General features: G+C 42.2%; 1 protein-coding gene and 1 long non-coding RNA gene across 23 annotated transcripts; one reads left to right on the top strand and one right to left on the bottom strand.

The window, feature by feature from the left end:
• Positions 1-2,509: 2,509 nt before the first annotated feature.
• NEB (nebulin) lies at positions 2,510-202,663 on the top strand. 22 transcript variants are annotated; one of them, XM_077861727.1, is made up of 165 exons: positions 2,510-2,621; positions 3,185-3,268; positions 3,757-3,821; positions 6,794-6,835; positions 8,440-8,661; positions 10,304-10,411; positions 10,907-11,011; positions 11,676-11,780; positions 12,411-12,515; positions 17,578-17,682; positions 24,612-24,716; positions 25,353-25,460; positions 27,073-27,189; positions 28,818-28,922; positions 29,005-29,112; positions 29,210-29,314; positions 29,713-29,811; positions 30,828-30,932; positions 32,254-32,361; positions 32,447-32,560; positions 33,770-33,871; positions 33,972-34,079; positions 34,168-34,272; positions 35,126-35,224; positions 36,727-36,831; positions 37,393-37,500; positions 37,586-37,699; positions 40,332-40,529; positions 43,162-43,269; positions 44,903-45,001; positions 45,773-45,877; positions 45,967-46,074; positions 47,533-47,844; positions 47,950-48,156; positions 50,383-50,487; positions 51,200-51,307; positions 53,066-53,377; positions 54,320-54,526; positions 57,317-57,421; positions 57,740-57,847; positions 58,826-59,137; positions 59,799-60,005; positions 60,521-60,625; positions 60,781-60,888; positions 61,539-61,850; positions 62,990-63,196; positions 64,607-64,711; positions 65,706-65,813; positions 67,281-67,592; positions 67,736-67,942; positions 68,892-68,996; positions 69,994-70,101; positions 73,349-73,660; positions 73,835-74,038; positions 77,234-77,338; positions 78,736-78,843; positions 79,201-79,512; positions 79,966-80,169; positions 80,656-80,760; positions 80,847-80,954; positions 81,925-82,236; positions 82,529-82,732; positions 83,162-83,266; positions 86,294-86,401; positions 87,897-88,208; positions 90,509-90,712; positions 91,455-91,559; positions 93,029-93,136; positions 94,357-94,668; positions 94,985-95,188; positions 95,864-95,968; positions 100,046-100,153; positions 101,169-101,480; positions 102,867-103,070; positions 103,541-103,645; positions 104,580-104,687; positions 105,987-106,298; positions 108,339-108,542; positions 109,832-109,936; positions 110,077-110,184; positions 110,555-110,866; positions 111,557-111,760; positions 112,589-112,693; positions 113,642-113,749; positions 115,354-115,665; positions 116,466-116,669; positions 117,533-117,637; positions 118,258-118,365; positions 119,205-119,516; positions 122,242-122,445; positions 122,765-122,869; positions 124,876-124,980; positions 125,081-125,392; positions 126,117-126,221; positions 126,774-126,872; positions 127,068-127,169; positions 127,316-127,423; positions 127,843-128,154; positions 129,489-129,593; positions 129,697-129,801; positions 130,177-130,284; positions 131,072-131,179; positions 131,275-131,388; positions 132,023-132,220; positions 132,614-132,718; positions 133,401-133,505; positions 133,602-133,706; positions 137,174-137,281; positions 139,340-139,453; positions 139,812-140,009; positions 140,317-140,421; positions 141,053-141,157; positions 141,971-142,078; positions 143,271-143,378; positions 144,287-144,394; positions 144,925-145,029; positions 145,130-145,234; positions 145,862-145,960; positions 146,086-146,196; positions 153,452-153,556; positions 154,185-154,289; positions 154,763-154,867; positions 157,530-157,634; positions 157,818-157,922; positions 158,529-158,633; positions 159,652-159,756; positions 161,055-161,159; positions 161,803-161,907; positions 163,291-163,395; positions 163,936-164,043; positions 166,792-166,896; positions 168,646-168,750; positions 169,356-169,460; positions 169,919-170,023; positions 170,104-170,214; positions 170,829-170,939; positions 171,141-171,242; positions 171,350-171,454; positions 172,939-173,049; positions 173,733-173,837; positions 174,372-174,476; positions 176,069-176,173; positions 177,542-177,652; positions 178,058-178,168; positions 178,944-179,057; positions 179,801-179,905; positions 182,863-182,967; positions 183,509-183,613; positions 184,253-184,345; positions 185,297-185,389; positions 187,643-187,735; positions 188,219-188,311; positions 189,261-189,353; positions 191,005-191,097; positions 192,051-192,143; positions 192,703-192,795; positions 194,087-194,179; positions 194,367-194,459; positions 194,866-194,958; positions 195,598-195,705; positions 195,783-195,966; positions 196,174-196,266; positions 197,454-197,594; positions 198,106-198,212; positions 201,906-202,663. In XM_077861727.1, exons 3-165 carry the CDS (start codon positions 3,786-3,788, stop codon positions 202,077-202,079), a joined length of 22,587 nt encoding a protein of 7,528 aa, XP_077717853.1. In that variant the 5' UTR covers positions 2,510-2,621; positions 3,185-3,268; positions 3,757-3,785; the 3' UTR covers positions 202,080-202,663. The 22 variants fall into 22 exon arrangements, with proteins under 22 accessions (XP_077717853.1, XP_077717832.1, XP_077717830.1 ...); XM_077861706.1 differs by lacking the exon at positions 161,055-161,159; XM_077861704.1 differs by lacking the exon at positions 161,803-161,907.
• LOC144291862 (uncharacterized) lies at positions 48,266-57,136 on the bottom strand. The gene is made up of 3 exons (XR_013359429.1): positions 56,961-57,136; positions 53,325-53,473; positions 48,266-50,767 (listed from the first exon to the last, which is right to left on the bottom strand). It is a non-coding gene; the product is annotated as an uncharacterized LOC144291862 (long non-coding RNA).
• Positions 202,664-208,120: the final 5,457 nt, after the last annotated feature.

The following is a 208,120-nucleotide window of genomic DNA, read 5'->3' as shown; positions in this document are numbered from 1 at the left end:
GAGTTAAAACGATGGTCTCCGTGGAGGGAGAAACTAGAGGAATGGTGGGAACAGGGAGCGTCAATTTAGGAACAAGCCTCACAAAAACTATTAGATTCTTAAATGATACACAGATATGATTTGATTAAAATAATAAATAAAATAGAATGAACTGCAAGAGCAGGTGCACCTGGGTGGCTTGGTCAGGTCGGCCTCTGACTCTTGATTTCGGCTCAGGTCCTGCTCTCAGGGCTGTGAGATGGGCTCCACGCCCAGCACGGAGTCTGCACGAGATTCTCTGCCTCTGGGTCTCCCTCTTGTGCATTCTCTCTCTCTCTCTCTCTCTCTCTCTCTCTCTCTCTCTCTCAAATAAATCTTAAAGAAACAAAAAAAGAAGAAGAAGCAACTACAAAGACAAAAGCTCTGTTCCAGTGGCATCTTCTGCGTCAGGCCTGCTCTGGTCCCCAGACATGATACTTCTGTCGTCTGACATTTAGGGACGCATCGTCTGAAACTCTGCTCCTGGCACCTCACCTCACCCTGCCTTGCTCCGGGTCAATTGTGTAGGCTTATCGTCAAACTGCTATTGGTTCATAAATTCCTGGACAAACTACTGTCTGATTTCAGAAGTGTCACAATATTTCAGTCTAATACAGAGTAAAGCATGAAGACTCCAATAAAATGTTGTAAAATGGTAATAAGGGACTCCTGAGTGGCTCAGTCGGTTCAGCGTCTGCCTTTGGCTCAGGTGCGCCTGGGCCTTAGTGCTCAGCGGGGAGCCTGCTTCTCCCTCTTCCTCTGCCCTCCCCTTGCTCACCCTGTCTCTCTGTCTGAAATAAATAAATAAAATATTTTAAAATGGTGATTATAATGATTAAATAATAATATTGATTATTAACTAGATAATATATCAAATAAAATAATAAATATTAAGTATAATAATAAAAATAATAATAGCTAGTATTTACGGAGCACTTACTACGTGCAAGGCATGTGATAAGAGCCCATCAATAAATCAGGGGTCATTTATTTTTTTTCCACGGGGAAGGTCATAGATAGGACAGAAATATAGACTGGCTCTTTCATGCCTGGGGGACAGAGTTCCAGGTTAGCATTCGAGTGTCTATGCTAATTTTTCTACTTTATATGGTTTTATACTATGTGTCATAGAAAATGGGCCTGAGGGCAGCCCGGGTGGTTCAGCGGTTTAGCGCCGCCTTCAGCCCAGAGTGTGACCCTGGAGACCCGGGATCGAGTCCCACGTCGGGCTCCCCACATGGAGCCTGCTTCTCCCTCTGCCTGCGTCTCTGCCTCTCTCTCTCTGTCTCTCATGAATAAATAAATAAAAATTTTAAAAATTAAAAAGAAGAAGAAAATGGGCCTGAATTCTTTTCCAATTTAACACCATCTTTTAAAACACAATGAAGAGTTCTAGTTGACATCTGCCAATGGAATGATGTCCTACTACACACATATCCCTTGGTCGTAAAACCTGTGAGAACATAGGAAGTGAACAAAGTTTAATTGGTTTAGATGATAAAAATGCTGTTCAATTTTATTTACCACCATCTGAATCACAGAAGGCGGAGAGGTACATATGTTTGAAATGTGGCAACGCTTCCTAACGTTTAGCTAAAAAAGAACTATTACAACTATTAATTTTAAACCCATGTCAAGAAACTGGTGACCCACAGGGGTTTTGCTTTAGTACGGAGGTTTAGAGAGAGACTAAATCGGTGAAAATTGTCTTCAGATGGAAAACTGCTGGGTAATTTTTATAAACTCGCTGTCACACACTCAGACTCACCTAATAGGGTATTACCTTCTCCTAGTAATTGACTGATTTAGATTTTATCTGCTTCTGCTGTTTGAAAATTGAACCCTTCTGTGCTTGTGTTCACACTCTGCCTCTAGAAGCCACCGGACTAAATTGAAAATCAGAAGCCCGGTTAGATCGGAAGGCGGCTCGGTCTTGCTAGCAGGCGGCCTGACCAGGGAGGGAGAAGATAACGGGTGAGGTCTCCGCATCCCCTTCTGGCCTAGTAACAGAAAAAGGATGGAGCCTATTCTCTCTAATTTCGCTCCGCTGCCAGCTTATCTAGGGTCACATCAAGTATTTCCAACTGTCACGTCTTTTTTTCACGATTTTAAACATTGTTTTCGCCAACTTGGGGTTTCATGGATTTTATTCCTTCCTTACGCCTATAACTTACCTGGTGAGCTGTACAAGAGGGAGCAAGTGACCTCAGGAAAGCAGCCACAGAAGGGTCACAGCCCCTCAAAGACGTGCTTATTTTATCCTAGATTCTTTTGCACGAATGTGGCATTAAGCAGGGTTGCAGGGAACGAGAGATCAAACCTAAACTTGGGGCCCAGATGCTGGAAGTGAAGTGCAATTCCATCACCTTCGAATAGTTCTGGGCAAGCAGTTTGTTACCCTTTCTCCTTTGGTGGAATTGATGAACAGGTGGTTTTCTGAAGCTCACGCGGTATATTTAGCTGCTGAAATTCGAGCGAGTCGGGCGTGATTGGCTGCGGCGCAGGTGATAACGGGCGGGCGCGCCGCTCTGCCCGGGGCTCTCGGGAGGGGAGAGTCGGAGCGGCCTTGCTGCCTGCCGGGGAGGTCGAGGTGCGGAGGACAGGTAGGGCCGCTGCGCTGCTTCTCCTTCTGTTCTGGCTGGAGTGTTCTGTCCCGCAGCTTCCCTGGGAGGGAGTTCCAGCTCGCTGTCCTGGCCGGGGTGACCCGCGAGACCTCAGCCCCTCGAGGCCGTGGCCCTGCCGCCCCGGGCCCACGGGCGTCTGCCTGTGCTGTGGGCGTCCTCGGGCCCTGGCGAGCCCCCGCTTGCTTGGTCCGGCGGGCTTCCTCGCCTAACAGACCGAATCTTAAAAATGTTTGCCTTTTTAAATTTTCTCTAAATATGAGTACGAAAAGGGCTCTGGGTCCGGCTGCCTATATTTATCCGTCCTGGGCCTCGCCGCAGAAGGGCGCGGTTCCCAGCCTAGCAGCCGCCCGGTGTTGGTTTACACGGCAAATAGCTCGGGCCACGCCGGGGACAGCTGCTCCGGGCCGTCATCCGCTTTGATCGAGCGCGTCCCACTCCCTGGCGACAACCCGGAGGCCCGGAGGCCCTTCCCCAGCTCCCGAATTAGCAGCTCGGCCCCAAGGCCCGGTCCGGCCGCGCTTCAGACGTGTCTTGTTTTTCAGGTTTGAGGAAGAGCCACGGACACGGAAGAGAAAATCCATAGAAGCCAATGGTGTTTGGGACAAGAATAACCCCATCGCCTTGAGGTTTCTGTTTTTCTTTTAAAGCTACTGACAGATTTGCTTGTCCCGTGCGATCCAGGTGCGAGAGCGGGGCAGAGGCCACGCACCCTCGCAGCACCCGGCGCGGGCCCAAAACTGACTTCTGGGAGCCGGGCCCACCTCCCTTTAACTAGGACTCTCGCTTCAAGGTGTCTGTCGGCAAGCATTTAGCGATTTAAATAGCGTTTCTCTGGATCCAAACCCTCTCGCTTTGTCGCCTCCACCTCCTTCCCCACGGCGAGCTAAGCTGCTGGTGGAGCTGGACGCCCCCCCCCCCCCCGCATGTGGCTGAGGGTCCGGAGAAAGGCCCTGGGGCCCGAGTTCTGACACCTGCTCGGATCCCCCTCTCACTTAGCCCACCAGGAGCGATGGATGTGTAGCGCGGCCACGTCTTAAGTTCTGTTGTTCTGATGTTCTGATCAGTCCCAGGGGCAGATTCTAACGTATTTCTCATTTGTCTGCGACCTGAGAAGTCTGTAGGTGCCACCCCTACTCCGGGAAAATGGCAGATGACGAAGAATATGAGGAGGTGGTGGAGGTAAGATGACAAAAACGGCCTCTGACAGCCGAGTGTTTGATGCGGCGACAACCAAAGCCGCACTGTAGGTGAATCAGTCCTTGGCAAAATCTATTATGACTTCACAAAGCATCGTTAGGAGAGCGTGAGGAGGGAATATTTTACGTTCAGTTTCACTGTAATTATGTGGGATTTAGAACTGAAAAGAAAGAGCGCTGTTTCCCACTTCTGCCTTTCTTTAAACTCTCCGAAGAACACGGCGTGGGGTAAAGGCAGGTTTTACTTTGTCTTCTAAAACCACCTTCCTCCCCACCTGCCAGCCCTCCTGATCCAAGGGACAGAGGAGATAAGGGAAAGTCCTGAAAACTCTGTATTTCAGTTTCCACATAGCAATAGGGGAAAAGGGGCAACTTCCTCTTTGCTTCAACCAGCTGACGACCTACAGCGTGATATGGATTAAATGTTCAGAATAATCTACTTACCAGATTCTGGGCATAGGGGAGATTTTGCATATATGGAAATGTGCCCACACCTGGAAATACGAGCTGATCATGCTCACAAGTGACATCTGGAACCACACTTTCCGACCAACTCCCATCATACTTACCTAAGGGAACAAGACTAGCTTTTGCTTTTAAGTTTTTTTTGGGGGGGGGGAAAAAAAAAGGTGGACATCTCAAAAAATTTCCTCCAGGTTATTTGTGGACATCTGACACATTTGACAAAGCTGTTAGGTGTTTATTTCATAGTTATTTTATGAAATTTTATTTTTATCATGTTACAGTTTTTCCTTCACCTCTTGCCTTCAGCTTCACGTTCTAGAACCTCAAGGCTTGGGGACTACAAACCATATAAATATATTCCCACTGAATCTGAAAGTGCTTGATAATTTACAATTAATGATGACCCAAACGTATGAAAATCTCCAAGGGCCTCAAGTGCTTGGAGGCAGTCTTGAAAATCTGTGCTTTCTCCTCAGAATGGAATTAAGAGGCACCTAGAACCAAATTTCAAATGACCGTGCCAAAATTTGTCTTTGGAAGATGGTTTTAGTGACCAGACTATATTTAGATGAAGAGAAATTAAAGTTATTTTTATTGGTGAAGGATTCAGGAAGGAAACACAGAATGAATCTCCTACAGCATAACGATGAACCTCTCTGGCTTAAATGCCAAAGGCCACATTCTCCATGTTCAATGTTCCTAGTGGGCATTTTACATATGTCCCTAGGGGTCAGAATAATCACGATTAAGCGATGACACAGTTATAAATTAAATTGCCTTCCCTCCGGTAGTAATGCCAGTAATACTTTTTAGCCTTCAACTTATAAAACCAACAACTCCCTGTTTTTCTTAAAATAACGGTGTTCAGTGGTCATTGGAAGTTGTCCTCGGTGTTAGGCTTGATTTAACTAGATGCCATAAGAATGGAAGGGGCTATTTTTAGGCATCTCATCCTTGCCATTTTGTTCCTATTACTGCTGCTGGGTCTGACCAGCAGTTGCTGACCTGCTAGACTTCCTGCCAGGGAGTGTTCACCCAAGGTCTCCCTGACCTCAGAAAAGATGTCACGGAGACTGGAATGGTGGCAAATCTGGGAAGATGGACAGGGGAGAGTTCAAAACCGGGAACTAGCTTTAAAAACCTATCTTTTAGGGGTCTTGCACGTCTAAATAAAATCATGCTATCCCTCTTGACTCAAGCTTAAATTTGGATAGAAAGGAAAAGAAGCAAGGATGCACTAACCAATTAGGGGCAGAGCTCTAAAAAAAAAAAAAAGTGGGATTGGCTAAGTTAATGCCAACCATTTAGGTAATGTTGCTTTTTTTATAAGCTTATTTCTAAGCTACATCTGCCAAGGGTGAGAGCCCCACAAAGGAAAAGTTGGACGGCTACCGAAGGACTGCTTTTCCCTGGGTGCTAAGAAAATCCAAAATAGTTGTGAATTATTCACTTTCATGTAATGTCCCTTCTCAAGTCCCTGACGATGCTTTGTGTGGCCAGAGGCGGGGTTCTCTGTGGCTCCCCACCAAACAGCCGCCCCTAAGCGGCCAAACACAATTTCCCATGTGGCGAGGGCCGAGCCCGTCCAGGAGGAGCCCCGAGTCCCGCAGGAGCCTGGGCATCTCTGGCTCTGCCTGGGGACCCAGATGGCTATTGGGGTCGAGGTGAAATGGGAAGCACGAGACGGGGGACCTGGGGCGAGTCCCTGCCGATGGGCTAGAGCCGATGGCCTCGGGGCAAAGGCCAAGTAACTTGGAGCAGTTCGCTGACCCGGGGGGCAGGCGGGACCCCGGCTGCGGGGGCGCTGGTCCTCGGCTTTCCCCTCCCCCCAAGTGTCTGCGTTGGTGGCAGAGAAGGGACACGTGAAGCCTAGAACGAGGTGCGCTGTGAGGCCTGGGAGAGCGAGCCGAGGGGCCCGCGCCTGTCCTGCGGGCCTCGGTGGCGGGGCCGGGACTGTGGCCCCCGAGTCTGCGGCCACCTGACCGCACCTGCTCCTGCTGCGGGTGGTGACACCAGGAGCGGGACAGAGTGGCTCTGACCTCGGGTCGGGCCTGCGGCACCTCGCTCGTCCCCGGGGCTCCGTCTCCACGCCTCACAGGGCCATCGGGCGGCCTTGGGGGCGAGGGTGGTCTGGGTGCTGCGTCCCGCTGGCCATCCTCTCCCTGCCGCCCTCGTCCCCGGCCCACCGTCCTGTTGGTCCTGTCGGTCGCCGCGCGCGGCCCCGAGGTCCTTCCTGTGCATCCCGCGGCCTCGGGCTTGTCCCGCCGCCTGGCCCTGGCTCCCGGGAGAGGTCCCCTGGCCTCAGGAGCAATCGCCGCCTGTTAACGATGCACCCAGGCAGCCCAACCAGGCCGGCGGCCCTCCGGGGACCCCCAGCCCCCCACGTCGCCCGGGCTCGGATGCTGCCCCTTCCCCGCGGGAGGCACGGGAGGCGGGCACAGGACGGGGCGCCTGCTGCGCTCTCACGCCCACTCCACGCTCTGTTTGCAGTACTACACGGAGGAGACCGTGTATGAGGAGGTGCCGGGACAGGTAAGGCCCCGACAGGTAAGGCCGCCGAGGTGCACGCTGAGGCCACCAGGCCCTCCCGGCCATGGGCTCCCGGGGCTGCGAGCTGGCATGGGGGTGGGGGGTGGTGGTGCAGCGACCATCCCCCACCTGCGCGCCCTGCAGCCGCGGGACTGGGCGAGGAATGCTGCGCCCCGACAGGCCGGGTCCCCGCTCTTGCTCCCCAGAGCACCCAGGGTGCTTGGGCATCATTTCCCGTGGTTCGTGGGGCGCTGTTGGCACAGGGGGTGCTAATCGCAGTAACGCCAGGGGCTGCCAGCATGTGGTGCCCGCAGCAACCCCAGGGCCTCGGACCGGAGGCTTGCAGGCCGACCAGCAGCTTTGTCGTAGAGAGTTGTAGCCTCTTGGGCACCGTCTCTGCCTTTGTCCCCGATGGTGCAATGAAACGTTCCGGAGGTTTTAGCACCAAGCTTTTCCCGTGAATGTTCCAACGTGGAACATTTTTCAGGGTGAGCCAGCTCGCTCGCGCTTCCTTTCTGGATGGAGCCGTTTCTCTTGAGCACGACACGCAGCGTGTGGCCATCCCAGGGCTCGCGACTGCATGAGACCTAACATTTGCAGCTGCTGCGGGTCGCTTAGTCTCTCCCCACCCCGTAGGCCAGCAACCGCGGCAGAAAGCGGCCCATCAGCAACGACTGGCGGACACCTGGGAAGTCGTCCCAGATGCCGGTTTCCTTGCTGATTCAGCTTCCCTTTCCATAATTGATGCAAGAACTCTTCCTTTGGTACAGAGGATATTAGCTGGGAGGGAAGTCCTGCTATCACAGGGACCACTTGGCTGCTTACCTTTTTTTTCTTACATACACTACTTTTAACCTTGGACTAGACCTAAACTTCGGCCTTAGTTTCTTCTATACGGCCTGGCGTAAGAAACAGTAATTTCCCACCTACTGCACGCGTAGGACTGTCATAAGGATGGTTACCCCCTTGTGTTGCCGTCCTTATCCTGGTCCACCTGAGCATTCGTTAGCGTAAATGGCGTTCCACTTCACGTTAACTGACTAAGCCAAAAGGATGGTAATCACTTGTAATACTGATGTGATTCGTTCCTTTAAAGTTCATTATCCTTGGCCTATGCCTGCAGGGGAGCGGCCTAAAGACCTGTGGAAAAAGCAAGCAGGTTTTTCTTGGACTCATTTAGGGTTAATATGAAGTCAACAAGTTGAGCTTTGTTTGATCATCTTAATTGTTTTTGTTCCCTGATGCCAAGTTGGCTTTGACTCTACCCAAACGATTTGAGAAGATCTTAAATGTCTAAGAATGTTGAATTTCTGAGTTTCACCCAACCTGAAAGTGTTTGGGTTCCTTCCTACCAATGGAATTTTAAGGCACTGTAGCAAATGAACAGGGAGCAACCTCTTGATTCCACACCCTCCCGAGCCATCAGCATTCAGATTTCTGTAACGTGGAGTAGAGAGCCCATGGCTTCCCGCCTTGGCCTGTTTCAGATACGTAGAAGCACGCCTAGGGATGCAAGTCTGACTTGAGATCAGAATGCGCATGCACCTAGATCGTGCTATCACGGTTTTTATTTCCATAACCACTGGAACCGCGTGTCACATTTTCAGACCATAACAGAAGTCTACGAAACTACGACCACAAGGACGACCACATCGGACTATGAGCCGTCAGGACCTTCCAAACCGGCACTGGCGTCGCCAGTATCGGCACAGCCAGTACCAGCCAAGCCATTGGAGAGGAAGAAGGTTATCCGGAAGAAACTGGATTCTTCGAAGTTCATGACCCCCTACATTGTACACAGCCAGAAGATGCAGGAACTCTTTAGCCCGGTGCGTTTCCAACATCTTGTGCTAATCTGGTTTTATTATTGAGAAATTACTGATCTCCAGTGACTCTGTTTTGGGTGCCAGCTGGATTGTTCCTCAACCTTGTAGGAGACAAAAACTTATCTGCAGAAACATAAGCTCTGTGACTCTTGAATCTTCCTTTCCATGTAATTCATTTGCACCCTTGCAGCTTCAGAGAAACATCCTTACTGAAATTATTCCCACAAAATAAACAGGAAGCCTATTAGGAGGCATTTATTGGTATTTAATCACAGTTTGTTGGCTAATCTAGAATCCTGAAGTCATAAATATAGATTCAATTGAAATCCATTCACCAAAGCTAAATAACACCTCTTTACACTGTGTCTGAGCAGGATGCCCCCTAAGTAGACTAGATAACAATATGTAAAAAGGTCTTTAAGAGTCCTATAGGGAAGAAGAACCTGTAGTTTAAAAAACCAGGGTCAGGTGCATAATCTCCGCTGCTGAAGGTCCCTGGTCCTTAACTTTCTGCGTACAGTTACGCTGCGGCACGTTCTACTGACCAGCAGATTGAGATCCATTTGAGTGGACAGTTGAGTGTCCGTGTGGGCTTGAGGTCTCACCAGGTGGCTTGAAAAAAATGAAAAGCGGCTTAGGGGAACATTGGATTAAATAGGACTAAATGCTTCTGTCAAAGGCATCCTGTTGTGATTGGTCAAGAAGTGTTCACACTTGGTTTAGGGTTCACTCCTGGAGACTATTTGATAAATTTCTAGTTCAGATTCTTGAATGATTAAAACCTAGTTTTCTAAGATTTCGATCTCTAAAAATAAGATTATCTTGCCTCCTTTATCATTGCAGTCTTCAGCCAAAACAAAAATTTTTTTATCAATTTATTGCCATAAAACTCCTAAACTGACAATAACACCCTAGAATTTTGATAGTCTGAACAAAATGGCAAAGGTTTGTAGTATTTTTAAAGTGGTTAATGATAAAATCAAGAGTGTAATTTAGATTGTCGAGTGCAAAGAAAGTGTCGCAGCAAGTCAGTAAGTACATCCAGGAGTACGACTGAAGCATTAATAATGATAAATTATGCACATTGTTTTTTTTTTTTAATGCACATTGTTTTTAAAGCAAGAACTCATTGTATATTTAGCAGAAATAATAAAATTGCATTCCTTTTCAAAATACTCCATAATTCAGACTTCCCATTAATTCAGCTGGTGTCTCAGCTATAAACCACCGAGATTTAGCTGCAACTTCTGAATTGAATATTTTTGCATTGTATTAGCAATCAAATCTTTTCAGACAATTTCTATATTTACTTTCTAAAACTGTTGAGGTTCAGGCTTTTTATGTGTGCTTCCAGATAATAAAAACATTGGGAGAATCATTCTAGGGCATTTCAAGACAACAGCTTGTAATAAATTTTCTACTGTCTCAAGTGTCCAATCATGTTAGGAAGAACAATTAACAAATCTATTTTAGTTTTTGCTGAGAATCGAGTAGGGGACAAAAAGAAAGCTGTTATAACTGATAATCATTAGAACTTGGAGGGTGGGTTTTTTTTTTTTTTTTATCACAAGGAGATGAATGCATTGCCTGAAGTTTCTGCTGCCGTCTTGTCAGGTTTTAGGCTAATCTCTGCTATTCTTTTCAGAATAAATATAAGGAGAACTATGAGAAAGCAAAAGGACAGCCATACGCCATCACGACAGATACCCCAGAACTTCGCCGAATCAAGAAAGTACAAGATCAACTCAGTGAGGTGGGCGGTCTTGGCTAAAATAGAGAGCTAGGTGGAAAACATGCCCACCACTGGGAATTGAGGACTTTAACGGGTGTAGAGAAAACGAGGAGTCAAATTACTCTGAGACAGTCGAGAAATCTAGAGGAAGCTTTGGCTATAGATTATGTGGCTCTAAATGTGAACCCGCAGAGACTTCTCGGCTAAGTAAGTTAGCTTACGAGAAGCTTACGAGATAGGAGATGGGAAGTTCGAATTCACTGTGGTCCCCCACAGAGGAGGGCAGGGAGGCTGGAATTGCACCAGGAGGGCAGATATGCAGCGAATACAGGTGCTCTGCACATCTTTGGGGATCATAGCTTTCTCCTATGATAGTTTCCTACTTTCTAAAGTGCAGAAACTTCGCTTTGCGGCACAGACGTTGAGTCCTCGGGTTAATGCTCTTTGGTTGTAAGATATCCTTTAATATACTCACATTGGCCCGCCCGTCACGAATGCTGTGCACTACTTCTGCAGGTTAAGTATCGAATGGATGGCGATGTCGCTAAAACTATCTGTCACGTGGACGAAAAAGCAAAGGACATTGAACATGCAAAGAAAGTGTCGCAGCAAGTCAGTAAGGTGAGGTCCCGGTGTGGATGGCTGGGATGCTATATAGCATGTGGGTTTCCCCTACCTGGCCTTAGAGGAGAAACCCGACAGGCCTGATCCTGCTCGCCGGTCTTCCCTGAATCCAGGGGCGTCGTGAGCTCGGTGCCCACACCTGTCAGGGAGGCTGCGCAGATGACTGAAGTGGGTTGGCACGCCTCCGCCCGGCAGCTGGGCTCCAGGCAGCTGCCGTGCAGAATGCAATCCCAGTGTTGCCAGAGTCTCCTACTTATTTTTAGAGAAGTCAGGGAGCTTAATTTTTACAAGAAATCCTTAAATTTCCAATGTAAGCAACTAATCAAAAACATGGGAAAACTGCCACGTGGGTCAAGAGGAACGTGCCCCCTCTCCAGAATCAGCCAATGACTTTCAAAGGTTGCAGCCCTTAAAAGGAATCTGTGGAGAATCATGATCATGACTTAGTTTAAGAGATCAGACTTTTGAAGTAAAAGCTTGCAACGCAGGGGAAGTATTGTGGGATGTTGACATGGTCACCGCTCTCCCAGTCGGCGCTGGTGACAATGGGCACCAGGGCAGCCCCTCCGTGAGAGTGCTCTGGCTGTGGAAGACTCGATGGCACTGCTCTCTGAGCCCTCCTAGCTCATTGCCTCAACCCCGGGTCCTCCTCCCTGTCTAGGTTTTATACAAGCAGAACTGGGAAGACACCAAGGATAAGTACCTGCTTCCCCCTGATGCCCCTGAACTCGTCCAGGCAGTCAAGAACACGGCCTTGTTCAGTAAGGTGAGGGCGGCCGCTCTGTCGCGAACTCTGTCCTCCTCTCCCTGATGCAGAGGAACCCCGGGTGCTCGTGCGACCCGGCGCGCGGTGGCCCAGCCTTTCTGGGAGTGTCCTTGAGCCGTGGGGGTTGCAGGGGTTGCAGCTGGCAAGGGGGAACTGAGGGGAAAGTTCTTGAGTGGGAGGGAGGGTCCTGGTGGAAGCTGAACACGTGGGGAGAACGGAGATGTGGCCGAGAAGTGGCTCTCAGAGCCCGGCTGCGCTTTGCGTGATTTCGGGCCATCGCTCTCATGAAATGTTTATTCCGTGACGAGGAACCATGCAAGGTGCCTCCTGCCTCCTTCCGCTTGCATTCATGCTTGTTGTGGGAAGCAGGTAAGGTCCCAGAGGGGAGATGAAACAAAATCAGACACGTCTGCCCTCCTGAAAACAAGATTTGTCAGCAGAAGCAGGACACGCTATTAATAAAGATGACTTGGACTTGAGTGGAACGGGGGAGGGTGTCTGGGGATTCCATTTGCCTTTGCTCTTAGCCTGCCCTCGGTTCTTCTGGCTACTGCTGGGTGAATTCAAAATTGTGTGTTTCCTGTAAGTGGGGGCTCCTACCTCATAACTTCTCACTCTTTTCTGATTTAGAAACTGTACACTGAGGACTGGGAGGCTGACAAGAGCTTGTTTTACCCGTACAACGATAGCCCAGAGCTGAGACGGGTGGCCCAGGCCCAGAAAGCGCTCAGTGATGTAAGTCCAGTGCAGTCAACGATGTTTGGGAGTGTGGGATCGGGACACCTCCGGTTGTGTCTTCTGGCCAGATGTCCATTGCAATTCCTTTCAGAAAGACGAAATGTCATAATAGCAAATGAATCCATCTAGAATCGTTGTAATTTATGATGTGTACTTAAATGCATAATTTATATTAGATATAATTAAGCCCAATCTTGTTTTAAAAAAAAAAAATCTTGTTTTTTATTAGGTGAAGAACCTGAGGTCATTAGTGGGCAAAACCCAGATTAGAAGCCTGGTCTTGTGATCCCAAGACTGGTGTTCTTTCCACTGTAGCATGTGCCCTCTGTCCCCTTGGCTGGAGTTGAAATTCTTTAGTGACAGTAGAGTGCCACTTAAAAAAACCCTATTGGGATCATAACCGTTTCCCCAAATATATTAAGAGAAAAATGTTATTGAAGGAGTTTGATTTGCTATCCTAATTATAAAGTCTGAATTGTGGTGTGTCCCCCTTTCTCTACATGAACTGACACACTTGTCCAAACATGCTTGTGTAGTTATCTCACAAAAGCTCTTGCCATCGGGTATATGCAGAGGATGTTTCAAAAGAGATGGAGGATATTTCAAAGTTAGTAAAAAGAAAAATAAATCAGCTGTCTCCACTGACCAGAATTTTAGTGTTTTATCTTGAAAAGAGTTTTTCAGAGGGACTTAAAAGGCCTAATAGAGTCCTTAGGCTGAAAGCTATTTCCGCAGCAGAGAACTCCACTTGATTTTAGCACTTCCCCTTGTTTTGAGGAGCTTTAGTTCTTGACCTCTGGATTTGCTAGAAGCTATATTGAAAATCCAAAGACTACTGCTCTAGTCTTCAGGACAGCACTCTTGTATAAAACAACAAGTTGTTTTTCATTCAGTTGTCAGTCAGACCCCTAGAACTTCTTACGTTCACTGTGGACTTAACAAGTCAGTTGGCGTCTTGAAAATTACTGGGATTTACTTCCAGTGGGTCTTAGGATCCTATCTTGCCCTGTACTGGAATTATGCAGACTCCTTTGATGGTGTCTCCAACTTTTGAGGTCTTTTATTGCCTCTCACTCGATATCATTTGTAAATTTAGGGGACCTATTTCTATCTCAGTTTTCATATAATTGGTTAAAATGTGGCTCCTATCTTTCCATAGAGTAAGATAGGAACTAGAGAAGCTGTAACAAAAACTTAAGGCTCTCTAGTACACAGTACCAATTTTAATGTGTAGGGACCTCTTCTCCTTTAAGTTCATTTTTTGGTTCTGTATCTTATGAATATATAATATTATTGTGTAACCTTTATCAAGTGATCAATAGTTGTTGAAAGTCTATGCATGCATAGCTGGCAGGATGGAAAAGATTTCATCCTTTCCCTTGAGATTTTATAATCAGGCTGGTAAGATGAAATTGTTATATATTAAACAATAAGAAAATATTTTTCACAAATTTTAGGAAGCAGATTCTACAGTCTAATACTTGCTGAAAAGACACACGCAAGTAATTAGAGAAGGCCATGTGGAAGTGGTAATCCCAAGGGAAAGGGCAATGATGAACAGAAAAGGCATTTCACGTAGGGAGTACACTTGAAATGAGGGACAGAGGTGGAATGAGTCTGGAGGGGACAAAGAAATTGAATGCTGTGGACACCTAGTTAGGAGGGTACTTTTAAGAAAGTGGTGGTGGCAGGACCTTGAAAATCAGACCAAATAGCTTTGATGTGATAAGGTAGTCCTTAAGAGATATCCTATGATTTTTGGGGGGAGGGGAAACAGTAAGATATGGAAAAAGTAAGATAAAAGTAAGATATGGAAAAACTTTGGACAATATAGTGGATTGGGACTAGGAAAAAATGTGATAAATCGAAGACTATTTTAGTAATATTGTGGAATCAAAGGGAGGACAACGGAGAAGAAGAAAGGAATCTGAGGGCAATAAGTATTTTAAAAGTGTTAAGGACATTGGATATTGGAGATGAAAGAGGGAAAGGAGCCATAAAGGAGTTTACAAGAGACACTGGTAGCCTGGGTGTATAGGGGTGCAACAGGTAATGATGTACTAGTGAACAGAGAAATGGAGTTGAGACGCTGCATCCATAAGATGCCTTGATTTGGATCTTCCATTAGAAACTGTGTCCTATTGCACAGGCGTGAGAACAGGACAAAATATTAATATTGGAGAGTCCTCGGAATAAAAGTGATAGCTGAGGACATGAGAATACACGGGGGAGGCCGAGGAGTGTATGGCCAAGGGCAGAGTTCTGGAGGACACCCATACTTAGGACATCTGGAAAGCAGCCAGCAGAAGAATGAGGGAACAAATGGTCAGAGAAGTTGAAGGAGAACCAGGAAATGCCGTGTCACGTGAGCTCGGGAAGAGTGTCCAAGAAGACACTTGATCTCCAGCCTCCCTTTACCCATGAGATGGACAGATGGAGGGGTCCTGCGCGCCGCTCTGGTGCCAGGGACTCTGAACAGGTACAGGTGACCACGTCTGGGGATCCCTCCACATGCATAAAGGAGACTGCCTAGGGAAGGAGAGTCTTCCCGTCCTTCCTCAGAGAAACTTGGCAGTTACGATGCGGGTTATAACTTTATTGCAGACTAATTGCCCCGAGCATCAGGTTCCCAGGCTGCTGGGACAGTATTAATAGCATGCTGTCGTCCACAGCGGGAGCCCCTACGGTTCTCGGGCTGTTGTTCACAGAACACTCCGCTGCCAGGCCGAGCAGATCCCAGCTGAGGGCTTTGGTCTGGAGGCTTCCTGTCCCCCTCGCCTGTGCCGCCTTCTGGTTTCTCTGGAACCTACTTACCAGGTTTCTCTTGTTATCTGAGCAGAAACAATATTTCACAAATACCAAGAGACACTTTAAGTGTCTAATTCTAACAAGACCGAATTCTGAACAAAGTTCCTGAGAAATGAGGACTTCTAGATCCAGTTTCTCTGGAGCTTCCTGACAGGATGTCCCCCTTAGTAAGCATTCCTCCTGATAGGACAGTGCTCACTCTGGGGACTCGGCCAGCCATGGAAAATCCCAATCGCCCTATGCCTAAAATTGAGCCTTCTCTCCTTAAAGACTGAGCAGTGGAACTAATATCAATGCATTTTAAAACTGGTCTTTTGTATCTCCATTGGCCCATTGATGTTCGTAAAAGCTCTTGTTATAGGCAGGAGGGAGATGTTGTTAGTTAGACTTGGTTAAAGCATGAAGATGACTGGGCCCTTGGAACTATCCAGCTTCTTTTTTTTAAAAGATTTTTATTTATTCATGAGAAACAGAGGCAGAGACCCAGGCAGAGGGAGAAGCAGGCTCCCCACAGGGGGCCTGATGTGGGACTCGATCCCGGGACTCTGGGGTCACACCCTGAGCCAAAGACACGTGCTCAACACTGAGCCCCCCAGGAGTCCCAGAACTATCCAGCCTCTTTACGTTATAAATAAGAATACCGCCACATGGAAGAAGTAATTTGTAGAAGTCTCACAAGTGAGTAGCCAAAGAGTTGGAAAGAGAAGTCTCCTCTTGAGATTTCCCCCAATGGCCTCGGTATATAAAACACACATTCAGAAATCCGTCATTGAACCTTTGCTCTGGTTGGGGTCTGCCCAAGCCATGAGGGCTCCCAGATGAGAGGCTATGTTTGCTGTCATCCAGGGCTCACAGTCCAAGGAGGGGCAGATAGGTAAACAACCAACCATGGCATCATCCGATAGTTCCTTCCAAGGAGCTAAGGGCCACATTGAGTGAGACCCCAGGAGAAGGTCTTCAGGTCAGGGAGGGTGCAGGAGGGGAACCTGTGCTGGTCCGGAGCTGTGGAGAATGAGCAGCAGCTTGTAGGCAGATGGCGAGAGCGTGGAGCTGGGGCATGTCGGTGAAAGGGAGCAGCAGGTACAAGGTCCACAGGTGTAAGAGGGCTTCGTGTACCTGTAGATTGACAAATAGTTCTGCATTTTTGGCGGCAGGGTTCAAGGTTGATGGAAGAAAAGCCCTGAGTAGTCAGTAGTGAAGAAAAAAGAGGGCAAGGGTGAAGGGGCTGCATGCTTGATGGACATGATACTTTAACACAAGGGAGGCCTTTAGTCAGTTAAAGGAAAGGAGCTAATGAAGAGTGAGCGTTTGAAGCTGTCGAAAGAGAAGGGGTGACTCTGGAGATGGTGCAGAGGGCTGCAGGTGGGAATAGCAGTCTGCGTGCAGAGTCACCCCGAGAGAGCGGCTTCTCTGAGCTGTGTGGCAGGTGGGAGGGGCAGGGACGAGTACAGGGGACGGTAAGTGTCTATACAGCCTTCCTTTACTTTATGAAAGAGCAAGCTGAGAGTTCATTGGGGGCCAAAGGACAGTCTTGGGGGTTTGCACTAGCCGCTGCGAGTAGAGACTGACCAGGGATGCATAAGGGGGTGTTCAAGCTTCACTGAAGGCAAAGTAGCAATCGGTTACCATAAATTCAGAGTATTGGGCAGAGAGCCCCAAGCAAGCTTTTGTTCACAGAGTGTACCACTGGGGAGACACCTAGACTTCAAGCTAAGGGCTTAGGTTCAGGAGACTCGCTTTTCCACCTCTGCACCTTCTTCCAGTAGCTCTTTTAATCGTGCTTAGCACATCGTCATTATCCAATCCGTTGAGGGGCATGACTTCCTTCAGCAGCACTCAGCATCCTGCACATAGGAACAGGGCAGTGTCGTTGCGTTGATCCAGAGTGCAGGGACTTGGTAGCTGGTGTGATGTAAAGACCAGAGGTTGGGCAGTGAAGACCCCAGTTAACAGAGCAATCTCAATTGTACATCATGGCACAGAGACACGTGGAAGGAGATAGATGTAGGGTTAATAATCTGGGAGAACAGGGAAGACAACGAAATAGAAATCACTAGAAACGCTGAAAGCAGGGGCGTGTGACATCTGCAAGGACACGTTACTGTTACGTGAATACGCTAAAGTTTAAAACTTCAGATACGGATGAAGCCATAGGCTTTTTTTTTTTTTTTTAATGCAAACAAACGGAATATGGGCGGTAGAATGATTTTTTTCCATGGCTCATGCATGTTCCTGTCTTTTATTTTGTCAGATTGCCTACAAAAAAGGTCATGCTGAACAGCAATCTCAATTCACAACCTTGCCGGACCCTCCAGATATAGAATTTGCTAAGAAAGTGACCAATCAAGTGAGCAAGGTGAGTAAATCGGGCCGGGACGTCGTCTCCCTTGAAAACTCTGGTTTAATGATCTCAAACATCAGAGAAAGTAAGTAAGGGGGACCTGAAAAACTGAGCATGTTTTTGCTATATGACCCGAAAAGGTCCATAGCAGAAATAATCCATCCGTTGACATCTTGGAACCATGTTAATAAACACTCTGCCCGCTTAATGACTCCGTGATCAGAAAGTGCGAAAGCTGCATTTTGAAAACAGCACCTGTGTCCTGATGTCATTTAACATCTTGACCTGTGGAAGTGCTGCTAACCAAGAACCCGGTCCCCGCACCTTCTCTTGGAGGGTCTGATTGCTTTAATTCAGTGTGAAGACCACCTACGGTTTTATGCTGTCAGGCACGGAGGAAATGAGAGCGCACGAGTGAGCCTCAGACGTGGCTTGGTTTGCCCGCCCTGGGCAGTGCACCCCCTCGGTTGTGCCTGGTCGGTCTATAGTTAGCCTGGTACGCCAGCTCCGAGGAAGGAGCGCCTGACAGAAAAGGCCGAGAGGCCGATGTTCAGCTGATGACCAGGCCCGAGCTAAATTCTAATTTCAAATTGGCTCAAATCAGGCCACTTTTTCCTGGGATACTGCTGCTGCTGCTTTTTTTTTTTTTTTAATTAAATTAAATTAATTAATTATTTTTTGATACTGCTGCTTCTAACAACTTTTCTTGGCCCTCTGTGGAGTACAGTCCCAACGTGGTCTTCTGCTTGCATTTTGGTGGAACCTCAAGGTTTCTATCTCCTACAGATATTTTTGGGTGAGGATGTCTGGTAAAGGAGAAGGAAGAAAAGTTGTGGATGATGAAGTCTATCCGGTGATGTTTTTAGTGTCTGATAGTGCAGGCTACTAATTGTAACCATGGCTACTTGGATGATAGATCCTCTAAGTTCAGTAAATCTTCACTAATAGGAATGCTGTGAACCTGAAATTTGCCCATGGCTAAGCAGAAATAAATTCTAGAACTGTCCATAAAGAGCTGGCCTACTGAAACTATTGATACCTAAATAAGATTAGGGAACAAGGACAATGGGTCTTTTTCAAAGAAAAAGCTGCTTTCAAAAAGTCATTTAGAAAGAAAAATATATTTTTTTTTATTTGAAGTATTTCTTAAAAGCTTTCTTTCTAATGCAACATACTTTTACCTCATTTGAGCGTGGAGTGGGGTACCTGAACAGGATTTAAAAAAAAAAAAATCCCATTCAAACTGCTCTATTATCAGTCTCTCCACTAACTTAGACATGCCAGTTAGTCTAGACCTGCGCTCTTCAATATAGTAGCCATCATCCACATGTGACCGTTGAGCATTTGAAGTGTGATTATATGAACTGAGGGTCCTATATGTGGGAAGTATACATTGGGTCCTGAACGCTTAGTATGACAAAAAGAATGTAAAATAGCTCATTAATTGTTTTTATATTGATTGCATATTAGAATAATATTTTTGGATCTATTGGGATAAGTAAAATATATTGTTAAATTCCCACCTCTTCCTTTTTATATTTTAAAAATAAGCTACTAGAAAATTTAAAAATACAGTGGTGGCTTGCATTATATACCTGTTGGACTGTACCGCTCCACCCAGATATGGTGGCATCATTGGAAACCAAAAAACCTCACCAGTGCTGGGTGTGTCCTTGTGGAATAATATGAGCCAAGGGAGGATGGCTGTGGATGCAAGTCACCAGATTTGGCTGTTCATCCCAGTCTTACCCAAATTCCAAGTTTTTAATGGCTGCTGTGCATCCAAAGTAATATTCACTTTGGGAAGAAATGCTTGTGATTGGCAGCAGTCCATCTGACAACAGACCCTCCAGTAAGAGAGGAGTGGGGCTGGGGTTGGAGGAGACCGAGGTGATTTAGCTGCATGACTTGCCTCTTCTCTCTTGAAATGTTCCCCACTATCCTGGCCTTTCACCATGTCTCAGTACCATCATTTCCTTTCTTTCCAAAATAGAGAAAAATCTCCTTTATCTCCTCACCCTTAGGTATTTAAATTCAGCATTCTCTTGTCTGTGTTTCCCAGATCCATCCCTTGGTCTTACAGCCTTCAGTTCCTATGTTAATTTAATGATCATGTATCTGTAATGATTATATTGCTTCTATATCGATGACCTTGTTTGTCAGCTTTCCGTACTGTACCTGTCAGAATCCCTTCTCTCACCTTTGTCTTTGGCCAAAGCACCAGCTGGTCCCAGCACTCATCCTGGCTCAGCTGCGTTTTGTGGCCCTAACACAGATGGACAGGGAGGCAGAAATATCCATGTAAGCAAGCGTTCCGGGTGAGGAGAGGTTACTGTGCAGACTCCAGCTCAGCTGAAAGGGGGGTTCTGAATGCAACCCTGGGAAGGCCCTTTAGTTTCTCTGTGCTTCCCTCTCTGCTTCCTTCCAGATTCATGATAGGTAAAATGTGAGATTTCAGGCTAGAATTTCCAGTGATACCTAACTGCAATCTAGAGCTGAAAGGAAAAGCTCTGTTTCCTCTACTCCCTATGCCTGCTTCTGCCTCCAAGTGGGTTTTTACCACACCGACCAATGCTCTGACACCAGCTCCATGTCCTATAATTCTGTTCAATTCTGACATTATCTACCTGGACTTAGCCTCAGTTCTCACCAGTTTAAGGGCTCAGAGCCACGTGACTGCCCCGTCATGACAATTGGCCATGAATCTGGACCTCCCATGCTGCTGACTGACTGGCTTTAATCCAGGGTTCCCACGACCCCCTCCTCGGGTTTAATAATTTGCTTATAATGAGCTCACAGAACGCAGGGAAACGGTTTCTTAGGTTTCTTACATGATAAAGGGTACAGATGAACAACCAAGATAGAGGTACCTGGCGTGGGGTCCTGAAGGGTCCCAACACAGGAACTTCTGTCCCTGTGGAGCTGGGGTGTGCTATTCTCTCGACACGTAGATGTGTTCACCAACCTGGAAGCTCTCTGAATCACATACTTCAAGGATTTTATGGTGGTTGCCTCACATAGGCCTGACTGATCTAACTCCGTGTCTGGCCCCTTTCCCCTCCTCAGAAGATGAAGGGCGGGGCAGAAAGTATGACTTGGTCTTTCTGGTGACCAGACCCCGTCATAAAGCTATCCAGGAGTGGTCTCCTTGGAACAAAAGACAACCCAGGGTCCCTGCATAGTTTAATTGGGTAAGCCTCCAATTCTTGGTTTCAGCTCAGGGTCGTGGAATTGAGCCCCATGTCAGGCTCTGTATTTGCTGCAGAGTCTGCTTGTCCCTCTCTCTTTCTCTGCTTTTCTCTAATAAAATCTTAAAAAAAAAAAAAAAAAAAAAAAAGACAACCATGTCACTCAGGAGGTTACGACAGTTTAGGAGCTCTGTATTAGGAACTGAGGGTGGAGACCAATATTTAGATTTTAGTATTTCACTAGAATGTTTTGAAAAAAACCTCTTTCAGTGAATATTGTTGCATAGGACAAAGATGCGAAGCTCTGATGATCTAAAACCATGGAAACTCCTTTATCACAAAGAATTAGGGAGGAATTTCCATTGATTTCACCAGAGGAGAGTTGATGGACTTAGGAAAACAGCCTGGGCCCACTATGAGCAATGAAAATATCCGTTGGGACCCTCTACCGTTCTGAGAGGACAACTCTTCTATGAACAAAGCTGTTGGAAGTCCCAGTATTTAGCTGCTCACAGAAAAAGTGAAGTGTGATTAACTGGCTTTGTATTCCTTCCATTTGATAACCTCATCAAAACCACAGAAGCAGATGTGGAAAGTAGAAAATGAAGCCGCGTGTTTATGTAGGACATCAGGGTGTCTACTCTGTGGCCCAATGAAAGTCTCTCAGCTCATTTCTGAGGAGGAGACACTATGGCCTGGGGAAGCAATTTTACTAGATCTACCGACATGTGGTTACTGTCTTGCCCACAGAAGGTGTTCTGGAGCTTGTAACTGGCCCAGTGTACTGTCCTCTGGTAAATGAACAAACACAGAACCCTAGAGAGAGTTAAATTGACTCTTGCTGCCAGGTTCCTATGAATGGACTTCAAACATGACAGACTTCGACAGAAGGGTTAGGGTGGGGTTAGAGGGAAGGTTGGGTGTTGGACTCCTGATAGGGCTCCCCCGCCTCTTCGTATCACGTGAACACTAGTCCTTGCTGCAGACCTGTAGAGTGAGACCGCTTCGTTGACAGAGGAGGTCCCATGTGACACACATCTCCCTCTCCCTCTCGTTCCTCAAGCTACAGGCCTTTATTCTTTAAACTCCTCTCCTACCTGCGGATGAAGGGGAAGGCCATAACTTCTTCAACACTTAACAAACTGCAGCCTCCTTTGTAGTGAAAATCTTCCCAGACTTGGGAGTACCCCACGACAGATTGTGAGGGATCCCCTCTAAGCTGAACTCATTTAGGTTCATGAAGAGGAAAAAGTGGGCAAGGACTTTGGGTGAGAGTGCTGGGTGGTCTTATACTCTTGTTTTGCATCTTGGTTTATTTTACTTTTTGGGGGGAGAGAGAACATGAGAATGCAGGTGGGGAAGGGGCAGAGGGCAAGAGAGAGAATCTTAATCAGGCTTTACACCCAGTGCGGAGCTCAATCTCCTGACACATGAAATCATGACCCGAGCTGAATCCAAGAGTCGGATGCTTAACTGACTGAGCCACCCAGGTGTTCCAGCATCTGGTTTTAATTTCTTCTAAACATCAGATATCTATTTCTTTATGTGATAATTAATTTTTAATTTTCCTTAACAAATATACATATGCGATTCTTACGATTTCTCCATAATGGCCCAACTTTTGGACCTCATTAAGAATGTCTGCTGCCTTCTTTTAAATTATATTACAAAGTTTCGGGGGTGCATCAGGCCCTCTTGTCCGTACCCCCTAATCTTGGAGGTTACTTCCTTTGATAGCAAGCAGAGGAAGGACAGTATCCCCCACCAACAATGCAGATTGGAGATCTTAACCTGGGGTACATGTACATCAAGACCCGTGAAGTGTTTATGGGCATTTTATGGTTTCCTCAGATTTCTGAAGAGGTCTATTCTCCAAAAAAGATTAGAAATACTTTTTTGGCAATTAGCAAATCAAAAAATCCCTTTTGATTGATTGAACTCAGTCTGTTTTGAATGGCTAAAGAGTTTACTTCAATTTTTAAAGTTTCAAAAAGAGAAGAGTAGGCAAATTAATTGGCCCTTTAATGTAACTATACTCTCAACAAAGATTTCCATTGAAGAGTACACACACAATTTTCTCCAGAGTTTCTTACTCTGTCATGCTAGCAATGTTCTCATCATTATTGCTACAAATATCCTAGCCTACATTTGTTTAGCACTGTAGAGTTTGCAAAGGACTCTTTGGGGGTATTGAACTTATTTAATCTTTCCAACAATACTCTGTGGAAGGTATTATTAGTGCCAGTGCTGTGGTTGAGAACTTGGAGAGGCTCAGTCATACCTTTGGTAATGATAGAGTCTAGTCTTCGGCCCAGAACTTCCAGGCTCAAGCCCAGGGCTCTAAAACTTAGTTATGAAAACCACTTGGCTATTTATTAGCATATTAAGGTCTTAAGAAGAAAGGATATAGACATTTGAGAAAGGGTTGAGCATCCTTTAGCTCAAACTCACTGGCTCTGCACATCACTCATCCTTGCTACTGGTTCTGTTAAAGGGATACCAGAAAACCACTTTCTTTTCTCTTGAAGAGTGTAGTGGGGGTGTAGGCATGCAGACACCCTGAGATTCACTGGTTGTGTCTGTTAACACATTTTCCAAGAAGAGGAAATTGCTGTAACCCGGCTCTGGCTCATATGCCCAGGTTTGGGGTTGACTAGTTTAATTTTATCCTGAGGTAGACCAAGATAGTTTGAAGCCACATATCGTGGACTCCATACAATTTAGTGTATTTGTACATGCATTTTCTAGGTCACTTTTGTGTGCTGCATTTTGCGTTAGATTCTCAGGATATGAACATAAAGAAGACCTAATTCCCCTCTTCAAAATGCTCACTGCCTGGGATTCGGGTGGGGTGGTATTTGGGAGTAAGATGGAGCAATTTTTGAATTGCTTGCAAGTTCTCACTAAAATTTCCTTAAGTCTCAACTAGAAAGTCTTATTAACTAGTCTGCAAACCAAATTTTGTGGTGGTATTGTTTCTAGATAACTAGAAGCTTTGATAAAGCTCAGAAATTTATGTCTAAGTTCATGTGGCATGGAAATCTGGGGGTGAGTGATTTCATTAGAACTCTGAAATACAAGGGCAGGATGCTTCTTACTCTTCTCCCTCCCCAAACATCAGAGAATAGCCTTAAGTTCTGAATCAACTAAGTCTCTAGATTCAACAAGAAGAGGGTCATTTATTACCTCTACCCTCTTACCCAACTTTCTTGTTGACACTATACTCGAAGGTTTGAAGACATCTATTTATTTTAAAGACTTTATTTATTTATTCATGAGAAACAGAGCGAGAGAGGCAGAGACACAGGCAGAGGGAGAAGCAGGCTCCATGCAGGGAGCCCGACCTGGGACTCGATCCCAGGACCCCAGGATCATGCCTTGGGCCGAAGGCATTGCTAAACTGCTGAGCCACCCAGGTTGTCCTGAAGACATCTATTTAAAAACTTAAGAAGGGCCATGGTCAAGATACTTTTATATTTATATTTATTTTTATTACATTTATTTATTCATTTTTGTTTTTATTTATTTGAGAGAAAGAGAGGAAGCAGTAGGGGAGACAGCGAGCAAGAGAACGAGCGTGAGAGCTCGATCTCGATCTCCCAGGACCATGGGATCATGACCTGAGCTGAAGGCAGACACTTAACCACCTGAGCCACCAGGCGCCCCAAAAGATATTTTTAAAAGCTGGCCATTGCCACTTTTCTCTTATTTATCAATTTCTATATTTTCAGTATTTTTTCTTTTTTTTTCTCCTAGCAAAAATACAAGGAAGACTATGAAAATAAAATCAAAGGCAAATGGAGTGAGACCCCCTGCTTTGAAATTGCAACCGCCAGAATGAATGCTGATAACATCAGCACAGTAAGTAGGAAAGAACGGCCACATGTTCTTAGGTTGAAAGAGTGACCCTTTCCTTTCGGACTTCTGGCCCTCAGCTGCACCTGCAATGTTACCAGAACATTGGAGTCCAGGTTCCTCTTCATGGGGACAAGACCTGTGTAGAGTTCCTGCTGAGAGAAATCTCTCCATCTTTCCTTCCTTTTGAGAAATACTATTTTAATTAAATTCCGTTATTCTTGCCTCAATTTTCATATGAACAATGTTTCCAAAGTGAATACAGGTTAAAGGGGCCCTTTTTAATGTATTATTTGCCTGGAGAACCCAACCAGTACATTTTATGAAACTGATTTCATGTCTTCCCAGATTTTCTTCACTGTAAAAGTGCTCTCTTCCCACCCACCCCCCTCGGAAGTTCTCTAACCTGGCCTTTGAGAGCTTCTTAGAGGCTGGTTTTCAGCCTCTTGTAATTGCTCCAAATCTGTTGAGTTGCTAATTGTTTTGATGGTGGCACTACCATCTCTCTCTGTAACCTGACCCACGTGTAAGCCAAGAGGAGCGTGGCTGTGCGTGAGCTCTTGAAGCGGCCCCTGTCCTCCCATGTGAACCCTTGCACAGTCTGTGCTCATGACATTCCTCGGTGTGTGTAATGTCTTACAGAGGAAATACCAGGAAGACTTTGAGAATATGAAAGACCAGATCTACTTCATGCAGACCGAAACACCAGAGTACAAAGTGAATAAACAAGCTGGAGTGGCAGCGAGCAAGGTATGAAGAAATGCTCTTATTTGTCATGATGGTCTTATTGTGGGTGAATTTCTTATAAATCTTGCTTTTGTATGTAATGAAAAAAAAGGTTCTTGGGGCTCAACAAAAACAATTTGGGGTTATCGTGGTACAAATTTTTGAAAAATTTTGCTATGGATGACTTTTAATAATAGTCAAATACCATCTTCAGTATTTGTTAAAAGACCTTTTGATACCTGCAATTAGAAAGTTTGTGCTCTTAGACAGAAGGACCCCTCAAGAAAGGACAACTGTCAACCTTCTCTGAATATGGACACTCCCACACAATCTATTACTGTGATTTTTCTTATTTTCCTACTAATTGATGAAAATCTAGTCACAGACAAGATACACAAATCCATGGATATGCTCCTATACTCTGTAGACTTTGGTAAAAAGAATCCTTGACATTCTAAAGCACTAGACAGAGTATAAACTTCAAAACCAATCAGACTTGGTTGAAACCCTGGCCTTGGCCCTGCTAAGGGAGTGAAAGCAGGGAGATCACATCACCAGGAAGCCATTTCAGTATCCAGGTGCAAAATAGTGATGTTTTAGATCAAGAGGGGAGCAGGGCTGATCGATGAAATGTACTTTGAGAATAGAGCTGACCTGGTTTGCTATTGGGTTGGATGTGGGATATGAGAAGAATGTTTTTGGGTTTAAGCAACTGGAGGATGGGATTTCTCTTTATCAAGAGAGAGAAGAGTGTGGAAGGAGTGCACAATTATTTTTGGAGGGAAAATGTGGGCTCAGCTTCCAACATGTAAGATTTGAGATGCCTTTTAGACATTCAAGTGGAAGGAAATACTAAGTGGACAGTTGATTATACAAGTCTGAAGTTTCAGGGGAAATATATGGGAGGGTCGTATAAATTTGGGAGACGTCAGTATATGGAGAGTATTTAATGTCCTAAGACTGGAGACCATCAAGGGAGCAAGCATAGACAGAAAACCCTAAGGACTGAACTCTAGATATCTCCATGTGAACACATCAGCAAGACGAGGTAGGAGTAGAGTCGGGAGAGAGTGAGAAGTGAGTGAAGGAAGAAAGGAGCGATCCACTATTTAAAATGTTTCTGAATTGAATTTACCAATGTATGGTCTCTTCATGCACATGAACTGCACACATGCTCACGCACAGTCAGATGAGGTGTCAGAGGGCAGATTGATGATGCTTCTGGCTTGTTTTCTTGAAAAATGTGTTGGTAGTTTGGCCGCTGGAGGCTAAGTTAAATGAGAGTTGTGGAGCAGCAAGTGTCTGGGACATGATACACTGCCATTACTTGCGTGTGTCTTTTTCTCTTTGAGGGCAAGGACCAGGTGTTATTCTTTCTTGTACTTGTCCCAGGGCCAGCACGTAATCAATACCCTATGGATGTTTTTGAAGGAATAAATGAACGGGAAGAAAAGTTATCCTGGAGATTTATGCAGTTTCTTTGCTGCTGTTATGAGTTACTATGAGTATTTTGTTTGTAAAATGTCAAGCTGCCACTTTTCTAGAGAGAAAATTGATTTGTAGAACTATATCATAATATCCATAATAGAGACAAGAGCAAAAATAACCCAGTTACTTTATCATTTCACTCCTACAGGTAAAATACAAAGAAGACTATGAAAAGAATAAAGGAAAAGCAGATTATAATGTACTTCCTGCCTCAGAGAACCCACTGCTCAAGCAGCTGAAGGCGGCAGGAGATGCCCTGAGTGATGTAAGTACATTCTTGTCAGAAAGTGTTTTTTTAACCTTAGCTGCTAGAGAGATGAAATCTCTCTCTTTCTATAATGACTAAATGCATATATAATTTTGCAAATACTTTAGGATTCTAGTGTAGCAGTTTCCCTGGAACTATTTAACCACAGGAAGACAGGAATGCCTCTGAGCATGATGTGTGTTAGTTTTTTTTTTTTTTGGGGGGGGGGGGGCTGTGGATTTAGCTCAACGGGCAGAGAAATCCTTTGCTTATAGGCTCTAGTGCCTGTGCTTCTCCATGATCCTGATCCAGAAAGAGGCTTTGAAAGGGGCAGAGAGTGAGAGATGAAGTTGGTGTGCACCCTGCCCTTGTGTTCTTCAAGCAGGGCAAAGACAAATGTCCTGGGTTCCACAGGTTCTTCCTCACCTCTATCATTCTCTGTGCAAATCTTGGCCCTAGAAACCATCATTTGCAGAAAGGGCGACTTAAAAGATGGCTCCCCCCAAAAAACAAACAACAACAACAAAATGGTTCCCTAAGTCTTCACAGGAGTTTCTACTTGTAGAATTAAGAGTCTGACCAATCCATAAGATTTAAAATAAAATCGGATAAGTGAAAGATGGCGTTAAGAGACTAACAGCCCAAGACTACTTTGACTATATAAATAAGAGAGAACATGTGATCAGTTAGGTTATTCCCAAAGTATTAAGCTTTCCCAATATTTGAGGATTATACATGGTTCCCCTGTGGGTTAGTTATCTTTTCTTTGTCCCTTGGATTAAGTCAGCACCATAGAAATGCGTACCTGTGATTGAGGAATGAGGCGAGTGGAGTTGGGGTGGCAGGTGAGAGCGTGAGTGGATCTATCCAAATAGCCCTGTCGGGAAATCAATGCAAAGCATATCTTCTGTTTCCTAAATAAAGGTTCTCTTTATCAAACATAGCAAAGCTCAGGTTCAAACCTACTTTGTTGATAAAGAGAACAATATAAATATTTAAAAACCAAAATACCATTTACAACCTCAAAACCCAACATGAGAAAGGGACAAGGCTCTCACTTTATCAGCTGTGCATTTAAAATCCAATGGTTGTTTATTGTCATCATTAGAGCTAAATTTAGGTCCTAGCTGGGGAGAAGAGTGAGTAGCTTTATCATCTGAGTTCCTGTATATACCTTAATTTTAAAATATCTGTTTGTATGAGGGGTTTTTTCCCTTGGTGGAAGGAGGAAGAGAGAGTGTGTTTCTCAACTTATAATAAACAGTTTTGAAGGTTTGTTTAAAAAAGAATTCCCTGTTGCTCAGAAGATTCCTGTCTGTTGTGGCACCATCAGTGAAAGACGAGTCTGAGTTGAGGGAGAGCGGATGTAGCAGTCCTGAAGTACACACAAATCTCCACAGCTAAGGGCTTGGTCTGAGGCAGAGTACTGGTTTCTTGACTTTTTTTGGTGAATGTTAAAAACCTAAACTTTACAGTAATTGCTAATAGAAGAAACTTTTCATTCACTACACCCCAATATTGTCAGTTTTTAAGACAGTTGACAGGGTATATCTTTTCTTCTTCTTCTTGTTTATTGTTGAGAAATACAAGTGTTACAATCAATGTGGGAGTGACAAGAATCTAATTGATTTTTTTTCCTCCAACAGAAACTATACAAGGAAAACTATGAAAAGACAAAGGCAAAGAGCATAAATTACTGCGAAACCCCCAAATTCCAACTTGATACAGTTCTGCACAATTTCACTAGTGATGTAAGCAATTCTGTGGTTACTTCTTCTGTTAAGATCCATTATTTTCCCCCAATAAATACATGAAATACGTTTTGTCTTTCAGACCAAATACAAAGATTCCTACTTAAAGAATATTTTGGGACACTACGTGGGCAGCTTTGAGGATCCATATCATACACACTGCATGAAAGTTGCAGCTCAAAACAGTGACGTAAGTTCTAAGATGGTTGTTCAGCTTTCCAAATAACACCTCTTTAGGGCATGGATAAAATGGTTGCATCCTCGTGTCTGATTTCTCTTCCTCGCAGAAAAACTACAAAGCAGAATTTGAAGAAGACCGAGGCAAAGGCTTCTTCCCCCAGACTATAACTCAAGAATATGAAACAATCAAGAAACTGGATCAATGTAAAGATGTGAGTCTGTAGAATGACCTTCGAACATCCTGCCCTCCAGAGCATCTAGCGGTCAAGAGATATTTAAGATTTTAACACTTTTCAAATATATGCAAGCAAGGAAATTATAAGAAACAAAATTTATTTTGTAGGTGATGAACTGTTTTCCCTAGCTGTCATCCATACATTTCAAGAGCTAATTCTAGTACATTTCCCCAAAGAGGAGTTATCAGAAATCTGAAGAATGAGAAAGTTTCTTGTACAGCTATGAAAGCATCTCTAAAAACACTGCAGTCTAATTAGAGAAGAGCCTTGTGTTTTATTAACTACAAGCTTCTTTTCTTTTGGGGAATGGGTTCTCCTTGCTTGGACTATAGGATTTGATTGCTAAGACTATTCCTTTTTTTTCCCCTCCACAGCACACCTACAAAGTCCATCCAGATAAAACAAAATTCACTCAAGTCACCGACTCTCCTGTGCTGGTGCAAGCCCAAGTCAATTCCAAGCAACTGAGTGATGTAAGTTCCTTTAAATAGGCAGGAAATCCAATTTTGAGGGATAACGTATCATAACTCTGTATATAAAATCCAGTGACTTGTCACATTTACCAAAAAAGGCTAAGTGAGTTTAGCAAATTTAACTTGTCTATATTTGTCATCACCTAAAATATCTCCCTATTTAGTTGCCTTGCATCTTCCGGGATGTATAGCAAGGATAGCAGAATGGTTCTCTAAGGGGGACTAATGTAGCTTATGCTGGAAGGAACATGAGGCCTTGAGTCCGGCAAATCTGGGCTAGACTCCAGCTCCGTCGTTTATAACCTGGCAGCCTAGGCACATTGTTTAACCCCGCCATGCCTCGCATTTCCCTTTTGTAATTTGCAGTTGTTTTGAGGGTAAATGAAAGGAGATCTGAGCGAAGTAAATACCCTGGCCCAGAGTAGATGTTTAATGCACGGGATGTCTCTGTCTCAAATAAGTCTCGGAAAATGGAGCTTTTGAGATAATTTTATCACATGACTTTTAAGTATGAACTTCCAAGCTTGTGCTGAACTAAGCAAAACAATAAAAGTAACCTCCGTCAATTTATGGCCAGAAATAAAGTCTTCAGATAAGAGTATTAACAAACCATAATGTATGTGAGGGGACGTGTTTCTCCAGAAAGTGCGTATTGACCATGGAATGAAAGGGCTGGGAGTCTCAGAATCTCCTGATTCTGGGGGCCGGTTGTGATGTGCCTGGAGAGGGAGCATATATGGAAGAGCCACCTCCTTCCAGGATAGTCCTACCATGGTGACAGACGTGCTGTCATGCAGGTTGTCAGTCGGGCAGGGTGGACTACCCTAGCTCTGGACTTCTGTGTATTGGTCTCAACAACATTGTCAGTTGTTATTTAACAAAATGTATTTTATGTTTTATTCTGTGAAATGTACCACCCAAGATTTTTGTATTTTGGGACAATTCTTCTTTCGAGCTAAAGGTCTCCTTTTTTCTGTCTCTCCGTCTGTCTCCGTCTCTTTCACTCTCTATCTCAGCTGAACTACAAAGCAAAGCATGAAAGTGAAAAGTTCAAGTGCCACATACCCCCGGATACTCCTGCCCTCCTCCAGCACAAAGTCAATGCTTATAACCTGAGTGATGTAAGTTCCTATATACTATGCTATGGGATATCCTGACAACCTGTGCTTTTATTTCTGGGTGGCTTCACTGAATAAACACTTCAGTGTTAAAGATGGGAAGAACAGGGATCCCTGGGTGGCTCAGCAGTTCAGAGCCTGCCTTTGGCCCAGGGCGTGATCCTGGCGTCCCGGGATTGAGTCCCACATCAGGCTCCTCTGTTTCTCTCTCTTTCTCATGAATAAATAAATAAAATCTTAAAAAAAGATGGGAAGAACATTTAGCATTTGCACCATGTCCTTATGCCTCTACACATGTATCTCTCAATTTACCTTATAAATGTGTGTAGCAATGTTGTAGGTAGCTTCATACAATTAGACAGTCTTGATATGTTTTAACCAACCCCCAAAATGCCACTCATGTAGGTTTGACTGCAAATCATAATGTTAGATATTTTAACCATATGTTCATTTTTGTGTTTTTTTTTAACTTTTTAAAAAATTTTTTATTTATTTATGACAGTCACACACAGAGAGAGAGAGAGGCAGAGACACAGGCAGAGGGAGAAGCAGGCTCCATGCACTGGGAGCCCGACGTGGGATTCGATCCCGGGTCTCCAGGATCGCGCCCTGGGTCAAAGGCAGGCGCCAAACCGCTGTGCCACCCAGGGATCCCTCATTTTTGTTATACAATGATTAATTTTCATCCAGGACCTGTTTTTTCAGATATGGTTTCATTTTATTTATTCCTCAGATGTATAATGTCCCTTATTTCACACAAATTATGCTTATTTCTACATGTAAGAGAGCTTGCACAAAAAGCATAGGGCCAGGTATCCATTGCTACCTTTCATTTTCAAAACTTAATTTTATAGAAAGGTCAAATCCCCCTTGGAAAGGGAGATCTCAATTTCTTCAACAATTCTATAAATAAGTACTTAGATTATCTAGCATCAATGAGTATTGTAATGATTCAGGAAATAACCTTTACAGAGGACTTTGAGATCAAATGAAAGTGATATCTTTAGATCATAAAAAGTAAATTAACTGTAGAATATTTGTGCCACTCTGTGAAATGCTCAGTATCAGTACTTAGATATTAGTATGGTAACTAGGATTAGGTTAATTTAATGAAAGATTCTAATGAGGAGGAGAGAATCTTGATCTTGGAAAATTAGAAGCTTCAGCTTGAAGAGAAATAACTAAAATATGCATGATTTTCTACAGTTAAAATGGTTCATTTATTTCATATTAAGACAGAGTATTGAGATACTCATTAGTCTTGACAGTGTGATAACATGCATATCACCTTTGCCAATTCCTTTGTTAAAATTTTCCTGTTCAGAATATCTATAAGCAAGACTGGGAGAAGAGCAAAGCAAAGAAGTTTGACATTAAAGTGGACGCCATCCCCCTGCTGGCAGCCAAAGCCAACAGCAGGATCGCCAGCGATGTGAGTATGGCCTGGGCACCCGGGCAGGCGGCCCCCAGTGACACTGCCTGATGGGTGGGATCTGGCATGTGTGATGTCTTCACAGGTGATGTACAAGAAAGACTATGAGAAAAGCAAAGGGAAGATGATTGGAGCCCTGAGCATTAATGATGATCCCAAGATGCTGCATTCTTTGAAGACAGCCAAAAACCAGAGTGATGTGAGTGTCTTTGTAAATCACCCTTACTTTCAGATATGGCTGCATTTACTGTTTACTATAACTTTGGATGAGATGTTAGCCTATATGAAATTTCTGATTCAGGATGACAAGTCAAACACAAAAGCCCAGGGGTAAGAAATGATTAAGTTCCTTATGTTTATGACATCTCTGTACTTTGAGACAGCAGTGAAATTGTAAATGTTTCCTTAATCTCTTTAGTGCCCTCTGTTTTATTAGGGGGAAAATACACTAGCAATAGCATTTTCTTTATCATTATTTCCTAGAAATGGATTTAATATCTCAGTGTGTATAAACACATATTCATTCCATGTAATGATCTGACTTCAGGTACTTTGCAAAAATGTATACAGAAAAATAAAAGGCAAAAAGTGAGAAAACCAGGCTAAAGACCAATAAAGTAGGAAAACTAGATGAAGCATAACCTCAAGAACAAAGTATTTTAAGAATTTTATAAAACACTGATCTTGTTTCAAAGACTAAAATATTAAAAATTCTTTATAAAAATTGCTTCTCTAACTCATGGCATTAAATAAATATTCCCTATTCTGTATCATTTATAAGTATGCTTGTCTTTACTGCGTATATTTTTGGATTTCTACATGGTAAAATTAAGGAGAATGTGTAGAAATACAGGATACCTATAATAAAATGGAAAAACCATATTAGTGTGTATTACTATAAAGAAAAATATTAGAACTCAAGGAGAAAAGCCAGCTTTCAAAGGTATTGTAAATAAAATGCGTTTTCATCAAGTAATGAGCTAAAGACTTTTCTAGGACTGAGCCTAAGTATCTAAGGTCCACCTTATACCTTTTACCTAATTTTGCAGTATTTAAAAAACTCATTTTCCTTCAAACGCATTCAAGTGGATAGAATTACATTAAGACAAAATTGCAAAAAAAAAAAAAAAAAAAAAAAAGACAAATTTGCTCAAGCAGTGTTGGTATGTCGTGGGATATCCTGGCTGAGCAATGTTAGGATAAATAACACAAGCGCATATACGGTTGTTAGCAGACTAGATTATCTAAGACGTGAGCCTCTACCATAGGAATACTACCTTTTTGGCCATGTGGAAAATAAATTCTGAAAAAATACAAAATTTGCCTTTTTGGTATAGCAATAATGGGAATGGCTTTTACACCATGACATAGATTTTTCTTCTCTTTGATTTTCTTCTTCCTTTGACAGAGATTATACAGAGAAAACTATGAGAAGACAAAAGCAAAGAGCATGAACTACTGTGAGACCCCTAAATACCAACTTGACACTCTGCTGAAGAACTTCAGCGAGGTTGGAAAGGCCGTGGTTGCCCCTGGGGTTTGAGGGCTTCTCTACAATGTGACAAATAACGTACATAATTGACATATCTGTCAATATGCTTCTCTTTCAGGCTAAATACAAAGATTCCTATGTACAGAACGTCTTGGGCCATTACGTGGGCAGCTTCGAGGACCCATATCAAATACACTGCATGAAAGTCTCAGCTCAAAACAGTGACGTAAGTTGAAGACCATTGTTCTGTGTCTCGATGACATTCTTTGGGAGTAAGAACAGTCATGATCTATTTTCGTTCTTTCTCATTATAGAAAAATTACAAAGCCGAGTATGAAGAAGATAAAGGGAAATGCTTTTTCCCTCAGACAATCACACAAGAATATGAAGCAATCAAGAAGCTAGACCAGTGTAAAGACGTAAGTCAGCTGCCCGGACTTCTCCAAGTGGGGTTTGGGGTTCCTGTGCCATCTAGTGGTGAATTCAGCAGGAGTTAACATGCTAATGCCTAGTGGTTAGCAGATGGTAAATTTTAAATTTGGGGTGGCACTGGGGAGCACAAAAGTTATTGTGAATTATTATTATAGCTTATGTCAGGCACTGTCCTTGACGCTGAGAAAGAAAAGGGAACAAGGTGGGCTGCCTCTGGGGGAGCATGCATTTGAGAGGGAGAAATAGATAATAAACAAAAAACGTATAAAGAAGGAAGCTACTAGACAATGATAAAACAACCTATGTAGAATGATGCTATAGGATTGAAATAGGGTGATGTGGGAGAGAGACTGGATGGGCTCCATAGGCTGGGTGCTCTGGGAGGGTCTAAGGCAGGAATGTGCAGTCATGCCGAGATCAAGGGGAGACAACTGAAGAATGGTCTAAGGAGAGAACAGCTGGGCACTTAAGGAATTGCAAGGATGAAGTAGCAGAAGCGTTCTGGAGACGGAGACAGTGGTAAGAAGTGAAATGGTAGGGGATGGGGGGGCAGATTCTGTAGGGTAGGGCTCATCAGCCACACCACAGTTTAGGTCAAGTCGTATGGAAAGCTGTTGTAAGGCGTGAGCCAGAGGAAGATTAATCTGGTTGCTGAATTGCGGCAGGGAGACCAATTTAGAGGCAACATCAGGGGATGGAGATAGAGAAGTGACAACATGTCAACCAAGTTTTCAGAAAATAAACTCTATTTTTAACTGGAAACTGTATATGTAGTACGTATATAAACAAGAATATAAAGATATGTTATTATGATATTTCATCAAAGAACATCTTTTCTAGCATACGTACAAAGTTCATCCAGATAAGACCAAATTCACGGCCGTCACCGACACTCCGGTACTGTTGCAAGCCCAACTCAACACGAAACAGCTTAGCGATGTAAGTGCCTTGATCTGTGCAAGTGTGGATGACCTCGAATGCTGTGTTTATTTGAAATATAAGCATTTTCACGGGCTCATCTATCTACCCAACAATGTCATTTTTCAAGATTTAATAAGATGCAAATGAAGCTGCTAGACTGAATTGCAGCTTTGGGAAAAATGGTATTGGATGATAATAAAAATAATATTTCCTCAATAAGTCACTAATTTTTAGTGGGGAATTTGTCCATTGGGATCTGTCACACACCCAAAATAATGCATACTAAACTTCATGAATTTGGCAACAACAAAGCATGTATTTGTGTGGGTAACAAGGCAAGCATTTCCCATTCTTGAGTTTGCTAACAAAGGCTTTACAAAAAGATAAAGAGCGCAGAGACAAGAAAGACCTCAGGCAGTGATAAGGAAACGAGCACGGGATGCCCATATGGAGTCCAAGCAGGATGGGGAGAGAGAGCGAGGGTGGCCAAGGACCATCTAAAGCGGGACGGCCCAGCCGGGCGGGGCTCGGGGAAGAGCAGCGGTGCTTCTTGGCCACACTCCTGTGGGCCACCTGGCGACCCAGTTAGAATACAGATTCTGATTCGGTTGGTCTAGAGGAGACGCGGACTCTCGCCAGCTCCTCGGAGCCGCTGCCGCTGCTGGCCCGCGCTCTGGGCTGCACGGTGCCCACAGGGCTAAGAGCCGCGCAGCCTTCTTGGGGAGGAAAGTCCAGCCTGGCCTACAAGAAGATGTGGTTTAGGATCAGCTCGTTTGCAACCGGGAAAGTAGTGAACGACCTCACTGCACCCCAGGAGTCCTATCAGTTCATCATGCAGCATTTCTAGCATATTAGTATTTAATGCCACAAGAAGGAACAGCTAAATGCTAACATCATGGCCCAGCTGAGCCTGGGAAGCTGACGAGGAACAGGGTGTCCTAGGCCGTGTGTCGTCACCGCCTGCTCTTCTCACTGGCCTGGACCGGCCACGGGCACCATTGTTGACAACATTCAATCGTGCATTTGCCTTTAGCTCCAGAATTCAGCCTCATTCTCTCTCTATATCCCCTTCCTTCCACCTATGTCACCTTTAAAAAATTTTAAATACAGTGCTGTACTTTACATTTTCAATAATCAGAATGTATATATCTTTTTGACTGTACTAGCATTTTAATTATTTAGAAATTATTTCTATTTTTATTTCTCTGATCATAGAATTTAATAGACTTTGAGTGTTCGTGTCCTGAAGTCACAGCCTAAAAGTTTAGATCCAACAATGAGTTTCCCACACGTACATTGTGATAGCGTTTATAAAAACGACAGCCCAAACTGGATTACACCACAATCCTGAAAGAGAGAAGGAGAGTCTAGGCCTTGTAACGGACTTTGACTGCATAGACCATCGCTTTGAGGCGTGTTTCATAAAAGGGTAGAAGTAACTTAGCCGTTCATATATACTCTCCCACGTGCACTCAAGGAAATCCCGGCCCTGAACTGTTTGGATATCTTCTGTTTTCCAGCTGAATTACAAAGCAAAACATGAAAGTGAGAAGTTCAAGTGCAACGTGCCAGCAGATGCTCCACAGTTTATCCAGCACAGAGTCAATGCCTATAACTTAAGTGACGTAAGTATCAAAGCTACAGAAATCCACCATTATGTGCCCGTGTGAAGGGGAAATGTGATGGGTGTTTGAAAGACCAGATTAGGAGTTATGCAATTGCAATGGTGGCAATTGTTTCCAGAGTATAAGTGGAGCTTTTAAGGCTGAACTGCTCAGAAGGCTCTTACTTTGCTCTTCTAATTCATTTTCCACATTTTATGTTACCATCAGAAACATCCTCTTAATTACCCTCAGCTCATCTCTGTAGCGTTTGGCAAGCTCTTTCCTATGAATGTCACATTTCACCTTCTCTAAGTGGTTGTCTTTTTACGTTGTCCTTTATACGTCAGCATGGCAGAAATTTTAGAAAGCTCATAGGATATTAAGAAAGCATATTAGCCTTATGCGGTGGGAGGGGAGAAGCTGGATGACAGGTTAATAAATAATTATGCTATCAGTTGGTACATACAGTGTTTGTAGGTGAAAAAAGTCTACATATAGAAGTCTTCAGTCTGTTTCTTATTGTTACTGAATGAATCTGTGTTAGATGTTCTAACAAATTTTCTGCTGAAATCTCCTGTTCAGAATATCTATAAGCATGACTGGGAGAAGAGCAAAGCAAAGAAGTTTGACATTAAGGTGGACGCCATCCCCCTGCTGGCAGCCAAAGCCAACAGCAGGATCGCCAGCGATGTGAGTATGGCCTGGGCACCTGGGCAGGTGGCCCCCAGTGACACTGCCTGATGGGTGGGATCTGGCATGTGTGATGTCTTCACAGGTGATGTACAAGAAAGACTATGAGAAAAGCAAAGGGAAGATGATTGGAGCCCTGAGCATTAATGATGATCCCAAGATGCTGCATTCTTTGAAGACAGCCAAAAACCAGAGTGACGTGAGTGTCTTTGTAGATCTATCTTGCTTTCAAGATGACATCCCTCTTAATATGCCCAAGGGGGGGTAGCACGTAGAAGGATACCATGTCCACGGGCTCAGTCATGTTCACAACAAACTGCTGGGAATGAACTTTAGAAGTAGAATGATTTCCTAGATTCTTGTACCTTTGAGGAGAAAAATTTCTGATTTATACTTGATGTCCATTTCACTTTGAAAACCGTTTTTTTTAATTGAATATTGATTTTAATTCTCAAAACTTCTTGAAAACATCACTAGATGGTTTCATATTCAGATTAAAAATAACCTTTAAAATGATGATTTTAAAACTGTCTTTATATTGGAAGAAAATCATGAGTCAAAGATAAAAATCTCATTGTTAATTATTGTTCTTTATTGACTTCAGTAATTAGTACCGGCATAGGTTCAAGAAAAATACTCCATTGATTATAGGCTCCTTTGAACATCTGATAAAAGACTTGATCATTCGTCTAGAAAATTGAACTTTTTCTTCCTGTCTTTTGTCTGAATTTCAGAGAATATAAGCTCCCTATGGCTTGTCTATGGGCCAAGTCTCCTCTTTTGGTTGAAGTTCTTACTATAGAGGGGAAAAAATCTATTGCAAATTGCACTATATGCTGTGTTTAAAAAATGTTTAGAGAATTCCTTAAGAGTGTTCAACATAGCTTGCAAATATTATTTTTTCATAATTAGAAGGATGCTTGTATCCTTTACTTTCATTTCAAACGTGTTCATATAATCTATATGTATCTTCATTAATTCATTTTGCATGTGCTATGTAGCCATATGGCAGTTTAAAACATCCCGTGGTCAGTAGTTTTCTCTAGTAACTTCACACTGATTTATGTCCATATATAGTGATCACATACATCATATTATGTTTTTTACCAGCTCCTTATCCTTTCTCAGTTCAGAAGGTTATATCTGTCTGTTGACAGTACATGCATCTTTATCCTATCACAGTACCCATTACAACACTAAGCATGTAGTATTTTCAGTAAATATTTGTTAATTGATATTGGTAACCAAAAGAGCTAGTCAAGGATGAATCATTTTCACATACATCCAAGCTAAGTGCTAAGCTACAGATACAGAACATGCATAGCTTTTAAAGAGAATCTTTTAAGCCATTTGGACCTTTGACAACATTTTGTATGTGCACATATGTGTGAACTGGTATGAACATGAACAAAAGAATCAAACGGTTTAGTCAAAAACACTTCCACACAGCAATGCTGTAGCAGCATTATCAGTTTATTTGCTTATTTATTAAAGGATTATTTATTTTAGAGAAGGAAGGAGAGAGCATGAGCGGGAGGGGCAGAGGAAGAGGGAGAGAAAAACTCAAGCAGATTCCACACTCAGCATGGAGCCCAATGTGGGGCTCAATCCCACAACCCCAAAATCCTGACCTGAGCTGAAACTATGAGTCAGACTCTCAACCAGCTTGTACCACTTAGGCACCCCATCAGCTTATTTCTATTAAGGACAAACTGTATTTTTTCAATGTTCTTACATATGATCAGAAAGTTTCCATATTTTATTTTCATAAACCAGAGGCTAGATTTTACAATTAAGTGATGTTTATTCAGTGAGAGTGATTGCCCACAAAATATTTGGGAGGAAGATCACATTCCCTAAGAAAGCTAAAAGATCAGATTGTTTGCAACAGGAATTTCTACAGAAGATTTATATACTTGCTAGCTTGAGTCACCATCTTTAATGCTTATGTGATTATGGGGAGATAGAATGGTTTAGAATTTTCCTACGGGCACTGAGGTAGAATTTTTCTCTCTGTTAAGGTAATTGGTTGAGTGGACATGATGAAGCTGGGACCTTGACCTAATTAGCACCCTGTCTAACATTCCAGAAAACCAGCCAGTGAAAGTGCTTTCTGAGGCTCAGTCAAGACATTTGGTTTATGAGAACACTGTAATAAGTGCCAAGGTTACTTTAATGGCTCAGTTTTACAAACTTTTCTCCTTTGAGGTCTTATTACTGCTGCAATCTGAAGCTTCTTTTAAACTGTTACTGAAATTAAACTTGGTATGAAAAAACCAAGGGGATTCTCAGTGGAGCTTATCTACTGTCAAGAGTAGAATAGTCAGGTTGAAAAAATCAGTAACCCCATAAACATGATGTTAAAAAAGCTAAGTAGTCAAGTGGACAGCTTTATTCATGAAGTAGTCATTTTATAAAATCAGAAGCATGAAATGATTGTCCTATAATTTTCATCTATTAAAAAAATACTTTATTGGAAAACAAAAAGATTAGATTACTTTGGTAAAAATAATGCTTGTTAATTGTCTTGAAAAAACCCTGTGTTAAAATAAAATACCTTGCTGAAGTAGAAGCTGTGGCCCCCTCCTGTTGTCTGACAGTTGCTCTTTGATCTAAAAGGAGATTTGATAACATATGTCCACGTCTGACTTTTTTGAAGGGAAAGGGTTCAATAATGTGTAACATATGAACAAATTTTAGAAAAAAAAATAACTACTCGGATGTTTGAATGTGTTTCTCTAACTCCTGTCTGTTGTTTATGAGAGATTTCTGTGCTTGTCCGGAAACCCATTGAGGATTTATGGTAATAAATGGAAAATTCCTATTCACAGCGTGAATATCGAAAAGATTATGAGAAGTCAAAGACTATTTACACGGCACCTCTTGATATGCTCCAAGTCACTCAAGCTAAGAAATCTCAGGAAATTGCCAGTGATGTGGACTATAAGCACATCTTACACAATTACAGCTACCCACCTGACAGCATCAACGTGGATCTCGCCAAGAAGGCTTATGCACTGCAGAGTGATGTGAGTAATCAGATTTTATCTATTCCCTTTTTCTAAGGTGGAAACGGAAATAATCAAGTGGAATGGTGTTTTTGACCATTCTCAGAGGTGTTGGCATTGTCTTCTGTATGTAGCATGTATGTAATGGGAAAATGACCCTTGTGGCTTGATGAGAGTATGCCCTTCAGAGTTAGACCTAGATCTAGCATGAACTCATCCCTATATCCCTTCGGGAAAGCTATCAACCTTGCTGAGCCTAGAGTGCTCCTTGTAAAATCGAAATAAAGTAAAAGAATTATTTTGAGAATATAAATGCATGCAAAATATTTAGCTTAGTGACAGGCCCTAGTGCATTCTCAGTAAACATTCACTGTTACCTCATTCATTGTTATCAATAATTTTTTACCTACATAGCTATCTTGCCTGAAAATAAAATATCTTCTATCATTTATAACATCAATTTTCATAATCACGGAAGGTATTTCCTGCAGATGAAAACTCATCTAGGCAAATTGATTTGAGCTACACAATTGAACACTTCATTCTAACAATCTTATTTTTTTAATGTAGCAAAATACACATAACATAAAACTAGCCACCTTTATCATTTTTTAAGTGTGCCATTCAGTAGCAGCTAATTATATTCACATTGTTGTGCACTCAGTCTTCAAAGCCTTTTCATCTTATAAAACTGAAACTCTATAGCAGTTACCTCCCTGTTTTCCCCTCTCCCTAGCTCCTGGCAACCACCCTTCTACTTGAGCTGGGCTGCTCTGTAGATCATGTATATGTAGAGTCATTCAGTATTTATCTTCTTGTTACTGGCCTATTTCACTTAATGAAATGTCCTCAAAGTTCATTCATGTTGTAGCATGTATCAGAATTTCCTTCCTTCTTGAGGTTGAATAATATCGCATTTATGTGCATACCACATTTTGTTTGTCCCTTTATCCATCAGTGAACATTTGTGTTTCTTCCATCTTTTTGGCTATTCTGAATAATGCTTCTACAAACGTAGGTGACAAATACTCCTTTGAGAGCCTGCTCTCAATTCTTCTGGGTATACACTCAGAAATGGGTTTGCTAGATCACATGGTAATTCTATTTTTGATTTTTTGAGGACCCACTCTACTCTTTTCTACAGCACCTGAACGATTTTAAATTACCATCACTAACAATCCTATTTCATGCATTGTTACTTATTTTTAAAATTTTGCTGTTTCTTTCTCCCAAGTAGATGGTAAGCCTTTCAAAGGCAGAAACCAAATAGTTTCTTGATTTTTCATTCTAATTAAAAGGCCCACACTAAAGAACAATGGTTTGAATTTTGTATCTAGAATATAAGTTTTAGGTACCACATATAGCCAGACAATAAGAGTAGCCTATTATTTTATTATTTTATTCTCTTAGAGAGTGAGAGTAGGGGTGTGTATGGAGGGCTGGGGAAGAGGGAGAGGGAGAGAGAACCCAAGCAGGCTGCACACCCAGCACAGAGCCTGACATGGGGCTTGATTCCACAACAGTGAGATCATGACCTGAACCAAAATCAAGAGTTGAACGTTGAAGCAACTGAGCCACCCAAGCACCCCAAGAGTAACCTATTATTTTAATGGCATCAAGTGTGTCCCTGAAATAGGAAAAATTCCAAGTAATAACAGCCTTCTACAAGCAAATTGAGTGTAACTATTTTATTTTTTAAATACTTTATTTATTTGAGCAGAGAACGAGCAGCAAGGAGGGGCAGAGGGAGGTAGAGAAGCAGACTCCCTGCTGAGCAGGAAGCCAGATGTGGGGCTCAATCCCAGGACCGGGGATCACAACCTGAACCAAAGGCAGATGCTTAACCAACTGAGCCACCGAGGTGCCCCTAGCATAACTATTTTAAAGTGCATTGTTAACCAATATAGAAACACTCCAAAGTTAACCATTACACATGAAGAGCAACGTGTGTAAACATATAGTACAAATAACTGTTATCAAGTCTTATCAGAAGATGAGCAAAATTATCTACCTTCAATGTGGCCATCAGTCCTAATTTGACCAAAGAAACATAATACTTAGAGTTCCAGGGAGCAAACACCTCACCTTTGATTATCTAAATATAACAATTTTTTTTATTTTTATGAAGTTTTTATTTATTTTTATGAAGTATAGCTTTAAATGTAGTATTTGTTCATATTGGAATTAGAGTTCCACATACCTCCTTTCAGTTGGAAATAAGGATGAGATGGACTACTTGCCAGCTAGAAGAACACTGATGACCTAAGGGCTGTTAAAATCTCCCACCAAGGAAATACTTAACATAACTCAATATGGGGCATCTGGGAGGCTCAGTCAATTAAGCATCCGATTCTTGATTTTGGCTCAGGTTATGATCTCTCTGGGTCTGAGATCGAGCTCTGTGTTGGGCTCTGTGCTCAACGTGGAATCTGCTTGCGTTTCTTTCTCTCTTCCTTTGCCCCTCCCCCCACTGATGCTTGTGCACGCACTCTCTCAAATAAGTAAAATCTTAAAAAAAAAAAAAAAAAACTTAAGATATGGAGTAAGGAAGCTGGTCAGAAATCTTAACACTGTTTTGGGTGAAACGTTAATGATTTCATGAATAAGGATGATGCTGAACAAAAAACCTGTAACCTTTCTCTTGGTGTTTTAGGTTGAATACAAGGCTGACTACAACAGCTGGATGAAAGGATGTGGCTGGGTGCCTTTTGGATCCTTAGAAATGGAAAAGGCAAAGAGAGCTTCAGACATCCTAAATGAGGTAAAGCCATCCCACGTGCCACAGAGAGGTTTGGGATTGTGCTGTGTTAAAGCCTGCAGAACCATGGAAGCGCCTTCTTTTCCCTCTTCATTCTCTCATGATTGTTACTGAGAAAAAAAGCACTTACCACATGCATGAATTATCCAGATAGATAAGCTTTACATCACCAAAACCCTTTATATTAACCATTCATGATTAAATTATTTTTAAACAACTGTATCAAGGCATAATTTGCATGCCACAAAATTCACCCATTTTTAATAAGTTCATGTAGTTTTATGGTCATCACTATAACTGAATTTTAAAATGCTGCTAGTATGCCAAAGTTTCCTTGAAAAACTCCCACTCCCATCTGCAATACCTGGTAACCAGAGATCTTGCTTTCCGTCCCTATAGTTGTACTTTTCTAGAAATTTCTTTTGTATGAGCCTTCCTTCATTTAGCACCATGCTTTAAAGGCTCATCTATATATCTGCACGTATCTGCAATTCATTCCTTATTATATTGAGTAGTATTCCTTTACATAGCTATATTTTTGGCTGTCCAGTGGTAGACATGTGCATTCTTTCCAATTTTGGCAATTATGAATAATGCATAGATGAATACTATGGAAATTGTCCTTTAAGTATTACACCCTATGTCCTATTCTTGATGATTTTGAAGTACTAGATAAGTTGTTATTCAGTCTAAGAAAAAGCAGCGATGACTTTGCACTCTAAAAGGCCAGGTGATCTGTCCCTTCTGCTCCGACAGAGGCACATTCCCATGGCTGGCAGGTGAACCCATCAGGGAGGTTAGCCTACATAAAGAAGGGACCGAGGTACTGAGTGAAGGTTCTTGTTTCTGTTGTTCTGGGATTTTGCTTGCTTTTGGCGAACAACATTTTATCTCCTCAGAGATTTTCCATAAAAGTTCCTCTGAGTTGGTGGTTTTCAGAAGTCTGAAGCTGAGTGATGCTACTTCATACACAGAAGTGGCATGTAGAAGATGCAGGAGGGAAGAAGACTGGGAGACTAGATGGAGGAAAACATAGGAATGTAGCTAGAAGGTCCCGTCGGAACCCCTTCCACCCACCATCTTCTCTCCTGTAGCTCCTCAGCACTTTAGTGATAAGCTGTGGACTAGTCACACGGAGGCTGCAGAGCAGAAGTTCTCCCTTTCTTATAGGAACCCCTAGCCATTGCCTAATTCCCCAGGTCCTCCCCCCTCAACCAGAGAGCTGCTTTACCTCTGTTCCACTGACAGGAATCTGAGAGCCTGTTAGTGTCATACACAAGACACTCCAAATTTCCTTGCATGCTTTTCTGATGCTTTAGAAAACTTTGTGGTGTTTCTGGGTTCTGTTTAGCTGAGTACCCTCTTTCATTTCATAAGCAACAAGTAGTCTGGTTCCTGAAAGTTATATTGATTGATCTGTAATGCCCCAGACCATCCAATATTAAGCCAATTTTTGGAACCTTGTTTCTTGTATTGTATTCATCTTTCCCCCAAGCCAACCAAGAAGCTAGTATCGTAACATTTTAAAATCAGGAAAAAAACCCTTGTTCCTCCAAAATAAACCTCAAGGATTTTTATATATTAGCCTTCAGTGAAAGTAATATTGCTGTTTATCTTGTTTTAATTCACCAAACAGAAAAAATACCGCCAACATCCAGACACTCTCAAGTTTACTTCGATTGAAGATGCTCCGATTATAGTACAGTCCAAAATCAACCAGGCCCAGAGAAGTGATGTGAGTGCTAATTCTATCTGTATTTTAATAAATGTTAACGGAAACAAATACGTTTGGTTCTAAACCTGCTGACCACCTGTGGTTATTCTGCAATCCAAAGAGACTCAGTTCCATGAGCAATTCTGTAACTCTCCCAGCTTTTCATTAATAAGACACACCTAAGTCACCTCTCCAGAGTGTTACGTGTGCTATGCTGATCGTCCTTCCAGCCATTTAACATTGAAGATCAGGGGCTTCTCTTGATGACAAGAAACACTATAAGCCTATTTCTAGGAAAGACCAGGAAAATGAAGGTATGCAGCACACCTTCTGGAGGAGCTACGTTGTAAGTCAGAGCTAAGACGATAATCATGTAGAGTAAAAACCACCCCAGAGTCCCATCAGTCACCCACCAAGCGGAAGATAGATGGCTTGTGTATCCCACCCAGTTAGCCTTTTCTGTGCTCAGGGAAGTATCTGCAGGTTAACATTTTCATCAGGCCCTCTCCCGGGGCTAACCTTTCTGAGTGCCCCTATCGAAGCTCAGAGGTGCCTAGCACATACCTAGGGACCTTGGCCAAGGCTGAACGGGCACTAGGATGGGACCCTGTGCATTGCATGTGAGACCTTGAAGGCCCACAGATCTGTGCAGGTGAATGTGGGGATGACCCAGAGAACGTCATTCATATAAAGCACCTCTGTGTAATGTGATCTGTTCTGAAATTATTTTCCTGTGTCGATAAACCCTTTTCCCTTCTTTGTTTTGCTCATGCATTTCTTTTCATCTTTCAGGTTGCATACAAAGCCAAAGGAGAAGAAATTCTTCACAAGTACAACCTGCCAGCCGACCTGCCCCAGTTCATCCAGGCTAAAGTTAATGCCTACAATATCAGTGAGGTATGCACGTGAGCTCAGCTGCTGGCTGCGTGTGAAGGCCTTTCTAAATGTGGCCTCAGTTATATGCAAAGGACTTTTTTTTTTTTCAGAATATGTACAAAACAGACTTGAAAGATTTGAGCAAGAAGGGCTATGACCTGAGAACGGACGCGATTCCCATCAGAGCCGCCAAAGCTGCCCGGCAGGCAGCGAGTGATGTAAGTGCCGTTGATGGTCCCCAGTGTGTAACTAGGAAGTATGGGTGGGGTGGACTTGCTATCCAGAAGTCGCCGTGTCTGCTGTCCCCAGCGGGAAGGGAGTCCTGTTGAAAACTATTTAGAAAAGAAAGTTCCCTAAACAGGTCTGAATTTTCCTGGCAGTAAGGATTTGTAGAACCTTTACTAACCCGTTCTAATGAAACACTCTAAGTTAAAGGTCTCCTCCGTATTTCTGTACAAATTCACGTTATTCTCCTCATGGAAATAAACAAGTCACTCACTATTTAAGTCCTAATAGCCTCCTGGTGGTAACATTTTTGTCTCAAAACTTTAATTTATATGAATTCCCTCTTTCCCTCATTTCTTTTTAATTAATTGCTTCCAGAGATGGATTAATTGGCCCCAAGGTCCATAGCAGTCATTAGGTTCCATGAAAGTTAGAAATTTTGTCTTTTTTCCTTATCATACTTGTAACTATGAACTAGTTACTTTCCTCTTTGAGATTCAAATCAAATTGACTCAACCCCCACCTGCTAACCTTTAGAAAGTAGGATACCCTTTCTTCTGCTTAATGCAGATATTCTGAGGTTTGTCTTTCCATTACCTCTGGCTCCTACTTTGTACACAGTGGTTTCACTCATGCTCACCTGGATTCTCCTGTCCTGGATTCACTTCTTTTTCTGGTCTGCATGGTCCAGAGATGGAACACAGCCCCGTCTTTTGGTCCCCCGACCCCAAGTCCCAAGCACAACTTCATTGATTGTTTGAAATGAAGTTGACATTGCACCGATGTAAATAAGTTACAATTGAATAATAAATACTTGTATCATCAAAGTCTTGCCATCCAAAATTTCTTACCCATTCCCTTTCTCTCAGGGTACATTCTTCCAGCTACTCCCCACCCCAATACACACATAAGCTTTCCTTCACATCTCTGCTTCTCAGTTTCCCATGCTTCTTCCCAGATCTCCCCAAGCAAGTTCAGTTCTTCTCACTTTATAATTCAGAGCCAATTCATGTTTACACACAACTGGCTCTGGGTCTTCCTTTGAATATCCAAATACTCATTAAAATTCTACTACAATTAAGATAGCCAGCTCTTTGGGGGTCTCCTGGAGCAGCACAATATAACTGGTAATTGCAGAATGTTTATCTTTTCATTTGTCTCTACCAGTGTATAAGTAGAAAGGAACTTACTACCTTGTCTCTGACATGAATTATGGAAATGTTCCCCACCCCAACCTCTCTCAGGTGGCTGAAGCAGCTACAGACAATTAAATGGGCTCTAAGTAACATTTTAATTTTACCAGGCTACATTTCAAACTATATACAAATGAATACATCTAATTGGTTGTTGAAGTCATTCCTGGGACGCTCAATTGCTTTAAGTCATGGTCTCATTGTTCAGTAAAATCTTCATAACTACATTTTAAAATATACCCACTTTGTTTCCAATAGGTTCAATACAAAAAAGATTATGAAAAAGCCAAAGGGAAAATGGTTGGCTTCCAAAGTCTCCAAGATGATCCTAAACTGGTTCACTATATGAATGTAGCCAAGATGCAATCCGACCGAGAGTATAAAAAAGACTATGAGAAGACAAAAACAAAATACAACACACCCCATGATATGTTCAATGTTGTGGCAGCCAAGAAAGCTCAGGATGTTGCCAGCAATGTCAACTATAAGCATACACTCCATCATTACACCTACCTGCCTGATGCCATGGACCTGGAGTTGTCTAAAAATATGATGCACATACAGAGTGATGTAAGTGACACTTACTTCACAGGATAATCCTCTCCTAAGGTCAGAAACTGCATGAGAACCCACTGCTTGGGGCACTTACTCCTTTCCCCCCCCCCTTTGCTATAGAATGTCTACAAGGAAGACTACAACACCTGGATGAAAGGCATAGGCTGGATACCTATTGGCAGTCTGGATGTAGAAAAAGTTAGGAAAGCAGGTGATGCCCTGAATGAAAAGAAGTACAGGCAGCATCCAGACACCATCAAATTTACCAGCATCGTGGACTCCCCAGTTATGGTCCAGGCAAAACAGAACACAAAGCAAGTCAGTGATGTAAGTACAAAAGAGGGGGCCAAGAATGGAGGGAGGCTTCAACAAAACAATTAGCAGCTCAAAAGTTTTATTCTTCGGAGCCATTAATTTTCCTTTTATTTTATTTGATTTAAAATAATAATTACAGTGATTTTTAGTTTGGGGGTCACCTGAGTGGCTCAGTTTGGTTAAGTGTCAGACTCTTGATATCTCATATCAGGTCTTAATCTCAGAGTCATGAGTTCAAGCCCTGCATTGGGCTCCATTAGAAAAACAAACAAAAACAACCGCAACAATTATTTTTAGTTTGGGCACTAACATTTTCTTTCTTCTATATTACTATTTATCTTTTTATAACATCTTCCTTTTTAGCTGCCTTTGAAATACTGTGTTACTGGATAAATTGGTCATGATGAAAAAGTTCTACTCTTGTACTACACCTGTATATACACACGCAAAATTTAAATTCCAGACACTTTAACAAACTTATCACCTTCAAGTCCATATTAAGTTGCATATATTTGCTGTTCATATATAAAATACTAGTACAGGGAAATAATTCACATGAGTATATGGTTTTGCTTCTCAGAATTCATCATACACAAATATTATAGAGGCTTTTGAAAACTTACATCTTGGAGATTAGTATGTTGTTTGCCCGGCTGTCCATGAACAATGTGTATGACCTGGCTAAAGTCAGACCTAAAGGGAAGCTTAGTGTATAGAAGAATTAAAGGGACATGGAAAGCATTTATTTATTAATTCATTGAATGAATGTTTTTGAACTCCTTCCCTGTGCTGGGCATTGTATTATACGCTGATGCTATAAAGACACCATAGATGAGTAGTGAGATATAGGATATAACAAGGATATAAGAGTGTAAGACAAAAGCATGGATAGAACCAGAGCATTGCCACACCAAGAGGTGAATGCTACAGGAGAGGTATGTGCCAAGTGCAAGAGAAGAGGGTAACCCCCCACAAAGGCTTCCCTGGCAAATAAGGGAAGAGGGTACATTCTTGGTGAAAGAAAAAAACATAATGACCAACAAGAGCTAATGAACTGGAAGGATGGTGAAGGGTTTGGGATTATTATCTGATAATTGAGGATCTTGCGTGCTTATACTCTGGATATTGTGGGGTAGGTAATTGGAGGTATTGAAGATCTTAATCCATGGAGTTGGTTATCAGATATGTGTTCTAAAAGACAGCTCTGACAAAGAGCGCTGAGATGGCATTGGTTAGGGGAGAGACTGGAGGTAAGAAGATAGATTAAAAGCGCTTTACAGAAACCTAGCAAAAGACTCCTTTGGACTTCAACTAAAGCACTAGCAATGGCAGAGGAGATGTGTAGAGGACAGAATCAGTGAGACTCTGTGAATGCCTAGCTATGGTTTCTAAAGGCAGTGAGGAAGTAAAGTTACCTCTTGGATGCCTAGAAGAAGTTATTTAGGATTTGAGAATTCAAATAGATATCAGCCTCTTTAGACTTTGTGATACATAGATGGCAGTTTACATGTGATATCTGCTTGAGAGTTTATGTGATAAATGACAGTCAAGAGATTGAAAATCTAGTGATTCCAGTTGTATTTTAGATTTTTAGAAATCAAGCAATTTCTTTTCTATTACCAAGAGGAGGACACAATCTAAGTTCTATATCCTGCACCTAGCTGCCTTTCTGACATCTGTAAAAAGGATAAGATAGGGTAAATATGAAATGGTAAACCTCTAAAGTACACTGGGTAATGTAGAAGTGCCCTCATAGCATGAGGAGATTATTATATGGTTTTAGTGTTACAATTGTAATTGGAAAGGTTTTTTTTTTTTTTTTTTTTTTTTTTTTAGCAGAAGTGAAAGACTCCTTCTAAATGCCATTTTCTAAGAAACAAAAACCCAAAACTAAAAAACAAGACCTGTTTACTCCACTAGTAAAGATTGGACTTTTCTGACTTTGGTAAATTCTGTTTATTCAAGTTAGGGTTTCACATTTGAAATGATTTTCCATTCATTTCTAGCAGTCAAAGATCACTGTTTTCTACTTTTCTATTTTAATACACAGAGTTTTTATGTCTTTCTAAAAATGACAAAATGCTTGAGTTTTTAAAAATAGGGAAATACTTTTGATTTTTAACAATAGAAGTAGTAGAGGGACTGTGCTGGGAGTAACTCCATTAAGTGTGCAATTCAAACATTTTCTTTTTTTGTACTGTCTGTGATACATGTTATTTTTGTGATTGTGTATTGCAGATCTTATACAAAGCTAAAGGAGAAGATGTGAAACATAAATACACTATGAGTCCTGATCTCCCTCAGTTTCTCCAGGCCAAGTGCAATGCTTACAATATAAGTGACGTAAGTAGGGTTTTCAATGGGGTGTGAAACCCAGACAAGGTGGTAAAGTAATAGAATCTGAGTAGGATGGGGCCTTGATAACTATTTAGGTCAGTTTCCCACACACATACTGGATGGAGCCTATCTCATGACGATGGCTCTCTGCCTCTTAAGTTGGCCTCTTCAAGGGCAGTATAATTCCAAAAGGATGTGACATTTTCCCTTGCACGGAGCCCAACATCTGTTCCTCTAAAACTTCAAGTTAGTTTTCCTCATTTTGCAAGTGGAGAGAGTTATTATCCTGCAGAAAAATAAGAATGAATGAAATCCTTTTATTACAGCAAACCTGAAATTTCTAAAGCTAACCACTAGGTCTTCCCTTGACCTTCCTTCCGTAAGAGTGGACAACTTCATTTTCTCTAGTTGGTCCTCACACACCAAGGTTTCCAGAAAGAACATTTATTCCTCTCTTCTAGATCCACTCCAGTTTCTCCGCATCCTGCTTTGCTCTGTACCCAAACCAGGTTTGGGTGTATAATTGGTGCAGCATCCTGTAATTTCATGCTACACAAGGTGTGACATTTTGCTAATGTGACTTCCCAAAACAGAATGTACTGTAGGAGATTCCTTTAGCTTCTATCTGGAAATGAACAAAACAGTCCCAGCAATTGGGGACTCACTTCAGCTGATCCATGCACAGCATGCTGACCTCCTTCTTTCCTTCATATCCCAGGTCTGCTACAAACGGGACTGGCATGATTTAATAGCCAAGGGCAACAATGTGCTGGGTGACGCGATTCCCATCACTGCGGCCAAAGCATCCAGAAACATTGCCAGTGATGTGAGTAAAAATTTTAGGTGAAATGTGGGTGCATTGCCTTTTTAAAAACTAATCAAATGTGTGCTTGTCTAAATGATGCCACATTGAAAACAATATGTCGAGGTAATGACGTTGAAATTCTCCACAAGATACTGTTTTGAAAAGCTGTCATTTTTTCAAAATTCCTTGATTCTTTTCCGTTGACCACACTTGGTAGAGCTGTCATAAATCTGACAACCACTTTCTCCCCTGATTCATAGGCCAAATTACCTCTACTGACACATTTCCTTGACAGCCTACATTTATTTTCAGTGAGAACACCCTACCTGACACTAACACATTAAATTCAAATGACTGCCTGCATAATAATTGTATTAAGAAGATTGAAAAGATGTTCTATTAAATGTAAGGATTTTGTAAACCAAATGGGTAAAGGTCCATTTTTCTTGAATTTAATTTTCATTTATGTAAATCAATGCCCATTTCATCTGTAATAGGAAATGTATACACTTCCACTTCTTCTCATTGAAGATCAAAACTCTCAGACAGCATGCATGCCCCGTAGACTTCACTGTCACCTACTATTCTGAGGGCTACAATCACGGTTTGGGAAAGGAGAAGAAAGAAGCCACCCATGTGTGCAGACCACAGGGGAGCTCAGCTTTCCTTAGAAAGAGGTCCCTGAAAATGCGTCCCTCAGAGATGTGCACACCACTATGGAGTACATCTCTAGGTTAAGGACAAAGTGAAAGTCTAAATATGACTTTATCATTGTTTTAGACCTTGTGCAGGGCTCTAACATACCTAGAAATGTCTCGAAGACCCTTTTGCCTGCTAAGCTCTTGTTTATAAATCGCTGCATAAATGACACAAGCAGAGTTTCTGCAGAATTTAAGTGGATTTGAGTTCTCTTCTATAAAAATTGAGATTTTGACCTGTTACCTACCATACAACTCCGTCTACACCCCATTGCCGGTGCCAGCAGCGAGAGAGCTTGGGCCGCAGAGCCTTTGCGCTGAGGTTTTTACTGCCAGGGGAAGCTCCCAGCCATTCCTACCCTTCCTGTTCCTGAACTCCTCTGCAGCTGCTTCAGCAAGGAGCTTGGAAAGAGGCTGCCAAGAAATGGGTGGAGAAGGCCAGGCTACCTGCTTATGCAGTATCTAAATTGATGCCCCCTAGAAAGAAGAGGGGTTTGTTCTAACCTTACTCCAGCAGCCTGAGACAACACAGTAAAGGTTTCCACCCCCTACTCCCAAGAAAAACCGTGTGAACTCGCATACAGAGTCCTTTGGAGTTTCTTCTACATCAGTTGCATACGTATCACTCAGTCAATGGGAGCAGTAAATGGAAGGTTTTCTCACTAATTTCTAATGTTCTGTGATGTATGATAACATTCTGTGGTGGTAGTAACGGATTGGGAAAATTCACATCCCTAGGAAACCAAGAGGTACTGCCTTATATTTGGAATGTGTCTTGTTGCATTAAGCATGAACATTCAGATGGGTTTAAGTAAAGTCCAACATGCAAAAGCATTTGTAGGATTTATAGCAAAGAAAAAAACTGGTCCTGAATCTATCATGATACCCATTTGTAACCCAGCAGTGTTGGAAATAACCGTTTTCACTCTGAACTTTCTGGGGCACATGGGAGTGGGGAGGTATGGTTTGCATTTCTTGTACAGTCTTCCAGAAAGTCACAATGTTCGAAGTGCCTTTGTGTGTGACTATACTTGCTATACCTACTGTTATCAACTTTGCTAACCAAATTTTGCCTTCGCAGTATAAATACAAGGAAGCTTATGAGAAGTCAAAGGGAAAGCATGTGGGTTTTAGAAGCCTTCAGGATGATCCCAAGCTGGTCCATTATATGAATGTGGCAAAACTGCAGTCGGATCGTGAATACAAGAAGAACTATGAGAACACCAAAACGAGCTACCATACCCCTAGGGACATGGTTAGCATTACTGCTGCGAAGTCGGCCCAGGATGTTGTCACCAACGTCAACTACAAACAGCCCATACACCATTACACGTACCTACCCGATGCCATGAGTCTCGAGCACACCAGGAATATGAATCAAATTCAGAGCGATGTGAGTATGACAGGCCCAGGAATGTTGGTACTTCAGGGGTGATCCTTTTCTGTCTTAATAGGCTTCACAATACAGGAAGATATTTGAGAAATGCACCTTTAACAAAGACATGGTAGACGAGCAGGGGTTTTGCTGGCTTTCTGTTCTCCTGTTAGTCATTGACATTGTCTTTATTAACGCACGGATCAAAGATAAAACCATATTCCACTAAGTATATAAACCACTTTGATTCCCAGCAAGAGGCCATGGTTGCTCTTGGCAGACCTGTTTCAATGGTGACATGTAGAATGAAAAATAGTATTCTCTACTCTCTCTGAATTCAGGAACATTTTTTCTTTTTTTTAACTGAAATTCATTCTCATGCATGTTAATCTATGTGGTGAGTCATCTAAAATGAACCAGGGAGGCTTTGTGATTGCATTGCAGCATGATTCATGGAGAGCTGCATGGGGAGGCTGTTTAATATTCAGGGCATTTCCTTCTGCAGGAACCAGATTTCTGTAAGAATCATCCTCTGTAGGGAAAGATATGGCATCCGTTTATGGTCACTCGACGAAGATGTCTTTCCCCAGCTGAGATGTCTCTCCCCAGGAATAGCCTAGGCAGACAGTATGGGTGAAATTCAAAGTTGTGGGGTTTTCAGTGAAATAAAAGAGAAAGCCCAATTTATTGTCAGAAGAGATACAATATTTTTTTTAGCATTACCCATGGAAGTATGTGGCCTAGATTCCCTCTGTGTCATAGAATGCACTCGGAAAAGCAAAACTGCTGTTTCTTAGTACCAGATTCTGGGGAAGAAGCTCAGTGGCATACGTAGTGAAAGGCTTCTTTACGGACCTGAGCATGCTGGAAGGGCGGCTATTGATTTCCTCTGGATATAACTGCAGATTTCAGAGACCACCTTTGTAGGCTATCTCCTCATATGAAACTATTCTTTTGCAGAATGTGTATAAAGACGAGTATAACAACTTCTTCAAGGGCATTGGATGGATCCCTATTGGTTCTCTGGAGGTTGAGAAGGCCAAGAAAGCGGGTGATGCCTTAAACGAGAGGAAGTACCGGCAGCACCCGGATACCATCAAGTTCACAAGCGTGCCGGATTCCATGGGCATGGTTCTGGCTCAGCAGAACACCAAGCAGCTAAGTGATGTAAGTGGTTCCCTCCACACGGGGCTTATCCAGGGGGGCCTGGGATTATCTGTGGATTTTATTTCCCACGCCAGTCTCGGTTGTCACATTATCATAGATATCCAGGGGCGCTTGGTGGCTCAGGCTGTCAGGCCGCTGACTCTCCATTTTGGCTCAGGTCATGATCCTCAGGGTCCTGGGATTGAGCCCTGCGTCGGGCTCTGCACTCAGCAGGGAGTTGGCTTGAGGATCCGCTCTCTCTCCTCCTTCCTCTGTTCCTGCCACTCACATGTGTGCTTGCTCACGTTCTCTCAAATGAATCACACCCCCCCGCCCAAGATTTATCCATGAATAACTCCATTCCACCATCCTTCTTAATTCCACATGTCAAGGTGCATCTGTGTGTGTCAACTGCTTTCAGGGGTACATTAGAAAGGCCTTCTCTCCTCCCTGTTCTCTTTATGTTCAAGTTCCCAGTTGCTTCAGAAGGAGGAGGATTTTCCAGATTTATTTTCCAAATGTAGAGGATCTGTGCTATTTATAGGCAGACCCCTATCATTATACACAAGAAATGAAATGATTACTGTTATCATCTGTGATTCCTGCTGAATCGTAAGCCAAGCTATTTATTGCTCTGAGTTGCAAGCGCTCTCCGTGGCTACCCGGGGAGAAGGCCTGTCCTCAGCCTTTGGCATGACAGCTCGAGGTTCTGGAAGGCAAGCCGCCTCTGGGGGAAGGCAAGCACCTCACTTCCCGAGCCCACATCTACCTGGCCCCTCACTGCCTCAGAGCCTGGTTGCAACGCTCAGTGCCTCACCTCATTTGGGATTTCAGAGTTCTGTTAAAATCCCTCCAACAGAAAGAGCAGCGAGGAAAGCAACACAGAGATGATCTTGTGTGTTTTAGCCCCAGACGTCGAAGGTGGGGGGAGGCTTTGCGTGGCTCAGATTTGAGAATCCTCTGTGGATGTCATTTCTCAGGCCCATCTCTGTTGTCACCTTACCATGGATAGTTTGAGATTAGCTCCACGTGGGGTGGGGGGTGGGTGTTAGCTCCACCGCGAGGTGTGTGTGTGTGTGTGTTAGCTCCACATGCGGGGGTGTTAGCTCCATGGCGGTGGGTGTGTATGTGTTACCTCCACGTTGGGGGGTGTTAGCTCCACAAGTGTGTGAGTGTGTGAGTGTGTGTGTGTGTGTGTGTGAGCTCCACATGCAGGGGTGTTAGCTCCATGGCGGTGGGTGTGTATGTGTTAGCTCCACGTTGGGGGGTGTTAGCTCCACGTGTGTGTGTGTGTGTGTGTGTGTGTGTGTGTGTGAGCTCCACGTGTGGGGGTGTTAGCTCCATGATGGTGGGTGTGTATGTGCTAGCTCCATGTGGGAGGTGTTAGCTCCACGGGGATGGGTGTGTATGTGCTAGCTCCATGTGGGGGGTGTTAGCTCCACGGGGATGGGTGTGTATATGTGTTGGCTCAACGTGGGGTGTGTTAACTCCACAGGGATGGGTGTGTGTGTGTGTGTGTGAGCTCCACGTGCGGGGGTGTTAGCTCGATGGCTGTGGGTGTGTATGTTTAGCTCCATGTGGGGGGGTGTTAGCTCCACGGGGATGGGGGTGGGTGTGTGTGTTAGCTCCATGGGGGTGTGTGTGTGTGTGTGAGCTCCACGTCGGGGGTGTTAGCTCCACGGGGATGGGTGTGTGTGTGTGTGTGTGTGTGTGTGTGTGAGAGCTCCACGTGGGGGGTGTTAGCTCCATGGCGGTGGGTGTGTATGTGCTAGCTCCATGTGGGGGGTGTTAGCCCCACGGGGATGGGTGTGTGTGTGTGTGTGTGTGTGTGTTAGGTCCACGTGGGGGGTGTTAGCTCCACGGGGGTGTGGGGTGGGGGGGCACTAAACGTGCAGATGCTTCGGACTCTGTTCCCAGCGAGCTAGGGCTGCCCCCGGGTCCTGGGCTTCGCCACCGCGACCCAGGCCGCGCACAGGTACCCGGTGCCCGCGGCCCCCCGGAGGGCGGTGTCCTTGGGCCGCCTCCTCAGGCCTCCCAGCCCCCGGCCCCGGCCTGCTGTTCCGCGGCCGCAGTCGGTCACCGTGGCCTTCTCTCCCGGGGGCGACCGCAATCGGCGGCTGTGCGGGCTCCCGCCCCGGGTCACACAGGCCCCCCGGGGCAACGGCCTGAACACGCACGTCACAGGGACGCCGGGGCGGCCCAGCGGGTGGGCTCTGCCTGCGGCCCAGGGCGGGACCGGGGTCCGGGGTCCGGGGTCGAGCCCCGCGTCGGGCTGCTGCGTGGGGCCTGCTGCTCCCTCTGCCTCGGTCTCGGCCTCTGTGCCTTATGGGTAAATAAAAAAGCTGCATTTATTCCTACATTTACACCTAAGAGCCTACATGTATCACATACAAACCGCAGCCCTCTTATGCTTAACGGCCCTTAGTGACTTCTTGAAGTAAAAACGTCCCCTCACCTTGGCTGCCGGCTCCGGGCCCCGCCGCCCACTCTCCCGCCGGGGGCTCTGGGCCGCGGGCCGCGTTGGGCTCCTCGCGTCGGCGTCGGCCTTGCCCTTGGGACCCCGCGCGGGTCAGCGCCGCTTCCGGCGTCCGGGCTCGTCCGCGTGGCCTCCGGGAGCACAGGCGGCCTGTGCGGCCCCGTCTGCGGCCCCTCACGCGGACGCCCCGCCGCAAGGCCCGCCGGGAGGTGGGGGCGGGGGCCGGGGCGCCGGCCGGGCGCGCGGTGGGGAGCGACGGGCCGCGTGAGGGGCCGCGTGAGGGGCCGCGCGGGGAGCCGCCTCCCGCCCTGACTGACCCGCGCCCGTGATTGCAGCTGAAGTACAAGGCGGAGGGGGAGAAGCGGAAGCACACGTACACCCTGGACCCCGCGCTGCCGCCCTTCATCCAGGCCAAGGTCAACGCCCTCAACCTGAGTGACGTGAGTGTGGGACCCGCGGGGGGTGGGGGGGGGGCGCCCAGGCCGTGACCCCGGGGCGCGCCGAGCCCGCTGCCCTCGGCCTGGAGGGGGCAGGTGGTAGATCCCTGAAATCTTTAAAACGACTTGACCGAATCTGGGCGGTCCCACGTCTGGACGTTTTAAATGGACTGTTCACTCCTTTCTGGGAGTCTAAATGGCTTCGTTACGAAAAATGTAAGAAAATAAAGGATTGCGTGCTTATTCTACAAAAGCTTGAAACTACAGAAATCTATCCAAGTAGAGCGGCCAAATAATAAACTACTGTTTCCTTTCTCCAAGTCTCATTATAAGGCGGACTGGAAGAAAACCCTTGCCAAGGGCTATGATTTGAGACCAGATGCCATTCCCATTGTTGCCGCAAAAAGTTCAAGGAATATCGCCAGTGACGTAAGTGTGACTTGAAAGCAGAAAACTCTCTTTCTGTATATTTTCAAAATCTTTACGTGGCATAGGAGGTAATAGGATCCGTATTAGGAAATAGGAAATATGTTTATATTATGGGTTTTTTTTTTTAACATCCTAAGTGCTGATGACTTTTTTTATATTACTTTAACATCTTTAGCAATTCAATAGAGTTTTTACAAAGAAGAAAATTATTTGTTTTAAACTAAGACGTAGTTGGAACTCTTCATTGGTATCATTGTCATTAACTTGGAAACTGCTTTTTATTTGGATTTTGTTTTCAAGAAAAAAAAGCCTTGGCATACTAAAATGTCACTAAGTCACACACACACACAAAAAAGGTTCCAGGTTTTTAAAGGAATATTCTTCTTTAATATAATTTTCACAAAGAAAAAAATCTGGTAAGATAGGAAGACCAGGAATAATTATAGATTAAGGGACAGGATTTTAGTTACTTACCTACTTGCTTACTTGCTTACTTTTTATTAATTAAGTTATAGTTTGTATATGAATTGATATAATACCTTGAGAGAGTAAAACTCATTCATTTGGAGGCTAATAAACTAATTTGAATAAGAGCTTTGCTGAAATTTACTGAGGATTATGTAAGCACTTTATAAAGTAATGCAAATTATTTGGAAAGAGATCATAAAACAACATACACCAAAATCCTTAATAAACTTTTTAGGAACCTTCGAGAATATTCAGAGAATCTGCTTATGAATGTGGTAATGTATAAACCACAAATTACCCCGTTTTTAATTATCCCCAGAGCATATGTCAAGACCCTCCATTAGAAATATTTTACTAGCTGTTTGTTTAAAAATATTTGAAAAGTTTAGATGTTACCTTGATTCAGACTGAATTTGGCTATTGCTTAACTTAGTATAAATTCAGTCTGTCACTTAAGCATTCCCTATGATTGATGCTGTCAAATTCTGTCTGCCTTTCTTTTTCATATAGTTCAAGTACAAGGAGGCTTATGAGAAAGCCAAAGGCAGGCAAATTGGATTTCTCAGTCTTCAGGATGATCCTAAACTGGTTCATTACATGAACGTAGCCAAAATACAGTCCGATCGTGAGTACAAAAAGGGCTACGAAGCCAGCAAGACCAGGTACCACACACCCTTGGACATGTTCAGCGTGACAGCAGCCAAGAAATCTCAGGAGGCTGTTACCAACACCAACTACAAACAACCCTTCCACAACTACACGCTGCTGCCTGATGCCTTGAATGTGGAACATTCCAGGAATGCAATGCAGATCCAAAGCGATGTATGTCATGGTCAACAGATTACTGGCATAGAATTCATTATCCATTTCTAACCGGTGGGAGGGAAGAACGAGAACTTGGCAATTCCATTTACTTCCTCTGAAACCTGGCTGGACTCGCTGTAATTAGAGATCCTCTCCAGATTTTGGAGTTTTGGAATTTCACTCAAAACTGAAAAACTAAGAGGTTCAAGTGGGTGCAATGTAGTATCTTTTCCAGTGTAGAATTATTTTACCCTTTCTCCCAGAAAGTTAAATTTTAAAAAGGAATTATTGGGTCAGGTTCTCCTGATCAAAACCACTATGAATGCAATCACTTTTTGTTTTTAAGATTTTATTTTTAAATAATCTCTAACTCAATGTGGGGCTTAACATGGTGCTTAGTTTTATACTTAGTTTTTATACTTAGCTTTTATACTTAGTTTTTATACTAGTTTTCATACTTAGTTTTTATACTTAGCTTTTATACTTAGTTTTTTATACTTAGTTTTTTTCCAAAAGATGGTAGGGAATAAAAAGGTAGTATTCTCTTCTTCCCCCCTCTTTTTCTGTTTTTTGTTTGTGTTTGTTTGTTTGTTTGTTTTGATAATGAGTAAATCATCTAGCCAAAGAAACCCAAACCTTGACTCTTTCTGAAATGAAAATTTCCTTTTTCATGGTAAAGAATCTATACAAATCAGACTTCACCAACTGGATGAAAGGGATTGGCTGGGTCCCTATCGAGTCCCTGGAGGTAGAGAAAGCAAAGAAAGCAGGAGAGATCCTCAGTGAGAAGAAGTATCGCCAGCACCCTGAGAAGCTGAAATTCACCTATGCCATGGACACAATGGAACAAGCACTTAACAAAAGTAACAAACTGAATATGGATAAGGTAAGAACTCACCCACCAGCCTCAGCCTGAGATCCCTAGCAGTGTTCGAATCCTTGAGCCCTGGCAGTGCCACTACAATCATCGTCAGCACTTTTCTTTATCATGGTCTTGGTGGGGAGGTGGTAGTAGTGGTGGTGGTGGTGGTGGTGGGAAGGGGGCGTTCTGTAACTTTCACCATGTCTAGAGAGCTCTCACATACACTGACCCTCAGGCTGTCTGTCTGTCCACACCACCCACACTGAGGGTGCAACAGAATTGCAAAATTCCATGTTGTGTGAGGTTGGGGCAAGATGACATTTGTTGCTTCAGTGGAAGAGGGATCCCTTGTTTGATGTTTTTTTTCCCCCTCATTGTATGTTCAGTCTCATCAGCCCATCTTCTTGTTAGGTCATTCATTTGCCAAAATAAGATTTACTCTCTTCTATCTTAGAGATGTGAGTGAGTCTCTTTCTCTCGGTAGCACTGTTACAAACTTGTCCTGCTGTATAGTCATGTGCCTATCTTCTTTGTTATAGAGGCTCTACACTGAAAAGTGGAACAAAGACAAGACCACCATTCACGTCATGCCCGATACTCCAGACATTTTACTTTCCAGAATAAACCAAATCACCATGAGTGATGTAAGTACATTACCAACAACAATAAACTGGGAGAGAAGGTTGGGGGGAACAAATATTTATGGAATGTCTCTTTTATATGCCAACCACTTCAAAATCAGGATTCCCATTCTAACCCAAATAACAAGTTGCTGGTGTTTTTCTATTTCATCGTTTAGAAATTGTACAAGGCTGGCTGGGAAGAGGAAAAGAAGAAAGGATATGACCTGAGGCCTGATGCCATCCCAATAAAGGCTGCAAAAGCCTGTAGAGACATTGCCAGTGATGTAAGTGCTTCCATTGGACTTCTTTAGGCTGAGAAAATGAGAAGCAAATGAGCCAACTTCGTGTGTGTGTGTGTGTGTGTGTGTGTGTGTGCGCGCGTGTTCAAGAGCTGCAGTCAACCCTACCCAGCATTGCTGGAACCATCATGGGTGGCACGTACAAGACATTTTCCTTCACCCAGTCCAAGGACCCTCTAATCATTTGTTCATTATTTGATGTAAAAAGTGACTGGGTCTTGTTAAAATAAATTGCTTTTCGAGTATTCAAATCATTTATAAGCAATTATGAGCAAGTATTGGATGCAGTCTACACATTTTACCCAAGAGACCCTTGATTAGGCTCTTTCCTGAATAAAAGATGCACCATGAGAAATTGTGCCTGTAGCCTATTCTGATGAGACAGCTGAGTGGAAAAGCTGTTTCCTAAAGCACCCTGAAACAACTTATTTATGCATCTCTTTGATTAACTCTGTGATCATTTTCTTTCCATAGACTCAAGTCTGGCAAAAAAAATTGAAGTAAAAAGATTTTGTTCTGTTCCCCTATGAGCTGTAAAACCATACACCTTTGACAAAGCTAATGGCATCTAATGAATCCTATTTTGTTCTTTTCCTTCACTGACTTCATCACAATGCTTCCTTCCCCATCCACAGTACAAATACAAGCAAGCCTATGAACAAGCTAAAGGGAAACACATTGGCTTCCGGAGCCTAGAGGACGACCCCAAGTTGGTGCACTTCATGCAAGTGGCCAAGATGCAGTCAGACCGGGAATACAAGAAAGCATATGAGAAATCCAAGACCTCCTTCCACACCCCAGTGGACATGTTAAGTGTGGTGGCCGCCAAGAAGTCTCAGGAAGTGGCCACCAACGCCAACTACAGGAATGTGATCCATTCCTACAACATGCTTCCTGATGCCATGAGCTTTGAATTGGCCAAAAATATGATGCAGATTCAAAGTGATGTACGTGACAGCCACATCATTTATAGAACATTTACCATGGTTAATAACGAATGACCCTAAGTGGTGACCTTTTGAAAATCCTGAAAGAAATTCATGTGTAATTTCCCATCAAGTTGCTTATTTATTACCTTAGATGGAATTTATTTCCTGTAACAAAAGGGGACAAACTGTAGAAACCACAGGCTTGTTTTGTACCATTACTGCTGTGAGGATTGGTGGATGCTGGATTCAGCTGGAGCAAGTGAAAATTTGTTTCAGAGAACACGTTGAAGGAAACGTGTCACTCAAAGAGAATCAGAAGCTTCTGATAAATGAGTAAGAGGAAAGTCAGAAAGTCTGATCATTTGATAGCTCCTGCCCCTCACTCCTAAGCAGCTTTCATTCTGCTACTTCTAGCTTTGCAATTGCCTGTATTACTTGCTGATGAAACATCGAAGAGGTGGAAGCTATTGGAGCAAATGTGAGGAAGGCACAGAGTAGAGCCAAGAATTTAGCTATAGAGGCCATTTGTTTGGCAGCTGGAAGAAGGGAATTTAAATTATGAACCAAAGGCAGGCTATGCCAAGCCTGGGTTTCTTTTCAGGAATGTAAGTGCTGAGCTCTTCATTGCCAGGGAGGTACACAGTGCCCCTATACAGGCAACCATGGTAGAGTTGTAGAGGAAAATATCAGAACTGAGGGGACAAAAATCTAAAATTTGCATAGAGCACCTGAGGTTTCTGGCAGATCCAAGGGAAATTGTAACCATGGTGGGTGATCAAAGCTTATATACAAGGAAAGAGAGAACCAGGATTCCAGTGAGTCACCTGTCAACCAAGGGAACTTGGGAATTTTTCTAAGAAAGGCCAGCATAGTCCCCTTTCTCAAGATAATAGTCACATGATAGCTAATCTAGTGGGTATTTCATAGCATTTTTTTCTTATGAAGGCATTGTGGAAAACGAATCACAAAGATATTACTATTTATTTTTAATTTCTCACGCAAGGAAACATAAAGATCATGTTTAGGGACAAAAAGCGTTGAAGTTGGATATACCGTTGGTGGAAAACTGAAGTGGAACTTAGGGAATATTGAATATCCACTCACTGTTCTTGACAGCTTTGATTTCTTCTGATCCCTGAACTCTTCCTCTTTTGCAGAATCAGTACAAAGCTGACTATGCAGACTTCATGAAGGGCATTGGATGGCTCCCTCTGGGCTCCCTGGAGGCTGAGAAAAACAAGAAAGCCATGGAGATAATCAGTGAAAAGAAGTACCGCCAACACCCAGACACTTTGAAGTATTCCACTTTGATGGACTCCATGAACATGGTTTTGGCCCAAAATAATGCAAAAATTATGAATGAAGTAAGTCTATCAATAATGTAATGTTTCTTATGTAACAGGAAAAATCCAGGCATTCTTGTATTTGGTCTACAAGTTTTGCTAATAGTTTTAGGGTTTCACAATTCCTGTTGATTCAGCTTTGAAAAAGGAACTTGTGGTTAAAAAAGATAGAAATTAGTCCTAACTTCTGGCCTCCCAAACGTTCAATGAACCACTCTGTCCAACAGACATAAGAAAATAAATTCGAATCGTTTCTTTTTGTGCAAATTTTGAAAAGAACTCTTGTTTGTCTAAGGTGAGGTTGAGTTAGAAGTACGTGACATTGAATCAGCAGATTGTTTGCCTGACAACAGCCAGATATTGCAGCCCACCCTGCTTCCTAGCTGCATTGATGGAATCGAGGAAGACTCCTAGCTCCCGTGGCTATAGCAGCATTCTGAGCCAGAACCTTCTCTGGGCAAACCATGAGACCAGTTGTTCTCTACAAGTAGTTCCTTGGATCATTAATTATTCCAGACTTTAGAAGAGCCTTACTGTATTTTTTAAGTGTATTAGCCATGATAGATACCAAGACCACAAGCACATCAACCTTGGCCTTCTGTTTTTAAGTTATAAATGATACAATAATTGCAGCAGCATTCATTATATTGTGTGGATCATAATTTGAATGTCATTGATGAGCAAAAAAGAAAAATTATTTGGACTTTAAACAGTTGCAGAAAATGATGATCCTACTTGCATGAGAGAGAGCTATATTATGTTAAGTGTCTGAGTAAATCCCTCGGAGTCTTCTGAGAGAGAAAACTGCATTTTTCAAGATAATCAATCTCTTTGACAGGGACTTTCCTAAAAGACAAGACATGGATCTCAGTGTCCCTTTTAAGATTTAGTATTTAAACTATCACAAGCTCACATTTATTTTTTAGATGTTAAACCTTTCATTTTTTTTTCAGTGTAATGATTTATTAATCATTTCGGAATAATGATGCCAAGATGAGAATCTTCATTCTCTTATTGCAAAGGTCTGGACATTATGGCCCAGACCTGCTGTGTGTCTTCAGGCAAGGTGCATTGCTTCTCTGGGCTATGATTTTGTCAACTCTGCGATAAAAGGATTCAACGGATGATCACCAAGATATCTCTCACTCAGTGTAGCATTTGCTATTTCTGTAATTCTCATCTTGGCATCATTTTAGTTTCTATCTTACATCCTCTCCACGATCTTGTTTGAATTAGCACCTTTTCATTGAAACTAAAAAAGTAAGATCTAGCTATTAAAAGTGCATAAGATACTGGTATTTATGTACAACTTTATGTATATATATATATATACATATATGTGTGTACACACACTAAATGAGCACCTTTTAAGATAGAAGTATTTAAGATTTAAATACTAACTTCCACTTTTTTTTTCTTTCATCTTTCCAGCACCTCTACAAACAAGCATGGGAGGCTGATAAGACCAAAGTCCACATTATGCCCGATATCCCCCAGATTATCTTGGCAAAGGCAAATGCGATTAATATGAGTGATGTAAGTATAATTCTTCCTGGTTTATTTGAACCAGTACAAATTGATTCATGTCTCTCAACTATAAAAGTGAATGTTTTGAAAATAAGAGTAGGAATCCACAAATGAGAATCTTTCTCTCTCTAATCATGTTTTGCTAAGAGCTGGAGCAGACCTGTGGGTGGGACTTAGGCCCAGCAGTTAGGAATTTGAAGAGCAGTCGGATTTTGTTTAGTCTCAAACTAAGATCCTTGGCAGGAAGAGAAGGGCTTGGGGGCCCCAAAAGAGAAAAAAAGGAAGTGAGATTCCTAAGGCCTGGTTCCTGGAGTCTCTCTACCAAGGCTTTGAGACCATCCTAAAGAAGGGATCTTGGGAAAAATTAAGTGGAAAAGGAATAGGAACATTTTGAAGAATTTGGGAATTTGGGGGAAAGCTCCATAACAACGAATGTTCAACACTTAGTGTTAGAAAATGTGTGGGTTTTTTTTACTTTCTTTTTTTTTTTTTTTTCACTTTCTTCCTCAACCTAACCGTTGTTGCTAGGAATCTCTAATCCTACCAGTGTTTTCTGTTTTCCTTGAATTACTCAGAGATTTGTGATTGATGACTTATTTTGGGGTTGTAGAATCCACACAGTTACAAAAATAGCAGTATCAATTGCAAAACGGTGAATTTTTCTTTTAATGTAAGAATATGGTTATTTTGTAGTCTTCTTTGGCTTTTAATTGATAAAGATGTATCAGTGAGCAGCTACTGGGCTTTCTCATTTTTATAGAGCATATTTATAACCTAATAGAGACTGTTCAGTCTTTTTCTGGTGGTTTCTTAAAGATATGCTTGGGTATGTAATAGACTTTTTTCAAACACAATTTTGTTATGTATAAGAACATTTTAGCCATCAAACCATCAGTGGAACATCTGAAAAATGGAAATGATGTCACAGTGCTAGTTTATTCTCTTCAAATAAGCTCAGGCTTTCCTATTTAGAAGACCATTATTCCCTTGCCTCTCTTTACAGAAACTCTACAAACTTTCTTTGGAAGAATCTAAAAAGAAAGGCTATGATCTCAGAACTGATGCAATTCCTATCAAAGCTGCCAAAGCCTCAAGAGATATTGCAAGTGATGTAAGTTTGAAGGAAAGCACTCACCTTACTGGTCCAACCCCCACCCCCAATTTACCAAAATAATAAGGGATGAATTTTGCAAACACTCAGTGGAAAAGATATGAGAGAAAAAGCATGCCTGCTAACAATGGCCTCCTTCTATTCTGTGAATGCCTTTTAGGCTTGCTCTTTTGTTTCCTGTTATATTTCTGAAAAAACAAAATGCTAACCACATTATGACACACATCCATGTGCTCCCTGGCTCATGAGATCTAGTGAATTTTCTTTGAACTCCATCCCCAAGGATATGGCCTACAGAAACCCAGAGCTCTCCACCAAACTTTCCTGGTGAAAGACGTGGGTGGTTTTTGCTTCCTGCCTCTTAGGAAGTATCCTCCTAGCAAGATATCTCATTAAATGGTGTGCTGGGGATGCTGATCTTTTGAACGTATGCTAGCTGCTTATTAAATAATCAGAAATTTTGGCAAGCCAGATATTAAATTCTTGGTGGCTTGACACCAGGGCTTTTCCCCTCCAGAGAGCTGGTGTGCAAGCATGGCACTGCCATAACATACCACCTGTATGAAACTCATTTCTTTCATGTGGTTGTTTCTGCAAGAAATCTTCTCATAGTGACCACTGAGTGATTTGGGGGTAAGGGAGGAACACATTTCAGAGGACTCTTTCCTTAGCCACATCCCACCTCCCCATCCCATCCCCCAGTGACACGTTCTCTCTCGTATTCTATGCCTGTTCTTCATCTTTCCTACCTGTCCATCCCTCTGCCACTACTGCATTGTCCTGAAAATCTAAAACTACTTTTTCCTCTGTCCTGGAGTAATTGGACTCCCTAAGCTCCTACTCCTGAAATTGCACACTTAAACTCAAGAGAGATAGGCCGAATAAGAAGGCTTCCATGTATCAAGATCTTCCCTCTGTAGAAAGAAGTTGAGTGATAGGTAGTAAAATTTTTTTCCCCATTATACCAATATAAAAAATCTTAAAGGAAAAAGGGGCTCCACAAATATAAAACTACTCTCCAGTGATACTGTGTATGTCGTAAGCTATTCTCTGCAGCAAAAGACTGGCTGGATGATTCCTTAGGGCAGCAGGAGACTGCTTAGAACATTCTGCTTTTTTCTCTTATTTGTTGTATTGTCACCTACTAAAAATCTCTAACACAACAGAGTTTGTATGGAAGTCAGTGTGGGGTATCATCATAAGTTCTGGGTGCTAATCCTTAGTGACCATAGCACATCACTCACTTCTCTGGGTCTCAGCTTACTCCTCTGCAAAATGGGGGCAGTAATAACTTTGCTATCTACCTCACAACATATAGTTGTGAGTATCAAGTTACACAAACAAGTGTGAAAAACATGTTTTGTAAACTAGAATTCTACACAAGTATTGATTTTATGAAATACAGAATATTGATACTGGAATGTTTCTAGTCAAGGGAATTGCTCTAATAAACTAATTTTTTCACAGTATAAATACAAATACAATTATGAAAAGGAGAGGGGGAAGATGGTTGGTTTCCGCAGCCTTGAGGATGATCCCAAATTAGTCCATTCCATGCAAGTGGCTAAGATGCAGTCTGATCGGGAGTACAAGAAAAGCTATGAGAAGACAAAGACCAGCTACCACACCCCTGCTGATATGCTCAGTGTCACGGCTGCCAAGGATGCCCAAGCCAACATCACCAACACCAACTACAAGCATTTGATTCACAAGTACATCCTCCTTCCAGATGCCATGAGTATTGAGCTGAGCAGGAATATGAATCACATACAGAGCGATGTAAGTCTCTCTTCTTCCTGGGTGGTGGTTGGATTCCTAGCATGGGAATGGAGATCAGTCTTCTATGCTATTCTTATGTGTCTGAAATGATAAAGGTAAAGTAATTGTTAAGATAAAATAGAATTTTTCTCTTCTTTTTATAGAATGAATACAAGCAGGACTACAATGAGTGGTACAAAGGGCTTGGCTGGAGTCCAGCTGGTTCCCTAGAAGTGGAGAAGGCCAAGAAAGCAACTGAATATGCCAGTGATCAGAAATACCGGCAGCATCCTAGCAACTTCCAGTTTAAGAAGCTGAATGACTCCATGGACATGGTTCTTGCCAAACAGAATGCACAAACCATGAACAAGGTAGATAGCCATCCCTCTTATATAGCTGTACGCTGTCCTTCCACACGGCTCCCAGCAAGGCAGAGCTAGCAGCCTCTGGTTTGTGTTTGGGAAATTTGATTTGGACCCACCACTTCCGGGCAGTGACAGTCCCAGAGCGTGTCTCTACATCATTTTCTTCTGTCTACTTCTTTTTATTTCCCCTGAACAATCTTTCCTTCTTTCCTTTTTTTCCCTTTCTTTTCTCTTTCTTCCTTCTTCCTTTCCTTATAAAGATTTTATTTATTCGTGAGAGACCCAGAGAGAGAGGCAGAGACACAGGGAGAGGGAGAAGCAGGCTCCCTGCAGGAGCCCGATGCAGGACTCGATCCCAGGACCCTGGGATCACGACCTGAGTCAAAGGCAGACGCTCAACCACTGAGCCACCCAGGTGTCCCTTCCCCTGACCTTCTAATTGAGTTAGGAATCTTCTGTGTTTTTTTGTTTTTTGTTTTTGTTTTTTTTTTTTTAAAGGCTCTGGATTATTTTTTTTTAATTTTTTTTTTTAATTTATTTATGATAGTCACAGAGAGAGAGAGAGAGGCAGAGACACAGGCAGAGGAAGAAGCAGGCTCCATGCACCGGGAGCCCAATGTGGGATTCGATCCCGGGTCTCCAGGATCGCGCCCTGGGCCAAAAAGGCTGGCGCCAAACCGCTGCGCCACCCAGGGATCCCTCTTCTGTGTTTTTAAATTATTATTATATTAACTACTTTTAATTAATTCTAAAAGATAGAAAATAACCAAAATACTATTTTTTTTATATCTGAGTTTGTTTTTAGTGTCTTTTCTGAGTCATATGCCACTTTAGTTCCTAAACTTAATCTAATTCAAATTTAGTGCATTCAAATGCTCAGTTACATTTTTTTTCTTTCGTGTTTCTAAAAAGCTATTCAAATTTCAAATGTCTTTTTTTTCTCCTAACTTCCTAGCACTTGTATACGATTGACTGGAACAAAGATAAAACCAAGATTCACGTGATGCCAGACACACCAGATATTTTACAAGCCAAGCAGAATCAAGCTCAGTATAGTCAGGTAAAGCTATATAAAAATTTGGCTTGAAGCTAATTAACCTTCTTAAATGATGTAATGATAAATAACTGATGTACATGCTGAAGCAATAGAAATCAATGACTCACACTGACTAGCTGGAGATGCTGCAGAATATGGTGGTTAAAAGCAAGGGCTTTAGCTGTGACTCTTCTGCTCCATGGAGGCAGGCACTGTGCGTGCCTGTTTGGTTTTTCTCAGTACTGCTTGTACTTGGCACAGAGTAGGAAATCAACAGATAATTGTTGAAAGAAAAAATTGCACCAGACAGACCTGATATGGGTTTTGGCTTTGCCATTTGTAAGTTACATCGTATCAGGTCTAAGCCTTAGTTTCCTCATCCCTAAAATTAGGCCCATAGTAATGCTTATGAGGTTGAATTATTATGAGGACCAAATGAGAAATTTCCATGTAAGGCTCTTAACACAGGACCTGGCACATAGGAAGTTCTGGGTGATTTCCAACTGTTTTTATTGTTATTCAGTTTTAACACACATGCGTCCATTCAGTGCATTTCATTCATAAAGTTTAATTCATCTGTTGTACCTCATAAAAGGCATTTCAGTATCTGTTATCACTTAGATAATCAAAATTTTGTTACCTGACTTTTTTTTTTTTTGTTACCAATTATTTTAACACCTGTGAGTAAAATAATGAGCGTGGACTATACTTGATGGCAGGGGGAAAGTATCTGATATACTTGATATGCCCAAATTGTGTCTGATCAGAAAAGCTACTCTAAAATTGCACTGTGTATCTCACAGCTGAGACTATTCTCAGAGCCAAAAAATTGAAGCAAGATCCTATAATGCTAAGTCACTGCTCCATAAAACAGCTTGATTTGTTTTTATACATATCTTTAAAGATAAGGTAGGTGATAGAATCTGACGTCTACTCTCTGGGTAAACATTTGTTCATTTTGTAATCTGTTGGGGTTTTAATATATACTGAATATATACTAAATTATAAATTTAATTTCCAGAAACTCTATAAACTTGGATGGGAAGAAGCTCTGAAGAAAGGCTATGATCTTCCACTTGATGCAATTTCTGTGCAGGCAGCCAAAGCTTCAAGAGACATTGTTAGTGATGTAAGTACTTGTTTGGCTTATTTTGATATATTTTTTACCTGAATCAGGTATCTTAATGCTGGTAATTATTTTTACAGGTTGGCCTTGCCTTTCAAAATGTAATGCCATGCCCTTCATCTTCTACCCATGCTCGTCGTTCACCGAAAATTTACTTTTCTTTCTTACCGATCCAGTATCGAAATAAGGGCTCCCTGAATAGAAGTTGAGTCAGAGGACCTATAAGACCCATTACACTAAGATGCTATGTTTCTTTTTTTTTAAGATTGATTTATTTATTCATTCAGAGAGAGCAAAGAGAGAGGCAGAGACACAGGCAGAGGGAGAAGCAGGCTCCATGCAGGGAGCCCGATGTGGGACTCGATCCCGGGTCTCCAGGATCACACCCCGGGCTGCAGGTGGCGCTAAACCACTGCGCCACCGGGGCTGCCCAAGATGCTATGTTTCTAGACCAGACAAAGAAACCAGAGATTTCAGTTTTCCCTTGCTTGCCTGAAAATAATTTCCTGTTTTCTACTTGTCTATTTTAGACAAATTCAAAGTGCCAGATAATAAATCAACCTCAACACCTGATGTTGATAAATTTTTATATGCACGTATTTAAAAATTAGCTGCCAGTTCTTTTTATTTAACCCATTCTTGCATCTACATAATTATAATAAATTAACTTGGGGCATAAAAAAATTCAGGAATTTTGGTTTAAGATCCAGAGAGCTTAACTTGCTGTTTTGTTATCTGGTCCCAAAGTTCATAAAACAGGGATATTTGTTCTCCAGTGGAACTTCTAGTTATGATTGGAAAGGATGGTCAATTTGGTGAATAATTTTTATAAATGTTTGATAGTCTGCATTTAGATAAACATGTCATTTTGTTAATTCTAAGAATCAACCTCAAAAAATTCAGAGGACTTTGGCATTTCAGAGGGAAACACTGTCTCTTAAATTCTTTAAAATGAGATGCGGACTTGGGATGGAGAAAAAGAGTGTCTAAAGGCAGAATCTGGTAATGAATTCTAAGAATATAAGGGAAGATTTCCTTTAAATCAATTAATTTGTGGCACTCTAGAAATGTTGGAAAATTAGATGATTTATTATTACTCACTGGCTTTCAGAGTATTATTTGTTAAATAATAAGTTCATTCCTTATTAAAATGAATCAACATGCTGAAGAATTACAGCAATAATGATGCTTGAATGTTCCTGGGGGAGCATTTAATGTTATGTAGTCTCCATAAGGTGAAGATTATTTAGAAATTGAAGAAATAGGGATCCCTGGGTGGCGCAGCGGTTTAGCGCCTGTCTTTGGCCCAGGGCGCGATCCTGGAGACCCGGGATTGAGTCCCACATCGGGCTCCCGGTGCATGGAGCCTGCTTCTCCCTCTGCCTATGTCTCTGCCTCTCTCTCTCTCTCTCTCTCTCTCTCTCTGTGTGTGACTATCATAAATAAATAAAAATTTTTAAAAATTAAAAAAAAAAGATTTAAGAAATTGAAGAAATAGCATCAATGACCTCCTAACTATACATTCGATGGCACCTAATTTCTTTTTGTGTGAAACCATTAGTTAGAACCTTCTGAAATCTTCCCTTAAAATTAACTTTACATGAACTTTCCCACCATTGTGGAGATTATATCTCCTCTCAGTTTCAAATGTTTTTTTTTTTTAGATTTATTTATTTTAGAGAGGGCAAGTGGGGGAAGGAGCAGAGAGAGGAAGAGAGAGAATCTCAAGCAGACTCCCTGCTGAGCGTGGGGTTTGATCATGACATGAGCTGAAATCAAGACCTGGATGCTTAACTGACTGAATCACCCAGGTGCCCCTCAAGTGGTTTTTATATTCTATAAAATTAAAGAAATTAGAGATATTTTTATGATTTTTATGATTACTTAATTTAATAAATTAGAATCATAGAATTTAGTTAGACAACAACATAAAGTCTATTTAATATGGTCTCCCATTCAGTGTCCTGCCTTCTCTCCATCTCCAACAAGTAATCATCTGTCTATGAACACTGACACGTATAAGAATTTTTGTGCCCTTCAGAGCAGGTCATTTCCTTGTTGGATCATCTCTCATTGTCATTATATAGTTCCCTATTTTGAACTTGAATATGTTGTCGATCAACTCTAGGTCTGTGTTCTGGAACATCACAAAGTAGTTTATTTCCTCTTCCACTTGATATCTCTACACATTACAATTTTTTTAACGTACTCTCCTTTGGTTTTAGTTCTATAAGCCCTTTAATATTTTGAATATTCACTATTTAAAAAAAAAAAACCTTCACCCTACTTGTGATTTTTTTCAGTGCAGCTCTCAAAGTACTACCCCAAACCTTAGTGTTTTCCTGTCACAAAAGGTCAGGCCAGAGTAAATGAGCTTCTGACTTTTGTCTGTGCCCCTGAAGAATCTATAACACTACTTTTATAAGCAATTTTGTCATATTGCCCATATTGAGCTTCTTTCTAGTCAACCTAAACTCCTGAGTATTTTTAATATATGTAACTGTGAAGCTGGGTGGTCAAGAGAGATTAGAACATAAATCCATGAAGAATAATGTACACTGGGCATCTGGCAGCACGTAAATGCTATTATTACTATCATTATTATTGTTACTATTATGACTGTTCTCCAGTACTAATACAGTGTTTTCCTAATTGAATCTAAATACAGGATTTTACTTTTCTTAAATTTATATAGTTCGTTTTGACTCATCTTGGCAATATGTTCAGATCTTGCTTCTCTTTCTACTCTAACATATTTAGCTATTTATAGCTATGTGTACATGCAGAAATGGATCCTGAACAGGTCAAGTTTATAGGACATAACTGTATGGCAAACCGCAAAACTACTCCTTTAATAAATTAATCTATACAATGAGACTTGCTCATCAAGTGCTGAATCTTATTTTTTTGCCATTTAGCCCATACTTTCTGATCACTCTCATAAGGCTATCACAAGAGCTGTACCAAATGTTACCCTAAGGTCAGCATACCGAATGTGTAGTACATTGTGGCATATATTTTTATCTCTAATTAGAATTTTTTCTCATAACCTCTCGATAATCAACTACATTTTTTTGGAAGCCTCTATGTAAGTTCTTACATTTCCTACTAAGTTAATATGGACATCCCTTTTCTTATCTTGGTTTTGGGAAACAAACATGCAAACAATGCAAGTTGAGCTTTTAATTGTTGTTGAGCTTCACTTGATCTCTGTTTATGTTAATAAAAGAACTGATTCCTTCGACTGCAGTTTAAATACAAACAAGGCTACCGCAAACAACTTGGCCACCATATTGGATTCCGGAATCTGCAAGATGACCCAAAGCTTGTGCTGTCCATGAATGTAGCCAAAATGCAGAGTGAAAGAGAATACAAGAAGGACTTTGAGAAGTGGAAGACTAAGTTCAGCAGCCCAGTGGACATGTTAGGAGTGGTGCTGGCCAAGAAATGTCAGGCCTTAGTCAGTGATGTGGACTATAAGAACTACCTGCATCAATGGACATGCCTGCCTGACCAGAATGATGTTATTCAAGCTAAAAAAGTTTATCAACTGCAGAGTGAGGTCAGTTTCTATTTCATTGAATAGCTTATATATTACCATTTGAGTAACCATTTAGTCACAAAGAGGAATTATTATTGAATATCTAAAAGGCATCTGTTTGTACTATGTAGAATCACGTGAGGCAAGGGTTGAAATGAGGATGGGGTTTTGATGGAGTGCTTTGTATTTTCACAGAATTTGTATAAGTCTGACCTTGAGTGGCTGAGAGGCATAGGATGGAGTCCCCTGGGTTCTTTGGAAGCAGAAAAGAACAAGCGGGCCTCAGAAATCATCAGTGAGAAGAAATACCGTCAGCCTCCAGACAGATACAAGTTCACCAGCATTCCTGATGCCATGGACATAGTTCTGGCAAAGACAAATGCCAAAAATAGGAGTGATGTGAGTAACTCTTTATAAATAAATAGAAAAATTATAGTGCCTAATACCCAGTAGGTGCTCCATATCATTTGCTTAATTAATTAGTAGAATAGCGTAGCATTGTATCATACAACATAGCACAACGCAGTATAATGTGTAATATTGGTTGCTTCATTTGAATTATCAACTACCCTATCCTGGATCATGTAGAATGGGTTAATATCAGTTTCTGTCACCTAAAGCTTTCTTATTTACTTATTTTCTACCTATTTATCCACCCACCCATCCATCCTGTAAATGAGAAAATTTTTAAACATGTTTTTTTTTCTTTTGAAATTTGAATGCATTAAAGACCCAAATTTTGTGTTGGGATAAAGTGTATGAGAGGGCAATATTTTGAGTATTTTGCACAGGCGAAGTGGAAATGTGATATAGAGTGTATTTTCTGCCAGTTGAATATAATGTATTTAGCTTAGCCAAATCAAGACAAGTAATAATACTATACATACACGTACGTGTTTGTGCGCGTGTGTGTGTGTGTGTGTGTATCCCATCTTCAACTTATTTTTCTCTCCAGCACTGATAGCAGTGTCTTGCCATGTAACTCTAAATATTTATTGAATGAAATAAACGAAAGATAGCAGTGTAGAGTAATTCTATGCAAAGAGAAAGATTACTCATCATTGTTCAGTGAGAACCATAACCCTGAAAACTATAGAAAGTTGATTATGTGCACTGAGATTCTGGAACTGATAGGAAAGTTTGAATTGATATAATAATTGTTTGGGTCTTAGAAAGATCTGAATACTTATGCTATATATTTTACACATGTCATATATATTAGTTTTATTATAAAGCTCATAACCAGCTTAGAGTAAGCATTTGATAAATTGTAGCGCCTCTCTTCCCAATCAACCCCACACAGACTTCTCACAATTTTTATATCCAAAATTTATAATAAATGCTGACCCATCAGTTTTATTATAAATATTCAAGTTTTCATTTCTTTTGTTTGTTTTTACCATGGTGATTTGAATCCAACAGGCTGGCTAATAAAGCAGCAGATTTATGCAAAATATCTCCCCCTTTGGAATCCAAGTTTCTTTTCTATGAAACAGAGCTATTTACAGAGCTCTGAACTAGTAATGTAGGCAAGAGAAAAACCCTCAATCATGAAATTTATCAATGTTAAAAATGCCTCCTGACAAACCTTTTCAATAGTATGTTCTGGTTATGGGAATGCTGAGATACAGATCCCCTTAGGCCTTGGAAGAGGGCCACTTGGATCCTTGAGCCTGCTGTCTTTCCTTTAAATAATAAACCAATACATCGATCTCAGTATAAACAAATATTAGTATTTTCTGTTTTTCAGGGATGGAGGGGCACAGGGTTGTGGTAAAAATGACACATGCCATGGAAGTAATGGTCCAACTTAGTGGTTCTCAACCAGGGACAATTTTGTCCCACAGGGGACATTTGGCAACACTTAGAGACCTTTGCAGTTGTCACAACTTGAGGGTGGCATGCTACTGGCATCTAGTGGATAGAAGTCAGGGGTGCTGCTAAACTTTCCAAAAACATACAGGACAGCGCCCCTACAACCAAGAATCCTCCAGTATATAACACCAGTAGTGCTGAGGTTGAGAATATCTGATCTTCATAAGAAAGGTTAGTACAGAACCAGGATGAATGTATGTGGAAATCACAAGCCTTGCTTTGTTTTGGTCCTGAAGGTCTTAGCTTCTCTGGGTTATGTGAACTCTAGTAAGTATGTTCAGGAGGGAGAAAAGCACCAACCCCTGTACACCACGCTGCATGCCTCAAGGAGGAATTGACAAGTCCAAGGAACCAGTGAGACTTCTAAGAATTTTTTATATTTAAATAATTTCAGGCATACAGAAGTTGCCAAAATAGTACAAATAATTTATACATATGTATACACACAACAAATATATAAATATAATTATGTATGTGTATATCTTCATCCCAGTTCCCCAATTGTTCGCATTAGTCACATTTGCTTTTTTCCTTCTCTGTTTTTTTGTTTCATATATATGTAAGTTGCTGCATGATTGCCTCTCCCAAAATATTTCCATGTACATCTCCTGAAAACAAGAACATTCCCTTATGAAACCACAGTGCAGTGATCAAAATCAGGAAATTAAAGTTGAAACACTGCTGTAGAATTTATTCAGTTTTACACTAATGCCCTTTACACAAAATAAAAACTATTTTCTGGTCCAGAATCCAATCCAAGATCACACACTGCATTTGGTTTTCATATCTGTAGTCTCCTTTAATGTGGGCTGGCTCTTCACTATTCCTTTGTCTTCCAAGTCCTTGACATTTGGGAAGAGCACAGGCCAGGTATTTTGCAGAATCTCCCTCAGTTTGGGTTTGTCTATTGTTTCCTTATGATTAGGGTCAGGTTTTGTACTTGTAGCAGGACATCATGTGTTGTATCCTCCTCCATATGTCATATCAAGTGGTATATGATTTCAGTTCATTCCATTATTGATCATTTTAAGTATTTACTTGGTTAAAATGGCATTGCGAGGTTCCTCCATTGTCAAATTACTATTTTATCTTTTGTAATTGATAATATTCTCTGACCATTGTTTTTCATCAGACTTTCACCCCCTCGTTTTAGTAAACCAATGAGATTTTTGTTTGGGTCGTCTTGTCTTCTGTTGAAGAAAGACAGGATGGCTCTGGGACATATAAGAGATTTTGATAAATTCCGTACAAAATTCTCTTGGGATTTGTAATCCACCCAGGTTATTATAAAATATATCTATAAATGCATAGGGAATGCGACTCCCTAATTTCTAGATACACCTCAAATATGTCATTTTTTGAGAAGGGAAGGGCCATCTCCTGGTTAAACACTAAGGGGAACTTTTAAATTCAGTTGGAGAACTTCTCTATTTGATGATCATGAAAAGACTCTGATTACCTGGATTGACTTCTAATGGGCAGGGTTTTTGTAACCTTAAAAATGTATTTCATACGTTATATTTTGAAAGGCAGTTATATCCCAGACAAGTAAAAAAATATACTACCTACTTTTTGCTTATATTAACTGCTTATGTTAAGAAGAATTCATCAGTTAAGATGAATTCATCACTTCAGTTGAATTCAGTAATCCTGTTTGAAGTTAATGATGTCATTCACTAATCTAGCAAAACACTGAAAAGCTCTTATTTCTCATTTTAGAGACTTTATAGAGAAGCTTGGGACAAGGACAAGACTCAAATCCACATCATGCCTGATACACCTGACATTATTCTGGCTAAAGCAAATTTAATTAATACAAGTGATGTAAGTATCCAAAATCAGCATGTATTTCAGAAAGCTTTTAATTGCTTCTAAGGCAGTGAATTTATTTGGAAGTAAATTTTGCAGGTCTGAATGATTTTAATTAATAAACTACATGTGACTTAGATTCCTTATTTAGTCATTTTTAGCTTGAGTATCAAAATAATTGTCATTCCCTGCCTCAGGTAGAGTTGGGAGTCTGCTGTCATTCCTTGTAGTCCTTTATCCACACACACCATCATGGTTTATATTGCTCTCCCCTATGTGGATGGGAGCTTCTCAGGATCAGACAGTTTGTCTTGGGCCTGCAGTGCTTAGCTAGTAGAGTGCCCAGCACGCATGGAATTCAATAAAATTTCAAATGAAGGAGCATAAAAAAAAAGCCACGCAGATTTTTGTTTTTAGATTCTTTTTTAAAAAAGATTTTATTTAAAAAAGAAAAGATTTTATTTATTTATCCATGAAAGAGAGAGGCAGAGACACAGGCAGAGGGAGAAGCAGGCTCCTCATGGGGAGCCTGATGCCGGACTTGATCCCCGGACCCGGGATCACGCCCTGAGCCGAAGGCAGATGCTCAACTGCTGTACCACCCGGACGTCCCCTATTTTTATTTTTATTGTCATCATAGCATAATCACCTGAAATCTGTAGATATAAAAATTAAATATTTTTAAGGTAAATTTCAAACTCTAATAGACTTCAGTGTTACATAATATATTAGAATAATGCCACAAATGAATAAAATATAAACACATTCCAAGATCAATGGGCATTTTAAACAGTCTCATTTCTGGATAAAGTACATTAAATTGCATTTTCAATTATTTCATTAACAAATCTGAAGAAACAAATTATTTCACTTAAGCTTTTAAATTCAACAATTAAAATTTCCTCCAAAAAATCTTAGATTTAAAAAATTATTGAAGGATTTATGTTTCTTACCTACAGATGTGGATCCTATTATGGACAGCCCTATGTTATGAAATAGACAATTTTACAACATGTTAGCTACGTGGAAGAAACAGCCCATTAGGCATAATTTTTCCCCATAAAAGGCATTGCTCTTTTCTAACAAAAACTTCTAATGAAACACTCAAAGTTAATTGGAAAACAGCACCTAAATGATATTTTATCATTTCTCTATCAATTTACTTCTGCCTCATTCTCATAAGTATTTGGGAAGAGCTGAAATTTAATTTTGTTGATTTGGGTAATCGAAGAGTTTTAAAGTTTGAAATAGGATCATTAGCAATCAATGGGCATAACTTCCAATTACATCTGACTATTCTAGAGCAGATACTATTTTCAGGGACTCTTAAAATATTTAGCACATTGCATTCATTATGCTGCAGTTGTTTATGGAAAACAGTTTTTCACAAAGTGATCTTCATCTCTTAACAGAAAATCTATCGAATGGGTTACGAAGAATTGAAGAAAAAAGGTTACGATCTTCCCCTTGATGCCATACCAATCAAAGCGGCAAAAGCATCCCGAGAAATTGCCAGTGAAGTAAGACTTTATCCGCTATTTATATTGATTTGATTGCAATTTGTCACTTTAAAGCAGTTTCAATTTAACCTTAAATTGAATAAAATTTTCCAAGGCATAACAAATCAAAACAGAGTGAAATGACCCCAAAGATGTAATGTGGGATGAGGATAAACTCAAGGTATTTATAGCTGTAGCTAGAATTCGTATGAAATGTATTATGTATGAAATTTGTACCTGGAGTTAGTTTTAAATCTTTCCTATCAAAAAAATTAAATTTGTGGCTCTCTAGGCTTTGAGAAATATGGGGAGTTAATGTGTTTTGCAATTGCAACATGAGTTAATCTTGAAAGGAACAAGACATATTTTTTCCTTCAGTACAAGTACAAGGAAGGCTTTCGGAAGCAGCTTGGCCACCACATCGGAGCCCGAAACATCGAGGATGACCCCAAGATGATGTGGTCCATGCATGTGGCCAAGATCCAGAGTGACAGGGAGTACAAGAAGGACTTCGAGAAGTGGAAGACCAAGTTCAGCAGCCCCGTGGACATGCTGGACTTGGTCCTGGCCAAGAAGTGCCAGACCTTAGTCAGTGACATAGACTATAAGAACTACCTGCACCAGTGGACGTGCCTGCCTGACCAGAACGATGTCACCCATGCTCGACATGCCTACGACCTCCAGAGCGATGTGAGTCTAAGATTTTCCTTTGGCCAACTAAACACCATGTCTGCTTTCCTAAGAAGCAAATTTTCCCTAAAGTAACCAGAGTTGAGTTTACACTACTGAATTCTATGTCCCTAAATTAATGCCCATGCCCTATCCAGTCCCCCGAATATCTGGAGGCACCATTATCCCACAGAGAAAGAGCAAAGTCCCGATTGCTTTGATGAAAGCTTCTAATATGCTGATCTAGAAGAGTTGGGCCATTCTCTATGTGCTGTTTTCTAAAATAAAAGGTTTTCCAACATATGCTTCTAATTTAAATATTCATCAATTCACAACACATACCAAAATTTGTAAATTTCCCAAGAACTCAAGCATTAAAATACACAGTATAGTAAAATATATAATACATAATTTTATTTCTTTAGGGGGATATCATTATGCTTATGTTAAGTGGTTTGTCACCTATAATTTCAGAATTTGTACAAGTCTGACCTTCAGTGGCTAAGAGGCATTGGCTGGTTACCTAGTGGCTCCCTTGAGGATGAGAAGAACAAGAGAGCTACCCAGATTTTGAGTGATCACGTTTACCGTCAGCACCCAGATAAATTCAAGTTTTCTAGCCTTATGGACTCCATCCCAATGGTTTTGGCAAAAAACAATGCTATTACCATGAACCATGTAAGTCTTGTCTTTACTTGAAGGGGGTACTTATGTATGTGTATGTGTATATGTGTGTAAACATGGACAACTATTTCTATAAAAAGAAAAATCTATATAATTCTTTTGCTTGGTATTAAAGTGTTTTTTTTTTAAGATTTATTTATTTATTCAGAGAGAGAGAGGCAGAGACACAGACAGAGGGAGAAGCAGGCTCCATGCAGGAAGCCTGACATGGGACTCGATCCCAGGTCTCCAGGATCATGCCCTAGGCTGCAGGCGGCGCTAAACCGCTGCACCACCAGGGCTGGCCTTAAAGTGGTTTCTTAAGTAAGGGCTGTGCTCTTACTGATATGAGACATCTAGACCTGAAGGTGTCAGAAATACAGAGCAGATTATATTCTCATTAAAAACCAGATTATTAAAAAAAAAAGAACCAGATTATTTTTATGTGTCTATTCATTACTCATTACTAGCCTGTATTAATCACTTCTTTGTTTGTTTTAGCGCCTTTATACAGAAGCTTGGGATAAAGATAAAACCACTGTCCACATTATGCCAGATACCCCTGAAGTTTTACTAGCTAAACAAAACAAAATAAATTACAGTGAGGTAAGCAGTATATTCGTGGTGCATGATATATTTTACTTACACTGCAGTTTATAAATGAAACTTAGGATAATTTATGTCTATTTCAGAAACTATATAAACTTGGCCTAGAAGAAGCCAAGAAGAAAGGCTATGATATGCGGCTGGATGCCATTCCCATCAGGGCAGCCAAGGCCTCCAGAGACATTGCAAGTGAAGTAAGTGCACCTAAAAAGTTCTTTGACTCAAAGATTTCTTTCTGTCTCCTGGTTATATAGCACGGCAAGAAAGCCATGAGGTTAAAGTTCTTGCTCACAGTCTTTTTTCCAAGTAAATAGTTTAAAATAATGGTAATAAAATTCTCAACACAGAGCTATGGTTGAGTCCATAATAACACGCATTTCTAAATATTGGCCATTTCTTGCTGAATGAAAGCACTGGATACTTGACTATAGTTCAGACATCCTTTGGGCTTTTCCACATGATATATTCTTACATACAATTGAACCCATTGTAGGATTCCTTCAAAACTAACCTGTGCCTTATGAGCCAGGGAACCTACAAGGGCTGAATGAATAGGACATGTTTTTCATAGTCCAAGCATCTACATGTACTATATGTTTGTTTCTGCATCTGGTGATTGGTTGCCAATATTTATCTTTTTTAAGTGATGGCTTTGCTTACATTTCTAGGAACTTTTATCCTTCTATTTTATTAGTCCATGAAGTCAAAAATATATTTTTATTTTCAAAATATGAGAAGTAACCATCATAATTTAAAATAAATGGTCAACAATCACAGAAACGTTAAAAGTATTAACATATACCAATATAACATGTAAGACCTGCCATTAAAATTCATATTTGTAAAAAAAAAAAAAATTCATATTTGTAGAAAATATTTAAGGACACAGAAGAATGCTTATATAATACTTAGAAAAAGCAGGTCCTATTTTAATTTTATTTTGTCACACACACTATAAAAAGCAGTTATATGGTGGTTATCACTGAATAATAGAATAATGTCTTTAGTTTTTGTATACATATATATTTGTTTTTTAAGTGGTTTACAAAGTACACATATTTATATACAGGAGAAAATTAGTGTATTTTTAATGAATAGAAAAATTGGGACCTTGTAGTTTCTTTTACTAAAAACTAAAAGAGTTGATTATCTTTCTTCTTCTAGTACAAGTACAAAGAAGGCTATCGTAAGCAGCTTGGCCATCACATTGGTGCCCGAGCGATACATGATGACCCCAAGATGATGTGGTCCATGCATGTGGCCAAGGTCCAGAGTGACAGGGAGTACAAGAAGGACTTTGAGAAGTGGAAGACCAAGTTCAGCAGCCCCGTGGACATGCTGGACTTGGTCCTGGCCAAGAAGTGCCAGACCTTAGTCAGTGACATAGACTATAAGAACTACCTGCACCAGTGGACGTGCCTGCCTGACCAGAACGATGTCACCCATGCTCGACATGCCTACGACCTCCAGAGCGATGTGAGTACGTGAAGATCATGATGGCATGCAAAGGTAGGAAATCAGTGAACTAATTCCTCTTGGAGAAGGTAGCAATAGGTGGCACCAAGCTTATCAGCCCCTGCAAGGTAGGAATGGCATTTCTTCTTTCCTTGGGAGTATTAATTAACTTTCCAGGCCAGAAAGGAATATTGTCTCATATACTGCCTGTCCATCAAACTGTGTTTTTAAGAGTGTTTTTTGTTTCATATCTTTTAAATGAAACGTTTTCCTAATGCAGAGATAAATATTTATTGACTATTTGTCTCAACAGAATATGTACAAGTCAGATCTGCAGTGGTTGAGAGGCATCGGCTGGGTTCCTATTGGCTCTTTGGATGTGGAAAAATGCAAAAGAGCAACTGAAATTTTGAGTGATAAAATCTATCGCCAGCCTCCAGACAAATTCAAATTTACCAGTGTGACTGATTCTTTGGAACAAGTGTTAGCCAAGAATAACACCATCACGATGAACAAGGTGAGGCTTCAAAATTCAGAGAACCATGGTAGGACAGCCAAATCAAAAAGAAGCATAATCAAAGAAAGAAAGCAAGCATTGAGCAACAAAAGACATCTATCTATCTACCCATATATATGTGTCGCTTATATTTAATATTTGCTTCAGTAATTATTTCATAGTTTTGATACAATAGTATATTTTAATGGAAAATCATCTTTATATATAAAAGATGCCCTCAATTTCCTTTTGTTAACATACACTTCAGATTATCATAAGGTACTAAATATGTTTTATGAACTAATTACTTGAAGATGTGTCTACCATACATAATGTGGATAAAATGTATAACCTTTTGTTATTTGTTTATAAAATTTTGGTGGCCCTGAAATTCTTATTAATTATAAAACTGAATTTTTTTCTGATGACATGTTATATATTCTTTGATAGCGTTTATACACAGAAGCCTGGGACAAAGACAAGACCCAGGTCCACATCATGCCAGACACACCAGAAATTATGTTGGCAAGAATGAACAAAATCAACTACAGTGAGGTAGGAACAGATGCTAATTCTATGAAGTTTGCATGCCATTTCTTATTTCAGCTAATCTGTCCCAGGTGATGTAAGACTACATAACAACTTCATAGAGGATCTTTTTTCTTGCTCCATGTGACTAGTAACTCGTGCATTTCTCAATCCTCATCCTAAACATCAAACTTTAATTCAAATTATCACTTATGAAGTGAAAGATATGTGAACTCTAATGATTTAAGTGGTAATCATAAGATGGATCAGACCTTTTCCTTTTAGCAATTTTTAAAGTTAGGAAATTAGCAATAGAATAATCTTCTATTCGTGTCTTCTCCTTATGCTGTATTGCTGTGCTAGATATATTTTCCATGTGTGATTTTTCTCAAATTGTGGTTTAAAGTCATGATTTAAGATTTTTTAATGTATAAAATTAAGTCAAGGACTAAAATTACAGTATTATCAGTAAGACAGAAAAAGAGAGAGAGAGGACCCCTCCAGGGTATGTATTAGCAAGCCCATTCCTTCTTACTTTCTGTGAGCATCAGGCCGTATACCCCCATGTCAGAACCATGAATGGTTAGGCGGAAAGGTCAGCCTCTCTTCTAGTACAAGCGTCCCCACCCAACAGGTTGTCATCCTACCTTTGTGTTCTCATTCACAAGGAGTTTAAATCAGCCCATTTCTGGAAAATTCCATGAGAAGATGCTTCTGATATAGAGTTCTCTCTGCAGACTTATATAGTCCTCTGAGGCAGTGCAAAACCAGTCTCTGCCAACTCTGGAGATGAGGGTAGCTACTGTGGTGCCTCCCCTGCCTTCTCGTCCCAGCATCTCTTTCTGATCCAGACAATCCCCAGTTCCAGGCCATTCGTCACATGACCTCCCTGCTAGAATATGACCCTCCAAACCAAACAAGATCCTGCAAGTGTAGAATACAGTTGACATCTTTCCTCTTCTGGACATACGACCTCCCATTTCGGCACTCAGTGCCTCAGAGCACACGGGCAGCTCTGTCGCCGCTGGGAGACATGGAACTTAGGATCACCTCAAACCCTAAGACATTTTACATGGGCTTAAGCTAGGTTTCCTCTCTCCTGCATTTATACATTTGGCAGCTTAAATTCAGTTTAAAATCCTGATGATGAAGAAAAAAAAATTGTTTAAAATCAGCTCAGGGATCCCTGGGTGGCTCAGTGGTTGAGCGTCTGCCTTTGGCTCAGGGTGTGATCCTGGGGTCCTGGGATCGAGTCCTGCATCGGGGCCTGCTTCTCCCCCTGCCTGTGTGTATGTGTGTCTCTCTCTGTGTGTCTCTCATGAATAAAAAAAAAATAAAATCTTTAAAAAATATATTAAAATCAGTTCAAAGAGTAACCTTTATCTCTACAATTTCTTCTTCCTAGATAGATTAAGCGTATTTAACTGTGTGGAGATTTTTGTGAACCTGATTTTTCTGTCAGTTGGTATATTAGTTATTTCTCCCAGCTTTGTGCTACCAGCAAAGAAAATACCGTTTCTTTGAAAGTATAAGTCAACAGCATATAACTCTTATATAACTTAGAGAATTTAGCTAGATGAGCCACCATCTTAAGTTTGGTGAGTGCAAACTATAATTTTAGCACTCCTATAACTCATAATTGTCCCTAAACACAAAAATCAAGTCCCACTTGCAAAGCTAAAAGGATTGAATTTTTTAGCTAAACCTATAATATAGATCCTGTATATTTATAGGAAAGCATGGACTGTGTATGCAGGAATTTCAGGAGACAAAGAGCCTCTCTATCTGACTGCTCAGCAGTTCTGGAATTCTGGACTCTATTTGCTGCAAAAGCTCAAATACTGTAATTGGTTCAAAGAGACCCAGGGATAATGCCCTGAACTGAGGTTCTAACCTGCCTGGTCTGCGTTCTCTGTCTCTCAGCTTAGTTCAGTGCTTTTGTATTTTTTTTTCTTCATTTGGGATAGGAAGGTAAAATGCAAGTTTGATTATGTCACTCTTCCTCAAAGATTATTATTGATTTCCTATTTCCTGTGAAATTAAACAAAATTGTTCAGCAACAAGACTTTGGTCCATCTCCAGATTCTTTTCAGTCCTTTCCTGCCACTTGTCCTTGGCACTGCTCCCCTCTTCCTTTGACACACCTGCACCTTCACTCCCTTGTGGTTTGATTCATGCAACTCCCTCAGGCCTTGACTGCCATTGCAGTCTACTGAAACCATACTAATCACTCACGGTCCAGGGCAAAAATTAGTCCCTCTACACAAACTCTCCTGATTCTTCATAATTACTGCTTCCCAGAGCTCTTGGTTAATAATACGATTAAACCACCTCTCGTGGTTTGACTTTTTGGTAGCTTGGTCTGTAGGTCAACAGTCTTTTTGTCAATTCCCGTAGGAACCTTGACAATGGAAGACGTCTCATACTCATCTTTGATTTCCAAGTACCCAGCACAGTCACAGCACACAGTCAGTGCAGAATAAATGTGGATTGAATTAGCTTCCATGATCAACAGTTAATCAAGTCTTTCCCTCTTATCCACATTTTGCCACGGTAGACCCTTGTGTTTCAACTTAATATTTTAGTTCTCTTCAAAACTTATTCATAGTTCTAAGAATCTTGAAACAGTGGATAATACCTATGTTTATTTTTTCTTTTTTTTTTTTTTAGATTTTTATTTATTCATGAGAGAGACACAGGCGCAGAGATATAGGCAGAGAAGCAGGCTTCATGCAGGGAGCCTGATGTGGGACTCGATCCTGGGACTCCAGGATCACGCCCTGAACCAAAGGCAGATGCTCAACCGCTGAGCCACCCAGCTGTCCCAATATCTATGTTTAGTTAGTTCAACCTAATTGTTAAAAATAAAGCTGCAATGTTCTCTATATGCATCATTTTTAAGTCTTCAGCAAACAGTGCAAAGGCTTAGAACTCTGAGATTATTATAGGCACCCTACCTGTGTTGAACTTAGTGAATTATCTTAGTCCCCTGTGGGTTTTTGGATATGAATGTCAACATCTATGTATATTTACATATTTTCTGCCCAAACTTAGAGTCTGTATAAACTCGCCAATGAAGAAGCAAAGAAGAGAGGCTATGACCTGCGAGTTGATGCCATCCCAATTGTGGCTGCCAAGGCCTCCAGGGACATCGCCAGTGATGTGAGTTCCGGTGTCACCCCAAATATATAATCAGGCTGATGTGACGTTTTCACTGAACTAAATCTTCAAAAAGAACTTTCCTCACCCTTTGGAAATATGTCCTAATGTATTTATGTGGGATTTTTCGAAAATCTAGAAAAATCTTTTTCGATGTTCATACAAGGGGTTTATAACCTTTAGGACACAGTATCTTCAATGAAAACTAACCCACCAAAAACAGAGAAAGATCCATTCACATGGAAATGTTTAGAGCATATCTGTAGGGTTGGAGATAGAGTAATCATCAAAATGCTTCTAGAAAGTAGAATGTACAATATTCACAAAATTAATGACACTTGCTATTATAATTCATCTAAGATTATGAAAAGAAGGCAGTGGATCAGTATCAGAGGTGGCTACTAGCCCAAGATTGTGCCCTTAATAACAGCTCCTGGCTCTCTAGCACAGAAGATTCTTGAGGAACAGACCACTGCTCTAAAAATCAAGGGCCTAATATTTGGGAATATGGTAACACTGCCCTTTATATTGTGTTAGTGACTCAGTTTATATATGTTGGACCTTCCCTACAAATGGCTTTGTCAATAATCATAAATAAGAATCATAACTAAAAGTATTGAGAATTCTGTGCTAAGAGCTTGACATGTGTTATACTTCATAATTATCCTAGGATGTAAGTGTTGTCATTATCCCTGTTTTATGGATAGCTTAAGCAACTTGTCTAAAATCAAACTCTTTGCATCTGGTAGAATTGAAACTCCAGACAACCTCATTCCTTCCCACTGTACCATATTGCCTCCCGATGACCCATCTGTACTTTTCATACTTAGTTATCTTTGAGACTAGAGGCACGTATTTGGAATAACTGGCTCAGATCCCAGGACAACATCATTGGACATGGAATAGTAAAAACATTCTTGGTCTATGCAGGTGTAGAACCTATGAGTTTTTTGGAGCATGCTCTACCCAATCGGACCACTATGTCAGTTTTAGTAGTAAACTAATACCAGTATTATGTTGGTATACTAATAGTATGCTATTAGTTCATAGTAGTATAATAACTAGTATACTAATACTAAACAAGGTCCTAGGCCCTAGAGTACTACATCCTTACAGGAACCAGACATTCATTTTATGACTTATTAAACATGCCATGTCACCAAGTACATCTCTTTCCTGACCTACTTTTAGTACCTAAAATTCATTTCTCCAAATTCCTATGTTCAAACGGCCTCTCCTTATTGTGGGCAACACCTTCCTCCAGAATTATTCCTGATCACTAGGCCAAAAGTGATTTGGAATATGAACTACAACTATACAGACTCCATCTATTTTCTTAGCTCTAGAAGCTTCGAGGGTAAAGGTCAAGATACTAGCTTGAGTTAGTGTTTATTAGCAAAAGTTAACTTACAACTTTGATGTAAGAAAGGTGATTTTGTACAGATTTTGACCTCCAAGGGCTTCTAATAAAAACCTGATTTGTGTGTTTTCATCTCAGTACAAATACAAAGATGGTTACCGAAAGCAGGTTGGCCACCACATCGGAGCCCGAAACATCGAGGATGACCCCAAGATGATGTGGTCCATGCATGTGGCCAAGATCCAGAGTGACAGGGAGTACAAGAAGGACTTTGAGAAGTGGAAGACCAAGTTCAGCAGCCCCGTGGACATGCTGGGGGTGGTCCTGGCCAAGAAGTGCCAGACCTTAGTCAGTGACATAGACTATAAGAACTTCCTGCACCAATGGACGTGCCTGCCTGACCAGAACGATGTCATCCACGCTCGGCAGGCCTATGACCTCCAGAGCGATGTGAGTACAGCATCTATGAAAGAGTTGTGTTCAGAAATTAAACTATATAAAAGTTTTCCTTTATTTGCAACCCAACTGGCCCAATTAAGTTAGGATTTATTGATCAGTGAATGAGATTTCAATCAGAATATACTTTGATTGCTTTATCATGAATATGTTTAATAGGCTTGATAAGGAAAGGAAGTTTACAGACTGGATTTGGTCCTATAAAAACAAAACTGGACTTAAGCAATGTTCGAATTCAGAGTCCACCAGATGGAGACATTTTCTTTTATTCTTTTAGGGGGCTAGAAACCACACATTTTTATTTTTAAAAAAATTACTCTGAATTTTGTTTTTAGCTTCTTTGCAAACCAAATGAGGTTATAATTAGCATTCTGATGCCTACTACAATGCTAATTGTTATTCTTATGAAATAAAAGAAGTTGCTATGTTTAGGGTCAGTTCACTGGCCTCTTCTCTTAGCATGGCTCTCGGTCGAGGGGTCACATGGTAATGACAGACCCTAGGAGCTAGTGCACCTGCTTTTGATATCAAATATGGGTGTGAGAAGCACATTTCCTCCAGCACATAGTTTATAAACATTTGAAGGGATTATTAAGCATTAGAGGATTTTAGAGAATAAAATAAGTCAATAATAATTATACAGATAGCTGTATTGGAAACTGTACAGCCCACCTGTGGAAATGCCGACACTTATTCTGTAGTTTTTGACATACAGAACCCTGTTTTGCAATGGTGTCCAAAAAGAAAAGCTTTGCCTGCACATGAAAGAAAGCTAAAATGGCTAGTGTCGCCCATGGAGTGACAGCATTGACAGACTGCTTGCATCTATTTGTTGAGTGCCTTTTCAAGATCTCTTCCCCAACATTGTGATATACAGTCTTAATGGTTATTTGAAAGTTAACAGTCATTTGAAAGTTAAGAAGCACTCCAGAGGTATAAAAAGTTATTGTTCTCATTCTTACTGTTGTTATTTAGGGGGCAAGTAGCAGTCAGCATAGGGTAATTCCAAAAGGCTTTTTGTCTAGACTGCAAAATAGCAGTTTCTATTTTCTACTTAATGGATGTTATGGGTAAAATCCCTCAAATGAGCTGGGCAAAGGTCCAATTCCTTTGTTGTGAAGTAGTTATGAGTACTTAATAGGTTCACAAAAATCCATAGCAGAAAAATGATTTAAAATAAATCACAATGTTATAACCATATTTTGGCAAATGGAACTCCAATAAGAAAATAAAAACATAATAAAATAAATCACAAGAAGGACACCTGGGGTGCTCAGTTGTTGAGCATCTATCTTTGACTCAGGTCATGATCCTGGGGTCCTTGAATTGAGTCCCACATTGGGCTCTCCACAGGAAGCCTGCTTCTCCCTCTGCCTGTGTTTCTGCCCCTCCCTCTCCCTCTCCCTCTCCCTCTCCCTCTCCCTCTCCCTCTCCCTCTCTCTCTCTCTCTCTCTCTCATGAATAAATAAAATCTTAAAAAAAATAATTAAATCACAAGAGAAAGGTATGGAAAGACAATTCTGGAAAGCAGTCAATCTTCTGGTCTTGAGCACTTGGTGGGAAAAGAGCACTTGGGGCTTTGGACCAATGACATGGGTGTTTAATGCCCTGAGCCTTGGACAGTGTTAAGGCCATGAAAGGTCTGCCTCAGTGCTTCAGCGATTCTCATCATTATTATATCTCAACTTCTTTTTCTGTTTATTCTTAAAGAGCATTACGGATATTTTGAAAGATAAAAAAAAACAGAAGACAATAAAACCCAACATAATACAACCCTTGAGAGAGCCCACTCCTGTTCATGTAATTTATCCACATACCTCATTTCTTGTTTTTGTTTTTTCTTTGTGTAATATTAGTGATATTTCTATGAGTGTCCAATTCTTTAAAATATGGCTTTTAAAAGCTACAGAGGATTTCATTTGACTAGGCCTAACAGTTACCACTAGCGTGCTGTTGGACGTATCTGTGGTTTCTCCCACTCTGGATTGGCATTGTTTCCCTGCACACATGGACAGTATAAGAATATTCACTGAACTGACCAACTGAAGGTATCAGATTATTCCTCTCCTTACAACCAGAAACGTATGGTCATTTTTTGTTATGGTTACGAGACATTTCTGGGTCATTTTTTAATATAGTTGCCCTTTCAGTCTGCCTAACACAGATGAGCTGATTTTCTATGAAAACAAACAAACGACCAGTATTGTGCATCCTTACTGATTGCATTGGCCCTAAGTTTTGTGCCCTAAATCTTTTAGTCTTGCTAAAGAGTTTGACATTTTTCCTCTTGACAGAACATTTACAAATCAGATCTCCAGTGGCTGAGAGGCATTGGCTGGGTCCCCATTGAGTCTGTGGATATGGTCAAGTGCAAGAAAGCTGCAGAGATACTGAGTGACAACATCTACCGCCAGCCTCCAGACAAGCTGAAGTTTACCAGTGTGACGGATTCCCTGGAACAGGTGCTGGCCAAGAACAATGCCCTCAACATGAACAAGGTGAGCCTCAGCTGCCTCAGGCTTTTCTAAGATGCCAAAAAGACTAGTGCAGTTAAAATTATCCATTGAAATGTAGGGTCACATTTAGGTTCTGAATTCCATACTTGAAATCCTCTAAATTTCTATTATTTTCAGTTTTAACCTCAATAACTAGTATCGAGTCAAACCTCAAATTAAATACCTCATATCCAAGTTTGGCTTATTTTTCCTAATTGTATTAATAAGATTTATGCTTTATTGGACTTTTTGCAATTCCTATTTCAATTTTTTTATTCAAATTTAATGTAATTAATATATACTCTATTAGTTTCATAGGTAGAATTTAGTGATTCCTCAGTTGCATCCAGTGCCCAGTGCTCATCACATCACGTGCCTTCCTTAATGCCCATCACCCAGTTATGCCAACCTCCCACCCCCTCTTGCCCTCCAGTGACCCTCCATTTGTTTCCAAGAGTTAAGAGCCCCTTATGGTGTGCCTCCCTCTCTGTTTTCATCTTATTTTTCCTTTCCTTCCCTTCCCCTATGTTCATCTGTTTTGTTTCTTAAATTCCACATAGGAGTAAAATCATAGGATATTTGTCTTTCTCTGACTGACCTATTTCACTTAGGATAATACCCTCTAGCTCCACCCACGTCATTGCAAATGGCAAGGTTCCATTCTTTTTGATGGCTGAGTAGTATTCCATGATGCCTATCTATCTCACATCTTCAAATGGTTTTCTATCAACATCTTCTTTGATAGCGTCTATACACAGAGGCCTGGGACAAGGATAAGACTCAAATTCACATAATGCCTGATACTCCGGAAATCATGCTGGCAAGACAGAACAAGCTCAACTACAGTGAGGTAAGCGCAAGAGGCTCTAATGCTGCACTGACATTGTGATCACTGTTACTCTGTTTTCCTGTACTTTTGTGGAGATTCTCAGGCCTCAGCTACCATGGTGCATGTGGCTCTGTGATATGAACACTCAATCCATCCAGTCCTTCCTCTCCGAGTTGAATATCATACACTATAGGATTCTGTTGGCAAACTGGTCACTGCCATGTGGGTCAGTGGGGGCGGAGTAGTTTTTTTGGCATTTCCAACTGGTAAGACAGCCACACAAAATAGTGCCTCAATATTTATACTGAAACACTATTTGTTTTTCACCTAAAATTCAAGTCCAACTGGACACGCTGTCTTTTTATTTGCTAAACCTGGCAAATTTACCAAGGGGGAACTGATAATGTGTACCTCTTCCCTACCTGGATTAGGAATAAAATTGAGAGGTAAAACAAAAGAGTATAAATAGAAGTTGAAAACTCACATATTTTTACCACTCAAGTTAGGTTCAAGGGTACATTTGTATGAGAACTAAATGAACCTAACTGAACCCCAGAATTAAGTTTCCATCTGGACAGAAGTCACACTGGAGGAGGGCAATCAGCTCCAGTCCGCTCAGGGGCGAGGTTGTCTTAGAGCCCAGAGAAACAGAGAAGGACACTAGGGTTACTCCTAAAGGGAGCAGGTCAAAGCTGGCAGGGAGAGGCTAGTTATCCCATTCCTACCAGCTGAAGAAATCAGTAAGTCAGTGTAGCTATTCACAAGTAGAGAGTAAGGGGGGCAGAGAAAGGCAGAAGGTCAGAGAAAAATAATTGAGCTCCTCCTTTAGAAAGAAAGCATCAGGCATGAGAAAGAAGTGTTCTCTGTTAACAGCACTGATTACTTTTTTTTTTTTTTTAAGTAAAATGCAATTTATAGGCACATGTTGTACTAATAGGATACAGCCGAAACTTAGAAACTTAGAGTTGTGATTATAGTCCAGTTAGCTATGTTTTGGATTGTACTTCAATCTTTTTCTCATTTGTTTTTTAAATATTATAAAGTAGTACATGATTGTGAAAGATATTTTAATGAAGAAAGTCTGTAAGTATATATTTTACGTATAAATGAATAATAAACATTGCTCTACATTTTTTCACTTAGAAATATGTGTAGATTGGTACATTGTCAATTGATTTATAGTATTAGATGATATTAACCTATGTTGTGCGTAATATGTCAAACTACATGATCTATATTAATCTACAATCTATATAATGGATTGATCTATCAATCTCTGCTAATACCCATTGGTAGGACTCATTGATTTCCAAAGCTATATATATGGGGTTTTTTTGTTTTTGATAAGATCTAATTGATTTACTTTCAATATTGCAAGAAATTTAGGTTATTTCCAGAACCTGTCCTTTTAAAAATTATTTGGTAACTTCACTTAGCAATCTCCCAACTGTTGCTGTCAAACCTTTTAAGCTCTGACACTCTTTCTGTAGACTCTGTATAAACTTGCCAATGAAGAATCGAAGAAGAAAGGCTACGACCTACGAGTTGATGCCATCCCAATCGTGGCGGCCAAGGCCTCCAGGGACATTGCCAGTGATGTGAGTAGCGACACCATGTATTTATGTGGCTGGATGGAAGTGAGGGAATGATCATCATCATAGCAGGGAAATGCATCTGGGTGCCAATTAAAGCATATTTATTGTGCTTTGAATGAAGAAAAAAAAGGTTTTCATTAGAGAAAGCTCTTTCATATTTATAACTCCAAACAACTTTTATATTCATGTCCCATAGGTGGAGAGGGTATCCTAAACTTCAGTATAAAATTGAATTTAAATCTATAGTTGTTCATATCTACAATTATGAGACATTCATCTCCATATTTTGAGCACATAACTTATAAAGAAATGAGAAAATACCAGAAGACTTTAAAAAAGTAACTTGGTTACATGTGTTGGCTCAACATCAGAAAAAGACCTGGTTTAGCCAGGTCTAGGAAAATGTACCTTTCCCTGAAAGTGTTTTGGATATTTCCCAACTCTTTCTTTGGAAAATTACCCTAAGTGTTTCCTTTTGAGTTCTTTTTAAATGAAAACAGAAAAACAAAGACAACCAAAAACAATAAAATGGTTGATTCTGATTTCTCTTTCTGCTGTCTCTGAAAGAAATGGGTCCTTTGGTGAAGAAATTCAAACTTCCATAAATATGTGTAAGGATTTGTGTATTGTCCAAAGTGAAAAGAGAATATCCAATCAGCAGTTACCACCACCACCACCAAGATGCTTTCTTGTAGTTATATAATCTGTTTTCTCACTCAATCCCAGGAAACCCAAACCAAATTTGATCTCCAACAGAGCAGAGTATGCAGGATAGAAAACACAAGCCAGTCCATTTTAGGGAGTCACGTGACCCAGTGAAAGTTAACAGTGAGCATTGGGAGACCTGAGGGATGGGGGTGGGGGGACAGGTCCTATGGTGCCTGTGGACTGGGTAGTAGCATTTTCAAAATCATATGGAAAATTTCTAGGTTAGTGATTTCACTGGCCAAGATGGAGAAAAGGGAATATACTGTTGTGATTGATTTTCTGGAAGTGTTGCTGCCTTTATTTCCAGGGACTTAATATCTGCAAACCATAGAACTATGTAGTTTGGCCTGTTTTCCCATTCGAGTACTGCTGTGAAGTCAAATCAGAGTTTAGGATGAGGAGATAAGTTGATATTTGGATGATTCCAAATTTAAAATCATGATGTTTTAAACTAATAAGATTTTTAGCCCTCTCTATTCATGTTTGTTTTTTTAAAATGACTACTTTTATTTCAGTACAAATACAAAGATGGTTACCGAAAGCAGGTTGGCCACCACATCGGAGCCCGAAACATCGAGGATGACCCCAAGATGATGTGGTCCATGCATGTGGCCAAGATCCAGAGTGACAGGGAGTACAAGAAGGACTTTGAGAAGTGGAAGACCAAGTTCAGCAGCCCCGTGGACATGCTGGGGGTGGTCCTGGCCAAGAAGTGCCAGACCTTAGTCAGTGACATAGACTATAAGAACTTCCTGCACCAGTGGACGTGCCTGCCTGACCAGAACGATGTCATCCACGCTCGGCAGGCCTATGACCTCCAGAGCGATGTGAGTGCTAGAACCCATTATGCACCACTGGTGACCGTGCTTATGATAGTAATACACAGTGATACATAGATAATGGGCTAGCATTAGGTGGAGCCCTCAGAATTAATAACATTTTTTCTCACTGCCTCTCATTCACTGTGCCTTACTTTTAGACAGAATATAATGCCATGAAGCTATATCTAATTGTGCTTAATATTTTCAAAGACATAGATATGATGTTTGGCTATTAAAGTTTTACAGTTTTTTCTTTCATTTTTTTAAAATCAAGTGTCATAACAGGTAAAGTAAGACTTGCTTTTGTGTTTGATCTTACCAGAACATTTACAAGTCAGATCTCCAGTGGCTGAGAGGCATTGGCTGGGTCCCCATTGAGTCTGTGGATATGGTCAAGTGCAAGAAAGCTGCAGAGATACTGAGTGACAACATCTACCGCCAGCCTCCAGACAAGCTGAAGTTTACCAGTGTGACGGATTCCCTGGAACAGGTGCTGGCCAAGAACAATGCCCTCAACATGAACAAGGTGAGCCCCCAGTTTGGGGGAAACTAAAACGGAACCATATATCCTTGAGGATATCTATGGTTACCTTAGTCTTTTTTATTTTATCAAATTGCCATATTGTGTTTAGTGATTTGGTTGCATTCTCTATTCGGTTACATCAGTATTCCAAAAATGTATGTGGGAATTTCTGCTTTGACATCTCTGTGAAATAGCCAGAGTTACGAATAGGACAGATTTTTGGAGTTCATCTTGTTTACAGCCAATGAGAGTCATACGTGATTTGATATTAATGTTTCTTCTTTGTTGGGACTTATCTAAGTGAGAATAAAACAAGTCAGATGCAAATCTCCATAACATTTATCAAAAAAGAAATCTGGAGGTGGTGGATCCAGTTACATTTGCAGTTAATAAACAACAAACAAAACCATGGGAAGAATTTAACGTAGCCACAGTACATCGGGATAGGTGTATATGCTTGGAAAATACTTGCTTGCAATTTAATTGGAGGTGATCCATGTTTTTATTTAGTAACAATAAAAGTATCTTATAATATCAAAGAGATGGAAGAGTATTGGTACACAGCACACAGTATAGATAGTGAGGAGACTGCCTTTCAACTTTGTCTTGTTCTTTAAATCAGAAACTTCTGTTTACAACATTGTTTTTCTGATTTATTAACCTTTTTATCATTCACAGCGCTTATACACAGAAGCCTGGGACAAAGACAAGACCCAAGTCCACATCATGCCTGATACACCTGAAATTATGTTGGCAAGACAAAATAAAATAAATTATAGTGAGGTAAGACCATTTGTTTTGTTTTCTTTTTTTTTGTTTGTTTGTTTTTGTTGTTGTTGTTTTTTATTTTTTTTTTGTTTTGTTTTCTTGATCTGGCCATGTTGATTTTTTGCTGATATGGTAAAAGGTTAGAAGTCTGGATTTAATTCTCATGTGCACCAATTACCTTAGTTTTGTTTTTTTATGCCCATCACCCTACCCTGAATATATGTGCCATCTATTAAGGAGTAGATAGATAAAAAGATACAGAAATAAATACAAAAATGTCTCCATGTCAGGAGGATAAACGAACTCAAAGCCAATTATTAATGATTGGAACTTATAACTTTAATTTTAAAATGATGATTGCTATTTACCAGATTAGTACTTCAATATATTCTGTTTTTCTTGTTACCTCATCTGTGAAATGGGATTAAAATACACATCTTGAAGAATTTTTGTGGTAACTAAATAAGGTTGTGTATGTAATATACCCAGCATGGAGCCTGGCACAGAATAGTTGCTTAATAAACTTTAATTTCTTCCCTGTACACTCAACTTACCATGCATATTAGATTTATGTAATGTACTCAAAATAACTTGAAGTTTGTTTACAAGAACTGATATGAGAATTCTCAAATCCATCCATTTCAAAATTGCCTAAGGAAAATAAAATATATTTTTTATGTGTTATCTCTGGCTGCACTAAACTTGTCATCACATATCTTTGCAGTCCAGAAATACTGTGGCAGAAACAGCTTCTTGCCCAATTCTACTTGCCAAAGTCAGTAATTATTTGGTTTATTCAAGAAAAGCTAGATTTCCTACATGTTTGTGTGTCTTCCTTAAAAAAAAAAAAAAAAATTGGAGGGACTTTTCTTCAGTTTGAGAACACTGGAAAATTAAGTACTTATTTTCAAGACTTGACCATAGTCATTCTTCTATCTTTATTAACTACTTCTGGTTATAATAATGTGACCCTAAAGAAGACAGAAGCTCATATCAAGTAACCATGACAAGTGAAATGAAGAGGATAGGATTTAAAAAAAAAAAAAAAAAAAAAAAAGACCCTAGGACAAGCCTGATCATAAGTATTTGATTGCCATTGGCAATTTGAGCAATTTTCTTGGCCACAGAGCTTCTCAGTTGGTTGAGCTTTTCCCAAGAAGTCTGTCTCACCCCAGACAGATGAAGTTAGTTTCTATCCAAACTGTAATAACATTTTCCCTTTTGTTGAAATTAGGTCAGATGAAGTAGATGTTTTTTGGGGTAATTTTTTTTTCAGACTGAGAGGAAATTGGGCTTTTATTTCTATAATTTTCAGCTGGATTTATTTTCTTTAGAATTATGTGAGCATGTTATTTCTTTAAGGGGTGTCTCCTAAGGATTAGATTTCAAAATGGCTCTCCTGAATTTTTTCTCAACCCAACTGGTACCTGCATTCCATACTTAGCTCAATAAATATAAACCAAAAAAACAAAGCAACCACATTTCACTTTTTTTTTCCCTCTTAAATTCTCATTTACCAAAAAAAAAAAAAAAAAAAAAAAAAAAAAAAATTCTCATTTACCTGTTCTAGTTCTCTTGGGTAAATAACTTACCAAACAAGCTTTAAAACATAATCTTGATGGTAACCAGTGTTCTCTTCTTTGAAGCCCTGCATCTTTTTCAAATGTTGAAAGAATGAAATTAACCTATTTGCTTGGCCTCGAGACATGAGATGATCTAAACACATTTTAAGGACAGAGACCTCCAAGGAAAAATATAATAGAGTAGCTATTTGACTCTCCAGTTCTCTAGAAATTTTTAAGAAGACAAAATGCCTTGGGGATTTTATCTCAAGTGTATCAAATTTATTATTTTCACTCTAGCTTTTCCTTGTAAAATCTTATCTTGGGAAGAATGTAATTTGTCACATGTTAATAATCTACATTAAAAACACACTTCCTTCAAGGACTCTTAGGTCATTTAAAAATGGTCTCTGCATCACGTTTTAAATTCAGATCTTATTCCAGTATTTTTAATTCAATCTAACATGAGAATGGGGCATAATAATGAAGCAATTAGTTTTCATTATTTGTCACACTATTTATTTTCCTTACACTTAAAATTTTGTCTTTAGACAGCTTCAACAATGACAAAATACTAAATGTTATAAAGTAGGAAGAAAGATAAAACCCTAAAGAATTGAGGTCATTGTTGTTTTGCTCTTAAAACCATAAGTGATTTTTGTATCCTTTTCCAGAACTATCTACGGGTTCTGTGACTACATTCCTGGGGTCAATAACTTTCTTAATAGAGGAAAGGGGAGAAACTGAAATTAGGGATTAAGTTATTCCATCAGTCAGCCCCACAGTCTGTCTGGGGTGGGGACAAAGATGAGCTACCTTCAAACTTCAGGGGTCTATGGGGTAACAAAATCTTTCCAGCAGGTTTTCTGGCTTGCATTTGCTTTAAGCAAATCACTTAATGTAGCTTCAGCTTCCCTAATGCTCTTCTACGTTACTCACCTGAGAGGGCCTCTGCTTTAAGGTGATATCACTTCTTTCTTAGCCACTCTTCTTTCACTTTAAAACAAAAAGCACAGATTAAAGGCCTAGAAACAGAAGAGACAGCCAAATACCACTCATGCTCCTGAATTGGATTTTAGGAAAACAAAACAAAACAAAACAAAAAAAACAATATTGCCAGAAATGACATTACTTGGACAGTTGGTGAAATTTGAATACTTCCTATCTACACATAGATCTTAAACTTCCCAAATTTAATAAAAATATCATGGTTGTAAAAAAAAATACATGAGCTTAAGTATATATAAAAGTGAAAGTCATGATGATTACAATGTACTCTTCATTGGTTCTTACTATTGAAATAAATATACATACCACACATACAAGAGAAAGATAAATACGGCAAAAGCATTAATAATTGGGTAGCTGGTTCATTGTACTATTCTTAAAACTTTTCTATAGGTTTGAAATTTTTCAAACTAAGGAAAAGAGATATTTTTAAAAATTAAAACATACATTAAAATATTTAGATATTATGAATATTTTATTTCCAAAAAGAGAAAAAAAGTTAATGTGATACATGCCTGAGAGTATTAAAAAAAAAAAAAAAAAAGGAAAAAACTCTGCCACACAATTTAATCTATTAATGTCCACCCAAAGCTTTTTCAGTCAAGGTACCACCAGTTCCTATAAATCACAAAAATAACATTGGGAGATACAATAATTTTTACTTTTATGTTTAAAAATCATCAAAATCCATATTTTATTATGTTTTGATTAAAAATATATTAGCAATTATTTAACATTTATTTTAACATTGTATGGGATTGGTCAGAATTCCTATAGGTGGCTCACAAGCAAAAAGGCTAATGATTTCCAGTATAGATGATTTGTCTAATGCACTGGTTCTCAAACTATGTTCCAATGGAACACCTGTGCTCCACCTTCTGTGTGTATCTGTCCTATCACAGAAACCGAACAGGGTTTTTTTTTTCTAATTTACAGAAAAAAATTATCAAATATAATTTTACCATTTTTGTGCTTTCAACTCATAAATCCTTAGTACCCGCTATTCCTATGACTGCTAGCAATTTCTAGCAGTTGACAAAATGAATAGGGAACAAGTCAATATTAACAAAGATTTTAGGACCAGCAGATTATCCTCAGATCAGCACTGTTCGATTTTGCTTACGTAATCACATGGTAGTATGTATTGTTATACACTCATATTCTTTGCGAATAAAACTCCTAATGCAAATTTGGAGTTAAATAAATCAACATTTCTTGATTGTTTCATGAGCAGAGCCAAGTGCTGAACAATTCAACACATTTGAAATCTATTAACATCTAAAATCTATAAGGATTTGAGTGCGAGAACTTGGAATGTTAAAACCTGCTGAATATAAAACTTCAACTTAAATACCTCAGTTAAATAGAAAGTAAAAAATATGTATATTTTTTTTTTTAAAGATTGAAGTCTAAACATAGTAGTGCAGTTAGTTCTGTGTCCAGAGTAGTTGTCTTTTGACAAAAATGCATTTTTAGAGTGAAAGTGAATACTATATCTAAAAGCCACTTTTTCTTTCCTCAGAACTTCTATCGCCAGGCCATGGAAGAAGCCAAGAAAGAAGGCTATGACTTGAGAAGCGACGCCATTCCCATCGTGGCTGCCAAGGCCTCTCGGGACATTGCCAGTGATGTACGAGCTGATCAAATCCTTCCCTTTGCTACCAACAGGCCAAGCCCCCTGCACAGGGGGTCATAGCTGGAAGTCTCTGTAGTCCTCATCTGTGGAGCTGTAGTCCTCAGTCTTAACTGCCTTCATTGTACGAGCAAATAAATTGAGTATTTGAGATAGTAGGTAACCTGCCCAAGATCGTAAGCAGCATAGAGACGAGGCCTGGACTGGAATGTGGTTCTTTTGACTCTTGTCCTCTGGTCTTTGCTTAATAAGATTGAGCACCTTGATTAAAGCTAGGTAGAGAGATGTTGAGCTTCTCGTAAAACCTCATAAGCTCTCCTCAGGATACACTCAAGACAAAGATGCCAGGAGAAAAGCAGGCTTTAACAGAGCTCTCCCCCATGACTTAAGGAATGACAGAGGATAGCTAAAAAGCTATGTGTCCTTGCTTGAGGGGTTGCACAAAATCAATATTCCTTTACCCTAAGAATGAAGATCTCAGATTCCTGGACAACTTCAGTATTAATTTGAATAGTCACAAATTGTCAGTTTTTGTCGCTGGTTCTTTTTAATCATGAATTAAAAATACATAACATAAAATTTACTATCTTAACCATCTTCAAGTGTATACTTCAGCAGTGTTGTAAGTGTATTCTCACTATTGTACAGCCTTCCAGAGCTTTTCATTATGTAAAACCGCATGTGATGAAACTCCCCTAGTGTCTTTTATTTGTTTATTTTTAAAGATTTTATTTATTTGAGAGAGAGAGTATAAGCGTGAGGTAGGGGTCAGGGGAGAGGCAGAGACAGAAGCAGACTCCCTGCTGAGGAGGGAGCCTGACTCAGGGCTTGATCTCAGGACCCATGAGATTATGACCAGAGCCAAAGGCAGCCGCTTAACCAACTGAGCCACCCAGGTGCCCTGAAATTCCTCTAGTGTCTTCAGGGTTTCATAGCAAAGCCTCATCACAAAAAGAATGACAGGAGATAGCCCTTGGTGCTCCCTCATTATTCACCGGTTTCTCTTTTTCAGTACAAATATAAGGAAGCTTATCGTAAGCAGTTGGGTCACCACATTGGTGCCAGAGCAGTACACGACGACCCCAAGATAATGTGGTCTCTGCACATTGCCAAAGTGCAGAGTGACCGTGAGTACAAGAAAGATTTTGAGAAATACAAGACCAGGTACAGCAGCCCAGTGGACATGCTTGGTATCGTTCAGGCGAAGCAGTGCCAGATCTTGGTCAGCGATGTGGACTATAAACATCCTCTGCATGAGTGGACCTGCCTGCCTGACCAGAATGACATCATCCAAGCTCGGAAAGCTTATGACCTCCAGAGCGATGTGAGTATCCCTGAGGCTGGTTCTGCATATTAAAAACAGATCTGAGACGTGTTCTTAGGTTCTGACAAATGTCAATGGACCGGAACTTATTTGTACATATTTTTAAAGATTTTATTTATTTATTCATGAGAGACACAGAGAGGGAGAGACACGGGCAGAGGGAGAAGCAGCTCTATGCAGGGAGCCCTATGGTGGGACTCAATTCCAGGACTCCAGGATCACACCTTGAGCCAAAGGGAGATGCTCAACCGCTGAGCCACCCAGGCGTCCCTTATTTGTGTGTTTTAAACAATAAGTGATTAAATGTTTAAAAAGAGTCTCCCATGGAAATCACTACAATTTACTTCAATTTTTCTTCCCCAAAAGTCATATGTAGAAGAGGAAATCAAATATATATTAGCAATTACCTACAGGTATATTTCTTGTGATTCAGGCTTCCTTTGCATGAGTTAGATGAGACTGAGTTCTCAAAGATCTATAACTGCACATTTTTGGCTAAAGAGAACGTTGTGGGTGTGAATGGAGGTGGAAGGAGGAACAGAAGTATAGAATGCCAAGTTATTTTAATAAACATTTTATACCTACTGACAAGGAAATACTAAGATATCCTTGTCTTTTTCAAAACTAGTGATCTAATTCTTCCAAACAGCATGTACTATTGAGAAGAAAATAAAATTGAGTAATATCTAATATACTAGGTTTACAACACCACATTACACACTCGATATTGTGATTTTGAAGATGGATATAAAGATGTTTTTAAAGTTCTCATTACACAAAAAAATGTAGGTATGTGTGGTGATGGATGTTAACCAAACTTACTGTGACGATCATTTCACAATATATGCATCTACTGAATCATTATGTGGTGCACTTGAAACTAATAGATTACATGTCAACTATATCGCAATTTTAAAAATGCAAGAGTGTGATTTGCAGAGGTTAACATTACTACGTGTTGAAACTCACTACTATAGTTTAATTTCACCTCTTTTCCCTTAAAAAGCAAGAGGTCAAGAGGTCTTATAATTGCAACACTCACACAGCATTGGTCTGAGTTTGGGGTCTTACTGGAAGCTATTAGAGCACATTTTCCAAAGCTAAAGAAGCTCTGCTTTTGTGTAAACATCTTGTAATACCCTTGAAGGCAGGTGCCTTCTACTTTTTAGAAAAATTATTTCATCATTCTTGATACAATCCTCTGTACCAAAAAATGCTCAGGGAAAAAAAATATATTCTCAGGATTCAGTAATGCCTGTGAATGAGTGATCAACTATGCTGGGAGCTTTATCTGTTCATCAGTACTTTTTCATTTCTCTAGTATAGGCCATTTAGTGACTATGAATCTGAAATTTTAGTGAATGTTTCTTATCCATTGATGTGCAGAATTTATACAAGTCAGACCTTGAATGGTTGAAAGGCATTGGCTGGGTTCCAATTGGTTCCGTGGATGTTGTTAAAGCCAAGAGGGCCACCGAGATACTGAGTGATACGATCTACCGTCAGCGTCCAGAAACACTGAAATTTACCAGCATAACTGACACTCCGGAGCAGGTGCTGGCAAAGAGCAATGCTATAAATATGAGTAAGGTGAGTTTTTACTCCTCACTGCTATGCTAGATAGAGGAATTCACTGTAGAAAAAGGTGAAAAACAAAACAAAAAAACCTGACATGTTACTGAATTCCTATAATTCCTTTAGGACTTATGATACCTTTAAAAATGATTTTTCCATTATAATACCATAGTTGCTTAATAATACTTTAAGACATTAAACTATGAGAAATACCAATTTCATAATTACAGAGTTTTAATACTGTAACCCAATTACAGTTTTCCAAATGGTTAAAGAATTTAAATAAGAAACAGTAACAACTGAGTCAATGAAATAGTATACAAATAAACTAAATACTCTAAGAACTAATAATTTACACGAAAAGTAGGAATCTATGCAACTTTAATAATTTTATTTCTACTTTTGTTAGAGATACACATAATCAAAAAAAAAAAAGTCCATGAGTGCCAAAATAATTTTCCTCATCTTCCCCCCCCCCCCCATAGCGCTTATATACTGAAGCCTGGGACAATGATAAGAAAACGATTCATGTCATGCCAGATACACCGGAAATCATGCTAGCCAAACTCAACAGCATAAACTACAGTGATGTGAGTAAACTATTGATCAAAAATGAACAGAAAGGCAAAAAAGAGCCATCGTAACTATTTTCTTAGTGAAATATTTCAACTAATTTATTATACATTGTCCAAACTAATGTTGGTAGAAGAGAGTTGTCTATTGATTCAATTTTGGACTATGTGGTAGGTCCATGGTGTAGACCAGCTTTTACCAACAGGATTCCAGGGAATGGAATGCTTATGGAGAAATATTTCAATAGGAATTATATTCCTAATGCCTTCCCCTCCCAACAAGTCAGTGTGAATGTCAACTCATTATTTGATTAAACAATTATTTAGCAGGCAGGTGCTGTACTGGAACCCAATGGGTTATCATGCCCTATATTATTTTGCTGCTTCAGGAATATTCTGATTACCATTTAATGTTCTTTGCAAGCATTTTCCTAGGCATCTCTTTCAGGAACAGCATTTTCATCAGGGCGATCATTCTGAAACCCTACTCAACAGATAGATCATGGTCTGTGATGATAGTCCATAGCAAAAATGAGGAATAAAATAAAATACATTGGATTTTTCTTAAATCCAAATATATTCAATTTGAAAATAATGTCCTTATTTTTTCCTCTTTCTCTAGTATTAAGATGACCTTTCTTTTATATTAAGATGGTGAAAGTAAATAGTTATTTTTTTTCTACATGTACTTATTTGGCAAAACAAAATTTTGGCAATCACATGTTGATGTCTCCCCCAATTCTTTTTTTTTTAATTTAACAATCAGTGAAATCCCAAAGTTTAGAACATGTGCCTTAAAAGTCCTTAGATAATTTTGTAGGAACCCAACCCACTCTCATACTTGATTTTGTAGATTTCTTTCTATAGTTTAAATGAGGACAGGGAAGATTTAATAATAAACAGCTTTATTTTTTATGAAAGGAGTTATGATTGATGACTCTCTTTTCTACAGAAACTCTACAAACTTGCTTTGGAAGAGTCAAAGAAGGAAGGCTGTGACTTGCGTTTGGATGCCATCCCGATCCAGGCAGCCAAGGCTTCGAGAGAGATTGCTAGTGATGTAAGTTGATGTTTTTGGAAGAGGCATTTCTTACTCAAATATGTTCCCAAATGGCAGTTTTATAATTTTTCTTGCCAGAATTGTGGTTGTCCCTACAAGTCTCAGCTTCATTTAGTGATTCCCACATGTAGAAAGTTGGAAATAAAAAAAGACTAAGAAAACCATAAGATACCGTGTCCATTATACCTGCTAATCAATCGGGGATAGAGGTATATTCTTTAAAAATGGGTGTTTTATAGACACTAAAAATGGGTTCATATTTTGGAGCCTCAGAAGTTGAGCAGCAATTGATGCAGATGTTTGTAGAAAACATTGAAAGCAAATGTAAGTCCCCCAGCATACATGGGAATCCTTTCCTACTACTTTTATCTCCTTATTCTGGTGTTAAAGGAAGACTAGTTGATGGGTGCGTTTTAGAGTTTTCTTTCATCCTTTGTAACTTTCAGTGAGGTTCTCCTACCAGAATACCCCTAACTCGTTGAAAGGACAAATTGAGAAGTAAGCAAAGCTTTTCCTCAGCACCTACTTGTCTCTTCTCAGTAGCCCTTCCCTTCTCATGAGAAGCATCTCTTGAGGGTATCTAGGGCCCTCATTTTGTATTAGGGCTCCTCAGGAACCCAATCCAGGCTTTCCATCTTCTGGAGGGGCCCCATGCCTGAGACTTAGGCTTCATTCCTTCTATTATCAAGACATTTTCTAGAAAAGCTCACACTGATCATTTCATGGTAAAAATGGACCATAACATGTTATTCTTGAATTTTAAAAGTACAGAATGTTAACCTGAGGCATGACTCTCTCATGATGAAAGTTCAATGACATTACAGGTTAATAAGGGGAGATATCTTCTGGTGAGACTATTTAATGTAGCCCATTCTCTCAATCAGGGCATTCAGTATAAACTCTAATTACAAGAGAGATATTCTAACATATCTTTAATACAATTTTTAGAAAAAAAATAGCCACATCTTTAAGTAGATATTCTTTTAGATTGTACAAGATCTTTTCTCTTTCCATGTTAAGTAATCAAATGTAAAGTAGGTAGTGTAGTTTAACAGAAGGGAAAAATATTAAGAACTAGTAGCTCTCACCTACTTTTGATGTCATTTTGAACAAATTGCCTAAAATCCCTCTTATAGAAGCCTTTAGGCTTCTACTTTATAAAATGGAGTCAATAACATTAACCTTTCTCCTTATGCTAGGAAGGAAAACTCCAAGGAAATAATGTGTATATGAAATTATAAGATGTTATATAAATGAGATGTTCTTATCATTAGGCTCCTATCACTTTTCTTTTTTCAGTACAAATACAAGGAAGGCTACCGCAAACAGCTTGGCCACCACATTGGGGCCCGAAATGTTGAGGATGACCCCAAGATAATGTGGTCAATACATGTGGCCAAGATCCAGAGTGACAGGGAGTACAAGAAAGACTTTGAGAAGTGGAAGACCAAGTTCAGCAGCCCCGTGGACATGTTGGGGTTGGTGCTGGCCAAGAAATGTCAGGTCCTCGTAAGCGACATAGACTACAAGCATCCCCTACATGAATGGATGTGCTTGCCTGACCAGAACGACGTCATTCAGGCCCGGAAGGCATATGACCTTCAGAGCGATGTGAGTGGGTCTAAGCATGTGTTTATTTATTTTAAAGATTTAAATAGCTTTATTAACCAGTTCATGAATGGGGCTGCAATCCATCCAGCAAGTAGAGAGTAACTCCAAAGAATTGTAAAAATGGAAGGTTTTTATTGGAAGGAGAGTAGGACAAGGAAGTTATTAGCATAAGAAAGGAAAGGATTGTTTCAGACAGGGTCACCTTCCCTCGGGGGGAAGAGAAAGTGATCTTATCAGGTGAATTACCTTTCTTTTCTTTTGGGACTAGAGAGTGTCCATATGACAGATTACCTCTGTGGTGCTGACCACATCAGCACATATTTAAAAGATTTTTTTTAAAGGGGTTCTAACTTTTCATGTCATGGAATCTTTTGGCAGTCCCTTGAGACCAGGGACAGCTTCTCAAGACAATGTCATGAGATGCACAAGATGCAGTATATTTATGTTTCAGAAGAAATTGATCAAATCAAAATATAGTTATGGAAGTATTAAATTGAATTTATGATGTAGTAATATGCGTGCTTTTTTAGCATTAAATAAAAGATCTAGCACTGGATTTAATAACAGTTTAATTTCAAAGAAGTAATGAGCATAAATATTTGAAGATGCCTGCAACAACTGTAATAGCATATGAAAATACTTGTGATTTTTTATTGCTGACAAAGTCTCATATAGTGCGAATGCTACCGTGATCTGTAGCCTACACTTATAACTGAGAGAAATGCTGTATTTCAATTAGAGGTTAATAAAATTAAAGACATTATATTTTTCTGTTCAAGTTCATTGATGCCAGGTTCAGAATTGCTGGTTTAATACAATCTAAATTTCCAAATGAATTGACCGCATTTTCATTTTTCTGACTGCTTAATTTAACCCATTACTTGTACAAGGAAGTTTAAGAGTGAACTGTACCTATTAAGAGAATTTTTCTAAGAACCTGAAAACAATATAACTCTCTAGAAACACGTGAGGCACTTTTGTTGTCCTCCAGCAGATTATCCCTGGGACTCAATTACTACTTCATTGGTATAGTATCTCCTTGGTTTTTTGATCAGGCTCTCACAAGCAGTCACTTTTGAAAGAATGATAAACATAGGGGCATTGTTAAAAAAAAAAAAAAATTCCCAAAAAGCCATACAAACAGAAAGAATGTTACCTTTACTGATGAGAAAAATTTTCCTTTAGCCAGTTATTTAAATTCAAAGAAGAAAAATGATGGAGAGATAAAATACATTTTTTTCCTTCAATTATGACATAAGAAAGGGGATGGAGAATAAGTAAGATAAGAGTAAAAAATACAGGTACTCTTTGGTTTAGAAGCATGTATATAGAATCACATGAAAAAAAGATGCCCTTTTTGTTGTCCCCAGAAAACACATGAACTCAACATGTGATCAGCTAGTAGTGTTCATCTTTATGATATAGGGTCAGTGCCTGCTGGGATAAGAACAAGCCATATTCTGATGGAGTAGTATTCCCATACAGGGAGCACAGACAATCAAATCGGAGAATGCTTTCTATCAGGTGGCAGTCACTAATTGCCTTAAAATGGTTTTGCATCAACGAAATTGCGTATTGTTAGATTTTATGAGTCTTTACGTGCTGCCAAAGTGAGTACAGAGTTGAGGAGTCTTTATTTTTTTTATTATTTATTTATTTATTTATTTATTTATTTATTTATTTATGATAGTCACACACAGAGAGAGAGTCAGAGACACAGGCAGAGGGAGAAGCAGGCTCCATGCACCGGGAGCCCGACGTGGGATTCGATCCCGGGTCTCCAGGATCGCTCCCTGGGCCAAAGGCAGGCGCTAAACCGCTGTGCCACCCAGGGATCCCTGAGGAGTCTTTAAACCAGCAAACATTGGCTACCTTTAGGGACAGAGTGTTGGGCTAGCCACTCTACAGCAAAGTCAGTCAGTCTTGGGTCTTCCCAGAAATTCACACAGTAAGATTCAGAGCTATACAGTGTGTCTATATGCTAACTCCAGATCACACACCAGGCTGTCTAGGTAATATTTGGCATTATTTCATTTTCAGGTTATTTACAAGTCTGATCTGGAGTGGCTGAGGGGCATTGGATGGGTGCCCATTGGCTCTGTAGAGGTCGAGAAGGTGAAGAGAGCTGGAGAAATCCTGAGTGAAAGGAAGTACCGCCAGCCAGCAGACCAGCTCAAATTCACATGCATTACAGACACCCCAGAGATTGTCCTGGCAAAGAATAATGCCCTGACGATGAGCAAAGTGAGTATCCAACTGTTTCCATTTCCTGAGTTCTACCTTCCATGGACTTGGCTCATAAAGTGAGAAACGCCCTAAAGGGTTTTCAGAGAAAGGAGAGGTAATGGGCCTGATTCTCACACATGTCTTCAACAGAGCATCTATTTGATTTCTAGTTGGACCTGCATGTGTTTCTCAACACTGTATCCCCCAGTTCTCTGTGTGCATGAGGAAGCGTAGCCTGGGATAATTTCTCGGGAGAAATGCACGTACTCTTCTGAGCAGTGACATGGAGGCATCCATCAATCCATTACTTGTCCTTGTACATTCTTCTAGGCAGAGCAGACTCAAACTTCTCTTTATGCATCCTGGAAGGAATAAACAGCCATTTAGTATTTTGTTCTGAACTCTGGGAGACCGTGTTTATAGCAATGCCAGTGAACAACTCAAATTAGTTCCTTGGTTTGTTTGATTGCGGAAGTCTACTTTAGGAAGTGAGCTGCTACTATTGCTTTTAGTGTCATTACACAGGATAGATAATCACTTCTTTTTTCTGGAGTTCTAGCAATCTGTTTATTGATACTTGGCTCATTCTTTATCCAATAGATAGATCCTTAATATTCACATTTTAGATTGAATTGAACTTACCTGAATTCTTCCGCACCTGCTTGGACATCTTCCAACATTCGGTGCTCAATGCAGAGTATGACATCAACTCTCAGCAAAATCCAAAGCTTGAAGTATTAAAACCCCAGAAATTCTATTTTATCCCATGCCTATCACAGCAACTACAGTGATAAGAATAGGAAACACCATAAAATCTGCTGAGTGCCTAAGACTCCAGCATCTTACATATGTTATGGTTAATCTTCAAAAGCACTCAGTAAAAATATTATCTACCTCTTAGAAATGAGGAATTCAAGGCATTATGTACCTTTCTCAAGATTACACAGCTTGGACATAGTGGAATTGGGTTTGAACTTGGGATTAACTCTGGAGTCTAGGGACTTCTATATCATAATACTATAGCCGGGTTCCATCCTTGGAGGTCCTATGAGTAAGCTTGAGATTCACTGGAAGAAAAGAATTAATAATTGAAACCATTATATCACTTCCTATTAGCTATGAAGCTATCATATGGCAGCTTAAATATCATCATGTTTCACTCTCCCCAGTACCCTTTTGCTTCCCTCACCTGTAAAATAGCCTTACGAGGGCTTTTAGGATTTTTTTTTACACTAAAATGTGTTAAATTTGAAAATAACTGTAATATATGAGCTTTAACAAAGGGTTTTACCTCACTTTCCCCATAGCATTTATATACAGAAGCTTGGAATGCTGACAAAGCCTCCATCCACGTGATGCCAGACACCCCAGAAATCATATTGGCCAAGAGCAATTCTGTCAATATCAGCCAAGTAAGAAGCTTCCTGATTGTCTCTTAAGCCTTTCTCGGATTCATTAACCTACTTCTACCTTACACTTTCCTGTCTGGAATTGGCCTATTAACTTTTCTAAACCACTCTTATTTTTCTGTTACGTATTATCCTCTGTCTAGAAACTTTACACCAAGGGATGGGATGAATCAAAGATGAAGGACTATGATCTGAGAGCTGATGCTATTTCCATCAAAAGTGCCAAGGCCTCAAGGGACATCGCCAGTGATGTAAGTGCCCTTTATCTAACCCCCTTTGGTGTCACACTGCAGAATGGCCACTATGAGGCCGGTTGGCCACATTTTGCAATTGTTTCCACGTGTATTCCCTACTCCTGCTTCCTACTTTCTATGACTTTTTCCCTTTGTTGTCACAGAGAAGAATAGTTTGGAATTGTAGCTGGAAGGCCTGCACCAGTGAAGATAAATGAATATACCACTGTTATGCTTATGATAGAGCTTAAGATTATTCAGAGATGCCAAAATGTTTGTGATATGAAGTTCTTATCCATTCTCTTGTGGGTGTTCACGTTTTCTGCAGTTGTTGGCATCTATACAGTCTTAAAACTAGGTTTCTAAAGCTGTATTTCTCTCATTTTAGTACAAATACAAAGAAGCATATGAGAGACAGAAAGGCCACCACATTGGAGCCAAGAGCGTTGAAGATGATCCCAAGATTATGTGTGCCATACATGCAGGGAAGATTCAAAGTGAAAGGGAGTACAAGAAGGAATTCCAGAAATGGAAGACCAAATTCAGTAGCCCAGTGGACATGTTAGGCATCGTGATGGCCAAGCAATGTCAAACTTTGGTCAGTGACATTGATTATCGAAATTACCTACATCACTGGACATGCTTACCTGATCAAAACGACATTATCCAAGCAAAGAAGGCCTATGAACTGCAGAGTGATGTACGTAACACAAACTTTGGGAAAGACGGGATGAGAGGGCATAGATTTATTAATTGTCCACTCCTGTGGACCCCTGTGTGAATAGACTCATGGATTATGCACTGCACACATCCAGGAAGGCACCACTCGCATTGTTTAATACATAACCCGTATTCAGGAGTTATGCCCTAGGAATCAAAGAATAGAGATGAAGAATCCTACTTAGGCCATGTCTTTCATTTACTGGCCTAGATTCCAGACTGTTTTCTTCATGTCATCTGTACTTTCTGGCAATGAAAATATATTGCCAACAAACACAAATTATCTGACTACTTTTAAAGTAACTGCCACTATTGTACTATATCCACGGACCAAAGTTTTCTTCAGTTATTATAGAATTAAAATGGAATGAGATTCAACAAAATTTCCTTTATAAAAGTGTTTTCAGTTCTATAATTTTTTGGAAATATCAAATAATTACCATGAAATTCAATATTATTACGATTTTATCACTCCTCACAGCTAGGATGTATAATTATGCTTTTACAAATTACTGTGCCATTGATATTAAAACCCCTGAGTCCTATAAAATCGCAGGTCCTATTTTTTTGGAACTACCATCTTCTGTACTAGATCCCATGTACCTTATTTTTCAATTATGAGATGGTGTGTCTAACCATAGAACATAATTTCTGTCTAACATCTTTGTAGAGTGTATATAAGGCAGATTTGGAGTGGCTGCGTGGCATCGGCTGGATGCCAGAAGACTCAGTAGAAATGAACAGAGTGAAGAATGCTCAAGGCCTGGTGAATGAAAGACTTTACAGGACGCGGCCAGAGGCCTTGAAATTCACTTCCATTGTTGACACTCCAGATGTTGTCCTGGCAAAAGCCAATTCTCTGCAAATAAGTGAGGTAAGAACCATCCTATTACCAAGCATTCCTTTTGCGGGACTCTGTTTTCAAAGGATGCCACCCAAACTGAACAAGTGGACTGTTCCCCTTGGAAGACTTATAGTGAAGGGAGCAATTCTAAGAATCTCTTGACTAATTTGGTAAAGGCACATGCAAAGTAGAACAAATATTTCTTTGACTCCTATTAAATACTAAAACACGTAGCATAATGCTGCATTTTAAATGGTTTGACATTGTATTGGTCGGGGTTCTCCAGAGAAATAGAGCCAATAGGTGATGTCAATATGTATAGATACATGTAGATATGTGTGTATGTACGTGTATATATGTGTGCACGTATATGTATATGAGAGATGTAGGTAGATCTATAGACTATGTCTGTACACATACACAGAGGAAGAGAGATTTATGTGATGGAGCTGGGCCATATGGTTATGGAGGCTGGCAAGCCTAAAACCTGCAGAAAAGGCTGGAGACCTAGCAGAGAGTCGCAGTTCAAGTCCAAAGGCAGTTTGCTGACAAAGTTCCTTCTTGCTCCGCAGAGGTCAGTCTTTTCTCTATTAAGGCCTTCAGCTGTTTGGACAAGACCCAGCCACATTACAGAGGGTAGTCTACTTTACCAAAGTCTACTGAGAAGAACGTTAATCTCATCTGCAAACTACCTTCACAGAAACATCTTTAATGATGTGTGACTAAATATCTGGGTATCGTGGCCTAAGCCAAGTTAACACATATAATTAACCACCCAAAAATTTTTTTCAGGTTAGTCTCTAAGTCTTAATGTTTCATATATTCACTACTCAAGTAATATTTCCCTTCTCTCCACAGAAACTATATCAAGATGCATGGAATAAAGATAAAACCAACATCACCATTCCTTCTGACACGCCAGTCATGCTGCAGGCCCATATTAATGCCCTGCAAATCAGCGATGTAAGAGGCATAAATATGAAGTGAAAATACCTTCATAGGAAAATATATGTCAGCTTTGGGAGTGTGGTATAACGACAAGTTACCTATCTTAGAACTGTGTACAGTTTTTGGTGCTAAACATTTTCTCTTTAGCTTCCATTCCTAATGCAATATGAATGGAAATTCTCTCTTTTAAATGTTAGTTTAAATACATGGCTGGGTCCCAGGACTACAAAGAGTTGGGATATCTGAATTCTATTGTTGTCTTCCTTTCAATCTTGAAAGCATTGTTCTATATCCAATGTCCATAGCTCAGTTTCATCATATATTAATTGAGAATATTGAAATACCTAGTTGAATTTCTCTTACTTGAGGGAGTATGAGGTGACAGTCTCATTAATCTTTATAGGTTTTTGATTGATCCAGAACATTATTGTTTGACATTTCAAAGCCATTAGCTTTGTGTCTTATTTTCCACTTCGGAAAGTTAAAAGACAATTTTAAGTCCTATCCAAAGGATAAGATATCTATCTCACGTCCCTTTAGCAGGGACCTCTGAAAAGTCAAAAGGCAACATTAGGAAAAAAAAAATCTTACCGGACCTTACATGATACCTTGATGAAGGTTTTCTAGCTTCACAGTTGATTCTTAGTTTCCATGTATTGTGTGTTGGGTATTTTCAGATGTGTACCGTATTGTGATGAAGACAAATATTCAAACATTTAGTAGATCTAGATGTTTAGCTTTAAAATCTTAGTTCAAAAAAATAAAAAATAAAATAAAAATAAATCTTAGTTCAGAAGTATCCTGCACTCTATTAAGGAAATAGCCAACAACCAGAGGAACTCAGAAATACCTGTTTTTCCTTATCCTGTCTTCATTTACATTTTGTCATATTCATATTTTGAGTACTTTGAGTATTCACTTATTTTCAATTTTTGTAAACAAACCTGTGTTTTCCCTCAATAGAAACTTTACCAAAAAGACTGGAATGAGACCAAGCAGAAAGGCTATGACTTCAAAGCAGATGCCATTGAAATCAAGCAAGCCAAAGCCTCCAGAGATATTGCCAGTGAGGTATGGCCTCTATTTCCTTGTGGTTTATCTCTACTTTTAACAAATAGAGTAATTTTTTTTTTTTAAGAATTAAGGGGGGAGGTTAAAAAAAAATCTGTGTAAACAATTTTATTTTGTTTTGCACTAAAGACTTTCTCTACTTAAAAACATTAGAATGGGGTCACCTGGGTGGCTCATACAGTTAAGCATCTCCCCTCAGCTCAGGTCATGATCTCAGGGTCCTGGGATCAAGCCCCATGTCAGGTTTTGGGCTCAGTGGGGAGTCTGCTTCTCCCTCTCCCTCTGCCTGCTGCTCCTCCTGCCTGTGTTCATGCTCTCTCTCATTCTCTCTCCCTGTCAAATACATCTTTAAATAAATAAAAATATTAAAATGAAATGAAGCACATTAAGGTTAGCATAGATGAGGTATGTGTATAACTTCTTGGTTGTTTCTAAGTAGAAGTGAAAAAAACACGAAGAATCTATGCAGAATTCTTGGGAAAAATTCAGGAACCAATAGATTTGATTATTGACCAGTGTCATTTTATCCCCCAAATATTTATGACATTCTCCATAAATATAGATCGCAGTTGAAAGTTTCATGTAAGACAAGACTGAAATCACATTTTATACATAAGATTTTATACTGGAGGCTTATGTATAATGCTCTCAGCAACCTTTTGAAGTTCATTTAATGGTAATTTAAAAAAACTTAGTCAAAATAATTATCCTACCAAGCTCCCTACCTCCCACCCTCAGCTCCAAATCTTTAAGCAATCCTGTTCCCTTTGTCTGGGTTCTTGTCTATTTTTTATCTTGTAGATCCACCTGTTTCTTCCCTTTTATTTCTCATTTTTATCTCTAAATACAATAGCCAATCTATAGTATCTGCCTAATTCCCGCTTGTCTCTCCCTCCCTTTTGTCCAAACTTTTCTATGTTATCCAAATATAGAAAAGACATTATCTTACTCTAGTCCTAAGACACTTTTAGGACAAGTGTGAACAAGATGGAAACTCTTGTTCCCAGGCCTTTTGTTGTCATCTAATTCAAACCAATGACCTTGCTTCCATTCTTGTGAACTATGCACCTTTTTACCTGTCTCCAAAACCACACAAATAACTTTTTCCTACTGAGGTATTGTTAGTACTCTTGGGGGACCAACTGACTTAATGTTCCACCATTCAGGCAACCTTAGAGACCCATGATTACACCCACTGTGTCTTATTTTCCACATCTGAAAAATGTAATAATAATAATAGTATGTACTTCACAGAGATGTTGGGAAGATTAAATGGGATTGTAGTTGCTACTAAACTATTTTTTACTAAAAAAACTCAGCAGTTTCACACAGATCAACCTCATACATTTGAAGCACTCATAATAGTGTCTGGCGTGTAGTCATTGCTCAGTAAATGTCAGCTATAATTTTTTGTAATTACCCTTATTCACCATACTATTTCCTTCCTGATTTATTCCCATTCTCTATCAAACTACCTAAAATAGCCCTATTTTTCTCAAAGTGAACCGAAATATATAATGACTGCCAATATTCGGAAAACATTTAATGAAAAGTCCTCTTACTACATTATTTTCATATGTCTGTCTGATTTTTCACCACTTTAGTACAAGTACAAAGAAGGTTACCGTAAGCAACTGGGCCACCATGTGGGTTTCCGCACCCTACAAGATGACCCCAAATTGGTATGGTCGATACACGCTGCCAAGATCCAGAGTGACAGAGAATACAAGAAAGCTTATGAGAAGTCTAAAGGAATTCACAATACACCATTGGACATGATGTCAATTGTTCAGGCCAAGAAGTGCCAGGTCCTGGTTAGCGATATTGATTATCGCAATTATCTGCACCAGTGGACATGTTTGCCAGATCAGAATGATGTGATCCAGGCTAAGAAGGCCTACGAACTGCAGAGTGATGTGCGTATATTTATCACCAGACTCTTGGGGGAGATGTGTGTCTCTGTGAATAGCGTCATGGTGTACCCCCTAGGGATATAATTTAAGTGGTAATCTTAATAGAACCTAACATAATCTGTATATTTCATGGTTATAGAATCATTTGGAACATGGTCTCGTGGAGGATTCCTTCTTATGTGCCAAGGTCTTATTTTTTTTAAGACAAAAAAAAATCTCTTATTCTATGTAATTAGATAGAAAATTTCAGTCCCAGTTGTTTTTAACCCATTATATTTGCATGATCAGATATCTAAATTTCAGAAACAAATTTGAATGTAAGGAAATGTTGGATTTTAAGTTTATCTGGTACACATAGAAAAAATGTATATGTACATATATTTATAGATAGAGTGGTGTATACAGATAAAAGTATATATTTTTTCCTCATTATATATGCCTCTGAAGACCTTATTCTCCCAAATTCTTACAGATGTTATTCTCAGTAGTGCAAAAAAGGCAGATTTCAAGTGGTGAGCACAGATGCTCAACCTTGTATAAAAACAAAACAATGTGCCATTGCTGTGATTCCACAAGGGTCACTCGTCAGCCCTGTTCCAATTCCTGTAGGGTTACGTGAACTTCTCCCAGAGATGTGTGCCAGAGATATAACACCCAAATATTAATATTTAATGTTGATCCTTCCATTCCATGGGAGTGGCCACCCAGCTAGTTTAAATAGAGGTAGTGTGTGGCCTGCTGGCATCGTGGTCTAGTGAGCAGACTTGACTCTTTTGAACTCTGTGGTCCCTTCCTTCATATAGAACGTGTACAAATCAGACCTGGAATGGTTAAAGGGTATAGGATGGTTGCCAGAGGGTTCTGTGGAAGTGATGAGAGTGAAGAATGCCCAGAATCTCCTGAATGAGAGGTTGTATCGTATAAAGCCTGAGGACTTCAAATTCACCAGCATTGTTGATACCCCTGAAGTCATCCAGGCAAAGATCAATGCTGTACAGATCAGTGAGGTAAGCGGGGTTGATGATGCGTTCGGACGTATTGAAGAAGTCTCCATAAGAACTGTGTGACATTTAAGTTGCTACTACCAGGATTAGAACCTTGAACATTCATGTATCCAGATAGAATTTCACAGTCAATCAATTAATGGTATCCACAGTTCAGTTACCTAGATGACTCTTTGACATAGATGCGGTGGGCATCTTTATATTCCGCAGACTCTGATACACATTCTGAATACATTTTGAGGTCTTGCTTGTAATGCAAGTCTACCAGGTAATACCATGATCACAGAACTGCCACCTTTTATTGCTTTTCAATCATGAGGGAAATTGAAAAGTCCAGGGGTGGCCTGAATATTAGGTACCATGATAGTTATTTGGGCCAAGAAAGCCAGGATTTGATTAGGGATGTGGATTATCATAGTTACCTGCCATGTAGGTTTACCTGCCAGATGATTACATGTGACTTAATGAAAAAGGATCATTTTACTACTGTATTTCTGATTCATTTTCCACTTATATTACATCACACATCAATGTATTCTTCTTGTTGGAGTCATTATTGGCACCTTTTAAATAACACAAATGAAGGGGTGCCTGAGTGGTTCAGTCAGTTGAGCATTCGATTCTTGATCTCAGCTCAGGTCTTGATCTTAAGGTCGTGAGTTCAAGCTCCATGTTGGGCTCCACGCTGCTGTGGAGAGTACTTAACAACAACAAAAAAAATTCACACGATGAAAACAAAATGTGATCTAGATTTATATCATTTATATCTGCGAACATCCAAAGAGAACTGTTAATTGTCCCTACAATTTTATTCGTGCAGTAATTGGCCTATTTTCTTATCAACCACCTTTTTTCCTTTTTACCAGCCATTGTATCGTGATGCCTGGGAGAGAGAGAAAGCGAATGTGAATGTGCCAGCGGACACTCCAGGGATGCTGCAGTCCAAGATCAATGCCATACAGATCAGTGATGTAAGGAGCTACACACTCACTTGGTTTACACATATTTTCTGCCTCACTGAAACTTAAGTTGATATGTTTTAGAGGAAATTTAGCAAAAGGCATTTCCCTATCATTCCTTTGATTTCTAGTATTTAAACAAATGAGAAGTGCCACGTGTGAGCACCCATGTACACAGGCATGCGTATGCATATGCACGTTGCGTTTATAAATAGAGATGTGTGTCCTTTGTTGGAAGGAAAAATGCACTGCTTTCACCAAAACACCACATAAAAACATACATATGCAAGTATAGTATTACTTGGTTCTCTTTTTAGTGGCCCATCATTGATTTTTCCTTTTAAAGCCGAACGCTATGTATTTTTCTCATTTTTACATGATTTACTGTCTCCTAATTTCTTTCTTGAAAAAAAATGAACTTTACTAAGTTGCATTTAAAAATCTACTGGAAAAAAATGAAAATAAATAAAAATCTACTGGAACTTAATTTCATTATGAAACCAGCCTATTTTATAAATCTTAAGGGGAGACTAATTTTCCATGTGACTTCACAGGTTTTCTTACCCATCAGTAACGCTGACTCAGTGGCTCCCTCTTCAGATTAACTGTGGCATTGCAATCTCCATTTGCAGAAACATTATAAACAAGCTTGGGAAGATGTCAAGATGACGGGTTATGACCTGCGGGAAGATGCCATCCCAATTCAGCACGCCAGGGCTTCCAGGGATATCGCCAGTGATGTGAGAGCTCCTTTTTTCCCAGCCTTAACCAACACTAATAGATGACATATGGGAGTCAATACTTTTCTAATCTTTAGCTTAATTCCCAATACACTTAAGTAGAATGGAGATCATCATGATTACTGTCTTGCTTTGAAATCTCAAATCTAAGAATAACTTGTACAACAGTTCGGTGCCCCTTTTGCATCGGGCTTGGTTCTGTTCTTCTTATGTTTAAGCACAGGTTTTTATTTTCTTTTCACTATCTTCTCAAAATCATGTAATTTACAAGCACTTATAAAAATTCAATGGATACAAAAAGTTCTGTTTCTTGAAGTGCAGCATACGTAAGTTTCTCCTGTGATAATTTTAAACATACAGAATGTTCTTGTCCAGTGGATGGACAAGCATTTTTAAAAAGTTATATGTTAAAATGTGCTAGAAATATATTTTTCCATTTACGGGATTATAAATTTTAGAATAAAAAGGTTTCAAAGTTTACACTTTAATTTATTGACTAGATTCTTTGTTTAAATAAATTTAAAGTATGAAGCACTGGTGCTACTTGATTGTGGCAAAACGTGAAGGTAGTAGACAGTGACTCAAGGTTGGGAAACACTAGATAAGCCTATATTGGGGATAATCTAGAAGCACACTTCTTGCCTTAGAGATGCTCATAATGTATTCATGCATGTAGACATAGAAGACAAACCAATGTGTTAGGAATCATAAAATTTAGAGTATGGACTTAAAAACAGTGCCCAAAAGAGGCTAATGTAGGGGAGATGGACTTATTTGGAGCAAACTGTTTAGAAAAAGAGAATTAAGAAAAATGACTCTTTTTTGTTCACACATACCAGTATCTATACAAAACCGCTTACGAGAAACAGAAAGGCCATTATATTGGATGTCGCAATGCCAAGGAAGACCCTAAGCTGGCTTGGGCAGCAAGTGTGTTAAAAATGCAGAATGACAGGCTGTACAAAAAGGCCTACAATGACCACAAGGCCAAGATCTCCATCCCAGTGGACATGGTGTCCATCAATGCTGCCAAAGAAGGCCAGGCCTTAGCAAGTGATGTGGATTATCGCCAGTACCTGCACCACTGGTCTTGCTTTCCCGACCAGAACGATGTGATCCAAGCCAGGAAAGCCTACGACCTGCAGAGTGATGTAAGTTGTTGCTTGTGCAGAGAGGACCAGCCGAGGTGCCTGAGGAGTGAGCTGTTCTCTAGGGAAAAAGCCTTCCACAGCTTTGCCTGGTCATTCCTCCTAGACCTTGGGAAAATACAACTCCCTAATAAGCCCTTCCCTTTAGTGTTTTACCAACTTCACTGAATGCCTACCTTACTGCTAGGCTTATTTAGAAAGTTTTCTTTTTTACTGTTGGTGGTGCTACCAGAATTTTTCTGTAGATTCCTTAATGTGTGCTGTGTTTGTAGTTTCCTAAACGTGAAAATTCCCATGGCCTCTCAATTGAAGAATGACAGGGATATTTCCTTAAAATTAATTTCAAAGGTTAGCAGCATGCTCCAAACTCCCTAGTTTCCCTTAATGTAGTAGTCTTCACAGTGTGGTGTTTCATTAGTTTATCTAAAGTGTTTTTAGACTTATTTATATGTTTTGCCCATTCTACTGGAAATCATGGGTTCTTTTAATTATTTAAACTTGGTTCCCATGAACTTCAAGGAATGCTTTCTCATAATGAATAAATTTGATATAGAAAAGTATACCCATCTTGAAATGAGTTGCCAAGTGGTGGATTTAGGCCAGTTTTTAGAGAAATGCAGTCTGTGCATTAACCTGAATAACATTAGTATACGAAGGAATGCATATGAATCAAGTTTCTAAAGAATGAGAAAGGGAAACTTCAAAATCTGTATGTAATCCTTTTTGGGAATCCCTTCTTTTGAATTTTGGGTATCCATCATACTTTATACGCTAAAACATAAAATGTCCTTCTTCACTAAGATAGAAGTTTTACTCCATAATTCACTCCTCATACTATCTTTCTAGCTTGTTATTTGTATCCTATTAACTAGTTACTAAAATACCATTTCTGAAGAACAGAATGATTTTTTTATGAAATTAATAACTTGTGTTTGACATAGAGCAATTTTATCTGGTTAACCACTTACCTATATCTGAGAAAACAAGTTCAAATAACCAAGAAAATGTAAATCCTAATTCAAAAGGAAGTGCTATCTTGGGAAAATGAAAAGCCAACTGAGATCAAAATTGTGGAACCAGGGATTGAATTTTTGTTTTAAAATTAAAGTACAGTTTACATAAGTAAAGTACATAATATCACATTAGTTTCAAGTGTAAAACATAGTGATTCAACCAGTCTTTGCCCACCAGAAGTGTAGCTACCATCTGTGACCATACAGTGCTATTTCAACACCGTTGACTATATTCCCTGTGCCGTACCTTTCATCCCAATGACTTATTCATTCCATAACTGGAAGCCTGTATCCCCCAATCCCCTTCACCCATTTTGCCCAACCCTCCACCCCTTCCCTCTTTATAATCGTCAGGGTTTTTCTATATCTGTGGATCTGTTTCTGCTTTTTTTGTTTGCTTGTTTTTATTCATTTGTTTTTGTTGTTTAGATTCCACATATAAGTGAAATCGTGTGGTATTTGTCTTTCTCAGTTTGACTTATTTCACTTAGCATAGTACCCTCTAGGTCCATCTATGTTGTCACAAATGGCAAGACCTCATCCTTTTTTTTATCCTGAGTAATATTTCATGCGTGTGTGTGTGTGTGTGTGTGTGTGTGTATACACACACCACATCTTTGTTATCCATCCATCTCTTGATTGCTTCCATACCTTGGCTATTGTCAATAATGCTGCAGTAAACATTTAGGTTGCATGTATGTTTTTGAATTAGTGTTTTCATTTTCTTTGGGTAAATACCCAGTAGTGGAATTACTGGATCATACAGTATTTCTACACTTAATTTTTTGAAGAACCTTGTTACTGTTTACCACCGTAGGATTGGATTCTTAATTACCCCTTTAAAATACACCATGTGCCAGGTATTGTGCTAAGCACTGAAGATACAATGATGAATGAAGAGGAAGAACCAAGACAAAGTTCCAGACTTTAGGGAGTTTACATTGATAACAAATAAACAGATTTTAACTAGACAATATCAATAAAAAGTCTGATGGCTGAGAAATAATGATCGATGGTGCTATGAAAAAGTGAGGTGGGGAAAGATTATCTAAGGAATTACTACATTAATGGGGATTGCAAGGGAGCACCGGAGCTGGTTCTATGAGGAAGACACAGCGCATTCCTACAGAATGACCAATATATGCAAAGGGAGAGGGCTGTATACGAACCACAAACCAAAAAGCCAGTGTGGTCAGAATGCATAGGTCAAAGGGAAGCATATAAGATGGTGCTAGATTATCATCACCTTCTAGTCCATGTAAAGAATTTGATCTTTTTCCTAAGGCCAGTGGGAAACCATGCAATGGGAGGAATGTTGTGGTGTCAGATTTGAATTGTGAATTTTATAAGGATCATTCTGGCTGCTGTGCAGAGAACTTATTGGAAAGCCCGTTATTATTGCTTTAAAAGTCCACCAGAGCTAGTATGAGGTTACTTAAATATTATTGAAAACCTTCCCTGCATCCCATAGAGAGAGAGCTCCTTCTGCATCATTCTGCTTTATGAGTGCATAGGTGCCCCGCCACAGAAAAAGCAGACTAGAACGTTGCTGGGCTCTAACGCATCCTGCTCTGCACATGATGAATTGTGTTTGTTGGGCCAGTGCTCAATTTTAATTAGTTTGTGGGAGGTAAAATATACCATAAAACTGCTTTCTTACTTTATCATAATTAAAAACAAACCCTGCCTCTACCTAACTTTGTTTTCTTTCCCAGGCCATCTATAAGGCTGACTTGGAGTGGTTACGTGGCATTGGCTGGATGCCCGAAGGGTCTCCTGAAGTGTTGAGAGTCAAAAATGCTCAGAAGATCCTACTAGACAGTGTCTATCGGACACCTGTAGTGAGCCTCAAGTACACAAGTATTGTTGACACACCGGAAGTTGTCCTTGCTAAGTCGAATGCTGAAAATATTAGTATTGTAAGTCACTTTTCCTCATCTATGTTAAAATTAAGTCATGTTTGTGACTGATAATTAACCCAGTAATCTATCTGTAAAATGATACCATTGATGATTTTAGGTTTTAATATGTAATGTTAGTAGGATTGTTTTATTGTTATTTATAGATTTTAAACAAAAATATTAATTTCATATTAAATTTGAGTAACTTAGGTGAAAAACTTTTAGGTGTTTTTCCTTAATATGAAAAAATTTGGGATCAGAAAAGTTGAAAGTTGTGCACTGAACTAGAATAATTAAAAATTGCAAAGTAATGTTGTTATTGTGTTTTCTTCCGCAGCCAAAGTACAGAGAAGTTTGGGACAAGGATAAAACTTCAGTCCACATCATGCCAGATACTCCAGAAATTAATCTCGCTAGAGCCAATGCTCTTAATGTGAGCAATGTAAGTACCTCAACAGACTCCCTTTTTGCTTAGAAAGTCACCCAGTTGGTGCTGTGATATCCCTGGGGAGCTCTTTATAGGCAAGAGAGAAAAGATTGGCTGGCTGGGGATGGGGAAAACTCTTTACCATCAGCCCTCTGACCAGGAGTGAGGAAAGGAGCAGATCCCTGGCTCTGAGTCACCCAGCAAGGTCAGCAACCAACCCGGTGAGCCAATGTCAACGTGACAAAAGGGAGAAGAGAATAAGTTACAGGAAAGCTGAAAAAGGAATGAATGAAGAGACATATGAACAAGAAAGGGGCATTAATGACAGATGAACACAAAATAATTATGGGAATTCTTTGCAAAACTTTATACAAATTAACTTTAAAACCTGGATCTGTAGGGGATTTTTAGGAAATCATAAATTACCCAAATGACTCCGGAAAAAGAATTAAAACATAGAGCAAGAAATTAAGATTGTTAAGGACTCTTCTTTCTCCTCTCAGATGTCAGGGTCATCCAGGTGATCTCATAGGAGAATACTTTCAAAAGGTTAAGACTTTAAGTGATTGAGGATTGATCTGTGTTCTCCAAGTTAGTAGATGAAGTTTACTCTCAAACCCAGATTTTTTTTAGTTCAGATAAAAAATATATTTGACTACACAGACAAAAATGTATTACATAATTTAGAAGAGTATAACAATATGTGTAATAAAACTAAATAAAAAGATTTTTAAATAACATAATAAGTTTACATTAAATATCCTTTAGTACATTGAAATATGGAGAATACTTTTTCTTTTGTACAAAAAGAGTCAATTGTTAAATAGGACCACCCAAAATTCATAAAAATACTTGAATGAAAATTCATACAAAACTTGCCTATACTTACAAGGGCAAAATTCGTGTGAGTACTCTTATTTCAAACATGCAAAGCCCATGAAACTCTTAAGAATTCAAATTCATCTCTCCTTTCTACACTGTTATTAAAGCTTCCATATTGATTAGTATGATTTCTGAATTATACATTTAAATTATTGTTATTTGAGTCTTTCTGAGATTGTCAATACAGAATGATTCCATTTGAATATGAACATATATTTTAAAAACTGTAAATCAGCCACTACCTTAATTAACTTCTCTGTATAAATAAAAACACTCTGCATTTAGAAAATGGCTATTGTGGAGGCACTTGGGTGGCTCAGTTAAGCATCTGACTGTTGATTTCAGTTCAGGTCTTGATCTCAGGATCAGGCTCTGTGCTCAGTGTGCAGACTGCTTGAGATTCTCTCCCTCTGCCCCTTTCCCTGCATGCTCTTTCTTTCTCTCTCAAATAAATCTTTTTTTTTTTTTTTTTTTTTTTTAATGGCTACTGGGGTGTGCATAGGTGGCTCAGTTGGTTAAACATCCAACTCTTGATTTCAGCTCAGGTCTCTTGATCTCAGGGTTGTGATCTCAGCCCACATTGGGCTCCACGCTGAGTATGGAGCCTGCTTTTAAAAAAAAAATGGCTGTTAACCTCTGTGCCACAGAAGGAACATCGAAAATTCCCAAATAATATTCATCGTCAACCGTATAAGAAGATCTAAGAAATCATCCTGGGAAAAACCTCCCCACAAAATGTTTATAATACTGAAGATTACAAAATTGAGTTTAATTCTAAAATTTAATAAATTGAATTATTGAATTAAAGAAATCCAGTAATCATCATTGTTTGATCTTAACTGTATTTCAATGCTGCCAATACACCAGTACAAAGAGCCATTAAGCTCTGTTATATAAACTGTGAACAACAACTTAGAAGCCATGATTTAAATTGGAACTCTCATCAAGCCCAGATCTTTGGACTCTAGACGCAGTTTCATATTCCAGGAGCGTGGTACAGAATTAACCTTTTACCTATTCCCATCTTAAATGATTCTGGGGTTTCAAACTGTCCTGCTTTGATATTAATTCTACTTGAACCCCTGAAGTTATCAGTACATCTGAATCTGAAATACTACCTTATTTTTTCTCCTCTTCAGAAAATTTACCGCGAAGGTTGGGATGAAATGAAGATGAGCTGCGATGTACGGCTGGATGCCATCCCGATCCAGGCTGCCAAGGCCTCCAGGGAGATTGCCAGTGATGTAAGTGTGACCTTGTTTGACTTGCCCATTTTTAAGCAAACAGCCTAGGTGCGTCAGGAGCACATATTGTGATCCATCTGCTTTGTTTTTCCATCTCCAGTATAAATACAAGCTTGACCATGAGAAGCAGAAGGGACACTACGTGGGTACCCCCACTGCCAGGGATGACAACAAGATCCGCTGGGCCCTCATAGCTGGCAAGATTCAGAATGAAAGAGAATACCGGCTGCACTGGGCCAAATGGAAGACCAAGTTCCAAAGCCCTGTGGATATGCTTTCCATCGTGCATTCTAAAAATTGCCAGACCCTGGTCAGCGACATTGATTACCGCAATTACCTACACCAGTGGACATGCATGCCTGACCAGAACGATGTGATTCAGGCCAAGAAAGCCTACCAGCTGCAAAGTGATGTGAGTGGGCTACATTTTAGAATGAACTTTTCTACCATTTTGCAAAGACTCCCAGAAAGTTTATATCATTGAATTTTGTATCATCACGTCCTGTCTTTATATGCCAAGAGTTTGGTTTTAGTTAGACCTTGTAATATGGTGTCAGAAATCACCAAAGCCATGAAAGATTTAGATTCTGTATCAAGGAGTTAAATGGTTGTGTGAATATAAATCTTAATCGCAACAGTAACAGTATAAAGACAACTACTATGAAAATATTATTTGTGGAATTCAAGCGGAACAGCAGAGGTTGATACCATAAGACAGACCGTGGCAGTCTTATAGGCACAGTCTTATAGGCACAGTCATATAGGCACAGAGAAGATTTTTTAGTTGATAGAGTGTTTAAAAATCTTTGAATTAAGTTGCCAATGCTTTTAAATCAGGAGATTTGGAGTACAAATCTAAGATTACTTAGCTCTTCAGAAAAATCAGAGAATGAAGCTCTGGACATGCATTACCCTTTGGCCACAATAGCTGGAGCTGAATTGAGGCTAACCCCCTTTAAACAGAAAATATGTCCCCCAATTTTCCATATCACCTGACCTAACGATTTTATTTATGTTACCTGCCAGGCTGCTTGAGTATGTCATCCTTATGTTATATCTGTCCATCACACCAAGGGGTAGAATAAATAGGACCATGTGACCGGCGTTGCTGACATCACCCGGCCTTGTTTCCGCAGGCTGTCTACAAGGCGGACTTGGAATGGTTACGTGGAATCGGGTGGATGCCGAACGATTCTGTTTCTGTCAACCATGCCAAACATGCCGCGGACATCTTCAGTGAGGTATCACAAGATCTTACCCTGCCATTCAGTGCATTTCCTGGGAGACTGAACAAAAATGTACAAGCCAAAATGCAGCCGTTACCCATCCTCCATTTTAACAATCACAATTGCTGTCATTTATGTCAGACATACTTGTTCCCAAAACAATCCTGTACTGTCCCTATCACATCAGGGAAACACAACCACAGTATAATATGCAGTGTACTCAGCTGTTGCTTGGAACTGTATGAATTGAAAACTTCTTTTGTCACCAATGGCAGTACATGTGGGAGAAGTTTGTTCAGTTGAAAAAAATGTATTATTGAGTAACATGATGCATAAGATGATATATTATATGACTCTGGTAACTAAGCAAACCTACTTTAAAATCCATGGGAGATATGAGAGGCCAACCCAGTTGTTAAAAAATAAAATGCTAAAAAGTCTAATTTGTCAAGAAGGTGCCATTCAAATATGGCTCTCTATGCTTCTAGTAGAGAAAGACCCTTAAATCTTGTCTCTTTGTCCGCTCAGGCAGGACAAGCCATCTGAAAGATGTTTTCTTTCCAATAGAAAAAATATCGCACGAAAATAGAAACTCTCAACTTTACTCCCGTGGATGACAGAGTTGATTATGTGACTGCAAAACAAAGTGGTGAGATCCTAAATGATGTAAGTACATGGCTGTCATTCTAAAATTGTCAGATCGTGAAATGTCATTTCCAAAGATTTCCACCTACTTTAGCTCAGCGTGCAGTCATTGTCTGAGACACAGACTGTAATCATGAGATGATGCTAGCATTTGCCTGAACGACATTATGTTTCCTTAATATCAAGTTACTTAACCCTCTGGCCTCTCATTTCCAGATTAAATACCGGAAAGATTGGAATGATACCAAATCAAAGTATACCCTCACCGAGACCCCCTTGCTGCACACTGCCCAGGAGGCAGCCCGGATACTGGACCAGGTATGGGTTTCAGCCAGATGCCTGATCTTCCTGGAGGGTGGCAGGGGGGACCGAGGACGATAATATAAAGGTGAGAAATGTATGCACATGACCAGCGCCCTTCTGACTCCTTAGGTTAAGCTCTGTTGTGGCTCTCTGTCTTTTAGTATCTCTACAAGGAAGGCTGGGAGAAACAAAAAGCTACGGGTTACATTTTGCCTCCAGATGCGGTACCATTTGTTCACGCCCATCACTCTGGTGACGTTCAGAGCGAGGTAATTCATCTTTCTACGAGTGCACGCTGGGGGCTCCTGGGGCTAGCAGGCCTGGCCAGACCTGGGGATGGTTGGAGTCCCTGCTCCCTTCTGGCCCTCTCTGTGGGCTTTGAGAGTGTTGTTTTGTTTTGTTGGCTTCTTTAAAAGCTATGGTTTGAGTGTTTACTCTCTTCTATTCTCTCACTTCCTTAAAATCTCTAAGCTTTCCAATAAAACATAGGCAGAATTAGAAAACGAATGTATTTTTTTTACTTTTAAATTGGTATTTCTTCATATTTATTATGTCAGTACTTTTTGTTCTTTATTCTCGGGGAGGCAGGTGACAAAAGGCTGAGGGGCTGTGTGTGCTGATGTTTCAAGCTCCCCTTTTCCTTGTCAAAACTGATGGAATCTCTGTTTTTTTTTTTCCCTCCCACCAGCTGAAATACAAAGCTGAACATGTAAAACAAAGAGGTCATTATGTTGGTGTTCCGACAATGAGAGATGATCCTAAACTGGTTTGGTTTGAGCACGCAGGCCAGATTCAGAATGACCGACTGTACAAAGAGGACTACCATAAAACAAAGGCCAAGATCAATATACCTGCTGATATGGTGTCGGTGTTGGCCGCCAAGCACGGGCAGGACCTCGTCAGTGATATTGATTACCGTAATTACCTGCACCAATGGATCTGTCATCCTGACCAAAATGACGTTATCCAGGCAAGGAAGGCCTATGACCTACAGAGCGATGTAAGTGATTTTTGTTTCTTAATGACCTAGGAATGTATGGTGTACTCGGAGAGTTATAAGCCGCACTCTGGAAGCACCAGGCTTTGAAACTTTGAGCCATAAATATTGAATTTGTTCCCAGAAGGGAATTGAGGCTGAATCTGTTGTAGAGAAAGACCAGGAGCAATGATTGACTGAGAGCTTTGCCTTTTTGACTACGTATTTCTGAATAACTTTCAAAGCCAATTTTTTTAATTGGTTTTTTTGTTTTTGCATCATCTTTGACATCACCAACATCTCACATCGGCCTGGGAGATTATCAGCTGATTTAAAATAATAAGTGGCTTGGGGTGAGAATGGAGAGTGAGTTGGGATTTTAACAATGCTAGGTGGCAGTTAGCATAGACAAAGACCTGGGAAAGCCCTTTGCCAAGCATCTCTTTTCCTTCCGGCGTTTATGAACGACTTTTGCTTGCAAAGAATCAAAGCAAAAGGGAAACAAAATACTGATAAATTATCTGAGGGCCCAGAATGTGCTCACAAAGAGCTTTGGTGAGGATAGGGAAGAGAATACATGACCTAAGCCACCTTGCAGTGAGGCCTGAGCCCAGACCTCTAGCTGCCGCCAGCAGCTCATAAGGAACAGAAACTCCATGCATCGGCCTGATGCTCAGACGTACCCTGGAGCTAACCCACCTGGTCTTCTCATTACCACGTTGGAAACAGGAAGTCAGGCTGCCTGCCACGCAGTTGCTGAGCTTGAACTTGCCACCTCCCTGTTGCTGCAGCAGAACGATGGTTATGGACATTTAACCAGATCAGCAGCTCCATTGTGGTTGGTGTGGAGTGGGGAGGGGAGAGCTAGGCCTGGCCAGGGGGATGTGTCCCCTATTCTACCATACAGGAGCATTTAGTTGTATCACTTCCTTTATGTAGTTAGTCTAAAGGTCCCACATATTTCTAAGGAATTAAATATAAGTTCAACTAAAATCACACCCTCCTGGGTAAAACCCTTCCTTAGGCTCAATGCTGAAAACAATGGCTCCCTGCCCGTAGCTCCCATAGCCCTTGAGTGTTCTTGCTTCTACACTCTCCACTTATAAAGGAATATAAAAGGAATCAGCAGATTCCTTTATACTTATCCCTCAAAACACCTAGTACAGTACTTTGCTCATAATAATAGGCTCACGAAATACCTCTCAGATGAACAGGTGAAATCATGATTGCATCAATGGATGACAGTCACTAGAGGGAAATCCTTAAAAAGCTCCTGAAAAAGTTGCTTCAGACCTACTGTCTGTAATCCTGTGCCTGAGTCATTTTTGCCTGCGTTGTATCTCTCTTCCTGCTCTCAGAATGTCTACAAGGCTGACCTGGAGTGGCTCCGTGGCATTGGCTGGATACCCCTGGACTCTGTGGACTACGTGAGGGTTACGAAGAACCAGGAAATGGTGAATCAGGTACACAAACCCTGTTCTTACCTAATGCCTGGCCGCCTTGCCTACCATGTGGGGGCAGGTACCCACTGGAAGGAGACCGGTCTTCATCTCTGTTTCCTTGCAGATAAAATACAAGAAAGATGCCCGCGACAACTATCCTAACTTCACGAGTGTGGTGGATCCTCCAGAGATTGTTTTGGCGAAGATTAACTCAGTCAATCAAAGTGACGTAAGTTTGCTTTGTGTACAGTGATGTGTGCATGGACTGGGGAGTTCATTGTGTGTCATTGACTGCATTTGCTCACCTGCAGGTAACTGCTTGTAAGAAAATGGACAGTGGGGCGGGAAACTAGAAGATCATCTCTGGTGGGCATGTCTTTAAAGTCACTAGTAAGAGGTGTACTGTACTCACTTTCAAAAAAACATCTATATTCTTGTCCAAATTATTCTATTAGGTAAAATGAACTGAAATCTAATCAGTTCATTCATTTTAAATCTCTAAATGTAGACTGATTATTATCTTGCTGGGTAGAAACTATGAAACTTTAAATATGCATTTATATTAACCAAAGATTTGAATTGGTTTTGTCTTTTCTCTCCTTAGATAAAATATAAAGAAACATTTAATAAAGTATTGAAGGGGAAGTATACATTTTCTCCAGATACACCATATATCACCCATTCCAAAGACATGGGAAAACTCTACAGTACTGTAAGTTTTATTTTATGTGGTTTACAACTCAATTCTTAATTTTAAGCTCTTAATTCATCTTCTTGGCTGATTTTGTGAACAATTGAACTTATAAGAGCTATCATTTTTATTGTGTTTAATCTTGTTTATTAGAAATAACTGCTCTTGTTTTTAGAAGTAGCATTTATTCAGCTGGTTTTTTTTTTTTTTTTTTTTTTTTTGAGCTCCAAAGATGTGCCAGGCACTGTAGAAAGCACTACGGGGCTAACGCTCAGAGAAGCCCATCAGGAGCCCATGCCAATGAGGGGGATGGACAGACAAATAGATAATAAGGTAGCAGGTGCTATACCAGCTGTAGGTGCACAGAGGACTGAACACCCACTAACAGGGAAAAGAGAGGAGAAGGGCCAGTCCCTCTCTGGCAGTCATGTATAAATATCTCCAGCCAACAAATGGAACACTAATTTAATTCAGCTGAGTTAAAGGATGATGTGTGTGCGCGTAGTGTGTCTGTGTGTATGCCCAATGGGAAGCAATCTTTGGTGATTCTCTACCTGTGTGAAATGTATTTCCACTTTTACCAGAACTTAAATACAGCTATACTCTGTTATAAATGTCCTAAAACACCCTGATGTCTGTAGATTCCATCTGCAGTAAGCCAGAAGATGCTCCTGTACTCTTAGGTAGACGCAGTAAGGGCTCTTGGCCTTTAAACATAAATATTTTACCTTGGTTTTACCATTTTATTTTTAGCAATACCTGAAGGAAGTTGACTACAAACTTGCTGACACATATTTCTTTGTTCCAGATACTGTACAAAGGGGCATGGGAAGGGACCAAGGCCTACGGCTACACCTTGGATGAGCGCTACATTCCCATCGTGGGAGCTAAGCACGCCGACTACGTGAACAGTGAGGTCAGTGGTGGTTTTTCCTCTGTGCGTTCGAGAGTCTTCTCCGGGGAGCAGGTCCAAAAATCCCAGGGATTCTCAACGTTGTACCTACTTCACAGCTTAAATACAAAGAGACGTATGAGAAGCAGAAAGGCCACTACCTGGCTGGAAAAGAAATCAGTGAGTTCCCTGGTGTGGTCCACTGCCTGGATTTCCAGAAGATGAGGAGTGCGGTAAGCAAAGCTCACTGTGACGAGGATTTGAACCCTGGAGGGTGCTGTTAGGGCCTGTTGGTGACCTGTTCTTCGGTTGAGAGAGCCATGGGGTGGTGAGGAAGGAGTCATTCCTTCCCTGAGATTCATCCCCACCCCTGCTGGTTACCGTTGGTAACTATGGGCTTTCCTCCCTTTCCTTCCCTCCTCCACTTCCAAACCCACAGTGAACTACCTGTTTGGAAAAAGGAGAAAACACAAGGTGACTACTTACCCCTGTATTATGAAAGGAAGGGAAATTGGGAACAAAGAATATATTTAAAAAGTATCTTTTAGGGATCCCTGGGTGGCGCAGCGGTTTAGCGCCTGCCTTTGGCCCAGGGCGCGATCCTGGAGACCCAGGATCGAATCCCATGTCGGGCTCCCGGTGCATGGAGCCTGCTTCTCCCTCCCCCTGTGTCTCTGCCTCTCTCTCTGTGTGTGACTATCATAAATAAATAAATAATTAATTAAAAAAAAAAAGTATCTTTTAGCCTTTGTTTATCCTGAGGGTACTGATCTATACGAGGGATAAGACCCCGAGAGAGATGGATCTGAATAATTAACATTTTAATCTTTCTTCTTTTTGTCTTTAAAAAAAAATGTGCTTCTTTAGTTGAACTACAGAAGAGATTACGAGGATACCAAAGCAAATGTGCACATCCCCATCGATATGATGAATCACGTGCTGGCCAAACACTGCCAGTACATCCTCAGTGACCTGGAGTACCAGCACTACTTCCACCAGTGGACGTCTCTCCCGGAAGAACCTGGCGTTATTCGGGCCCGCAACGCGCAGGAGATCCTGAGCGATGTACGATGCCCTTTCTGCAGCTTGACTTAGTTACACCTTCACTCAACTGTGCCTTGGCCCCCTATGCTCCATTTGTCCCCGTATTCATAAATTTTGCTGCTTTTTAAAGCACAGTGGCACGCATAACCACTTTTTGGTGTGAGAATCCCCTCTGAGCCATGTGACCCCTATGTTAAATATTTAACCTGTTTTTTACTCCAGACAAAACTTTAGCTCTTCCTCTCCTCCTAGGCTTCTTTAGGTCAGGGCGGGAAAGCCCTCCAGCTGGTGCGGGGCCCACCCTATGACCGCTAAGACCTCAGCACAGCCAGTGGCTGATGGGAAATTATCAAAATGCCCGATTATAAATTCAGTTAGTACCTGTCACCTCTTATCATGCCTTCTTTCTTGCAGAACGTGTATAAGGATGACTTGAATTGGCTGAAAGGCATTGGATGCTACGTTTGGGATACACCTCAGATCCTCCAGGCCAAGAAATCCTATGATCTCCAGAGTCAGGTGAGATCTTCCCAGAGGGACTGGCTCTCTGTGAGTCAGTGGAATCGTGGTGCTTTCAGTGGGGTGACAGCCAGGCCAGCCCTGTGCCCGGGTTAGAGAAAGCTGCTCTAACAGTACGTGAGCCGCAGAAACCAGAGGCCCCTGCCCAATACAGCCTCTCCTGATGACCTGCTCTGGTGTGGGACCTTCTTGGTTTTGGTCTCTCCTGGGGTTTAAGCGTTTGATGTTTGTACAGAACGTTTCCTGCGAGGTGTTTCAGAGTGAACCACCCTCAAGCACCTATACGGAAGTTGCTTAGGTTAATTTGCAGAGAGTAGAATGCAAATGCATGCTTTGACCTTAGGGAGGTAAGTTCTGAAGTAAAAAAAAAAAAAAAAAGTAGATGTTTGGAAAATGTCCCCAGGATATGGTTTCGCTCTCCTAGGGTGGGGTAACAGATGGTTGAGGCACTCAGGGATGGGGGTGCATGCATGGAAAAGTCAACAAAATGACAGAGGATCTGGCAAAGAGCCAGGTTTTGACGACCATACAAAGTCAGCAGGAACACAGAATGATGGCGTCTCTGTTACTATTAAAGCAGAAACCCAGAATGAAATAAAGGCTCATCTAAGTTGGCACAAACCTCTGATTCTGATGGCAGACATGTATTTTACCATTTCTGGTGCCTGCGTTTTCTTTACAGATACTGTACACGGCAGCAGGTAAAGAAAATCTGCAGAATTATAACCTGGTCACAGATACACCACTTTACGTGACTGCTCTTCAAAGCGGCATTAATGCCAGTGAGGTGGGTCTTCTCAGACTTCTCACCCAGGACAAGCCATTCCTGTCCTTCTGTATTTTTGAACAGCAGAAAAGAATAACCCATCTTTTTTGTGTGTAGGTGAAATATAAAGAAAACTATCATCAGATTAAGGACAAATATACAACAGTCCTAGAAACAGTGGATTATGACAGAACCAAGAACCTGAAGAATCTTTACAGCAGCGTGAGTTATTTTTCTCATCTTCCCTGGAGACAATAACGGAATAGTTGGGATAGGGACCTTACCCCCCAGGTTTTTTCAGGCATCTCCAGATTCCTACTTTATCTCATCAGTAGACCTAGTGACCATTAAATGAGCCCCAAGTGGAGTATCACACCATGCCGTGCATTGGCACAGATTTGGGAGCTCCTTCCTTATTGCAGGCGGGCACGGTCGAAGCTACGCTGCTACCCTCACCCTGAACTTGTCCTTCCCTGGCTTCTCCACAGGCGAGGGGCTTGCAGCCTACAAAGACACTTTTTTTTTGGTCTCTGAATTGGTTAATTCAACAAACTTTTTCTTTCTTTTTCTTTTTTTTTTAAATAATAAATTTATTTTTTATTGGTGTTCAATTTGCCAACATACAGAATAGCACCCAGTGCTCATCCCATCAAGTGCCCCCCTCAGTGCCCGTCACCCATTCACCCCCACACCCTGCCCTCCTCCCCTTCCACCACCCCTAGTTCTCAACAAACTTTTTAAAACTTCATTTTGAAATTCTTTTAGATTTCCAGAGAAGTTGCAAAAATAGTCCAGAGAATTCCACCGTAGTTTTCTCTGTAATACAACCATGGAAACTAAATTAATGTTGTCACAGTGTTAATTATAGGCTTCATCCAGATTTCACCAAGGTTTTTCCACTAATGTGCTTTTCTGTGTCAGGCGCCAGCCCATTGTCCCATTTTGCATTTAATTGATAGGACTCATTAGCTTTCTTCAATCTGACCATTTCTTAATTTTTCCTTGACTTTTTCTGATTGTAACACTTTTGAGGGATACTTTCCAGTTATTTTGTAGAATGTCCCTCAATTTGGTTTTATATGATGTCTTATGATTAGATGAAGACAGTCCATTTTTGGTGAGCGTAACACAAAAGCTTCTCTGGCATCGTGGCAGGTGGGACGTGATGCCGGTAGCTGGTGATGTTGAACGTGGTGACTTGGTTAGGTGGCTGTCTGCTGAGCTTCTCCACTGTAATGTCACAATTTTTCCCTTTCTTATTAATACATATCCTGGAGGGAGATACTTTGGGACTTGGCAGATAGCCTGTTTCTCTTCAAATGTTCTCTCATGTATTTTACCATCATTGATGGGTCTTGCCTGAAACAACTTTTACTGTAGAAATATGCCTATTGGTGATTTTCTGTTTGTTTTTTTTTTAATCCCTCCTACATTTATTAATTGGAATTCTTCGGTAAGAAACAACCTTTCCTACCATTTGGGTTTTTTTTTTTTTTTTTACTTGTATCAGTATGAACTCATGGATATTTAATTTCTTCTATGTGATGTAGTCTGATATGGTTATTTATTTTGTTGCTCAAATCATTTCACCTTTACCCATTGGGCACCTTTCGGGGTGGCTCCTATAAGACCTTAACATACTCTGTCGTTGTTTTTGAGCACTTCCTTACATTCTGGCACCACAAGATATTCATCTTGTATTTTCCCTGTTCCAGACCCTCCTCTTTCCAAGGAGCCCTGGTCTATGTATTAAGGATTGGCATTTAAAAGGCAAAAATCAAAAAAATAAATAAATAAATAAACAATAAATAATAAAAAAAAGGCAAAAATCTAAGCACTAGGCGTGCTCACTGCTGCTGGGACCCTTATATGGACAGAGCTTAGAAATGTATTATGGATACTAACCTCTGTATGCATACGTATCAGTATTTATTTCCATTGTCTAATTATATCTATGCCTTAAACCATGAGTTCCTATTGATGCTTCCTATATCATTCAACACCACAGACTTTAGACTATCTCTTATTTTTCCAACTTGTGGCTTTTTTTTTTCCCTAGAAAGCCTGGCCCTCATTACCTATGATATGTTTGCTTATTTGTTCAACTTTTTTTTTAAAGATGTATTTATTCATGAGACACAGAGAGGCAGAGACACCGGCAGAGGGAGAAGCAGGCTCCCTGCACGGAGCCCGATGTGGGACTCGATCCCAGGACCCCGGGGTCATGCCCTGGGCTGAAGCCAGACACTCACCCCTGAACCCTCCAGGCACTCCTATTTGTTGAACTTTTATAGGCACATAGTTTTTAGGATTGCTAACCCATATTCCTGTGAGAAATAAATGTACTAACTACAGTATCTTATTTGGTTATTTTTGTCTATAGCTTAATGAGTCAAAATACCATTTTCAAAAGTAAACTAAATTGTTTTCTAACTCCCTTCAGCATAGTCTTGTCATGCATTTGTAACACAATTAGGTTTGTTATGATTTGTATTCCATTGGCATCCCCTTCCCCATTCTGCTTGATTCTGTTTTAATTTACACACAGTAAATCACTCTTTGTAGTATATAGTACTACAGGATTTTTTTTTTAAAACAAGATTTATTGATTTGAGAGAGAGAGCGTGAGCAGGAGGAGGGGCAGAGAAAGAGGGAGAAGCAGACTTCCCTCTGAGCAGGGTTCTCCAGGCTCATCGTGACCTGAGCTGAAGGCAGATGCTTAACCCACTGAGCCACCCAGGCGCCTCTGGACTATGGCTTTTAACAAACGCGAAGTCATGTATTCACCCCAGTGAAGACACAGAAAATCTATCACCTCAAGATTACCCTCTTGCTTCCTTTTCCTTCCTTGAGATCCACAGAAGCATTTTCTGCACCTATTTTTAAAGAAACAAACTTTTAAAAACCTTTTCTAGAATGTCATGTAAATGGGATTATGAAGTCTGCAGCCATCAGGTCTGTTTCTTTGTCTTAGTAAAATCCACATATGTACTCTACATGTTGCTGTAAAAACCAGTAGTTTATTGTATTTATTACAGAGTGATATTCCATTGTATGACTATACCACAACTTATTCATTCACAGTCGAGGGATACCTGAGTTGTTTCTAGTTTTTGACAATTATGAATAAAGCTGCTGTATACATTTGAGTATAGGTTTTTGTGCATATGTTGCATATGTCAGTTTTCATTTTCTTGAGTAAATAAACACGTAGGAATAGAAGCAATTCTTGAGTTCCCACTAGCTCCAAAAAGTAAGAAAGGATAAATAGATTTTAAGTGTTTTTCACCCTTCAGGAATTCCTAGACCTACAGGAAATGAACACAGCATCAAAAACTTTGTTTTAATTTCCATACAGTAAAATTTCACTCTTTGTGGCCTACAATACTATAACTTTACAAATGCACAGTCATACATTCACCACTGTCGTCAAGATACAGAAAAGCTTTTTATCGCTCCATGATAACTGCCAAACTAGAATAAGTACCATGGCAGAGAACAGAATAATGGACCGTAAAGTTATGGTCGCAGCATTAAACCCTTTATTCACCGAGGGGGACTTGGGTCCTACCGAGTATGAAGATCAGGGGTGGTTAAGCTGTGTCTGAAAAAAGATACAGGAAAAATCCCCTGCAATCCAACCAGAATGCATTTCTCTATACTCACAAGATGGTTTTTAACCCCTGTAGAACCTGTACAAGGAGGCCTGGGATAGAGTGAAGGCCACCAGCTACATCCTGCCTACCAGTACCATGTCCCTGACGCATGCCAAGAACCAGAAGCATCTGGCTAGCCATGTAAGTCAAGTACAAGTGTGATGGCCTCTCACCCACCCTCTGCCTTCCCCAGTTCTCCGCTCCTGGAATTTTTCTAGCTGACTCATGTGTTTTATAATATGTTTGTGTATATTGTAAAAGAAAATCTGAAATTACAATGAGCTATTTAGATATCATAGTAAGGTTTATGACCTTCAACCCTTTATGTCCAAAATGTTCTTAAGTAAAGCCTTTTTTTTAAATGTTTTTATTTTAATTTTTTAATAATAAATTTTTTATTGGTGTTCAATTTGCCAACATACAGAATAACACCCAGTGCTCATCCCGTCAAGTGCCCCCCTCAGTGCCCGTCACCCAGTCACCCCCACCCCCTGCCCTCCTCCCCTTCCACCACCCCTAGTTCGTTTCCCAGAGTTAGGAGTCTTCATGTTCTGTCTCCCTTTCTGATATTTCCTACCCATTTCTTCTCCCTTCCCCTCTATTCCCTTTCACTATTATTTATATTCCCCAAATGAATGAGACCATATAATGTTTGTCCTTCTCCGATTGACTTATTTCACTCAGCATAATAAAGCCTTTTATTGTAAAATTACCTATAACCTTCATTGCAGTCCTAAGAAGCTAGTTCTCTTTCAGAAAAATAACCTCCTTTAGAGACCTTTACCTCTTAATTGTGAACCTTTTACATAGCATTTTAGATCAGTATTTCTCAAACCTTTTTTTTTCTACCAGTGAGAGTTTTGTGTTTCAAGTCCACATACACACACACACCCGAAGTTTACGTGAGTTCCTTCTGACATAAATGTTCTACAGAAGACTATGTACTGCCAAACTAAAGGCAATACACTCTGATCATTTCAATTCTGTTCCATTCTTTTAAATGCTACTGGTCCAATAAATTGATTTCAGTGCCTTCTAGCCTAGAGATACGTGTTTCGCAAAAGACTTTGTTAGACAGTATGTGGAATTAATTTGATATTTACCTGGAGGAAAAACCAATGTATGTGACTTTACCCAGAACCATGTCTGTTTGGAGGGCTGCAAACACACTAGCCCAAAGGAGCAAACTTCATTTGGGAAGAAGAGTTTTGTAACTAGAATTTAGAAATCTAAACAGAGGTTTTCTCCTTTAGTCATGAAAAAAGTTGTAGATGCAGGATTTTCAGCAACTTGTTTTTGGAACAAAAGATGGGACACAGAGAAATCCTTTAAAAGAAAAATTTCAACAGTAGTTCTTTAAAAATGTGCCTTTGAGTACTGTCTTCTCTATAACCAAGGAATGGTTTAGAGGTAAGGAGCATGTGAAATAATCTCGAAAATTCTGCTGGGAATTTTGGTTGGTTTCCAGTCAGTAAAGGACTTCACTGCAATTCTGGCACAAATATTCCCATATTCTTCTTCTTTTCCCTTTTTTTTTTTTTTAAACTAAGATGTGGGCCTCTGAGTAATGAGAGAATTGTTATCTTATCAAGTGCTAGGAGCTTGGATCTTAGTCTCCGTAAGAGCCTTAACTCCTAGTTGATGAAATCATGGAGCATTAATTCATCGGCAGTAGGATTTAAGATCCGTAAGCTGGTTTTCCCATAGAAATTGGTTACAGTGTATTTTTGGAAAACCTTGTAAAAACTGAAATTCAAGCACTGTGTCTCTTAAGCATCAAGGTAATCAGTTACTAAAAACAAATTCCTAAGCACATTTTTCACCTTTCACTCATGGTTAAGATAAGTAAAGTCATTATCATGAAAGAGATTATTTAAAAATTATGTAAACTGTAAAATGAGTTTGGTGTAGTAGCAGAAGTACTAGTATGGGTATGGACATTTTTTAAAAAGTAATTAAATTTTATGGCTCTCCACAATTTAAAAAGTAGTATCAGATATAGTTTCATCCTCAGACTAACCCCGTGGCAGGTACTCATGCTACACCTCCACCTCTGCACAGATGAGGAAACAGGCTCACAAGAGGTGACCCCAAGTTGGCTGGACGAGCTGGGCCCGTCCTATTTAGTCTTGTACTCTTTACCAATATAGATCCATTACTCTCCAAAACTTTTTCTTCCTTTGTACTTTTTCTCTGTAGATCAAATATCGAGAAGAATATGAAAAGTTCAAAGCTCTTTATACTTTACCAAAAAGCGTTGAGGATGATCCAAATACAGCACGGTGCCTCAGAGTCGGCAAGTTTAACATTGATGTAAGTAATCCCAGAGGCCTTACTTCACAGCAAAGCCAAGTAGTATAGCCATCTATTGCAAATCGGAACATTTTCCACGCTGACAAATTGAATTTAAATAAAATATTTAAAAACATTTTCTGTCAATGCACATGGCGCTGACTGTGCGTATATGAAGAAGCGAGGCGTTACTTTAACACATGCTGCTTACCCTACCCCTATGAATCTGTAGACAGTGTCAGGAAATTCCAGATCCCACCTGATTGCCATACATTGTTTACCTCGACTTCTCTGGTGTATAAGAAGGGTTTAAGAACCAGATTGCCTTGAGACCTTGCACAATTCCCTAAATAATTGGCGTACTATTTTATCTTCACAGCGCCTATACAGATCAGTTTATGAAAAGAACAAGATGAAAATCCACATCGTGCCTGACATGGTAGAGATGGTTACTGCTAAGGATTCTCAGAAGAAAGTCAGTGAGATTGATTACCGCCTACACCTCCATGAGTGGATTTGCCACCCTGACTTGCAAGTCAACAGCCACGTCAGGAAAGTCACAGATCAGATCAGCGACGTAAGCCCACTGCTTGTGAAGGTCCCCCTCGCTGGCTCCACATGCCCATCCTGAGGGGAAGCAGACCCACCTGCGTCTGCACCCTGGCCTTCTTCCAGCGTTGTTGTCCTCTGTACCTGTGGGTCTGTCCCTGGAAGCAGGGCCCTGTGTGCCAGTGTTTTCAGGGCACCCTCAGCCTCATTGCATAACACCTTTTGAATTTCATTCCATAAAGTCATCCCCGGCCCACAGGGTGTCCGTGTTTTTGGTGTTTGAGTTACAGTCAGTTTCTTTTTTCTGATTCCCTCTATCCACTGCAATCCTTTAGATTGTATACAAGGATGACCTCAACTGGCTAAAGGGCATTGGATGCTATGTCTGGGACACTCCTGAAATTCTTCACGCCAAGCATGCTTATGATCTGCGTAACGATGTGAGTTTGCCCTATCTTATGGGGTTTTTTAAAAAGTATATTTTCTTTTCTACATAGTCTAAGTCAAAGGGAGAGTTATGGACATTGTCACAGACCAGCTATGTCTTAAATGATGTTGAGGATGGCTGAGCTGGAGAAGGATGCTAAGGAGCAGAGAACGGCCGTTTCTTGGAATGCACGTAGCTTTCCTATTAAACAACACGGTCAAGCTGTCCTGTTGTCCTTCCCTGGCGCCTCTCTCTACACTTGGACTATTTCAGATCTATCAAGCATGTGATTCTCATATTAGGGAAATCTTACTTGTGAGGTGTTTGTGATGCTGTAGACAGGATCTATTTAAAAAGAGAATTTGCTGAGCAAATTAACACTGTAATCAAGATTTCAGTAAAAAAAGCTTAAATGTTCCTAGAAGAGCAGCTGTCAAGCCTGCTAGAAGGCTCTAGAAGCTCCATAGGATTATAAGCATCCATTATGCAGATTGTCATAAAATTCAAATGCCTCCTGGTCAATTGAATAAGTGCTAATGAAAGTAAATGTCATGAGCTTTAATAGCAACCAAACCCTCCATGAAAGCAACAATTTCTAGAACCGTGAATGGTCTAACACGGGCTTCTTTTATTCCTCTTGGCAGATAAAGTACAAATCTCACGCACAGAAGACCAGGAATGACTACAAGTTGGTCACAGACACTCCGGTCTATGTGCAGGCTGTGAAAAGTGGGAAACAACTGAGTGATGTAAGTGCCCGAGGGGAAGTCGTGTGGACAGTAATAAACATGGGGCCACCACTCAAGCAGACATGGCAAAAAAAAAAAAAAAAAAAAAAAAAAAACTTTTTCTAACTGGGAGACCAGAGTTAGTGCCTTAGAAAGTTACTTATGGTTCTGCTCGTATTTCCTAAAACCCAGTGTGCTCAATCAGTTCCCTGGGTGAAGGTAGAAATGATATAACTCTATGGAATACTCAGTGTTTTAGAGCTTTTTGCTTTAAAGCTGCTTTTTGAGGCCTCGTATCAAGAGCGGCAGTTGTGTCTTGCTGGGTCAGCCTTCTGGAAAATTAGAGCTGGTCGTAGCAGGATGAGGGAGGGGGCAGGCCACGTGGTGAGCGGTGTGGGTGCCGTGGGGCCCCTCGTCTGCGGTCTGAGCAGGCCTGGTGCCCAAGCCTTGGCCACACACCGCACCCACTATCTGATGTGGGGGGCAGAGCCAGCACACAGCTGCTCTTTTTTTTTCTTTTCACTAACCCCGCAAATTAATAAGTAAATATCAAATCCCACCAGCGAGTTAGAATGTAAAAACCCATTGTTTTGAAACTTAGAGCCCTAAGATAGCCACTGTTCCCTCCCTATGCTGAGCCATGTCCTCTGCTTCCCTCTCGCTGTGGGGTGCACACGCCACTTGCAAGCCTGTTGACAAGAAATGATGGATCAGTTGTTTAGGCAAAGGGAAACCTTCCTTCCTTTCTTGAAGAGAGACTTAGGTTTCCATTTACTTCTTTCCAATGATGCTGCTGCGATCAGAATCAGCTGACCCCTCTTCTGTCTGACACAGGCCGTCTACCACCATGACTACGTGCACAGTGTCAGAGGCAAAGTGGCTCCAACTACGAAAACTGTGGACCTGGACCGGGCCCTTCATGCACACAAGCTCCAGAGTGAGGTGAGCAGTGAGAACCCAGTGCAGGGGCCAGCAGAAATCCAAGGGGCCTCTGAGGGCCAGGCCACTGGCTTCTGCAGAACCCTCCTTGGCTTGGGCTTTATCTCCGCCTGACCTTTTCAGTTGTCAATGCTATTCCATTCACCTGAGTTAAAAAACAAAGAAAAAACCCAAACAGTACACTGTCTTCCCTCCTGGTTGGTGGGATCCTTACACCACGCAAGCAATGGGCATTCTTAGAGCAAAATTGCGTTTACGTTTACTAGATACAAGGAAGAAAGAAAGCCAACCTGCCTCAAACAACTTAAAACCAAAATGACAAAGATAAGGCACATAATCATAAGGGACTACTAATAGTAAGAGAAAGGGCTAGAAATTATTGTTGGAATTCAGAAGAGAAAGACACTGGATTCCACTCACGTATTTAATATCCCTTTTGGGTGTTACCTGGTCAGGCTACTTTGGTCTCAGTCTTTGATGTCACTCTCCTATAGTGAATGTTGAAAGACATTTGGTCTCTGATATCTCTGATACTATTCTTACTCCTGGAGCTCCCCGAAAAGACAGGCTATTTAGGATCACGGTCACAAACTCCTTTCCTCCATCTGCCAGGGATCAGAGAATCATGACCTCTTCATGGCCTGACACTGTGTTTATGGGAGGGATGGGATGGGGTTCCAGGGATGTGCCTTATCATTACGAGTGTCTCCGGGACTGGTGATGATGTGAATGACACCTAAGGGTTCACGACACCGGCTGCACTGACTGCCTGTTCTCTCTACTTCTCCCATTTTCTTGCTAGATTCCACGCAGCTAGTTGGGCATACATTCAAAACATAGAAGAATTATTTCTTATGGGCCCCTTCACTCCTCGCTCGCTCGCTCTCTTTTTTAAGATTTTATTTATTCATGAGAGACACAGGCAGAGGGAGAAGCAGGCTCCCTGCAGGGACCCCATTGGGGACCCAATCCCAGGACCCGGGGTCACGCCCTGAGCGCAGGCACCTGTCTCTGTTGAAGCAGGGGGTCAAGGATGATGCATTCATTGCCGGGCCCTTTGAACTCCCTGACTTCTTGTGACATCGGCCTGGTAGACGAGGACACGTGGCATCTTGACCGAAAGCCTGGAGTGGGCTGCGTGCAGTGTGTTTGACTCGATGAGTCCTGGCACAGCCTAACCCCTTGCTCTCCATAGGGCCTGTACCGCGGTGCCGGCCGGCGCACCCTTCCCACGGGATACCGGCTCCCCGGCGACACGGTGGCCTTCCAGCACGCCAAGGACAAGCGCTACCAGAGCAGTTATGTGAGTGCCTCCCCACACCCGAGGCCTGCCGGGGGAGGGGCATTGACCTGGACCCCTGGGGGTGGGGAGCAGGGGGGCAGGCCCGTGCTGAGCATGCCCCCCCACCACGTACCTGGTGTGTGGCCATTGCAGCGCCTCTGCCTCCGTTAGCGCACAAGCATCCCAGTGACTCCAGGCACCCCATGGGCAGTGGCAGTGGCCTGGGGAGAGGGGATGTCTCGTGTGTCCCTTGGGCAGACGGGGTTCTTTGCGGACCGGCTGGCTCCAATGCTGGCCCCACAGTGCACCCTCCGCTGCTGAGCAGAAAGCTGGGGGCGAAGGGGCTCCCGCCACTTGCGGGGATGCTGGGGATGCTCGGGAGCCCCACACAGGGGCAGAGTGGGGGGAAGCTGCACGCAGCCCGCAGAACCATTAGCTCTCTTCTGCCTTTGGAGTCCTGGGAACCAAGCCTGCCGGCGGCCAGCAGACAAACCCAGAGGCCCAAACTCACGGTCTCCAAATCAGACACTTGCAGATAAAACCACCTAATGTGTCCTTTTTTCTGGTAAATCCATCTGGAAAGGTACTTGTCGGCCTCAGAAATAGCTGCTCCTCTCCCTTGCAGGTCCTAACTTCCCAGCTGTGCTGGGACTAAAAACACAGGCTTTCCCTTGTATTTTTCATAGCTGCCTGCAAGCAGGTTCATCTAGGCAACACTGAATTTTATTCCTCTCTGCACCTGACTTTATTAGCCAAGAAAATAATTGTCAAGGTCCTGATTACTAGTGACCTTTTGTCCACGACTTTTCCTTGTACTTAATACTTGGAGAGTGATTTTCAAATGAAAGCAGCAGCTCCTTTCTGTGTGAGGAATGTACAGCTACTCTTTGTGACCCGGCAGCGAACTCATTCTGACTCTGCCTTCCCAGTTCAAGTACAAAGAAGTGTATGAACACATCAAGGCAAACGGATACACGCTTGGCCCCAAAGACGTCCCATTTGTCCATGTCCGGAGGGTGAACAATGTTACCAGTGAGGTACAGTGAATGTTGTTGATTCTGGGGGGGGCGTGTTGAGTTTCAAAGGCCACGGCTTTGTACTATATCTTAGAAATTTCTGCATCAGCAAGGAATGAGAGGGTCCTTTTTGTTACCATTTTGATGTTTGTATCCATCGGTGACATTTTTCTGTATTTGATAATGCCATTGTCAATCCCAATTCATAGATTATGATGCAAATTAATTCCTTTTTTGAGATTCGCTATTAAAAAATCATTAATGAATTTGCATTTCAGTCTGATTCGTGACCCTGGTTTTCTATATAAATGGTTGGTCTGTATATCTGACCCTATCCAACCATCTGATAGAATGTGGAAGACTTTATGCTCAGAATTCTTCACCTAAGTAAAATAAGTACCATTTTCTTTTTTTTCCCTAATCTCAGTCACTTTCTTTATCCTTAATTGCTCCTCATGGCTCTTTATGTAGAATATTTGATTATTGATTAGTCAACAGATGCCCTCATCTTCCCATGCTAAATACCTGCAATGGTTTTTCTTCCAACGTAGAGATTGTATCGACAACTGTACCACAAACTGAAAGACAAGATTCACACAACTCCCGATACACCTGAAATCCGCCAAGTCAAGAAGACACAAGAGGCTGTCAGTGAGGTGAGTATTTTCTTAAGAGAGAGAGGGCAGGCCGTGGAACCCCAGGAGGAATGTCAGCCATGTGGTCTCTGATGTTTGTGTTTTGGGGCACTTTTTTTAGTTGATCTACAAATCAGACTTCTTCAAGATGCAAGGCCACATGATCTCACTGCCTTACACACCCCAAGTGATCCATTGCCGCTACGTGGGAGACATCACCAGTGATGTAAGCATCTCATCTGAGTCTTTCTAAAAAGCTCTTACCAAGGGGCTGTCCACATGTAAGCCAACCGTGGTCTTTGAACAGCCTTCTGCATTGAGTACTTCTACACTGGGTGTACAGCTTGGAGGTGAAATTGTGTGGAAACAGGACCCCGCATTTCTCCAACTATGGAAACAGTAGTAAGAAGAACATTTAGGAATTACAAGAATTGCTGACCGCCACTCTAAATTCAACACTGAACCATTACCAGCCCCTCACCCTACCTGGTCTCGTCCTGGGTCCCATTTAGTGTCTTCTCCTGCTCATCCCCACTCCCATCCTCCTTGGCAACTTCCTCCTCCCATGTTTGTTTCTCCTTAAATGTTTCCATCTCCTGAAAGACCACTCCGTTCAATCCATGCTTTCCTCCCATCAATATAATAACAAATAGCAGTATTTTCCTTAGCTCAGTATTAGAGATTAAATTTAAAAATCTGTGATTCATTTGAGTGCTAGCCAACTAAGAATATAGGGTGGACATGTTCAACCAAAATGAAACCTATATCAACATGAAGGTCTCACTACTCTATCTTATTGGTTCCTGGTTTGCATTTACTCATGGCCAGATATATTTCTGTTTCTGCCACACAGATTAAATATAAAGAGGACTTGCAGATCCTCCGGGGACTGGGCTGCTTCCTGTATGACACTCCCGACATGGTCCGCTCCCGGCACCTGCGCAAGCTCTGGGTGAGTGCACATCTTCACGACACATAGCTACCGTGACACAGTTTCCATACGTCACGTCACTAGCCTCAATATAACTCTTTAAATGACTGATGAACTTGTGCTTCTGTTTGTTTTTTTTCTTTAAGTCTAACTACCTGTACACTGATAAGGCGAGGAAGATGCGAGATAAATACAAAGTGGTGCTTGACACTCCAGAATACAGAAAAGTGCAGGAACTGAAGACACATCTGAGTGAGGTAAGGATGCTGAACCTGTCACTGCAAGTGACTTACTCCTCTGCTGACTGTTTTATAGGCAACTGCACTCAGAAAAAAAAAAAAAAAATCTCCCCTCCGATTTAATTATGGAGTGGCTACCGTGTCTAAGCAAGTCAATTGACCTCATTTTGCCTCAGTTTACTTATTTTGTTCCCTTTTGATAAGGATGTTGGTACTTGAATACCTGTGACTGGAGCTGCTGAGAGTTGATTTTATAAATTGGAAAGGCCTGTGTTACACTATTGTTGTGGTCTCCAAACCAAATTTATTTCAAAACTTGCTCTTTTAATCCCTATCAGAAACCCTAACCTTGGTGGTGCCATTTGAAAAGTCTTTAATGGATCCCTGCTCTGCGGCCCACTGAACAAATTCTGAACTATTTTGTTTCATTTTCAGTTGGCCCTGAGGCTTCCAGTCTATCACAGCTAGTTGGGTATAGATCTCGTGCTCTCCCCTCCGTTCCTCGTTGCTTGAGGGTTGGACCCCGTCTTATTTAGATGTATGTCCCATAGTGCCTTGGCTGTAACAGATGTCCATGTTAGCCAGGGATTAAATGTGCTTTGTAAAGATAAGGGCATTCCACAAATGTAAATGGTTTTCTTATTATAGATGAGTTGGCCATTCTCATTCAACTCGATTTGTCATGTAGCTTCATCAGACTTCACTGAGCGAAGCCACACATTGGCAGTCCGGCCACTTCATTGACTCCCCATCTTCAATAGTTTTAGTGGCTGCTAACTGGGATCACATACGCTCTTAGACTTAGAGATGTCCTGGCAAACCAAAGGTTGCCCGCAATGAGGGGGTGGGGGTGTGCAGCTTCCTACACTCCTAGTGAGCTAGCGGTAGAGGATGATAAGTTCCTTAGCTTTTATAAATGCTAAATTGAGCCCATTTGCTTTGCTGAAAGCTTACCTGTGTCACTTCCCCTGGCACCAGCACTTAGCCCGGAATGCCTAGGTTCTTGTATCTCAGCAAAGTGCTTCTCTGCACTGGCCATATATTAGAACCACCTGGGAAATATTTCTAAACTCCCCTTGAGTGGGCTCTGACTCCCCAGCCTCACAGCAGACTTTCTGATTCTGTGTGTAAGGCATCTGCATGCTTTTAGCTGCTCCATAATGATTCTAATAATGATTCTAATATGCAGCCAGTGTTGGAAACCACTGCTTTAAGTAGCACGCCTGTCCTCCAGCTACCACGTGGTAAAACATTATATGGTAACTTGCGATGGTTATTGCTGTCTCTGAAATACATCTATTTTTCTTGGCTATTTGGATTCAGAATTATCTAAAACTTTAATTTCTCCTTTTCCCAATTCCTGTTAGGATTTTGTGTGTCTTGTGCATCAACATTGAGGAAGAATAGCTATTCTTTAGTAATTCATTTTCTCCCACACTTGCCTCACTGGAACAATGATGTGAGCATGATAAAATACTGATCCACCTCCTCTATTTTTTAAAAGACTTTGAGAGGATTGGTATTCATTCTTTGAATGTTTGGTAGAATTCAGCAATGAAGCCTTCTGATCTTGGACTCCTGTTTGTTAGGAGGTTTTTGATTATTGATTCAGTCTTCTTACTAGTAATTGGTCTGTTTAGATTTTCTGTTTCACCATAATTCAGTGTTGACATGGGCAGCCTGGTGGCTCAGCAGTTTAGCACCTGACTTCAGCCCAGGGCGTGATCCTGGAAACCCGGGATTGAGTCCCACGTCGGGCTCCCTGCATGGAGCCTGCTTCTCCCTTTGCCTGTGTCTCTGCCCACCCCTCTGTCTCTCATGAATAAATAAATCTTTAAAAAAAAATTCAGTGTTGGCATGTTGTATGCCTCTAGGAATTTATCTTTTTCTTCCAAGTTGTCCAGTTTGTTTAGCACATAATTGTTTATAGGAATCTCTTTGATACTTTGTTTCTGTGGTATCAATTATTACATCTCCTCTTTTATTTCTGATTTTGAGTTCTCTTTTTGTTGGTGAGTCTAGGTCTAGGTTTGTCAATTTTGTTTATCTTTTCAAAGAACCAGCTCTTTCATCAATCTTTTCCATTGTATTTTTAGTTTGTATTTTACTTCTTCCCTGACCTTTATTTCCTTCCTTTCAATAACTTTGGGCTTATTTATTCTTCTTTCTCAAGTTCCTTTAGGTGTAAAGTTGGGCTGTTTTTTGAAAATTTTCTTGTTTTTTGAGGTAGGCATTGTTATAAACTTTCACCTTAGAAGTGCACATCCCATAAGTTTTGGTATGTTACATTTTCATTTGTCTCAAGATTACTTTTTTTATTTTTCTTTTGATTTCTTCTTTGACCCATTGTTGTTCAGTATCATACTATTTAATCTCCACATATTTGTGAATTTCCCAATATTCTTCATGTAATTAATTTCTAGTTTTATCTCACTATGATTGGAAAAGATGCATGATAGGATTTCAGGCCTCTTAAATTTATTGAGTCTTGTTTTATGCCTAACATACAATCTGTCTTGGAAAATGTTCCACATACACTTGAAAAGAATGTGTATTCTGATGCTTTTAGATGGAATGTTCTGTAAGTATCTGGTCTACTCTATGGCCAATGTTTCTATGTTGATTTTTCTGTCTGGATAATCTATGCATTGACATAAGTGCAATGATATTAAAGTCTCCAGCTATTATTGTATTGCTATTTCTCTGCCTAGGTCTGTTAATATTTGATTTATGTATCTAGGTGCTTCTGTGTTGGGTGCATATTTATAAATGTTATATCTTTTGTTGAATTGGCTCCTTTATCACTATATAATGCCCATCTTTGTCTCGTACTAAAGTCTATTTTGTCCATATAAGTATAGCTACTCCTCCACCTTTCTTTTGGTTTTCATTTGCATGAAGTATCTTTTTATATCCCTTCACTTCTAGTCTCTGTGTGTCCTTATATATAAAGTGAGTCTCTTGTAAGCAGTGTATAGATAGGTCTTATTTTTTATTTTTTAAAGATTTATTCACCTATTTTAGAGAAAGAGCAAACAAGCAGGAGCAGGAGGGGCAGAGGGAGAGGAGAATCTCAAGCAGTTTCTGTGCCAAGCATGGAACCTGACTCGGGGCTCAATCCCACAACCCCAAAATCATGACCTGAGCTAAACCAAAAGTCAGATGATTAACTGACTTTGCTACCCAGGTGCCCTAGTAGGTTTTGTTCTTTAATCCATTTGGCCACTCTTTTGATTGGGGAATTTAGTACATTTACATTTTAAGTAGTTATTGATATGTATATTCTTAGTGCTATTTTATTGTTTTCTGGCTGTTTGTATAGCCTTTATCTCTTCCTTTCTTCCTCTCTTGCTCTCTTCCTTTCTGGTTTGATTTATTTTACTGGTATGCTTGTATTTCTTTCTTTTCATCTTTTGTATATTTCCTATAGGTTTTTGCTTTATGGTTATCGTGAAGCAACTTCTATAACAGCCTATTTTAAATTGATAACAACTTAAGTTTGATCCCATTGTAAAGCTCAACATTATTTCCCCCAATGTTTTACGTTTTTGATGTCACATTTTACATGTTTTTATTTTGTGTATCCCTTACTTAATTGTAATCAGTTATTTTTGTCTTTTACCTTAATTCACTTTTACCACATATTCACCTTTCCAGTGAGATTTATTCTTCATGTGTGTTCTTATCACTAATTAGCACCCTTTCTTTTCAATTTAAAGAAATCTCTTTAGCATCTCCTGGGGGTTTTTTGCCTTTATTTTTTTTTTTTAACATCCTTTGTAAGGCTGCATTAATGGTGATAAAGTCCTTTTGCTTTTGCTTGTTTAGAAAACTCTCTCTCTCCCTCACTTCTGAATGATAACTTTGCCAAGTAGAGGAGTCTTGGTCAGAAGTTTTTCCTTTCAGCCCTTCGAATGTGTTATATTACTACCTCTGGTCTGCAAAGTTTCTGCTGCAAAATAGCTGATACTCTTAGGGGGTGGGGGGGGGGTGTTCTATTGTATGTAACAAGTTTTTTTGGGAGGGTACTTTTAATGGTTTCTTCATGTCTTTAACTTTTAACATTGTAATTAGTATGTGTCTTGGTGTTGATTTCTTTGGGATCCCCTAATTTGGAACTCACTGTGCTTCCTAGATCTGGATGTCTGTTTTCTTCTCCTGGTTAGGGAAATTAGTATTTCAGCCATTATTTTTTCAAATAAGATTTCTATCCCTTTCTCTTTTTCTTTGGGAAGCCCTATGATGCAAATGTTAGTCCATTTGATGCTATCCCACAAGTTTCTAAGGCTATCTTCACTTTTTTTTTTCATTCTTTTCTCTTTTGCTGCTCTGATTAGGTGAGCTCCACTGTTTTATCTTCAGGTTAATTGATCCTTTCTTCTGCTTTATCTAATTTTCTGTTGAAACCCTCTAGTGTATTTTTCAGCTCAGTTTTTGTATTCTTCAGCTTTGTGACTTCAATTTTATATTTTCCATCTTTTTGTTGACATTCTCACTGCGTTCGTTCATTCTTATTTCCAGTTTGGTGAGTATCTTTATTACTATTACCTTAAACTCTTTATCAAGTAAACCATCTCCATTTTATTAAGGTTTTTTCCCTGAGTTTTATCTTGTTCTTTCATTTGGAACATATTCCTCTGTTTCTTCATTTTGCTTGACTCTCTGTGTTAATTTCTATACAATAAATGAAACAACCATCTTTCCAGTCTTGAAGGAATGGCTTCATGAAGGAGGTGGAGCTTGTTGTTCAACCCTGTCTCATCTGTTGGTTGTCATTCAAACCTTCATGCTTGTGTAAGCAACCTGTTATATTTTTAATAGCTCCGAATAGTCGAGGATTTGCCAAGACCATGCAGTGTACCAAAAGGGAGGATCTCAGCACCTACATTTGGGCTGACTGGAGGCCAAACCCTCAGGAATCAGCTTTTAAATGTATGCAAATACAATCATAAGGCACTACAAGCATAAAACCTGCTGATCACCAGAACCAGGCAATCTGGAGGTGTCCTCTGGCTGGAAGTCATAGAAATCAGGACTCCAAACAAGTGTAAAAGTTATTTTCTGGGTGAAACCAGCAAGCTGGAGCAAGGCAAAGTTAGAGCACCAAGATGACATCTACAACCTATGTTCCTTGTTAGCAGCTCTATAGACCACTAGATGTGTGTCAGACCTAAGGCCTTACCCCTCAGGCCAAAGATCTAGGACAAGAAAAGAGGCCTCCTTCTCAGAAAGACTGGGAATATGCCCCAGTCTGCTGTCTGTGCAGTGCCTTTGGGGTGGAAGCCTACTAAGAACTGTCCTTCCAATTGCCATAGTCCTGTGGAACCCAGGAATACAAGCCCCCCAGGCTACCAGTGGCAGTCAGTCAAGGGGTATCCCCTTTGGCAGCTGCAAAAACCAAGGACCAGGTGTGTATAAAGCTTCCTTCCAGGATATATTGGCACTCTGAAGCACAGCAGAGGGTTAAAGACGAAGATAGAATATGCCCTCTAAATTCTCTGAAAAGGATTATTATAGTCAGCCCCAAGATGCATTTTTAATTAGAAGCCTGCCCTTCAAGCTGCAGTCACAATGATTAGCTAACAAGCCTCCTTTACAGAAAGACTGAGCTCCTGAGTCTGTTGTCTTTTGCTATGTCCTGGGGGTGGTTGATATTTAAGAACTCTTTCTCCATTGGTTACAGTCTTATGAGACCCACAAGAGTAAGCCCTACCAGCCTACCACCAGGAGAGTCTCCTGGTTACAATTTTAAAAATCAGACTTCCAGACGGGGCTATGAGCTCCTTTCTGGGTGTTCTTTGTTATAAGAGTCTCATGGGATCAGGAGCACAAGCTCCCTTGACCTTCAGAGCCAAGTGACCAAGAAGTGTCCTATTGGTGGCAGCCACAAATATCAGAATGAATAAAAGTTTGCCCTTTGTGACAACTTGAATGGACCTCAAGGGCAATGTGAGTCACATTATGCAATGTGAAATATGCAGACAGAAAAAGACAAATATCATATGACCTTTCTCATATGTGGAATTAGAATTATTTCTAAGCATTAAGATACGATTAGATCTGAGCTTTAAGAAAATCTTCTCATACTTGTGAAAGATGAATGAATGGTACAATGGAGGAGGTGTTTTAGGAGGCTCTTGAAGATGTGTTGAGAAGAAATGATATAGGAGGCTGAACTAAGGCAGTATCTTCAAAAAAGGAGAAGGTGGGTCAGACTTAAAGGCTGTCACAAAGTTAGGAGCCCAGAATTCATGATCATTTGTTGTGGGAATTAGGGAAATGTCTAGGATGACTCCCCCAAGTGTCTGGCCTGCATGACAAGGAGATCAAGGAGTCATTTAGCAAAGTAGAGAAAATAGATAAAGAAGCAGATTTGGGCTGGAGATGGAGATAGTATAAAAAATTCTGCAATTAACATAGTTAAGTTCAGAACATTGTTGAAAATGTGGGTCTGACTTAGGAGAAACACTGGATATATACATTTGGAAATCCTCCATCTCAAATTAATGATTGAGGTCATAGGAACAGACGAGATTACCCAAGGAGGACATATAGGGTAAAAGAAGCCAACCCTGACTCCAGCTAGTAGCAACCTTGGGGAAGGGTAGAACCATAGATGGAGGAGTGCCTAGAAAGGCCACTTAGGAGAGAGCCCCAGGATGGGAAGCAGGGAAGAACATTTCCAGGAATGAAACAGCCGAGCAGTTTCAGTTGCTACAGAGAACCATTCTTGCATTTGGCCATTGTGAAGTTTTTGGCGGTCCTAAGGAGAGTGACTTCATTGGTGTGGTTGTGTGGAAGCCAAACTGTTACCTTGAGAATTAATTAAAGAGAAAAAGAAGAAATACATAGTCGGCTTGGCTGTGAAAGGTAGAAAGAAAATCATTGGTAGAGATTAGAAAAGGCTTAGTGAAGGAAGGGAGCAAAATTTGTTTGCAGATGAAGGACTGAAGAAACAGGAAGGTTGAAGATGTAGAGGGGAAACGTATAATTGCTGGCAGAGGCTCCTAGAATGGAACAAGTGAGAGGAGGACCCAAGAACACAGTAGGAGGCTTGAATTGTGGACAAGCTACACAATGTCTTAGTTTGATACAAAGGAAAAAGAAAAGGAGGGCTAAGGAGGAAAATGCATTATTGGTTTATTGAGCAGAAGCCAAGACTGCTGCAGTGGGACAAGCCCTGATTTCTTTATGAAGCGTAAAGGCATCTCTCAGCAGAGACCATAACGTGCCAATAAAGCAGAAATAATGATAATGACTATTTTATGTCCAGCTGGTGTACAGAGCTGCAGGCAAAAAGCAGAAGTCAATCTTCACCTCAGTTCCTGATACTCCTGATCTTTTAAGAGCCAAGCGAGGGCAGAAGCTTCAGAGTCAGGTGAGATTCATCAACAGAGCCTCACAAACCTGCAGCGCTGGCATCACAGTGGATGGTTATGTATACTTGCCCACTCCAGCCCAGCAACAGATTCTCACACTTGGTTGTCCTTGACGCAGCCTCATGGCCCTTAACTGCAAGCAGTTCTCTTTTGGGCCATCATAACTGTGGCTGTGTTTTACCTAAGCAAGCAATACCACGTCTATTTTTCTAAATTGTCTACGACTTTCGTCATTGGATGAATGGTCTGTGAACCGAACTGCTTGATTCCTTCCGTAGGACCTATCTATTGTTCATGACCACTTTTATGCATTCAGACAAAAAAGGGGGGGAAATGTGTTGAGAGCTTTGTTAGAATCCTCTCATTCTTCCATCGGCATTCTTTATCACGTGGATTTAGATCAGGCCACACTCAACAGTGAGGGTATTGGGTAACTCGGGTGTGTATGTGTGTTTCCAAATGTGAAACAGAAACAAATGAAAAGAAATACATATCATAAATAAAAAAGCAGGACAAAGACAAGTAGACACTCCGATTTAAGGGTTAGAAATGAATGAAAATGACTGAATTCTAAATAATAAATGTTTTGTCTCTATAACATCTGATCCCTATTCTCTGATCATTTAGTATCTTTATGTTGAACTTGCCACCAAAGAGAGACCCCACCATCATGCTGGGAACCAGACCAAAGCCCTGAAACATGCTAAAGACGTAAAGGATATGGTCAGTGAGGTAAGTTGGGAATTTGGCACCAAGGTACACTGGGTTAAAGAAAAAAAATATTGGTGTGCCCAGGTGGCTCAGTTAGTTAAATGGCCAGCTCTTGAATTCAGCTCAGGTCATGATCTCAGGGTCATGTGAGCAAGCCTTATGTCAGGCTCACAGGGAATCTACTTGAGATTCTGTTTCTCTCCCTCTGCCCCTTTCTGCATACACACTCTCTTAAACTAAATCATTAAAAAAGAAGAAGAAAAAGTCTTTCCTTAAAAACTTCCCTTGCTGCTCAGAGAGCTCATTTCTATTATTATGCTCAGCAGCATCAAAACACAGGTTAAGCTATTTTGGTATCGAGCCCGATATACTATGTCCCCAGGCTACGACAAGTGACATTTATTCCTATGAATAAATAAATTCCTGGTTGTGAATTGGGAGGAATGAAGACATTGAACTTAAGTTTGTTTCTTTTTTCTGTCTTTATTTCTTAGACAAAGTACAAGATTCAATATGAAAAAATGAAGGACAAGTATACTCCCATTCCAGACACGCCAGTCCTCATCAGAGCCAAGAAGGCTTACTGGAACGCCAGTGATGTATGCACCCCTTTTCTCTTTCTTCTGTTGTGATAGGGACAGCCGAGGTTGTAGTACATAAGAAACAAAAGATATTACAGTCCTCCACAGTTCAACGACCTGGTCCACAACATGGATCGTGAAAACAACAACACTGAAATAACAAAAGGCACCAACAGTATCAGTCAGGCACAGGAGCCAAGAATAATGCTAAGCGATGCTAAAAGCCTGTTGTTTTTCTCATGGGTCCTCTTAACAAAACTATGACCCCTTCTTATAATTCCTTGGTAGCATTTGCTAGGGATACTTGAGAAGTAATTGCTACTTATCCATAAAGTCATGGTCTTGGAGTCAGCCAAACATGGTTTCAAATCCTGTTATTGTCACCTGCCCACTATGACACTATACAATTTATTTAATATCTCTGAGACTCTGTTTTCTTATATGTGGACTGTGGATAAGAATTACAATAATTCAATTAGATGGAACAAGATAAAATATATAACATTCCTGGCACAGTGCTGGGCTCCTAGTGGACACTCAGAAAATGTTTGTTTCCTTTCTTCTCTTGACCACCTAAATCATGAGAATGACACATTGGTTAGAATCAGGAGGGGACAGGCTTTCATCTCCCATAACACATGATCAAGGACGCATCTGGCTTTTAATGATAATGAGATTACCTGTTAGTAAAGATATGAAACTAGAGGAGCCTGTGTGGCTCAGGTCATAATTTCATAGGTCATCAAGCCCTGAGTCAGGCTTCCTGCTCAGTGGGGAGTCTACTTCTCTCTCTCTCCCTCTGCTCAAGCTCTCTCTCTCTCTCTCTCTCTCTCGTTCTCTCAAATAAATAATATCTTTAAAAACATGTGAAATTAATCAATTCAGGGTAGGCAATCAGTTCTTAGCCCACCTTAGCAGTTCAGAGCCCACCTGCAGATGCACTACACCCATTACCAGAACTGGAATCCCTAGAGGACTGGCTGCACACTGGGACTTAAACTCAGCCCAAAGCCAAATCAATGTCTCATAACCCCCCAATTTAAGAACACTGCTCTAGGATTTCAAGGCATCTTAAAGTCATTATGGTGATCTCTAAAGAGAAATGTGAATTGAAACAGCAGAATTCAAATAGCATCTCAGTTCCATAATTTTCATTTGGAGCTGAAAGGAGTCTGCTAGTTGGACTAGCACCTTATCCCCTGACCCTGTGAGATATGTAGATCCCACCCCTGGTGTCTAGTGGTGTGAGATCCAGTGGGCTGAGCACATAGTGCTGGCATCTCCCGAAACATCCAAGGTAGTTAGCATGCTCTTTCCTAAATGTATAATGCGCATGTGTGCTGCTCAGTGCTGCACTGTACCAACACACCAAGACACTGGTTTCCTACTGTTGGGGGCCAGGGGCAGACCATTTTGCTTAAAATATAAGCTGAGAGAGTTGTATACTACCCTCAAAGTCCATCCCCTAGGATATTTTTAGTCTTCTTGTGACATCCCCAATCTTTATCACTTCTAGGCTACAGTTGAATAGTAATTTGAACAAGCCTTCTCTACATCACCCCTCTCTGGGGTGGTCACACAGTGAAATTGGCCCCAGGGCTCATTACACCCCAATGGACAGCCCTACTCCTAGGCCTCTCCCCTACCAGTGCTGATAACTCTAACCTTTAAAATAGTCCAGTGTAACAAGGGTGGTGTCTGGCATTAAGTTTGGCTTTTCTACGGTGGCTGTCCCCCCAAGTGGAGCTAAGCAATTTTATGAGATTATTCATGTGAAAACTAAAGTTATGATGTCAGAGAAAAGACCACTTTAATTATGGGTTGGCTTAGCTACCCAAAAGACTTGAGGCTGAAAACAGACTGCTCAGAGAAGTACTCATCTTGTGTAAATGGGATGAATCTTCTGTGATATTCTTAGATTAAAGTTAAGAGATGTTATCTCTTGAAATACCACAAAGATCAAGATTATAAAATAAAATTTCAGGACTGCCTCATGGAGAAGGCATTTTGATACTTGGAGTTAGAAATTAAATCTTTCTCCTCTTGTACATTAATAAGTCTTGAGCTCAACAAGATAGTTTACTTTTTTCCTCCTCCTAATTAGCTTTTCATTTGCTTGAGTTTTATCTATTTATTTATTTTAAGGATTTTATTTATTTATTCATGAGAGAGGCAGAGACACAGGCAGAGGGAGAAGCAGGCGCCTTGTGTGAAGACTAATGTGGGACTGGATCCCAGGACCGTGGGATCACGTCCTGAGCCAAAGTCAGACGCTCAACCACTGAGCCACCCAGGTGCCCCTGCTTGCTTGAGATTTAAATAAGCTTCTTATTTTAAGTAGTTTTAGATTTACAGAAAAGTTGCAAAGATAGTACAGAGAGTTTCCATATACCCTATATCCATTTTCCCCTATTGTTAACACATTACATTTCCATGGTATATTTGTCATGAGGGAATCCATATTGATACATAATTATTAAGTAAACGCTATATTCAGATTTCGCTAGTTGTCTCCTAATGTCCTTCTTCTCTTCCAGGATATGAAAAATGAGCTGTTTAATCTCTCCTAAATTTATTCATGGGAAAACCTAAGAGAGAAGACTCTAGAGTTCAAGCTTAAAAGAACTCAATTATTTAACTTGATGGATTTTCATAATCAATGTGCTGTTTCTCTTTCCAGCTACGCTACAAAGAAACATTTCAAAAGACCAAAGGAAAATATCACACTGTGAAGGATGCTCTCGACATTGTTTATCATCGCAAAGTCACAGATGACATTAGTAAAGTATGTCTCTATGTATTTCCAGTTGTGTAGGGCCTAATAACCTACCATCTTCTCTCTCTCTCTCTCTCTCTCTCTCTCTCTCTTTTTAAGTAGTCTCCGTTTCTTAAAACTCTAGAGAAAAGTAGGCTTTGTTATGTCAAACTTGGGTAAGACTTTATAGCTGCCTTTGTGTTTTTACCACAGGTGAAATACAAGGAGAACTATATGAGTCAGTTGGGAATCTGGCTGTCCATTCCTGATCGCCCAGAGCATTTCCACCATCGGGCAGTTACTGATGCAGTCAGTGATGTGAGTCTCAAAACTTTCTGTTTTTACATATAAATTCATATTCCCATATGACGTATGAAATCAAACACTGCATAAAAACTGATTAAACACTTGGCCAGATTTTAGATCTTCTGTATGGATGTTTAAATCCCAAAAAAAAAAAAAAAAAAATCCCAAAAATCACTGCTAACTGAGATTTAACTTGGGGGAGAGAAAAATATATTCAAATTTATAAACCTAATTTTTCTTCCAAATGTATGATACCATAGTATGGGACTAGAACTGATACACTTCCTCTAGGAAATCAATGCTCATTTCAAAATTTCGCTCTCTCTATGAAAATATAGCTGCTGAGCTAATACACTTTCTGGGAAAAATATGCCTGTTAAAATTGAATTGCTTTAATTAGTATTAAAAATTAAAATTTCCATGTACGATACAACAATACACCATAAAATGAACAGAAATCAGTATTCCTGGAAACTTCTCTTAAATGATTGTTTTAATACTTTAGAATTCTTTATACTTCAGTAGTCAGAGCTTCTATTTGTTCTGCTTGTATTGATCTTAACCTACTACTATTTAGAGATAGGTTCTTAAAATTCTTTGATGATCTTCTTCTCCCAGGTAAAATATAAAGAAGATTTGACCTGGCTTAGGGGCATTGGTTGCTATGCCTATGATACCCCTGACTTCACTCTGGCTGAAAAGAACAAGACTCTCTACAGCAAGGTATATCTACTTCAAGAATAAGAACTACCTGCATTTAACATATTCCAGTGCCCACAGAGAGAATTAGTACTCACGAAATGGCTTTTCATGTACCCATCTCTATCCTAGCATCTAGACCTTGTAGTTGGAGTATGTACTGAACTGTTTACTTAGGAAGTTTCTTAGTACTGTCTTCACCGACTGTAGTCATTTATTTATATAATTTGAGTATGATAAAAAGTCCTCTTAGTATTTGCTACCATAGCCATAACTCTAATGGCTCTTCCAGAATTTCTTCCTTACTATGTCTCTGGGCGACTAACTTTGTTAAAGTTGACATGGTAACATACATAGTGGGATGATTTTAGTCCACAAACTTGATGTGTGACTTGAGGCAAATAACTGTTTTTTATGGCCTCATTTTCCTATTTACAAAGTAAAGCAGCTGGATGAGCTTCCCTTGAGTTTGAAATAGGTGTCAACAAATTTTTCTGAGAAGTGCCAGATAGTAGATATTTTAGACTCATGGCCCACATTCATTCTGTTACATAGTCTTTGTTACAATCCCCTAAAATTGTAAAAAAAAAAAAAAAAAAAAAAAAAAAAAAGGATCATGGAGTCATTTCAAAACAGTGGTTTAGATGTTAGCTCACCTCTGCTTTAAAATATGATTATCTAATTACTGGAAAGTTATTTCAAATTAATGGATTAAAAATGCCTTCAAGTTCACATGGAATAAAACAAAATAAAATAATAACCCTTATAATATATAGAAACAAAGAAGAAATGGATTTGTGTTTTTGCCTAGTATGGAAGATGGATCTAGTTGACATCTGTTCAACAAAGTACATACTGCGGGCTAGTTTTTAGGTATCCACATGGGTATACTTTCCACTGCCTTGGGAGACAAAGTAAATGTTCAGTCATTACTTGTTAGCCTCCATGAGTAAATTATCTCAGTTGTATATAGGATAAATGACGTCTCATTCTAAAGGTAATCCCAGCCTGCGCTCAAGTAACCATGTTCTGTTTTCTCTAGTATAAGTATAAAGAGGTATTTGAAAGGACGAAGTCAGATTTCAAGTATGTTGCAGATTGTCCAATCAATAAGCATTTCAAGTATGCAACGCAGTTGATGAATGAGGTATGTATGACTTGATCCAGCTAAGCCTATTAGGTTCCCTTAAGAAGTCTATGAAGTTGTTTGATTCAAACTCAATATATGAAATGACAGGAGAGTCGATTTAAACGTTGATTCAAGATAAAGATTTGGAAAGCCGCTTATAATGTCACCATTTGATGGGCTCTACCAAAAGCAGAGTGAAGAGACTGTCCAGAGTGATGTGAGGGCCCCACTGTAGTCATTGCCTCTCTTTGTACTGACATAGGATAGCACAGCCATTTGGGTGGCGAGAGGAGGAAGGTCAAGGATTTTGTTGATTTTTATCAGCTGAACTCCCTTAAATGTGATATTGTGTAGGGTTGGAAGACCCAGAAGCTCAAGGTTAATTTGGCATCCCTTAGGGAGGCCCAGAAATGGCGGTGGTTGGAAGGGCCAGCCCAAAGGGGAGAGCAGTGATTCGTGCTTTCACATATATTGCCACTGTTCCTCATACATCAGTGCAGAGAAGTATCCATTTGCACCCAAAATATCTCTTATGTTCTTATCCAGTCTTTCCTGGAACTGTTGCAATAATTTAAATTCAGCTTAAAATGGCCAAAATGAGCAAGCTATGAATTAACTTACTTTTGGATGGCTTTATATTTAATTTCCTATCCTTGGATTTTCCATGAATTTATGTAAGTCAAAAAGCAATGTTAGAAAACTAGCAAAATGTGTCTAAAAGTAAAAATGTAGCCACAGTATATTTATTTCAATATATGAATTTTTTGTTTTTGTTATTTTAAAATTTGATTTAGTTCATTTTCAGTCGATTTTCACACGGGATGACTAAAGAATTACTGTCAGCTTCCTAGGAAGACAATCTTGATATATTTTGTTACTGTTTTAATAATTTGCAAAGGATTTCCAGGATCTTTTATAATCAAATTCACTACCATTAGAAGACTGCTAGAATTTGCCCATGAATATGCTTTTTGAGTCTCACAGCTTTAGACAGTAAACCTGTAGCTTATCAGTGCCTTATTTAAGATACCATAAAGCCTAATATTGTCAGTGGCATCACATTTAAAGATAGAAGATGCGTAAACACAAGATAGTCCAATTTTGGTGTCGTCAATCAGATCTAGCCCAAGCCCCAGCCTTCTCCAGAAGGCTGAGCTTCACTTGACTCTCTTTACCTCTGTATTACTACCCTGGATGCTTTGAAGCCCACCCTTAGAAATGACCTGTTTCTGGCTCTCTGGAGTGTTTATCTTGGGACATTTCTGTGTAGCCTTGAAGTTGTACTCTTGCTATAATTTGATGTGATGTTTGAGCAGAAAAAATACAGAGCTGATTATGAGCAGCGGAAAGATAAATACCACCTGGTAGTCGATGAGCCTAGACATCTGCTGGCTAAGATCGCAGGCGACCAGATCAGTCAGGTACTGTGATGGGGCTGGCTGGACAGCCCAGGCAGGACTGTGCTCCAGATTTCTCATGAGATGTCGTTCCGTCTGCCGCAAGGATGTCATAGGTTCTGCCTATGATATTGGGATGTTCCGTTTCAAAGTATCTGTCTAGCCACCCAAAGAGCCCACGAGCTGTTTGAGTGTGCCAGTGCATGCTCTGTGTCCTCACATGTGCGGCGGTGAAGATAAAAAGCATTTGACTATGCTGAAAAGTCATGGTAGCCGGTCCTCCCACCCTTTATTTTTCTCGAGGGTCTAATTGGAAACTGCACATTGGGTTGCAAACACGAAACCAAGACACAAGTTAATGGGAGGAAGGAAGACAGAACTGCTTGGTGTCTTCTCCACTCCAGTGATGTCTTCTTCCCTGGAAGGCAGTGTCGTGGGACCAGCTCTACGGGTCCCCGTTCACCGGGTTATGGTTGCTCAGCCACGAGCATCGCGGTCATTCTGCGTTGTGCTCTAACATATTTAGTGTCTTCACCCGTGTGTATATTTGAGTACACAGAGTGTGTGTGCCTACATCTCTTCACTCAGAAGTGATGGGGATATAGAGCCATGTCCTCTTCTGTCTTCCTAAGTCTCTTCTGTGCTTCACTGCTCTTTGCATGAACAGAGAAAATATAAATCTAGTGCCAAGATGCTTCTGAAACAAGGATGTAATGAAATTCTGCGTCCAGATTTGTTGACTGCCCTCTACAACACACACATGTGGAGCCAGGTAATGTCTGAGACGATGTGAAAGAGAGATTGAGAAGCCTCGAGGGCGCTCACTCTTAGGCTTTCCTTGATTTCCTTCCCTGCTCCCTGCCTGAACTGGTTTCACAAGATAAAGCTGCATAAATATTCATTCCTTATAAATGAACTCTAGCTGGGGCCCTGTGTGGTGATGCAGCAGCTGTCATCTGTACATCATCTAGCAAGTCCTAGTAAGACTGTTTCAAACTTTATCTCCTAATTGGTGTACCGTTAATTTTAATTTTTTAAATATTTACTGCAAAGAAATGGAGACCTTACAGATTGAGGATCTTAGGTAAGTTTAACGGCATCTAAAATATCTGAATAATGTTTTCATTTAATATCAGCGATCACTACCAGTGTACCAATAGGGTGGGGTCTCAGGGCAGCTCTTCAAATATGGGACTTATTTATGGCCCCTTTTGAGTTTGGTGCTAATTTGCTAGGTTATTTCCAGCATATCTGTCCTCATACCACTTGCTGGTGATGTTGCTGGTGACATTGCCTTCCTACAAGGTCAGTTGAAGGGCACACCAGCACTTTTGCATCACATGCTGAAGGGAATATTTGATGCAACAACAACAAAAAAACAGTGATAATTGCCTAATTTACCAAATGTCAATAAAATGCCGTAGTTCCCATGTGAAAAAAGTTTTTGATTTTTTGTATTAAAACCTCATTTTATCACTTTTTTGATGCTAAATCAACACATGAAATGAGGGGCTGAGGTCTCCTTAAGAACATCTTGTTTGCCTGAACTAGTTCCTTTGTCCTGATTTGATTATCAAATAGTTGTGCATGAAATTTCGTTGCGCTCTCGTATCTGTAATGCTTGAAACAGCTTGTGTGCATGAGAAAGCTCATGTCTTAGAAATTGCAAAAATGAATGTCTTTTTAAAATGATAAATACTTTAAACCATATATACTCATTTTTCATCATGTATCTGTTTCATCTTCGACATGGATACAACCTTAAGCCATTATACATATTTGCAGCATATTATAAGTGAATCATTCCCTGTTGGAGTCCAGAGAACAAGAGTCGGGCTCTGGCTCTGGGATTCATTCTTTCTATATGTGTCCCTTAGTTTTCTTAACCTCTCTGGGCCTGAGCTTCTGATATAGACAAGTATGGAAAATATAATTTATGATCATTGTTTGCCCACTCCATTACACTATTGCTATTGAATACAGTTTTATATTAAGCATTTGTTAGGATTAAAAGAGAAAATATGACAACATGCCCCACATGTGTGGCTTATCTAATAGTCCTGCTGTTTGCTGTGGGTCTCTCTTGAGAAAATTAGATTCCTTAAAGCCCTCTATTCTACTTCAAGTTAACTTGTTCTTCTCTTCTACAATTTAGATCAAGTACAGGAAAAATTATGAAAAATCAAAGGACAAATTTACCTCAATTGTGGATACTCCAGAACACCTGCGTACTACAAAAGTCAACAAACAAATTAGTGATGTAAGTGCAAGAAACACTGAATGGATTCTCAAACTCAGGGAGCATTTGGAAATGTGGAGGGACAGGGATCCCTGGGTGGCGCAGCGGTTTGGCGCCTGCCTTTGGCCCAGGGCGTGATCCTGGAGACCCCGGATCGAATCCCACATCGGGCTCCTGGTGCATGGAGCCTGCTTCTCCCTCTGCCTGTGTCTCTGCCTCTCTCCCTCTGTGTGTCTACCATAAATGAATAAAATCTTTAAAAAAAAAAAAAAAAGGAAATGTGGAGGGACATTTTTGACTGTCACAATGTCTGGAAGATTCTACAGCCATTTAGTGGGAGGGAGGCAGGGTTATAAAATATCCTGCTGTCCTCACGACTCTTATAATAAAGAATTATTCCAACTAAAGTGGAAGACACCCCAATTTAGACTTTATGGAATTTTCTTTCCTTTATGCACACTCAGAAACATACAAAAATCTTTGCATTTATATTTTAAATTACATCATATTATAAGTTGAGATGCACAATATTGTCTCCTTCTGCTTTTACTTCTCCCTCAGATACTTTACAAATTGGAATACAACAAGGCCAAACCCAGAGGCTACACAACAATCCACGACACACCCATGTTGCTGCATGTCCGAAAGGTCAAAGATGAAGTCAGCGATGTAAGTACCAGAATGGGGGATCCGTGGGTGGCGCAGCGGTTTAGCACCTGCCTTTGGCCCAGGGCACGATCCTGGAGACCCCGGGATCGAGTCCCACGTCAGGCTCCCGGTGCATGGAGTCTGCTTCTCCCTCTGCCTGTGTCTCTGCTTCTCTCTCTGTGTGACTATCATAAAAAAAAAAAAAAAAAAAAGTACCAGAATGGCGTTGCAGCCCCTCTCATCTGGGGCTCTTTCTTACTTGATATAGTGAACCCTGAGGAATAGGTATCTATTCCTATGTAGCAATCACCTTAAAACTTAGTGGCTTAAAACAAAAATCACCCTTTTTAAAAAAAAATTTTTTTTTGCTCATGTTTCTGTGAACTGACTAGGCACAGCTGAATGGATCCTCTGTGCCATGGGCTGTTGGCAGGCAACTGAAGCCCACGTGGGCCAGGACATCCAGGATGGCTCAGTCCCATAGCTGGCCCTGATGACAGCTGTAGGCTAGGCCGCTGACTGTTGTATAGACGGGAACCCCTGTATGTGGCCTTTTCTGTGTGGTCTGTACATCTCACGGCACAGTAGAGGGTTCCAAGAGGCTGGAGTAGAAGCTGCCAGACCCGTGAAGGGCTACTCTTAGAATTAACAAAGAGCAGCTTCCCAGCCTTGAGGATGACCTGGCTGGGAGGGGGCCCAGGCTGCTCAGGCCGGGTGGCTGGGCCTGGAGAGGCCAGCTCGTCCACTCTGGACGGTGTCTCAACAGAGGAAAGGCCCGGGCGCCAGGGACACTTGCTCCCCACTGCCACCACGCTGTGCTAGGTACAGTGACAGTGAATCCCAGATTCAAGTGATGAAGAGCTCAGTGCCACCTTGGATGAACAAATGGCAAGGTCACGTTATAGAGAAGACGGGAGAGGGCGGATTGTGGTATTGTTGAGGCATTTGAAAAATGCAGTGTGCCATGAACACTGCTAATATTCTGTAAGCTTCATCTTGACCCAGAGGAACGAGATAGCCATTAAATTAGAATACTCTGAATTGGAGGAGAAATTATATTAATAAATTTTCAGATATATAGCTAGATTCTAACTGAAAACTATCTCCATTTTAGCTTTAAAAAATAGATTAAAAATTTTAAAGAACTCCATGGCTACGTGGGTACAAGGAAGAACAGCATAAGGGCAGCTGTAGAATAGCTCACCCCTACCCCAAAGCCTTGACTATGGTTGGTGCACAGGAATTTTTTGGTAGATATATGTTCATACTGTTGGCCCTGAGTTGCCATGAAAAATATTTTAAAACACCTAGTGTTTTGTTTATGAAAGCAGAATGTATAAAATATTTTTTAATATGTTTATGTTAAGCAATGGCACTTCAAATGTAAATATCACTTGTTCATAAATATCAGATCATTTCTCTGGAGCAGCCCATTCCCTCTCATGCTAGAAAAAGGTAGCATTTATGTGTCCATTTCTCCAGACTTCGATTATAACAATAACCAGAGATATTGATGAAAAATATGGATTACCAGCCTTTCCCCTAAAGATACTGATTATTAGGTCTATGGCAAAGTGCAGACAACTATGATTTTTATGATTCTCTGGGGCTTCCTTAGAACAGTTTTACTTTCACACTTAACCACGTTAAAACCTAAAATCTGGGGCCCCTGGGTGGCTCAGCAGTTTAGCGCCACCTCAGCCCAGGGCATGACCCCGGGGTCCTGTGATCGAGTCTCGCATTGGGCTGCCTGCATGGAGCCTGCTTCTCCCTCTGCCTGAGTCTCTGCCTCTCTCTCTGTGTCTCTCATGAATAAATAAATAAAACCTAAGTAAGTAAATAACCTAAAATCCTTGGGGCACCTGGGTGGCCCAGTAGGTTGAGCATGCGACTCTTGGTCTCCACCCCATTCGTGATCTCAGGATTGTGAGATCGAGCCCTCGTTGGGGTCCATGCTTAGCGGGAAGTCTGCTTGAAGATTCTCTCCCTCGGCCCCTCCTTCCACTCTCCCTCCTTCTTGGTCTCTCTCTCAAATAAATAAGTAAAACTTAAAACCTAAAATCCTCTGCAACAAGTAGTGAGAAGGCCCCAGCAATGCCTCAGGCCCTGTATTTAAGAGTAATAGAAGGGGGTGAAGCTAGAAATGCCAGGCCCAGGATGGGGTAGGCCCGCAGAAGCCAAGCCTTCCCTGTCTGTCTGTCCCATCCAAACCCACGCATGACCCAGCTTGCTAGGTCTGACTCTAGCAATAAGGGTAATCGATGTCCTCCATCAGTTCTTTCACTTGTCAAATACTTATTGGTACCCAGTCCTTGCCCTCAAGGGGTCCAGCCCAGTGGAAGAAGACTGGTTAAGTACGGAGTTACGACATGATTTGTAACAGCCATTACTGTGGGGGCGCAGATGGAGGACAAGACTAACCCCATGGCGGAGGCAGTGGGGGGAAGTTTCTCCTCCATCAGCAGTTTTCAAGGTGTTCTAAGCTCAGGATTTTCTGAGTTGGGGAAGAGACCACACACGTGGCCCTTTCAGTCAAGCCTGGGAGACGTAAATCCTATGGTGACACTGGGGGACATACCCAGTGTGTTCTGGGGGAGCTAGTTTTTAAGATCTGAGACTGGAAAGTGCGTGGCTGCATTTCTTTTCTTCACAGCAGATTTAGTCCTCCTTACAAAACGTGTACTGTAGTCATGGTTTTAGTTTCTTATTTTTTTAGTGTTTAGTAGGCTGCTATAAAAATTTACCTCGTCACTGTGCTTCCTCCCACAGCTGAAATACAAAGAAGTTTACGAAAGAAATAAGTCCAACTGCACCATTGTGCCAGATGCTGTTCACATCAAAGCAGCGAAGGATGCCTACAAGGTCAACACCAACGTAAGTTCCAGAAACCTTCCCAAGTCTAATGGGGGGATTCACCAGCTTCTGCAGGACACGTGACCTCCTTTTACGTCTCTTCCAGTGATTGAGCTCCAGTGAGTCTGGATCATGGGTTAGGCTCCAGGAACATAAATGACCCTGGAATCTAAAAGCAGCCTTTGGTTCTGAGGAGAACGGGGAAGAGCCAGGGTGGCTAACCCCATGCCCCAGGTGGCACACCCCTCAGCTCCTCAGCTAGGTGGCCGAGAAATAGATTTAATTCTGGAAAGGTCACATTTGGAAGGTGTCTCACCATCTCTTCATTCCCTCCACCCTCTGTGTCTTCCTCTTGCCCTGCTCTATAACCTGCTGCTTCTGGACAGCACGCACGTTTTAGTCACTTGAGGCTGTCCAAAGTTGGCCTGTGTCTTTCTCCTGCTCAGAGTTCTCTGTGCAGACGTGTGCGTGCATGTACACACGCGCATAGGACGACACCTTAAAGCCTCTACCACAGAAATATTTTTGTGCATTTCGATGAGTAGAAACTTTTAAAAAATATGTAAATGGTTAAAAACAGAACCATTATAACCCAACGAATGCCCACGAGTGCCCGAGACAACATCTCCTAATCAGGACAGCAAATGCCTTCCGGTATGTAGGGTGGGAGGAAGCTCACAGGAGTCCCGCGGATGGATTGAGGGGTTGGGCAGCAGGAGGAGCGGGTGAAAAGGCAAATGCAGCGCAGCGTCCGATGCAGAACCTGGGCAGTGGGTGTAGGGCGTCCTCTAGGATTCTTGTAGGGGGAAAACTCAGGGCATCAAAAGCAAATCTCGTGAAAATCTCATCAGAAGCATGCAGATTTTATGGTAGAGCAAATTATACCTGACAAAGCAGGGAGGAAAGTGGGGGAGGAAAGGAACGTGCTGATACTGCGAGGAAAGGAACGTGCTGATACTGCAGGCTCCTCCCAGGACACTCCAGCTAAATCCGTGTGCTCCTCTGCCTCCGACTTGGCCCCAGGCAGCCAACCGCCCAGCTCGGGTGAAGGTCCAGGAAGGGCCCAGCCCCTCTGAGGCCGGTTTGCCTTCCAGCTCCTCCGAGTACTAGCTGCCTCCCCACAGGCATTTCATTGAACCCTCTGGATGGTTTCGGGCAGTTGTTGAAAAGATTGAAGAGGTGGGGGGATCCCTGGGTGGTGCAGCGGTTTGGTGCCTGCCTTTGGCCCAGGGCACGATCCTGGAGACCCGGGATCGAATCCCACGTCAGGCTCCCGGTGCGTGGAGCCTGCTTCTCCCCCTGCCTATGTCTCTGCCTCTCTTTGTCTCTCTCTTTGTGTGACTATCATAAATAAATAATAAAAAAATTAAAAAAAAAAAAGATTGAAGAAGTGAGAGTGGTGAGGCTCAGGAAAGTGCCTGGTGTTCAGGAAACACTGGGAATTTATGATGTAAACGGGAGCAAGCCTGCGTGTAGCTACAAGTTAAGTCCTTGGCTCTGAAGATGGTAAAGCCGTGGGCGGAGGGGGGCGTACAGTCATTTCACCCCCAGGCCTATGACACGTGTAGCCCCTGTTGTGAGACCTCACAGTCCCCTGAGATGACCTAAGTGGCTGACCGGTCGCACCACTTGCACGGAAGTGTTGACCGGGGCTCCGTCCTGCGCCCGTGGGTCGTGGCCGCATGCAATGCAGGCCACGTCCTTCTGCCATGCGCGGTTCTGAACCCAGCCCCTGAAGGGAATGGTTTCTCTCCACCTCGTTCCACGCAGCTGGACTACAAGAAGCAGTACGAAGCCAACAAGGCCCACTGGAGGTGGATCCCCGACCGGCCAGACTTCATCCAGGCCGCCAAGTCCTCCCTGCAGCAGAGCGATGTGAGACGGGGCGCAGTCGGGCGGGGGGCTCACCTGGAGGGGAACACAGGGAGGCCTTCCCGGGGCTGCGCGAGCCCCTAACTCACCTGAGCTCGGGGGGGGGGGGGGCTCGACCTGCCTCCACCGGCCTCCCAGCTGGGCCGTGCACCTGCTGCACAGTCCTCGGGGAAAGGGGAAATGGGGGTGAGCAGGCCGTGGGGGAGTCCTGGCTGTGGGGCTGGGGAGTGATGGGGGGTGAACAGGCTTGGGGGGATGTCCTGGCTGCAGGGCTGGGGGGAGACTGGGGGTGAGCAGGCCGGGTATGGTGGGGTCCTGGCTGTGGGGCTGGGGGGGGATGGGGGTGAGCAAGCCGGGGGGGGGGGTTCCTGGCTGTGGGGATGGGGGGAAAGCAGGCTGGGGGGATGTGGGGGGATGGGGGTAAGCAGGTGTGGGGCTGGGGGGGGTCGGGGGTGAGGAGGCTGGGGGGTGGTTTCTGGGCTGGGGGGAGTGCCCAGAAGCCTCTGCCCTGTTTCAGCAGCAAGTCCCTGCAGTGCCCTGGAAAGGAGGGTCCCCTACAGGTTAAATTAACTGCTGGCTTCCCCGTCGGCCTCTATTCTGTCTTTCAGTTTGAGTACAAGCTGGACCGAGAATTCCTTAAGGGCTGCAAGCTGTCTGTGACCGACGACAAAGACATGGTGCTGGCCCTGAGGAATTCCGTGATAGAGAGTGACGTAAGTACCAGGGCTGTACCCCTGAGAGGGACACAGGTGCTGCTGCACCGTCGCAAGTGGGGCCCTGGCCCCGGGGCACCGGCCCCCACAGTGGCACAGCAGGGCCGCGGGTGGCCGCCCTCCAGGGACTCGGAGGTGCAGCAGGGCTGGGGCCGGAGGCCCACTGCCTTCCCCAAGGGACGCTGCTTCCGTGGAGCCGTATGCTTCCCGCGTCCCCGGGTGGCCACCGCCTCCGCAGAGCCCTCCGAACCCGGGCCAGGCCCACTTGCCTGCTAGGAAGGCCCCACGGCAAGAGCCGAAGTCTCTGCGGTGTGTTCCCTGAGGTTCCCATGTCGCAGCCTTGAGCGAGTCCCTCGTGGGCTGCGACCGTGGTTCCGTGTCCTGAGCTCTACCCAGGGCTCGGGGACTGAACACACACCCACGGGCCAGGGACCAAAGCAGGACTCTACCCCCTGCAGCTGAAATACAAAGAGAAGCACGTCAAGGAACGAGGGTCCTGCCACGCCGTGCCTGACACTCCTCAGATCCTCCTGGCGAAGACCGTCAGCCGCCTGGTGTCCGAGGTACCCACCCCCCCGCGGCCCCCTCCGCCCGGCCAGGCCCCAGGCACACGCCCTAACAGGCCCTCTGTGGGTTCCCGCAGAACAAGTACAAGGACTACGTCAAGAAGCACTTGGCCCAGGGCTCGTACACGACACTGCCGGAGACCAGGGACACCATCCACGTCAAGGAAGTGACCAAGCACGTCAGCGACGTAAGTGCCCAGCTGCGAGCCTGCGGTACCTCGGGATCCGGGCCAACCCGGCACAAGCTCTTGGCTGCAAGGGCTTTCGTTGTGGCGCTTGGCCCTCACCACTGTCGGTGCCGCTGTGTCCATGGAGGGCCCGGCATTACGAGGCCTCCCGCGGCGGCGGGACGGGTCGTCCACAGCGTAGGGTGGGTGTTAGCAGCCCAGCGTTGAGACGAGGACACGTTGCTGAGTAACAGCGGCCTCTCTACCATTAAGCTGCTGAACGGTCTTAGAGAAGTAAAATCCCCGCCCTCCGTCCTTAGCAATAATGCTTCGATAATCTTGCTGTTGTATTTTTATGAGCCCTCTTTGGTTCTATGTATTTTGTAAAGCTGGAAATGGTCAATGAAAGAGTCTGTTGGCTTGCAGTCAGTTCTCCAAAGGCTGCTGCGTTTCAAGCGTTGGGTTCCAGGGCAGAAATGACGAGGAGGAGCTAGATTATGGACCAGAGGCCTGGGTTCCAGACTGATGTCAAAATGGGAGCCGTGTTTTTTCCTGGAGATCTCACAGGTCTTCAAGTTAAAACAGTTCTTTTCCCGGATTCCTCTGCTCACACAAGTACTTCTGGCTCTGTTTAGACAAATTACAAAAAGAAGTTTGTCAAGGAGAAAGGAAAATCCAACTACTCCATCATGCTGGAGCCCCCAGATGTGAAACATGCTATGGAGGTGGCCAAGAAGCAGAGCAATGTAAGTTCCCTCTGTCTACACTCCCAGGGGTCCCAGTGAGCCAGCGGATCCCGAATTGGTGCATACCAGGCATCCAGTGGGTGGTAGTTTTAAAAATTGGCTTGGTTTTAATAAAAAAGTTCCTTTGTGTTCGATGAGGACTCTTTTAAAGACAGCATGTCTCCCACACGTGAGTAAACATTTCTTTCTCTCTAAATAAAGGTCGCTTACAAAAAAGATGCCAAAGAAAACCTGCATTACACCACGGTGGCTGACCGGCCAGACATCAAGAAGGCCACGCAGGCAGCCAAACAGGCCAGTGAGGTAAGCGTGGGGTTGACATGTCCCTGCTGCCCAGAAGTCACTGCCCCCAGGTGGTACAAGGCCCACCTCTTAGAACGAGTTGCCCATTTCGGTGGTCTTTGATGCAGGTGGAGTACAGAGCCAAGCACCGCAAGGAAGGCAGCCATGGGCTGAGCATGCTTGGTCGCCCAGACATCGAAATGGCCAAGAAGGCAGCCAAGCTGAGCAGCCAGGTAATAATACAGATGGGCAGTTGGCCGCTCTCATGTGACAAACCTTGCAGGACGGCGTGACCCCCAGCACGGAAGTGCAGAAGCAGCAACGGAAGAGATGCTCAGGATTTGATGGGCTCTCCTGAGCTTTGACAAGTGAGAGGGTTCGAGTGGGCCTTCTCTCCTGTCCCTCCCGGACATCCGCAGGCTCTGCTCATTCTCTGCTCCTCCATCTGTTGGGGTGTCTCTAGATGTCTGTGCTTCACTGTCTGCGTGGAGCAAACACATCAGCCTGCGAGGTCCTGCTGGAGCCTCAGGCAGTGAGATTACATTCCAGGGGCGGGATTCGTCCCTGAGTCACCTGTGGGAACTTAACAGGCGCGAGTTGTGACATTCCAACTTCTAGAACCCAGCCAGATGCAGCCCCCTTTATTCTTCATGCAGCATCCGTATATTGCATGACTGCGCTCAGAACTGGGGGGTGAACCAACCTCCTCAGGCTTGACGTCCGTGGATAAATAAACACAGTTTGGGGTGTGTCCAGGGTGCTGAGGGGAAATGCCTTGTCCTGTAGAATTTTCCCATAAGTCATCTTCAGCTGTTTTACCTGTTTACCTGTTCTCCCTTTCATTCAATGAAATCACATTGATCAAGCAAGTCCACTCTGTCTTCCTACCTCTCAGTGCCCCGTGATTATTTCATGACCCGCATTTCTCGTCCTAAGTGAAACCTGAGATGCGGAGAAGCTTTACTTCCTGTGGAAGCCTCGCCTCGGGGTTATAGCTTCTCCGTGTGTCCCCGGGCCCAGGGCTTCCTTACGTGTGGGCCTCCCCCGTCCTGACGTCCCCGCCTGATGATGCTTGGGGAGAATACTGCAGAGGCGCAGGGCCACACCTTACAACGCCTCTGTGATGAGGCCTTTGAAGAACACGAATGTACCCCTCAGTGATGTAAGACTGACCCCAGCAAGCTAGCACCTCTCTCTCTCATCATCTGCCTTCTTGACCTTACCCCCAGGGGACTGACCAAGGTCACACTCTTTTCTGTTGATTTTGTGTTGGAACGTGTCGAATGCTATAGAACTTTGTGGAAGGATCTACTTCTGTGCACACCCATCCCCTCCCTCTAGAACATGCCACTTGGAACAGGGTCCGAAGGCTCCAAATCAAATTCATGAGGTCACTGAAGGTAGCCTAAAGCCTTTAGCCTTTTCCACTTACTTTTATTTCGCGTTAAAAAGAGTTGGTTATCTTTCCCACTCCTGGATAATATAAAAATGAGCAAGGCAAATACGATAGCGCCCAGTCCTATTCCCGACTGCGTGTTGCCCCAACGTAACTACTGGTTATGTTAACTATTACTTTTAAGAGTATCCTAGTGTGGATAATAAGTTATATGATTGCTTTATATGTAACATATTCTTTTGTATTTCTAGTTCCTCCATTTCTCAGTTTTTGAGTTAATTGATGTTGAGAAATAATTTGGAGTTTTGCATTTGCTGTTAGGTTAAATACCGAGAAAATTTCAACAAAGAGAAGGGCAAAACACCAAAATACAACCCAAAAGACAGCCAGCTCTACAAAGTCATGAAAGATGCTAACAATCTCGCAAGTGAGGTATGGTCTGTTTGTTTTCTCTAATTGGGGTAAAATATATAACGTGAAATTTGCCATTTTAACTATTTCTAAATGTGCAGTTGAGTTGGCTGGCTCAGTCAGGAGAGCGTAAGACTCTTGATCTCGGGGGTCGTGACTTTGAGCCACACGTTGGACGCGGAGGTTGCTAACATAAACAAATAGACGTACCGCTGAGTGGCATCGGTCACGTTTACAGTGCTGTCCAGCTACTGCCATTATTTCCATCTCCCCAAACAGAAATTCTGCGCCTCTTAAGCCCTAGCTCTCCACTTCTCTCTCCCCACAGCCTTTGTAACCTCGATAACCTACTTTGTGAGTTCGCCTCCTAGAGAATCTGACATCAGTGGAATCATACAACACTTGTCCTTTTGTCTGTCTGGCTTGACTTAGCATAATGTTTTCAGGGTTCACCCCTGTGGAAGCATTTGTCAGAACTACATCTCCTCTTATGACTCAGCCACATCCCGTGGTGTGTGCCCGCTGATTCATCTGCTGGTGGACACCCGAGTTGTTTCTGCTTTTGAGCTCCTGTGAACGAGGCGTGTGGCCCTTCCTCCCCATCTCCAGCCTGCATGTCGGGAGGGGGGTCTTACCATGGCTTCCGTTAGTACTGCTTAACGGTCCCCATTCATGTGATTTCACTCTTACTGCTTCACACGCAGGTGAGATATAAGGCCGACCTGAAGAAACTTCACAAGCCTGTGACTGACATGAAGGAATCGCTGATAATGAACCATGTGCTGAGTACAAGCCAGCTTGCCAGTTCTGTAAGCTCAGTCGTTTGCTCCGGAACCAGCATGTTTCACCCGTGTGTGTGCTGCGCTTACTACATACTTCTGTCCCCTTCTCTGCTCCTGGGACACTAGATTTACTTTGTTTGAGTGCATTTTTCCAAATTACAACATTTGTCTATCAAGTCCCCACGGACTGTGACCCCTCTCAGAATAGAAAAATGCTTTTATTCTTAAAATATTTAAACTTTTTATTTTCCAGTTAACGAAAGCCCTTCTCTCCTTCTAAGGACATAGAATCATGGTTTGGAATAATATCTTTCACTTCTTGATTTTTAAAACCTCCTTTGAATATGCCGTGTATCGCAGTGTTTACCATCCTTTATTCACTGTCAGTACTGAACGTGGGTCTCCCTCCTTTGATGCGGTTTTGTAACCCCCCACACTTAGTGTTTGCTGGTTTTAGTTTGGTCTTGATGCTGCTGCTATGTAAATGTCTAACCTTACGAGGAAAAGCAGAAATGCTGAGCAGCTTTCCACCAATGTGCCTTTTCGCCCTCTTCCCCTCAGTACCAGTACAAGAAGAACTATGAGAAGAGTAAAGGGCACTACCACACGATACCTGACAATCTGGAGCAGCTTCATCTAAAGGAGGCCACAGAATTACAGAGCATAGTAAGTCACTCAGGACCTTTTCCTGATGCATACTCAGTGGCAGTGTCAACAATGTTGCTGAATTCCTCTCAGATTGGTAGTTACGGTTTTTAGTAACCATTGCTGGACTGAAATGTCCAAAGACATAAGGGAGCTTGGAGGGCCCCTGGGTGGCTCAGTGGTTGAGCGCCTGCCTTCAGCTCAGGGCGTGACCCCGGGGCCCCAGGATTGAATCCCATGTCAGGCTCCCTGCATGGAGCCTGCTTCTCCCTCTGCCTGTGTCTCTGCCTCTCTCTCTGTGTCTCTCATGAGCAAATAAATAAAATCTTTTTTTTTTTAAGGTATAAGGGAGCTTGGAATTTAGCAGCATTTTGAAATAAAATTTTATACTATAAAAACAGCATCAACACGTATTAGAGAAATAGTGCTTGTACACTGCAGTGTGTGTTATTCAGATCACTGACAGGGGCGGGAAGCATGAAGATTATTTTACAAGAAGGGGGACAGAGCCCTTCCAGTAACCCCAGTGCTCTCATGGGTCAGCACCCCCACTTGGGAAACCTTGCAATGGTGTGATAGCCTTAGGAGGATTTGAGCAGAGAAGTGACATGATTGGACCTACCACTGTAGTATCTGGGTACTTAAGGAATTGAAAATTGTAAAATAATTAAGACTCTCAAAAGAAAGGACTCCGAGAAGGAGTTTGCTATCATATAACTTATTTAGGTCTCCTGTTGGGCATTAACTGAGAGGGCTGACTAGGAGTGTCTTCATGTCAGCTGTGAAGCAGCCCGTGCCCCCCAGGTCTCTATTTTCAGAAAGATTGCTGAGATGGAGCATTGCCATGAAGATGCTGTATGAACAAGGGCCTCTGCCTCTGACTTTCCATTTCTGAATATCTGTGGGCTGCCCCCAGTCCTAATCATGTGGCTGCAACCTCCTTTGGATTGGGACATGTATTTGTAATGATGAGAACATTGTATTTGTGAAATTGCACTGGGGATCTTTTGAGAATGCCAGATTTATTAGTAAGTCGGTTGATGTATAAACTAGTTCTCATCTTTATATGAACTTTTATTGGCTGCATTGAATATGTGGTCACATATTCAATGGTTGGGTTGTGACCTAGATCCAATTATTGACATATAAAGAAAGTTGTATGTGTTATCTCTCAAACTGAGACCCCAGGTCTCCAGTAAAAGTCCTCATGGAAGAAAAACTGGAGATATTTCTTAGAAATATTGACAGATGCTGCGGTTACACCGTTCACATCTACACGTATCGATCTTGGCCGACCTTCTCTGATGGGTGACTTTCCCACTGCATTTCCTTACCTCGGCCTTTCTCTCAGCTGGTTCTTCTGCAGTAATCCTTTGAGACAAAGGATTGAAATTGAGCACAAATCCTGATTCTGCCTTGCAGACAGTAACGGTGTTTTCTCCCAGGCAACAACAAAAAGGTTCTAGATCTGAAACACAACAGGAACCTGTTTTGAATGACCGTGAAATGCCACCCAAATGGACTAACATAGCAGTTAAAAAAAATACTATCCCTAAACTGGTCTCTGAGAATTGACCAGAGGAGATCTATCTAATAAAGCTTTTCCCCACTAGGTGAAATACAAAGAAAAGTATGAAAAGGAACGAGGAAAGCCAATGTTGGACTTTGAAACACCAACGTACATCACCGCCAAAGAGTCTCAGCAGATGCAAAGTGGCGTAAGTCCTAAAGAATACACCACACAAGAAATATACCATCGAGCTGTTAAAAACAAGCTCTGCACACATGTCTCCAGCCTTCTGTTCTGGTTGTAGGTCATGGAACTTTTTAACCTGTGGTCACTAAAATTTTTCCATCTCAGAAATCTTATGGTTCGACTATACTAAACGTTCTGAATAGTAAATATTTACCATAAATGTTTTATTTCAACTCTCATTTTCATAGCATTAGAATATAACAAACTATTCTTTGAAACAAATTATATTGAATGTGATATGAATTTGTCTCTGATAAATGAAAAGTTCCCTCTGCAAAGACCTGACCCACCATTGGCTTTCGATTGCTCTTAATAGGAAGTTCCAAGCCAAACAAAAGAGTAATGATCAAGATGTTTATCAAAATATCAGATGTCAAGATGCCATATTTGCTATTTTAGAAATGTATAGAGAAGCATCTAAAAAAATTTTTTTCCCCTTTTTAACCAACAGCAGAAAAGAATGGAATCTTATTTTGAATTTTAGGAAGTCTGTTTTCATTGGGAAGCAGACTTACATTGGACTGCTTTTTACCTCTCCTTCATGGGGCATATCTCCAACTATAAAGATAAATGGCTGTTAATAAAGTACCACTTTGCGGCGCTTTCTGGTGCAAAGAAGTCCAAATAATGAAAAGTTTAACATAGTCTTAGAACTTTCCTGTAAATTTAAAATTATATCAATTAAAAATTATAGAAATGGGGTTCCAACATTTATTCCAAGTCCCCAGTGAGATTACCTAGTCCAGGGATTGGAGAGGAGATGGGGGAGGGGAGGAGGTTGTGACTCTCTCAATGGAAGACAAAATCATAGGATTTTTCCATTTTATTGTCCACCGTGTCTATTCAGAGATTAAAAATAATAAGTCATGATTATGAAAAGGGCCAAATTTGCATTTCTTGCTGTCAGGCTCTTCTTTCTCTGCATTGTTATTTTGCCCTTACTTACTTTTAGTTCAGGAGTAAAATCTTCTGTTGCCTCAGGAGAGATGACAATGGATTCAGAGTCTTGGTAGCACATGTGTCCTTCCACTGTCCTTCCCTGTTGTGAGACGTCGGTGGGGCAGCAGCACCAGCTGCGTGTTAGACATTTGAATGAGCCTAACAAAGCTGCTCCACCCCTGAGTCTCCTTGAGGCTGTTTGTTGTAGACAAAATATTTCCAGAACAATCAGAAACTTTTCAAATATGTGACCTTTAGCAAAAACGATGATCCAGTTAAGGGACCATACGTGGAAGGACAATGTTGTGATTTTTTTTCTTCCTAGGTTTGAGAAATGAGTTGTAATAAAGATTCTTTTTTTAATTTCTGTTTTCCTTCCCACTCACATTAGAAAGAATATAGGAAAGAGTATGAAGAGTCCATTAAAGGCAGAAACCTCACGGGCCTGGAGGTCACGCCAGCTTTATTACATGTCAAATATGCAACCAAAATAGCCAGCGAGGTAGTGCCCACTTGGTCTCTTCTTTCCCTCTTGATCCCAATAAATGCACTAATGACGCTCATCAATGTGTTCCTTCTACCATTTTCATCACCATCTAACTTCTGTGGGTTTCAAGTTGGGTTCACATGTGTTTGGTATTACCACCTAGTCTCTCACCCGGATTAATTCTTCTCATTTTTTAATTGAATACCTAATGAAATGTGCTTACCTTAGCATCCTATTAATGACTAGCTCCTTATTTAATATTAACTGTTGAAGCTGATTCCCTGCCTTTATGCATATCTTTAATCACTAAACTGTAACTACTTAAAATTGGAAGGGGTTCTTTTGTCTTTGGGCTCTTCACCTAAGAAGAACAATCCAGGCTTTCTTGTCAGTGGTGTTTGCTTTTATTTTGTGATACAGAAAGAATACAGGAAAGATCTAGAGGAAAGCATCCGCGGGAAGGGTCTCAGTGAAATGGAAGACACACCTGACATGCTGAGAGCAAAGAACGCCACTCAAATCCTCAATGAGGTAGGCCCGCAGCCAACCGCATGCATGTAGTTAAGAGAGCAGTTTCTCCTTCCTAGCAAGTTACACGAAAAAAGAGAAGAGGGAAAAAGAATTTTTAATTTCAAATTCCATATCCAACATGGTTATTAACTGTTAAATAAAATAGATCTCAGGGATCCCTGGGTGGCGCAGCGGTTTGGCGCCTGCCTTTGGCCCAGGGCGCGATCCTGGAGACCCGGGATCGAATCCCACGTCAGGCTCCAGGTGCATGGAGCCTGCTTCTCCCTCTGCCTATGTCTCTGCCTCTCTCTCTCCCTCTATATGACTATCATAAATAAATTTTTTAAAAAATTAAACCCTTAAAAAAATAAAATAAAATAGATCTCAATGTCTGATGAGTTGCTATTGTAACAGTTTGTGTCTAGTGGCTACCATAATCTGTTATTTATCTAGTAGTATTTGATTTAACCATGATCCATTGGATGTCCTCACTTAAACTAAAACACCACATTACAATATTGTACCCCTAAGTTCAACACTAGTTATGGAGCAAACCAGATTTAAAATTTCCATTTTACTTTGATTTTCTAACTAGAGATTGCTAAAAAGTATTCAGAATGAAGCCTTACGTGTTATCACGAGTAGAATGGGTTTCTGTGGTCACTGCTGCATCTGACCACAGGGAATGGCAAAGGTGACCAGCGACCAAGTAGTGGTGTATTATGTGGAATCACAGTCACTGTGTATTTACCACCCAGTTGTGGAAGGTAGGTAACTCGTTTCAATGCTACTACAGAAAGAATATAAGAGAGACTTGGAGCTGGAAGTCAAAGGAAGAGGCCTGAATGCCATGGCCAATGAAACTCCTGACTTCATGAGGGCCAGGAATGCTACTGATATTGCCAGTCAGGTCAGTGGTTCTATTCGTGTCAATCTTAAAAAAAAAATAAATAAAAAATAAAAAAATAAAATGATTACAGGGACACGGTGTTGTCCTTCTATTATCTTACTTGGTTGGTTGACAGTCATATGTGTATAGTGGCATTTTTAAACATCTGTCTGGTGGAATCCATTCTGGAGCAGGGACCCTCTTTACATCCGTCTTTCTGAGTCTGTGGCAACAGAAGACATTCAGAGAAAAGGGCAGGAGTCGGGGAGCTTGAGGCTGGGGCAGATTCAGATATCCTGGTCTTGTTTTTAGTCAGTACACCCCCCACCAGCCCCAGCAGTCAGCACCAAGAATTCCTTGCTTAGAACATTTTGGGAGTTCTTTCTTTCCCTCCTTTCAAGACCTAAATATAAAAGGTAGTTTTTAACATCCCACATTGTTTTTTTGTCCAGCTCCCAGCTCTTAACATATGTGAAGAATCCCCACCTCACTATCTGTTGATTATCTGGTTCCTCTCCCACTACTTCTCTCCTCCCCTCCTCCCCAGCCCCTAGATACTAGATAGTAAGTCTTTCCACAATCAGGACTCAACCTTTCTGAATCTCACTCTTTAGTATAAAGCTATGAACACAATAGGAAAAATATATAGAGAGAGGGCCTCAAATGAATGAACCCTTTTGGAAAAGAAATACCACTTCTCAATCAAATGAAACCAAATATATACATGGTAGACATTTACCCAAGTGTTGGGTGTTCTTTTGCAGATTAAGTATAAGCAGTCAGCAGAAATGGAGAAAGCCAATTTCACTTCTGTGGTTGATACTCCGGAGATCATTCATGCCCAGCAAGTCAAGAACCTTTCAAGCCAGGTAAGGATGTTCATCTCAATATTACTCCTAGACCCCAAGCATGAAGAGTAAGTTTTTCCACTAATACCTGAGTAGGCTCTTTCAAGTCACATTGTTGCCCAGTAAAGGAGGAAGCATTCATGTGTGATGCAAGTTTGAGTCCGAGGTGAGGTTTCTGTATCAAAACTAATGGAGACTGTGTGAGGGAACTTGAAGGTACTGAAGAACTTTTACTTGGTACCACGCGTGGTAATGAATCAATATTTGAACATGTAAAATCTCCTATATTGTGGATGTAAGATGTGTGTGCAACTCTGGAAGAAACAAAGTAGACATCCCGTATCAGGATTACCAGTCTCCTCAATCAGATTGACCTATGTCATCAACAGCAACCAGGCAATCTAACCCTGGTTCCTCCATGAGGGATAACTGAGCAATGAGGGAAGGTACGATGTTCTTTATACAGCAGGATCTACTCTTGTTTGTTTTGATACTTGGTGATATCAGGGGTGTGCAATTTAAGTAGCTTCAGATTAGAATTTTTGCTTGTCTTCTGAGTCGTGAGCTACAAAGCTATAGTGACACGACCAGGCTGTGCTTTATAAACCCCTGGGAATGTCATTTTCCTGGCCCCACCTTGGAATTTTGAAGCTAATGAGCCTGATGTAGGCCCTGGACATCTGTTTTTGTTTGTTGATTTGTTGGTTGGGGGGTGTGTGTGTGTGTGTGTGTGTGTGTGGTAAATCTTCACAGGCGATCTGTCAATGGCCAGTTGGATCAGGGGAATCATGGGTTTAAATCCTTCATTAACAACATGTAATTTTATATCATAAAACTAGACATGGGAAAAATAGTTATCACTGGAGAATGGTTTATTTAAGAAACAGATATATTCAAAGGGAAAAATGAACCTTTTTGGGGGGACGGGGAAGCATTTTATTACCAAAATTATCTGGGACCCAAACTACCAGGTGGTGTTCATTGAGGGAGGCCAGCATTCTTGAGGCTGAGCGAGGCTTGCCAGCCACATGGCCCTGAGCCTTTGGAGCCAGTCCTTAAGGAAAACCGCAGAGTGCAGGCCTTACTCGGTTCTCTTGGAGCTTTCCTCGGCCTAGTTCCTCAAGTCCTAGGATATGGCCAGGCAGCTGTCTTCCTTCCCAATTTAGATGAGTGGTTCCCTTTGAGTGACGTAGGGGTGCTGGTGCTTTCTACAAAACTGCTGCTCGGTTTTCAGTGAAAAGTAGGTATTTTATAACCTCCAAGTCTCGTCCTGGGGGTTAATGCAAGCAGTGTGAATGGGCCTACGAATTCAGGGTAATATACTGAGTATTTTCTAATGCCAGGGGCCCAGGACTCAGAACACCCCCAGGTTCCAAGTACCAACTCAGCACCCTCCTAGGGTCTAGCACTAGCTCAGCAAACCAGGACAGGCAGCTTTTGCTTAACCTTTAGAAAATAAAAGGAAAAGAAAAGGAGGTCTAACCCCCCCCTCCCGGGCCGTGAGAACTGTTTGCCTTACGTTTGCATAACTAAGAGGAGTCATTCAGGGGATTTTTTTCCTGAATAAGGAAAGTGGTGAACTCTTCTTTCCTTCCAGAAATTTTTGTTTTAACTGGCTTCCCGTTCAAAGTCTAAGCTGAAATCTCTTATTGGTTCTTTGTTATCTCTGAGTAGACTGAATCTCTCAGCCGTAAATGTAATTCGTGATTTTAGTTTAGGTGAAGGGGACCTAGAGAGTGGTTTTATCCCCTGGCAACAGTAGCTGGGTTCCTCAGCCCTCCCCGCCCAAACTTCCCGGAAAGGAGGGAGACCCCGGAGCCACATAAAGCTGGGAGACCAGTGAAGGGACAGCGGCGAAGGGCCATCGGCTCCAGGGCAGAGTCGGTGCTCGGCCTCCCAGCCTAGTGGAGGAGAGTGGGGTCAGCGCTGGCGCGTGGCCCCCAGGCACCAGGCTGTGTCTCATGCCTGCAGGCCCCAAACCTGGCCACGGACACCTGGGCTGCGGCAGAACCAAGGTGATGGAGGCCGCAGCTTGGGGGGCGGGGGGCGAGACGCTCCGGCGGGTGCAGCCCTCCCGTGTGCTCAGGGCTCCTGTGGCCACGTGGGGCCCACAGGCTTCGTGGGGCAGATGCCTGGGGCCTCCGCAGCCCGTCGGCCGGATGACGGCCAGCCTAGGCCATGGCCGCGGGTGAGTTGTCGCAGGGCCCCGGACCTGTGTCGTGGAGACCCCAGTGCTGCGGGGCCACAGCTGCCCGTGCCTGCTGGTCCTCCTGCCGCTTGGGTCCTGAGGCCAGCATCCCCGAGCACAGCTGTTGGCAGCTCAGGGAGAACCTTCCTGTCACCCGCTAAGGCCAGCGTTAGAGAGGCCTGTTGGAGCCTCTTAACCTCCTGCTCTGCTCCACCTGCCGTGGGAGTCTGGCCCCTGACTAAGGACCCGGTGTCCAGCTCACAGGAGGCTCCCCGCTGTCAGGAGCCTGCTAGTCTGTCACCTTCCTGCTGTGGGCCAGCCAGCAAGGGTCTTCTGCTGCTGTCTTTGCCACGATAGTGGGTTTCATTAAAGGCCCTGTGGCTCAGGGATGCCCGGTGGGGGCAGGGGGAGGGGAGGGCTCAGCGCTGGAGCGTCTGCCTGAGGCTCAGGGTGTGACCCCAGGTCCTGGGATCGAGTCCCACGTCGGGCTCCTGCAGGGAGCCTGCTTCTCCCTCCATCTGTGTCTCTGCCTCTCTCTGTGTGTCTCTCATGAATAAATAAATAAGACCTTTTATAATTAATTAAAATAAAATAAATGTCCATGCTCAGTTTTCCGGCGGGGGGGGAGAAGGCATGGCACTCACTGACCAAGAGAGGGCTCTGCTTTAGAGCTCCCTAGCACCCATGACAGAGGACTTACCTCCAGCTAACCAGGAAGGGCAGTTTTAGGTCCCCTTGGCCCATGTTCCTGTGGTATTCACCGTCCCTATTTCTTGGAATCTGTTCTCAGAAAAAGTACAAAGAAGATGCAGAGAAATGCATGTCCTATTATGAGACTGTTTTGGATACCCCAGAGATGCAGAGAGTCCGGGAGAACCAAAAGAACTTCAGCCTTGTAAGTTTTCATTGAACCTAAGACACGGCGCACTGATACCCGGGGCGCGGTGGGCACGGTGGGTGCCCCTGGGCTCCACACCTGGGCCTCCGCCTGCAAGGGCTGTGGAGCAGCCTGCACAGCCCCCACCCATGGCCCAGGAAACGTTCTTCTCCAGGATCACCTTCTGGTTCAATCCCAAATCATAGCGTGAAAGACCCACTGCTGCTTGGTTAGTGGCTTCATGTCACTGCACGTGAACTGTCTCCACCTCCCACTAGTGGTGACATCTGTCTTTTTCAAAATGAATTCAAGAAGGGATGCATTTTTAAAATATATATATATTTATAACTTGACACTTTACCATTTTTTAGGGACCAAAAAATTTTTTTTTATAGAATTCTTATTAAATCCCTTTTGGCTCTCAGACAGTGATTATTGTGGCATAGATATTTGGGTTTTGTTTTAATTTGGATTTTAAATTCCCTTACACAATAGAGACAACTTAAAATATATTTTAAAATGTTGAAATCTTAACAAGATGTTTACTCTTTCTTCATAGCTCCAATACCAGTGTGACCTTAAAAACAGTAAAGGAAAAATTACAGTTGTTCAAGACACGCCAGAAATACTGCGTGTTAAAGAAAATCAAAAGAATTTCAGCTCGGTATATTTACTATTTATCTTCCATTTAATGCTAACCTAATAATTCTATTCTCCTCTTTAAAAATATGCTAGCCTCCCGTTGATTCAGACCATTAACATCTAACCTCAGCAGTTAATACTAGCAGTTGTTACAATTTCCCATACTTTGCTCGAAAACCATCAGTGCAGAGACCATTTGAAATAACAACTTAAATCTGCTAACAAAGTAACTTTTCTTCCTTTTTAATTTTTTTAATCCCAGAGCAGTAACGTGTGTTGTCTTGTTCTACGAAGATGGATTTCTTTTTGACATTGTGATTTCTTTCACTACCCTTCCCCAGAATAACTGACTTCACATTTCTTTAATGGATTTTGTGTTTCCTACGGGAGGGGTCTTTTAAAATCAACATTTTTCTGGTTTTTGTCACCCTGCATTAATACAGTACAGTAATCTTAAATCTCAAGATCTGGAAAGTTACCCGTGTTGTACATATGGCTGGAGTTACCAGTGCTGACGTGGAAGGCATCAGATACTCCAGCACGTGGCCAAGAACATTCTCTAGTGCCTTTTGTGTTCACAGAAGCCATGTTTCCTAGTCTTCCTCCGGGAATTGCTGGGCTTTCTTTTCTCTATAACGTTGTCCTGATCTTGAATGCCCAGGTTTTATATAAAGAAGATGTCTCGCCAGGCACTGCGATCGGAAAGACCCCTGAGATGATGAGAGTGAAGCAAACGCAAGACCACATTAGCTCGGTAAATACCCCTCCCCGCCCCCACGGACTCACTGCTGTGTCTCTGCCTCCCCCTGATCATGTACTTTGAGGGCCGAGCTGCTCAAAACCTTTGTCGCAGAAGCAGCTGGTACTGGTGGTGAGGAAGGGGGGCTACCTGTGGGAAGTGGAGAGGTCAGTGTTGGAGCAAACCAGAGCTGGGTGGTGGGTAAAGCGGTGAAAATAGATTTGTGCAGTAGGGGAGAGAGGTCGCAGTATAGGCCTGGGCTCAATTCCAAACACTGCCAGGAAGAGTAAGGATTTATAACCAGGGATGGGGTGGAGGAGATGAGGAGGAAGGGGGAGAACAGAAAATTAGAGAAAAATGTAAGGGTAAGGGGGGTTTGGGCTGAGGCTACTGGATGTGGTTCTTGCTGGTGGCAGGCCAGGGTGCCCCGGTGGGGCCTGGGGGGGGGGGGGATACGGAATTTGGTCCCGTATCAAGGATGAAGGGGGTCCCAAGGGTAGGGGGCTCTGGCTAAGCTGACTTATTAGCAGGATGCTTTCTGAAACTATGGGTACTAAGTTAGACCCAGAAGTAGACCAGGGGCCCAGTTGGGGAGAAGATCCAAAGGACCCTGACTGGAGTTTGGTCAGGAGAGATGCCTTGTCACTTGTTAGAAAATACAGTTGAGCCTTCCGGCGTGTGTGCACGTGGCCGTATCTGTCGGAGCCAACTGAACCGCTGGGTATAAGATCACCAGCGTGCACGGGAAGGATGGGGGTTCCGGTGTGAGCGTGGACTCCCCTCGGCCCCACCCTCACGCCCAAGAGAGACGCCAGGTGTCCTTGCCCACGGCACTGTTCTGACCCAGAGTCGGACCGTGGCCCCGTTCACACTGAGTGCAGAGTCTCTACTGCTTAAATTGTGACTTGAAAACCTGCAGAGCTTCTAACCAAACACATGCACGTGTTCGCATTTTTATATCCGCAGGTGAAGTACAAGGAAGCCATCGGGCAAGGAATCCCGATCCCTGACCTGCCGGAAGTAAAACGCGTCAAGGAGACACAGAAGCACATTAGCTCGGTAAGGGCACCTGCGCAGCCTGCCCCCGCACACTTGCCACCCAGCTCTGAGTCCTCCCCTCGCCCGTGCCCTGGGGATGGGGTGAACCTCCCTCCATCCTAGATGAGAAACCTGCCTTCACACCACTGAGGAGCAGGAGAGACTTGGCTTCTTGATTAGTCCTCACACCTGCAGTTTCTAGACTGAAAAGTGCCAACAGTAATAGGGTTGAGTAATGTAGTGCCAACAGGAAGTGGTAATAAGGTTTCCAGAATGATCTCCAGTGAGTTAAAAGATATAAACATGGGGGCGCCGAGGTGGCTCAGTGGTTGAGCGTCTGCCTTTGGCTCAGATCGTGATCCCGGGATCGAATCCCGCCTCCATCCCTGCATGGAGCCTGCTTCTCCCTCTGTCTCTGTCTCTGCCTCTCTCTGTGTCTTAGGAATAAATAAATAAAATCTTAAAAGTATATATATATAACCATAGAAATAACACAAAGTATTATATTATTATAGTATGTGTATTTTATGATACATTAGATAATTGTATAAAATTCTATATTACGTATTGTAATAATATATATAGTATTTTGTGTTACTCTCATGTGTGTATTTGCATGTGTGTGTATCTCAGGACCTCCTCCCTTGTCCAGAAAAGCTCTAGGTAGGCGTGAGAAGTCTCTGCACTTCTCCTCTCCCGTCCCAAGATCTCTTGCCCTGTTGGCTCTGTCTTGCAGGTGCAGTGTATGTTTAAGGGGGGTCCTCCGTCTACGCAGTGCCGTACTGTGTATTAAGTGTGTTCTGAGGACTTGCGGGCACCTGTGCAGCACGGGGGTGTGGGGAGGTGAGGGATGGGGGGTCCCTCACACCTGACCTCTAGCGGGCTAGCCCGGCCTCTGCTCCCCACCCCCAGCACTGCGAGTGCGCGCCCACACACGCGCTCATACTCTCACACTTGCACTCAGCTTTCCCATCGGTTCTAAGCAATCCCAAGCACGCTCTAAGCAACGGCTGGCTACTAGCAAGAGACTTTTTGGAGTTTGGGAAATAGTTTATGACCAATAAAAAGTGAGGACCTTGGCCTCCGAGATTCTGCTGTCACGGGAGGACTGAACTCTCGTCTTGTTGCCGTTAGGAGACACTTGCTATTTCTCTTGCAGGTTGTTCGTATTACTTAGGTCTCATTCCTGTTTCACTCTTCTTGCTTGTACTCTGGCTTCCCGGCAGCACAAATCTCATCTAGAGCTTTGTTTCCACGAATCCAAGAAAACCCCTTTAGTCACTGATTGCAACTCCCTGTCTTCCTTATGTTTTGTTCTGTTTATCCACGAGCAGTTCGGCTGCCTTGTGGGGTAAAGAAACACAAGTTCGAACTAAAATGGTAGATTGTTAAAGATCCCTAGAAGTTTCCCAGCAGAACAAAGTTATTACCACGAGCATGCCAGTGATTCTAGGAATGAATCTATGACAAGCCCCCCCCCACCCCACCCCCCTGCCGCCCACCCCCATCTGTGTTTCTCCCCACCCCATGCTCAAGGGCGCCACTGGACCCGTTTATTTAGAAAGAATTCATTCATTCCCTTAGGCGACAGTTCTTAACATTAAGAGGGAAGGAGAAGAAGGAGGAGGCCCGGAGGTTCAAGAAGTTCCTTACTCTTTTCATTAAAAGACCTTTGATAGGATGCCTAAAAACAATAGGGACTTCCTCAGTTTGAAAAGCACTAGTTTATGTGATCCAACAACCATCAGTAGAAATTTCAAGGAAAGCTACTCCTTCTGAAAAATGTACTTTTAAGTCTCCTCCTATTAAGAGTACCTACAGACTAGGGGCCACCTGGGAATTTTCAGTAGAAAATACAAAACCACCAAAATTCTCAACCCTGGAAAGAATAGATCATCACGTGATCAGAAAATTTGAAACCAAGTAATCCATTTAAATTAAGTACAAATCTACTGTGGACCTACTAATACTAAACGGTATGAAATGGTTAGATTTTTCTCATTGAATTTATCACCACGTTTTAAGTGCATTTTAGGAATGTATTAGGTGTTGGCAACAGAAAACGCACAAATTAGTAGCAAGTGTTCAAGGCAGTGAGATTACTGTTGGAGCAGGAACATAAATGTTGGTGGAGCTTCTTTTCCGTATCCCGAGCGTCCTCGTTGAAAGCTAGATTGTTCTGTGAGTTTCCACCACGTAGCCCACACATGTAGCTGTGATCCAAGGGATTCGCGGCCATCTCACCTTTTCGGCTATTCTAATTATCTTCTACAGGTTATGTACAAAGAAAACTTGGGAACGGGCATCCCAACCCCCGTCACTCCAGAGATTGAGAGAGTCAAACGCAATCAAGAGAACTTTAGCTCGGTATTTACACGTATATCAACTAAGAATCTCTATTTCCCCCCTTAAACATCTACCAGAATAACCCGCTATCTGTTTTTAAAAAGTAACAACTTAACAGTTCTGTGTCTGTGTGTGTGCGAGGGTGTGTGTTGTTATCTGACCAAAACCACCTGGACTCACCCAAAGTGACTTACTTTTTCTGATGGTACTTTAACACTTAGCAGCTGACAAGTGTGGATACTTAGATCTGAAACACCGTGAGTACAGTTAACTCAAGACTTCATCAGTATCCTCGTTTCCTGTAACTCAGTGCTTTGTGTTGTGATTTTTTTTTAATCCCCAGAATTAGCATGGTTGTGAAGGAAAAGTAAAAGCGTTATCCGTACTAAATATTACTCACGGAAAGACTCCCTCCTCACACAAACTCCCTGCCTCAATTTTCTCCCTCCCTTCATCTTTGTGCCTGTTTTGAATGTTTTCTGGGTACTTTCTTGTATCTCACAGGTTTTGTACAAAGAAAATTTGGGGAAAGGAACCCCAACACCTATCACTCCAGAGATGGAGAGAGTCAAACGCAATCAAGAGAACTTTAGCTCGGTATTTCTTAGGGGGCAAAAAATAAAATCCCTTCTTATTTAAAATAATATTTTTAACACGTTATAAACATATGAGTTTTCTTCCTGTAAAATTACTAAATTCACATAATGAAAATAATGATCCAAATATTACCCCAGTTTTCAACTCTAATTTAGTATTTAGTTGCGTTCTGGTGTGAAACCTTAACTGTTTTCCCTAAAACATAACTATGGATCACTTTCCTTAAAAACCCATAATATTCAGTGTTTGGTTTTTTTTTTTTTTTCCCCCACCCTTAAGCCCGCCTTTAATAACAACAGGTGTTTCTAACTGGTGTGGAACAAGTCAAAAGTGTAAAACTCTAACATCCCTTCAAAAGATCAGTGTTGATTAGAATTTTATTTGTGCGTATTCTGGCTCTGTTGGATGGATTTTTGGTGTTTGTAGCTTTTTGTAAAAAGAATGTGATTCTTAAATATTTTCATTCCAGAGATGATAGGAGCAGTGTATTGTATACCATGTAAGATATAAATGAGCTTCTCTTTGGAATAGTTTAAGGATCAACGAGAGCTAATATTTAGCTTTTAATATCTATTAGCATTTTATTACCCCAAACTTCTCTCTCTTTCTCTCTGGTTCCCTATTTTGGGGTTGCCAGCAACTCATCATGGATATTAATTTCAGTTAACTTGACCACTGCTTGAAAAGGCCCGATCCTTCTGTCTTTGGGAGGAGACCTAAGTGGCTCCTCCCGGCAGCCTGGAGGCTGAGTCTGTGGCAATGCCACCCAGGGACAGACCTCGTACTGTGTGTGACTCAGTGTCCAAAGTGGTCGGTCCTGTTTCTTAAAGTTGCCGAGGCCCATTTTGTGTCGTTATGAAGACAAAAATACTTTCAGGGACTGTTGTGAAGATGAAGTTACCTGAAAGATAGGTCCAGGCTGATGCGGTTGTTGGTTTTGTGCACACAGATTTTGTACAAAGAGAACTTGAGCAAGGGGACCCCCATTCCTGTCACTCCTGAGATGGAGCGAGTCAAACGCAATCAAGAAAACTTTAGCTCGGTATTCGGGAGAAAGTTCCTTTAATTCCATATTTAAAAAAATAATAATTTTCTATAAAACAAACTTCTATTAGCCCCTTTAAAATAATCCGTTTAACATTTTTAGAATTTCATCAACTGAATCATGTTTTCCACATCTTTTACTTACCATTTGATTCTAACGTTCTGTACCTTTCATAATCGTCCCTTAAAACTTTTAATTCGTTCCTTTCCTTCTCTTTTCAACTTTTATGTTGCTGCTGGGACTTTTGAAGTTCATGGATATCCAAAAAAAAACAAACAAACACCGTAGCTCTTAATTTCTCAGGACTCTCTTTATTTAAGATGCCTCTGGGTTAGCTTTGCACGAAGACTAGAGTCCTTGAGGCCACAGGTAGTAGTGGCTCGTGACTGGGAATGCGCTTGCCTTAACCCGGATCCCATCTGGGTAAACACAGGCCGGAAAGAGAAAGTGGTTCAGGGTTGGAACCCAAAGCAGCCCTATCCTGATACTTGGCTAAACGAGCCATTCCATGAATAGAAATCCAGACCTTCTGATTTACTCTTTTAAAGACACAAATCAGATCATACATTTATATTTAATGTTACTTTTTATTTTAGTAATATTGTTGAAAAATTCTGTAATAGTCTGTGAAACTTCCGTATAAGGAACTTAAGAGTCACTTAGGCCTGAAATAGAAAATCAAATGTCAATAGGAAAATTTAGCTGGACGGTTTTTTTGGGGGGAGGGGGGCAGGTTTGATCCAAAGTGGCTTTTAACTGTCAGTTTAAATATTTTCAGAAAGTTTTATTCTCCTACATAAATAGATTAGTAACTTTCTTTGGTCCCACTCTCTTTTGGTTTTGTTTTTAATTCACTAACAGCCTTTCAATTGTGTTAAATTATCCATGTAAATTAATATTACTTCTGGAATGTTCACTGTTTTCCCTGTGGGATGATGATGATGATGATTTCTTCTTTTGGAAGAATTAAGGTTTGCATTAATTTTCAAAATTATATTTTAATTTTTTCTATAATATAAGTATATTGTTTATATTTGAGATCTTAATGATCCCAGATAATTTTTTTTTCCTAAGTAACCATTTGTATTCATTGTTGCACAAGTTGCATTTAGGCAAAAATTGTCCTGATGGTGCATAGAGCTCCTAAGATTCCGTGGGAAATGAATAGCACTCTGTATTACAATATTAATTTTGAGACTTGACCACCTCCACAATTTAAATTTACTCAATAAAGGCCAATTTTGCTATACTACATAGATTTGGCCTGGAGTTTTAAATATCTGCTACTCTGTAAAACAGATGTTCTACGGAGGGAACGTTAGTATTTGGCAATCTAATTAAAAACTAATTTTTCTGTTGTACAATAAGCACGTTAGTGCTCTTATGAAATTATTTGTAGTTTTTTTTCCCTTAATTCTCATCACAGGAACGAAACCTTCAGTATACTATGAGTTAATATTGCAGTAAATATCAAATACACGCACTTTAGCTAAGGAAATCCAGAGCACATTCTCATCCTGATCTGTGTTTGGAGAGTCTTTCCTGTTTGACGTCTGTGGTCTCATCCTAGGGTCCCTCCAGGACAGATGAAAGGGCTGTCTTGACTGCTCTTGTTTTTTTTTTCTGGATGCTTTCTTGTGTTGTACAGGTGTTGTACAAAGAAAACCTCGGGAAGGGGATTCCAATTCCCATCACTCCAGAGATGGAGCGAGTCAAACACAATCAAGAAAACTTTAGTTCGGTATTTAAAAGAAAAAAAAAATCCCTTTAACTATTTTTAAACCAAAAATTAATGGCTATATTTTAAATCTAATCAGCTTATCCCAGTAAAAACTCTGACATGTCTTGTTCATGACCTAACGCTGCCATCTCCCCTGAATCCATTGCCCCACTTTGGTTAAACATTAATACCATTATTTGACTTATAAAAAAATAAGTTCAGTATTATATCCCAACCTTTAAAACCGTAACCTTTCTCAGTGTCTAAGGACCCACATTTATCCTGCTTTGGCAAATTTGATCTGAACATAAAGCTTCCAAAAATGTATTTAGCAAAGATTGGACTGTTGGCCCCACTTCCTGTTCTAACCTTCTCTGTCCCTACTGGTATCTACACAGATATTTTGAAGTTTCTTTTTTTGTAGCATCTTGTCATTGCTCTCCATATGCTTTAAAAATAATTCTTCCCAGTATGTTCACCCAAACTAAAAATTAAATACCTGGACTTCTTTTGAAAGTCAACAAAAGAAGGTTTGTGCACATGTATCTTAATACTGTTTTTTTTTTTTTAAAAAATCAGATCTCCTTATGTGGTTTATTAATAACATTTCCAAATCAAAAATAACTTCGTTGGTTCTCCTTTTGTCTCTTACTCTTTTTACTTCTTCTCTTCCTCTTAACAAACCGGCTGGGGGCACTAATCGTCGGTTCCCTTTCACCGCACACTCTGCAGAGATTAATCCAAACAACAAAAGTAACAAAACTTTCCTTTCCTGTCTCAGTTTTTGCTGCTCTTTCCTGCATTCCCTTACCTAATGTCTTTAGGCTCCTACAGGTTGGATCTAGAAGCTTCTGGTATCTCCCTTCCTCTAACCTCCTCTCTTTCCTCTTTGCCCTTCCTCCCCCCCACTTCTCCACAAAAGGGGGAAAGTGGTTGATCCTTCTTTTTGTTCTGGATGCTCTCTTACCATACAGGTGCTTTACAAGGAGAACCTGGGGACAGGGATTCCAGTCTCCATCACTCCTGAGATGCAGAGAGTCAAACACAATCAAGAAAACCTTAGCTCGGTATTTTGGAAAGAAAGGGAAAAGCAGCTGCCACTTAACCTCATAATTAGATAACACTTGACACGTATTCCTCCTTAAAACCCACTCCCCTGCCTTTGTTTCTAATATACCTCACTTAGCAAAAGGACATACTTTTTATATTTTTATGTTACTACTATGGATTCGACTTTCTAAAACATTCATAACATTTAATTCTGTTATCCCATCTCGTATTTTTAAATATTTTTTTTAAACCGCTTGTCTCTTAGTTTGCTTGGATAACAACAAAACCGAGTTCTAACAATCTCAAACCCCCCTGTCATTGGTGGGAGGCACGTGCTCACAGGAAGGACAAAATGACATGAATGACGGACAGCCTTCCCCCAGCAGCCGAGGTCCTTCCTTCCCCAGAGCTCTGCTGCCAGTAGTCGGTTGGGGCGGCTGGTCGACCTGTAACTCCTGGCCCCCTGGACTCGACTGTGTCCTTTGGTAACAAGGAGGTTGAACTCACACTTAAAATCTTGCAACCGATGAAATGTTACTTATTTTTCTTTTTTCTGGATGCTTTCTCATCACACAGGTGTTGTACAAAGAAAACATGGGCAAGGGAACCCCTTTACCTGTCACTCCAGAGATGGAGAGAGTCAAACACAATCAAGAAAATATTAGCTCGGTACTTTGGCAAGACAAGAAACAACTACTACTTTAATGACTTGAAATAATACTTATTAATCCTACTTTAAAAAAAAACAACTTAAATTTTGTGAATTTTGTTTATCCCATGTATCCTTCTGTCCTAGAAGGCTACTCTTAGCTTTAACTCTGTAATAACAAGATTGCTTTAATCCAGTTCTAATATCAGGAAGTAACAGATTTTTCCAATTTCGCTCAGCTCTCCCCAAACTCACTCTCTACCATCCTCAAGGTCTCTTTGTTTTACATACTCATGAAATTGGGGGAGGGGCCTGGTCGATAGGAGGGCGCTCTCTGGAAAAGTGACTTGTGATCTTGTTTTGTTTTTGCACCTGTGACGTTAGGTTCTAATTTAACCTGTCAGATTTAGACAAAGAGACCTTGGGAAAAAATAACCCCTGATCCTCCAAGGATAATGACATTTCTATTCCATCTGGTATTTAAAAATATTTTTTTTAAAAAACCACTTGCCTTTTAGTTTGCTTGGATAACAAGAAAATCGAGTTCTAACAATCTTGAGTCCCGGGTGGTTGTTTAGAGGTACTGTGCTCTTGGAAATGGAAAAACTAAGATCCACCAGTTGTTTCAGAAAATTACCAATTAAGAAGGAAGCGTCACTCTCAAACGGTTTTTGCTTTACCAATTTTAGTTTTTTGTGTTGTGTTTATCATGGTGTCTAACTGCTAACTGGTGAGCCGTTTGCCGCAAGCCTGCGCTCGGTGTATCCTGGTTTCTTGCTGACCAGGGGGTTGGGGTCCTGGAAGGAGACGCCCCCCCCCCCCCCAGCCTCCCGGGAGAGCACGTGCCACGCCCCGCTGCCGGGTCCCGCTGGGGGCGGGGGCCTTGCCGCTCAGGGACCCCTTCGGGAAGCGTGGTGCCCCCGTGAAGGGCGCCGGGGCAGGCCCTGAGGTGCAGCATCCACGCTCCTGCCCGTGTGGCGCCGAGACCCGCCCCGGGACGTAGAGGGTCCAGGGGCCGCGCCCCGGCCTGGCCCGCCGCTCCCCTGGGGGGCGGCCCCTGCACCTCGGGGCCTGGCTCGGGGCCTGGCTCGGCCGCCTGCTGCCCGGAGCGCGGGGGTGGCCTTGACCCCAGCCCGCACCCCCGGATCCGCCGTCCCCCCCCCCCCCCCCCGCGCCCTGCGGCCACCCCAGCCCGCCCCCAGCCCCGCGGCCACAGGCCGAGCCCCGGAGCCCCGGCACAGCTGATCCGTCCCGTTCGTCTTGCGGGCGCTAATGTCGTCTTCTTTCCGGCTCCTCGGTGCCGCCGCGTAGGTTCTGTACCGGGAGCAGGTGGGGAAGGCGACCCCGACCCCCGTCACGCCGGAGATGCAGAGAGTCAAACGCAACCAGGAGAACATCAGCTCGGTATCGTGGGGGGAGCGGGCGCGTGCGGCCCCGGCCCCGGCCCCGGCCCCGGCCCCCCCCCCAGACACGGGCCGGCTGTCGCGGGGCCCCCGCCCTCTCGCCCCCGCCCCCCTCGCCCCGCCCCCGCCCCCCAGTACGCGCGGCCCCCGCCCGAGCCCCCGTCTCAGCCGGCACGTGGCCCCCGCAGGTGTCGTACCGAGAGCAGGTGGGGAAGGCGACCCCGACCCCCTTTACTCCCGAGATGGAGCGAGTCAAACGCAACCAGGAGAACTTTAGCTCGGTACCTGGGCGGCCGGGGCGCCGCGGCGTGGGGCGCCTGCAGACTGGCTGCGGCACTAACCCCTCGCACTCGCCCCGAAACTGACCTCGGGAGCCCCTCTCTGCCCCTAAAACCAACCAGCGACCCCAGCAGCTCCCACCGATTAATTCCTCGCCCTGGGCTTTACACGGAACGTGCAACGTGCGGACGGCTTTCCTCCCGCTGTGACCCCCCCCGTGTGGCCCCCGGTGTGACCCCCCCTGCGCCCCCCACCCGGTGTGACCCCCCTGCGCCCCCTCACCCGGTGTGACCCCCCCCGCGCCCCCTCACCCGGTGTGACACCCCGCGCCCCCTCACCCGGTGTGACCCCGTGCCCCGTGGCCCCCCTCCCCCGCCGCTCGCTGACGCCGGCGCCCTCGGCCCCCAGGTGTGCTACCGGGAGAGCGTGAGGAAGGGCACGCCGACGGCCGTCACCCCAGAGATGGAGCGAGCCAAGCGCAACCAGGAGAACCTGAGCTCGGTACTGGGCGGCCGCCGCCTCCCTCGAGCATGTCCGCCCCGCGTGGACGCGCCCGCGCCCTCGCCCTCGCCCTCGCCCCGGCGGGCAGGGGGCCCGGGGGTCGCGGCCCGGCCCCTTAACACCTGCGCCGCTTGCTCGCCTGCGGGTGGACGCTGCGATTAACGCAACCGGCCTTTAGGTGCCCGTGGCCGTACCAAGGACGAACACCTGCGGGCGTCCCGCGGCCCCGAGGGGGAGGGGGGTGGCCCGGGTCACGGCCCGTAACACTTGCTGATGTCCCGCGGCCTGCGGGGTTGGGGGGCGGCCCGTGTCGCGGCCTGTAACACCTGCCGATGTCCTGGGGCCCCGCTGGGCTGGGGGGGCCCGGGTCACAGCCTGTAACACCCGCCTAACACCTGCCGATGTCCCGCGGCCCCGATGAAGGGGGGGGGTGCGTCCCAAGTCACAGCCTGTAACACGTGCCTAACACCTGCCGATGTCCAGCGGCCCCGCTTGGGGCGGGGGGGGCGGCCCGGGTCACAGCCGCGGCCTGTTGACCCCTAAGCCGGGGCCCTGAGACACGTGCGGCCCGCGCTGGGCGTCGTCGGGGCTCCATGTCGGGGCCCGCACCTGCTGACGCCCCCGCCCCGCCCCCCGCAGGTGCTGTACGCCGACGGCTTCCGCAGGCACATCCAGGGCAGGGCCGCGCACGTGCTGGACACCCCGGAGATGCGGCGCGTGCGCGAGACCCAGCGCAACGTGTCCACGGTGAGTGCGGGGGGGCGGGGTGGGGAACGCGGAGCCCCGGGCCCACGCACGGGCGCCCACGAACCGCGGCCCCGCAGGTGAAGTACCACGAGGACTTCGAGAAACACAAGGGCTGCTTCACGCCCGTGGTCACGGACCCCATCACCGAGCGGGTGAAGAAGAACACGCAGGACGTCAGCGACATCACCTACCGCGGCATCCGGAGGAGGGTGGTGGAGATGGAGCCGGGCCGCGGCGGCCAGGCCCAGGAGCCCGTCACAGGTGGGGGCCGCGGGGGGGGCGGGGGGGGCTCCGCACGACGGCCTCGGCCTGGGGCTCCCGGCACCACCACGCGCGCCTCCGCCCGCCACGCGAGGACCAGGTGTCCCGCCCCGGCTGCCCCTCCCCCCGCTCCCAGCGCCGCCACCCCCCCCCGCACCCCCCCGCCCCCCCCCGCCGGGGTCCGACCTGGGCGCCTGTCCCGCGCAGGCCTCCGCGTGTGGCGCACCAACCCGGGCTCCGTGTTCGACTACGACCCCGCGGAGGACAACATCCAGTCGCGGAGCTTGCACCTGCTCAACGGTAGGGGCGGCTGCGGCGGGCGGGGGCGACCAGGCTTGGCGGGGACCCTCGGGGCCGGACCCCTCCGTGCTGGGCGCCGAGGCCGCGGAGGGGCCGCCGGAGTGTGGGGCCCCGTCGGTGCCGCCCCGTGCGAGGCCCTCCGTCCCCGGGGAGCCCGGCGGGACCAGGGAGCCCGGCCGCCAGCCGGGGAGGGATGTGCTGACGCCTGGCGGCCCCCCCAGGGCAACAGCCTGTGGCCGCGGGCGCTCGGGGAGGCGGGAGCGGGGATGGGGGGGGATGGGGGGGGCGCCCGCCCTGCTGCCAGGCACCTCCAGGACCCTCCGGGGCCGCCGCGGCGTCTGCAGGAATCCACGTGCCCCGGACCCGGGTACCCGCAGGGCCCGCCGCGGCCACACCCCCTCCCCCGCCGTCCTCCCCCCCCCCCCCCGCTGTCCTACCCCCCCCCCGCCTTCCCCACCACTGTCTTCCCCCCCAGTCTTCCCCCTACCACTGTCTTCCCCCTGTCTTTACCCCTACTGTCCCATCCCCCCTCCCCCCTCTCCCTCCCCCCTCTCCCTCCCCTCTCCTCCCAGTCCCTCCCTCCTCCCTCCCCTCTCCTCCCAGTCCCTCCCTCCTCCCTCCCCTCTCCTCCCTGTCCCTCCCCTCTCCCTCCCCTCTCCACCTTCTCCCTCCCCTCTCCGCCCCCTGCTCCCCTCTCCCCCCCTGCTCCCCTCTCCTCCCCCTGCTCCCCTCTCCTCCCCTCTGCTCCCCTCTCCCCCCCTCTGCTCCCCTCTCTGCCCCCTGCTCCCCTTTCCTCCCCTCTCCTCCCCTCCCCTCTCCCACTCTCCCCCCACCCCAGCAGCCTTGGCCTCACCCCTGCCCTGCTACTCCTACTGGTACAGCCTCGTACCTGATCCCCCACTACCCCCACTACCCCCACATGACCGCAGCCTGACCCCTGCACCCCCACTCCCCCCGCACGGCCCCCCACCCCTTTACTCCGGGTCCCCCCCAGCGACCTTCCCCCCCTCCTCCCCCCTTTCCCTCCATCCACGTCTTAAACCCTCCACCGCGTCCTAAGGCGTCCCCCCCCAGCGGCCTCCCCCCTCCACCCCGCGGCCTCCCCCCTCCACCCCGCGGCCGCCCCCTCCACCCCGCAGCCTCCCCCCCTCCGCTGCTGTGTCCTAACCCCCCGCCCGCCCCAACAGCCCAGGCGCAGCGCCGGAGCCGCGAGCACTCCCGGGCGGGCTCGGCCAGCGCGCTGAGCGGCGAGGACAAGTCGGAGCCCTCGGAGCCCGCCGACCAGCGCCTGTCCGCCTACAGCGACGGCATCGTCTTCACCGCCTCAGGTACCGCGGGGGCCGCCCGCCCTCGGGGCTCGGGCTGCAGCGGCCCGTAGAGGCTGGGCAGCGGGCCTCACGGGGCTTCAGGCCTGGGCGGGGGGGCTTGGGCAGCAGGTGCAGTCCCCCCCAGCAGGTGTGCCCCCCCACGGGCAGCAGGTGCAGCCCCCCCCCCCCGCGGGCAGCAGGTGCAGTCCTCCCCCCCGCGCGGGCAGCAGGTGCAGGCCCCCCCCAGCAGGTGTCCCCCCCCCACCCGCGGGCAGCAGGTACAGGCCCCCCCAGCAGGTGTGCCCCCCCCACGGGCCGCAGGTGCAGGCCTCCCCCCAAGCAGGTGTGCCCCCCCCACGGGCCGCAGGTGCAGGCCTCCCTCGCGGGCAGTAGGTGCAGCCCCCCCCCCCCCCCCCCCCCGTGGGCTGCAGGTGCAGGCCACCCCCCTCCACGGACAGCAGGTGCAGGCCCCGCCCTTCGCGGCCAGCAGGTACAGGCCCGCCCCGCGCCAACCCTCCCCCCACCCCAACAGCCTACAAGCACGCCAGGACCACGGAGCTGCCCCCGCAGCGGTCCTCGTCCGCGGCCACGCAGCAGACCACGCTCTCCTCCATCCCGTCGCACCCCTCCACTGCTGGCGTAAGTGCAGCCCCCGCCCCGCCTGCTGTAGGCGGCACGTTTTTTAAAATTAAGATTTATTTATTACTGAGAGACACACAGAGAGGCAGAGACCCAGGCAGAGGGAGAAGCAGGGTCCCTGCAGGGTCCGGACCCGGGACTTGATCCCGGGACCCTGGGGTCACGCCCTGGGCCGCAGGCAGACACTCAGCCTCTGAGCCTCCTAGGGGCCCCTCGACTACCAGGTGTATGAGAAACGCTTCATTCCCAAGCTCAAATTATTTAAACTAATGATCCCTTGGGGCTCACTGGTCCTACCCACTACCTTCAAGTATCTGCTGCTTGGAATCCTCGTTCAAGAGGATTACGCATGTGTCACGCATAAAACATGTCATCTTAGATCTCCCTAAATATAAGGGATATAAATGTAAATAAATATAAAACAATACATATAAATATAAATAAGTCAGTCATGTTTACAGTTCACCAAACTACTTTAAAAACTCCGTTTAAAACCCTGGATTCATCCATATCACAGAAACTTAATTCTTTAGGGTTGAAATAAAAGTATTTCTATGAACAAAAATATTTGTATGTAGAAAACTGTCTTTACAAAAGGACAAAGATCTAAGTAAGTATTAAGACTCATTATATCCGGGAACAGAACCTTGTAGTCATTTCTCGTGAAATAAACCCATGAACTCAAGGCAACTCCAAAATCCTAGCGTTCTGTGTATTAAAGTTAACATTGTGTTTATTTGACAGAGTGCATAAGCAGGGGGAGCAGCAGGCGGAGGGAGCAGCCGACTCCCCACCGAGCAGGGAGCCCGATGTGGGATCCAGTCCCAGGCCCCGGCTGGGAACATAACCCGAGCCGAAGGCAGCCACTTAACCACATGAGCCCCTCGGCTGCCCTCCAATAGACAACTATTAACCAAATAGGAGCAAAACATACTGTAAAGCTGCTATCATTAAATATGGGTTTAGCATGGGACTAGATATGAGAATAGCTTACAAATCAGCAGGGGGAAACAGTAAAATTGTAAAATACTACTGAAAATTAGAGGCCACTTTTATAATATCGGGACAACCAAGGCCCTCCTCAGCAAGTTCCAGAACCTAAGGATGTGAAAGAAAAGACCACATATCTGACCATGAAATTTTTTTTAGAGATTTTGAGAGAAAAACGCGAGCAAGCAGGAGCAGTGTGGAGGGACTTAATCCCAGGCCTCTGGACCAGATTTTAAACTTTTTTTTTTTTTTTAAGATTTTATTTATTTATGACAGACACAGAGAGAGAGAGAGAGAGAGAGAGAGAGAGAGGCAAAGACCCAGGCAGAGGGAGAAGCAGGCTCCATGCAGGGAGCCGGACCTGGGTCTCGATCCCGGGACTCTGGGGTCACGCCCTGGGCTGAAGGTGGTGCTAAACCACTGAGCCACCTGGGCGGCCCTAAACGTTTTTATAATAAAATGAAATATATCAAACTGGGAGAAAATATCTGCATATATAACAAAAAGCCCTATCTAAAAGGCATAACACCCAAAAATTCATTGGCAAATTATTCCTTCTGGTCAAAATAAGATATGGAAGCAAACGAATAGACAACTTACAGCAAAAGAAATAGAAACATCCAACAAAAGTGTCCACCATGACTGCTAACTAGGAATATGCAAATTAAAGCAAAGTATAGTGTTAGAATCCTCTCATGGTAGTGGGTTTTTTTTATTATTAAAATGAACATACCATTTGACCTACTACTTTCACCTTTAAAAGGTCTTTTCCTGGGACACCCGGGTGGCTCAGGGGTTGAGCGTCTGTCTTCGGCCCAGGGCGTGACCCCGGGGTCCTGGGCTCCCCGCAGGGAACCTGCTTCTCCCTCTGCCTATGTCTCTGCCTCTCTCTGTCTCATGGATAAATAAATAAAATAACAAAAAGCTCTTTCCCTGAAATACTTGCCTAAAGCAAACATTAGAGGATTGGTGTAAAATAGTAACAATTAAATGTCCAGAAGTATAGAAATGGTTAATTTGTGATCTTACAATACAGAATTCTCTGCAGCAGTAAAAAATGTAAGAAAAAACACAGACAGATCTGTATTTATATGGAAGGACCCTGAAGTTATATTAAATGGAAAGAACAAGTCAGAGTATGAATCTCAGTAACTGTTCAGGAATGCAGGGGGGAAGGGGAAACCTGTCTTTGATCGTTTCAGAATGCCAGGAAAAACTACGTGGGTGACATCTCCAATTACTAACCAGTGTGGCTCCCATGAAGGAAATTTGGGCACTTTCAATTTTTGTTATTTTTATCTACAAGTAGTGTTACAAGAGCCGAATTACATCGGAAACCGAATTACATGTAAAACCACTTGAGCTCTAACCTTTTTACCACATTTTTAAGTGTTCGATACATTCAGGCTTGTGTACAGATCGCCAGAGATCTCCAGGGCCCATTCGTCTTAACGGGAACTCCATGCTTACTGATTAGTAAAGTGCCCACTTTCCCTTCTCCTCTCCTTGGGGTTTTCTTGTTTAATGTGGAGGACAGCTTTTAGGAACTTTTACAACCAGCGTGCTTCCAAATTCCCAGTGAAAGAATACGTGCAGTATTGCTTTGGTCTTTCAAATTTTTATTCTTCAAAACACAAAATTGACTTTTTCAAAAGGGAAGAAAAGGCCACATACAAAATTAGCACATTCCATTCTTTTTTCATAGTTTTATGAACATATTAACATACCATTAAGTTCATTTGAAGCGTATGGGTCCACTGATTTTTATTTCATTTGGTTATTCAACTGCTACCATCATCTAATTTTATAACATTTCATCACCCTAAAAAACCCCTTGTACCCATCAACGGTCCCCCCATCCCATCCTGAGGGATCCACTAATGCTCTTTGTCTGCATTTGCCTGTGCAACGTACTTGACATAAATTCAGTCACACAGTATGTGGTCTTCGGGGACGGGCCTCCTGTCCTCAATGCCGAGGTTCGCCTGCTTCTATCACGGCAGTAAAAACTCCTTAGTACCGACTGTTCCATCGTGTGGAAATACCACCCTGCCTTCCTTCATCAATTGATAGGCATTTGGCTCTTTGCCATTTTTTGACTGCCGTGAAGGATACCGGGAGTGTGGACGCACGAAGTACCATGTGGACATACGTTCTCGCGCCCCTTGGGGATGTAGGTAGGGCCGCAGTACTGTAACTCTGCATCGAACAGGGAGGAGCTTGCAAAAACTCTTTGCCAAGTGGCTGCACCATCTTACTTTCCCATCAGCTTTTCAAATTTCTCCACACCCTCCCTAGTATCGGCTCTGGGTCCTCGCTGACTCCTACCGTTCTAGCATGTTTGAAGTCGTAGTTCCTTGGGGTTTTCCCTGCTGACTGAAAACATGGGCTATTCGTACATCTCCTTTGGAGAATTCAGATCCTTCGCCTCCCTCCCGCCTTTTTTCAGTTTTGAATTGTAGGAGTTTTTATCTTCTGGATGTAATCCCTTACTGGATGTATGATCAGCAAATACTTGATCCTGTTTTGTGAGTAGTCGTGGGTAGTCTTTTTACTTTCCTGGTGGTGGTTGTACATTCTCTTTGTGTAACTTAGATAGACCTTAAAATTAGGTGTTCGGGTTGATTGTTGCAAATCTAATCATGTGTGTGTGTGTGTATATATATATATTTTTTTTTTACCTTTTTCCATCTTCACAAATAGAAGATCTTCCGTGCCATGTACGACTATATGGCTGCTGATGCAGATGAGGTGTCCTTCAGAGACGGAGACGCTATTGTAAACGTCCAAGCGATCGACGAGGGTTGGATGTATGGCACTGTGCAGAGGACGGGCAGGACCGGCATGCTGCCAGCCAACTACGTGGAAGCCATTTAAGCATTTCTGAGTATTGCACTGGTCTGCGGGACCTGCACATCCTGCAGTCAGGGTTTCAGTTCAGACTCCCCACCATTATTTCCTAAGCTCTCAAAGCTGCCCAATGGTTTTTCTGTGTCAATATGGTTAACAGTTGCACCATCCCTTAATTTGTTTCTATATGAACCTCAGTAATTCTCCAGTAAAACAAATCTTAATATCACTAATTGTCCAGTTACTAAACTAGATCTACTTCATTATTTTCTGGACTTACACATATAACTTAAGAGACATTAAACCCATAGGTTCGTGATTCTTAAAACTGTCATTACTAAATTTTCCATGTTGCCTTAAAGTTTAATTATAGAATAGATATTTTAAAAGTTTATGCAATGTTTATTGCTGTATCAACCCAGAGTCTTTCTCCATTATGAAAATGTTCATTATTTTTTTTTTAAACAAGGATTCTGAACATGTTAAACACAAAGAACAATGGCAGAAACACTCACCTTTTCCTTGCTCACTGAATGCTCATGCTTTTAATTCTATTCCAGGTCTGAAGTTACAAAGGTGATAGTCAATAAAGTCTAGAATTCTGCAATAAACACCACTGAAGTAGTAACTTATTTTTAAAGGTTGTTTTGATCAACAAATCAATTTCAATAAAGCAAATCCATCAGTTTAGACTTCACTAAAAAAATTTAAATGTACCGTTAACAATGTACACATGTGGCTTTCTCAGGACTATACTGTATTCAGCAAGCTTCCGTTATGGCTCAGCTGATAACATTTTATAAACCACTGTGGGGTCATCAGTGGACAGCTGGGAAAGGGATGGCACTGCACGCCCCAACCCTACTATTTGCTACAGACCTGCCCTTCGGGTGGGTGGCCAGGGCCCATCCAAAGCATTGCCGCTGCCTGGCAGTGGCCCAGCACCACTCCACAGACTCCTGCCCTGAGAAGGGAGGATAACACACACCCCGGCCCAGCTGTGTGGCCCCAGCAATGGACTCGGGGCAGACATCAGGTCTGACTGTGGGCCCCACACACCAATGAAAGCTTCTCAAAGGACAACACAGGGAAAGCTTAAGGCAGTTCCATACCACTGCATCTCTGGCGAACACCTCGTCTGACTCAACTCAAGCCCAAGGAGGCCCCAGACTGGCCCACTCATGCCACAGGAATGAAGCCCTGTCCACAAGTGGCAACGAAAGCTATTGCAGATGACTGGACTGAAGGCAAACGTGACTCCGCCACAAACCGGGGTACACGCAACACACACAGGCGATAGCCCCGAAGAGCCAGGTTTTGGTGAGCCGAGGATATTGAGCAGTAGGGCACCACCACAGGACCTCTTCTTCATAAGGCTATTACTTGCAAAATCAGGAGACGTAGTTGACTCTCCTAACACACAGAAACAGATGCAGCGTTAGATAAAATGAAAAGTCAGAGGACCAAGTCCCAAATGAAAGACCAGGACAAATCACAGCAAGAGATCTAAAAAAAACCAGAACTAAGTAATACACCTGATGGAGGGTTTAAAGCAATAGTCAAGGATTCTGGACTTGAGAAAAGACTTTGAGGACATTGGTGAGTTGCTCAACAAAGAAAACCATGAAAACCAATCAGAGATAAACTCAGTAGTTGAAACTAAAAATATAATGGAATAAATAGTAGACTTAGAGGAAGCAGAACAGATCAGTGGCCTAGAGGACAGAGCAATGGAAAGCAATCAAGCCGAATAGGAAGGAATAAATAAATAATAAATAAATAAATAATGAGAATAGACTAAGGAAAAACTAGGTGACACCATTAAGCCTAATAACAATTGCATTACATGGATCTCAGAAGAGAGAAAAGGGGACAGGAAATTTATTTACAGAAATTGCTGAAAATTCTCCAAATCTAAGAAAGGAAACAAATTTCAGATCCAGGAGCCACCAAAAAGTCCTCAACAATACCCAAGGAATTCCATACGAAGATGCACAGTAATTAAGATGGCAAAAGCACTGACAGAATTTAAAAAGCAGCAAAAGAAAACATTTACATACAAGGGAAACTCCATAAGGCTCCTGGTGTATTTTTCAGTTGGAACTCAAGTATCTATAAAGTCAGTCAAGGAATCCACAAAATAAGGCTGCAGTGTTTGACACTGAATACCCAAAACACTGTGGGCAAGGAGAGAAGGATGAGTTAAGACTTAAGCTATTGGCAACTTAACATAGACTACTATATGCAAGAGGCGCTGTGTATAATCTAATGGAACCACAAATCAAAAACCAGTAATACGCAAAAAAGAAGACGACAGGAACCCAACTATATCGCTAAAGAAAGCCAGCAAACCATGAGAGAAAATGAGAAGCAACAGAGAATGACAAAAACAACCATAAAACAAGTAACAAAGTAGCAATCAGGACAGATCGATAATTACTCTGAATGTACATGGAGTAAATGCACCAATCAAAAGACATAAGGTGATGGAACGGATGAAAAGACCCATCTATACACCGCCTACAGGAGACTCATTTCAGACCTAAAGACGCATGCAAGCGGCAAGTGAAGGAAACCATTTACAGGCAAAGGGCAGTAGAGGAAAGCTGAGACAGCAATACTTACATCAGACGAGAGAGATTAAAAGACAGTAACGAGAGACAAAGGATACTATATAATCAAAGGAACGATCCAACAAGAAGACCTAACAACTGGGGGCACCTGGCTGGCTCAGTAGGAAGGGCATGATGACTCGATTTCAGGGTTGTGAGCTGGAGCGCCACGTTGGGTGTAGAGATTAGACAAACATAATGATCATATTGCAAATTGGGAAGTACCCAAATATATAAAGCAGCAACAGCAAACATAAAGGAAGTAACTGATAATAATACAATAATAATAGAGAACACCCCACACATCAATGGATAGATCATTAAAATAGAAAATCAACAAGGAAACAGTGGCTCTGAATGACACAATGGACCAGATGGCTCTAACAGGTCTATTCAGAACATCCCATCCTAAAATAGCAAAACACATTCTTTTCAACTGAACGTGGAACATTCTCCAATACAGATCACATATTAGGCCACAAAGTGAGTCAACAACTTCAAAACATTTAAAATCATAGTATGAAACTATGACACTTCCTATTATGACACTAGAAATTAACCATAAAAAAATCTGGAAAAACAAATACATGGAGGTTGAATAATATGCTACTAGACAATGAATGGGTCAATCAAGAAATCAAAGAGAAGGGACCCCTGGGTGGCTCAGTGGTTGAGCATCTGCCTTGGTCTCTGGCCGTGATCCTGGGGTCCTGGGATCAAGTCCCACCTGCTTTTCCCTCTTTTTACGTCTCTGCCTCTCTCTGTCTCTCATGAATAAATAAAATCTTTAAAAAAAAAAAAATCAGGGACACCTGGGTGTCAGCGGTTTAGCGCCGCCTTCAGCCCAGGGCATGATCCTGGAGTCCCCAGATTGAGTCCCACGTTGGGCTCCCTGCATGGAGCCTGCTTCTCCCTCTGCCTGTGTCTCTGCTTCTCTTTCTGTGTCTCTCATGAATAAATAAATCTAAAAAAAAAATGCAGAAATAAATGGAGACAAAAGAAGATGAAAACAGGAGTCCGCAATCTTTGAAACACTGCAAAAGCTATTCTAAGAGGCAAGTTTATAGCAATACAAGCTTAACTCACGAAGCAAGAAAAATACCAAACAACTTAACCTTATACATAAAGGAGCTAGAAAAGAAAGAATAAAACCCAACACCAGAAGAAACAATAAAGATTAGAGCAGAAATAAACAAAATAGAAATTAAGAAAACAATGAGAACAGATTATTTAATGTTAGCAAACGGAATCTAACAATACACTGAAAAAATCATCCACCACGATCAAGTGGATTTATGGAAGACAAGGGTAGCTCAATATTCACAAATCAGTCACCATGACATAGTACATCAACAAAGGAAAGGATAAAAACCACACGCTCATTTCATCAGATGCAGAAAAATCATCTGACAGAGTACAACATCATTCATGATGAAAACTCAACAAAGTAGGTTTAGGGGAAACATACTCAATAAAGACCGTATATGAAAAAACCCACAGCTAACATCCTATTCACTGGTGAAAACCTGAGAGCATTTCCCCAATGGTCAAGAACAAGACAAAGATGTCCACTCGCGCCACCTTCACTCAACACAGTATTGCACGTCCTAACTGCAGCAATCAAAGAAGAAAAAGTAAAGTCATCCAAATTGGTAAGGAAGCGCTACAACGTTCACTATTTGCAGATGACACGATACGATACATAGAAAACCCTAAAGACTCCACCTAAAACCTATTAGAACGGATACATAAATTCGGTAAGGCCTCAGGATACAAATATACAAAATTCTGTTGCATTTCTATACGCTCATAATGAAACAACAGAAAGGGAAATTAAGGAAACCATCCCAAAATTGTTTTGCAGTTGCACCAAAAATAATACCAAGGAATAAACTTCAGCAAAGAAGTGAGAGACCTGATGTCTAAAAAGTAGAGAATGCCGAGGAGGAGCCTGAAGAGGACGCCAGCAGATCCAAAGATCTGCCACGCGCACGGACTGGGGGAACAAATATTGTTAAAATGTCACTATCCAAAGTGGTCTACAGATTTAGCGCAGTCCCCCTCAAAATGCCAACAGCATTTTTCACACACGTAGAATCATCTTAAAACTTGTGTGGAAGCACGAAACACCCCGAATAGCCAAAGCGATCTTGGAAGAGACAACAACTGAACGAATCACAATCCTCAGTAACAAGATGTGCCACGGAGCTGTAGGAACCCGAGCGGTAGGTGCGGGCGCAGAGGCGGGCGCTCGGGTCAATGACCGGGACGGGAGGCCCAGAAACACACTCCGACTGTACGCGGATTGTTCACGGGAGAGGCAGAGACTACGCAGCGAGAGCGTGTCTGCAACCAACGGTGTGGGGAAGCCTGGACAGTTACATGCGAAGGAACCAAAGTGGGCCGCTCTCTTACGTCACACTCAAAGATAAAGCCCCAGTGGATTCAGGACCTGAATGGCAGACCTGAAGCCATAAAAATCGTAGAAGAGAGCATCGGCAGTAATCCTGACACTGACTAGAACCACAGTTTTTTTCTTCATAGCAGGATTTTTCTAGAGAGGTCTCCTAAGGCAAGGGACACAAAAGCAAAAAGAGACTATTGAAACTGCTTCAAAATAAAAAGCTTCCGCACAGCAAAGGAAATAAGAAAACTAAAAGACTAAAAGACAACCTGCTGAGTGGGAGAACACACCGGCAAGTGACCTGATACAGGGTCAGCATCCAAAGTGTGTAAAGAACTTAACGCAATTCAACACCAAAAAACAACCTAAATAAAAACGGGCAGAGGACACACAACCAACAGACATTTCTCCAAGACCAATACGTGGCCGACAGACACGAGAAAATGCTCGACCTCACGGATCACCACGGATCAGGGAAATGCAAATCAGAACTACAGTGAGGCAGATACGCCTCACACCTGCCAGAATAACTAAGAAAAAAAAAAAAGAAAAAACCCACAAGAAACAAAGCGTTGGCCAGGATGTGGAAAAGGAACCTCGATGCGCTGCTGGTGGGAATACGAACCGGTGCGACCGCTGTGGAAAACAGGATGGAGGGTCCGCAAAAAATCACAACTGGAACTACCCCGGGGCCGTACTCACAGCCCAATGCGAGCCGCGGTGTGGGGGGGCCGGGACGCCCGTGGAGAGGGGGCAACCGGGCCAACCGGGCGGGGGAGCCGCGGAGGTCACTCGGCCCCAGGAAAGGATGGAGCCGGGAGGGAGCCGGGAGGGAGCCGGGCCGTCTGCACAGTGGATGGGGCTGGAGGACCGGACGCTGCGCCAGGTGAGTCCGAGAAAGATGAACACCGTGATCCTGCTGCTACGTGGGACTTAGGAAACAAAACAAAGACAACAGGGGGCAAATTGAAAAAAAAAAAAAAAAAAAAGCCAGGGATCCCGGGGTGGCGCAGCGGTTTGGCGCCTGCCTTTGGCCCAGGGCGCGATCCTGG

This window comes from Canis aureus, chromosome 20 (genome assembly GCF_053574225.1).
Source record: "Canis aureus isolate CA01 chromosome 20, VMU_Caureus_v.1.0, whole genome shotgun sequence".
In the NCBI taxonomy this organism is placed as follows: domain Eukaryota; kingdom Metazoa; phylum Chordata; class Mammalia; order Carnivora; family Canidae; genus Canis; species Canis aureus.
Note: the sequence above shows the minus strand (reverse complement) of the source record. Positions and strands in the feature narration are given on the sequence as shown.

What these genes read in the sequence shown, in the direction of transcription:
- NEB (XM_077861727.1), top strand. Translation starts at nt 3,786, where the DNA reads ATGGCAGATGACGAAGAATATGAGGAGGTGGTGGAG. An exon ending in ACCAGGCCCAGAGAAGTGAT is followed by an intron (nt 45,002 to 45,772) that starts GTGAGTGCTAAT and finishes TTCATCTTTCAG; the next exon opens with GTTGCATACAAAGCCAAAGG. An exon ending in ATCAAGAAAACTTTAGCTCG is followed by an intron (nt 189,354 to 191,004) that starts GTATTCGGGAGA and finishes TGTGTTGTACAG; the next exon opens with GTGTTGTACAAAGAAAACCT.